Here is a 273,346-nt window from a genome sequence, read left to right as displayed (position 1 = left end):
TTTATTAGCATGACTTCAGGGAGATTTATATTGTATTTGCAGCAATAAAGCAAATGGCCTGAGAAATGTATGAGGGAATTAAACAGAAATTCATTAGTGTTCGATCCCTGTTTTACATCCTGTCCCTGCAATATCTGTGGGCTTGATAGGGAGCACTACCTCATTTCAAGTGGACTAGCAGATTATTTTGTAACCTTGCATATGAAATGCTGACATGCTGAGGCAATGTGGACAACATCGAAAAAATATGACCAGATTCCTTCCAGCAACATTTTCAGCTTGTGAATCTGTTTGTAAGCCAACCGCACATGATCCCACATGCAGCCATTCGAATGAACCAATGAATCTCTCATCCTAATTATCTCAGGGTGCAAGCTATTGTATGTTCATGAGTATGCATTATGTGTTACATATCACTTACCATTCTGGACACAGTTGAAAATGAATTCCATTTGTATGACTGAGATCCAAATCTGGTTTTATAGATGTTTTGAATTAAGAGAGCATTTTACTACCTATAGTGAGACAGATCTTGCAGGAACTAACTGCTAGATGTAGCTAAGGAATGCCTGAAAGCAGTGCAATATAATTGGTACTGTATTTGAAACATAAGTCAACAGCCATTAGTTACAAGAATCAACATACATTACATGTTATGTCTGAAATGTTGTATTCAGAATGTAGAACTCCCATATCCCCTTTCAGAAAATCCGAGGTAGAAACATGAGCTCATGAAACTGGAATGCAGTACAGCCAATATATTTTTCATACTTTACATTGTGTCCTGAGCAACTAATATATGTGCACACTCTTTTATTTCCACATAAGGAACCCCAGAAACAACCCTCACTTTATCTGTTACTGTGGCACTATCATATTATCGTGAAAAGTAGCAAATGATTAGTCTGATTAGTGTGGCTCCACAGAACAGGGAAACACTGTAAGAAAACTTGAGGAGAAGAAAAATAAAAGGATAATCCTAGGAGAATTTATGTTTTTGAGAGAAAATACAGTTGCACACTGCCAGTCTACCTACATTAAGCAGACAGTCTTGTAAGACAAGATATTGCAAGGTAAGACTGGATGTTTGGCTAAAGCAGTTTGAAAGGAGAGATCCAAGAGAAAAAGAGGTCAGTTTCGGAAAAGAGCACAATAGTGATGAGGACAGTCAAGTTAACTGTGTGCCAAATGTGTTCTGATGTTTCTTAAATTCATATGCTCCCTGTGGTAAGAAAGGATACCTTGTTCTGATCTTTATCATTCAACACAAGTAACAAGTGTTTAATCAAACTGGTTCTGTACTACCTGGTAGGAAATCCATGACAAGGATAGTTCTTTGAAATCCTGCTTTGAAAAGCTCATTAGTAATAATAATAATAATAATAAAAAATAAAATATTTTTAAATTTTCTATTGACGCAAAATCCAACCTTTTTTTCTTATTTTATCTTTTGCTCACCCTTTTATTTTCTCTCTTCTTTTTGCAGCAGAACACTGAGAAAGAAGCTGGAAAACCTTCTATTTGGTGTTTTTTGGAGTTCTTACTACGTCCTATTTGTTGAGATGAACATTCTGACAAAATTTTGGGAAGTCTAATGCAAGAAAAACGTATTTTTCTGATTCCTATGATGTTCGTTTCAATATTCTCAGGATATTAGATGCTAACTTTAGATCCCATGCTTTGAAAATCTTAACTTCCCTTCAGAATCAGTGTTTAACACTGTTAAGTACTTTCTCATTGAAGCTGGGAGGAAATGCTGATTCCTGGCACCCTTGAGAATCAGATTTTCTGAGAAACTTACCAGAGCTGAAAAGATACATATATAACATATGAAAAAAAAAGGAAGATCAGGAATGACTGGGATGACAGAGTTACTTAATGTACTAATGCATTTTGTTATGCCTGAAGAACCCAATACAACATAATCCGGATAAGTAAAACAAAATGAAATGCTGTTCTGAAGTAGATTACATTCCCACTGCATTTGCCATAGTTTCTGTACCCACTTTATGCACTCAGAAACACGATTCTTGTTCAGAAAGATCTCTCTCTCACAAATATGCATTACAGCTTTCACCATGAAGATTTACAAAGCTTGTAACAATAAAACAATAGTTCCCTTACCAAAAATTTTGTATTTCATTGTCAGCAATCCCCATTAGAAGTGTTGATACAGCATCCATCAAACTCTGGAGGTATCTACAACAATATTTTTCTTTAGATCTTTCAAAGAAGTGTTGAAGTTGCTGCAGTCTCAGCAGCTGAACAATCATCTCATTCAATGTCAAATACAAAAATATAAACAGTCTCAAATTTATAAACTTTATCTTGCACAGACAGAAGTCTTCAACAAAAGTGAGTTTGACTATATGTAAGGTTCCTGACATGGAGCAGTTTGAAATGATCCTGACAATATTTTAATCTCCTTTTCATACTGAACACTGGTAACAGGTATGGAGCTGTAGAAGGAGAGTGTTCCAGGGGAAAGTTCCTCCTCCCCATGAGTGGTGCTTGTTATCAGACCCCATGAGCATCACTCCCTCTAGGAAACACATCAGTGAATATCAAACGTTCTTGGCTTGAGCCAAGATAGTATCTGATTAGGGAAAATGGGAAGAAAGACATGAGGCAATTTTGTTTGAAGAGAAAAATGGTTGTCAAAGGAGGTAGAAGCAAATCATCATGGTCAGTACAGCCATGACCAGCACCAGGAGATCCATCTCCAGAAAGGCAGTCATCCCTTTGAAGCTCTCTGTGCACTTGCTCCTTGAGAAACAGCAAATCCAGCCTAAGAAAAAGGCTTATTTCCATGTCAAAGATCAATTTTCAGGTAGTCTTAAACAATTACTGATGCTGAAGGAGATGTAATGCATTTCAAATACTGCAGTAGGTAAGAGAACGTGTAATTGGCTCCATACACTGTATAGATTTTTACAAGTACTGTCAAAAGTTATTAACTTCTTTCCAGCAGTCATTTCGTTAGTGACAAGGTCACTAAGACATCACATTAGTGATGTCTAATCTGATGGAGACTTCCCAGGACAGCAGCTTCCTGTGCTTGAACAAAGATCTTTCTTTTGAATTACTTAGAAAAAAACAATCGTCACTCTCCAAAATTGTTCTAAGACATTGCATACAGCATGTGATGTATCATGCATGCAAACTGCAGCTCAAATAGTCGAAAGCAGATCACTGCACTGAAGAGCAGAAAAGACCACATCTAGGCCAGTCTTTTCGATGTGGTTTTGAAATACAATTTGAGGTAGAGAGGTAGGACTTCAGTTTTCAGTTCCACATTATAAAAAATTCCAGAGCAGTTTTCAGAGATTTTGCTGAAAAAAACATGTCAAAAAACTTGCAAAGGTTTTCTCCAAGACACTGCAAAGAAAAAAATGGAGAGCACATTGTGTTGCAACAGCGGAGGCCCTGGGTTCGAATCCCCCTGTGGCGCAAGTGGTAGAAGTGTCGCTCTGCTGCACAGAGGCTCGAATCCCGGGGGGTTGGACTCGATGATCTCTAAGGACCCTTCCAACCCGCACGAGACTATGAGACTATGAGACACATGAGCCACCTAAGGCACTTGGTCACTCTAATAATCTCTTGGCTATACCAGCCACCTGTAAAATCACAGTAAGTCAATCAAAGCTGCATGATTAAATTGCAGATGCTTTGAATGCCCCTATGTCTTTATTAACTAAATAAAATGATTATTTAATCTACCACCAGTGTATCATTTTTGTGTTGTTTTTTATTTCTTTTGTTTGTTTGTTTTTGGAGGGAGAGGGAGATGAAACAGTAAATTCTATCACAAATGCGATTTGGCATGTATTCAACGACTTGCCTTCCCAGCAGCAATTACAAGTGTGATATGGCTCATGTTCTGGTGTGGGCAGTTCAGAATGACTACTTGTGAACCAATGAGTTGGAGTGTGAGAAACATCTTTGAAAAACTTCCCTTGTAGTGAGGCAGGAAGATTGTACGTGCTGACCTGAGCACGGTCATACGCTCCACAGCTGTGCTGAGGCAAATGACCCTAAAGAAACATGACATGAAATATCCTTGGGTCTGAGAAGACAGTAAGCTAAACACAAGGCCACGAGAGAAATGAGAACTCTCTGACTCCATCGGACACTGCGTAAGCAGTGGGGAGCGGGAAGTAGATTTCCTAACAGCGTGAATTGCAAAGGTAGCATCAGCAGACCCTGATCTCTGTCTGATCTTTTGTACAGCCTTCTGTGATTCACATGCTCATAGAAAAATTACTAAAAGAACTATTTATCTGACCCCACAAAATGATTTTCAGGCTGAGCATGTGCTTTCTATCCAGGGCTTGCTCTGTGGGTCATCAGCCAGCAGTGAGGTTGGAAACAGGAACTGGTCCAAACAACAACACTCTACTGTACTTGTTTCCCATCCAGTTTGAGTCCTAGATACAGAGGGAGTGTTTACATTGAAAGGAAGAGCAACATGTGTACACAAGTAAATCATTTCATTAAAAGGAAACTGCCATCTGGTCTGTACCTGAACGTTTGAGTCTGGAAGAAAAGGAAATAAAACTCAGCACAGCCATAAAATAATTTTAAAAGATAGTAACTAGGACTTGAAAATGATATTAATGGCATCTGCAGAAGCTTTTCTTGTGTAATAATCATAGATACCAGCCTGGAAATCTCCCTTCAGTAAAAACAGCTGTCGATTTTACATAGTTCTTCGTGGGCACACATCAGCATCAATATTAGAGTACAAAGGGTAATTTAGCAGAGTTCTTATTCCGACTGCTGATGACTATCGTTCAGCTCATTTTACTTCTGTACAGGACGGTAATAACGCTGCAACAACACTGTCACTAGATGGCAGTGTTCCCTCCCACTGCCAAAACGGCACGCAAACACTGCCCTTGGGCGTTAATTCCATTACATGGCTCTTACAGGAGCAGCTTCAGGAGACATAACAGAGTATTAGCTACAAGAATGTATGTGATTTAAATCTACTCCTTTACACAGAGAAAAGTATTAATTGCTATATACCAGGAAGAAATAAAGCAAGCTATGTTCTGGTAAGACTTTCAAATCATAAGTTTCTCATCTGCCAAGAATGAATGTGCCCTGCAGTTGGTAGATCAAAACCATTAGTAGCAGTCAGGGATGGTCCATGTCACACAGAAAGGAGGAACTATATACACAAATTCCTATGTTTCAAATGGAATATTTGGTAAATATAAAAAATAAACATGCATTTCATAAATAGTTTAACACTTTTTGAGGGAAAACAGGCCACAGATTGGTGGTACTTATGGACTGACATACTGTTTAAAGACACAGAGCAGAGATAAAATGAGCAAGTGGGCTGCTAAATTTATACAGATTTGTTAAAAAAAATATTAAGAGCGCTATGGACCCATCATGAGTGGAAACGTGTGTGAAAGTATCAGATGAGACAGCAGAGGGGTGTAGAAGTAGCCTGTACTGCTAATGAAGGACTCCATTCCTCAGACACTGTTCCCAGAGCTTTGTTCTCAGCAGTAAAATTGAGTAATGGGATGTTTAGGTCAAGCCCCAGAAGCCTGCACTCTGATAAGAGCTGAGCACAGATGACTTGTCAGCAGAAGATGCTGTATCCTGACAACAGGAAGACGGCAAGTGGGTTTCAGTATATGACATACCGCATTCCTTTTCCTGCTGGACCATTAGAAAAACAGACGCATATTTCAAACAAAAGAAAATAAAATGTGCAAAAGCAGCAACTTTGCCTAAGACTTATAGAGACTAAAGTAAGCAAAATCCCCAAACAAAGGACTACCCTATAACAAGCACTGATTCCTAAAAGGTTTGAAAGATCTGTCAGATAGATGGTACAGAAGATGGAGGATACAGTAGATCCCATGATGGGCAGTTCAGTGAATGTTCATCTGAAAGCAGACCCCAATGATCAGTACTAGTGATGCTTCTTGTTCGGATACATCTGTTACACTTTGTTCTTAAGTTGTGTACTTCCTATCAAAGCATTGCTCTAACCACTCAAGAGATTAATAGCCATCCAATGTACCCTCAGGCATGTCCAGCCTATGGCCCAGGGGCCACATGTAGTCCAGTCCAGCTCAAAATGCAGCCACCCTTTGCCCCATGCCATCATGATGGTGGCTCTGCCCTACAGAGCAGCCCATCCTAGCTTTGGGCGTGTGCCCATTGCTCACAACAACCAAATATAGGTGTGCTGTCTGAGCTGTTTCGGCTGAAACCAGAGCAAGGGAAGGGTGCAGTTCAGTGTCAGCTCAAGCTATGGCAAATAATAGTATGCATCTTGATATGCTGGCTAAACACGTTCCTGTGAACAGAGAAAAATATGAAGCTTCACTTTCCATTTTGATATAGGAATTTTGATAAAAGTTTCAAGATTACTAAAAAAACCCACCAATTTATATTTGTGACTCCATTTTCAGTTGACTTAAACAAATTACTTCAATTTTCAAATGGAATGTGTAGAGTTGCAATGAGACATTCAACTCAAAAGTCTGAGTATGCCTCTTTACTAGGCTTCTCTAATATACCAGAGAAAAGTATCCCTGGCTTCACAATCACGCTTTATTCACGCCATCACTTTTAGACAGTACACACATTTGTGAACAACTGCTGTCAAGGACTAAGTACAGGAAGAGTAAAACTTCATCGAAAATCTAATGAACACCTCGAGAACTCACTAAGAACTGCAACAACAGCCACTGAATCAGACTGATGTTACCATCACAAAAACATGGTCAGATATCCCTCTAGTTTTATGTTTTTAATGCTCTCTTTAGGTTTTAACAAAAATATTAACAGTTAAAATAAGTTTTGTTACACATATACATTAATAATAACATATATTTTGAGTGCTGGTCCAAAAGTAATGCCTCTTGTTTTATTATGTTGACCCACAACATCAGAGGTGGACATTGCAGTCCACATATGGCAGTAGAGGCTGAGCCTTCCCACCAATATTCCATCACATTTTGTTACCATGTGATGGCAACGGAAAGGGCAGTCTGGCAGAATGGAGTCTGACGTGGAAGTACATATAAAGCAAGGGTGTGTCACTGAATTCCTCCATTAAGAAAAGTTGCACCCATTGACATTCATTGATAATTGCTGAATGTTAATGGAGACTGAACAGTGGACGTGATCACAGTGAGGTGGTGAGTTTCAGCAGCGAGGACAGCAATACTGAGTTACCTCCACTACTACAGGTTTTGACAAGCACGACACGCACTCTTGCTCACTGCTGGCAAAAATGCATAGCTAATGGAGGTAACAATGCTGCAAAAAGTGTTCTTTAGCTGAGAATTTGCTCTATCAAACAGTTACTGCACTTACTGTATCTGTTGTAGTTCCAATGGAAATAAGCAGGAGGCATTACTTTTGGAGAAGCCTATGTATACGCAGACCAAAATAATTCCTCTTTATGCAGTGTTGCCCAGGCAAGACAAAAAGTTGGACATTCATAATGGGATGAAAGTACAGCATAGGAAGTTCCGCACGAATGTGCGGAAGAACTTCTTTACAGTGAGGGTGACGGAGCACTGGAACAGGCTGCCCAGGGAGCTGGTGGGAGTCTCCTTCTCTGGAGATACTCAAGACTCACCTGGATGCCTACCTGTGTGATGTGGTGTAGGGAGCCGGCTTTGGCAGGGGGGTTGGACTCGATGATCTCTAGAGGTCCATTCCAACCCCTACAATTCTGTGATTCTGTGATTCACATAGTAGATTATCTCATTTTAACTGTGATTATAGTAACACTTCAGCACAGATCTACTAATGCCTCAAATTTTGTTCATTTGTCCCCCTGCTCATATGCACAGACACCAATTAAAGGACTTTTTTTTCTTGAGCAACAACACAGTGTGCTACTTTATAGCAACTAAACTGTGGTCAGAAAGGAAATTTGCAGATTTTATTATCCCCAGTGGAATAGTATGGCATGAAACGTTTTCAAAACAGAGTTATTCCCACTAGTTTCACTAGCACATCAGCATACTTCCTTGAAATGAGCTGGTTTGGTCCCACTTGTTCAGAGATAGTCCGACATGACAGGACTGAGGGCAGGCAGGCAGGCTGTACAGTCACAAGACTGTACACCACATTACGTGATGTGATAATGTCAGCTAGCACTAACGGAAGAGCTGAATCCCTCTCCTCCACTCTGGGAAACCTATGCCTGCAGGCTATTATATAAAACAGATATTATATAAAACAGAGTGCATGTTCCAAAGAAACAAAGTACTATATTCTTTGTTTTGTTCTCCATAGCTTTACTATTAGAATGGCAAATGTTCATATCTTCAGGAGCAAGATGTCAGTACAAATACGGAAAAGACATGTCAGAATACATTTAGGTTGGTAATACATATTCAAACGAGCTCAGAGTTGAATTTTATCTTTGGATATTTAAACAGCTGGCTGATGAAATCTGAGTTATCAAGACTAGAAAGCATAAAATGCAACCTACATTAAAAATGGGAGGAGAGGAATAGCCTGAGAACTATCCACTTTGAGACTCACACACACTTTGAGACTCAGTTCTGAAGTGCATGCTTGATCTGACCTAAAAACCTTGATACAGATACATTTGGACCATTAGCCTGATCCTTGATCTGAAAAGAATGCCATAATAAATAACCAATAAGCTTTGTTAAGTATGTAAAAAAATTCTATCAATTAACTGCAGTCAATAATAACTTACCTGGAACAGGTCACATTGGTATAATTTCAATTTACAAGACCAAGCTTGTGGGTACAGAAAGACAGAGCAGATCTCATACATACACCTTTAGTTTAGGAAAAGTCTTGACAATATCTCACATACCTTCCACATAAATAAGCTGAGGGAACACGGTTTATGTTAAAATATTTGACGTTGGAGACAGAAGTGGATGTTTTAGGAATAAGTTCCAGATTCTGCATTTGCTCAGGTACTGCCAAATGCAAAAACACAGCTGGGAGCTGTCTGGTTATATAACAACTCTTGCAGAAGCAAAGCAAACCACTGTCTGAATTACACCAATATTGTGCAAGAAAAGAAAAGCTATACAGAGATGTACAATCTGCAAGGAACACAAGGCACTAATTAACTCTCCTACTTCCCCCTTTTTCAGTGTTCTGCTTAATATTTGCATCTAGATGTGGAGTCCTCAGTACAGAAGAGACACAGACCTGTTGGAGTGCATTTAGAGGAGGGCTACAAAAATGATCCAAGGGATAGAGTGAAAGATCTGGGGCTGTTCAGTCTGGAGAAGAGGCTTTGGTGAGACCTAGTGACTTTTCAATATGTAAATTGCAGCTCCAGGAGAGAAGGGGGCAGACTCTTTAGCAGGGTCTGTGGTGACAGAACAAGGGGAAATGGTTTCAAGCTTAAAGAGGGTAGATATTGGTTAGATATAAAGAAAAAAATATTTTACAGAAAGGGAGGAGAGGAACTGGAACAGGTTGCCCAGAGATGTGGTGGATGTCCCATCCCTGGAGATGTTCAAGGTGAGGCTAAATCAGACACTGGGCAACCTGATCTAGCTGCAAGCAGGTAGGAAACAGAAGCAAAGAGCCAAGGAGGATTTTTCTCATCACATTTAAGAGTCTCCCTGAGATGACTCTGCCCTCTGCCGGGACTCCTCACATGACAAGGACGTGATACGGGACAACACGCTCAAATCTGAAATTTACGTCGGCAAACAACGGAAAACTACCGCACTTGCTCATCTCGGGCTTCCACAGCCGTACTCACAACTAGGCGGAGCATCCCACTCACAGCTAATAGGACAACAGCCGCCATGACACCTCCCGTCTCCTCCCCTTCCCGGTGTCAGGACTACAGCTCCCATCATGCAGGCAGCACTCAGGGAAGGAAGGCGGCATGGAGACGGATGAGGCTCAGCCTCACGCCCATCTGGCCGCGCTGGTGCTGGCCCGGGGCGGCAGCAAGGGGATCCCGCTGAAGAACATCAAGCTGCTGGCCGGAGTGCCGCTCATCGGATGGGTGCTGCGCGCCGCCATCGACGCAGGCGTCTTCCACAGGTGAGCATGCGCCGTCGGACACCTCACGGGTTGGGGGCTTCCATGGGCCGGATTGAGGAGGGTGATGGAAGGGCTGCGGGTTGGTAGAGGGAACTGGGGGGCTGGGCTCGGTGCTCTGAGTGCTTACACACTTGGAATATTCTTTGGTGCTATTCTATGGGTTTTACACGCTTCTATCTGGCTATTACATGCTCCTACGAGGCTGTTAAACGATTCTGCTGTTTACCAGGGACAAAAAAAGAGAGAATTTTCTACACACACACACAAATAGGTGAAGTTAAAGGCAGTGCACATTGAGGGTGCTCCTGGTATGCGGCACACCTGGGTGCAACTTCCTGATGTCAAGCTGGTGGACTGTGCTAAGGGCAGGGACTTGACTCACAGGGTTTGCATTGAAGTGCGGAAATGAGCGGCAGCCAGGTTGAGCGCAGGGATTATGCACCATCTTCCGTGTCTTCACAGCTGCTGTACTGCTGTCTGCTCTGGAAAATCTCTTTTATTCTATTCTAAAAAGTGCAACAAGTGCCTACGACTTTATTTGTTCATAAGGGAGCGGTGTATCGCTACAAGATCATTGGTAATTCCTTCCTCTGTGTGAATCCATTCTGCTTCGTGACTTACTATGAATATAGGTTTTTCATTTTGCCCATTACACAGCCAAACTCTGTTGGTTAAGTGGGCAGTAACTGTTTGAATTAGCCGGACTTAGGCAGCTTATGGAAAAGACTTCCTCTTCATTCGTTTACATGGGTGTGACTTGACATGTCACTGTCAGGTTCAGTTGGGCTCTGATGATCTCATGATGTCTTTGAATGGAAAAAATTAACTCAAGCACCATCTGTTATGTGCAGTGCATTGAGAACACCAATATTTCTGAGAGAATAAAGGTTTTGCTCATAATTTTTGGTTTTATATGTTGCATAGGTGTTTGGTTTTTTGTCATAGTGGTGATAGCAACCACCTTACAGGTGGCTTACTCAGGCGGAAGTGTTTACCATCCCATAAAGTTTAGACTTGGTCCTTCCCTTTGTAAATGTTTATTATCCCTCGACTGTAACAATCTTGTCTTACCGGTATTAAACGTTTCTGGTGCCAAAACTGATGTGTTTGTCACATGAGCAGCTCCTTCTCTGCGATTATATGAAGCCTATCTAAGGCACTTTAAAATTCTTGCAGAACAAGCAAGTTCTGACAGAGCGGCACTTTCACTTACTGTAGGCCTTGTTTCTGAATCCTGCTGTTATCCTAAGTACATCATTCAAGCTAGTCACAATTCAATCATATTTTAGCATGCCTAACGTTGTAGTGAGTTGGCATTGAATTTTCTGGTTATGCATCTGAATTTTATGTTTCTTAAACTGCTTGTATAAATGGCAGGCCAGGCACCTTACAGCATTAAACTGAAATGCAACACAGGCTTGAGGCTTTATAGTCTTTGTTCTTAAAAGTGCCATGTTGGAATGATGTAAGGTTTTACTTCATAAATACAATAAATAGTTCCCTTAATTGCCAGTTATAGGACAGGGTGTTCAGGTGAGCAGATTGTGTCAGACAAGCCTTTTGCTGGATATTCTTTATATGATCATTAATTTCTGTCAATGTCTGCCAACAGTGTGTGGGTGTCTACTGACCATGATGAAATTGAGAAGGTTGCAAAGCAGTTTGGTGCTCGGGTTCATCGCCGAAGCCCTGAAGTATCTCAAGACTCCTCTACCTCCCTAGAAACTATCAGAGAGTTTCTTAATCATCATCACGGTAAATCAGTAATGAGGCATACTGAGCTTTTAAGTCATAGGCCCAGAGGGGTGATTCACTTACTATTTAGAAAAATAAGTAAATAAAAGATGGAAAGATTTCCGTCTTTTGAGACCTCTGCTCATTCTATGCATTGGGGTTGTATATATTAAAAATACTCATTGTTTCATAAATGTTTGTTTTTTTTCTTCAGAAGTCGATATTGTAGGAAATATTCAAGCAACATCTCCCTGTCTACATCCCAGTGATCTCATAAAAGTAGCAAATCTGATTCAAAAGGAGGGTTTTGATTCTGTTTTCTCTGTTGTGAGACGGCATCAGTTTAGATGGAGTGAGGTAAAAAAAGGAGGTAAGATTTTTCTGTTTGTGGCTACAGTTAAAATTAGTCAAAGTTTTATTCAAGGGTTTGTTGTTTGTACTCAAGACGTTTATATTTGGAAATGATGTCACGAGCGTGGGCTGGGTTTCTGTGGAGGTGTGAGATCACTTTAAGTATTACTGTTTTAATATTGCAGCTCATTACTCAGCAATCCTGTATTTGGTTTCTGGAAGTGATAAGGTGCTGAAAATGTAAATGTTGTTAACATGCCTAGACTCAAAACATAAATCCCAAGTTTACAAGTTTTTGCCTGCTTGGTGTGTTTTGATGATTTTGTGGACATGACGCTGAGGCCGTGTCTTAACCAGGGAGATCTTACCCTGCAGTAGCCAATAAGTTGCAAGTAGTATGAGATGAAATCTTAGTGAAGACAGGATGACAGCCTCCTAGCCTGGAGCCTTAAGATTTGCATCAGCCTGCTAATTTCTCTGATGACTTATATGAAATTGCAAACTGCCTTTGATTCATGAGGACTGAGCTCATGGTAATTAGCTCATACAGAAGAATATGACTCTTTTTCCTAGAGCAAATATGCCTCTGAGCTACAGTTGCTAAGAGGACTGAAGACTAAATTCTTTATTTTCGAATAAAGATTGTATTTTTCATAGCGGTAAAGTACCTCTTGTGCTTGTACGAAGAACTGTACCCCATTGTCTGTGTCTCTCTTATTTCTGTGATTAAAGCATATAAATGTTTGGTTCCTTTTTTCTTCAAAATGCCTCGTTCAGATATTGTCTCATGTGGTCTTTTATTGGGTTTGTGTTTTTTTTAAAACAAATGTGTTCCTCAAATATTAACATCATTCTATTGAGACATATAATGCTTCAGATGTACTTTTTTTTTTCTGAGTTTACCAAGTGTCATGCTTTAAAGGAAAATGAAATAGGTGAAGCTTGATACTAGAGGCAAATCTCTGCTCCCTGGTTCAGTTTCTGCTGCATGATTTGCTGACACTGACAACAGCATGGGGTTATGTGGGATCTTGTTTGTTCAGAAACGCTGTTTTGTTTATTTGCAAAAGCTAATTGGACAAATTGAAAATAGTTAATGTTATGCATGTCTCTAAATAGCAATTATGTTGGAGAAGTGCCAAAATACTTCCACAGACAAAATTTCTCTTCCCATGCTCTTTTATTACTTTATGTATTTCAGGTTGGTCCCCTCGGCTCTAGGGTACTTGGGGCATTCTGGTTTCTAGGTGTACATAGCTGAGTGTTTTCTATTTACCCTCTCTGAAAGCTAAACTCCCCCCTACCATGTACCAGGAGATAGTAGGGCAGTCCCCCCATGTTATTTTCCATAGTTCTGAGAAATAGCAAGAAATTTGGTGATTCTTTGTAAATGAGTGAAGGCCATGAGAGAGAATAACAAAAGGAGGTGGTGACTGAATTGTGTTCTTCTTAGTTTTTCAACAGAAGGTTTTTAGAGAAAGTTGTTAAATGATTCTGAATGAGGATTCTGGAAAATCTGTTGGATTTATTTATTTATTTATTTATCCATTTCTCTCTGTTAACAGAAAACAAAATGACAGAGCCCCAAAACCTGAATCCAGCAAAGCGGTACAGGAGGCAAGATTGGCCTGGGGAGCTGTATGAAAATGGCTCCTTTTATTTTGCTAAGAGGCATTTGATCGAGAAAGGCTACTTGCAGGTTAGTGCTTCTGGTTGTCATGGCTCTTTATAACAACTCATCTTTTAACTCTTGTCACAGTGGGGTTTGAATTCAATGTTATGCTTCTGTTTCTTATGCAGTCTGCTAACAGCACTTTGGCCTCAGGACAGTTGGCTTATTTCTTGCAATATGACAGGACTGATTGTAATTAGGGCAGTTCAGAGCACACATATTTGTCTAAAATGTTACAATGTATATGTTTAAGCCTAGAATACTGAGTTTCAGTAAGTTTATTTTATGTATGTAAACATTCAGTTTAGTATTACTGAGTGAAAAGCTTATGTTAATGCAGTGCCATAAGGCTTCTTACTTTACAAACTTGTATTCTTGGGCAGTTTACACCCTTTGTCCAATGCTGGTTTTGTACTGTGGTTTAAAAAGTGTGTTACCCTCTCCTGATGTGTAGAGGGTAATGTGTTGAACTACAAATATAGTCCCTTACCTTCCTCATGCAAAATAGGTTTGCCATCCTACTGTATTAAAAGACCTGCTGAAATCTGTACATCCTAATAGCTAACATATACCATATTCCTTGAATGCATGTATGCTTGCATGCATATCAGTGTTGATGGTTCACTTGCATTTAGCAACTGTGACTGCAGTATAACCAGATATTTAGCTTTCATTACAAAGTATTAAATTGTACCATTTTGTAGTTGTATTTAACTCGAGCAGAAAATTGTAATGGATTCTACTTTATTTAGGGTGGTAAAATGGCCTACTATGAAATGCGTGCTGAGCACAGTGTGGATATTGATATAGACATTGACTGGCCTATTGCAGAGCAAAGAGTGTTGAGGTAAAGACACTGTAATTCCTTTTATTTCTTTAAAATTAGTAATTGTTTCAAAGAATGATCGTGTGAATTTGAAGGTTTCCTTTTTTTAAGTTTCAGTTTAACAAATTATTCAAGATAATTCAAATACTTTATTTTTCCTTTCTTTGTTAAAATCATCTGAATTATCTGTGCTATATACTTACACGTGCTTCTTATTTGTGTAAGTTCAGTCTAGGGCAAAGGGAGATTGTAATCCTCAATATCTCATAGCAGTGTGTTAACAAAATTCCTGTTTTTTCTAGCTGTTGTCTTAAGCTCACATGGCCTGGAACATGCTTGGTCATGCATGTGACTAAGTCATAGAATTGTAGAATCATAGAATCACAAGGTTGCAAAGGACCTACAAGATCATCTAGTCCAACCACCCTCCTATCACCCTTACTACGCATTAAGCTATTAATCCATATTTTGTAGCACCTCATTTAGATTCCTCTTGAACGCTGCCAGGGACAGTGACTCCACCACCTCCCTGGACAGGCCATTCCAGTGCCTGACCACTCTCTGAGAGAGAAAGATTTTCCTTATATTTGATGTGAATCTCCCATGGTGCAACTTGTGGCCATTTCCTTGGGTCCTATTTGTTGCCTGGAAGAAGAGGCCAAACCCCTTCTCATCACAACCTCCCTTCAGGAAGTTGTAGAATGTGAAGAGTGGTCCAAATAGAAGACGTGGGCGGATTATATCTTGCCTGCTGCCTTTTATTTGCAGCTACTCTACATTTCTATAAGGAAGCAGTGGATGGTATTTGAATGCATTTGCTGTACCTTTTTCATTCTTTACTCCATTTTACTTTTTCTCAACACAAGTGCCATATAGAACATAACATTTTATGCTACATAAGTAAATCTCATTCTGATTTTTAAATGGAAGACATAACTTACTTGTCTTTTGGCTTTGTGGTCTTTTCTTAATTGAAGAGGGAGAATCTAGTTGAAGAGTGAAGATACCAAGGGAAGACTTTAAGGGGAAAAATGAGAATTTTAAAGCCAGTTCTTCTGCCTGGAGTTCACAGCTTTATTTGAAATATCTGTGTTTGGAGTGTGCAAAAACTTTCATCTGAAAAGATAATTTCTTTGTTTTAGCTTTGGATATTTTGGCAAGGAGCCATTAAAAGAAGTGAAGCTATTGGTTTGCAGTGTTGATGGATGCCTGACAAATGGTCGCATTTATATCACAGAAGATCACAAGGAAATGGTCTCCTATGATTACAGAGATATTATTGGTATCAATCTATTAAAGAAAAGGGGAATCCAGGTGAGGACTGTTCTGAAGTGTAAGGCTTTATTATTATGATAAATCAGCACAATACTCTGGTTCAGGTTTGGGACAAACATTGTTCTCAGATTCCTTAGAGGAAAATAAATATGTTTTGATAACGTGCTCAATCTCATCTGTGGCAACTATGGTATCTTTTTCCTTCCGTCCTTGAAAAATGTGGAAAGACATTTGTATGGCGTTTTGATAGCACACAATATGATTGGTGCTGTTTAGTCTAGACACGCATTAGCTAGCAGTCGCTTCGTATCATGATTGTTTATTGTGACATGTCTCTGCTGTATAGATTGTGTCTTTGCAATAGCTTTACCAAGCAGAATTATGTTTGTTATCTCTCAGCCATGTAAGAAGAGATACCTAGGAAAATTACTTGGCTCATCCTAGGTGACTTGTTATTGCGGCAGAGGAGAAATCAAACTCCAATCACTTTCATCTGCATAGTTGCTTTAACTGTAACTTATGTGGTAACAATTTGATGTAAATGAAAAAAAACAGAAATTATAATGTGGATGCTTTCCTTAGTTATTGCTGTTACTTTTTTTATTATTATTGTTGAATTCTGCTGAATGGCGTTATTTGCTTGCATTCATGTGCAGTTAGCCTTCCTGTTACGGTTTTCTGCATGCTTCTACCTTTAATATAGCTTGAAGAATTTATTGAGGTAAGATTTAGATACAGATTAGGACTGCCTTCTGAGGGCCTAGTCTGAGTCCTGTTGCATATAGAAGTAGGCATAGATATGGTAAAGCTAGTTAAACTCTAAGTAGGCCATTGCAGATACATTTTGGGGACTTGGAATTTGTTATTAAAAACCTCTTGGGCTTTGTGCTTCATTTGCTTTATTTCTAGTGTATGGTGCTAACACAGTCTTGCTCTGTACACCAATCCCATTCATTCTGTACTTAATGCCAAATACTTATTAGTATTTAACAGTGGTTAGGGATGATAAGGTTGTCCACAGCTTGGAGAGAAAATGTGGAGAGATTGTGTCTTAGATCTTTTTAGATCTTTAAAAATCTTGCTGCAATCATCTTCTGGTTTTAGCCTACCTTATGTATTGTTTCTAAACTTCACATTTCGATCTAAATCTCAAGAGATTAATATGCCACACCACTTCAATCTGTTTAATGGTCTCTTGGCGTGCTGAAGTCTTTCTGTAGATAAAACGTTAATGTTATTATATAAAGGAATCAGGAAAAATACTTCAAATTATTTCACTTTTACAAATATTTCAGAAACTGTCCTCAGAAGCTCTTTGATACCCTACTTTGCCTTAGATTAAGTGATACTACATTAGATAGCAAGCATGGCGTTGTACTGTGGTGTATCCAGTGTTTCATTTGGTACACGGTGCATTTAAAAAGACAAAAGTAAACTTCTATTTGGGAAGCTCAGGGAGGCCTACAGAATGATATTTTACTTTCCGAAAGCACTTCGTAATTCAAGACTGTAATATGGTTTTTTTGGGGGATACAAATCACTTCTGTTCTGAGTTCTGAATGAAGAAACAAGTCATGCAAGACTCTGCTGATACCCGATTATGCTTCTAAGATAAACACTTGTATTCTTTTTTCATAAATCAACTTGCTTTCTTTAGGTTTATGTTTTAACTTGACTTGATTTAATAGGTTCGACTCATCTCTGAAAGAGATTGTTCAAAATCCCTGTCAGCCATGCAACTGGGATGTGTAGCAGAAGTTAATGCAACAAACAAACTACAAGTCCTGGAGAACTGGCGAAAAGACATTGGTTTAAGCTGGAAAGAGGTTGCTTACTTAGGTCAGTTTCTCTCTTTAAATCACCCTTTTGCTATTACACTGAATTTAGTGGGATTAGAGTGCAATCAATTAACACATTATCACCAAAATCAGATGTGTATTTTAACTCTCATTTGGGTACTACAATCTAAATATTAAATGCAATGATGAATCACTACTGAATTTTGTGTGATGTATTAGTTATGTTTATAATGTGATTTAGAAAAGCTTTTCATATTACAGAAGTGTACAGTTGTAGTTCACAATTTGGAATTGATGGTAATTTGTTTCAGATTATCATACAGATTTACTCTGAATTAGAAACAAATAGCAGAGAATTAAAACTGAAGGCTGTGTGATCTTGTACAAAACTATATTTCAGTGACAGCTTAGTTACAGAGTCCTGGAAGTGCTTCCTCAGTTGATCAAACAGCATTACTCTTCGTAAGAGTACAACTTCTATCCTTGAAATATTATATGTAAAATATGATCGGTGTTCACTTGAAGTGCTTTTGAGCTTCTTGGATAAAAAAAAAATGTGACAAAAATTGAAATTTTAATAACCAGATTAATATTTAAACAGAAAAAAGTGTCTATTTTGCTCAGTTTTTCTCCTCTGGTTTGTTTGTTTGTTTACATGTCTGTACTTTTTTTCAATAGGAAATGAAGAATCTGATGTGGAATGCCTGAAGAAAGCTGGTATGAGTGGTGTGCCTGCTGATGCTTGTGCACTCGCTCAGAAGGCCGCTGGTTACATTTGTAAAAGCAGTGGTGGCTGCGGTGCTGTCCGGGAGTTTGCAGAACACATATTCCTTTTGTTAGAAAAAGTGAACTCTGCAAGAAAGCAAATGGAAGAAGTGAATTCAGCCAGAGGGGATACAGGGAGAATATGAGAACAGCGGAAGTGGAAATAAGGAACTAATGAAAAAACAATAACGCAGTTGTTCTCTTGTTTTTCCACTTCTTCCTTTCCTAATACAGTTTTACAATGTATTAGAGTTTTAAAAATGTTTCCTTCTAATTTAAGGTTCCACTTTGATTAAGTGCTGACATACGTGATTGTAATTATGATTATTTTAAAAGCTATTTAAGTGCAATTGAAGAAATACTATAAAAGTAACGTCCTGTAGATCTGCTCTTAATCATTACACTTGTTCTACAAGAATGATGTATCTTTGTTTTATAATCTAGATATATGCAGTGAACAAAGATTTTATTTTTTTCATGATTTGTGGATTTGAAATCCACACTTAAAAATTTTGTTCTGTAAGGTGTGGTCACTTAATGTATGTTTCCTCTATCAAGTATCAGTATGATACTGTAGTTATATGCTAGCTTTTCTTGAGGTGCCTGTCTCTCCAGTAAGGAAGAGTTCTAGCGTAAGCTGAAGAGGTCAGGGCAAATAAATACCAAACCTTTTCCTGTATTTTAAAAAGTCGAGTCAGTGTAAAACTAGTTAATGTTAGTATTAGTTAAGAAGAGTGTTTAAGCATGCGTTCAATTTAAGCAGATAAATAATTGAGTGATGTTTGGAATTATGCCTCCTACCTTTTAATCTGGTTATGTTGGGTTTTATTTAAGTGCTTAAATTAACATAACTAAATGCTTTACACCAAATTTGGAACTAAATCTCCCATTAACCTTGAAATCTTTCCTTTGCATAAAATGTGTTTCCTCATGTGGAGTCTTCATTACGGCTGCTAATGTTTTTTTTTTTTTAAAAAAAAAAAGTTAATTGTATGGAAAAGTAATTGCTGTGGGAGAAAAGAATCATCATCATTGATGTTTTTGGGTTCGTATAAAATACGCTGAGATTATATTTAGCATATTAATTTAAAGTTGGTGTAAATACATTTGTATTTATGTAAAATACAGTTCTTACTGGGTTTTGATTTGAAGAACTCAGTGATCTGTAAACATCTATCGAACTGACATTGAAAATAGACATCTGTTTTCAATCCTTGTATTACCAGTCAGTCAGGCTCAGCCTTGGGTTAGACTGGAAAAAGATTAAAAAAAAAAAACAAATAAAATCATGGCCATACAAGCAATTATTGTCAAGATGAATAATATTGGTCTATCATTTTATTTTACGTAAGATTACGTAAGATCTTATTCAACGTAAGATTTCCTGTATCTCTTTCCAGAATAAGATCTACTGATTTACTGCTTTTTGTTGATGAACTTTGTGTTTACTTCTCTTTCTATTTTAAATTTTAAGCTGAAACACTTTTACTACCTGTAGCAGTGAGGTAAGTAGGTGAATAGTCAAAACGCGAATTAGCTGCACTACTGCCCTTTTCAGTTATCACTTAAATAATTCAATTCATTGAGTTTTAGGGCTCTGCGCTGGATAAAATTCCATTGATAACAAGAGCACCATATTTTGGACAGAACTCTGAACTTTGGTACAGGTCAATGAGTCATTTTACTCACATAAACAATGTGATAAATTGTAGAAGTCCAGATTGTTTGAACAATTGAGTTTAATAACGTCATTTAAAATTGGCCCAGCTCTTATTTACTTCACTTTGTCATGGTCAAGGTACTTAAGTAACTTTATATTCACAGAAAACTGTCCTTGAACACATAGATCTAGAGAAGTTGCGATGAACTTGACTCCCATTCCTTTTATGTAAGAGAAAGCAAAAGTATGAGTAAGTGCAACTCTTAACAGAAATAAAAGCTCTCTGTACTACTTGTAGGTTTCTGTTTACCTCAAGAGCTCTTCTAATGATTCAGCTACTTGCTGAATGTACTGCAAATACTGTGAGTCTTTATGCCGGACCTCTGCATCTAACAAAAATAAATGCAGAAAATGTTGTGAGTGTAATGAGCAGAAAGAAGTGGTAGCTGATACATGTTTTTACTTTGGCAAATTCCTTTTAGAAAAATCTGGTATAAGTTTTAATTGGACATGTCAGAAGACACTGTGCAATTAAAGTACTCTAGAGAAACTTCACAAAATAAAGGCAGTCTGAGAATATAGGAGGTGAAATCCACTGTGTGTAAGGTTCCGATTTGTATTACAATACAGAGAAAGCCTGACTATGAAACTAGAACATCCCAAGAGATGCCTCGATCACTGTTTTTATGGAAGCTCCTCAATCATATGGAAGGTTTAGGTGTAACAGAGTATTAGAGATTGAGAGGGTGAGTTTTACCATAAAGGGAAGTACTGAGTTGATCTTGAAAGATGTACTATTTGCTGACTGTTTTTCCACTACATACCCTTGCACTGTAGTTGCCTTTCACTAGAGGTGTGTAGTTCACTGAGACTAGACTTCAGTGGTCATTTTTGTTAAGAGTGAACTAACATTGCAATACTGTTGCTTTGGTCATCACACTTGGAGGTGGAAAAAAAGTGCTCATTTGTTTTTTTCAGATTGTCTTAAAAAAATGGGAAGTCTGTAAAGAAAACAAATTACCCCAAATTTTAGCGAATATAGGATATTTTTCACAATTGTGACAACTTAGAAGGGTAATCTACGTAATAATTTATATTAGACAATTAACTGGAAATTGAAACAATTTTCTTTAGCCCTTTTGGATAAGAATGGTCACAGAGTGATTTGTATACCGCAAATTGAATGCTTCCAAGTCTACGTGATGGGAATTTACCCCATGAAGATAGATGTAATCGATGCCTAAATTAATAACACAGTGCACAGTCAGCTACCCAATATCTTTGTCCCTATCTGCTGTAGGAGGCACACCTTCATTGTTTGAGTCTGTATGGTAATCCCATCACTGTGGATATGTGTATCTGTGAAAGGTAGGATTTGTGATTTTTTTGGCAGGATGTTCTCAGAAAACTCTGCTTTTGTGTAGGTCTCACAAATTCTACTGGTTTTGACTGGTTGCTCTTGTGAGGAGTTCTAAGCAGAGGGCAGAAGGATGGACAGTAGCACCCTATTGCTGTTCCTTAACCTCCGTTGGGGGTTAGAGATAAGTTATCCTTTCACCTGTTTTGGGTTCCATGACGTTTTAGTCTGGTCTTTGCCCTGGTCAGTGTATGTCTCTCTCAAGTTCTGTGTTATCTCCTGCGGAGTGATCCGATGTGTATTGACTTAAGTTCTTTTCAGGTCAATGTAAATCATGTAAATCTCAGCCTGGTGTGTTCAGAGAGATTTCATACTGTTTCCAGTTCATAATACTTTTAGACTTCAATCACACAGCATTTAAATGGCATTTCCAGTGTCCATCTGGGAAAGCTCGCTTTTTCTTTCAATATATAATATGTTATCTACTAATATTCTCTTTAAGAATTATTTCCTGTTTCAAGAAATACAGGATACCCAGCAGGACTAATTATCCTAAATGTCAGTGTTACAAGAGCAGTAATAAGACACATCCAGTGGAACAAAATTGCTCAACTGCGCATGAACCTGTGAGTTTTTAGGAATGATAAGAAGAGTGTTATAGAGCAAAAAGGACAGAAATCATCATTCCACTGTATTAATCAGTGATTTTCATGTATCTTGAATACTATATGTTCAGTTTCTTACATGTTAGAAAAGATGATAAAAAACAGGTGATAAAAGGAAGAAATCAGCTTCTGTGTGAGCAATAGTCAAGTAAGAATTCTTCACTTTAGAAGGGTGACTGAGGGGAGTTGTGTTACACACCCAAAAAATAAGAGAAACAGGGAAAGACTATTCAAGAAATGAAGAGTTACCAAAAGTGAATGCCCAAGAAACTTAAATTTGCCATGTTGTTTGCCAGCTCTTTCTAGTTTCCCCATGATCTCCAAACGTCTGCAGCTCACAGATCTCTGAAGCTGGATATGGCTTTCAGAAACTTAGTAATCCTCAGCACACTTCAAACAGCCTTTGTCCTTGTGTTCCATGTGTCTGATGCATGATATGTTTCCTCATGTTCTGAACCTTGGTTTCTTCCTCCTGTTTCTTGTGTGGGAGTCTCCCAGGTGCATTTTTATTCTTATTTCACAATACTTATCAGTGGTTCATTCTGAAGTAGCAGTGCATACCTCATACACAGTAAGGAAAAGAACACGGTGTTACTATTACTACTAGGTATTGATCATCTAATCTTCAAAACAATTTCATAAAATAAAGCAAAACTGAGCACAAAATCTGTGTAAGAATGTGGAGACATCAGCTAAATTTGGATCCATCAGTCAGTAAATTGCACAGGAAGTTCTCAAACAAAATGTAATTGGAGGTTGGAAAAACATTCAGGAGAATATCGTGCTTGTCCTGTTTGTTCATGTACACTTGCAAACAGGTTTCTAGTTTAAACTGACAGACATCTGAGCTAGCATGGTTACTCAAATTGAAGTTTCATGTGGAGATAGTGAAGGGTTACATCCCCAGATTGACTGTGATTGCAGTTGCGCAGCTTTTCAGCCCATTTAAGAGCTTAGCTACTTTTATTCTCCCACTTTTTTTCCCTTATTACATCTTGCTCACAGCAATGCAGCTGTAGCTTGGAAGAAGACATGTCAACAGTGAATCCTTTTGATCAGTGATGCCCAGCCACGGTGGTGCAACTGATAGAATGAAGCCAGGTCCAAAAAGCTTGTGAATGGTGTGGAACAGTGATGTAAATGGATATAAAAAGTTTCCACACATTTGACTTAACCTAAAGATTTCTTCAAGGTGTTTATCGTGAACTGTCTTTGGATTTGATTCTGTGAATGGTACTGTATGTTCTCTTAAAGGATACAGAGCTACACTTGAATGAGACAAGAGTATGAAGGCTTTTTTAGCAGTAGTTTTGATGACTTGCCACATCTACATAATTGTTTCTTTGTGTAGTCTCATTATAAGAAAACAACCGTCATCAAGACATGGTGCTTTTTACTTCTTGCTCTGGTTTGCTTAATACGTGGCCAGGTTTTTATCATCTTCTCACTGAGCACCTTGCAGCTAATAAAAGAGTAAGGCTTCCCAGGTATCTTGCTTATGTTTTTAAAGAGAGCACACATTTGATTTACAGTGAAAGTTAAGAAATTTGGGGGGTTTTCAAGGTAAGGTTGCTGGCACTGACAAGATAGCAAATAATTAAGCCAACTGTATCTGTGTCTTGCAGTGTATCTGTGCTGCGGTTACTGATGCCCCTGGCAAGAAGCAGGGTAACTCAGTCTAGGCAGCTCCAGCTAAGTTGCTGTCATTGGCATCTGAGCACGGCTTCATGCTGCACTGCATTCACCTGCCAATGAAGTCCTGCTTTGCCATTTTTTTTATTGTAACGTTGGTCAATGTATCCAGCAGGTAATGCTGCAGACCAATTCCTCATCCCTCTTAAACAACTAGGCAAGCAGCTGCAATTGAGTAGCAGTGATACCACCTGGCTGTTGGATTAGGTCTAGGTAGTTTACCAAGGTCATAAATAACAAACAAACAAACAGCAACAAAAACAAATAAAGCAGATCCCAGGTATCCTTTGTTACAATGCAAAGTCTTGCAGACAGAAAAGGAAAATCTGGTTTTATTTCTCTTGGCCATTAATATTTGCTTACGTGCCTACAGTTTGTCATACCATCCACCACTCTGTAGATTCTCAGTGGTTACAGCCCAACTATCCCCAGCTAAACTCTTGCAGACATGGGCAGTCAGAAACAAGGACATTGTAAGCAGGTTGTGCATCAGGACTGTCACTGGGTACCTGGAAACTGGCCTGCTCACCTCAGACCTATGCCTGGTTCCCTTCATAGTCCGTTTCTGTTTTTAAGCTTCATAGGGCCCTGTGACATATGAACTCCCATCCTGATGCAGGGGTGTGCAGCTAAGTCACTGCAGTCGATAGATGTCAGTGAAGAACAAACGCTGCGTTCCTTCCTGCCGGCAGAGCTTGCTGGATGGACGGCTGTAGAGCCCGTGTTGGAGCAGACACCTGTCTGGCACTCAGGGTCTGTAAGCGGTTTCCAAGAAGGCCATTTCTCCGCTCAGCGCTGGCCTGCAGGATCAGTAAGCCCTCAAAAGAGGCACGGCAATGTGATTCGTGACTTCGTGCTTTCCCGTCGCCGTGGCTTTTCCTCGAGCAGCGGTCGGTGCTCTCCGGGCCACAAGGTGCCGCCGCTCCCTCATGCTCCGCCTGTTCCCAGGGCTAGGGAAAATATGATTGATTCCCTCCCTTCTTGTCCACAGTAGTCTTCGTAGTCAGTTGTCCTTGCCTCTTCGTGATTTGTGTCTGAATCTTCTCTCTCATCTGTCTGTTGATTGTGAGGAAAATCCCATGGAAATCCCTCGTTGTTCACCATGTTTACTTTTCTAGATGATAAATGGGTACGTGTATACACTTATTTGGATCCCCTGAGCATCTCTGCTTTGTCTAAACCCAGTGCATGCACCCACCAACTGAGTGTAGGTCCTTCATCTGGGTCAGGGCTGTTCCAAGCACAGATACATGTTGGGACAGGACAAGGGGAAATGGTTTAAAACTGGAAGAAGGTAGATTTAGACTAGATATTAGGGAGAAATTCTTTACTGTGAGGGTGGTGAGACATTGAAACAGGTTACTCAGGTTGTGAATGCCCCCTTCCTGGAGGTGTTCCAGGCCAGGCTGGATGGGGCTTTGAGCAACCTGGTCTAGAGGGAGGTGTCCCTGCCTATAGCAGGGGGTTGGAACCAGATGGTCTTCAGTGTCCTTTCCAACTCAAACCATTCTATGATTCTATGATCTCCAGCCCTTCTCTACTTCACTGTGGATTCTGAATTCAAAGATTACCAGAACTGGTTCCGATTCTTACCCTCTCCTGCTCTCCTCTCACCTCTCTCCTTGCCTTCTTCAGATTTGATTATTGTACAACATGTTCTTGAAGCTATTCCAGGAGATTTTTCACCTGCTGTTGTCTTCTTCCCAGAAACAGTTTTAGGCATCAAACTCTTAGTAGCAGAGCTAATGTGTCTTAAAGTCAGGCTGTCAGGATATTTACTTACTCTCTTTTGGGAGCTACATTGAAAGTTCTAGATGCCATAGGAAAGAAAAAAGAAAAACAGGAGCTTTACTTGCATAAGCAGCTTGCTTTCTCAGGCTATCACTCATAGCCAGCCAGCTACTGCACTCTATGTCCATACTGTCTGCATTCTCTGACTAAAGCCATGTTTAGAGCACCTGGAAACGAAAAGTGCTATCAAATTATAAGGTATTTCTGAAAGAAACTTTGTTTTAAATGTTTGTTTTGCCCTGAAATGCAGTGCAGGAGATCAGGCAGCAGGGATACTGCTCATTGCTTTATATAATGGTATCCCTTCAGCCAGTTCAGGGGTATATGCTTTAACCCTCTCTCTAATCCAGATGTCATGTCCACACACTGTCCCTTTCTGCTCAGTATGATATTGTGAGCACATGCATGAATGCTATGTAAAGCTAAACAAATCAGTGTGTCTCCTGCTGCCTCATTCTGCCAGCCCAAATCAAAAGCATTCCTTCACCTCTCTGTTGCTTTCCTTCCCTTCAGTTAATTGTACGAGGTGATATTTGGATTTCTTTATTTCTCCTTTTCAAGTAGGTCTTGAATTCAGATGGGGGAAAGGCATCTGTGAGCCTTTGTCTGTGTCTCAGAAGTCCTACTAATATTGTTAATCCCTTTCCTCAAATGCTCTGTGACCTTTAGAATCATTGCCGTACTCAGTTAATAAACACATCTACATTAGCTGATCTCTTTCTATTTATTAATAGTGGAAGAAGGACACCTGAAAGGCATCCAAGGGTAATAATTGTTCATGACATTTTGAAAAGAGAGAGATTTTAGTATCAGAGGAGTTGCTTTGACTAAACAAGTTTCTGGTTTCCAAATGGGTGGTCATCATAAAACAGTGCTCAGAGCAGCATCTGCCTTGAATTGGGTTGAACTCACATGTGGAAGTGGAGTGTTGCTAAGTAAGCTTACCTCTCACTTATGCCCTCAGCATGTAACTACCTGTATCATTCATGCAGATGCACACCAGTCAGTACTGATGTTACCTTCTGCAAGCAAGGTGTGAATTGAAAGAGTTGTGTGTCTAGAGAAAGCATGAACTGTTCACTATCAGTAAGGTCTTACCACAGCTTTTCAGAAACAGCTCACCCAAAGGATGAGCAAAGCACAGAGGAATCAGAGCAAACTAACGTTTCTTGTCTGCATGAGTTTCTTCTCAGACAGTTCTTGCTGGGAATTATGTGGCTGGGGAAGAATAGTTAGGGAGCAGAGTACTTAATTCTAGCTTGCAAAGCAAATTGAAGGTGCAGACAGAAACCACATCACGCAGTAAATCATAAGAAATGTCTTCACTCTGTTCCTAGAATAGTCCCTAGATGTGAACACAGACAGATGGTTGTTAGAATACCTGTCTTATCAGGGCAGGGTAAGCGTGTCTTATTTGCTTTAAAGTGACTTTGTGTACTGCTCTGTTTGCCACAGTGAAACTATTGTATTCTACTGAACGAGAGCTGTGAAATAAAATGGTTTCATCAAAACACTGGAAATAGGCATTTTACAGGAAGAAAGTAGAATGAAAAAACATATAATGTTGAAATCTGCATGGATTTATCACAGTTTCATTGAAAATACAATTGAAAATACAATTATACAATATCTAACACAGAAATAAGTTACAACAGAGAAGCACATACTGTTACAAAAAACAACAAGCAAATCAAACACAACAAAACAAAATTTTATACACAAACTTAACTGCAAATCTTCAAATGTAACACTATGTTTTCCAATTCTAGCATCAATAACAATGTCTGATAAAATAGGCACTTTCCAAATCACAGTAGATGAGGAAGAGGTTGAATCTAGGAGTTAAATGGTCATTTTTTATATGTTTTCAGACATACAGGTTATTACAGGATTATTTTTTTCTTAATATTTAGGTTAAATTTTTAAACAAGATCCAAGAAGTCCCTTTGCATACACCTAGAGCAAAAAAATAAATAAATGTTGAAGTAGATTTACATGTAAAAAAATGGGTCTGACACCTGGCTATAAAACCATGAAAATCTGCCCTCTGATTGAGTTCAGTTCCAGAACTGTGCCAGAATTTTCCTGTCCCCAGATCTCCATTTTACAAGCCTTGTTCACATTCCTACTGTTTGACGATGTGAAAAGTAAGGCTGATAGATAAGATATATTTATGTAAACAAGGTAAATGAATGTGGTCAGTGCTTCTTCTGTCTTTGTGGCGTCAGTTCCAAGAGCAGCTGTTTTTCTTTAAACTTCTCTTAGCTCCCATCCAGATTTTCCCAACAAATGCTCTGTCTGCATCTTTGGTAAGTCTTGTTGTTTCCATGAATTTAGAATTCATAGGTGAGATGTTTTGCCATTTTGCTGAGTTTCATTTTCTCACCAAATACTTCTTCAAACCGTAAGTTCTGTTTTGGAGTGAAATGGTTCTTCCAGTCACCAACAGTACCTGGAGGAGCAGGGGCAGAAGAAGAACAGTGAGTCTGGCAATATGCAGCAATGAAACAAATCAAAGGCAGACCAGTTTTATTAATGCTGCAGTTGGCACAAATTGTTATTGTGTTATCAACCATAGTCTCTGTGATAGGTCATGATAGGTCATGATTATGAGTAATTCATTTATTGATTTGGTGAGACTTTGATGGGAGAAGCTGAATCATCATCCATATTAAGTCCTAAGGCTTGTTTCTCATAATGTGTCACCTGGCAGTGCCAACAATACTAAGTGGCACAATGAAGAGTAACAGGTTTTCAAGGTGGAAATAGAGCTCTTTTTCATCTCAGCAGAGTCATCTTGCCTCATCTTAGATGTCTGCCATTAAAGGTCTCTACCTGGGTTCTTCCAGTAGAGGCAAATGGTTGCTGGCTGAAATTCATCTCACCCTTGTCAGCATATAAAACCTAGTAGCAAGGAAACAGCTCCTCTGCATGTTTTTAAGTCACATATGAGCTATGAACCGCTGAAGATTTTACAGCAGATCCCAATTTGGCCAAGACCTTAAGGTGATCTGAGTCACAGGATGATCTGAGTCATTCATTCTTTTGTTGTCATTGTCAGCATATTTCTTTTTTTTTGGAACATTTCAGTAAGATAACAGGGAGTACAGAGGATAAAGGCTACCAGCAGACTCCCTCCTAAGAAATGCACCTTTTCCACTCTAGCAAACCAAGTGACCTTCACTGGTAATTCGAGAGGAGACTCATAGAGGCTTGCGAGAGACTGAGAGTAAACTTCAGATACAAAAATGCAGATAAAGAGTAATGCTCTGTGAACTTTTCTTTAAACTCCAAAGCTCATATAGAGCAAACGCTTCAGAACCCCTTCCATGTTTCTCTAGCGTAAACATGCATTTGCAACTGAAGAGCTTAGAGAACATTTTGTAAAAAGGCTTCAAATCAGAGAATCCAATTGCTGTTTCCTGGGAGTGACTCAAGATGTCTTCAAAACTATCTAGGCTTCTGTTGGATATGTCCTAATTGATGATTCTGTATTAAGTTAGGACAATGAAGTTACCTTTTCGGAAAATTAGCTTCCTGTTGGATGTGAGGGCACAGACGGTGTGACTGGGATCACTGTTTTCTTTTTCTGTGTCTTTTTTCATCTCTGAAAAGGATGATTTCTTGCAGATATCTTGGATATCTTCATCACTGATGCTTATGCCCAGGAATATGCTGATTTCCTTCACAATCTTGGGGAGATTCTGAGATGAGGAAGAATAAAGCTTTTATATTTCTGAGATGATAATCAGACTTTTCTTTGTTATGTAAATTATTGTTTTCATCAGAATTTGCTCCTTGATAGTTTAATTATTTCTATTTATCAGTAATGAATTCTGAAACAGAAACAGAGAGCATGTTTACCTTTTTCATGTCTTCATAGAACAAAAACAATATATTTTTGTCATTTTTATGTTCTTCCCAACTTAGGAAATGATCAAACCAGGATCCACAGACAACTGAAAAGAAAACCCATACAGATTAATGTGTACTTGGTTAATAAATAACTCCACATCTCACAAACTTTTAGGGGAATGGTTTCTTCTTGGTCTGTACCCTATGTATGTTCCTCTAAATCTGATTAAATTCTTTTTGTGAAGTGATTCAGATTTACAGTCCAAAGAAATTACCATTTCTGTTAGAATATATATATATATATATTTAATATTAAAATGACAGGTTATTATGGAATATGGCACCATAGTAGAAATAAATCCAAATCTAGTGGCAGGCCTTTAGTGAAGGCAAATGTATGGGCAGAACAGGATCTGAGCATCTGAGCAAATATCTGTAGATCTGTGGTCAAAGTAAAAGAAACTAGGAAAATAAACTAGGAAATACATGAATTATAAGTATAAATATCACACTAGGAAACAAAATTAGGAGTCTGTTAAATGGAGCACACTATTGCTCTAGCAAAGAAATAAGAATATTTTCAATAGTCAAGGAAGAATTGATAGAAAAATTACTTATTATACAAATACATCAGTCAGCCAACCACACAGGTAACTCATGGCTTTATAACTGACTCATAGTACTTGCTTTGTCTGAATGCTCCCTTTACTGAATAATAGGAAGACAGCTAAATTTCAGCTTTATTTTTAAAAAAGCAATTCTGACTCTTCTGGTTCAGAGACAAGACCGGACGCATTGACAAATGAGCTGAAAACCTCATCCAGGATAATGAGAACTTCATGGACAGAGGAGCTGTGAACTGCAACCTTGCATTATACTTTTACCATAAAAATAAAATATTTAAATATCATAAAGGACACCATTTTGTTTGCAAACCTTGAGACATATTTAGGTATTTTGCTGAATGCTTTAGCCTGTATCCACCTGCTGCAGGAAAACCTTGTCTAATTGTAGAGCACCTGTGCACCACAGTGTGCAATTAAAGCCTGCTAAACCCCACTGGGAATGCACCCAACAAATGCACCTGCTTCCCTTTAGCCCACATCTGTGCAAATGCCCAGTCCTAAGAAATAGGCAGGTTTCCAAAATCATGGAGTCTACACATAGATTTGGAGTATCTGCTGCTTTTCTTTCCTGTTTCTATCAGGGTGATAACCTACTTATCAGGACAAGTGTCCAAAGAAACCAAGTTTGCCTATTAAAAAAGAAAAAAAGAATGATAGGGACTTCTAGGTTCTATAAGCTCTTAGTCTATAAGAGTGATGTCGTCTCTATTGTCTCTGCTGCCCTTGAGCTGTTACTCTATGGGTTAATGCTGTAGGGGTGAACCATCCTGCCTCCAGTACCTGGAAGTCAGAGGCCCTTTTGGCTTTGATGACCTCTCTCCCAGTTGCACCTCTTACATAAATTTATGTTGTAACCAACATTGTTATCTTTTTGTACCATGCATAAGTATAATGAAAACAGCAGAAGACTACTCATTTACAGACAAATGGGAAATGCTTTTAAAATTTGGTAGTATCCTCTTTTCTTTTGTTTTTACTAATTGATGTTCAGAGGTGTTACTAAACAAGCAAAGATCCTGCACATCACTGAAGCATGTGTCTTAGGGCTGCTCTGAACAAGGAGCACAGGATCCACAAATCTGTTGAAAATACAGACTGACTTCTGGAGCCTTGATACAAGCTGACAAGGGCTGCAATGGCACTTTGCTTTGATATTTTCAAGCTCATCTATCATTGTTGCTGTTATCACCACTGTGGGTGTATAGTAGGAACACGTGTCCTCAAAGGAGTAATAAAACACTAAAAATGGGAGTGAATAACAGAACATGGTCCTGTTGTCAGGTTCCTTGCCACTGCTGCCACTCACACAAATCTCAATCATGTCCTTGGTCTTTGGACCCCAGGATTAAGACAACATATCAGGAAGAATGTGTTCAGAGGTGCTTGTGAAAGCGTCTAGACTCCCTCTGAAGGGTCACCTAAGACCACCTTCAAGATTAGAGAAGGCACTAAGCCTGTAAACATGGCTCTATGAGCAGCCTGGAGACAACCTCTGTGTGTGCCACCTGCCCTTCTGAAGGACACTAATCCATATATTGCCCTCTGGGCATCTTCAAACAATGCCTATGCCACCAGCCTGCATCCACCTGTCAAAATACATCCTTGAAGGGCTGAAGACAACATCCTATTACTTGTTCTTAGTTTAGAATTGGAATTTATCTTGGAGAAATAATAAATCTGAGGATTTGTGAATTAGGAGTTCAGCAAGGAATTTTCACATAATTAATATTTCTTAACTTTTTCTGTTCAGAATATAATAATAATAATAATAATAATAATAATAATAATAATAATAATAATAATAATAATAATATAAGCTGAAAGAAAAAATTGTAACACTTATCCTTACCATCTCCTTCTAAGAACAAGTCAAGGAAAGCAGTCCAGGTATCTATAGTGGGAAGGTTTGGATTCTCTTGATAGTAATGATACATGGAAACTGCAGTATCTTTTGGATTTCTGCTGATATAGATCATCTGTAAATGAAGATGTTATGGTTATTAATGGTGATGTCCTTTTTGCTTTGTAGGAGCTGTGTGCATAAATGTGGCATTTTCACATGCAGTTCCAGTGTCAAAACCCTTTCTTCCAGGGTTTGTCCATCCTTAATGACTAAGTCATTAAGATAGAAATGTATTAGTTCCCGTTTAAGCAGAAGTAAACAGTGGTTAGCAAACACTATCTTGTAGACAAATGTATGTTTCCTACAGATGGGTAATGATTATGCTTTATCAAAGAGACTGTTTTCTTTTAACTCCTGAGTTAAACAAACTCCCACACCTAATATATAAAACCATTCCCTTCTTTACATTCACAGAACAGCTGCAAAATGTCAGTTTTTACCTTTCACTGAAATAAGACTTGTCCCAAAAGTCTGGCTTTGGATACTCCCAAAACTTAGAACTTCTAAGATAAAATCTGAGGGCCAGAGTTGTTTTTTATAAGCCTCTCATGTACACAGCAAACCACTTCTGGAAACTGTAAGTCATTTTAAAGTGTTTAAGGATCAACTAGACAGAATAGATGCCTAACAGGCATTTAACATATCTTACGGCTTTTATAACTTTTTGACTTACCTTACATTTTTTACTCTTAAAATGCTGAGGCAACATGTTGTAGTCTAAGTGTGTTGGTATGATTCTCTTTGATGACAGCTGATTCAGTTCCTCCAATTTGGACACGTCTCCAAGTTCAATGGGAGTTGTTAATGTAACTGGAGTATTGTAAAGCTTTGTTATGACTCCTGCAAGCCAGTGAGTGCCTTCAGAAAATTAGTTTTAAGGAAAAAAAGAAAGAAGGGAGAAAGGAAAGAAGATTTGTTAGTGAGAAAATATATGGAACATGCAGTCTGCATGTGAGAACAGCTTGCTAAACTCTGAGATTCAAGAAACTCTGTAACTGAGTGTTCCTTTTGGCTCTAGATCTGTAAGTACTGGAAAAATTCTTGTTGTGGATAAATTACAGACTCTGTGAAAAGCACTGATATTTGTATCAAAACAAACTCATTGGATACATGGAATAAAATTCTGTTTCTTTGTTAACCTAGGTGATTATATTATTCCTATTGCTTATTTTAAAATAACCTGTTTTTCAGGGAAGGAGGGAAAGAATCCTTATAGTAAGCTATTGGGAAAATAACTAATTGAGCTTCCACCCTGATGTGAGTTTCCATGTGTGTGAGAGCTGAGGAGAGAAGGAAGAAGAAATATCTACAGACAAGAGTCATACAAATGACTTAATACACCTCTTCACTTGCTCATAATTAAATGCAGAAAGTCCTCAGGAAAATTCTTCAAGTACAGATTTTGCTTACAAGAAACAAAAATCTATTTGCTTCTGAATATGTAAAACACCTGACAATATTTTGTATTACAGAACCAAAATTTATTTAAACAAATAGTGTTAGGTTTTGGGTTTTTTTTTGTTTTGTTTTGTTTTTGTTGTTGTTGTTGTTATTGCATTTGCTTTGGTTTGGTTCTTTTTATTTGTTTGTTTTGTTACTTTAACACTGACTGGGAGAATAACATACCCACATACTCATACATCCTTTCCTGTTTCTTTTATACGAACATTTCACAAGTAATTTAGGCAGAGAACATGAAACAAACTATTGACACATCTTGCAGTTAACATACAAAAGTTGAACTTACCAGATTTGGGGTAGGAAACCAAAAGGACATCATCTTCTCTAGCATCAAATGCATCCAAGGAATTTAAAAGCTCTGGAGAAGACCTGGTGGTAAAGGAAATCCCATTAAACTTGTGAATGAGTTCTGCCTCACTGAGGTTGGACATGTTTGCTTAAGCCTTCGATTCCTGCAAATCAGATAGCAGTGAAATGCCGAGAGGGTTTAAGAGTAACCTCTAGGTCAGATGGCATGAAGTAACAAATTGAGATCAACAATACAAACCTCAAGCTTATATAGTTTTCTGTGCATCTTGGATATCGATTTTTCAAGTTAGTTGATAAAGGCAATTGAAATATTAGAGGTCATTTGATAAATAACAGAAATGCAGTGTCATCAAAAATGTGTGTCGTCATTTATTAGCTTTCAAGAGGAGGAAAAGGAGTGATAGTCAAATTATATTAACTGTGGGAAATGTCAGACCGATCATTACATGTTGTCATAAAATAGGATCAATGTAATTCAACAAGTTATATGAGGGCTGCTCAGAAAGTAATGCTTCCTGTTTTAAAATGTCCCACAAAATCAGGGGTGGATGTTGGTGCAATGGCAGTAGAGGCTCAACCTTCCCACCAGTATCTCATTACATGCTGTGGCTGTGTGACAGATGGCAGCAGGGGGGCAGTTCAACATTTGATCAAAATTACCTTAAGAAATATGAATGAATCACATGAAAATAAACAGCTCAAATTTGAATGAAAGTATCTTAAGGTGTTTCATACTTCAAATTGCATTTTCATTGCCATACATTAATCTTCTCTGGTGTGATGCCAGGACCTACAGTCTTCAATATTTTTTTTTCTGGATTTCTTTCTGTGCTTTTGTTGCTTGTTTTCTAAGCCTCAAAAGTTTCCTGGAATAAGAACAGTTGTAAACTGGCCTTCAGTCATCTTCATGTTATTTTTGCCTACCACTCCATGATTTCAGTATTCCCACTGAAAATCTGTAAGATATCCTGCTGAGGTCCTTCAGAGTATCCAATTGAACTTGTAAACCTGCATGTAAATCTTGTGGGGGTTAACCAAACCTTCAGAAATTTCCTGATCCTCTTTTTGTGGTAAATAACTGCCTAGGTTTAATCACTGCTGCTGACTGCCATATGTACCAAGGATGAGATGATGGAGATGTCCTTCTAAGGAACACTTGACCCACTGAAATTACAGACAAGGTGTAAGGAATGTTACCAAATTCTGCACATGCTTTTTTCTAATTAAATTTCCAGGAAATAAAACAAAACAAAACAAAACAATAGGAATGATTTGTTTTCCTTCTTGGGCATTACTGCCAGCCTACCAGTCAAAGAGAAGTCAGCAAGTCAGGAAGCCTATATATTCTCATCTGTTTTGCCAATAAACTGTTAAACAGGTACAGCCTATAAAACATGCTCTATATCATCAGTAAACTCAGTCCTGCAAGGCCAGGCATGGATCAGAATTATGTCAGTTATGCTCTGCAGATGTGTGCCCTAGCAGTAGGGATGAGAAGAAAGACAGGGAAATCTTTCAGGAGTTAATGAGTTGGTCACTGGGACATTTACCTCAAGTACTGTGCTCAGTTTTGGGCACCACAGTACAGAAATAACATTGAGGTGCTGGAGCAGGTCCAGAGAAAGGCAGCAAGGCTAGTGAAGTGCTTGGAGAATGTGCCCTATGAGGAGAGACTGAGGGAACTGGTGCTGTTAGTCTAGGGATAAGGAGGTCGAGAGACCTTATTGTTCTCTTCCAATACCTGAAAGGTGATTGCAGTGAGAACGTGGTTGGTCTCTTCTCATTGGTGACAGGTGACAGGATGAGGGAAAATAGCCTCAGGTTGCACCAGGGTAAGTTTAGGTTGGATATTAGGAAACACTTCTTCACAGAAAGGGTCTGTTGTTAAGCACTGGAATAGGCTCCCCAGGGAGGTTGCCAAGTCACCATCCCTGGATGTGTTTGGAAATGATTTGGATGTGGTGCTCGGGGTCATGATTTAGCAGAGCGTTGTTAGTTAGGGTAGTGTGGTTTGGTCATGGTTGGACTCGATGATCTTTTCCAACCTGAGTGATTCTATGATTCTATGACATCTCTAGTTAGGTGCTTTGAACATGTACTCATATTTCTGAAGAAGATGGGCCACTGCATAATATCCCAGCCCTTTCTACTGGAAAAATGAAAGGCACAAGAAACACATGGACATCAATTCTTTTTTAGAATTTGAAGGACCTATCAGTGGAACCAAGCTCAATGTTTTTTCCTTGTTCCTTGACCTGAAGACCTAAGTTACTAACACTTTGCACTTCATGGTCTAAACTCTTGAAAATATATCTTCTGTAAAGAAATTTCACTTTGTATACTTCAATGAAATAATTTTGGAGGCATAATGAATCCTGTTTCTGTGCATTAGTCTGAACTTCTGAGAGATTTCTAAGGTTATTTTGCAATCATCATTCATATGCATTTAGTATAGGTTAAAAGAACTATTACCTTGACCTAGCAAAAATAAGCTCACTGTAAAATATATTGTTTATTTACTATGCCTTTTCCCTTCAATTTCTTCATATGTACTTATTAAGCTCTGAGTCAGCATACTTGCCTAATCTAATCACTTGCAACCTAATTAATCATTCACAAAGGAAATGACCAAGGTGTAAAACAGAAGCAATACAGTAGCATGGCAAATTCCAATTCTTTTACTTCATCTAAATTGCTTCTTATACTAGCTTCTTTTTTTAGAATCCATGTAAATCCATGGGGAAATCAGTGCTCCTTAACAAATCTTGCCTATGCTTAAAAATAAGGCCTATTCTGAAAAGTGTGCTCTATCTTGAATGCAATGATTTAAATAGAAAGAGAGCATTCAGCACCTTGCAGGACTGTGTACAAACTTCTGTTTTCTGTGCTAATGTAACAGAAAGAGAGAATGGGTTTAAAAAACATGAAGCCAAGTCCTCCCTCCAGCTTTCATCATCTCTTTTGTCTGTATTGCAACACAAAATATAGACTATAGCTTTCATGTTTGGCAATCTAGTACTAAAAAATTCCTGTGTCACATAACCTCCTCCACAGATTCTGAATAACTTCTCTCAACAGAGCATTGTTCTTGTCTTGTTCTTGGCACTGCTATCAATGAAGAGGGAGCACACATTTTATCAGCAGGTTTAACAGAGACCAGCTTTCAGGAGAGCAGTCTTGAATCTGGAGTTGGTGGGTGAACACTGGGCTGCTTCTGCCTCTGTATCAGACTTACCTTATGCTGTCTGTATCCTTGTTCTGGTTAGTGAATTCATTCCATTTTTTTTGAACAGCACAAAAACTGAGCTGCTTCTACCTTGTCACCTCCACATCAATCTCACCCTTCTCTTTCCAGTTTGGTAAAATGCAGCAGCATGTGCATTTCCTTTAATTGCAGATCTCTGTACTGAGCCCAATCACAACACTGATCCCCTTCAAATACATCTCAGATGGTAGTACTAAGGGTGATGTAGTAAAAAATATGCAGGGGAAATCAATTGTGTTGTTTACCTGACCTAAAGCCATACAATATATTGTTGTCATTTTGATGAATGAATGGAGAGTTAGAAGAGACATTGGCAATTGGTGCACCTTGAATTGTTCCCAGCTGCCAGGTGATGTGACAGTCAAAACCACTTCATCCACAGGGCATTTCATTACTTTGGATTTCCAAATGTAGACCCTGTGCTCAGTATTCTTCCTTGCAGTTCCTGGGCTCTTGCATGTGGGCAGAAAAAAAGCCCTCTTCATTTCTCTGTAGATCAGTGCTAAATACATACTATGATTTCACAGCTCTGATTTCAAAAGTTTGCTATCTGTAGTGATTACACCCACATTTAGGTATACTATATACTATGAAGAAGGTCAATGTGCAGAGTCTTTTTTTTTTTTTTTTTTTTTACAGCAGGTCAGATTATAAAGTTCCCTGTCCTCATTTGATCCTTTCCACAACACATCATTGCCCAAGTATATTTTGTGCCAGCTGATACAACTAATCATATTATTGCAGAGCTGAGCTCTTTGGAGAGGGGCAGATCTTGCAGGTAAATGTCATGGCTGAGAGGTGACTGTCACTGAATGGCTTGAGTTAGAAGGTATCTCAAAGATCATCTAGTACCAGCTCCCGCACTGTGGGCAGGGTTGCCAACCACTAGATCATGCACTAGATTGGGTTGCCCAGGGCTCCGTCCAGTTTGTTCTTGAACACTTCCAGGGTTGGGGCAACCACAATTTCTCTGGGCAGCCTATGCCAGAGTCTTAAAAATTTTAAAGTTAAAATTTTTCCCCAGACATCTAATCTAAATCTATCCTTTTTTAGTTTAAAATTGTTCCCCCTTGTCCTATCACTATCTGCTTGTGTAAAAAGTTGTTTTCCCTCCTGCTTATGAGCTCCTTTTAAGTACTGGAAGGCCATACTGAGGTCTTCCTGGACTTTCTCTTCTCCAGAGCCCAACTCCCTCAGCCTACCTTTGTAGGAGAGGTGTTTCAGCCCTCTGAGCATCTTTGTGGCTATCTTCTGGACCTGCTCCAACATCTCCACATCTTTCTTGTGCTGGGGCCACAGGCCTGGATGCAATACTGCAGGTGGGGTTCATGATGGTGAAGAATAGGGGAACAATCACACATCCTTGCTCTGCTGGCCACCCCTCTTCTGATGCAGCCCAGGATACAATCTACCTTCCAGGCTGCAAGTGCACAGTGCTGGATCCTGTTAAGATTTTTATCTACCAGTAACCCTAAGACCTTCTCTGCAGGGCTACTTTCATTGAGTTCTTCTCCCAGGCTGTTTGTATATCTGGGATTGCCCTGGACCAGTTGCAGCAACTTGCACTTGGCCTTGTTGAGTTCCATTATGTTCTCATGAACCCACTTTTCAAGCCTGTTGAGGTCCCTCTGGATGGCATACCTTCCTTCTGTTGCATCACCTGCACTCTTCGGCTTGGTGTCTTCTGTGGACTTGCTGAGGTTGCTCTCAATCCCATCATCTATGTCACTGATAGTGTTGTTAAAGAGTACCAGTCCCAGGACAGACTCCTGAGGGACACCACTCATCATTAGCTTCTATGTGGACATAGAGCTGCTAATCACAACCCTCTGACTGAGACCATCCAACTAATTCCTTATTCACCAAGCAGTCTACACTTCAAATCTGTACTGTACCACCTCCTGCCCTGCAAAGGCATGTGATGGCTGGTACTTTCAGAAGAAAAAATGCAAAAAATATATATGAAAGGCAAAAAAAGCAAACAAAGGTAAAAGAGATAAGACTGCACACGTGAAGCGAGTCTCCATGGCAAGTACTTATCTGTTAGGTTGGCCAGTTCCCAGGTCCTCAGGGTAAAAGGGGAGACCTTATTCTGCTTATCTATATTATTGTATCTAATGGGCAGGCTTACTGATACAGAATTTCATAATAGCAACTGATGAGTCACTGTATTGTTGCTAGTGTACACATTGATGCTTGGTGATGCCAACTGGTTTATATTTTGATTTGTCAGCATACCTACATTGAAACTGCCTGATATTTTGAAGTATGCATTCAATACTAGGTCAATGTATTCTATAAGAGGCCAAATAAATTTCAGCAAAAAGCCTTCTGAGAGGTGTGTCCTACAGAGATCTACTCATTGTGGAGCATCACTGCACACACAAAAACAGAGCAAGGAAACATGAAGGCAAATACTACCCTGTCAACTCTCACCCTGCCATTAAATCCAGCAGCTACTGGAACCAGCTGTTGAGCCAACCACAAGTAACCCTCTGATGACTTGTGGGCACAAACCAGTAGAAGGAGTCCTTAGGAGGAGTCCTTGTGTCCATACAGTGCTCCATGAGCAACCTGCTGCACTCTATGCCATCTCTCTCTTGGGTCTGACCCAAAGGACCAGTGTATCTATTAGATAGATACCTTAGATACCTATTAGATTCCTTCTATATCATTATTAACGAACAACCATTTTGTGTCCTGAAAAGTGCAAGATCTCTGAAGTCCTTTAACTTCCAGAATAAAGTTGAAAAATCTTGTATTATTACTAACTACATCAGAAAAGCTATGATCTAACTGATCTAAAGTAGTTACCCCTTTTCACCTGGCTAGAAAATCAGAATCTGGTCCAAACAAATTAAACTGACAACTTCTAGAGGCTGTTGAGCCAACATTCACATCAAATTTTTGATTTGTGGATCCACATTAAGACCTTCTAAATATCATCCAGGTCTCCAGGCTTAATATCTCACACTGACTCTGTTTTCTGAGTCACCTTGCCAAAAGATACCGGTTAATGTGATTAACGTGTGCTGTGAGGAGATTTATTAGTTCATTTTTAAAATTCAATTTGATTTAGAAGGTTTCACATCTTAACCAGCTTCAGTAACTTCCACTCACACCAAAAGCATCCTTATTAACTGACTGTGTAATTTCTTCAAGTGAGCTGTAATCATCCTACTTTTCCAAAATTCTCCCATCCTGTCAGCTTAGTAGTAACATCATGAGCAATTTTATTTTTCTCTAAAGAAAAGCAAATGTTTCTGAAGACCAACAGGTTAAAAATAAATTTGAGCAAATTAGTGCCAGTGTTACAGATCTAGAATTCCATCTGCTTTTCACAAAATTGCCCTCAGTTTCCTGCATTTACAGATCATTATTTCTCATACTTGCACCATCCTGTGATTATTGTACAAAGAGAAGAAAAGGGAGCAGGACGAGGGTTAAAAAGAAAACTTATTGGAAGAGAAAGAATGCACAGTTCTACACAATCAATTGCAGTCACTTTTCCAACATGATCCTTTAAGTAAAATAACATACAAAGATTAAATACAAATATCTATATCCAGACTCACATTTCTCCAAGGTTCAAGCATAGCTAGTCTTTGGCTCAAACCTATATATTTATTTTAAGAATGCTTCTTCCTGTATTACACGACTGTAAGTCTAGTGCAGAAAATGGAAGATTTAGAACATGCGATATAGCACTGATTTGAGTGGGAACAGAACAGTTATACATGAATTAATGAATCTACCTTTTTAATTTTGAGGTCTGACTGATGAGAAAGAAAATACCGTGCGGCATGGAAATAGAAACACTTCATACAACAAGCTGCAAGAGTATTCTTTGCAGCAGTTCTTGACTACTGAATACAAAAACGGAATGTGTATGGCTTCTTTAAATGTGCGTGCAGAAGTCACACATATGGAAGAAATGGTTCTAGAATGTGAGAATGAGTGTATGAATATGTGAAATGAATACATGTAAATGTAATCTGGACTTCTTTTTGTTCTTAATAGCAGATAGATCTTCAAAGGCATGATTATGATTACTGCTAACATCTTGCAAACTTGTTAGGCCCATTCATTTCCTTCAGGCTTGTAAAGTTATTTATCCTGCTTACAGTGAAAGATTTGCCATCAGTGTTCTGTCATTGTTGTCAGACACTGCAATAAGCAATGACTGCATCACTTTCATTTGATGTAGATATATGAAAATCTTCAAACATTTTTTCCATTACTTCTGTTGCTCTTTTGGTAAAATATTGAAAAAGAGGCATAACAGAAAAACAATGCGGTCAGCCAAGAGCAAGCATTTTAATGCAGAATTAATGTTTATTAGTTCTTGAAGCACAAGTCTAGAGATGTATTTTTTGTGCTGAGCAGTAAGCCACTGGTTATTTTGAAATGCATAGATAACATTTTGACTGATATGAATTAATTTCTAAATAACTGCAGATTAGATTTATGGTATTTATTTATTCACTTACTGAAGAGCAGCCAGTTCTACCATTAAGGCAAATTTCTACTGACTAGCAACAAACAGAACTTAGTCTAGCAAAGATCCCTTCTTTTATAAGTACATAAATTAAGATCCCTTATTTTACAAATCCATAAATTGAAGTGTGGTAAACAGCAGTGCTTGAATGCTCTTCCTAATCGCTTTCAGTTTTAACTTCTACAATGCAAAGATCTTGATTTTAGATAATAATATAAACATTGAACTTGTTGGTTGTAAAATTCATAGAAGTAAAGCTGTTATTTTCTGTAGGTACAACTTTGGTCAGTGCTCTCAGATCTTGTCAGGCATTTCAGCAGGCATGCTGGTAGCTGATGGAGAAGCTGGAATTTCTCTCTTCTACTCTGATTTCCTCTCAACATGTACTGCTCTGATTTCCTTTCCAGCCCTTTCCCACCACCGCTCCCTTGTGGATGTGTGCTATCAAGTAACTGTGCCATAAAAATGGCAAGAAATATGATTTGTACTGACACTTTTTGCTTCTCTGTTGGCACATCACAGCCAGCAGTTTATTAGAGGACATCAAATCAGACCCTTACCTGCAGTCTCATCTCTCCTGCTGTCTTCATCTCTGAGCCTTCACTCAGCACCTCTGAAAGTCTGTACACTCTCTTGAGAGAGAGGAAATGAGAGGTGCAAGACTCAGACATACAAGAAAATGATAGCTTAAATGGAGGTCTTGGAGAGGTGCTCAGGACCAAGGTTTAAGTCCATGATCTAACTTACATATGAGTGGGTTCAGTGGAGGTGATGGATTTCCCCAGACTCAGGGCCAGTTTCCCACACTCGGGCTGTGTGCTCTTCTCTGCATCAGTGTACATGGTGTCAGCTGTGCAAGAGGATAGGTCTCTCTCCTTTCTAGCTAGATTTCTGAGGAGCAGGAGAGGAGAACAGATCAGCCATTGCTCCACTTGGAGAGAAGTTTCCAGTCTCTTTCTTCCACCTGAGACCCTCAGCTCATGTCATATCCCTCTTCCAGATCCACCAGCATCTTTCCTTCACTCTCACCTCTGCATTAACCACACTTGTACCTCTTCACTTCTACTTTCTGTCTCTGGTTACCTGCAGTCCTCACAATCCTCGGCTACTCTTCTCTTCAACCCTTTGCCAATAAAATGTGCAAGTTTTATTCTTTAAAAAGTCCTTTAAATTTCCCATAGTTGAAAGCATCTCTACCTGACAGCATTTCTCTTTCACAATGCTGATAGAGACTGATGGTGACATTGGTTTGTTGTTTTTTTTCTATTTCTACCTATCATATTCAAGTTAATATTGTCCAAATGAAGTTTGGGTGTTACTGCATCACAGGCAGGATGATTTTGTTCTTGAAAGAAACAACATACTTTTAGGACCTGTTTCTCATGCAGAAACTAACCCTGCAATTTGGGTTATTTGAAATGGATCACCTGAAGTGTGACATAACCAAGAGACAATCAAATCAAACCACGAGATTCTTAAATTAATTTGAAATATTACAAGTGATTTGCTATATTGGACAATACTATACTAGGAAATCAAAACAGAGAGCAGCCATGTGACAAGAAAAATAATATTCTTACTAGTGGTCTCTTCAGCAGTTACAGGAGCACCAAATCCATAATCTACTAACAATACAATCATTTGCAGCATCGGTAATGCATGCGAAAAAGAACCAAAATGCTGTCAGGAATGTATTTGCAGAATGTAGGTGGTGTGTGCACAAAATCCCCAAAGTACGTAATATTCTCTGAATGTCCATTCCAGCTCCTTCTGAATGCTGTTATACCTAATGGGACAAACTCTCTGCTCACATCTGCTTCTACAGCCTTATTATGCTCTTACGGCCCACTGTATCTAAACAACCAAAGGAAAAAAGGGAAGTCAAATGAGCATCTGAACAACCCAGTTTCTATGGATTTGCCACAGATCTCATATTAAATTAGTTTCTGGAGGATGCTGCAGCTGCTACCTAGAAGATCAATCACTTGAGTTTCATTAGATTTGACAGCTATAAATGTTTCTAGATGCCAAATCTGGTAGGCTCGGATTAGTCTCCTTTAAAGTGAAATCACACAAAAGTGTAAGCTTAGGGTAATTGTTCTACTCAGGACGTATAGAAGGTTAAGAGATAAAATTTTTGAGTTTGGGTAAATGACTGTATTTGGAAAATAAAAGTAAGAAAGAAAACATTGCAGAATCTTTGAAAGTAGAAATACAAGTATTTATGTTACTATGTTTTGGTATAACACAGTAACAGGCACCACAGCATGTTCATACTCAGAATTACAGATTTCTTGCTCTGGGAAGTTATTCTGCTATTAATTTAGAATTATTCTGCTGGTTTCTTGGGGGAACATTGTTTTCCTGCTTCTCTGAAATATAATAAAATGTTTTGAAAGCTTAATAATCCACTGTAGCAGACAGATTTCCTATGCAATGACCTCTTCCAAAGGCTATTGTCTATTCACATGGAAAGCAAAGGGAACTTTGTTCAGCAACACGCAAAGTGGTCCAGTTCTCCACTTTAAGTAGACATTCTGAGAACATATTGGAGAGAAACGCTTTCCTGTGAGGATGGTGAGATACTGGAACAGGTTGCCCAGGGAGGCTGTGGATGCCCTATCCCTGGAACAATTCAAGGCCAGACTGGATGGGTCTTTGAGCAACCTGCTCTAGTAGGTGGTGCCCCTGACTATAGCAGGGTGGTTGGAACTAGGTGATCTTAGAGGTCCCTTCCAACTCAAACCATTCTATGATTCTATGAGTTGTACATTTACACTGGGAAGTGTCTGCTACTGTAGACTACTTGCCTTCTCCAGAAGTTCTGTCTGATCACTTTGCATAACAGTGTCCCCAGCAGTGACATGAATGTACTCCCACTGCTTAGTATCGTATTCAAAGCATTTTGTAGCTCAGGGAGAAATTAAAGTGTCAGGAATCTGGTTCATTATCTAATCAATCTCTGTGAAAACCTGAAGGTAGATGTACAAAGTTTTTTATCTACTGGTAACTCAACAGGATGAACTTAATCAAGAGGTGTCATATTCAAGCTAGTAAGAAAATGTCCAGTTGTAAGTGTCCTGTCTATACCAAAGATGTTGTTCATTTGTCCTTGTAGAGCTTGACTCTGCTCCAACAGAGATTCATGAATGTGTTTCTACAGACTGATAATCCTGCTGGTGCTATTTCACACATTTTTGAGAGCACAAGGTACTTTTACAGGGTGCTCAAGCTTCCTTAAATCAGATAAATCAAGGCATAGGGAGGTAATTCAAGAAGAGTCTCAGAGAATTTCCACAGTGGGTTTTATGAAGGATCATTAAAAATGCCTGGAGTACCAAGTGACCAGGTGGTCTCACCAGGTGAATTTTTTTAACAGCAGCCCTTGGGAGGGGACAGCATTTATTTAGGCACTGACTGAATTCAAGCAAAGGATGGAGCTTCCCTTGAAGCTCCTGCACTGGGTTTGAGCCACTGGTCAAGATGTGAATCACTGATAGGGATGTGCAGAACCATTACAAATGCCTTAAGCTATTCAGTCCTTGTGGGTTGTTGTTGTTATTATTTTTACTGGTTGGATTTTTTGCTCAAGAATTAGCATCTGAACTTTGGCTTTTCCAGTACTCCTAGATTAAATCTCCTCATCCTTCAGATGCCTGTTAGCAGAGTTTGGTAGAAGAATTTCCACTGAGGAAAGAGAGAGGGATTCAAAGCATAAACAGGTGGGTATTCCTGTAGGGTCTGTATTCCATGAATAAACAACAATAAAAATTGAGGTACAAGTCTCCATTCCCCAGGGTGTTACCTATTAAAGATGCCAGGATGGCATTAATGAAGGTTTGATTAAACATGTGCACTCTATAGAAGAATTCAGTCCAAGGCATAAATAAAATTTAGTTTGATGATCGGGAAATTACATTCTCTAACTGCCTGTTTAGCAGCTTAGCTCCTTCTACGTCGATCTTCATCCTCTGTACATAACAATGGTCCCATTCCCTTCTTCAGCCGAAACAGAGCCAATGGGACAAAAATGGAATAATTACAGGAATTAGAATGCACCAACAGCTATGTTTTAAGACATTTATTTGTCATACAGATATTTTGCCAAGGTCACCTTCACATGAGAGGTTTAATGTCTGTTGGCCATTATATAGAGGATAGAGATTAAAAAAGTAGCTGGATGAGAGTGATACAGTACTTTCTGAAGTTAGTATCTTCATAATGTGTGCAGTGGGTAACACTATAGGATTCCAACTGCATTTGGAGCTGCTATTTGCAGCTGTGATACATGAATGTAAAACTGACAGAGAGGTGAGGAGGTGTATACGGAAAAAGGAGAGGCAGGAAGATTGCCTGTGGCAGGCAGCATGCTCAGAAGGCTTGTGAGATGCCATGAAAGCAAAAATTCTGAGAACTGCTTTGCTTTAGCCATAGCGGGGGGTACAATGTCAGTAATATGAGGGAAGATAAATATATGGTTCCCATTAACTTTGGTGAAATACATGCAGCTAAGCCCCTTAAGGGGAGCTCCAACAGCTGGATCTAACCATGTAGATAATTTACTCTGTCTGTTTTCATGTACTTCTGTTTGGTTGACCTGCTAGAAATTTCTAATTGAAACACCAGCTTTGTAAGTAGATGGAGCAAAGTGTGCACAACAGTCAGCTGTGTTGTTATACTTTCCAGTGGAGATAAGTCACTGCAAGCCAAGGAATTATAACAGGAGGCACTTATCCCTGTAGCAGTTAAAATCTCAGGTAGCTGCACATTATGTAAAATTTTATGCTGACTGTGGTGCTGACGTAGAGAGGAAATAAATAAAAGAATAATATAGGATATTTAGCTGTTTCTATAGTCATACGAACTATAGCATGCTAGGATTTTTTATCCATTTTAAAATATAGTAAAGTCCAAATTGTAAAAAGCTGTCTCCAAAGCTGTCAAAACAAATGCAGTAAATTAAACAACACTAATACGTACTTTCTGAAGATAGGAGTATTTATTTTGCTGGCAAAATGTAACTTGGTCTGTGTTTTTCATATTTTGGGATTCTATCAGTGTTGTAGTTTGGGGGAGAAAGATATTGATTCCATAATGGATACTGTAAAAGGGCCATTTTCAAATGAAGAGAAAATAAAGTTCTTCTCCTCATCTTTATCTATTCACTAACCAAGAGAAAAATACTTTGGATTCATTTTTTTATGAAATGTATGTATGCTCAGCAAACCCAAGTGGTTTTCTTAAAGATAGATTATTCTGAGAAGACTTCTTTTTCCCCTTTGAGTTACTGTACCTGCTCTCTGAACTGGAATGGCTTTCTTCTTGAGAAAGACTGAGAGAGAAGTACCTGCAACAACAGTGTGATTCCTCAGGGAACTGGAAAGGGACTGGAAAGCAATCAGAGATGATGGTATTCTGCAATAAAGACAATTTCTCAGTGTCACATCACCTTGGAAATACCCCAGCAGGTGGAAAAGAGACTCTGCCCCCCTGCCTCTTGCTGTTGTGTTTTGTAATAGCTTCTAGTGCCCTTGGGGCAGCTAAATGGGTTTCTCAACTCTCTATATCTATGATACTGCTCAGGCTGCTCATCTGTGTGTCACATATACTGACTGAAACCAGCCAAACCAAGCTGACAGTGAATTTGAGTCTGGCAGCCCTTGGATCTTTAGAATACCATCAATCTCTAACTCTGACTATGCAATTTTAACCAAGACTATGGCTATATAAAGAAAGGCTCTGGGGGCTTTGCTCATCTAAGAAGGTGTTTTTTTTGCCATGAGGTTATTTGGAAAAGTGAAGAACTGGGGGGTGTGACACAGTGGCAAAAGCACTGTAACTCCCAGAAGGGCAAGGTGATATTCACCACACAGTGGTGGACCCCTGCCCTGTCGCTGCCAAGCAGAGCAAGGCAATTTGAGAGAGAAGGAGGAATGGAAATGGATACCAGCTCAGTGAAGTGGGCATCCCCCATCCCGACCATCCTCGGCTCCCCAGGTGCCTCTGCAAAATAGGTTTGAGGCCCTGGAACTCGAGGGAGAGGTGAGTGAGGGTGTGGAGGGAGGTCCACCCATGAGGTTGCCTCAGGTGAAGCAGCTGACCCCACGCCTCAAGACTGCCTCCACCCAGAAGGACAGAAGGGTGGTTGGCATAGGCAGCTCCCTACTGAGAGGAATGTAAAGCCCAATATGTTGGTCTGACCCTACCCACAGGGAGGTGTGCTGCCTCCCTGGGGCACAGGTCAGGGACATTTCTAGGAAACTTCCTGGACTGATTCACCCTTCTGATTATTACCCCTTATTGATAGTTCAGGCTGGCAGTGATGAAGTCGCTGAGAAAAGCCTGAGGACTATCAAGAAAGACTTCAGGGGACTGGGGCAGGTAGTTGAAGGAACAGGTGTGCAGGTGGTTTTTTCTTCTATACCTTCAGTGGCAGGGAAGGATACTGAGAGGATCCAAAAAAACACCTCACAAATAGATGGCTTAGAAATTGGTGCAAGTACGGGAATTTTGCTTTTTTTGACCACAGAGCAATTTACTCAGCACCTGGCATGATGGCTGCAGATGGAAGTAGCCTGTCTCCAAGGGGTAAGAGGATCCTAGCCGAGGAACTGGTGGGACTTATTGAAAGGTCTTAAAACTAGGTATAAAGGGGGAAGGAGGCTGGTAAGGGTGACACTGTTATGGGTGTGTACTACAGGCCCCCTGATCAGGAGGAGGAGGTTGATGAGGCCTTCCATAAGCAACTGGAAGTAGAGTCACAATCCTGGGCACTGGTGCTTATGGGGGACTTCAATTATCCAGGTATTTGCTGGATGAGCAACGTGGCCAGGCATGCACAGTCCAGACAGTTCTTGCAATGTGTTGAAGACAACTTTCTGATGCAGGTGGTGGAGGAACCAACAAGGGGAGGGGTGTTACTGGACTTTATTCTCACTAACAAGGAAGGACATGTTAAGGAAGTAAAGGTTGGGGGCACCTTGGGTTGTAGTGACCACGAGATGGTGGAGTTCAAGATCCAGAGTGGAAGAAGCAAGGTAAAAAGTAGGATTGCTACCCTGGACTTCAGGAGAGCCAACACTGGTCTCTTCCGGGACCTGCTTGGAGCTACCCCATGGCTAGGGTATTAGAAGGTTAGGGAGCCTGTGAGAGCTGGTCAGCATTTAAACAGCTCTTCTTCCAAGCTCAGGATCAGTGCATCCCTGTGAACAAGAAATCAGGAAAGGGTGGCAGAAGACCTGAGCGGATGAGCAAGGAGCTCATGCACAAACTCAAAGGGAAGAAGAAGGTCCATGAAATGTGGAAAAAGGGCCTGAGCACTTGAGAAGAATATAGAAATGTCAGGGCCTGCAGGGAGGCAACAAGGAAGGCTAAAGCTCACCTGGAACTGAATCTGGCAAAAATGAAAAGGATAATAAAAAAGGCATTTTTAAGTATGTTAACAGTAAAAGGAAGACTAGGGAGAATGTGGGTCCCCTACTAAGTGAGGAGGGTGTTCTGGTAACAGGGGATGCTGAGAAGGCAGAGATACTGAACACCTTCTTTGCTTCTGTCTTCAGTGAAAAAGCTCTCCCTCAGGAATCCCAGACCCTGGAGGTTAGTGAAAGGGTCTCAGAAATGGAAGACTTCCCTTTAGTCAGGGAAGAGGTGGTCCGTGAGCACGTAGGCAACACCAATGTTCATACATCCATAGGACCTTATGAGGTGCATCCCTGGGTGCTGAGGGAGCTGGCAGAGCTCTCAATCATCTTTGAGAGGTCATGGAGAATGGGGGCTGTGCTTGAAGACTGGAGGATAGCCAGTGTCACTCTGGTCTTCAGAAAGGGCAAGAAGGAAGATCCAGGTAATTACAGACCAGTCAGCCTCACCTCTGTTCCTGGAAAGTTGTTGGTACAGCTTGTGCCATCTCCAGACAAGTGGAAGAAAAGGAGGTGATCAGGAATAGTCAGCATAGGTTCACGACCATGCATGACCTGGTAGCCTTCTATGATGATGTCACTGTCTGGGTGGATGGGGGGTGTGGTGGATGTAGTCTGCCTTGATATCAGCAAGGCATTTGATACTGTCACCCACAACATCCTTACAACAAAGCTGAGGAAGTATGGGATAGATGAGTGGACAGTGAGGTGGGTCGAGAACTGGCTGACTAGCATAGCGCAGAGGGTTGTCATTGGTGGTGTAGAGTCTGATTGGAGACCTGTAACTAGCGGTGTTCCCCAGGGGTTAGTGCTTGGTCCGGTCTTGTTCAACATCTTCATCAGTGACCTTGACAAGGGGATAGTGGCCACCCTCAGCAAGTTTTCTGATGATACGAAGTTGGGAGGATTGGCTGACACACCTGAAGGCTGTGCTGTCATTCAGCAAGACCTGGACAGGCTGGAGAGCTGGGCCGTAAGAAACCAGATGAAGTTTAACAAAAGCAAATGTAGTGTCTAGCACCTAGGGAGGAATAATTGTATGCACCAGTACAGGTTGAGGGATGACCTGCTGGAGAGGAGATCTGCAGAGAGGGACCTGGTTGTCCTGGTGGATGACAGGTTGGCCATGAGCCAGAAGTGTGCCTTCGTAGCCAAAAAGGCCAATGACATTCTGGGGTGCATTCAAAAGAGCGTGTCCAGCAGGCTGAGGGAGTGATCCTCCCCCTCTACTCTGCCCTGGTGAGGCCTCATCTGGAGTTCTGTGACCAGTTCTGGGATCCCCAGTACAAAAAAGACAGGGATCTCTTGGAAAGAGTCCAACAGAGGGCCGTAAAGATGGTGAAGGGTCTGGAGCATCTCCCCTACGAAAAAAAGGCTAAGTGAACTGGGTCTGTTTAGACTTGAGAAAATTAGTCTGAGAGGGGATCTGATCCAGGTCTATAAATATCTGAGATGTGGGGGGCAAAGTGGCAAGGCCAGATTCTTTTCAGCAGTGTGTGGAGACAGGACAAGGGGAAACAGACAGAAACTGGAGCATAGGAAGTTCCGCACGAATGTGCGCAAGAACTTCTTTACGGTGAGGGTGACGGAGCACTGGAACAGGCTGCCCAGGGAGGTTGTGGAGTCTCCTTCTCTGCAGATATTCAAGACCCAACTGGACACCTACCTGTGCGACCTGCTGTAGGGAACCTGCTTTGGCAGGGGGGTTGGACTCAATGATCTCTGCAGGTCCCTTCCAACCCCTATGGTTCTGTGATACTGTGAAATACTCTGAGCTATATACTCCGAGCTAACTTCCAGGGTGGACTCTGAAGCTGCTCTCAAAGATCTAGAGACATTTACAACAAAACGTAAGGTCTAGGAGAAAAAGCCAACACAAAAAAATATAAAATAATTTGAAAGAAGTTACTCCAAAATCAATATACTTGTGGTGAGTCTCATTTCTTAGACTTCTGTTGTGTCAATATAATTATATCAACCTCAGCTACTGCAAAATAATGTAAAGCCTACCCAAGCAATTTTTCTTCAGGACCCCCAGAGGCATAAATACTACATTCTTCCCAAAGCTGAGCAGAAACTCAATATTTTAATTTGAGAGAGTATTACAATTTTCAAAGCAAATTGTAGAGGGAGAAAAATGTATTTCATCTCTGTATGACAACCCCCACAGCCTGTTTCAGACAAAGGGCTGTAAACACTTTGTTTACAGTTGCCATTTTTTGATTCACGTATCTGAGGGGCAGGACAAACTTACTTATCACAATTTTTGTTCCATCTGCTATTTGAATGAGGCATTCTGGCAAGCTGAAGTAAGCTACTGACTGTCTCAGATCTTTGAGTGCTGATTATTGGATTTCTCTCTACATAATCTTTACTCCTCGTCTTTGGATAAACATAATTCCTACTCCAGCAGACACCTCTTTGTTTTTGTCAGTGCTTCTTTCTATCCTTGGCACTACTAACATGTATAGCAGGTTTGTTCTGACCCACACAATGTACTTCCCAAAGCTTTTGTTTCTTAACTGTGGTCTCCCTCCACCCAGGTTCTGCTTCTTCCTTCCAGAAAGAGAATAAATCACCTTTTCACTGGCAGCCTTCCCCAGGAACCTTCTTATCACATCTGTTCAGAATGCGCTCACCCCCAGCATCAGTCTCAGTGGAAAGAAAGGCATGCTGGCTCCACGTATGCGAGGACAACTGGGTGCTGCTTGTTTCTCTACGCATCTCAGTACTGTGCCTAATTTACAGCAGACCTTCCCCTTCTGATATATGAGGCTTTCAGGTTTATCGCCTGGATCACACTGTTACAACACAGAGGTCAAGAGAAGAGCCTTGCATTAGGGCGACTTGGAGGAACAGCTGCCTAATGGGTTGTTGATGTATCATGAATTCATCAGGTGAGATTGAATCTTTTATCTCATATTACTTCTTTCTGAATGCCCAATTTTATTCCTGTCCTTGTGCAAAGCTTCCTTCTCAACAAATGTACACTGAAGTAATGCCACTGATTGACACTATTGACAAATGAAAAACTAATCAGGTCACTTGAATTATTCCATCTGGCATCCAGAATCATAAACATATATATAATATGCTGCTGTTTGCTCAGCACTCTGCATGGCATTATTCTTCCCTAAGCTATATGCCTCTTCATGGCATTATTCCTCCCCAAGCTATATGACTCTGGAAACACCTCTCTCAGAAAGCACAACTTAACACAAGAGGATGAATAAAAACTTCCTCTCACTAAAGCCCACCAGCAAAAACAGCAAGGTTTGGCTGTTGCAAACATATTGTCATACTGTGGCTGCTCCTGACAACAAAGCTTAATGGTTTTCTGAGTGTTCTCCCCTTAGGAAAACTCCTTAGCTGCCCTCATGGCAGATAAGTGAAGTGACAGTGAACCTCACTGTTTGTCCTGTGGGGCATCCAGCAAGTGCAGGAGATGTTGAAAATATTTCTATTTCATGTCTGTCTGTCTTCTTCAAAGAAAGAAATGGTACTCAGAGACAATTAGGATTTTAGCAGAAAATCCACTGAGCATTGAAAGAATTTATTCAGTTTCTCTTCTGTGTGATGCCTAAGCAAAATAATATTAGATTTTATTTAGACAGCATATTGCAGGCAGCAGGTTGTTTACTGGACAAATTTTCAGGACTCTTGCATTCAGTTCTCAATTCAGCAGTTGTGCGTTGATGATCTTCTTGCTCCTGTTTGTGCAGCAGAGATGAAACAGCAATATTAGTAATGACCTCCTTTGTGATCTAGAGTCAAAAGACATTACTGGAGGATCAAATATTATTCTCCCCAGACAGTGAGTTAATAGAAAATTACATTATTTCACATACCAATGAAGTTGAATTTGGACGTTTTATTTGAGAGGTAGAATCTAGTTTGATGGCATCTATGTGTGAGAGCTTTGCAGTCCTCACTCCCTTACCTATTTCCAACTCCTGCAGACAGAAGGCTGTGTGTATTTGAACTAGACGTAGTACTAATTCAGTAAATCAGATTGAAATTCTAACAAAATAATCAAGTGGAGAGAAGAGAAAGTAGGAAAAAAAAAAAAAGGAGCCTGAAACTGCTTTTAACTGCTTGTCATGTTTGCGTTGCCTTGCATAGCTCAGTCTTCAGTAACCCAAAAAGACAGTCCTGCCATTTGTCCTCTTGTCCATATGCGTTCTGCACTGCACACTAAACCCTGATATTGGGTTACTCCTCTGAAACCTTGTACCTGAAAGAGTGGTTACAATCCACCACTGGAGTATTGTTTTCATTTGATCTGTGAGCCATAGACCATGTGTGTTTCTGTGCACTGAAAAATTCCTAATACTCTGGAATTGCATCCAGATTTGTGTAAGCAGAATAGAAGGGGTGGCAGAAGAGTAAACACAGGTTGCTAGTGTAAGGGGCTGCCTGCTTCAGTGAGAGCAGCACCCTCAAGCCAAATTAAGCAGTTGCATCAGATACCTGTCTCAAAATATCACTCAAGTTAGCACAGGCAGGGTCACAGCCATCATGCTCTTACTCACCTTGGAAAACCTTATGCAGAAGGAAAATGTTTATTAGGGTCTCAGTGATCCTGTTTTCTTGATGTCCTGGTAAGGATGGATTTATTTAGCATAAATCAGTTACCTAAATATAATTTTTTAGTTAAAGCCAGGCCAAGGTAAGAAGAAACCAAAGTATACATGAAAAGCAGAGAGCGCAGACTGCAAATGCTTCTGAAAACCAGGAACAAACAACCATTTGCATTGGCATTTATCTTTCCCAACTTTAGTGTCCTCCCTGGAGGACCTATAAGCCTACTTGCTAAGCTCCCTGTGAGATAATGGGGAGCTGGTCTAAAGAGCATGCACAGAGGGAGGCTGATGCGCTCACTCAACTCACTTTGTCAAGGAGAGACATGGGCATTTCACTATGCAGCTCACAAAATTTAGAAGTGAACAACAGTCTGAGATTGACTGTGCCCTAGAAATGCTAATTTCTGCTTGCTGAACATAATAGGAACTTGGGGAACAGTCCAGACACGGACAACTACTGCCACAGAAAACTGTCGGGTCAAGTAATTATAGCAAGGCCTTACCACTGAGTGAGGAAACATTTGAATAATGCAGTGAAGCCTTCTTAGACTTTGTAATTTAATTATTCCCAAGAAGAACATAGAGCTGTACCTCATATAGACATAGGGTTTCATACATATGGTGCATTACCATGAAAAGACACAAGTAGACAGTCACTGAGGGCAATGCAAAGTCCTCAGCCACATCTTTGGCAAACATTGTTACATAGACTTTTTTGTGAGATGCAGCCTGGGTAATGTCTCATACCACAAGAGTGCTTCTAGTTGTAAATCCTGCAAACAGAAGCTTGTTTTCTAAACAGATGTCGGTGCAAGGTCCTGGCCATGGAGACATCTCGTGATGGCAGATCATTAAACATGTATCTTTCCAGCCGACTGCTAATAAGCGCTTTGAACTAACCCAGGTGTGTACCAAATGCTTTTGTGTTGCTTCTTAATTGTCTAATTTGACAGAGAAAAGGAAAAAATAAAGCACACACAATCATTTTTTATAAATTTGTTCAACATGTTTAATATACTTCCTCCTGTCTGTGAAGTCATTGAAAGGATTCTGGTCTTCTGCTGTTCTTGGATAATGTTGAATGATATATTTTGATAACAGAAGAGTTCCTCCCGTGGATCAGGAAGAATAATTGGCATCATTTAAGCACAAGTTTTAAGTAGAGCAAGGACTCAAAGGGGACAGGAGTGATTAGTTGAGGTGGTTGCAACAGTGGCAGAGGAGGGAATGAAGCAAACTAATCTGTAGGAAATCTGGAATCATCAGGCATGCTCTCTTCTTGCAAGCTTGTTCTAATTTGCAGATCACAAGGGTGAAAAAGTGACATTGCTAGTGTAAAAAGAAAAGTTAAATTCATTAGGAGGAGCCCTGGCAGTGAACCGGCATCTGCTCTAATTTCCCTTTACTGGAAATGAATTCCCCGCAGACTTCAGTAAGCCACATTGTTACAAAATAAGCCCTTAGATCTCAGGGTTTGATGCTTCTGTCTTCTACTTAACAAGCTAAAAATCTTAGAAAATGTCTCCTTATTCTCCTTATGATGTGAACAAGTAGCGGTTATCAGCATTACTTTCACCATAAATGAAAATAAAGAAATAAAAAGACAGATACTGGTTCTTAAGATATAATGGCAAGAAGAACTTAGGCTTCAGGTGCTAATTTGTGTCAGAGTTTGAAAAGTAAAAAAAAAAAAGAAAGAAAGAAAGAGTGTGAAACCTCAAAGAATAGCTACATCAGTTAGATCTGTGTTTTTGTACAATATCAAATTTAATATGGGAATTCTGTATCTGGGTGTATATGAAAGTAGATCTTATTTCTATTATTTATTTAAGAAAGAGTCAGTGTGCACTGTAGGGCTATGAGCAGCCGTGTTTTAATTTCTGCTCCTGGGCTAAAGAAATGTAATTTCACCTTTCAGGAGATTTCTTACATGATTGCTCATTGAAACTTTTAATTAGTTTCCTGCAAATACATTGCATCAAAAATTCTGGGGAAACTTGTTATCTGGACTGTGTATTAGTTTTCCACTTCTCCAGTTAAAAACAAGATGCTCCAGGATTTCTGGCTTGAACTCCAGCTGAGCATCCATCTATACCTTGTGTTGTCTTTACCATAGTCTAGCACAGTGGAAGAGCAGAAAATGAGTGACATATTCCTTTCTCAGACAGGACCACATTCCTTTGAAAGTTTGTTGATGTCTCAAAGAGATTAAAGGCAACCAACAGGAATACATTTACAAAAGTAGGACCAGTTCCGTGGGAGACAGGTACATGGATCAAAAAAGAAATTATGTTCCCAGTCCTAGAATCAACAGTGCCCTACAGTAAACAGGTCTGTTTGCCCACTGTGCACTAATGAAAGCTGTAGTCATTAGTAGAGACTGAAGAATCCTGTCTAGGAAAGCAATCAACTTACTTTCATAAATCCAGGGTCTAAAACTCTGCGATCACTTCCTTGAGATGTAAGCAAACACTGCCCATATCCAATATGTAACAAAACTGATTTTACTTTTTAATTTTTTTTAATGAAAATGTAAGAAAAAAATTAGAGAAACAAAAACAAAAACAAAATTAGTGGGATATTTGACCTTGTTTTTGTGAAATTAATGCATTGCTGGCTGGTTTGATGGAAATGGTTGCAATTCTTCATCACTTCTCAAGATGTTTGTCAGATTTTTGATGGAATTTTACTCTTCCTACTCTCCATCCTTGAAAACAGTCGTTCACAAATGTACGTATTGCCAAAAAGTGATGAGATGATACTTTCATATCCCTTTACTAAATCAGAAAGCTAGGCTATATATTTGTTATTTTTCACAGAACCATGTTTAACAAATGTATCAAAATGCATAAAATTGTGTGCAGTACCTTGAGTCAGCACTGCACTCCACATGTCCTTGTTTCAGCCCAGACGGTGCCCATTGCATGCCGATGTTTGGATGTTGCTGAGCAATACGAACATGACTGAGGCTAGGCCAGGCTGCTTGGCAGGTCAGAGCCACCTCCATGATTGCACTGGGCAGGGGGCAGCCGTAGGACAGGTTGTGTATGGCCTTTTGTGGTCTACAGGCTGCAGCTTGCACATCTCTGCCCTAAACCATCTGTTTCACGTGTTTAGTAGTGTAGGGTATATATCCCACTCTAAATCTAGGCAAATGCTATGCACTGTGATCTGACACTATGATCTCTGCATATATACATGTATTCGTTTTTGTAATATACTGGGACAACAGATTTGTTGCACGTTCTGTACATGTTCCTGGGAGGAATGGCACTACCTGCTCAATAAGTAGATAATTAATTGTGGCTTGGTAGAGGAGAAAGTGAACAGCAACAGTTTCTGAGAGGATAAATCAGAAAAGACATGTAAAAGGCAGAGAAATTCACACATCCACACACTGTAATGTGGATTTATAGAAGAAAGCAAGAAGGATTGCCTTGGAAATCACACTACTCATTTCATTCCAGAACAGGAGTATGTGAAGTACTGGGACATGTGGGAAATGATAAACTGATGGTAACAAAAAAGACCATTTTTCTTTTTCTAAACTGCTGCTCCTGGGTGGAGGATCTTTGCAATGTTGTTGAAATCTTTGTAAGTTTACAATTCTATTCATCACCCCCATCCAAAAATAATCCTTTACTCTGGAAACCATCTGTCTTACTGGGAGGATGGAAACATTGACACAGTTCTGTGGAGATGGAGGCAGCAAGTTTCCCTCTGTGGATGCATTACATTTCATTCATTCAGAGGGAAACAACACAATGATTCTTTGAGGTACTCGCTTTATTAAGGAAGGTTTTAAAACTCTTCCTATAAGATGAAAAGCAATGCTTCCATGGAAGGAGGGATCATAACTGAAGTGTTCGGACTCACCTTTCATTTTAATATGTATTTCTTCCTAGAGGAGCTGCGTCACTTGTCTCAAACAGCCAAGAGATGTCCACTTACAAAAAAATACATTTTCTTTGCTGGCAGTATTCTGCTACAGTCCACTGACTGATATAACAGTGTAGGCTTTTCTCCAGTGAAAATATATTCTAACTTCAGTTACACAACACAGGCAGGACTAAATTGGATGAACATATGTTTCTTTGAAGGCTGTTTGCTAACAGTAATTGCTTTTACTTCCAATAAATTTGTCAGAAACTCCTCTAGCACTTATCTGGCAGAGCTATAAGGAAAGTAAAAAACAACATTCAGAGATAAGTCTTTCAAAAACAGTATGAAATTTATTGAGTATATTAGTCAATAGTTCAAGAACTATTAGGCTGAAAGCTGACGTCAGAAAATCTGTGCTGCTGTTTTTTTTACACTAAGAAGACAGGTAAGACAGATCAGTGTCAAAACAGAGAAGTCCCAGTCAAATCAAAGCTGATTTTAATGAACACTTTTTTTTTTTTCTTTAGTTCTGGATCCAAATTTTCTGTGATTCAGGAATATTTTCGATACTTTACTTATGGAAGTTTCTCAGAACAAAGCCACCGCCAAATTTAAGTCTGGGGCATATGGTGGGTCTATCCTCCTCCTGATTCCTTCCACTTACTTTACATTCACAGAATATACATGGCTCACAACAGCCTGTACTTTAAAAACAAAAATACCTTGCACTGAAAAGCTGAAAAATAGTAGTTGGAAAGCCATAAGCATACGCAATATTTCTGACATCTTAATTACAAAGGCAGTCAGTGGGAAGCAGCCAGGTCTGACTGGAGAAAGGCAGAGACTTCTGTCTCATTTCCAGCTTTACATCTTCTGTCCTCACACTCACCTACCATTTCACCAACTAAATAGACACAGGAGGTCTATTCTTTCAGAGCAGGTGTCCTCCATCATGTTCTGTACCAGCCTTCCAGAGAGCAGATAATTTGAAAAGCTTTTTGAGAGAACACAGGCTGTAAAAACATCCAATGGCCAGAAGTTAAAATTCAGATGATAAGTCAAGACTATTCAGTAAGGCAGGTAACTTACAGATGCCAGCTAAAAGGAAATGTTCATCCCCCCTCAATCCTTAAGTTGTGATACGATGACTTTTTAAAAGCACATTTCAATTTAAATGAAGTCTGTTGAAGTGCACAGCATGAGAGATTACATATATATAGCTGAAAACACTTATGGAAAGTCCCTGTATCAGGGCATGTAACGAGACAAACATGCGGTGCATGATTATATGATCCACATAGGATGTCTCCCTTTCTCTTATTCTTCTGCAGAAGTGGGAGGGCATAGTTTCTATAGCTGTGATTTAGGGGACAGACAGTGGAGAAATCTAGATCCATATGAAATTCTGGGAAACTCTAGTGTCTGGTTTTAGATGCTGCAATGTTTTCAGACAGTAACTGTCACCTGAAAGCAATTGATTTTCCTCTGTGTTTGGCAATCTCTGCAAGCAGTTTCCCTGAAGAAGCAGGGTCAACTTACTGCTATCAGCCACTGGGAGGGACCTCGACCTTTCTGTATGAACCAGCCACATCACAACTGAGATACGAAAGATCACAGCTTTTCCTATAAGTCCCTCTGCTTCAGAAAGCCGCTTACATATCTTCTTGTATATGGTGTATAAAAAGACTGGAGTCAAGAGATTATATCCTAAGGGTAGAATACAGAGGCATGCAGTTTAATGAGGGAAGGAAACAAGTGATAATAAATTACAGAAAGCTCTGCTGAGCTGTGGGTGATACGTACATACAGGAAAAGTAATATGCTTGCAAATCTCTGTTATCTTGCATCAACAGAGAAGTAAACTCTTTTTCCTGCTGCCATTTGAGGTGTATAAATCAGTCATAAAAGCACTAGCTGATGTCTCCACTGAATTGCTTTTTCAAGTTGGAATTTCTATCTGTGATCCCAAGAAAAGCAACCTCAGCATCATTTTCCAGACTAATGGGAAATGAAAAAAGTTAATATGATGCATCCTTGTGGGACTCTCATAGCTGTTTCTGTCTGCCTTTATTTCTTTGTTTCTCCCAAGTGTGTAGCACCCCTTCATATATGACTATGTCCAAATTGCAATAGAGAATACATGACTGACTCCAGTGAAGACTTACATACATGTAGGGCTTTTTCCTTATATCATGGACAAGCCAGACCTATGTTTTCAGCTATTGTTTGCAAAGAAAGTGCCTTCCTCTGGAAGAAAGAATAGAAATACTTCTAACATGAGAGAGTACAAGAAATTCAACTATTGCCTTCTTTCTTTTTGAAAAGAAGAATATTATCCCATGAAGAAATTTTGTTGCAGAATAAAAGCCCAGCAAAAGATAGCAGACAGATTAGAATTCTGAAATCATTACTTTCTTCAAGCTGCAAGCAAGGCTGTGGTATATGACCCAAGAAGGCAGAGATCGTGAAAGACCAGAAAATGCCACAAAATGTAGGCCCAGTAGTTCCGGTGGTCAATAACAAGAACAACCTGTAGCTGTACAGGTTGGATAAGGCTGCAGCTATTCCTCTGTCCTCACCTCCAGCTTCCACTTGCCTTATCTATGCCTAACAACATGCCGCCTAGTACTCATGTCAAGGTTCTGAACTATTAGAGGAAGAGAAAATACCACCTTTGACAAAAACATGAAAACCATAAAAATGTGTGGTAATTAACCTAGAAACAGCCCCTCATGTCTTTGGCAACTGAAAACGAGGTCTCAAGGGAATTAAAGTTTCTCTGCTTTTCTGCAGTTGTGTGTTTTTCGTACCCCCATCTATATCTCAGCTTGCATACCTTGCAATAGTTCAAACCTCCCCACTTCTCATGACAAATCACATGTAAAATGCATGTAAAGTGATGACTCTGGAGGAGAGCTCTCAGAGCTCTCCTCAGCTGGCCTGAGACTCCTCAGCTTGCAAGCCCCCCCAGAATAATGATTAGTTAATATGCTAATACATTGTTTGCTTAAAATATATATGATTATAGATCATATATTCAGCAGCTTGCTCAGAATACATATAATAGATTGGACCAAATCTGTGTCAGTGTAGTGCACCACAGTCAATGTCTTCTCTCTGGACAAAACAAACTAGGGAATGGGATGGGACGAAGGCTAATTCCTGCTTAGCTAATATCACACAGGATATCATGGTTTCAGTTTCCTCTTCTTTTTCCTTCCTGAAGTAAATTTTTGCGTAACTGTGCTGTGCAGTATTAATCAGATATTTTCCTCCACCTTCTTGATGAATGAGTGGATTAGAGGGCTTTGACATTTTTCCACATAAAAAGTACTCTTCAAATTTAACTTTGATTGACGACTGTCTTCTCTGCCTTCTTTTTGAAGACTAAACCCTGGCCGCTTTATTTTATGGAGTGTTTTTCCTCATAAATGACTGAAGGATTCTTCCTCTCCATTGCACAAACAGTTGAGTAGCCAGAGATGACTAATTGAAAACCAGCCTGAAAGAATCCTATATAGGAAGGTTTTTGCTACCACAGGAAATTAAGAAGCTAGAAGGAGATGGAGGAAACTTTTCATGTGATGAAGACCTATTTATATTCTGAAATGTGGTTTGGCCTAACTATTTGGAAGCTGCAATTTATGTAAAAGAAAAATGTCAAGAAAAGAGAATTGTATCATCTGTAGATTCAAGTGTGAATTTCTGTGCATGGCTACTCTTATTCAAAAAGTCGAAAAAAGGACAAGAAGACTTTTTCTTTTTCTTTTTTTCCAAAAACAGAACCAACTGCATAATCAAAACCGTAACTGTTTTTTCTTATTGCATTATAGTCAGTGAATGCTCAGAAGCAAAGCTCTTGTGTTTTGAAACGGATTTTGAATTACTGTATCCAATTCCTTCTATTGAAAAAGGTCCATGGCCTTAAGAAACTGTAAGCATTATCTGCATATCCACATGATCTTTCATATTTTTGCATTTATATTTCTCTCCACCTGACTAAAAATTCAGCTGTCTCTGTACAATTAAAATCTGAATGCATTTCTTCTATGAGGATGCAGCTACTGTGGGAAACAGATACATAGTCAATATACCTGCCAAACAACCTGAACTTTTTCATTGAGGGCTACACCTGCAGTGATTCTCAATTTGTTGCAGCGTCTACAATAATCTTCAGCAGCTGCATGTGCTATAAAAACTGGAAATGAAGTGCATAAGGAAGCCAAGCACCTTTTGCCAAGAAAACTTGAATACTTTTATTAATTACTTTTATTAATGCAGTTTAAAAAAGAGAGCAACAAAAGGGTAAAACTAGGGGGATATGCAACCTTGTTTTATGAAACTAACACATTAGTCTGGTTCAGAGGCTGTGGTTGCAATTCGTAGAGTTCTCAGGGTGATTTCTGATGAAATCTTACTCTCTGTTAGGGTTCTGCCATAACTCTGAAAGGGTTTGGATTTCAATGGCCTGATTTCTTTCACAAACAGTCTTCTAGTCCCTCTCACCATCAGTTGGCTGACCAAAGGCAAAATTACATAAGAAATTTCTGTTGCTGAAGTCCTTTGTGCTCTATCAGCAATCCAGTTGCGAGAAAAGTTAAGGAAGGTAAAGCTTTAACCTCAGTGGAATATGATCTGGAGAATTTCACAGCACACTGCCTACAGACACTGGTAGATGCTGTCTGACAGAGAGAAATTCGTACCAATAGTGTTACTGTTTGATACACTGTTGGAAGGGATTATGCTTTCTTTCAGCCAAGTTCCCTCTTTGGAAAAGGACATTTTTTCTTTTAATTGTTCTTTCCCTTTCTCTCTCTCTCTCTCTCTCTCTCTTTTTTTTAAAATTGTTTTTAGCTTAGCACATCACATGGTCCTTCAGCCTCCGGGGCCTCCCCAAGGTGCCAGTGAGGAAATCCCAAACGATTTCAACTAGGACTTGACTACCTACTGAGTTACAGGCTTAAGAGTCCATCCTCTGTGAAGGACATAGAAGCGGAAGGGGACGTGGAGTGAATGGTGCAACACCACCTTCCCCAACTTTCTTACCTTGTCTGTGTGTAGATATACATTCTCTACCTGTACCAGCGAAGCCACTGCAGGATGCTGCCAAAGGTTGTCCCTCGTTATGTCCCATTTCATTTTTTTTTCCTTTGTTTATTATTATTGTTGTTGTTATTATTATTGTTATGAATAATTGAGCATATCCCTCCCCCTTCTCTGGTGGCAGATGCATCAGATCGACACTTTCAACTTATGTATATATATAGTATATCCTTGTTTATCATTCAAGGGAACAAGACAGAAATAAACCATCATGGTGGCTTTGACAAACCTGGGGCAAAGGAAGTAAAAACCTGTACTCTGACTGAAGGAAGGAGGTGGCAGTGGAATATTTCATTTTTTCCTTTTTCTTTTTCATGTGTGTGTATTGGGTGGGGAGATCATCACTGAGTACCTCCAAGAGAAATAAGGAATCCCAGAGCCAACTTCAACATGAAGCTAGCTGTTGTCCATGCTGCCTATGCCTCAGGATGGCAATGACGCAACTTGGAAGCATGTGCAATTGGGTTTCTGTGGAATGTGGCACCAGAGATAACCTGTAGTCGGTGCCAGTTAGCGGTTTTCAGAGCATATCGCAGAGCTGGCCCCATGAAAATCTGAAACCACTGGAAAAAAAAAAGAAAGATGGATCCTTCTGCACATGCATGTGTCCACAGTTTGCATATTTACATCATCTGCGTATTAATCTACCCATCACTTGCATATGTAAATACATTTCTGATCTTATGACTCATTCCTCTGCCCCTGAATTACATGTACGTTGCCAGTGCATGGAAAGGCATTGGGTTGTTTATGTGGATCTCTGCACTGATATCAGCTGCAGGGAATGAGGGGAATCAAACCTGCTGTGGAGAGTTCTTACAGGCCCTTCCACAGTAGCAATCATGGTGCTTCATGTCAAGGGTCAGGCAGAGAAGTCTCACGAATTTATTTTTGTGTATGCTTTCTGAAATATATATATATATATATACATATATAATAGTGTTTATGGTTTAACTTTGTCATGCCAGTATTGCATTTCTTCTGGCTGAGTCTAGCATGTGGGCTTGGTTACTACTTACCAGTTACCTTGAAAAAAAATAGGGTGTAGACTTTACTAAATTAACAGGCCCCACTTACGTGTACATTGCAACTGAGACATTTTAGGTTACGGTTAGGCTGTCTGTTTTCCCAACACCGAGACCAGCACATCTTTCAACTCTCATCTTGGCTAGAAAAGCTGTGAAAACTACACTGTGGCTTAGTAGCTCCCCAAATTCTGTTTGTGATAACCTGAAATACAGTAGGGATATTTGGGCAGCCTCAAACACCTTGTTAAAGGAAAGTCTGTGACTCTAATGTTGGAAGGAGTGCTGAGGAGCCAGTGAGTAAATGCTAATGAACATAGTTACAGCATGAGAATTAGGGCAGTTACCACTGTACAGTGATATATTTGCTGGGATAAACATGATACCTTAGACATCTACTAGTACATGAAAATCAGTTCAGTGCATCTGACTGGAGAATGTGCTGTTCCTATGCAATGCTGTAGTAAACCGTAGTGCTTCACTCTACCTATCTTCAGAAAAAAACCCTCTCAGACCCAAGTACAGTCAAAGGAGACATCAGTGTTGCATTTTATCTTTAATAGACATGCAAATAACTGATTATTTTCTTATTCAGCAGTTCAGAAGTTGAAGTACATGATTGCACTACAAACCATTCTGCAAGCCTTCTTTACTCTTTAAAGTATTCTGGGTCTCTTGCTTCACTAGTCTTTCCCTAAAAATTATTACTCTTAGTATTTCTGACTTCCCATCTTGCTATAGTAGGATATAAAGTGGATTAGCAGATCTAATCTGAACCATCACAGTGCCCCGTGTGCAATTCTGTTCAGTAATCAGATGTGTTAAAGCAAAAAAAGTGGAGAGTGGTTGATGTACAGAGCTCTTTCTGCAGTAATGATGGGAAGTCCAGCATTAGACTGTGGTACTAACATCCTTATCGTTTGAAGTCTTGCTTCTGTCAAGAGAGTAAGGGGTTGAACATGTTGGTTCCTCTGTAAAGACTCCTTCCAAGACTCCTTGCAGTGATTGCTTTGCCTTTGCCCTGAAGTCCCGCCCCACAAAAACATACAGCAGAGGGTTGATGCAGCTGTTGGCATATGCAAGAGCTACAGAGAGGTGATCCCAAAGGATCAGTGACTCCTTCAGTTCTGTACCGGGAGTAGCCACAAGGGACAGAAACCCAACTGCGTGGTAGGGAGCCCAGCAGATGAAAAATGCAGCTATCACAAGAATGATAGTTCTCAGCATCTTGCTTTGTGGCTTACGGTAGTTACTTCTTAGCATCCTGGAAGCAATAAGGGCGTAGCAAACTGCCATTATGCCGAAAGGAAGTATGAAGCCAAAGACAGCCCTAGTGATAGTTATTACAATTAAGGGAAGGGGTATGGCATAATCATTACCACTAAAGACATCGTCAAAATCAAGCAAATCAAGAGTATCAAGTAGCTTTAAATCGAAGTCATTGTTGGATAGTACAGGCACATTAGTACTAGGTAGATCATCCAATAGCCTGATGTCTGGATAGGGAGTCGAATTTAACAAGGAGTACACATCTACAGTGGCATGAGAAAGGTGAGCTGCTGCAATTGCACCATTGTGGGTGGACATGCTGTTTGCCTGAAAATCTGGATAGCTATCAGTAGGCTGATGAGCAAAGACGGTGCTAACATGTGTGACAGCTGGTACTGAAGGTGAGTATTCTTCCAATATCCCAGTTACAAGATCACTGTCATCTGCATAATCTGGTACTTCATAATCTCCAAAACTGTACCCACACTCAGTTTTTCCACCACCAGTGACAGTGTTGCGGTAGTGAAAGACTGGACAACAGAAAATGAAGGCCAGGATCCAAATGCCACTGCAGACGAGTGAAATAAACTTGACTGTTCGATGGTTTTGACACCAGACTGGTTTCATCACGAGGAGGCACCGGTCTATGCTGATCACCATAAGTAGGAAAACACTAGCAAACATGGTGAAGATTATGACTGATGGGATGACTTTGCAGAGAAACCAACCATATGGCCAGTGTTCATTGAGGAACAAGTGAACAATGAAGAATGGCAAAGACAAGCAGCACATGAAGTCAGCCACAGCAAGGTTTAGGAACCAGATGATGTTCACAGACCTCTTCATTTTCAAACCAGCTACCCAGATAACCAACCCATTGCCTGGGATACCTATGATGAAAACAAGGATGAAGATAACCAGGGAGCTGATGGATTCTGGTGCATAGTATACAGCATCCTGATCATGTGAACTGCTGTTAACCAGGAGCGGAGGCATTCTGTAGTTATAAAACAGAGAACAAATTAGTAGTCAATACATACTCACCTCCCCAGATTCTTTGTCTGTACTGAAGAATCTCTGAGCCAGGAAGCAGTACTGTGCTGGGTGGATATAAAGGCATCAGTCTATACAAGTTTGCACTAAATACTTATTTCTACTAATCTGGCAGTTATACAGCTTCATCATTCTTATAGTGGCTTAAGTCCACTGTTCAAACAGCAGATTTGTATGCACTTATGTTCTTCTGTTTCTGTCATCCTTTTTTTTATTTCATCCTTGTTCTTTTATTCTCTATGGAAGCTCCCACTTCGTTTATATGCCATCAAAATCACCACTTTTCCTTCCTGATCAACTTCCTGCTTAGTATGTAATATTCTTTTTTCAGAATGATGTCAGCATTTTAGTTTCTTTTCCCTTTAAAATGAGCAATCTCTTCCTGGCATAACCAGTGCAATAGATTTAGGTTGAGAAAGCAATGCTTGTCTTATTGGAAAAACCCTGCTCCACTTTCTGGACATTATAAATAGAACAGATAAGACAGCAACTCTGCTAAAGGGCATTTCTAATGAAGTCACAGTAAGCACTTCCTTCTCCTTTCTGTTCTACCCTGTATTTATGTCCTGAGCTCTTTGCTAGATCTTTGGAAAGCTAGTCTTGATGAGGAGAAAGGCAAGAAATTAATGGTTTAAGGATGACAGACAGAGATACAGTTGAGGTAAGAAAAACTAAAGAGCAATAGTAATACTGTTATTGAACCACTTAGGTTTAAGAAAAACTGTTTTACTGCATGAAAGTGAAGCTGAGTCACAGAACATCTCAGTGTGGTTTTAAAACTATGTGAGGTATCAGTGGAAAAAATCAATTTGATCAGTCATTCTCAGAATTAGATGCTAGTAAATTTAGAAGAGAAAGCTGAGAAATCTAGAAAAGCCAAAACAGGTCAGAGAAAAAGAGCTTGATACTCATCCTGTAAGCATTAACAAAATTGTTTTTAAAATCCTGCTAACTAACCTCTTGCTTAACCAATGAAGACAGTTATATTGCTGAATGATCACTAAAAGAATTTCCAGAAGGTGAAGAAAATGAATAGGCAAGAGTTAAATACAACCTGTGCAAGTAACTGAGATTACATGAATAAGAAAACTAAGACTAATTCTATTTGAACCTCCATTATGCCAGTAAAAATAAAACAAAATAAAAACAACCACCTCCAAATACTCAATCTCTTTCTAGTATAACATGTAGTCTAAATGTGGAGTACAACACTCCAGCATTTGAACTGTTTCATCACAAAGAAAATGATACAAATGGTTGCAACAGACACTGCAATTAACATTTTTTTGGTCACAGCTGTTCACAGTCTTTTTTGTGAGTGTGACTTGTAAGGAAAACTATGAAATAAGTCACTGGAAAGTAGCAGATAGAAAGATAGAAGATAGAAATGAGAACTGAAGGGGGGGGGGGGGGGGAGGAAGGTTTTCAAGAATGAATAAGAAACTGCACACTAAAGAATAAAGCAGGACTCTGTAGCTTATTACACCTACCCCAGTGAAGGAAGGACTACAGTGCATCAGGGTGCAAGAACCATTGGTCCTGTGTCCAGAGTGACTGCAAAAGAAGAAGCTCATTACATTTTAGGAACTGCTTTTTTTCCCCCAGTTCATGTGTGTATGCAAAGTAACCTTTCCACTCTGAGGGGAGGCTTACATTGTCTCTTATTTGAAGGTTTAGTGGCAATTGGCAGGTAAACAAGAAAGCAAGAAAACCATAAGAAGCTGTTTCAGCACTGTCAAAATGAGATACTGTCCTAAGTCAAAGAAAATTGGGAAGCTTAAGAGTGATAATCACCGACATGCACTTTAAACTTTCCATAAGAAGACACAACATCTCAATGCCAAATCAGCTGTCTTTCAGTACAGCAGTTTTGTCTCATTTTTGTTTCTTTTTGGTTTTTTGTGCTTTTTTTTTTTTTAAAAAAAAAAAAAAAAAAAAAAGAAGGTACAGGAAAACGGAACTTGACTGATGAAATATTATAATGTTTGAAATGTTGTCTTTGGTCAACGGAAATGCTGATGCTACAAAAAGTTGCTAGCCTATAAGAAAAGCTAAGGCATTTAAAACGAGTAACAGTAGAGTTTCCCCCCAACGCACTTAACCAGGGAAGTCAAGAAACTGCTAGCAGAAATGAGAAAGCACAGGTGTACAAGAATTGGCCTCAGTACTTTGATTTTAAATGGAAAATGAATCGTAACTATGGGGAGTTCTGCTTTGAAGCACGTTATCTGTTCTGTGCAACACATGAATGCTGACTCAAACACAAAAGCCATGCAACCACAATCAGGAAGGCAGGCCAGAATTGTCTGTTCCCCTAAAGATAGATGGACTGTAAGCAGCTTGCAAGGACAGTTCCTCTGTCTGTGTCTATTCTCCACTGCTGTCTTTCTGGAGGGAACCCAGAGACCTGGTTAGAAAGGGATCTGTGCACCAGTGTCATGTTGAGAGGAGTGCATTCTTATGTGTTTCTGTTGCCCAAAGGATGCACATACTTTTCACTACCATGTGACTGGCTGGCTCCAGTCAAACTTTTCCATGCAAGGAGACCCTTCTCTACTGGTTGATCAGGTCTGGTTTCTCTAGTTAAAACTTCTCCCCTTGCAACCTTGTCACAATGGGCACATTACCTTCAGTCCAGCCAGCTAATTCTGTACAGTGACAAGATTATGAAATATCTCACCATGTATGTTTCCAAACAAACTGAAATTTTAAGCAGCTCGACAAGTAATGTGTTTTGCACCCACTTCAGAATGAAGAAGCAAATGATGTGGACATTTAAAGGAGATGGAACATTTGGTTACTTTCAGAAAATGGTCACTGATCAAATCAGACCTTTGACTTGCAGCTGGGATGACAATCCCAAATCACTACACTATACTTATTTCTTCTCTTCTTAATGTCCCCCTTCCCCAGTCGTTAAAGACAGTCAACTTAGGAGGTCTCTAACTCACATAGTCACTGTAAGAACCTCTGGAGTTGGTCTACTAGCTCTACTGCACCAAGCAGGATAAGCTAAAGCAGATTATCTAAAACTGTTTTAAGTTTCTGCAGAAGGAGACTTCCCAACCTTTTTGGAAAATCTGTTCCAGTGTTCAACCACCCTCAAAGAAAGAAGTGTTTCCTTGTGCCTTTCAGACAGAATTTCCCATTTTTCACTTTCTGCCAACTACCTGTCACCATACTCTACTGAGAAGATTCTAGCTCCCTGTCCTTTACACACTCCAATCAGATAGCCCCGAGCCTATCCTCCCCTAGGCCAGACAGTCTCTGCTGTAACAGCTCATTCTTGCATGAGAGGTGTTCCAGTCACTTAACTATCTTATTGGTCCTTTAGAAGCCTCACTCTGCTATGCCCACATCTCTCTTGTACTGGAGCACTCCGAACTACACACAGCCCTTTAGATGTGGACTTATCAGTGCTGAGGAAAGAGAGAACCCCTTCTTTGTGCCAGCTGGCAGCACTTCTAATGTAGCACTGAGTTAGCCTTAATAGCTATGATGATGCATCACTGGCTCATGTTCAGCTTTTTGTTCAACAGAACCATGAGACTGTCATTCTCTGTACAGCTGCTTACCAGTCAGTTGGCCCTAAGAATGTACAAGTGCATGGAGTTGTTTCCTCTCAGGTGCTGGAATTTGCACTTCCCCATCCTGAACATCTTTATGTTTCTCTCTGACCAGTTTTTCAGCTTGTTGATGTTCCTCAGCAAAACCACCTGGTGTGTCAGCCAGTTCTGAAACATCTGCAGACTTGCTGAGAGCACACTCTGCTTCAGCATCCAGGTTTTTAATAGAGTTAAGCAGTACCAGAATGAGTGTTGACAACTACTGACTTGCATCTATTTGTTTTTAGCTCTTCTGATCACCACCCTCTGAGCCCACTACTCCAGTCACTTTTCAGTCCACCCCACTGTCCACTCATTCAGCCCATACTCCACCAATGTATCTATGAGGATGATTGTGTTGAAATTTACCTTGATGGTAAATCTCAACTGGCCACCACAACGAATTGACTAAAATCTTAATGCAAGTTACAACTGGCATTGCTTCTTTCAGATGTTACAAAACTGCAGCAGTCCACCAGTTACTGAATAGTTATACCCATAAAAAATCACAGAATGCATCACCCACCACCTCACCATTCTCACATCCACTGTTTGGTTTCATTCAGCAAAGATAGATGAATATCACTGTCTGCCTTTTTTTTTCCACATGGAGGACTTCAGTGACACCTTTTCATCATACACACTTCCATATCAGATGTTCATTGCAGGGGAGGTGGACTAGGTGACCTTTCAGGATCCCTTCCTTCTATGATTCCATGTTCCTGCATCATCTAGTCATTTATTTGTGTCGTGGGTGCTTATTTTTATGGCTGAAGTATGGAGCATTCCTATCATAATGCTACATTTCAGCAACCTGAATCTAACCTGCTCTGGTTAGGAGAAAAACTGACCACACAACTTGCACTGAAACTGACTTGAAGTATCTCTATTTCTCTAAAATTGCTGACTGCGTGAAGTCAATAGCTGTGCCATTTACTGTATGAAAGACAGAAGGGGAAAAGTAACAAATAACATGTTAATAGCTGCCACTGATGTCAGCCGTTGTAAACCATTTTAGCTGCTAGCTGTACTGCAGAAAAAGTTATTTTCTGTGAGAAAACACAGAGTAAGAGCTTTAGGAAAATGTGTTCAACCACTATAAATTAAGCCAAAATGTATCATGAAGTGTCTACTGGACACTCCTTGTAGAAGGAGTGATATGGCTGAGGATGCCTAAACTTCTGAAGGAGTTGTGGTCTTCACTAACTCATCCCACCCTTGGCCTGAGTTTGTCATAGTCTTTCTGATAATAAATGGACAGCAGAGGAGGAGGAATGATAAAACCAGGAGAAAAAAAAAGAGGGGGGAGGGNGGGGGGGGGGGGGGGGGGAAGAAAGAAAGAAACAAGGTAGGATAATATAGAAGACAACAGCAAAACAATTACAGAAATAGTGATGTCTCAAAACAAGAAGGTCTTAATTAAACTAAAAAAAATCTGACTTGCTAACATGCTGATGCTTTAAATACTTACATGTATACAGCTATGAATGCCTGAGTAAATATATCCTCATCTTTTTTGTTGCATGTTCAAATGTGAGGACAGTACAGACTGGTTCTTGTTCTGCTCCTGTGGGTTGGTTGCAATGCTATGTGCATAGTGACTGAAAGTCCCCTGATTGTGAAGGGACATAAAAAACTTCCTAAAAACAATTGGAGCTTCTCCCAGACTGGCAGAAATGAGTAAAGTCTCTTTGTGTTTCCCCTTGTAAACATAAGAATGTTAGATGTACTAGAGAAAGAAACCTAGCCTCTTTACTGGAAAGAAGCAGTATTTCTGTGGTAAATCATAGGGTCATCCTATGGCTTGGATTAGAAGAGACATTAAAGATCATCAAGTTCCAACTCCCTGCCATGGGCGGGGCTGCCACCCACCAGCTCAGGCTGCCTTAGGGCCCCAACCAGTCTGGCCCTGAGCACCTCCAATGCTGGGGCATCCACAGCTTCTCTTGGGGAGCCTGTGCAGCCACATCACCCTCTCAGTGAAAATGTTCTTCTTGACATCTGAGTCTCCCCTCTTTCAATTCAAAACTGTTCTCCCTTGTCCTATTGCTATCTGTCCATGTAAAAAGTCCAGTTGATCATAGAATCATAGAATTGCTCAGGTTGGAAAAGACCTCAAAGATCATTGAGTCCAACCACACCCTAACCATACTACTCTAATAACAACCCTCTGCTAAATCACGTCCCTGAGCACCACAACCAAACAGTTTTTAAACACATCCAGGGATGGTGACTCAACCACCTCCCTGGGGAGCCTATTCCAGTGGTTGATAAACTCCCTTTAAGTACTGGAAGGCCACAATAGGTCTACCTGGTGCCTTCTCTTCTCCAGTTTGACCAGTCCCAGATCCCCAGTCTTTTTTCATAGGATACGTACAACCCCCTGAACATTCTTATGGCCTGTTCTGGACCCACTCCGACAGCTCTGCATCAATCTTATGCTGGAGTCCTCAGGCCTGGATGCAGTACTGCAGGTGGGGGTAAGGGCAGAGCAAAGGGAGACCAGCACCTCGCTCACCCTGCAGGTCATGCTTCTTTTGATGCAGCCCAGGGTATGGTTGGCATTTTGGAACACAATGGTTAATCAAAGTCATTACATGGTAACAAGAGTAAGGGAATAGCTTGAACTAATGCTTTTAATTTTTTAATTAGAGTGGAAGAACATGCTGCTAATTACAGGAGCTCAAGTAGTTGATGGAGCTTTGCTAAACTGCATCATCCTTAAAAATAAATGTTCAACTATGTAGAAAATTTTAATTTCTTCTCCCTCTTGTGTGAAATATAATTAATAAATCCTTATCCAGATCCTGTAGCTGAGTACTGAATACCATAGTGCTGCAGTTTAGCCTAGTGCCAGATAGGTACAGGATTCCCCAGATTAATCTTTTGTATATCAAAAGAAAATGACTCAGCAAGAGATTTTGTCACTGGCATGCCCTACAAGCAGATTAAAACACCGTCAAATCGTATTACCACAGACACTGCATTGCAGCGTTATCACTATGATAGTGATATAAATACAGTTTTCGTTCATTCTGATACTGGAAAGACTATGTGCCATTGAAAAAACAACTCATCTCCTGCAGTGTGATGGTACATGAGCACTCAGGTATCCTCAGAAACAATGAAAAATATACATGCAATGGAGCCTGAAGTTTGACCCGGAAAGTGAATACTCGTTTTTTGGCAAATTTATATTATAGCATATTAAGGTCTACTACTGAAGTAACTCTCCTGAGGAAAGAATGGAGAAAGATGAAGTATTATGAAGTCAAGATGGATTTTAAAGAATGTTGATGGAAAGCAACAACATTAATAAAGCTTCACATTTGAAATATAACTCATCTTTTTCACAGTCTCTAATGCACTGTCTTTGTCATATAAGAAAATGATTCTAACTGTGGATTGTGAAGTAAGCTGAATAATGCATATGATTTTCATGAGACATTTTTGTGGTGATCCAATCCAATTTTCTTACACACTGCTATCAGAAGTCATCAGCTAATGGATTAAAATATATGCAACAAATTGAAATGGTATCATTACAGACTGTTCACCTTGGTTAAAAGAAAACGTCTGTAAGGATATCAGGGAATTTCATATAAGATTAATAGCCATAATGACAATGAGGATAATGCGTTAGTACAGATCTAATGATCATCCTTCAGCGATGCATGACCAGGACTGTCATGGTATTGCAGTCTGAAAGCATAGAGACATGCCCAAAGTGTGTTTTGAGACTGCTCTTTCAGTGAAGCCCAAGTCCTCTGGTCTCCTCTGTGCACAGCCACTCTCTGGTCATGACCAGACATATGCACACAGGGTGGCTGGGAACAGTGTCTGCTCCTTGCTGCTAGAACAAATCGAAGTATGCTAGCCATACTGGACAAGTTCACTGAGTATTGATTAAAGTGATTTAGAACCCAATTAATCAGATGTGAATTACCAGCCTACTGAATTTCTGTTGCTGCAACAACTCAAGTAGAAAGCTTTGACATATCTTCATAATGCTCTGCATCTAGATCTCTCTCTTTACATCAAAAGGGTTCAATAAAATTCCTGAGCATTATCACTGCCAGAAAATCTACTTTTCCCCATGCTTTTATCTCCTTTGGACCATAATATTGTAAAGTAGCAAATTCTAATAATGCCCAGCTCCTGATGTGTCAGGTTTACTGGAGAGGTATAAACAGAACCATTTCACATTTTTACCTAAGACTTCCAGGGTTATTATATACTACTTTTTATATTTTTATACTGCATAGTCTAAAGGGAAAGCATACCTTACTTTGCAAGGCAAAGACTACAAAAATCTCAATATAGATGATACCTAGGAGCTATGTGATTGCAGTTACAGCAGTAGGACAGGATGTTGTATTCACAAGTTTTCATAAGGTGAAACACGCCATTATTCCTGTACCACAACCAAATCTGCGGAAAAAAATGCATACACACATGCATCCCATCCTGTTGCTCCAGTCAGATTATGAGTAAGAGGAAAATTTTGGCAGATCTGAAAACAACCCAAGACCCCAGTGTCTCAGTACCAGTAAATAATGGGACCTTTCACTCACCCATCTGGCTTGAGATGTGCTTTTGGTACCAAGTTCTATTTGCAAATGACTTCTTTCATTATTTTGAGTCAATGCTTGGACCTGTTTATAAAGCAAGCACCATGAGAACATGTACACTGAATACTGTGAGGTCTGTAATGTGGTGCTGCTTGGCTCTCTTCCCCAAGAGTGAAACCCAGGAAAGTCTAAAGTGCAGATCACAGCACTCAGTAAATATAGAGAGGTATTTTTCTCTCTTCCTCCCAGCCTATAAAGGTTTCCCTTACAGCAGAGTGTTGGCTGGATGATGCTTGAACAAAGATGAGCCTGAGGGCATGTTTCATCTGAGTTTATCATAGAATCATAGAATTACTCAGGTTGGAAAAGACCTCAAAGATCGTAATGTCCAACCACAGCCTAACCATAGTACCCTAACTAACAACCCTCTGCTAAATCATATCTCTGAGCACCACATCCAAATGGCTCTTAAACACACCCAGAGATGGTGACTCAACCTCAACCTCCTTGGGGAGCCTATTCCAGTGCTTAACTACCCTTTCTGTAAAGAAGTGTTTCCTAATATCCAACCTAAACTTACCTTGGCACAACTTGAAGCCATTTCCCCTTGTCCTGTCCCCTATCACCAGTGAGAAGTGACTTGCCCCACTCTCACTGTAAGCACCTTTCAGACACTGGAAGAGATCAATAAGGTCTCCCCTCAGCCTCCTTTTCCCCAGACTAAACAGCCCCAGCTCCCCTAGCCTCTCCTCATAGGGCTGATTGTCCAAGCCCTTCACAAGCCTCGTTGTCCTTCTCTGAACCTGCTCCAGTACCTCCATGTCCTTTTTGTACTGAGGTCCCCAAAACGGAACACTGTACTTGAGGTGAGGCCTCACCAATGCCAAGTACAGGGGAAGGATGACTTCCCTAGTCCTGCTCACCACACAATTCCGGATACAAGCCAGGATGCTATTGGCCTTCTTGGCCACCTGGGCACACTGATGGCTCATATTCAGCCAACTGTCAGCACACCAAGGTCCCTTTCCATTGGGCAACTTTGCAGCCACACCTCCCCAAGCCTGTAGGGTTGCCTGGGGTTGTTGTGACCAAAATGCAGAACCTGACACTTGGCCCTATTGAAACTCATGCTGTTAGCCTTGGCCCGTCAATCCAGTCTATCCAGGTCCCTCTGTAGTGCTCTTCTTCCCTCTGTCAGATCAACTCCCTCCCAGCTTAGTGTCATCTGCAAACTTACCGAGGGTGCACTCAATCTCCTCATCCAGATCATCAATGAAGATGTTAAACAGAAGTGGCCCCAGCACTGAGCCCTGGGGGATGCCGTTCATGACTGGCTGCCAACTAGATTAAACTCCATTGGGCCAGGCCATCCAGCCACTGCTTCACCCAGCAGGGTGTATGCCCATCCAGACCATGGGCAACCAGTTTCTCCATGAGAATGCTATGGGGGACAATGTCAAAAGCCTTACTGAAGTCCAGGTAGACCACACAGACAGCCTTACCACCATCCACTAAATGGGCCACCTTGTCATAGAATGAAATCAGGTTTGTCAGACAGGATCTACCCTTCATAAAACCATGCTGACTAGGCTTGATCCTCTGGCTGACCTTTAATTGGTCCATGATGGTTCCCGAGATTATTCATTCCATAACCTTCCCAGACACCAAGGTGAGTCTGATAGGCCTGTAGCTGCCAGGATCATCTTTCCAGCCCTTTTTGAAGATGGGCGTCACATTTCCCAGCCTCCAATCCACTGGGACATCCCTGGTTAGCCATGAAAAATGATGGAGAGTGGTTTGGCAACCACATCCACCGAGTCCCTCAGCATTCTAGAGTGCAATTCATCCAGCCCCATGGACTTGTAAGCATCCAGCTTTCGGAGCAGGTCCAAAACTATCTATCTCATCATGGATCATGCAGGGCTTATTATGTTCCCCCTTCTCATCTACCAGCACAGGAGGCTGCATTCCCAGGGAGCAACAAGTTTTACTATTAAAGAGAGGAGGCAAATAAAGCATTAAGTACCTCAGCCTTATCCTGATCCTTTGGGTTCTTGTGGGGAGAAGTGCTCTCTCAGATATTCTCCCTCTGCTCTACAAAACCTGGCATGAGCACAGCTTGGTGGACTATTTTCTGTAGTTGGCCTTGGGGAAGCCCTTTCTACACTGCAAGTCTTGGCAGCCAGAAGCAGAAAGCTACTGACAGGGAGCTATATAACAGCTCTCCAGGAATGAAAACAGTCTCAGCGGGTAAATGCCTGCAGGTCAGCTCCAGTTGCTTTTTGTCATGATGACTGCAGTCTGCAAAACACATTCTGCCTTCCATCTTTTATCTTTATCTCAATAGATGGTATGTCATGACTTCCCCTATTGTAACATCTCTATCCTGAATACATTTTGCTGCATCTCTCTTATATCCTGAGGGCAGAAATCAGGACACTTCAGTTTCTTCCATGTAGCTACACAAACATCACTGCACCGCACAGTAGAGCTCTCATGTTACTTCCAGTGTTTTCTAGAAGTTGTTTTTTTTGGTTTTTTTTTTTCTCTCTCCCTCTCTCTTCTTTTCTTTTTCCACAACTACAGGTCTCCACAAACCTCTACCACTCATTGGTGGACCATGACTGTGAGATGCCCTGGAGAGTGTCCAAGGAAGGGCAAAGAAGCTGGAGAAGGTTCTGGAGCACAAGTCTTACATGGAGCGGCTGAGGGAACTGGAATTGTTTACTCTGGAGAAAAGGAGGCTCAGGGAAGTCCATATTGCTCACTACAACACCCTGAAAGGGGGCTGTGGCAATGTGGGTGTCAGCACCTTCTCTGAGGTAACAGCAATAGGATGAGAGGTAGTAGCCTTAAGTTGTGACAGTGGAAGTTCAGGTTGGTTATTAGGAAAAATTTCTTCTCAGGAAGAGTGGTGACACGCTGGAATGGGTTCCCTAGGGAGGTAGTTGAGTCCCCAGAGCTGTTCAAGAAACATGGAGACGTGGCATCAAGGGACATGGTTAGTGGGAATGGTGCTGATTGGCTGATGTTTGGACTGAGTAATCTCAGAGTTCTTTTCTAACCTTAATGATTCTGTGATTCCACGTCACAAAGGAGGAGTTGGTTCTGAAAAAGTTACCCAGCTGTAGCTTTCCTTCATTTTAGGCTTTTGTCCTTTGATTACTTTGATTTTCAGTGGAGACTTCTTCACTCCTCATGGCAAGACTAGCATAGGGCATATAGCATAGTACTGTGACAAGAGTGTTACTTCTGGTTGGGACATGTCCTCCTACTGTGTTCTTCATGCACACTGCACATGCTGAAGGACTGACAGACAGTTCCACGTGTCCTGAAATAACGCATTTGGCAGTATCATACTTCAGATTTGTGGCACACCCTTGAGAGATATTTTAACTAAGTTAATTAGTAGCACTCATTAGTAATAAATGACAAGTATAGAGATAAACTAGAGCAAATACAGATAGGAGATATTTCAGCCTCTGCGTGTTTCCCTAAAGGAAGTATATCTCTGTCGTATCTGCTCACCAGTGGCAGTAACACACTGTCCTCCCCTTCAAGGAAGCTTTAATTATTTAATGCTAAGGAAATTAAATAGATGGTCTTATTCATTCTGATATACTGCAGGCAGGTTTGATTTAGTAGGAAAGACATATCTTATTATTGTGCTGAGAAATTAATATAGCTAGCAGCAAAATTAATTAATTACTATATTAATGACCAAGTAGCTCATTCTGAAACCTAAGTTGACAAGTCTGGGGCAGGGTACTTGAGTGAACAATTGCGAGGATAAGTCTTAAGTAAATTTGGAAGTTTTTTGTTGTTTTTTACCAGAAGCAACTTCCCCTTCTTTGAGTGGTAAGAAGTCCTCTTCCCTTTGTACAGTACCAGTTCCTTGGGTGAGGTCCTCACATGGGTTGAAGCAGCCTCTTCATGCACAGCATCCAGAGTGACCATTCTCAAATCAGAAAAAAACAACTTGCTAGCACACGTGGAAAACAATGAGTCAGAAGGCAACTCAAAGCCTCCAGTCCCATATCCCGAATCAAAACACACTGTATAGATGTTTACCAAGGTAATGCTGGCCTGAAAACTGAAGTACTTTTTGCTCCAACCACACACTGACTACATAAGAAAACAAAACAAAAATAAAACAAAACAAAACAAAGAAACAACAAAAAAACCCACCATTGTATCAGGATCAGATCTGGGCTTTGCTCCGTTGTTATCTACATTGAATAACATGGATTTAGACAAGTAAAGATCCAGGCCAGCTCCCTGGGGTACAAGAATAACTGTGCTTGGAATCTTTCCAAGAGGAATAGAGTTACACAAATACAAGACCACCACAAATGAAGACAGTGGCTTAAGGAGCAAGAAGTTCATATGAAGCTAGGTAAATAGTAGATTTGCTGTTTTGCTCCTCTTGGTTACAATGGTTTTATTTCTGTTCTATTCTTTGCTATAATTGAAAATGGCCAAATAAATCTTCTGCTGAAAGGATTTATTGGATTTTGCTAGTACATTCCTGAGATTACTTAAGTTTCCCATACTTCCCTGTGAGAATGATCTCCCACAAACCCTTACACACTGTAGAGAAAATGATGTTGAAGAAACAATGAAGAGAGCTGTCCTTGTAGATGACTTGAATTTATAGAGGTTCTAATAAAACCTCCTTGCAGGGAAGCAGTAAAATTCATATCTGGATCTCTGAGTTTGTTAATAGAGAGTTTTCATTTGAAAGTAAACAATTACAGTGTTGTGGGGAGTGATTTTTATGTGTGGGACAAGGCTATCTCAAGCAGAAAAGTGGTGTACAGTCTAGAGAACTCATTTCTAAGTGTCATAGATTTGATTTTCTCCATCAAATATCTATGCCAGACTGTTTTAGTGGTTGGTCAGGGACCTGAATATTGATGGCTGGGGAATTTATCCCCTTCTGAGGAACATAAAACAGAACATTTGTTTCTGTTGTATACTGAGCTGACTGTAAATAGGAGTTTGCTGATTGCTGATTGGTTTTGTTTCAGATTCTCTGGAGGCTCTGTGAACACTTCAGATTGCATGAAGATGTGCTAGACTGGCATGAAATTTTTTTCTGTGTAGACAAATAATGGGTGTATCTGCTACACATAGTGTGCAGGATTTTCCTAGGTGAATTGGCCATCCAACCTGGCCTAGAACACCTCCAGGGACAGGGCATCCACAGCTTCTCTGGGCAGCCTGTGCCACTGCATCACCACTCTCTCAGTGAAAACTTTCCCCCTAACGTCTAATCTAAATCTTCCTTCTTTCTGTTTAAAACCATTTCCTCATGTCCAAAATACCATGTTTTATGGTAACAGATCTTATCTGTACAAATATATATACGGTGCTTTCTGCTCTCACTGCCTGCTGGGTACCCACCAGAAATGCAGGGAGGGATGATGGCAGGGCAGATGTGAGCCATCTTAACTCAAAGCTTGGCTTCCACTTTCCAGCTGTGTTTGGGAAATCGCCCATTCTGCTCACATTACACAGAGAGACAACATGGCCTGGCTATGGAAATGACCACCTCTGCCATTTGTTGGTAGAGGATGGAAATCCTTTCCAAAGCAGGAGCAGGTCATGGCCTTGCTAGGACATCGCCTGGCAGATTGCTCCAAAGGTCACTTCCCACTGGAGAAGAATTTGCAGGCATAATTGCTACAAGTACAGCAGGTGGCCTACAGATAATTAACACTGCAAGCATCTGTACTTTGCAAGGACCTCAGTCAGGGGTTCCCTACGTGGACTGCTCTTTGTGGGTCTGAAGCTGCTGTTGGAAAGGAGGTAGATGAGATATCCGGAAGCAAAGAAGATCATAAGAGCTGGTGGTCTTTCCCCACTAGCCCTACAGACATTTGGTTAATTACAGGGTTGTGGACAGTGTGTCAAAGAGAGCTCAAAGATCCCAGAGCTTCTTTCAGCTAGGTAGAAGAATTCATCCCCAAAGGCTAGCTGAACACAGGTAAAGACAGAGCCCAGGAGTTCATTTATTACCTTCACACAAAAATTGCAAGTGATGTAGTCAGCTGCTGTCCTACAGCTGAAGCAGAAGGAGCCCAGAGGCATTATATTCTGGGTAACTTTTCATATATCTGTTCTCCTTTGTCAGGTCAGTACTTTGTGTGCTTCTCTGTGGCATGTGTTTGTGTATGCACATGCACATAGGAGAAATGAAGATATTAAGGTTAAAAAGCATCATGGACAGAACTGGTCTGATGAACAGGAATAATTATTCATTTTCTTTTCCTCCCTTTTCCATTTGAAAGGGTTTTGTTTTGTTAGTTATTTTCAATTAAACTGATAAATAAAACAGCTGGAGTTGTGCATCAATGGACATGTGTCTGTGGCTTTGAAATTTATCCGTATCTTAGATCTATTTTGTTTGCATGAATAAATTTGATATATAACATCAATAGTAAGGAGCTTAATTAACACCCTTTAAGAAAGATAAGCAATTAAAGCTTAGCAGAAGACAAATTATATGCAATGTTTAGATCATTTTCTCTAACAATATTTCATGTTGGAGGCAAAGAAAGTGCCTTCGAATCATGCTGAAGTGCAGAACTGTCGTGTAAAATGCCAAATTATATGTGCACCTCCTGCCTCCCAAACCTTGCTATTTCTGCAGCATGCTGTGCACAATTTAATTAAGAATTCTCTTGCAGGGACTGTTGTCAAAGAATGTGCTTTTCTCTGCATGCAGCAGTTAATAGTTTGTTTTTTTTTAAATAAAAAAAAAATTTATAATCCAATAGAAAGTGGAAAATCTGCAGCCAGTCTCCTCCAAAGCCTCTGAGATGCCAATTAAAAAGATTAAATAAATAAGAATGTAATTTTGAGTTATTACTTGAGAAAACACATCCATAAATTATAAAGCACTGTTCCCACCAGTATGAGTGCAGAAGCTGCGTGCCTAATGCATGCACATTACCAACCAGTGCCTTTGCAAGGGACTGTCAAGTAGGAACTAATGCTGCTCTCAAGGAAAAAGATATATTAAGTGAAACCCACCACAGCGACTTAAATCAGGGTGAACTGAGCTGAAGGATGGTGAAGTGGTAGTGTTAGCCATAGGAGTGCTGCACTGCCCCATAGCACAGGTAAGTACAAGGGCTGGCACTGCCTCATTGCTCCTGGTCTGGCCCCTTATCTTTTGCTGCCAGGGTTTGTTTGATCCTCTCAAGCTTGTCAGAATCTGGGATATGAAAAGTCAGCCCCTCATGTCTCCAGAACACGATTTACACTTTGAAATTATTCAGCCATGCTGCTGAGAGAGAGACAGAAAACAGAAAAACAGTCAGGCAACAGAAAAGGGGAAAGAAGGAAACACATCCAAACAAACTCAGTTTTGCAACACAGCAGTCTCAAGTAGCACAACAAATATGAAGTGGAAACTTTCCTGCACTGCTGAAGAAGAGCGCTCTTGTTCACAAAACCATCATTAATGATTTTTATCATAAATGATCATAACCAGCAGCAAGTGGTATAGCATTTAAGTACTTTCATCTAATCCTAGAAAAAATCCCTCCTACAACATACTTTAAATGTGTGGCAATTGTATATATGAGAATAATATAACATTATGTCCACTGCAGGACCCTTAACTAGTATAATTTCAAGCTGCTGCAGCATTTGGACAGGGACGTATCAATTTCAGGCCAAAGTGCCGCAATTATTCTAGAGAGCATGCCATATTTCCACCATGAATGTTCTCATTCAGAGACCGCTTTACTGTCAACATCCATGCCAACAGAACAGTCGTCTCACACTGACAATCATTATGAAAATTCAAGCAGTAATTGGTAAAACTGAAAAATACTACCTCATCTAAAGCTGTCACAGTGACAAATGCATGCTTCCTTAAGCACCCATTTCAGAAATGGCAGAATGAGAACACTGGAGTTCCTGTGACACTGAAGTTCAGAGGTGGATTTTGACACCTGATCATTCAGATCACTGCTGCATTTCAGCAGTTTGAGTGTCTATCCACCCCTTGGGCTCTGGAGTGACCACACACTTAGATGATGATAGATAGATATTCATACTTAGACAGCTGACTCAGAGTACTGCATTAAAAAACATAGAAGAATATTCACATAGTGATGACGTGTCGCTCAGTAATGGCGTATTTATGGTGCTGTGTAAATGCTGAATAACAATTTGATAATCTGCATAAATAAAGTACACAATAACTGTATGTCATGTAACATTCAGACTATGGGTTATGCAATTCAAAACAAAATCTAAAAAGGGATTGGCACAGGTTACAGTTTCAGTGCTTGGATCTATGAAAGTGCATCTTTATTTTACACATCACATGGTTGCATGGTACCTTGGATTTCTCTGAGAAAAGCTTTTCATTTAACAGTGAAGAATCCTAGATTATAAGACAGAATACCTAAAGGTTTGGAATCTCCGTTAATCAAATACTGGATCTCAAATACTGAAGAGCAAATAGCTCCTAAAAAATTATACAGAATCCTTAATATCTAAAGAGAGATTATAACCAACATGGATGCAATTTTGAATTTCAAACTGAAAGAATTAATTTTTATTCTTGCCATAAAATGGAGAAGTCTCAGAAAACCCAGGAGACTTCAGACCAGCTATTCAGCTGCTATGAAGTGAAGCAATTTTCTATGTGCAGTATGGTGTCCGCTATGGAAATTTTCTAACACAAAGAATGATAGTGCTCAAACCACTCTGATATGAATAATTCAGCACACAAAAAATTGGAAGAAGCACCTACTCCAAAGCAAATGAGAATGAGGCTTGTGTTACTTCTCACTTCTATCATGAGCAAGACAATTAAGTATGTAAATGTGTCAATTTAAAGTTTGCAGCAGTTTGAATACTCATTTCTGTGCCAGATGAATAAAGAACCAGATCTTTGGTTTAAATCCATACCAGTCAGGTTTGATAATGTTACACTGGGATATAACACTGACTAATGTACAACCCACATATTTCACTTTAACTAAGAGGAGTGGGTCAAATTCTGTCTCCCCCTTCATGATCTGTCCAGTACAGGATATTGCATGTTCACTTTCCTGTTCTCTAACTTGTTGAATTTAATTCTTACTCACTCCATCCAGTTATCCTGACTTCTGGTAGTCTACAGTGATCTGTTCATGGCATCTGAATGTAGTCTAAGAACTGTATAGAAAACCATATTTTTTTTTTTCCATTTTTCTTGATGTGCAAATGCAAATGGGGATAGTGGTGTAATGTCCAGAATCCAATGAGGTGCTGCAACTTCATGCTTAGATGGTGGTTGACAACGTGGAGATTAAGGATCCAGGCTGAACTTATGGAGATGAAGGACTCAGGCCATCAGTTCAACTTCAGTGGAGGTTGGCAGCTAACATTATCTGATGACTCACTCCACAGATCTTTAATATTTTAATATGATTTAGCTGGGAAGTATTGGTAATGGTTGGACTAGATGATCTTCTAGGTCTTTTCCAACCTTGATAATTCTGTGATTCTGTGATTTAATAGATCAATTTATTACACAGCTACTGCTTGTAAAGTGTTTCTTTCTTCACATTATAGTAATGTTTCAGTGCTTTTGAAGTGCTAAAGATATATTTACCCTCATAACCTGGTAAAGTAAGAAAATGCTCACTTTGCAGATAGAGAAGCAGAGTACAAGTACACAGGATATCCACAACACTGAAGGTCTTCAGGCACCCATAGATTGCTAAATACTGACTATTTTAGAACATCTGAGCCTAAACATCAAGCAGATGTCCCACAGGAATAGCACCGTGGGTTCCTTTGGTGAACTGTTTCTTATATAACAAGAAGAGGATACTTGATATATTCATCTATTCCGCTGGTTTTTTTTGTTGTTGCTGTTGTTTTCCATTTTGTAACTGAAACATTCCAACTACTCTGATCCTAATGATTTCAGAAAAAAAGATTTAAAAATTCATCCCTTAGGGGCACTCAGGATTAAACTATTTCTAAAGATATGATCAAAAAAGCAAAGTTAAAAAAAAATAATAATAATAGCACGTACAGAAAGCCTGCAATTTGTACAGTATGCTTTGATCATATTGAAAACAGGCTCTACAATGAGAATACTTGTGCTGTTTCTCTTAACACAGCAGGGAGTTGTTTTTCATTAAATAAGCCTTACAGTGAGCCCATAAATTAAACAATGTTTATATTTTGCAGACTTGCCAAGAAGTCCTAAAGCAAACTCCAACTCAATAAAGCATTCCTGTTGGGAAAGCTCTTGTGCACATGGTTAATTAGTGATGTGAAAATGGCTACTTGCATGGCAATAGGCATGTGTTTGTTGATGTTGCAAAATGAGGTCTTCCTGGTGATACAACCACCACCAAGACTTGCTAATAATGTAGACAGAAGTCCATTACTTCTTGCTGGGTTACTGGAGTTGGACTCTCAAAGAAACATATTGGAATTTGACTCCCATGTCATACTGCATAAAATATCCCTTAGATAAAGCTTTTGTCAGATGCAGTACGTGGTAACTATATGATTAATACATAACACACGGTTAATACAGGCATTAAACAGTGACAACTCTAAAAAACAACAAATGCCAGTAACCTTGCTAGTCAATAGCAAGGAATATGATGTTCCACTGCATGACAAGTGCATCAATCATTGCATTGGCTTCCAAGTTTCATGACTGCTTCAAAAGAAAGAGTTGGCAACTCAGCCATGAGTGTCACACTGCATTCATCACACTAATGAAGCAGTCCATGAACTGTAAAAAAAAATCCTACATAAGAGCACCAAATGTATAATATTGATCTATACAGCTGAGATCTGGAAAAAAAACTTTTTCTTCTTCTCACAAGCTCAAAAGAGCAGCCACAGGTTCAAAACAATTTCCTGTAGGAAGAAGAGAGGCCATACAGTTTGAGACTCGTTCAAAAGTGACTGAAACAAAGCATTCACACCAGTAGATTTATAGCCTGCAAAACCATTACAAAATTCCTTTCTCTCTAATAAATTAGACAACTTCTTAAACTTTCAGATTGATCCATAGGGAGAACCCACATTGCCCGAATGCTTGGCCTGAGCTTGAGTGCTAAGGTCAAAGTGTTCCTATCGGTTGATAATTGTGACTAACACCCATTAAAAACATCCAATGACATTTTGTGTAGATTAGCTAAATGAGAAGGAAATCCCCAGACTTTTCCAAGCTGCTCCAGAATTTCTTGTTAGCAAATTCTTTCTTGTACCACAGTGTAGAGTCAGGGTGCCACATCCAGAACATTATAAATGTAGACATGGTACTTGAACACATGGGGCTATTTGGCACCCCAGGTTGCATTTGCACATTTTCTTAGGCTTTGAGAGAAGAGGTCTCTGTTACATTGGGTTGTGATTCTCTGTCACAGTCTGCCACATGGTATGAGTAGCCCAGACACAAAGCTGAAGGGAGCACATTTCCATTAACAGTCAGGCAGCAGTTTAGACATCTGGAACCTATTAGCTCCTAAATCTCCCTAGACTCCATCCACATACAATGCCACAAAGAAAACCTATGCGCTTAGGCATATTGAGTGAAATTAAGACTATGAGATGATAGCTGTAGCATAATACAGCACACTGATGGAAGACAAGCAATTGAGAGAAAGATTTAAGTAAAAGTTGCTTGCTCTAACAACTGTCACTAAAGCTTTCATACAGAAACCGTGGATTTTATCATTATAATTAAAACCTTTGCTTGTCATTTTAACCAAAAGGTTTAAGCACAGAGCATTTGGTTGTTGTTTTTTTTTTTGCGGTATAAACAGAGTTCTGAGGAATACTGGAAGATTGATGGCCAAAAAGTAAAATAACTTTGCCCTGCATGACCTTTTAATAACTCAAACCTAATAGCTGGCAGTCTGGGACAGTGGCTCCCAAACCTCCAATAAATATACTGTGACACCACATCATGTGTCTTACTATTACAGGGAGCATCTAGAGGGATCTGCTAAGCTCGTTTACTAGTTCCACCTTCCTCTTGAGGTGTTTGGAAAGACTGGAGTGGTAACTTGTGCCAGGTAAAACCTATACATGTATGCATGTTGAAATTTCAGGTTTGTTTTCTCATTTAATAAAATAATAGCTACACTGGGTATGTAACTGTGGTACTAAGAATTCCCTTTGCACCAGACTACAGTGTTTCTTTCCCTTGCCATTTACCACCTGAGGGGTGGTTGAGGCTGCTCTCTTTTAAGCCCCAGGTTTGATGTAACCCATGAGTGTTCTTCTCTGCTGCAGCCTCTTGGTGGCAATAGCATAAGGCAACATGCCTGAGAGCCCACCAAAGGCTACACCTTTCCATGTTTTAGGGCAGGCCACACTGGCAGAGATGCTGGTGTTAAAAACACCTTGTGCTTTACCCTAATAATATATTCTTTTAGGTTTTTTGAACCTCCTTCTCCCAAATATGCAAGCTCTGATGTTGTCAAGAAATGTGATTTTTGAGAGGGAAATGAAGGATTAGTGGACCCTCATGAATTCCTGTTAATTATCCGTATAATTAACACAGTTTGGATGATCCAAAGAAAGTGAAGTTTTCTGTTTGTTTGTTTGTTTTAATAGGCTCTCTTTTGTTCTACTTCCACCTTCCGTTCACAGGCACCAGTATCTAGTTTTAACTATACATGTATCATTCCAAAGAGGTTTTCTCCAAGTTTGGCTGAGTGAAACCCAAGTCTTTGATCACACATCCTGGGAAATTCTCTTAGATGAGAACCAGTGTGCAAGTCAGAATAAGTAACCCTCTTTATTAGTGAAGTGAAAGCCCTCAGCCCATGTAGGAGACTAATGCCCAGATGTGCTAAGTATGTATTCAGCTATCTATCTGAGTATATTCATTCATATATGGGGACTGGATTTTTACTTCCAGTTGCCTCTGGCTGAGAGACTGGAGAGCCGTTTGTTGAAGATGTTATTGCAGTTACTCATGTAAGTTATGAAACAGCAAGTACCTTACCCAGTTTAATGATGTAAGTAATTATATATATAAAGCCAGAATAATATTAACTGGCAGGCTGCATCTGGCCACCTTGAGCACCTCTGTGATCTAATTCCTTTGCTCAGACATCTTATGGCTTGAGTTCTCACAAATCTGTGTCTGGCACCATTCTCCACCACACATATAGTGCAGGGGAAAATGTCTCACACAGTCTTCAAGGCCTGTCCCAAAAGCTGTGTCAAGGAGTTATCAAAGGATATGCATGCAGAACTTGTAGGAACTTGTCTCAAAACACTGTGGTGGGGAAGGGGCTGTGGCTAGGGGCCTTAGTGAAGGTTGGAGCCAGCTTACATAACCCCAAGTTTCCAGTAGAGCATACACAGGGACAAGGTCATATAAAGTTCATGAAGCCTATGGGTGTGCTTTGCCTGGTCAACCTCCTGAGACTCCCAAAAGTGACCTCTATCCATTATGGGAAAGTCCTTAGACCTAAGCAGTGCATATGTGAACAATGACGCTGCTCCTTAAGAACATGGAGCTGTGGCTGTATAAAAATACCCTTTCAAAAAGGCTATAGGTCAACCCTCCACCCATGAACCAAAGAACCAAAGACTCTATCACTGGATCTTTGTGTGATGAATACGTATATCTACCTCTTTTCCTTTGTTTTCCTATTTATCTATCTCTCTACCTCATGATGCTTCCAATCAGATACATCGAGCCGTGTCATTAGGTTTCACTTTCAATGTTACCAAATTTCCCTGACTGCTGTTTTTCATGCTTTCATTGCTGTTTTGCATGCTTTCATTGCTGTTTTGCATGGTTTTTACTGTTACCATGTTTGCCCAACTCATTGTTTCACAATGAGCTCTCACTGCAGTAGAATACTAAAGATAATATATTGAATGAATTGTCAGACTGTTTAGTCTTGTTACATTCTCTGGGTCATTACAGTGACTGACAGTGACCCTAGCACTGCACAGCCCTGCAGAACTGGGACATCCCTCACAGAGGAGACCAAAAACTCATCTCCCTTGCAACTCACTGAGTGGGACAAATAAAGGGGGAAGTCTGTTATCCCTATATCTGTAACTTCAGAGGCTTCAAACATCAAGGCCTCAGTAGGCCATGAAGGACAAAACTTGCCATCTTCTATCAGAAGGCATTCCTGGAGCTAAGCATACATGGCTTTATAGGCACGGTTCATGGTGAGACAGGGAGCCTGTGGCAATTCTGACAGCTCACCACGATCCTCTGAGCATCTAACACTGTACAGTAAAGGGTACATGTTATTTGTCGCTGGTGCTAAGGCATTTTGGAGCCCAGACTGATGACCATAAACTTGCACTGTGGATTGAGCGGGTTGTTTGGCCCATTTTCATGAAAGGACTGAATCCAGTATTTTAATGGAGTAGTTGTATCCCGCTGACACCTGGGTTATAAAATGAGTCTGAAAACTCCAGGTGCTCCTGAGCAGCTGTGCTAATTGCATGGCACAGTCTGTTGTATGGCACAAACATTTCAGCAAAAACAATTGCTTTTTTCTTTTTTTCTTTTTTTCTTTTTTTCTTTTTTTCTTTTTTTCTTTTTTTCTTTTTTTCTTTTTTTCTTTTTTTCTTTTTTTCTTTTTTTCCTTTTTCTTTTTTTCTTTTTTTCTTTTTTCTTTCTTTAATATTATGAAAAAAACAAGCACAGCACATGCTTTTCCATCAAATGAACCTGAGGCTCTCCCTACCTTTACTGAAATATTCCACTTGTCAGACATGATCGTTTTTCCCATTGACCCTAACAGCTACTGCCAGCACATGCTGAGCACAGTGAGTGGACTACAAGCATGACTAAGAATGTCCTTTCATTTGACAAATGGTGTTTGCTTGAAAAACAAATTTACAGCACAGTAAGCATTTCAATGTGTTGCCAGTTAACTCAACTCCTACACCATTTAGCTGGTGGTTGAACAGGCAAATGCATTATTTTGTTTCCTGTGCCTCTGAGGAAAAGTGCATTCAGATGAGGTAGCAACATATGGATCTATTCTCCTCACAGGGTGTACTGGCCTATTTCAGGTGTGACATTCACAGTCAACTGAAACAGTAAATTGTTATCAATCAGGAAATATTATTGACTTATCAAAGTGAAATGAACACTCTGGCAGTACATTTTTACTTCCGTATTCCAGGAAGTCACACACAGACATATATATATGGACTACAAGCAGTAGAAAGAAGATTAATAGAAAATATAAGCTGTTCTTAAAATTTCTGGCTAGACAGAAAATTAGGATTTAGTAGCTGAAACATTTTTACTGGCATGTCTCTACTCACTTAGAATTTATTTTCACATTAGTTGATTAACTGCATTCAGGAAATACTTCGTGCTTAGTGAAGATAAAACAAGATTTAAACTTACGATCTCTCTCCCTGTTTTATTAGCATCATTTATCTTTTAAAAGCAGAAAATCCTCAAAATCAATTTACTTATTTTCGTACTGACTTATGCCTGTGTGTGTAGACACTAAGGTAAAGCTGACTAGTTTCAGCTTGGTGTATATACAAATTAGCTTTTACCTGGACCCTAATTTTTCGACAGTTATCACTAACAAAAAATCTGTTTACTTCAGACCATAATCAACTAATGCCTTCATTCTCTTTCTGATGAGATAAATTGATTGAATTTCCTTATCTCCCAGTGCACTGCAGATTTTCAAGCCCTGAGGTCATTCTGGCATTGGTTTATGAAGCCCTCACCAGTTTACCAGCATCTCTGGGGATGATGCACAGCTACACTTGATGGTGCTTTTCAAGACTGATCCCAACAGTGCTGTGTTTTTTAGGCACTAGAACACTAACACTGGCCCTGGATTCATGCATTGTCACCTCAGTGCTGCTGAACCAACACAGCAACTCAGCCACTTAGATCACAAAAATCATTGTACGGATGTGACTATGTTTGTTCACAACTAACTGGTTTCTCTCTGCACCCATTGCCTTCAGCACAGCAGATGGATTTAGAAAAAAAATCGTCCTGATTTAGACATCTATCCAAGATTTCTGAAGAGAGTACAGCAATGAATTTAGATTAATATACTAATTGCTTAAAGAGATGAAAGGAATATCAAAAGGGAAAACAAAATACCAGACATATGCTAAACCTGATAAGGTATTCCATTTGTAGTGCTCTTTAAACACCCAGCAAGCAAAACCAACTTCCTAGCTATGATGTAAATATTACCTACAGTCATTTATGTGCAACTGGAACAGTTAAATTTTGTGCAGTGCACCTTCCAAATAATAAAATCTGGAGGCGTATCACTGTCAATAAAAGTGTTTGTAACTACAAAATCAGTGTTCATGGAGCAGCTGATATTTCAGCCCCTGGATAATAATTACTTATTTGCCTTAAGAAAAATAAGTCAAATACACCAATCACGATTCTCAAGAATGTTAAGGTAAAATGAGACTGAGCTGTGGTGGTTTGTTATTTACCACTCCAGCATCTGAGGGAGCAAATTCATGCCCAGGGAAACCTGATGACTGGGAAATTCACAGCTCTCCAAACAGTGTGTGTGCCACTAGCAGATGAAATTACACGGAGTGCAACAGCTGCTGCTTAATTAGCAGAATGATAAATCTCAGGGGAACGTTTGCTCTCTGTGTGACAAAACAGCAGACGGCAGAGATGGGGCACTGACTGGGGTGGATGTGTTGGTCAGTGCTGTTAGTCCTTGTCTCACTTCCCACTGCTCAAACTGCCCTGAATGCTTCAGTTCTGACCCCTTTCCTGGTGCCTCACAAACTGCACACAGAGCCAAGAGGAAAGTTGCATTGCCAAGCTGGATAAAGATAGAGTTCTTCCATTGTAATAAAAATTTCCCCCAAAAATGGCACATGTGGTCTAGCTGAGTGCTTGTGACCGACAGAACTGGATCAATATGATTCTTTTTTCCCCCAAGCTCATTACGTCTTCCCTTCACATGTTTATTTTCTTGTTCAACTCAGAGAGAGCAGCAAGCACTGCAGACATCCTCCCAAAATTAGTTTAAGCTCAGCAAGTGCTTAGATCTCATCTACAATGAAGAAAAGATGAGATGGGAAAAACACTCAGAAGTATTTCACTGCAGTATTTTCACTCGCCCCCATTAGTATTTCTTCTTCTGATTCATAGAATTGCAGAATCATAGAATGGCTTGGGTTGGAAGGGACCTCAAGCATCATCAAGTTCCAAACACCCTGCTGCAGGAAGTGTTGACAACTTCTTGACCAAGTGTAAGTAAGTGTAACCAAGTAAGCCAGGCTGCCTAGAGCTGCATCCAATCTGGCCTTAAACACCTCCAGGCATGGAGCATCCACAACCTCTCTGGGGAACCTGTTCCAGCACCTCACTACTCACTCAGTAAAAAAAATTCCCCCTGACTTCTAATCTAATACATTTTGGTATGCATTACTAATAAATATTTCTTCCTCACCATATTTCATTTAAAGCTCTGTTACCTATACAATGATTTCCTTTCTGCTTAGCTTTTCTGTTCTAGTTATGCAGTTGCTGGACATGATTTGCTTTCTGTCTCTGCTGAATGAACTGTATTTCATTGTGAAGAAACTGCCTCATCATAATGAGGATGCCCTTGTCAGTGCAATTCATTCTTAATGACAGCCTGAAACAAGAGGGTGCGGAGAGATGGCTTAGTTTTTCAGCAGGATGAAAGCCTAGTAGTTAGTGGCTCCTGCTTTCAGTCATTTATCAGGAAACTGTGCTCTGTAAGAGCTTAGATGCTTGCATGAGAAGAAATCAATCTAGTCTCATTGTCTGGCTGGGATTCAGTGAGAAAAACAAAGCAATGATTTCAGAATGGACGTTAGAGTGTAATTTAAGTGTTTCATGGAACAATAGAGACTTCTTGGTAGGAAAAGACCTTCAAGATCATCTAGTCTCACCATTCTGTGCTAGATAACTGGAATTCCTTAAGAAAGGAACTCAGATAAGTAGACATATTCTGTTATGAAAAAGTCACCAAGGTCAGAAAGTGGACTCTGAACTAGAGATATTTTTTTTCCTATTATCTCTAATAGAATTATTTTTCTTGTTGTATAACCTCCAGCTGCTCCAAGGTCGCAGATAGGCAAACCGTTTGCCAGCACAGAATTATTGCAAATGTGGCTGAGAGTTAAGAGAGCACCCATTCTGCTACTTTTTTTCAAAGGTTACAACACATCACACATTTATTCTTCGTTTTTTTAATTGTTTCCCCAGTCAGCTGCAACAGTGGCAGAAGCAGCCATGCTTTTTATTTTTATCGATAAAACTAGAAGATCAGATTATAAATAGCATCATACAGATGCCCTCCTGCTGAGGATAATCCTACTTGATCCCATGCAAATCAATGTGAACTCTATGCTGATAGGGCAGCCCTTTTCAGAGATTAACTAATCTAGAGATGGAGGGATTGCTGAGAGAGCAGTTAACAAACCATAATTTATCTGAGAAATAACAACTCTCTTTCCATATCTGATAGCCAGCACCTTGGCTAGAATAAGGAGAAACTTGGATCACAAATGTGAACTGGAAATAGAGACCCTCAGTTGCTCTACTTCCCCTGCAATACAGAAAAGAAGGAGTGATATTAAATGGCTCTTGGCTGCTTGGCGCTTTGATCCACTTAGAGGGTACAAAGAGCCAAAGCCCCACACATTTCATCAGCCCAACCCCGTATTTTGGCACCCAGAGAAAGCTGTGAGAGAAAATATGCCTCTTTTCATAAATGTCTTTGCATTGCTTTGTGAGCCAAATGGCATCCTCTAGCCCTTTCTTATTTTTTGATGAGATTCTGAGATATTTTCCTTTCACAGCTATGCTCAAGAGTGCAGAACATCCTGTGAGTAGGCACATCTCCCTGCTTTTCAGTCTCACCAGTGCACATAAAAAAGCAGATGCTGGTAGCTCCTGCAGCAGCAATGAACTCTTATAACCAGTGAACGTAAACAAAAGAAGACACACTGATAGCCAGTGTCACTTAATAGCAAAATGGTGACACCTTCACTGTAAATGCCTCTGTTCAGCCTTCCCTCCTCTGTGATCATTTTGTCTCCTGTCCCCACTGAGGTTATCTTGGGTGAAGGAGGAGACAGCTGTTGCCAGGAATGGCACAGACAGTTTTGTAATTTCTGATGTACCACGGGAAAGAAGTGGGCCTGATGTTGGTCAGAAATCACAACAAGCAAGCTCAGAGGGACCTGCTTCTTCCAGCCAGCAGGGGAAATGAAGAACAAGTTAAATGTCTTTGCCTTAAAAATCAGATTATCCCAAGTCTTAAACATGTATAATGTTGCTGCTGTGTGGATGGAGATGGGCTAAAAAACTGAGGCATTAACAGTATCTCCATCAATATCCAAAGTAGAATTTAAATCAGTGTGGCAAATTAGCTATACTAGAAGCCCTATAATAATGCAAGAAAGCACCTAATGGGATAGCAGCCTTACTTTTCCTCAGTGGAATCAATGGAAACTTTGCCCACAGGGGAGTTATACTAGGTAACTTGCTCATCTGTGGTCACAAGTGAGTTGTAAACTCCAAGTTTCTGCTTAAACTGGTGGTGCTTCCTCAACTTTAGAGCACAAGCTAAGGAACAGGGGAAGGCTGTGGAGCTGCTGATGGCTGCTGCTGACTGCAAATGAGTGAGCAGCAAATCCAGGGGATGAGCCGAGGTAAGGCCAGACAGTTTCATGAATAATGCAATTTCATCCCCTTGCACACAGAGTTAAAATGCACCTAATTGATGCTGCACAGATGGGACCAAGATCCTCTGTGGTTGGTTTGCTGCTCCCTGGAGAGGTAGAGCTCTGTTAGAGGAATGTTATCCTAATTTAAAAGAAAAAAAAAAAAAAGGCTATTAAAATAAAATAAAATAAAATAAAATAAAATAAAATAAAATAAAATAAAATAAAATAAAATAAAATATGCTTTTCGCTTTCCTTGTATTGTAATTTTCTCACTGGCAGGTTAGGTAGCAAATTTAGAGCAATGAAAAAATATTTACCAGAAATGTACTGCAGTATTTCTAAGGACACCAGCAGGTGCTGCTGAATAATTAATTTTTAATGTATTCATTCTATTTTACTGCTTAGAGTGACAGCCATTAGCAACATAAATAACAGTAGATTCTCTTTTATGGACCAACCTCCTGTCAACGTTCATGTTTAAAAGGGTAGGACAAGATATTCTCCATAGAAAGAGGAAATGCATTTATTTCACATTCAAATGTAAATACACACACACTCGCATGTATATACAATTTATTTTCACTGAATGATTTGCACTGGCAGAGAAAATCAAACTGACTCTCTTAACATCTCTTTCTCTTCTCTGACCTCTGATTTTATTTTGCATTTAAAAGACATTTCTTCCTATTAACATCTCTTGCACTAAAGGATTGTGACATGTATTGTATAGCATGGATTAACATGCTAAGCAAGCTTATTGAAACGAAATTATTAAAGCTCTTTAGATAAAACTGTTGTGTGAGATCTTTGTCAATATGTCAGTCCCTATCTGTACAAATGCAACAATAAACACAGAACAGCTAAACTAGACAATCAGCTGGTGAATATCAGTGAATTTACTGATGTCAGGAAAGCAGTCTTTATTTGTTCCAGTAATTAATGCTCATGGATATTTTCCCTTCCAGTTAATTGAAATCCACTATAATCAAAGATGGTAAATATGATGCCATGGTAGCATGCAGTGAAGTATCCCTAAACAGTGTTTACACTCAAAACCAAAGTCACTCTCCTTTGCTGCAGCCCCTTACTAGCATCCTGTGGGGTGCAAGAATGTGTTCTAGAGCATCCAATAGAGCTTCAGCATAAGACAAAAGGGAAAAGTAGAGATTTTATTGCCTGTGTGACATAGAGGGGGTTTGTTGTCTAACTCCAGTGAGTACAGATATCCATTTTTAGGTTCTCCTGGAGATGTGGTCCAGATCCTGTTGGCTCTTTCAGGCCATTTTATTGTATCTGGTCTCTTACTGACAATGTAGAAAGTTGAGGGCAAGCACAATTCACTCAGCTAACTAAACCAGACTGTGTTTGAGGGACGCTGTAAGAGTAATGAGTCCCTTCTGGGCTTCAAAGTGAAATGTCTTATCTGTCCACAAGGGGGTAAAAAGGTAGAACTTCTATGCTTGGCATTCTTTCCACTTGCCTGTTGGGTGCCACTTCTTCCAGCATCTTGCTGCTTCCTGAGAACATTTGATGGAGAGCTGCAGTTCAGAGGCAGAGTACAGTGGGTTATCAAGGTGCTTGGAGCCTGGAAAGAGGCTGAAGCATTTCCTCCAGAGCAGGTACAGTCTCCTGGATTTAAATATCTGCTCTTCTAAGTAAAGTATGCATTTAAGCATCTTGTGAGCACTTTTTTTGCTTGTTGGGCCATAACCCTATCTGTTGTGGTCTAGCCTTTGTCTGTGAACGTAGAGACTGATGAAACAGACATTCTGACATGGATGTTTGCTTAGGAAAAAAGTTGCTGTTACTAATGGCAGCTATACCATAGAGCACATCCTTTCAAAAAATCTTGTTCATAATTTCCTGAATTCTTCAATTCAAAATGGAGTCTAAGATTCTCATCACAATAGTAGTGATGTGAATTTGAAGCAGTCCAGCTCCCCATCAGGCTAATAATGCCAAGACATGAATTTGGCTCAGTGCCCCTATGCTGGCAGGAAGTGCATGAAATGTCCCATAGAGTAGAGAAAAATAAACTATTTTAGGACAATCCCCTATACTTGACCATCCTCTTATCCAAGACTCCAGCTCTTCTCAATTTCTTTATTGTGTACATGCATTAAAAGTGCTGGTTTTGCCTGTTATTGAAAAATCTAGCACCAGACTTAAATCCCAAATGTGATCACTGTCTGTATACAAGAACTCCCTTTCTCCTTCTCTCCTATTCTAAACCCACATTTATGACAGCTGTCAGCCAGGATGCAGTTAGAGATGATGTATATTATTCCTTATGATGGCTTTTAAGGCTTTCAAGGGAATTTTTGCTGAAATTTAGGATGGTTTTCTGTTACCATTGTCTGAAATCACATAGAACAAGAAAGTCCTACCCTGAAATAAACTACTTTGCATCTTCAGCTATTAAGTTCTGTAACATCATACTTTAAATGGAGCACAAATACCACCAAAGCTATGGCCTGCCACTGACTGTGGAGCATTATGGTAACTGCAGTGTTTGGTCTTGCAGAATCTGTCCTGGCTAGACCATGGAAAAGCTTTGCAAAATAACTATCAGACAAAAATAGCTTCAAAAATCTATGAGAAAACATTAGAAAAAAACAAAAGAAGAAAAACAACATGTAGAGAAAAACAGTTTCACTAAAGCACTGCAAGTTAATATTTACCATTTATGTCAACAGTACTGCAAAATTAAAAGAGCTTTTAATCAAAATTAAAAGGATGCTCATGTGGTAGTCTGGCAATAGTGCAGTCAAAGTAGTTCGTGCATTTTCCAAAGCAAAGTACTATGATATCTAACATTCAAACCTTTGCCCTTACAATTTTTCAGTAACCCAGATCTTCTATTTCAGCTGTGACACTCTCAATCATAATTCCAAATAATGATTTACATATATTACTGTGAGAGGACAAGAAAGCCAGTGGCTCATGACCTCAGGATGTTCCTTTTTTTGTTGGAGAGGACAGTGATGCTCATCTTCTCTTTGTTCCTGCAACACAGAAGGGGTTATGAACCCAACTTCATCACAAGATGTTTATCATTATGCCTCAAGGTGGTAAGAACACATCCTAGCAGCCTGTCTTTGTACTAGGCAGTGAAAGAGGTTACATTAGCTGCTGCCATAACCCTCCCAGAAGACAGCACTGAACTTTGTGATGCTGCTGGCCCATCTCCCCCTCCAGCCAAAGAGAGAAATTCTTTGTGTCCTTTTTCAGTCTCCTTGCAGAAGATCTTCTACCAAGATATGCCATAGCTTAAATTCTGAAGGATCTTACTAATTATAAATAAACAAGACACTAGGAGATGGAACAAAAATATTTTGGCCAACTATAAACAATAACATTTTGTGATTGTTGTTCTTTCTCCAAGAAGATTAGATTTTCCATTATTATTATTATGATTCCCTTGAGAACGCAAAAACTCATTTCTTCGTGCATTTGTACTCTTGATATTTTGGCATATTTAGAGTACAAAATTTTGATGTCCTGCTCTTCTTGCTTGTAGAGCAAATTAACAGAGACCTGAGATCTGCTCTTGCAAAATAAAGACAAATATTTACCTCAGACATGATCCTGAAACTAATAAACAAGGCTCTATTCCCATGCCATAAATTCAAATAGAGACCCATGAAGAGGACAGAAAGAGAGAATATTTTTTCTTCTGCTCTTGGAAATTACAGTCATATGGATAGCTCAGACTCACTAAATAAGAGTGTACGCATTATTGCATGAAGGACAAGAAATAATTAAAATTACCCACTGTGGAACACTGGTAGAAAATCAGCCAGTACAGTTCGGTCCTATAGCCATAGTCTCTGACAAACTAATCCAGGACACTGCCTCCAACTCACTTTGGTCTCCCAAGATAGATTTGAGCAGGATGTGCTCGTACGTCTGCCCTCCTGTAGGGCTGCTCTGCTGATTCATTCACAACAAAGGTTTCTCGAGCATTGAGGTGATAAGAAGTAAAAGGAAACTGAGCCCAGTGCTGAGCTGGGGAGGATACACTGAAAGTCACTGCTGCTGCCTCCTTGTGCAGCAGGAAACACAAACTTCCTGAAAGAAGGGGTGAACAGGGGAGCCAGGCAGCTAACACAGAGTTGTACAGGGTTGACTAGTGTATTGCTCAGTTAGCACCAATGCAAGATGAATTACTGGTTTATGAAATCACTCAGTCTCAATCTTGCTTAAGAAGAGCACAAGCCTGGTGAGGGAATCAGGAGCCTTTCTGTTCTCTTTAGAGCACCATCTCAGTCTCTCCAAAGGACTTAGGTGAGCAGAATTAAACAAGGCAGGTCAAAACCTGTTAACAGAGCAGTAAGGGCACTGCAAGCAAGGACCAGGGCCCCTAACAAGCTATACCAGGATACCATAATTTATAACAACAGTTCCTGTTTCCATGCAATGTGGTTGATGTGATCTGTGTGGATCATATGTGGGCAGCAAGAAAACGCAGGTGGGAAGAAATGTTTGGTGAGTCTTAGATCAGCAGAGGAGAGAGTGGGAACATATTTCTCAGTTTTAACTTGTTCCTGGAATCATGCTTCCAGGTTTGGGATCCCCTGTTAATAGACAACAAAACCCCTGAGCAGGCTTTGAAGAAAATGCAGTTCTTTAGTCTTAAGAAGGCAAACAAACAAACAAACTAACAACGAAAAGAAACCACAATGAACTGGAGTTCGTAAGAAACTCCCAAGAAATTCCATCTTGGTTTTTTTTTCCAGATGGTTTTCCTTGAACACTGGCATTAAAGCAGAAAAGTTTCAGAAACCAGATTTGTCCCATCCATGTGACTCTGGAAATCAGTTTGAAAGGGTTGTACTTTTGTAGTCCAGAAAACAGGTCAAAAATTATTCCACATGTAAGGTAACCGTGCTGAGAAAGAAAAACATGTACACAAAAGAAGGAAGGGCAGAAGTAACCAGATGAGCTCTCAGCTCCAGCTTCTCCCAGATACCAACACACCGACTTTTATGGCAAATACAACTTTGTTCTTCAAATCCTTTCATTCACAAAACCCAGAAGATGTTGAAAAATGACTTTGGGCAATCCAGATAGGAATTCAGGGCACTAAAGCCAGGTAGGAATCTCAGAAAAGCCTCCAAAACTCCTCTTCAGCACCTCAAATTTACAGGAACTGGTCTCCTAACTTGACATGAACATTTTGTCCAAAAATGATAAACATGAACAGAGTCAGTAGGTTGATGAATCACCCAGGTCAGAAAGCTTCCATGCAAAGAAAATTAGATGTTACTAAAGTCATAGCCTTCAATGTGCATTAGTTTAAAATTAGATATTAATCTTAAAAGATGAAAAACTGTTTCAGAATAAGCAATAGGTGCCACTGTATAAATAGCCAAAGCCTTTTGAAAGTGTTGAAGTGTGAATAGAGTAGGTGAGGGTAATTAACTTATGTCAGAACTGTAACTGCATTCAGATGAAAATTAGGTTCAATCTTGCTTTTCTCAAGCATTTCCCCAAATAAGCTAAATTATGAGTTATGGAAATAAAAATTAGAAGATGAGAATGAGAGCAACAAAGCCAGCAGACAAACCCTCACAAAGAGGATATGAGAGAATGCAAGAATAAAGGGAACACATTCATCCTTAGGTAGGAAAGATGAAACAGACAAATAAGACCTGGTCAGCAAAGAAATACAAAGCAAGAAACAGACACAAGATGAGAAAATTCAGAATAGACAACCTAGAAGAAGACACAATGAAATAGAAAGGATTTGAGATATTCATGCAAAGGGGCATGGCACAATAATTGTCTGCCATTATGCACAGTAATTTCTTCCCCAAAGAAAAGATTAAGTCAACGAAGATATAGAATGAGAAAATAGCACCTGGTTCACCTGACAAAGAAGTGCTCATAAAGTACATAAAGAATACCTCACTTGTAAATTATATAGCCCACTCAGATACATATGAAAATAGAAGATGTTAAATAAGTATAGTCTCAACATGCATTGATCAAATGCATGTACAATTTAGCATCAGCCTGTTTAAGAAAATTTAAAATTCAGGAAAAATAAATGGACAAACAATTTACCCAGATACAAGGTCATTCACAGGGAGCAATTGATACGCCAGAAGTGAGTAGAGATACAAAACACACAAGTCCCATTATCTTGTGTCTCTCTCCCCACCTTCACTATTTAACTTTCCAGTGCTTTGTTGGCTGACTTGCAACTACCATCCTCTCAAACTCTGTTTTTTATCATTCTTACTGTGATCTGATGTTCTAGCGCTATTGCCCTGAGAGCTCCAGTCCCTTTGGCTAAATGAAACATCAAAGCAGCACAGCGCCTGAATCCCAAGAAAATTAATATCTCTAAATCAAGTAGCTTTACAGAAGATAAATACATGCTTCTTATTCCCAGGAGAAAAGGTGTACTGTTATTCCCCACAGCCACACCTCGCTCAAACTATGAGAATTGCTCCAAAATGAATGCCTCCTATTTAGTGGTGTTGGTTCATTACATGAGTCAGATGGTGGTGGTACAGAAGCAGAAGTTGAACCTACCCACCAATATTCCATCTGTCACATAGAGCAATTTTGCCCTCCCGTGCAAGAAGAATCCTGGCACTATCTGATCATCTCTTCTCTGCACATCTCTACTGCAGTATGGGAGTTTGAAGTTCAAAGCATATTGAAAATATATTTAAGTACATTATCCCATTTCATTGGAATTTAAGTGTAGCTAAGACTATTAAAACTTTACTGTTGCTTAAATGTATATTGTGCAAATACACATCCTAACTGTATGAGTGTTTTACATCAAGTGTTGGCTTACAGAAATGATACTTGGATTATTCCCAAACTACCTGGATAAAGAAAATCTAGATTTGATCTCACAGACTACATGATATTGGCTGTATTTTGAGATAATCATAAGACAGAAAGTTCTTGGTTGAGGGAACCTGAAAATTGTTCATTTCCCAAAAGGTGGCAAGAAAATTTGGGAGAATATTCTACCAACACCTACTGTATAATGCCAAGTTGTTCACCAGCAGCAGAAATGTAAGTACCCTACTCATCCAGATCTTTGCACTGATAAAGAGCCAAGAGCACACTGGAGAGTCTAGCCATTCAGAAATATGCATGTGACCTAAACATGAAAAATTACTTCAAAACTGATCTAATAGGGGCCTTCTGGCTTTCATTAAAACTGGTTTATTTACGATTCCTAAAACTGGCAATTCATGCAATTAGCACTCTGTAGCTAACAGAATTTCGTACTAATAAACATATCATCAGACAAAGAGGCCTGGCAACTATTGATCCATACTGATGTGCTCAATAAGAAGAAAGTCCTTGGGGAAAAACCAGCAAGGCTCATCGACAGGGCTTTGAACTACATTTGAAGGGGGAGCAGTAGAATAGTGAGCCTTCCCATGATGGGAATTGCATAGCTAGGCTAGGGTGACAGAGTGCTAGTGGGTGCCCTCAATCTGCTGCCCTGAAATGTGCTGTAAATGCCACAGCACACATGAAATCTTACAAAAACTAGTCAGGAGCCACTGAGGCAATAAAAGCTGACAACAGGGAAACTCAAGGGAAGTACTTGAAAGGAATTAAGAAGTTATCCTCCAAGAAGTCACCAAGGCAGGATGCCCAGCTGAAGTGCCTCCACACCAATGCATGTTTTTTGGAAAACAAACAGGATGAGTAGGAAGCCACTGTGCTGTTATGAAGCCATTATGTCCCCACCTACTCAAACAATTCTATGATCCTAAGTTTTATATTGCAGGAAAATTAACTATTCTAAACATCAGCAACTGCTACAGGAATCCAAACAAAATTAGTAAAAAATGTTGGCTTTTTTCAGATGAATAGCTAGCCAGGAAAAAATTGCAGGCCACAGATTACCACAAACAAATAAATAGCTAATAAGTTTATCTGAAGCTGAGGTATCTGACTGGTCGCTGTGATCTTGAAGGAAATCTAAAATAATAGGTGGTTTGAGGATCTCTCATGGGTGGCTGAAGACAAACAAGAATCAAAAATCTGACCTCCAACTGCATATTCAATACCCAGATATTTTTCTACTTAGTTTCCTTTTGGTGATGTTTGCAATAATTTTTTTCACTAGGTCTGAATAAATGATCACAAGAGAAAGATTAACTGCAAGCTGTATGAGTTTAGTGTCAAATCTCAAGAGCGTATTTGTTCACATATCATCTGTTAAAAATATAAGTATATTTGTTAGTTAAAAATACATTATTGGGCTTTGTAATACACTCCAATTAGCTTTCTGTGAATACAAAATCAGTACTTCAATGGCTCTTCTCAAAAGTCAATGCTATATACAGGTAGTATTAGAAGTAGAGATGATGGACAGCTTTCCACTTGTGATGATTTACTAGAAGTGTACATCAAACACAAAATCCAAACTACTGTAATTTGTTAGACCAGCCAGTAATTGCAAACTTTTCTGAAAGGTTTATTTTTGCAGGTCACCATAATCATTATTTATTAGAGCTTCAGAAGTTTCCGATGGCAGCTCTAAAACATACACATTTTTTAGTATTTCAGAAATGTTATGTAAAGCATCTATTAATATTATGCAACCACTGAGGTGGTGCAATGCGATAGAAAAAGACACGCTAGAAGCTAGATAGTGAGTGTTTCATATTGCAGATAATTAAGAAAGCTCAGCAGCAGACAAAGAGTTTTTCATTTCCAGTCCAGAACACCAAAGATCTGGGTATTTTCAAAAAGCAAATAAATACACAAAATCTGGGAGCAACATACAGTCCTTCCCCCAAAGTAAGACACTATTCTCTGACACAGACAATAGTATACTTTACCACACCTCTCCAAATGTGGAACTGATCAGAAGAAATCCAACATTTTCTCTCCTGACCAAATATTCCCACCCATGATTCTCAATGTAAACCTAAATGAAAATAAAATATAATTCCCCACCAAAAGCTTCGGGCAGCTCTGGCAGCTTATATATCTTACAAATTTATTAAGATTTTTCTTCTGTTATAATCATGTACAGAAGCACCTGGAGGCTCTCACACCATTTTTCCATACCTGCTTTTGCTAGCATGTGAATATTGATAATTTTTAGGCTGTTTTTTTTTCCTCCGAGAGTTACAGCAATATGAATTTGTTTAAAACAAAAGGGCCTATTCCTTCCTGAAAAGTTTTGTTGCTGTAGTTGTCAAATTCACAGAAGTCAGAGAAAAATTGAAACAGTTTTATGTATTTTAAAATTCTGGGGGAAAAAAAAGTAAGTAGAAGAAAACAGTGATATGTGGAAAGGAGGCATGTTAAAAAATGTGGGAGGGAAGCCCACTGAGCAATTCTTCAGAGCATATTGAGATCCTACTGGAAGTTGTGGTGATTGCTGCATAAACTTCCAGTGTCTATGCACACATACACAGTACAGGCACCTGTTGATGTTCACCTTGCATTCAGTTTTGTTGCAAGCTTCTATACTATCTTTATATTACCTGAAACAAACTTCAGTTCCTCCACAGCTTTGTACTTAGAAGGTGATGACAGAGGCATAATTGAAAGTCACAACTCTGCTGTACTCATCAGGTCTTCTCTGTCTGCCTAGGTGCTGACATAAACCTGGCCTAGCTGCATGTCAGATGAACAGATTTCAGAACATTTTATATAACCGCTGCTCTAAGCCACACTTCTCTATGTATTCATTGATAACATGGTCTGTACTCTACCAGTCATCCAATCAGTGCCACAGGTAATATTCATTTTCATTTCTGGGTTTCCCTTTTTCAGGCAGTTCCTTCTTATTTCCAGCTACCATGTTCTTTTGGATGCTTTCTCTTTCAAGTATGAGTTCTAAAAGAAAGTATTGCCATAATAAAGTATCAGTGACAAATAATAAATGAGTCAGTGATAAAATAACTTGCTAATTTGTTACAAACACATTCTGACCTCTGAAAACACAATTAAGCTGAGATATCCTTAGCTACCCAGACACTCCCATAATATAGCTCAGACAGGACAGGTGGGGCTGTGGGTTATATATGATTGACTTTTCTCTGTGCAGTGCAATAACCTTAACAGTTTGCTGATACACACAGGCAAAGCTTTTCCCCATGCAGACAAAGGAACACAGTTTTCCTCATGGAGACTCCTCCTTCAGGCCCTTGGAGGTGGACCAGAACTCAAATTCTGATTCCCTTTGCACCTTAAGCAAAATGCATCAAAATATGTCTCCCTTGGACAGATGTTATTCAGCTCTTCCTGCAGTTTGTGAGTGCTAGCCTACACGTCTGTTCCTGGCTTCTGTCAGTACCAGCACCACCAGGGATAAGAAAAGTAATTTCTACAGAGTTGGAGAGCTTTCTAAACACACCTCCCAGAAGTGCTTCAGGAAAAGCTCTCTAGAAGAAGGCAATTTGGTAAATAAAAATAGTATTGGGTCAAAGTTAATCATAGCTTTCTCATTGACTTCGGGGAAACAAGACCAGACTCCCACTTGTAATTATCCTACTGAATGCGAGTGGTGTTTCTCACCACCTTCTGTTCAACTACTGTTTATTAGACATTGCTAAATGTAAACAAATAGGGTTTTAGCAGTGTTTTCTCTCATTAGGCAATGCCATCATTATTTACATAGGTTGTTTCAAAAGCAGTGCCTTGTATTTCCATGGACAATACAATGGCTATAAAGAGCACAATAACACTTATTTGATAGACCAGTTTCTCAGCTACAAAACACTATTTTTTTAAAATATTCACTGCAATCAGCTGTGCATTTTCATTCAGTAGTGAACAAAAGCCTGTATGCTGTGTTTATAAAATCTGTACCAGCAGAGGTGACCCGCTGTTTCATAGCAGCTATGATGGTGTCATTTCTGAAACACATCACCCACACCCTCACTGTGCTCACATCCAGTATTTGATCACCCCAAGCATTCAGCAAGCATTAATGAATATCAATGTGTGCAGTTTTTTCCTCATGGAGGAATTCAGTTACATACTTCTGCTTCATACACACTTCCATGTCAGACTGGAAATGACATGACTTATAATGTCTATGAAAATTGACTGAATATTGGAGGTAAGGTTCAACTTCTACTGCCATACCAGCGGTATCCTCCTCTCCTGTCTCTCTTTCCTCCTCCTTTCCCTTTCCTTTTCTCTTCCCTTTTCCCCATCCCTTCCCCTTTCAGAAGAGTCTCATCTCTCAACTAAGTCTCTCTGAAATGTTTCTTTTCTTTTTCACATTTTTTTTTTTTTTCATGGAAGTGGCCTTTGCCAGCTAAGGTCTATTCTTGAGAAGAGCCATAAAGCTGGGGAAACAGTCCATCAGTGAGCTGTCAAGTGATGGAAACACGGACTTCACAGCATGCTGCTATTTCTTGCTCAGGCAGTCTCTGCTGGCAGCCGTGCTCCTCAGATTCACAGGGGGTGAACAGTCCATGGCAATAGGCAGTCACCTTCCTTGTGAACCTTAACTCACCTACTTCTTTGTATCACAGCTGCAGTCACATTCCCAAGCTAATTGCATACTCCAGGTAGAAAAAGGTATTCTATTAAAAGGGCCAGTACTTGTGAAAGAGCAAATATTTCCATTTTTTCTACTTCTCTTTAGCTGTTGCCAAAATTAGTGATACACAGAAGTCTTATTTTTAGAACACCTGACTGGACACCATAAGCTTTAGCAAAGCCAACAGCTGATAAAATAATCAAAAAATGCTGTAAAACTCCATTGTTTTGAGGAAAATGAGTAATCTCAATGCCTGCAAGATGTTTAAGGGCACTTGTTATCCACAGAACTCAGAAAGGTCAATATCTCAATAGGGGCATACGTAACATCTGTTACTTTAATAGCTGCCTATTCCCAGCAGGAAGTAGGAAGGGAATGTGGATTGCTAGGTGCCCTACAGTGTGCTGTTAGCAGAACTGCAGATAGGAGCATAACTGGTGTCCCCACCTAGAACTGTACACACATGGTTGCCCAGCAGCTTGTAGTTAGGATTCCTAATGCTGATTTATCCTTTAATATACAGAATATTTACGCATGGATTACCAAGCACTAAGATAGTAATTAAGAGAGGTTTTTAAAAAGGACAAGTGTGAATTAGGCACCTGTTAGCATTCAAGGGTTGCTAAATACCTGATTGCTCCCTTTGCCTTTGAAAACCTCTTCCAGTCCCACAAGCAATAGGATTTATGATGCTAGTTTTTGGCTGTCAAACAGTTACAAAGCAACTTGTGCCCAGAGTCAGCAAGTCCCTGACCTTTAACTAGAAAGGAACCGCAGAGCCATCAGAACAGCATTCCCCACTTCACAGTTAGACAACACCTTGCTCCATTAATTTCATGTACTTTTTTCCAGTTCATTAACTAAAAGTGAGTCCTTACCAAGAATGGAAAATAAATACCTTGCACTGCTACTTTACTGCTTCTAACAGCAGTCCATTCCCAAAGGACAAAGCATGATGAGCTGTACATTATATGTAGAAACAACATGCCAGCAGTCCAGTCCTAGTGCTGGTTATCAAGAGCAGCACAGAAGCTCTTAGCAGTTTAGCACAGTGTCACTTTTAGTACCCATTACTGTAAAAACAGCAATCCAACAAGATGACAGATTCTTTTGAAATGTGTTGTGAAAGGAGGGCCCTAAGCACCATAATTAAGACATTTAATGCTAATCTAATGCAAGTATATGCACTAATGGGTATGTACATTTGCCAAATCTTCAGCCTGTGCTCCACGTGAATGATGACAGTTAGAAATGTGGCCCACAATGTGACTTTGTGAGGCTGCTGTGTTAAAGAAAGGCTCTCCTGGCTCACAGCCTCTTACATCACTCAGACTGTCTTGAAAGACACTGTAAATGTTTCTGTTCAGCCATGTTGAGTAGGTCACAGGTCTGCTTCCTCAGGCACCTCTGGGCTCTGCTACCAGATGCTCACCCCCTCCATCCTCATACCTCCTCCCTAAAAGGTCCTACACCAGTCATTGGAAAGTTCCTCCATTCAGCCAGAGAGTCACCATGGTGTCCTCTGTGTCTCATGTAGGGATGTAGAGATGGGATTCTCACCTTGAGCATTTCACATCTCCCACATCATCCTCATCCAAGGGATTAGAGACAGCTGGATTTACCTGCCTCAGAGCCAGACAAAATCTCCGCTCTTTCAAACTCAGAAACTGATACTCATGATGAAAGTCAGTTGTATATTAGCTTCCAGCCAGCAGCCAGTGACCAGCAACATGGTAGAATCTCATTATCATGGTGGTTACCTACTGGGAAGTGACATTGTCACACAAGACATGAGCACTCTGCTGGGCTGGCTGGAGGAGTGAAGCTGACAGGCCATAAAAGGAAATATATCTCCATTGTGATTGCTGGCTCCCAGCCAGGAGCACTGCACTTAGAGTCTGGGTGCTCTGCTTAAAGAAAGATGGCTTAAAGACCTCAGGGACTGAAATGAAAGGACCTAGAAGATTCCCAGTCAGTGCTGAGGAATGAGAATTTTCAGCAGATGAAAGACCAAGAGGAGACATTAATGTTTTCCTAATGGAGAAAAACCTGCTTTAAAGGAACCAGGATAAAACATTTTCTCATAAGCATTGAAGATAGATCAAGTAGTAATGAGCTTAAACTGCAGTTGGAAAAATATAGATTAAACAAGAGAAAAAATTTTATTAACATTAAAATAAGCAGCTAAGTAAGGCTATGAAACCAAGAACCATGAAGCTACTTAAGGCTAAATAAATATGCATGTATTAGAGAGAATTTACTGTCACTCTGCTCAGATTTTATTGCTCTGCAATGTGCTGGTGAAATAGGATTGAACCTCATTTGTAGGTGAATTGAGACCTTTTATGTGTAAATAAACATTTCTATCCATGGAGCCTACTTGTAGTGAAAATTACTTTAACAGAAATAGCACACTGCAGAAAGAAGGTCATGCCTGGGACACTGGCAGCAGTTTTAGAATCCAAAAGTCCAGTTTGCCTTAAGACATTTCCATAGTGTTTGTGTTACTATAGCAGGCAGGATTTTGCAGTACTGTGTGTGAAGTGTCCAAAATGCCACGCAGAACTGGCCAGGAATGGATCAAAAGAGTTAAAGAGTGCAAAAACAAATATCATAATAGAACATAATGTAACATTTGTACGTGGTACTTTTGTACATAACATAGCACTGGAACAGGCTGCCTGGGGGGTTGGTGGATTCACAGTCCCCAAAGATGTTCAAGAAGCATTGTAGATGTTGCACTGAAGGATGTGGTCAGTGGGCATGGTGAGGATGGGTTGAGGTTGGACTGGATGATCTTAGAGGTCTTTTCCAACCTTAATGATTCTGTGATTCTATGATAGACATGAGATTGCAAAGGAGAATACAGCTTAAAATCAAAGAATAATAGGACCTATCATCCAAACAGATGAGAAAATTGAAACTTACTGAGTGTAGTAGAGGAGGAGATGCATCACAGTCATAATAGTCTCTTGGGGTTTGATCCCTTCTGTCAAATGTATCCTAAAAGGCAGCATTGTTCTGTGAAGAGAGAGGGACTGCTCAGTCAAAGAGCCATCTGAATGGAGCTGCAATGGTAGTGTACAAAAACGACCTACGACAACTGCAGCAAATGAGAATAATTGCTTCTCCAAATCCAGAACTCATTAAGTTTAAGAAGTAATGAACTTACTTTACAGCATGGGAGATTTATGGTAGCCATTACAGAAAATAAAAAATAAAAACAACCAGCTTTCTAATCATGAAAATAGTAAACCACAAGAATAGATTTGACAGAGGTGAATGCAGAGATCAGCTCAGTGGTTAGTCTTCATAAAGGAAAATTAGCTAAATGGTTTTTTATGTAGTTCAGATTAGACTTGATCTGACCTTGGCAAGGCAGAAAGGACTGAACAGTCACTTCAGGCTCTTTTCCTAATGCTAGACATGTTTTTTTTTCAAAAACTTACAGTGATAAGTGCTCTCTGGGCTTTCTTGTGGGTGAAGGCATGCTTGTATAAGCTGTCCTTTTTGTGCAGGGTTCAAACATGCCCATTATATGCAAGGCAATTAGCAAAAATAAGTGAACTTGTGCCACTGTCCTTCACAGCCTCATTAGTGCATCTGGGCTGATTTGTTTCCCATCTTGCACTCCTTGCTTGGTCATCTTCATTAGGAAGTGCCTGATGGTGGGTCATTAAAATGGATTACTTTGATGCATGATGCAAAGAGATGGCAGTCATCTTTGCTGTTCCAGCCAAAACATCAACCTGTTCACTGAGTCCATCTTCCCTGAGGTCTTCTACTCTAGCAAGTTTGGAAGACCATCTTCAAGGAAATACCAACAAAATTTCAGCTTTCCAAGGAGGGAGGTAGGAAGCACTTGTTGGCTTTGTCCATGCTTACCTATCATCTCATGTCCCTCTGCCTCCCTGCTGTTTCTGGTGTTGCCACATTCCCACACCCAAGCATTAGAGCTCATGTTCCTCAGCTGCCTTCATATGCTCCATATTCTCACTCAGCATCACCAAAAAGCCATAATGATAAATGTACATTGTTAAGATTCAGGACTAATTGTTATGACATAAGTTGCAAGCTTTACTAGGTAGATTATGGGAAGCCAGAGAGATGAGACAATAAATATAGTCTGAGGAATAATGTATCTAGGCTATGGTTTGGAATTTTGCCTGTTTTTGTGACACCAGAGCAGTGGTTCCTACTGTCTTGTGGGGAAAAAAAATGAGGGAAACAAGTGTGAGTAAGCCTTGAAAGAAACACCAAGCAAAGGTTTGTTACAGGTATGACTCCTGCAATATTTCCGGTACTTATAGAAGAGATTTTGGTTCTGCTAGGTGTGAGTGGCAGAGCTTTCCCTGGGCCTGCTGCTGCTCCTGGGGAAGTGCAGGCAGGGGACTTGGGAAGAGGCAGAGCACTGCATGACAAGTGTGTGTAATGGCAGTGTAAACTGAGAGATGCTCCAACTGCTTCACTTCGTGATCTGTGATACCCAAGTATTTGTGCTTCAGGGCTTCTTCATATTCACATGTAGATATCTCTGTGTATGTTAACTGAGAGTAAGTGGGGTCAGTGCAGGTTTAGTGCAGCAATTAAATCTCTTTTTTGGATCTAGTCCAAAATATGAACTGAACATATCAATTTCCTCCATCTCTCGGCATTCATTTGCCATTCAGCTGTTAAAAGTTTTTGTTAGGAAGATGACAAAGATGGGGATGATATAGTGAGTTGATACAGATGGGAGCTACTTTTTTTCTGAACATGCCATTCATTTTCTTCTAACATGATTTTTCATCAGTGTTATGCATATAAATTGTATCTTACCTGGTGGGAAATAGAGATCAAATTTTTCTGGCTCCTCTCTCCTCCAAACTATTGTTCCTTCATGAGTCACGTAATCGATAAAATTCACAAATTTCAACATTTTTATCAGTATTTGCTTAAATAAAAAATATGACGTGCAGATTTAGACCTGGCAATAGGATATTATCTATCATATTCCCAATATGTTGGAGGTTATTCAGCAATATGAAGGCGACCATACTTTAATGTTCGCCATTGTATCCATACATAATGGAGTTAAACCTTGGAACAATCATTGAATTCATTTAGAACTGAATACTGGAGAAGAAAAGAATCTTCTAGATGTTGCGTTCATCTCCAACTATGTCATTGTGGTCTCATTAACACAGCTTAGAAGTGGCCAAACAAGAGCGAAGAGTTAGAAATAAATGTTAGAAAACTTCAGTTAGAAAGAGGGCAAAAAAACCTCTCCAGTATTTTAGAGGAAAGAGACAAGTAATTAGAACGGATTCACTGCAGAAAGTAGAAAATTGTGGGAAAAAAATAATGCCTTCCCAAGTGGTTCTGAATGCTTATCTGGAGGGTGAGAGCTAAACATAACATTACTTAGCGCAACACGGGCCCTTGCTAGGCAAAGTTTTGTCCCGTGTTAACACTGAAGTAAGTTAAAAACATCATAAGGCCAGAAAGTTTTATTATTACTATCACAGCATTTTCATTTAAGAAAGAAAATTTGGCAACTAGAAGCTAGATCTTGGGGCTCGATTAGAGTGAGCAGGGTGCTGTGTATGTCAGTTCTGTTTATAATATGTCTCCCTTTGTTTGAAAAGAAGCTTGCTTCTTAAATACCTGTGCATGCATTTGCTGTTCCTGCTTGTCCCTACGACTGTTCTTTCTCCAGCTTTGGTTTGCTCTAGTTCTGACACTTTCTGTCATGCATCTTCAGTTTGTTATGACCATAATCTCTTGAGACAGCTGCTGAAGCAGTAGCGGTGTGGTAGAAGCATGCTGGCGGATATTCAGCGCTATTCCCTTTCCTGGGGTTTTCAAATGCTGCGTATGAGCAGCCCAGGAAATGCCAGTGCTCATAGGAACTGAACTTCCTTAATATGATTCTTCACAGATTTTGGATGAATAGTTTCTGGACACAAAGTAAGAGGATTAGCACAAAGCTTCCTGTAATTGAACCAATGAGAATTATAGATCACTTCATAATGGAGAAGATTATCTTCTCCCATGCATTTAGAAAGGACTGCACTTACTACTTGTCTCTGGGCATTACAGTTCTCAGCTTTCTACATTTTGACATGAAGAGGAACACCTTTTTTTGCTGCACTCTGCCAGTTTTGCACTAATCTCACTAAGTGGATGCAATTTTAGTATTGATTTAATTTAAGTGGGACAAAAAACTTATAGCCATAATCCTCCAAGCAGCTAAGCTGTTTTAGACAGCATAATGGAGAATGCTTTCCCTCCCTGGACACTGCTCTAAACTGTGGGTTTTTTTCCTCTGGGAAAAGTGGAAGTTTTTTAAAATCATCAGTTCATGCAAGGAAAATCTGGCATGACACCTTCTGAATGGTTTTGTTTTAATTCTCTTTGTCTTCACTTTTTAAACTGAGTTCCGTAAGTAGCTGTGTGTGATAAATATCAATATGGATAGATCAAAACAGCCAAAGGATGAGAGTTAACCAGTGAATACCATGGGCCTGTTTAAGCACAAAAGCGACCCATCTGCCTAAATACCAGCAAACCACAGTGAAACATATGTTGGTTTCTCTGCTCCCCTCCCAGAAACATAATTTGAGGGTTAACGCTTGGGATGTATCGGTTCAGCAATTCCATTATCATATCTCTAAAATTGTCAAGTTGCTGCTTTGCACCCACTGGAGATTCTCTTCCTTCATCAAAGCCTCCTCTTTGTATCAAAGTTGAAGGATTCTGCACTTGTACAACTCAAAGTTTTTGAATCATGCATCAAATACTTCTGATTACAAAATAGATGATTACAAAATGAGTTTTTGTTCCCAGGGGATAAGAAAGATTTCATGCACTCTTACACCCATACTAAATTCATTCCCATAAGGAGTTCCATCTGTACCATATGTGTCTGGTGACTTAGATGCTGGAGACCTACAGATACCTTCCCTGTAACTCCTGAGCTATGAAATCACTTACAACATGATCGAGTTTTAAAACAAACTGAATTAGTCATTAAATCACCTCTAATATAAGTACTAGGAAAGCTTCAAAAACTGGCAATTTATTGCTCACACTTCCATGGTTTCCAATCACTGTTGCTTAATAACGTGTATGAAATAACACAGAAGATTTTTTCTTCAGTTAAAGCAAAATAATTTGAAGTCATTATAGTGCAATAATTACACAGGAGCATTAAATGTACCTTCATATACCGAGGAGAATGACTCATCTGCTCTTTCTTTCTTTCTTTTTTCTTTTTTTTCAAGTAGTTTGTATTATCACTAAATTAGATCTATAGCCACAGCCATTTGCACTTTAAATTGATCTTCCAAATCTTGGCTACAGAAAGCAAGTTTTATATGTGTAATAATTAGATTTCTCTCTCTTTCTTTGGCTTTATTTTTTCTGGTACACAAGTAGTGTTTTCATGTTAGAGTATCATTCTATTGCAGATTCTATTGCAGAAAAACTTGTTCTTGCAAAGGAGCACACAGATCATAGAGACGTTGTGGCATCTAGGTTTTATTTTTACTCACTAATTCTATATCACAGTGCAGCTCTGGCTCCATACCAAGAAGGCATTAGCAAAGCATGGATCCCACCTACAGTTATTTCCATTTTATCCCACCGTGCTTCACCTTGCCTGTTATTTGTCTTCTGCACCTTGGGCACCAGCACCAAGCAAATGTAAAAGAAATACTGAAATGCACAAACTCCCTTGTTAAAAGTGAATTTATACCCAGGTTCTTCTGCATTTCCTTCATCAGCTGAGTTTCTGCTGTGGCCAAATAATGGTCTGACATGGCCAAAGGAATGCAATGGTGATGCAACACTCACATGGAGTTGTTGGAGATGGGGATATATTTTTCTATCGTTCTCCTTATTATTGCAGCCCCCTGCAAGGAATACACCAGAAAACTCATGAAGAAAAACAAGCCAGGTAAACAAGCAGTGCCCAGTACAACTCATTTTAGAGTCAGGCTTGGAACTGACCTTCAAGAAGTGTCTATATGGTGGAGAGCAGCACATTTTTTGTATTTCTGTTCAAGACCTACAAGAAAATTAATAGGTAAGTAGGCATAACTGCTTCAGGGAGATCTGAAGTTTTTGCCATCTAATCACCTTGCTTTGTCCCCCAGGTCTGTTAAATGACCATATAGTCAGAACTCAAAACAGTGAAAAGCTATTACTTGGGAGAAGGTAGAAAGGCAACAAAAGCAATATCATTATAATAGCCCTAGGACATACATGTTAGCAATAACATAGGAATAAAGGATTTCATGATTTTTTCAGTGGCATCAGTTAAATATTTGATGTTTCCCAAGTATGCTTTTCACTTGTAATGACAATTAATTTGTGCCCATTGTTCCATCTCCAAGTGCCTATCTTTCATGAGAGCGAAACATTTGCATCGGTCTTGGCCAAACTAGTAACAATTACCAAAATAATTGTAACTTACCCATTTAGACAATTGCTGACAGCTGTTTGACAGATGAAAATATCCTGTTTGGGTTATCTCAACAGTCAGTCTTGCACAGCTGACTATTGCTCCAAAAATTGCATGTTCTACAAGGAGGATGGCCTTTTTAGGAAAGGGAGAGCATGAAAAAGAGCCTGACTAGCCAAAAGTAATAGGCAAACACCCACCATGCAGACAATCCAAAGAACTGAATAGCAGTGTCTCTATACTTTATATGTTACTGGACAGAATGTCCCATCTATAATGAAAGGGCACAATATTGCTTGTGCCGAAGACTGTTTCCCGCCCTGTGATACTGTGGTTACTGTGATTGCACTGCACAAACCAGAGCTATCTTTAAAATGACTGGGATAGGCAGTAGCAAAAAGAAAATTGCTGACAATACTGAGTACATCTTCATTGAATCGGGGTGTGATCAGATTTCAAGCTCCAGGCTTAGCCTGCAGAACAATGGTGCAATCTAAACACATCCATAATAGCTGATGTGACACTAGAGACCTGTAAGAATATTAGACTATCAGTGTATGAAATGATTTAATAAGCCTTGTGAAGAAGGAAGGAAATAAGAACTTCTTCATGAATTGATATAATGGAAATATAACCTTCTGTTAGGATAAAATCCAGACAGTGATGGTTCATACTCTACTAAATCTGCATTTAGTACCAGTACAACTGCATTAGAAATAGTACCAGCTGCCCACACTTCAAGAAAGCTATTGAAAAAGTATAAGGCTGAGAAAAGCAATCTAGAAGTTGTCAAAGGCTTACAATACATTCTGCATGGAGTCCTGAAGAACTCGAATGTAAGTTTCGTGAGGCAGTGAGGGACTGATGATCATAGGCCTGCAAATATTTCTGTAGAGGCAAATATGTGCAAACACAGCTTTCTTCATCCTAGCAGGCAGGCAGTGATCCTGATTTCTTCAGCCCAACAGGCAGTGGAAGACAAGTGACCTTACCATGAAGTCAGATGACTTCAGAATAGAAATGAGGCGCACATGTTACCAGTGAAGTTATTACACTTCCTTATTTTTTTCCCAACAGAAACACTAGCCCCGTGCTTTAGCTTCCTTCCTACTTAGGAGAATTTCTCCCTGCAGTCTCCTCTCACTTCTGTTCACATCTGTGTAAATAAATTTTTCAAGCAGAATACATACAATTTCTGCAAGCATAGAGCAACCACTTCGTGGGTGATTCACACAGTAAATGGAAAGGAGTTACTGTGGTAAACATAGGGCATATGTCAAGTCTTTGCTAGACAAGTACCAGTGATCTGAGGGATTTCTTGGGAAGGTTTGATCATTGGGCTACCTCAGGTTCTAAATGTTTTTTTTTTCCTTTGTTTGTTTTCTGATTTTTTTTTAAATTATATTTCTAATTCTTCTGTTCTGAGAACCAGGTATCCAGAAAGTTGTCAGTCCATGGAACTGGAGTATTAACTCTTCAATTCACTGAGCTTTACATGATGTTATGATGTGTAATACCAATAGCTACAATCACAAATCCATGACAGATTCCTTCATCTTCCCAGCTAGGACTGGAAACATAGCATGACAGTAAGGTGATGCCTTCCAAAAGTTTTGTGATTAAAATTGATACCATTCCTTAATCACCATACCTTAAGCCATTCTTTCCCAAGGATTTCTTTCTGAAAGCAGAAATCACCCATTACAAGATTAGAAATAGTAAACTCACAGACTTCCTGTTTGTTTCATAACTATTTTGTTTGTTTTCTTCTGTTTGTTAAACACCAGAAAAGACTGAAACTGGCATTTGGGAAAATGCCTGAGTTGTGCCTCTCATCCATGTGTGCTTCCTCCATCAAACAAACAGAGACTGACCTGGGGATCATCATGTTCTAATGTAGTTTGCAGGGAGACTGAGATTGAGCTTCACATGCTGAAGGCCTTTACAGACTAAGTTTATACAAAGCTTCACAATATCACATCAGGATCTTTCAGTGTTCATTACAAAAGTTTCCCTAGGAGAGGGCTCAGATCTTCCTAGCATTCTATGCAGAAGTCCTGGAAAGGCAGGGAACCAACCTGAAACAACCCTGAAAGTGTTAAAAAATTGCTTATCTCATCCTGGAATCTCTGCTCACAATACTTGCAGACAACAGCCTCAGGTGACACCTCTAAAAACCTCTGCTCTTGTATAATCACAACTTCCCAAGGTGTGAACACTGTTTTTGAGGCCCTGGAGTAACCACTTTTTGAGGATTTCCTGCATCTGCTCCATGGGGCGGCAACTGAGCGTAGTGAAGCAGAAAGCACACTCCATTGCCAGGTCTTGCTTTTAGTCACGTAGGCTGCTGTGTTTCACGCTGATGAAGGTGGCATGTAAGCTGAGCTTGTATTTTATATCATCTGTGATCCTGATTCTCACCAGGGTCTCAGGTGGACCTAGCGTATAATCTTCCTCCTCTGGTTCATTTTTTCTTCAGTGACACATCAGTAACAGTCATCCTAATAAGGCTTGTGGGATTTATCATAGAATCATAGAATCACCAAGGTTGGAAAAGACCTAAAATATCATCCAGTCTAACTGCTGCAGAAGATTTTTCTTCTCCTTGAGCATGGTTGGCTGGTTGTTGCAGATTTCTGTGCTATGTTTAGAGCTCCCCAAGACAAAAGAGAACGCTTTCTCTGACTATAGTCAGGGATACAAGCAGACATGTGAAGCCCCTCTTTCAACCCCTGCAAGATGCCACTAGATATCCTGTGATGAGGAAGAAGGTGAGCAGGGGCTGAGCACAGCCCTTTCCTTGGAGGCTACCTGAAAATACCATCCACCTCCAGCTGGGGCTGTGGGTTAGGGTGCATGAGAGGGAGCAGGAATGGACACAGCTCTTTTGGTCCTTCCTAATATAGGTGAGAAGTCAACAGGAATCATGCCTAAGATTTATCTGGCCACCACTTTCTCATTGTGCGCAAGGGCTTCCTGAGATCCTCTTGACTTGGCTTTTCTCCTCCAACTACCTCTCCTACCTCAAAGGGCCATAGAGACCTGCTGTGTTTTCACTCTTTGATCACATCAGTACTGTCAGCTCTCAGGCCAGCACTTGTGATGCTTCTCTGTTCGCAGGCACAGCAGGAAATTGATGCAGATGATATGTCAAATGAACACAGAGCCAAAGTCCAATTGCTTTCACGTGTGGAGGAGGTGACACTGAAAAGCAGTTGGCTCAATGCATTAAAATCCCTCAAAATTTTTCAAAACCTCTTCAAATATTATATATATATATTTATAATATTTATTTTTATATATAATATATATAATATATATATATTATATTTATTTATATATATATATTGATATCAATATATCAAAGTTACAAAAAGGAAAAATTTCTACAAGTCTTTCTAGCCAACCTACAATCCCGTATCTTTTCAACGGCCCCATGTTTATCGGGTTTCTGTTCATATTTTAATATATTCATCATTGCAATATAGTCATTTAATCTATTTTTCACTATTACCTGATAATACAAAAGGGCAGGATTTACAGCCTTAACTTTAATCACTTGAGCATTCGGAAATCGTCAGAGGGGACAAAAATCTTAGTCTGACTTGTCTGCTATTTACAGCTACGGCAAGGAAATCCAAGAGCCATAAAATTACCTGCCAACAGTTCAATTTCTTTGCATATATCTGAGTCAGAAAAAATAGCTATTTGTGAAATAAAAAATGATCTCTGTCCAAGGAATGTGGAAACAGGCAGGAAAGCTGTGGCTGGCTGGCCCTGCTTGCCTACAAAGGGATCTACTACTTTAGACCTGCAGGAATGTGAAAGGCTGAAGGCAGAGGGGAAAGAGCAGATCCTGAGGATTGAAAATGTCACCTGGAATGGCTACAAGAACTATTTCACTGCGCACTGCTGCACTGTGCACAGGAAAAGGGGGTCTAGATCCCAGCAAAACATTGCTAGTAGGAGTGGGCTAGGTGTGCTGATGAAAAACTTAATGCCAACTCAAAGAATGAGAGCACCTGTGCAGGAGACTGTCTTGGTATACTGGATTAAATGTGTGCATCAGCTCATTCTAGAAAAGAAACCAACAACAACAACATAACCCTTTTAGGTGGGTCTTGAGACATTATGAAGTAAGAGTTTGAGTGTGAAGGAGGTTCTAACCAAGTAAAGTCAAGTCCTCTTTCCTGGGATGGTATGCTTACTGTACACATGCAGTATGAGGATGATATTAAACATCCTCATATTCACAGAAACCCCACAAAGCAGCACTGGGATCCCTAATGGCTGTTTTTTTTCAGAAAAACTGATCTACAGCCAGTCACACATGTTCAGATCTCAATTTTATAGGGGAACGTAGAAAAAATGCTACAAAAAAAGTCACTTGTGTGTGTGCTGCTGCACACCAGAGAGCTGTGTATAGTGTCAGTCCATAACCTGTGGGTAATTCATACCTGTGGGCAGCTTTGATTTCATGAGGATGTTCCAAGAATACACCACAAAAACTTTCACTACTGTTTCCTCCACTTCTACCAGCCCTATATAAACAGGGAAGAAAACACAAAGGCATAAATGCCTTTTGAAAGGATGGAAACCCTAGCAGTCACATCTGCATTTAAGGACACTTTGTGAGCAATGGAGGGCTGCTCTAGTTCACCTCTTTCTGCTCCTGCTCCAGCCCCACATAAGGTGCTTCTCACTGGCAGAAGGTGCTGACGTGAATGAGAGTTCCACAAACACCAGTTTTCTCTACAGAGATCTGCACTGCTCTGCCTAGGATCCGGTGAGGGTAATGCTGGCTGTCAGAAACAAGGAGCCACAAGAGGGCTTGCCAGGTTTGACAAATATCCAGGCAGTTATCACCAAGTCAACATCTGTGTTATAAACAGCAGAAAAAAAAAGAGAGCTGGCTGAAGACAACTACTGAGTTTGGATTTGAACCAGCAGAACACATTGCATATGCAGCATCAGAGTGCAGTGCTTCCTTGGGAGCTTGGGAGCACCACAGCAAGGAGAGTGGCTGCAGGGAAATGAAACTGCATAACCCAGGGGTGAATAGGCTTGAAAGTGTTTTATTCTTGTGCTGTGAAACATTTGATTTTACTAAAGATGGCGGCTAATTTAGGGACTGGAAGGAGGCAAATTGCAATTCTGGTCACAAAATAAATCATTCTAGAACTATCCACAGCAGACTGTTTGTGGTATGCTACAAACAAATGGATGTTATGGAAAAGAGAACGTGCCTAATAGAGATTGAGATAACTAAACTATGATCATGGAGACAACCCAAAAAAATCTAGAGGTAAGTAGAATCTGAAAAGTTATTAACGATGAAAGGCAACAGATACCAGAAAACTTAATGAAAATCCAAAGTAGAAAACAGAAAACAACTTTAAAACATAGGGCAACAACCACACCAAACACACTGGGAGATATGTGCTGTCAGATATAGATCTGAAGCAGAAAACCAGGCATGATAGAACAGTTGCAGAAGGCAAAACCTCTTAGTGTCAGAAAATATGGGATCTGCTGTTGCTACTTCAAAATCTAGGTCACGTTGCCACATGTGGTCATGGTAGTGATGGGTTGATGGTTGGTCTGGATGACCTTAGTGGTCTTTTCCAACCTTAATGATGCTATGATTTTATGATCTGGGGCCTCCTGTGCCTCTGTGCAGAGCAGGCTGAGTGCACGCAGTTAGACTGATGGCTGCAGCAGCAGCATATGTGGCCTCACAAAGTTACTGCTATCAGATACTGCTTCTGAAGAGCTGCTACCAGCTGAGCTGAAGGCCCCATCAACAGCCATCCATTCCATGTGGGGTGTCAGCAGCAGGGACAAGGCTTAGCTGTTACCCAGCCACGCCATCCATGGCATCAGGTTGTCAGCACTGCACAGGCCTCTCCCGTGGCCTTCACACCAGCATGCCATATCTGGCATCTGGTCTTAATACAGAGCAGGAAAACATGTCTTTAAAATGTAAGCCATACTAGTTGTGGGTACAAACAACAGCAATTAAAAAAGAAAAGGAAGAAAATAGGAAACCAAAAATGAAAGAAACTATCTCTGCATAAGAACTGAGCAGTAGACTTTTGGCCTAAATTAAAGGTAGATCAAGATAGATCACCTCAGCTTCATGGTGGCCGTAAGAGAGAAAATGAGCACGTCTTTCCTCACTTACTTCATAGTCAAAATCAAACAAAAATATAGTTACTTCCACTAATTTTCCCTTAAGCTCTTTGTGCGAATTCATTCATCTTCCCTTGGGACTCATCTTTTCTAGCTTTTCAAAAAGTTTTTCAGCAGCACTGAAATGTATGCGTTGTTTTCAACTGTTTGACATGTCTAAGCCTGTCACCAGGAGACCACCCTCTTGGGGTCTCTCCCCGAGCCCATCTAAAGTCAGCCTCAGCTGCTGACCAAAGCTGGAGACAAAGCTGAGAGGCCAGCTTGATGTAGAGAAGGATGAGGGCAAACACTAAGTCTGATTTTTTACTGCTTTGTTTCTGCTAGGACATACTAAGTCTGCCAAAAAGCCTAGCTTCCTGATACTTCCAGTCTGTTTTGCATGAGAAAAAAACATGCTGCTAATTAGCTAGAAACAAGCTTTTCTCCTAACCAAAGTAGCATGATCAACCATTGCTCTTGCTTCATACAGCTCACTGATGCTTTTCTTCCCATTAGTCTTGTACACATCTGCCTCATGCAGAACAATATTTTTTAGCACATTTTTTCCTCTTGCAATTACCCATGCCCTTTGTCAGACTATCTCCAGTAACTTCTGAATTTGCAAACACTTGGATTCTATGACCTGCTTCTTGGCCACTACTGTGAGTGTGAACAGCATGACTGCTCAGGGAAACACACAGTATCCTCACATCAAAATCAACCACCAGCTGCAGTTACAACCACACACTGCAAGATTTTACCTTAATCTATTAGGATATACTAGATGAATACTGGCGCAGTCCTTCCATAACTAACTGCTCTGTGGAGGTCATTTTAAATGCTGTGGGAAGAGCTTCTGTTTTGTGATAGTTCATTTTTTTTATTATTGTTTACATTTCAGAGTCACTGTTCATGTGTATTCTGCAAATATCTGAATATACCATGTTCTGCCAATACATACTATATGCTACAGACAATACAAGCAGTCTTTTTTGTTTTATTTTTTCTTTTGAGGTAGAAAGTATAATCATTTAATCAGAGACAGTATGTTTGATTGCACAGCTTAATCTACTCACAGACTCCAAGCAACACCTTACTGTGCCTCACTACCACAAAGAGAAGTCTGTGCAGGTATGTCCCTCCATGCTGATATCATGGCACATTACATCATATCACGCAACTGTCAAAAGTCAGGTCTGGAAGCAAAAATAATAGAAATTCAAGCCATTTATCACTCTTTCCTCCCACACAGACCTCAAACTACTTCACTGCATTCTACAAATGGCCTAGTTACCATACTCCAATATAGAAGAGTATGAGAGATTTGCAGGTTCTTTTTTTGGTTCACTCATGCCTACCATAACAACTGGCAACAATTTTCTCCACATTTGAAAAGCAGAAACTAAAAGCATTATCCATTTCCAAAACCTTCTTTCAACAGATGGGCCCAGAGGCTACATCTATACCAATAAACTATGCCCAGTGATTTCCCACTGGTCTTGCCCACGTGTACATTAATAAAATCCTGCCCAAAACAAGAGATGTGGTCTTTGACATACAAAGGGCTTTTGGGAATGATCCACGAATTGTCCTTGTTCCTAAAATGTGCCTGGCAACCATTTGGGAGGGCCCCAGCTGGCAAAGGCACAGTATCATACTGACAGCTTACTAGTAAGAGTGATGGTGTTCCTGTGTCTGGGAGCCAATCCAGGCACCACGGAGCTTACTAGCACAGAGGGAGCCATAAAGTGTCTAGCGATGAAAAACAGCAGGTCATAACTCATCCCCATTTCTCCAGCGTGGGAATCCACCAAGGACAACCCAAACCACTAGGATCCACTCTGTCATGCTACACTGAAACACATCTCACCCTACTGAAATGAATGCTCTTACTTTAGCATCCATTGCTATCTAGCATCAATCCATTACATGGGTGCCAAATAGCTCAGATGTGCTTAGACAGAAAGCTTTCTGCATGGCCCGGTAAGTATTGCACAGACTTCCCACTGGCATTGAGATGGAAGCCAGTGTCAATAGCTGTTGATAATGGTTACATTAACCAGTTATGTGGGATTTGCCCTTCCAGACCCCTGCATTTGCTAATATATCTAGCTCTTTTGGAATGATGCATGGGCTCTGTAGAGGATGGTTCCTTTTTTTTTCATAAAAACCAAGCATCGTCCTCAAAAAAGCTGTGTTGTTTTTAGTGATTTTGGAAGCATTATTTTTTTTGAAAGCTTTAGTAGAAGAACCTGTCCAAAAAAATTCTTAGAAAGAGTAAAGCAGAAATCTGCTGAAAACCATGTCCCAGCAATGCCTTAGGCTGAATTTGGAAGCTTCCCAGAATGTATCAAAACCATCACGGGACATTTTGAAAACCCAAACCTTCATCCTTTGTTGCTGTAAAATTCTGCTGCTGATTTCTATTTCATATAATCTTCTCCATCTCTGCTCAGGTTGTAGCCGGGTGCAGTTAAATCTTATTCTGGAAGCCTGTCTTTAAGGGCTAAATGCATATCAACAAACCAATTAAAAACAATAAATGAAATGTAACAGCACTATGAAGCGCTTACAATGATGTGGATAACTCCCTGAACATTTTCGCTTTAACAGAAAGGTAAATGGCTGGCAAGATTTTCCAGCATGTGTTTCTTGGCAGATTCATTTCTGTTCTTTCCAAATCAAACTGAAGCAGAGTTCCTAATTCTCCTGCCTTTCGATTTCTGGTGAACTGAGCTTGAACTCAACTTACAGTTTTATTAATCCTGTGTAATTTTTCCAGAAATCCTGCTACTCTTTAAATCCAAACCATCTGTCTGCAAGTTGCTTTAGCACAGAGGTGAACTTTTCCCTTTGCACCTCGGATTTGTACAGATCATTATCTGTTCTGTCTTGTTCATATTCTGTTTCACTACGTACCCGCCAAAAGGTTTGAATAACATTGGAAATTGAACAAAATATGAACACATTCCTTCTAATCACACTTTATCTTAAGAAAGACTTCAACAATCAAATTTCAATCAAATTTGTTAATGAAGAAAAAAAAAAAAAGAGGGGGAAGGGAAGAGGAAAACAAAGATCTAAAGATCTTGCCCAAATTGCTGGTGGTAATGCACTGAGTTGAACATGAGGTTCTTGATGGATGGAGTGGGCCGGCAAGGCCAAACTGCTCAGCAAGTGCCAGCAGTTGTTGGTTACTCGATACCAGAGGATAAATTATTGTCTTGTTTGAACCTAAACCTGAATCAAGCCAAGATTATTTCAGGCCAGAGAATCCATTACATGAGACAAAAAGCATGGATACAAATGTCAACTTGCTTCATTTACTGACATGGCTGAATGCTTTATTAACAGACACATTGGCTGTAGAGATAACTTTCCAAATCTTGCATATGTAATCGAATCAATTCTGCTCCCAAAATTATGCTGGGGTTTGTTTATTTAACAACTTCCATAACATTTGTTTTCATTAGCCTCCAGATATTACCCTGCTGGATCAGGAGACTATAAATTACTTCTACAGGATGATCAAGTGATATTCTTCTACCTGAGGGCTTTGCAGCTTGCTTATCTGAGTGGTGATCAAAATTATAAGGCTCTTATAGAGGTAGGCAAGAGAAAAAGAAGAATCTACCTCTTTTCAGGTGCCTGTATTCCTGCTTACAAATATTATGTAATATATGTATGATACAGTGAAGATTTCTGCATGCATACATGGGGTAATTCCACAGCCAGGAAACACCATTTCCTGGTATTTTAGTATTTTAGATCAGGTAGCTTACTCTGTTCAGTGGTTCTGTACTGCTGTCTGTAAATAATGGAGATGGACAGCCTGTGGCAGGCATTTGTGGAAGAAATTGCATAATACTTGTTTCCACTTTCTAAATATATCTGCCTTGAGCTCTACTTGGTGCCAGCAGGGTTTGCAAGATTAAGACCAGGAGATTTATTGACTCAGAACCGCATGCGCTTTAAAAATATGAAGTTTTATAACAGCAGTTATATAGCAGTTAATACTATAATATCTAACATAATATATAACATGATTTAAGATATTATACATAATAGTTTTACAGCATTAATACCCACATGCATTATGAATAGATGCCAGTATTTGTCAGAAACATGATGTTGTCACCACCCGCAAAAGCACAATTTTAACAGGATTGGTTTTCTGTACTCCTCTTTCTCTCCCCACTACTGCACTGCACAGCACATGCTGGTATGCACAAGTTGTAGGCTTGACTTACTCAGAGCTGCCAACACTCAAGAGTTACAGAGGGCTGGAATGAAGTGTCAGAGGAAGAAAAGTAAAAGGGCGAGAGCATCCTTATCTTATACTACTACGTTATACTATTATTATGTTATACTATTACTGTGTTATGTTAGTCTTATTGCACAATACTACTTGCATTTTGGTTTCTATCTGGACACCTACCTGTGCAACCTGGTCTAGGGTGCCTGCTTTGGCAGGGGGTTGGACTTGATGACCTCTGGAGGTCCCTGCCAACCCCTATAATTCTGTGATTCTGTGATTCATCTGAAGAAGCTGGATGAAGATGTAACACTATAATGACACATCTAAGGGAGGGGAACTTGTGAGGCAGTAGTTTGGCAAACTCACAGTGAAACACGAGGATCAAAATTAGACTAATCTGCTTCACTTTATTCATAGCCTCATCTGCTTCTTCCTGCTCTAGCTGGCTCTCTTTCTTTTCCTTCTCTCTGAAGACCCAAGTACAGACTGTTTGAGCCCAGATAAAACACTGCTAAACCTTGGTATTAACATTTGATTTGATCCAGACCCTCCTTACAAATAATGTGCTTGTGGAAGTACCCATGAAATTTCATGCAGAAACAGTCAGTGTGTTACTTCAAACTAAGGTTATGCATTTACCCATACTTTCCAATTATTCTTCCTCCCTCCCTGAAAAGTATTCAATATTAGTAGTCAAAATGGCTGAATAAATGTTCCTAAAAGTCTATCCAAAAGAAATGCAATCACAGAAGTCTAAGTCATGAAGACGGGCACTTCAGAATTAGAAGATATGAGGATTGCATTTATCCACGCAACTTCACTTCCCAGATCATTTCACTTCCCTTGAGTTTGTACTGAGCAATTTTTACTCTTGTTTCCTTCCAAACATAAACTTCTGCTTTGTACACTGACTAAATCATTATGTTTATTTCTGCTTTTATCTATTTCTTTAGTGCAGTTGCCCCAAGCTAACTAAAGTTCATACCATCAAGATAAGCACTGGTGAAAAAGTATTTGCTCCCTCCAGGCTACTTCTGCAGCATTTTCCCTATAGCATCTGCCTGAGTGTGTCAGATGTCTTTAACGCAGACAAACAGTTCTAGTGTTGCCGGTGGGGATCTGAGTGGAAACAAGAGGGAAGATGTGAAGCCTGCAGGTGGGGAGTGGGAGGAGAGCAGGAGGTGGGCAGAGAGCACCACATACAGCTGGGCTCAGGGAGGAGGAAGAAAGATGGAGCCCAGAAAGAAATGGAAAGCAAGTACTACAAAGGAAACAGAGTAAAAGAAGGCAAATAGAAGTTTTAGATTTGATTCTCTGGGTCTTGCTTTGTCTCAGAGCAACATTATTGACATCCCTGCAGCTCACAGCACAGTTCAGGTTGGGTGAGACATCTGGAGCTCAGTCCTAATTTCAAAGTTCAGGCAGGTTGCTTAGGTCTTGTCCATTCACATTCTGTGTGGAAACTTCCAAGGGTGGAAACACCACATCAGGGTGCTTGGCCTAGTGTTAGACAACCCTCATAGTGAATTTTATTCTTTATACCTAATAGGGTGCTACCAGTAGCTGCTGCCTTTTATGCTTTCAGTGTGTACCTCTGAGGGGTGTCTAGCTCTTTGCCTTCCCAGCAGAAAGTTGAAGAACATCATTAGTCACCCCACAGACTTTCCTTGTTTGAGACAACAGAATCACTGAATCACAGAATCAGAAAGGACCCTAAGGATCATCTAGTGTTACCTCCCTGCTGAAGCAGATTCCCTACAGTAGGTTACACAGGAAAGAATCCAGATTGGCCTTGAATATCTCCAGGAAAGGAAACTCTAAAATCTCTCCGGGCAGTCTGTTCTGGTAACAAAGCAGAGATGAACAGCTGCCCCTGTTCCCTTTGGGTGTCCTGTGCTCCCACCCCACAGCCATGGACTCACTCCTATTTTCTGATATCTGTTGTACCAGGGGTTCAAAGCTGAACACAGTACTCCAAATGCAGACTCACAATTACCTCGTATGGGAAAACTCCCCTCCCTCATCCTCTTGGCTATGCCATGTAATGAGTGCTCATCATCAGAGGCACGTGCTGGTGAATTAACACTCAAATTGCTGTGCTGCTCAGACCCTTTTGCTACAAAGGCTGTACTGTAGTCTGCTGGAATCTGTCCCACGTGGAAAACTTTGCATTTGTCTTTTTTTTTTTTTTTTAATCAGCCATGAACTTTGCTGATGGCTGATATCTCCAACAATTATTCATCCAGACAGTTAATAATTCCAAGAGCTAAATCATGTTTGACAGGCCACATGTAATATAAGCCAAAAGTGGCATGTCACTCACTGAACCTAAGGCCATACCACTGTCACTCATAATTTCCTTCTGTTGTCATGTTTTTGTCATTCGCCTGTCCCCAGACATGTCTGGTACATCACCAGAGTTGGGTTCTCCCACAGAGCTCTTGTCTGTAGACAGCGAGCATCCTCAATGGCAGTGGGTGGTAAATTTGGTGATGGGAAGCTTGAAGAAAGCAAGTGGTTAACACTGGCAGGCTGAGCATCTGATCTACAATAGATGCGCTGTTAGATGTTTTTAATTGCTCTTACTAAAAATATTTGCTCAACCTGTTCAGGTCTTGAAACTAAAGGCTTTTTTAATCATTTAAATGAATTTTTTGAGTGATCTGTATTCTAAAAGGAACTCTGGAACATACGGTGAAATAAAAATGCTCAGTTTTGGCTTGGAACTCTAAACAAGATTGTGACAGAACTATTTTAAACTTGCTGTTGTCTCTCCCATGCATATTTTCACAGTCTCATGTCCTTCCTGGAAAGTGTTACACTCACATGATTTTCAAGTACACTGCTTTATTTTGAAGTTCTTCTTTTTAAATTTAAACAGCACACACACAGTCTGACGATGGTTTAGCGTATACATTTGTATTATATTTTTAGCATTACGACAGATCATTTATAACACTTTTGAACAGCCATCCCTCGTGATCTGTGATGTATTTCTTGTAGTAACCCCTTTTATGCAGTAAAAGAATGCATACCTTGTGATAATGACCTGTTGGATTATTAATTCCTTTTGAATAATGGTAGGCATAGATTGATTTTAACATGTATGCCTTTAAGTACTACCGGTTTTAATTCTAAATAGTAAATACACATTAAGTTGGAAAAAAACCTCACCGGTTTGCATACGTTGGCTGAAAAAATATCTGTCATCTTTTTTTGTGATACTGAATTTTTCTTTGGCAGTCTATGCATGTATTTGACTGTTTTTTAATGTTTTTCAAGCTACCCACATTGCTGGTCCTGATTAAGAAAATCCTACTTTTTACACTCATGGGTGGGCACAGAATGATGGCAAAGTATAAAGTGAAGGAAATGACTGATCAAAATATTGAAAATCATACTGGGAGCTTTTTGAGAGATGGTTCAGTTTGGGTCTGAAAGCGAATGAAAAGTATTACAGTCTCTTTACTGTCAAATGTCTGCAAAGAAAACGGACTTCTTAGCAGAATGGACCAGAGTCAAAGATTCAGTCTCTCAGTACATTTCGTGGTAAAGAAATTTAGTCTTTTCTTTAGAAAATTTGCCCATGCAGATGTATTGAAAGTAATTGTGTCCGAATGCCTTTTCTTAAAAATATCCAAAAGGATATTTAAAAGGTGATATAATTTTGCTCCCTCCTTAGTCAGAAATCTACTGTAGATATCTTTTCTCATAGCAAGACAGGAAGTACATAGAAATGGAATAAAACATTAATATTAAAAATAATAATAATAATGAATAAAGATTAGAAAGTTCCCATTCTGGAATTTAATTCCAATTGATACCTTCTGTAGACTTGCAGACTTTGAGGCCGCCAGGGAAGAGGCTAAAAGCTGGCCATGAGAAAGGTCTAACCTGACAACTACTCAAAACACTGAAAAGATACTCTAATTTCATATTTATTGGATTCTAATTCTTCTATGTCTAAAAAAATAGAAAGTAGAAACAGAAAAAAAAAATGCAGAAAAAAAAATAGTCACATGGGGAAAAGCAATAGAGATAAGATTACTGCATTAAGAAAAACAACTAAATAGGTCAAGGAGTCTTAATCTCTTAATGTGAAGTAAAAAAAACTCAGGGCTTCTGGTGCAATAGACAGGGAAAAAAAGGCTGAAATACAAGGTGGGAAGTTATCAACCACACTGAACACATTGAAGGAAGATGCTTCTCCAGCTTCCCTCACAATAAAGAGGTTTTCCTCATGTTCAGATGAAACTTCCTGTGCCTAATTTTGTGCCCACTGCCCCTTGTTCTGATGCTGAAAAGCTCCTGGTCCCATCCATTTAACTTCCACCTAGTAGGTACTTATAAGCATTGATAAAATCCCTCCTCAGCCTTCTCTTCTCCAGGCTGAACAGCCCCAGGGTTTCAGATTTTCCTCGAAAGGAGTATAGATATACCCATTATAGATATATACCCATATATAGATATACCCATTCCAAGCAAGTGGGGTTCAATTGATTTGAATGCAAAAAGTGGGAACCTCTTCAACAAAATGGTTGTATCTCCTTGGGACTTCCAGATGCACCAAAGGTCATTTTTGTCAGTGTTCAAGGAAAGTAAAAACATTCAAGTTTACCCCCTGCTAAATTCTCAGACACTCTACAAATAAAGTTGTCTCACTGAATAAGCTACAAAGAGAAGGATCTGAGTAAAGAGAAAGACGGACACAGTAATAATATCAGATGAGGACAATGTATGTAATCCTTGATATGACCAATGACCACACAGGACAAAATGAAGCGGAAGAGGAATTGACTGTCATTATTTGTACACACTGAGTTACATTATGTGGAAATGATGAAGAAAAAGAAGGCCCACAAGTAATATTTTTATTTCATAAAATGGAGATATTTATTGGTTGAGATCAGTAAAATCAAATTATAAATAACATAACAGTTACCTATGCAAAGTTCCATCAAAATTAAAGCAGTGAGCCTGTCCCTTCCAGTCGTGTTCATTAAAATGCTTCAGCTATGAAAAAAAGGCATGGACTACTATAAAACTGAGATTCGTTTGTCTGCTTGCGTGAACGTTATAAATAAGACTTTCCTTATAAAAAAATCACATGAGATGCTAATGTTATATTCTGTAAAAGGTGACTAGAAAATGACAACAAGGGACTATTAATAAATAATACACTCAATAACAAAGCAATCTTTGCTACTGAAAGACATCAAGACATTTTGGGGTACATTCACAATGAAACCACTTGGAAGAAAAAAAAAACACACCATTCTTCAAAGGAGCACAGAGCACTACTTGAAAATGAACAGACTCTTGACATAATAGAAAACACATTATTGCCAGGCAAAGAAAGTCAACCCTTCAGTCCTTGTAACAGTATTAGCCATCAGCAAACATTTGCTGGGTTGGGGACAATTGGACTGAAGCCCTAATCACAATACTCTAAACAACAGCACACTTTGCGATGTTTAAAACACTCTACACAAGTACTTCTGCCCCTGAGCATGCCAGAACGATGGTGATTCAGGATGTTTACCCAAGTGCTCATGTCATTTTGGCACAACTTCCAGCCTGTACTACATAGATCTCAAATGATTAATATTACATGTCAGTCACTGGAGGTAAGACAAATCCACGTAATTACACAACCTCAGAGGCATAACAATTTGCTTATCCACTTTAAAACCATCTCAAGACACTGAACTACCACATTATCATCACTTTTTTTTCTATAAACTTGTCAAGATAGGAAAGATGCAAATCAAATCACTAATATAACACAAGGGCAAAATTCGCCAGCTAACACTAAAGTCCCACATCCCATTACTCTTTGTGAAATGATGCCATCACCAGCTGACATCAGTCTTGTACGAGAGAACTAAATCTGCCCACTCCCTCCCTAAAAGTCAGGAAACATCTCAGGTCAGTCCCATCCTGCCTGTGCTCCTGTATGCCAGCATTACTACAAACCACAGACTGATCCCAGGACAGCTTGCTTCAGCCACTGAGCTCCTACCAAAAATACACGTGTGGTATTTCAAATTCAGCTCTATTTCTCCATTGACACAAACATTCCTTTGCCTGAGCACCCAGAGGAGGGTTTGCCCTGGTAAGCAGGCTGCCCCCTGAGCCAGACTCACAAGTGGGGTCAGATACAAAGCAGAAGGTCTGAAGCGCGTGGATGGAGTGACAGGAAGGTGTGGGCAGGAGCTTTGCAGCAGCGCATCAAACCACAGTCACTTATTTATCAAAGTGGCAACCAACAGATAACTGAACAAAGTGGGCAGGAAACACACACTAAGTGTGAGTTGCACTGATCTCCCCACCAACACAGCCTTGCCAGCCGAAGCCTGGGAATAGGTCTCATCTGATGGAAATGCAGACAGTTCTCCCCTTAAGGTGCTGGAAGGAGGCATACTGGACTTTAGGAAGAGAGCTACTTCTCTTGTATGTTTGTTTATTACCATCAAACCAAAGCTTACATCACCAGAATCAGAGGTTGGTCATGAAAAGACAGGTAGAAGATGTGGTTCACTACAAATCTCTAGAAGTATCTTCTTTCCACTTCACTTCTCTTTTCAGTGTTTTTACAATACAGACCTTATACTAAAAATCCACCTCATGGACTTAAAAGAAGAACACATGCAGTCATTTACATTCATCAGCATCTGCATGCTATGTTTTACAGTTCGTTTTCAAAGCAACATACAACTCTATAAAAATATCAGAGTGAGGCACCTTTACTTTCCTTCATATCTGTGTTTGCTTTTCTCTTGAGCTTTCAGAGACAGCCAGATGGAACCAGCAGCAGCGCATGTTAAAGCAGGATGAGTTGTGTGCATAGGAAATTCAGCAGCTTAAAAGTCTTGAAATTTTCATGTAAGGACAGAATTTCTCTGTCATCTCTGTAAGATTTCATCTATTTCTTAGATATCTATTTTTGTCCTCTAGTGTATTAATAATAATAATAATAATAATAATTTTAAAAGTAGGTAACCTGCAAAGGGCTAAAAGATGGCATGAGCAATGCTTTGCACCACTTTCCTTTCCACAGCGTTGGAAGAAGGACAGCACGGCTATCAGGTTATTACAGCAGCTGAAATTACTTCTGCTTCTAAGAGGGCCCAGACACTAGCACCAGGATTAGTGCTTTGCTTTCTGTCCAGAACACTCAAGAGTGCAAAATCCCCTTCATTTAAAATGCAGACTGCTGGTAATACTCCAGAGAAACAGAAACCTTATGAAGTGCAATTGCTGTACACTACACCTAGCACTAATTTTGATATTGGATGCACTATAGGATGCATTATATTACGTACATGATATCCTCAAGTTGTTCAAGGAGGCTGTGGATACCCCAACCCTGGTGGTGTTAAAAGCCATGTTGGATGGGGCCCTGTGCAATCTCATCTACTACTTGACCTAGTGGCTGGCAGCCCTGTCTATGGCAGGTGGGATGGAACTTGGTGATACTTGAGGTCCTTTCCAACCCAAGCCATTCTATGATTCTATGATTCCCGTGAGAATCTACAAAATAGTCACAGAGATGCAAACAAACAAATGAAAAGTAAGGAAGGTCAATGGAAAAGAATGAATGCAAGGAAACCATGAAGACAACCAGACATATCGGCTTCAGCTGTTACCTGAGATAGTAACTTTTACCTTATGATTTCTCCTCAGTGGTAGCAGGTCATTATTATGAGCATTTGTTAAAGATTCCTCATTTTACATTGAGGCTGAAAGCTATTTTGGAAATGAATTTGTATTTTACTGATGGCTGATTTGAGTGCACAAAGAGGAATGCAAAGATTCAAGATTTGTCTGTAGGTAATGCAGTCCAACACCCAGACCCCTGCAGTCTGAAGGTGTTCCACAAAAGCCAGGAGAATTTTCAGAGTTTTAATGTTTGAAAGGGACTTCGTTGTCAGTCATCATATGCAGTGTTAAGAAAAGAAGGCACTGTGCACTACACAGGGAGAAAACAGAACCAACATCTCAGTGTTTTAAGACGACTGATAACTGAGACTACAGCCGAGCCTTTAATATAAATTGCCTGTAGAAAAATTTTTCCTTTCAAGAATTATCAGAAAAGAAAAATTGCACTTGAATAGCAGGGGGGAAAAGATTGTCTCATTGCATTATTAAAGTTTAAAATAAATGATTTGACAATGAGTGGAAACATTAGCAGTCTTCAGATCCATCACGGAGCATAAATCATTTGAGAACATCCAATTCTCAGATACAGGCGGTCAATGGAGAGGCTTCACACTGCAGCAAAATCCTTTTTTTCATTTTCATCTGCCTCACAAAATATACTTGGCAGACAGTGCAGTACATGAATCACTTCTCTGCTACTTGCTGTAGCCATTCCTCATACAGGACATGACTTAAATCATGATTTGACTTCAGATCATGATACCTCAGTGCTGCAGATGTTTAAGGCGCAGAAGGATATTGGTCTCGCAACGGCAACCAAGGAACAGCAGAAAACATCCGTGATCTTCACTTGTGGGGAAAAAATCCTGTAGCTTACAGAATAAGCCCCTGGAAGTAGGCAGCATCGCCTGGATTCGCTTTGAAACAGCCTGATTTACAATTTTCATAGGATAAATTCCCTCAGGTTTGAGAACAGGCAGATGATTAAAATCTGTGCAATTCTATTCATTTGTCCGGAGTCAGAACGGTAGAAGAGAGCAGAGAATTTGTTTTATAAATGGGAGAGTTGGGCAGACAGAAGGAAACCTATTATTCTCATTAAAGTTTTATGAGTATGAACTTTCTACAAGCTATGGTTTATCTGAAGGGAATGTCCTTTGTGTACTCGCTAACCGTGGGGGTGGGTTTAAACCTGGAAGCATAAACTCAGTCAAACAAATACATATGTTCACTTGTTTGCCTTCACTGTTCAAAAGAGATAAAGCTTTGCAATTTATTAAATCTCTACCCTTACTTTCCAAATGTGAGGCAACTAACTCTCACAGCACCTCTCTCTCAGTAAGCAAGCTAAGTATAGTCTCTATTCACCCGAGAGAGCAATCACAGCAGGAAGAAAGACATCAAACACCCTATAAGTGGCAACAGAAATAAGAAAGTCTCTGCTGTACTTCAGAGTTAATGCAGTAACGAGTACCGCAAAGACATGAAATACTGCATACAAGCTTGGTCGCATTCAGCATTAATAAATCTGAAGTGCTTTATGTTCTCGTGTTGTATTTCTGTATTTCCACACTGAGTAGCAAGAAGAAAGTTCACCATACTCACATAGTGCAGAGGAGGATTGAAACAACCTGTGGACTTGGCAGGTTTCTCCCCAGTGCCATAAGAACTGAGGAGCTGAGAAGCGAGAGAACAGAGAACTTATATTAGTTAGTAACTTCAGGTCCCAGTTCAGCAAAGCATTGAAATATAGGCGAGTATCTCCTTTTTCTGTTAAAAAAAAAAAAAAAAAAAAAAAAGTGTTGCTTTTCTTATCTCCTTTTCGATCTTCATCTAGTTCTGTAGGTGCCACCACTAAATGCCAGTACAGAAACAGTGACAGACTCCAGAAGATAAAGATACTGCTATTGGTATGGTATTGGGAGCTATTGGTAATAGGTGAATGGTTGGACTGGATGATCTTTTAGGTCTTTTCCAACCCTGGTGATTCTATGATTCTATGATCTAAGTCACTGTTCTTGGTTTGGTGGGGTTTTTTATTTATTTTATTTTGACAAAAATGAAAGTAGCCTAAAATTGAAAGCTTTGCAGAAGCGTGGATTCGAGTGACAGAGCTAGAAGTGCTGAATAACTTGAAAACTGCTCCTTCAGATACTGGTGTATCTATTTTAGCAAAAAAAATGGGATCCTTTTTCACAAAGTTTGTGATTATTTTCACTAATAAGTTATTTAAAAGCAATTATTGAAGATATCAGTGTTTGAGTTATAAAGTTTAACCTATTATCTACTTTGTTTTGTATCTCCTTGACTATGTACCTGTCTGGGCAGTTTACAGAGACCTCTGAAAAGTGTAAACAAGAGTTCTGGTGGAGTCTTCATTCCATTTTCAACACAAGGTGAAAAGCACAAACAAAGGAAAAAGCCACCACTTCTGCCTGTGCATGGATGTTCTTCTGTAAGTGCTCACGGTGTAGAAATTTCAGCAGCACTGAACGCTGATCTAATTCAGCATTGGCTCAGTAAGCATTTTGTTTGCAACACAAATATAAAAAAAAACAGGCTTTTTGGAAGTCCTTGCCTTACACATCATCAGATGTTCACCTTTCAGGGTGCTCCTCACACACAGAAGTCTCACACTCAAAGAAAATGTCTTCAACATAAAACAAAGCTTCTCATGGAATATGGAGCTTTTCTAGCTTCTTGTTATGAATGTAGTTTAAAACATGTTATGCCTCTGTAACTGCCCATTTCCAATAAACAGAAAACGATGCAACACATCTTTGCCACGGGCCCCAGCTGAGCAAAGCAATTCATTGAATGTACAATCAGAAATCACTAGAAATTATTCAAAAGGTTCTTCCATGTTTTATTGAGCAATGGCTTAAACCTAAATGCAGAGAACAACTATTTGTGATGATGTTTTCTTATGCTGCCTTCGGGTTCACTCACAATAGTTATGTCTAGGCTAAAAGAAAACAAAAGGTTTAACATGAAAGGTGAAAACACTAAATAACACAGCAAATTCAAGGTGATTTGAGTGCTGTTTGCCTTAGAGGGATCAAGATGGGATAAATATTCATCTCAAAAGTAAGTTGACCAACACAACCACAACATAGAGTAGATAGAGATCATATTAAGATGCAATTTTAATAGGTGCTTCTGAGACTTGCCAGCAATCAAAAATGCTTTGGGGTGAGAAGCGGGTTGGTCTTCAAAGCCTGGATGATCCAAAGTGGAGGGACTATGTGATATTAGGAGCAGATGTCATTAGGGAGGTCCCAGCATCCCCAGAGCACCCTTCGGACAGCCAGGAAGCAGAGGATCAGGCTCTTCTGGACAAGGTCTGCTGACTATTTTTCAGTAAGAAACATCAGCTAACAGACAGAATCATAGAATAACTCAGATTGGAAAAGACCTTAAAGATCAAGTCCAACCATAACTTAACCATACTACCCCAGCTCTAATATCCCACCTCTAAATCCCATAGTATCCTTTCAATAAGGAGGTGATGACTTAGGACAATAGATAGTAAGTCTGTTATACTTTTGTTTCTGAGTGAATGGAAGTAGGGAAGGGAAAAGGATTTTTCATCATCTTTGTTCTGTTGTGCTTCCATTTCTGTTTAATCAGTTCACTGCCTCGTGGCAATAGCTGCCATCACATTCTGCTTTGCTGCCACCCAGCAGAAAACCTTATGTCACAGATGTTAGCCCATTTTTCAGTCACTGTCAGAAGAAAATGTCCTACAGTTGCTTAGAATGGGCAACCTTTATCCAGAATTTCTACAGTCCGATTTATTACACCACTGATTTGATCTTCATTTTTTTCCATCATCATCCAGCTTTTTGGGAACTGCCTGTCCTTTGTGTAACCTGGACTTGTTCCAATGTTCATTAAGCTACTGAGATGGAGAACCAAAGCAAGCAGAAAAAGGTGAGTTAGCACTTTCTCCTTCATCATCGCTTCTAGATTACAAACCTCCTCATTCCTGTTCTCACTGTCAATTTCAGGATACAGTGAACTATATATTAAACCAGTTTTCATAAATATGCATGAAGGAAGTGTTTTGTGCAACTACCACAATTCAGAGATTCAGTTTAAAGCAGCAGATGCCTTGCTCAGCTTCAGCTTCTAAAGAGATGCAGGCTCAGCAGCGTATGCTGTGACATCATGCTGATGAAGCTAACAAAAAGGTGAGATTATTGAGGTCGATAAAGAAGCCAATATTTCTACATTCTATAAAAACTAAGCTGTAACAGAGGCTTGGACCTTTGACTTCTGTGGCTAGTTCATTCCAAACTGCAATCTTCGTATCAGCAAAAATATTAAAGTACAGCATTCATGAAGGAGAGGCCTTAGAATTACAGTCTGTGTCTAATTTAAAAATGCTTTTACTCTCATGAGCACATATACTCTTATGATTTTAATTTGTCAGCTTCTCTTTCAATTGCTTGCTTTAGAACAAGCTTCAGAAGACTCACATCCAACAGAAAGGAGGAATTTTGCACACTTTTAACACAAGTTCATATATTGGCCTTAGTCTCCCCAAAAACACTTAAGGACCTGAAAAGATTATATACAGACTGATTTCAGTGCCAAATATCCTCCATGCACAGCTCCTGTAAAGGGATTTAATTCATCTTGTTTATAATCAGGTGGCACCCTCCACAGAGCAGTGATTCCAGCATTTTTGTATATTGGCAGCTCTGTGAAAAAATTATTAACTAAAAATGTTAACAAATCATTTGGCAAGCCTGAATTAGTTTTTAGTGAAGATGAATTGTGGTAGCTTTCAACCTGGCACAGGCTTGTTTAGCTTTAACCCACTACTGGAGAAACTCAGGGACTGGCAGTGGAAATAGAAAAGCTGGAGTAAAGAATTTCACTAACAGACCTAAAGATTTCTATTCACTTCAAGGAAAATATAGCAACACAAGCAATGAAATCTAAGGACACTGCTATCAATGGACATAAATTAACCACCCAGATAAATGCGGGATGGACATAGTCATTCTGCCCAAAGCTTGCTAACTCTGAGAAGCTGATTTCCCTGTTGATGCTTAAGTTACCCTCCTGGATCTGACCACACCTATTCCCTGGTGTAGCCTTACTCTTCAAAAGTAATACAATTTCAAACTCTTACAAGTAACTCCACGTTTCATACCAATATCCAGTACATGGGTCCCACTTCCCCTAGACTTGTACCCACTTCCCCTAGACTTGTACCAGGGAAGTTTCACACTAAGCAGCAGAAAGAATGGAGTGTGTTAACTCCCAGAGTCAGGCAGTTGCCATTCTCAGATTCCCAACTGATTTTCATTTTCTCTGTGACTGCTCTTGCCATAAAATACTTACAGAACCCTCCTGCACCCTTTTTCAATTGTAGGGTAAAAAGCTGCTTCTTGGCCAGTGTGCCTGTGTGGAGTGCTAAGTCAGCCAACTAAAACAGGTTTCTGTTGAGTTCCCATTGTAGACTTGCTCTCTCAAAAGCAGAATTCATTTTTTGTTTCTCTTCTTTCCTACGCTGCCAGTTTTCTACAAGTTATAGAAACCTATTTTAAGATGCAGTTATATTCGCTGTAAGTAGATGTGAACAGAGCCCAAGCTATCAATTTTTCCAATATTAGCCACACTTAACACGAACAGCTTGAGTCTCTTCAATCCCCAGTGCCTTTTGAAAACCATCTCCTTGCAAAACTCAGGATTGCAGACATCAAAAGGGACACACAAAGACCACAAGCTACAGATTCAGTCAGCTTCAGCCTTACAGAGATGGAGTTTACAATACTCCTAGGTACATGGGGCACTAACTGAACACAAGCAAGCCAGCTGTTATGAAATACTGCACTGAGGTTTCCTGTGAAAATACTCATTTTTCTTTTCTTCTACTGAGATCATTTTCCCAGAATGTGAGAGAAGGGATTTTCAGGGTGCTGGAGAATCACCAGAGAAGTTCAGAACTGAATTCTCAAGTGCTGGAGCAAATGACAAAAATGACCAGCCCAGAGAAGCAGTTCTCCCCTACTCTCCTAATTCCCCCACACCATTGGGAAATGCTGGCATCCTTCCGAAGTGTCATCTTAACATGTAATATTTTGACTGCTGTACTCACAGATAGCATCTTCTATTGAGAACCAGAAAGTGCAAAACTTCATACATCTCATAAGATCCATACAGGCACCTGTTTTCTACAAAAGGCAGCTCAGTAAAAATTTGTCCTAATGAGCAGTAAAGAACATCTTTCCTTACTGAGTACCCACATCGTAGATAAAACATAATCCAAGCAAATGAATTATCAGCGATGTTCCATCAGTGTGTTGATTGTACTTAAAAGAAAAACACACGGACAGAGATAAAATGGGTTATAGAAGCACATTCAGATTTTATCAGAACAATCTCTAAAACAGCATTTAATCCAAATCTCCCCTTTGTAATTTAGAGCTACACTATAATCCAAAGGAACGAAGCCCACTGTATGTTTGGAATACTCATACTTAGGAAGAAGCTTTTATTCCAAAACACGTGTTTAAAAAGCAAAACAAGGCTTTTTTTCAATGTCCTACATAGACAGTTGAATTATTCATATTTAAAGAAAAGCCAGGGGTGTTGCTTTTTTTTTTTTTTTTTTTTTCCTTTTAATTGTTTCTATATAACTTGCGGCTTGTAGTCTACAAAGAGAGAGTTTGTCAACATATGATAGGACACGTCCCCCGAAATACTAGCACTTTGGAGCTAAAACAGGTAGCACAGGAAATTGTTGTGGAAACCTGACGACAGTTTCGTTGCTTCAACATTTTGACTAGAATTTCATCTACGAATGACAGAAGTAGAAGAAGGAGAACATTATTTTGGATATAAAGTTAACAGTGATAACATCTTGCAGCTGAAATTTCACTGCGGACTAAGTAGGTATTCTCTTCCTGTCCTACAGTGTTAAAACAAAGCAAACAACAAGATTTCTCATTTACATGGCAATTGGATCATCCGCTGTCCAAGTAATACCCAAAAATAAAACAGTCCTTTAGGCACTGCACTGACCAGAGCAGCCGGAGTGCAATATGCACGCTTACATAATTCTCTGATTGCGAGGAGAAAGGCTGCATTATGTAAGTGCCTGCCTTTTCTGTTGTTGTTTTTTTGTTTTTTTTGTTGTTTGTTTGTTTTCCTGCTGGCTATATTGTTTTTCAGTGCCCCCAAAGGCTGTTTTACTTTTCAGACTCTCTTTAACCAGAGACAATCTTGCAAGAGAAGTACAAGTCTTTAAGGCTAATGTTACATCCAAAAAGAAGAGCCAGTAGAACAAAGAGAAAGGATTTTCAAAGTTTAAACTCATCTTAAATGACACTTACATTCATTTCTGCAGTTTCTCTGTTATAAGCACATGAAGAATCTCATTCTGCATTTCACTGAACACCTCAAATCCCCCTGATAGTCACTGAACATCTGGAGTCCAAATGAATATGGAACTAATCGCAAAGGCAAAACAGCACAAATAAGGAACAGTCCCTGCTACCAAAGTCACTATGGAAATCTTACAGCAGGTCAGTTGAGACCTGGTTGTACTTTGCTTTTGTTTTTGTACCACAGCTTTTATCTTCAAGCCAATTTACCTTAGCCAGCTGTTGCCCATAAGGTAGCATTAACATAGATGCAAGTGCAATGACCAGACTATCCAGACAAAACCTTCAACAGGTAGGTCCATCAACACTCAGTAGCAGGGCATTCCCAATACATTCTTCTATCAGATTCTTAGCACCCTTCACATTCACAAGTCTTAGGAGCTGATGGTACTCAGCTCCTCAGGCTTTCACACCTTCCCCCTTTCTTCCATTGGAAAACAAAAAAAAAATGAAAGAAAAAAAGAAGCAAAAAAAGTCAACAACACACACACTCTCCTCTATACCCCTTACCTCTACACACACACACACGGGAAGGGAAAAAAACATAAGGAAGTTATGAGGTGCCAATCTGGAATGAAATGGATTTTTGAACAGACAGTCATATTTGGCACTGTCAGCAAAAGCTTGTGGGTGGCCCCATTTCTCTCTGAGCCTTAATGCCCTTTTTACATCGATCATTTAAAAATGTCACCCAGAAAGTTCATTTGAGTTGCTTCATTTTCACATTACTGCTGAATGGACTTGATGGCGAGGTTTGTTTCCCCCCCATCCCAGTTCCATAAGACATACATTAAGGACATATTCCATTTGGCTTTCAAGTAGCATTTTTACGGTCCATGCAGATCCGTAATTATTTTCCCTTTAAAAAGAATCAACAGAAAATCAGAACTCTCTGCCGGAGAGCATGGAAATTAAAAACTAGTAGATCTCCCAGACCAACTGCTATGATCCTTAGGCAGAAGACTGGGTTAAAGGGTCCTCACATTGTTCTAGCTGCATTCTCAGTACACCGCTTTTATGAAGGAACCAGAGCTGTAGAAATTCCTCCGGCATGGCATGGAATCCAGAATCGGGCAAGACATTGTCATAGTAATGATGGCTAATAAACTTCCCATGCAGATCCACTGAGAATGGCCAGAAGCCATAAATCGTTACTTCTTCACAGAGACCAAGGGCGGCACTGACTAGGAAAAGTCCTGTGGAAAGTCGTTTGGCATGGATACCTTTGCTCTTCCAGAACTTGCCAATGTCACGCAGGAAATTGGGGTTGGCGAAAAGCACCGCCTGCTTGGCACCGAAGTCCTTCAGGGTGTAATAGACACGTAGGGAGGGTCCCGTCCCCGTCTTCATTGAGAAGGCTGGCATGTAGATGTAGCTGTGATTATACACTTTCACGCTGTCCACAAATGCTTTTCGAGACCAAAGCAGATTCTGGAATCTGTAAAATGAGAGAGAAAAGCCTGTTGGTCATACAAACATTCTTCTACTCATTTCAAAATCCACCTACAAGCTGTTCTTCACACACAGATTTGCAATTGATTTGCACACCTTTCCAGAGCCTAGAGAAAGTTCTGACAGACTTCTGAGTGTCTCTTCTAAAACGATGAACCTGAACAGACAGTTAAAAGCCATCCAGTGTTCTGATAGCTCCAAAGCACAAAATGTTTCTGATTTCATCTCCTCACAAACCCTGAATGATCACTGACAATTTTCCCCCAAATTGGTCTTTTTTTGTGACATTTTTCTTTCTGTGCAAAGCCCAACTTATATTTTCATGCATAGAAATCTTTAAATGAAATTTTGAAGTCCGTGTTGTTGTTCTTATTTCCTTAAGGTGTACAAAGAAAGAATCCAAGTTACATGTTGAACAAGCAATACTAAGCAATAAGCAAATATAAATTCTGGCCTTATAAAAATGTGAAGACTTGTAGGATTTGCTTTTATTATGCCTGCATAGAGATTGATATTTCCATTAGATTATGATACTATAGCCATTTATTCTCAACCTGAGAGAAATCTCAGAGAATTCTTTGGGAAAAGTGGCACCACAAAAATACAGCAGCAGGCATCAAATGACACTCAGGGACAATGTTTAAGAAGGCATGAGTTGCACAGCGAGTAGGTTTAACAGCAATTGATATTTGTAATGTGCAAGTTAGAAGAGAGACTAGTGAAGGAAGGCAATGTATAGACAGATAGAGACATTTCTCTGCTTTTACAGTTTTATTTAACTCCTGCTACAAAATCTACATCAGGTTACAGCTTCTTTAAGTAGCCAATAGCTGTTTACTGATATCTACCATTATTCCTGATTTTAGACTTAAATACTATTCCAAAAACAGTACTTAAGCAAGGATATAACTTTTCCTTCCCATATACTCTTGGCATGCCAAGATGAATGAGACATCTGGCAGGAAGCTGGAGGCAGTTCACACAGCAGCACCCTTAGTGATGTTTAACACTGCACAAAGCACATATCAGAAAAAATAATGAAGTTTTCTGAATATGCTCCATTGGGTGTAACTGACAGAGATGTCAGCCAGAGTGACTGGTAAAATCCAATACGTAAAACACAAGCTTGTTAAGAAACAGGAGCACTTATTCTTCTTGATTGTGGGCTGTACCAGGCGATAGTTCTGCATGAGAAAATCATGCAGAAAATCATGCTGTGATTCACCCTTGATTACCTGCTCCCTTTCCGGAGTCACTGCAGCCTTCAGAGCACCAGTAGACCCTCCCTGCCTTTTCAATATGCCAGTGTCTATAAAATTCAGCAAGAAGGCAAGGAAAATCCATGATACATCTGCACAAGCCTCACAGGAGCCTCCTATTTAGCAGCTGGGCTGCTCTCTCAAACATGATCCCTATTTTTTTTCTCAGCTCCTTAATGACTGTCCCATCTTCGTTGCTGCCTCCTCTTTCTCGGTTTCTTGTGGCTGAGACACGTGTATGCGTCACAACTGATTTCATAATCACACAGCAGAGGAGTCAGAACAAGAAAACTGAGACACTGGCACTGGATATTTTCCTTTCTCTGTCACAGGTAGAGAGATAAGTGTAAGAATACCTTTTTCATATGGTCTGAGTTCATTTTATATAAAAACCTCTTCAGTAAAAATCACACACACTGCAAGATACATGGGTTTGAATAGGATGCCAGAAGACCTCAAGAAGCACCAGTTAAAACTTCATCTGATACAAGTGCCAAAAAAAATAAAACTTCAGCAACATAGAAGTATCTCATGAACATGTCAGGTTTTTTGGAGTCTTCCTTCTGGCCAAAGGAAATATTAATAATAATTTAAAAGGCTTTGTTGACACTTTGAAAATCAATATTTGGTCTCCTGATTTTCCACAAGTTTCTTTCAGCATGTCCTGGTGGGATTAAAATAAAGATGTTCCAAAGCAAAACTCCTGAGATCATCGAATCATAGAATCATAGAATGACCTGGGTTAAAAAAGGACCACAATGACCATCCAGTTTCAACCTTCCAGCTACGTGCAGGGTCACCAACCACCAGACCAGGCTGCCCAGAGCCACATCCAGCCTGGCCTTGAATGCCTCCAGGGATGGGGCATCCACAGCCTCCCTGGGCAACCTGTTCCAGTGCGTCACTACCTGCTGAGTGGAAAAACTTCCTCCTAATATCTAACCTAAACCTCCCCTGTCTCAGCTTAAGACCATTCTCCCTTGTCCTACCCCTGTTCACTCTCTTAAACAGCCATTCCCATTCCCCTTCCTGCTTATATGCTCCCTTCAAGTACTGAAAGATTTGCATGGTTCTTCATTACTGTTTGATTCTGCAGATCTCTTCTTTCTGACTGGAGTAGCTAATGGAGACAAAGCCCCTGTCATCCAAGCAAGAAATCTATTCTAATTGAACATATGAAGCAAAACAATAATTTCATAACATTGCAATTGGCATTCTTTTCTGTAGAAAGAATGAAGACACAGGAGGATGTAGAGAACCAGGAAAAACCAGTGTACCCTGGTAGAAATCCATTGTCCTGCATACTGTGTATGGGTCTTCTCAGATCTGTGAGTAAGCGTTCCCCCAAACAGCTTTACTATTCTTTCCCTAAATAGCAACAGGACAACCTGTCAGGTACAGGAGTTGGGTCCATACTAGCAAAGCTCTTCCACATGCATCAGGAAAATCAGTCACTGGGGGGGGAAATAATCTAAATATTCAATATTTACCTATCTGTTGGAGCCTTCACACCCTATCCTAAAAATTCTCTAATAGTTAATGAAAGGTAGAACAGGATCTGCAGCAGGCTTTGAGCATACTGTTCTCTTCATGATGTGGGGCATAACCCTGGCAGGGGCTCAAGCTTCCTTCCACAGCGCAAGGAACATGAGCCCACAGCTTCTGTTACCTTTGCAATGGGCCCTTGCACCTTAGTGGAGAGGAATATGCATACATCCTGTCAGTCCTGGAAGCCAGTTACCACATCCTTTCCCACTTACAGCTGGCTAACAACTATCACTTCACAAGGAAAATCAATGTGGTTATTCTAAAGCTTTATTCTTCAGCAAATTTACTATTCACACAAAAGCACTGTGCAGCTTTAAGCTGAATGCACTTAAAATGCTCAGATATAATCACAGAGGGACAAGAACTGTCTCTGAATATTCATACAGTATCACTGCAAAGACACATTTACATTTATTCTACATGAATCTCCCCACAAGCCTTAGAAATAATAAGAAGTAAGTGACACTGCTATGATGGCGGTCAGTAGAGGGACTTCACGTAGAATGGATGGCATTTGCCATGTAACTGCGAACTGCAAAGATTTGTTCATTAACGTCACTTCCTGAAAGAAAAGTTATCTGTATAGCCATGTCAGAGGACTTTATGCCCCGTTTAACAGGTGGACATGACACAAGTGGCCAAGAGCGCATTCTGGCTCATCCAGTGACTTGAAACAGCCAAAAAGCTGTTGCCCATCTTGTGCTCCTCATGAAGGGAATTACTAGAAGCAAATGCTAATTTTTGTTCCCCCTTTGTACAAACAGGTGGGCTGTCCAACTTTCTGACTTTTCATAGGCCAGTTAGAGACTGAAAAATCTGGGTACAAACTGTACACATCAACAAGTGTCAGTACACTTTACCTGAAGCTCAAGTGTACTTTCCTTTAACAACCAATGCAGACAGGGAGCCCTGCAGGCAATTTCACCCCAGCAGTGGCTTCTGGTGTACTATGCCACCTCCTCCTCACCAGACAAAGAGAACACAGAGACCAGGGGGGCTTTTCCTCTGTAACTGATTAGCTCAGCAGCACATGCATGAGTGTGCTGATATGGCTTCTTCCTGCTGTACTGGCAAGAACACTGCCATCCCGGTACAGTCCTTGCATTTAGATGACACACAAACATAAGGAATAAGGAGCCACTGGTTCCTAGTTAGTGCTTTACAGACTTCCAGAAGGACTGAGGTTTCCAGAGACCTCTGTATCCATCTGCTCCAACCCCTGCTCACGCTGGGACTTCCAGAGCAGGGTGCCCAGGCTCACGTCCAGTTTGAGTCCATTGCCTCTGGTACCTGAAAAGTTCCATATCCATTTTCATCGCATCCTCCCTTCAGGAGTTTGTACACATCATTAATATTCCCATGAGCCTCCTTTTCTGAACAGGCCAAGCTCTTTCAGCCTCTTCTCACATCAGAGCTGCTCCAGACTCATCATCTTGGTGGCCCTCCACTGGACTTTTTCTGGTGCATCTGTGTCTGCTTGCCCCTACCTTACATGTTTTGAACATTCAGTATTCTCAATGGCTGCGCTGTAGCTCCTCCACAATCATGGGGCTTCAAAATAAACCTACCGAATCATCCAATCACTTGTGCAAGACCACATCTTTGACAACACCTCGGCTCTCAGTGAGAAGCATGAAATTACTCTGACCTCTGCAGTCAAGCTCATACAAATGCATGGCAGGCTGCCAGCATTCAGACAAAACTGGAGCTGGAATCTCCCAAGCCCTGAATAGCACCTGAAGGAGACAGGAGCTGCTCAGTAATTGGCAGTTACGTGTCCTGGCAGCTTGACAGCAGCTTGGAGAGGCGATGCTGTGTGCTGGTGAAAGCAGATCGCAGCCTGCTCAGCCTGGACGCTGCATTCATCAGTGGCCAGCAAGCACATGAAATCCTCAGCAGCACAATTTTGCTGTCAGGTTCGTATGACACATCAACTTAAAAAGCATGACTTTCAACGAGCACATGTAGGCATAGCTGCACAGATACCAGAGAAACAAATTCCTTTTTACCAGATGTAGGATTCCCTCAGATGTGGACTACTTTCTCAGGCAGAACGATGCATCCAAGGGAAAATTTCCAGAGACAGTTCAATGTTGACAGCACAATCAAAGACTGAAGAGCAAGAAGTGGTTTAGGTTTTTTGTTTGTTTATTTTTATCTCTGATCTGTTTTTAACGTTCCTACTGATGCTCTCTAGCAGATACTTGGGACAGAACTGCTCTCTCATCCTAAGAGATGACTTCCTGCAACCACAAGGAACTTGCTGCAGTGATAGTGAGCCAATCCACTGACAAGTAATAAGGGCAGCATTTTCTTGCATCTCGGTTTCCTTTTGATCTCCCCTGAGAGCCACTATCTCATGCCTGTGAAGATATATCAGTCGCTCTACTGCACTGCCATCTGCAAAGTCACAAGTTCAGCATTCTGGATTAACTGAAAGCTGATTTCTCAAAAAAAAAAAAAAAAAAAGGTTGAGAATATTATTTTGGAATTAAGACACATAGATATCGGGGGAATAGAGCAGAAGGAATAAAAATAAATAATTGTGTATTTGTTCTTACAGCAGAGAATCATCCTTAAAAAAAAAAAAAAAGATTTAGATAGTTTAATGTCAGCATTAGCCAAGAATGATTTAGCAATTTGCTGCAGTTGTTTGCATACATTTACAGCTGGGGTCACAAGTCAGCTTGCAATCACACATCTGATCCTTCACTGCTGTGACCCAGGAGTTTCACTGCACTCAGTTCTGATTGCTTTTGTGCTTTCAAACAGGGGTGCACTCATTAATGCCCAGCGCACTTCTTGACTATGCACCCAATCTGGGGCTTGTGTAGCCAATGTCTCTAAAACACGGACTGTGTCTGAGATAAGAGCACTATGCTTACCACGCACTTGCTCTCCATGTTGGCACTGTCAGCATGCATTAGGTGCAAGGTCAGCTATTCTACTTGTCCACACAGGAGGCCAGAAATGAGCACAAAATGTGTTAGAAATTCTTCCCTTTTCTTGTTTTGTCCCATGTTTTCCAACTACATAAACCTTTGTTTACTTAGCCTAAGGAAAGCTACCTTACCAAGACTGAATTACAATGCCATTGAAATGAATGGCAAAGCCTATTCTGATCTCTCTGTGTGTATGCTCAAAACCTCATGTACAACAAAAAAAATCAGGCATGCAATGCAGTTCAGAGCAGTTAGAAAAGGTATAAAATAACACAATTAATCACAAAGGCTGATGGATTAAGTCACTAACATTAGAGATGCCAAAGACTGTCCATCCACACAGAAGGCTTTCATTTTTGTGGTGGATCCACAGTGCTTCATCTAGTCTTGTATCAAACAGCTTCAGCATGAGGAACTGTTCTCACTGTGGGCCCCCTCACAAGCACTATCCCCATCTTCTCCTTTCCATCTGCCTTCCTAATTCCCCAACCTGACTGCCTGCTATGGATGCAAAGGCAGCATATCTTCCATTCAGCCTCTCAGGGGAGATGCTCCTCTCTCCTAACACTCACTTTAGCTCAATATTTACACACAGCTTGCAGCTCACTGAGAATTCACACTGCCTCCTCTTTATTTATGGACAGAGGTTTCCAACTTCAAAAACCCTACGCTTTACTCTCATCTCTGGTTACAGAGATTAAACGTGAACAAATTAGCCTGATTCTCCCATACACATTTAATAATTTAAATAATTTAATAATTAATAGCTTTTCTCAGGTTAGGGATTATAATCACTCCCACCATCATCTCCAAATCCCCAAAATCAAGGAAACATACTGTGCAGTGCTTGCGATTACGTCTTTTCCAGCCAGGCTGTTTCTTAATTCCATGCTATACTTACCCAGTGACCTTCAGAATACTCTGATGCACTCATAGTCCAGTTAGACACTGCAGAGGTAGACTCTAATCCCTTTGAAGATGCAAGATCATCTTACGACTGGATTCTGTATTAGTAAGGGTTTTTTTTTTAAACTTCCACCCATTTCCACTCTTACACTGTCATGCTGGGAATACTATATATAGCATCAAAAGAAAGCTGACTCTCTGTTTTTCAATGGAACATTGAGGTGCTCTATACGCTTAAGCAATGAAACATTAAAATCAGAGCTCGCTGGTATTTTGGGACTGTGCGTGATCCTTATTCTGCCAGCTCAAATTAGAATGTGCTTATAAATACCTCCTTCCAAAACCAGTAGAGCTAAACATCAATCCATTCTGTTATCTGACAGTTTGAATCTTAGCTTTCAAAAGATGAGCTGCTTGTCTTAGTTTGACTCTTTGAAGATTGCGGCGACTAAAGTCACAGAGAATTGGAAATAATATAAAAGGATAGGCAGAACGACATGACTGCAAACCACATTCATTGTCAAAAAGAAATTGCTGCCTAGTATTTATAAATCTTCTGAATATTTCACAGCATTTACAGATGAAAGCCTGGAGGGTAAGGAAGACAACAAAATGGGAACCAAAGAGACCAATGAGAAAAAAAGAAATAATTACAGAATTAATCCTGATATCTTCAGTATTCAATTTTACTGGACTGCATGCAGACTGCATTTGTAAGAAGAAAAGTCATAAGATCACACATTTCCTCGGGTTTTTATGGAAATCAGTACTCCAAGAAAACCCACATCCTCCAGTAAAGCCGTTTCTTCTATCCTGATCATATTTTGTTTCCTCCTTATGTAGATCCAAAGAGATCTTAAGACTACACAATAAAAATGTTGAAAATAGAGTCTTCAGATTTCCTCTTGATTAACCTGTGTTCTCTAAAACAGATTGCTTCGTTTTTGGGACAGCATCCAAACACAAAAAGGACAGTACTATATCTCATCCAATTCTAGGTTTTTGAACTAGGTTTTAAATATTGTCCAGATATGAGTCACAAGACATCACCGCCTGTTATAGCACTGCAACAAATGTTAACAACGTTAAAGCTTTTCTATTAATTCTGGCCTTAAATGTTCTGTAACCCAAATATAAAACATACTGAAAACTTTACAGCTATGAAAGACTAATTTATAGGTGAGGAGGTTTTCTGGCTAGGATATCTGACTGTTTACTAAGCTTTTAGCATCACCTCCTTAGCATATTAATAATTTACATAGATCTGTGAAGTTGACATGCAACTATATCCTCTCCTCAACCTCTTAGGAGATCTTTTCAAGGAGGAAAACAAAAATGTTTGAATTAAGGGCTTCTTAATGATGCCCTGTGCAACATAAACTGTAGACTGAAATCATTTAACAGAATAGATGCTTTGATAAGCATTACAACAATAATTGTCACTAAAAGTATATGAAAACCTAAGAAAGGTTTTCAAATTATAGCATATGGTGGTCCCAGAGACCATGTCCCATGGCCACAGATGAAGTAGAAATTGATATTAAAGAATGCTGTTTTCTAAAAGTTTGATAATAATAATTTTTTAAAAAGTTCATAGTCCAGAGAAATACGGGGTGAATCTGCAAAATTTGAATTGGAGTAAAATCAATTTACAAAATTCTAAAAACTTTAAAAAATGATTTCTGTATTTCCTTTATTAGCTTCTCTCTGTACACAGCCTCAGCTGTCACCACTTCTTATATTCAGGTGAAAAGTTGCTCTGGAGCATTTAAATTAGTGGATGCCAGACAAGAAGATAAAAAGACAGAAAAGGAGAGAAAAAAATACGGACAGTTCGATGGAGGAAGAAGTGCCTTCAAGACCTTGGCACAAGAGTCCATTCCATCACTAAAATACCTGGAAATGAACAAGGAGAACTCAAGGCAGAACAAGGACCGCAGATGTGGCTGGGTTTTCAGAATGTTCTTTCTGAAGACTTCATTTTCATACAATGTCAGTTCACAGCAACACTTCTCAGTAATTCTGGTGGTGTTCAGTTATGCCTGGAAGGACTGACAGGTGTTTCTCAAGACTTCTAACAGATCATGTTTGAGATGTGTTGATTCGCTGCTCAGTAGATCTTCGAAAGTGCCTACCCTTCACTCTGCAACTCATACATGGATGCAGCAAGAAGAGCAGGAACATGACAAGTATATTTTAACTCTGTCCACATCCACGCATTTCCAGTTCAAAAATTTTATGATACGTGAGTAGTTTGTCTGTGTAGTAACCCCAGGGAGCTACTTTCAAGTACTTGCTTAATGTCTCATTCCCCGAATCCTTTCAACCAAATATTTTACCCAGTACCTTCTCTCTTATGACATAATTGTCCCAATTCCTTTGTCAAAATCCTCTTGAAAATTCAAACAGACTTTACCTTGTGGCTATATAGCACTCTTATCCACATATTTTAAAGAACTCTAGAAGTTTTGCAACATTCCTTGGAGTTGACCATGCTGATTCTCCACAAAAGCACATACATTTATCCGGATGTTTGCTAATAGTATCTTAAAATATAGTCTCTACCAATTTGATATCAAGCTTACAGACTTACTGAACAATTTTAGCTTGAATTGTTTTTAAACATCACTCCTCTATTTGACACCTCCCCATCTTCAAGTATCAGTGCAGTTTTAAGTGAAGAAACACACACTCCTGTTCCTTCCATATTCACAGATGAGTCCAGCCCTGTCAATTATGTTCACATGGATACCTCAGTTTCAGCCTACAGAATCTCCCCAGTGGCACAGGGAATGACCTCAGTTTCTTCCACAGGAAGTACAGGTGCAAATAATTCATACAGCTTGTCTGCAATGGCCCTGTTTTCTCTGAGCACTTCTTTTATACCTGATGGTTTAATTGGATTTGCTGCTCTACCCAGATGCATGTAAGTCCTTGGGGGCTGATTGGATTTATCCCAGGGTACTCAGAGAGCTCACTGATGTTAACACAAGACATCTCTCAGTTATTTTTCAGTGATCTTGGGAATTTGGAGATGTCCCAGCCAACTGAAAGCTAGCAAATAATGTTTCCATTTTCAAGAAGGGCAAAAAGAAGACTTTGGTAATTACTGATCCGTCATTCTCACTTCAGTGTCTGGTAAAAAATATGGAGAAAACTATTCTGGAAGTTACTGAAAAACACCTGAAAGACAATGCAGTCATTGGTCACAGCCAACATGGGTTCATGAGGGGAAGGTCCTGTTTAACTAACTTAATTTCCTTTTATGACAAGGTCACCTATCTAGTTCACCAAGGAATTCAGATGATGTTATCTTTCGGATTTCTGTAAAGCTTTTGATACTGTTTCTCACAGTATTCTTCTGAACAAAACATCCAGTATACTGCTAGACATAATGAGATTGGTAAACACTTGGATGACGGGTCGAGCCTCAAGGATTACATTAAATGGGGTTACATCAGGCTGACAGCCAGTCACTAGTGGGGTTTCCCAGGGCTCAATTTTAGGGACAGTTCTCTTTAATGCTTTCATAAATGACTTGGATGTAGAACTAGAAGGAGTACTGAGCAAGTTTGCCGATGATACTAAATCAGGAAGAGCTGTTGACTCTGTCCAGGGTGGAGAGATGAGACATGAGGAGCAGATGAAGTCCCCTGTTTTGGTCAGCCTAGAGAAGAGGAGACTGAGGGGAGACCTCATTGTGGCCTACTGTTTCTTCACAAGGAGAAGAGGTTGGGCAGGAGTTTATTTCCTCTCTCTGGTGAACAATGATAGAATCCGAAGCAACAGCATGAAGCTGTGTGAGAGAAGGACAGATACTGGGAAAGTGTTCTTCACTGAGAGAGTGGTCAGGCACTGGAACAGGCTCCACAGGGCATTGGTCACACTCCTGAGCTGCCAGACTTCAAGAAGCATCTGGACGGTACTCTCAGACATATGGTCTGATTTTGGGATGGTTCTGTGGGGAGCCAGAAGTTGGACTTGATGATCCTTGTGGGTCCCCTCCAACTTGGGATATTCTATAACACTATAATCAACTGGGCATACACATCTATCATATTATTGGAAACTTTTTCTGCCACACACACAAACACACACACACACACACACACTTACTTAATATTAAATCAGCCAGTAATTATAATAATTTAATTTTCTTTTCTTTGGAAACAACTTCAGTGCCTTTGGTAGGATGTTTAATCTGTTCCCAATAATTTCCCCTTTCTCTGTTTTACCTTTTCTTAAGGTTTGACAGATCCTAGCAGTGTGCTTCCAGTATGGTACCCAGACGAAAGTCTGCAATTTTGAGCGTATCATCTAGATATATTTCCAAGATGCATGGTATTTAATGCTGAGAATGCTGCTTAAATTCCTTTTCAACATGATCAAACTGCTGAGGTTTCTTCTCAAGTGGTAGTACAGCCTGTACTCAATTTAAATTGCTATGACTAGAACACTTGCAGCAACAACAACAGAAGTGCAGTACACATAGCTGAAACATGCTGGAGCTTTTGCTAATCTCTTCAACTGTTTTGGTATTTTTGAAAGTTCTAAAATTCCTTCAACCTGTTCTCCTCATTAATTTCATTCAAATGAGATATGGCATCTTTTAAGGTAGCAGGAAATAAATTCTGCTTGCTAGGACTATGGTAATACTTCTGTAAGGCTTTGCTTGTCCATGAGTACCGTATTTACTTGTGGAGAAAGAGCAAAACACGCAACTCACTATTGTTCATAGTTTTCAAATGCCAGAGACATATCAATGGCATTGATACTATTTAACATAGGAGTAGCTTTGCAAACGCAGTCTGCATTCTTTTGTCTTACATCTGTAATTGAACCTTGCATGCCCCTTTCTTGGTAGTTAGGACTACTACTACTAGATGACAGATAGATAGATACCTAAGTCCCCTTTCCAAAAGAAAAGGGAACTGAACTTGGACTTAATACTTCAGTGACTAACTTCAGTGAATGAGGTGACTATTTGTCTGTCACATAAAATAGGACAATCTTCCTTGGGCAGTTTTCTGAACCAAGATATATGTCATTCAGCTGAAACTACTCAGCCTGATTTTGTAGATTGACTGTGGAGAACTTAAACTATATTATCTGAAAGTTTTAGTCAGAGAAAAAAAAAAAAGAAAAAAAAAAGCAGAAAAAACAAGAACAAAAAGCAGACAGCGCCAGTTTTGTTTCTTTTAGTTTGACTCAAGTCTTCTCACCAATTCCAAAAATCCACCAAATCACAGAGCACCTCTCCTGTGAAGAAAGGTTGAGGGAATTGAGCTTGTTTAGATTGGAAAGGAAAAGGCGCTAGGAAGACCTCACTGTAGCCTTCCAGTACTTGAAGGGAGCATATAAAAAGGAGGGGGAATGTCTGCTTACAAGGGTGGACAGTGATAGGACAAGTGTGAATGGTTTTAAACTAAGAGACAGGGAAGATTTAGGTTAGATACTAGGAGGAAGTTTTTCACTCAGCGGACGATGACACACTGGAACAGGTTGCCCAAGGAGGCTGTGGATGCCCCATCCCTGGAGGCATTCAAGACCAGGCTGGATGTGGCCCTGGGCAGCCTGGGCTAGCTGTCGAGAGCGAGAAGATGAAGGCCATCGGTGCACGGAATCTGCTGAAGTCTATAGCAAAGCAAAGGGAAGCACAGGAACAGCAACTGCAGGCTTTAATAGCTGAGAAAAAGATGCAGCTGGAAAGATATCGAATAGAATATGAGACTCTGTGTAAAATTGAAGCAGATCAGAATGAATTCTGATGGTGGTTGGTGACCCTGCACATAGCAGGGGGGTTGAAACTAGATGATCATTGTGGTCCTTTTGAACCTGGGCCATTCTATGATTCTGTGATTCCCTCCATGAAGTTACCAAAACAGTGTCATGATGGAAATTAGACTGAAGTGACCCACCGGCACCCTATGGGTTACAGAGGACATAGTAAGCACCTTCCCAACAAGTGCTGTATATGTAACCATTAAAACTGTACACTCCTTTTTTATGTCCTCCTTTGAGCTAGCTTTTCTCTCTGAAACCCAGGGAACATTGGCTGTTATAGATGTTCACATTCAAATGATTAAGGAGAAAAGTTCCACTTTATACACAGTTAAGGTGATTCTTTTAGGATTCAGGCAGCACAAAGACTAAAGTTCTTTCCTTTAATGCTCAGAGTAATTAATACTGAATTACAATAGAAATTCTACCCAAGGACTTTTGACGATCGCATTAATACTAAATGACTTCCACATGTTTTATGCGATTACAATAAACACAATAAACAAAGATGTGAACAATGATTAATCCCTTATTTTAAAGCAGTACTCAATAATCAAGCAAGAACAAAAGCTATTCATTAGTGGTTTGCCTCTGTGAAGCAGCAGTAACGCAATACATGAAAAACCTTTAGGTTTGGACCTGACAACCAGGCTAAAGGGTATTTTGGAGTGAATAAGAAGGTATGGTCTGGGATCCACACACTGTGCAGAGACATGAAGACAGGATACCATAATGGCATCCACTTGATAAGGCCACAACATTTTTCAGATAAGGCTAGACTGTAGGTTTAAAAGTAACTTTAAATGTCAGATGTGACAGTGGCTCAGAAGAATATGGGGTTAGCCATGAATCAAATGGGACAAAGGACAGCTAAGGCCATAAATTCCACCTTAAGGAATAGTGAAAATATGGTTACGTTCCCCAAAGGTAAAACCAACCACTAGTTACTAGATGTTTATATTCCTATAAGCTCAGTAAGATATTCCCAAAAGAGACAAAGAAACAGGACTGATGAAATTTATCCTTTTGTTTTACAGAGGTCTGCCAGAATATCTTGTATACTGATGAGAAGCACGTGGGAGCTATTGCTGAAGCTCACTTTACCCAGATAATGACTTGAAGAAGTAACACACGTTTCAACAAGCAACATATTTTTTTCTGAATTTGCCTCAAGGTCAAATTCCCTTTCTCTGATTGCTACGACGCTAATAAGTCACAGTACACAGTGCTGCTTTGCCTCGTCAAACTGGTCAGGAAAATAATGTGTTACGGCAAACTAGCACTCTGCTTGTAATATCAACACCTTCTCCTCAAACTGGTTTTGCTTGTTGGAAAAAGCAGAACATTTCTTCCACCTCCCCCATTCTTTTATTTTTTTAAAGGACAACCTGAGGAACATCACATTTGGAATGATTTCTCCACTTTGAAAAATAACTCAGGATGGTGGGAATATTAGGATGCTTTTTGAGGCTTTAAATTGAAACGATTTCTCATATTTCTATGGATTTACACTGATTTTTATTATAGATTGCTTCATGGTATCATATGCCAGATATTTAATGTTTCAAAAACTACCAACATGTACATTGCATTATTCAAGAAGCACACTGTGAACATTCAACTAAAAACAAAGATATTATCTGCACACACAAGGGTATGGAGACAATTCATTTAGCATAATCACTTGCATTCCTGAGCCTTGGTTGTTTAATGTACCGGGAGAAAAGAGGGATGGCAGCAACCACGTTCAAGCATGAAGTGACAAGAAATATGACAGCACACTGCATGAATGCTCTGACAGCAAGGTCTCGTACTCAGTTCCAGCAGCTATTCCCAGCTCCATTTTCTGCTCAACAGATCTAGGAGTATGGAGCCAAAAGCATAAACACTTTGCTCTAGGGCATAATAATGTGCCTAATGAATTGCTGCCTAGAAAGCAGTTGGAAAAAATAGTTCAGATAATACATGTCAGCTAGTCTTCTGGTTATTATTCTCAGAATCATACTAGATGTATGTGTAAGGCATATGTCTGACCTAGTTCAGCTACAGTATACTAACCACCATGTCTCTCGGGATAGCCCAGAAGATGTATCTCTTTCTGCACAATCTACCTAAAACTGTTCATGTACAACTCCTTTGGATGTAGCAACGTGTACAAATTTCCCCAGCGCCGAGGGAACTAAGGTTGAGGAACAAAGTAGTGGAGGGATCACTTGGGTATACCACTTCTTCTGTTTCTGGGACAGGGATCTGCTAAGGACATTCTGCAGAGCTGAGATACCAGTGGGGAGCAGGAGGTTGCTGGAGTGAGTGTCCACCTGTCAGCACTGTAAGAGATGCTGGCTTCAGAAGGCTCTATAGAAACTTCCAACAGCTCTGAGTTGTTTTCTGAAGTCTTGTAACAACCTTAAAACCTGTAATAAATAACCAAATGCTACAACTGTCAGATGCTGCATAAGAAGCAGAAGAAATCAAGGCCACCGCCAGTGTCTTCTTGCCTCTAACCTAAGATGATATTTGCTATGAAAAAAATGCTTACAGATGATCTTAAAAAGTCACTTGTAGCTTGCACATCAAAATCTATGGACAAACCCACTATTCACAATAGAGACATGGAAAATACTGCTCAGTATAGACGGAGCAATCAGTTTTCTCTCAACACTTTGCTTAGATTTTTCTCCTTTAAACTTCAGGACATTCAAACTCCACTTCTCAAACATCACAGAAATGGCTCAGCTATCTCAGTTTACAAGAATCGATGACCACCTTTGGTTTGGTGCAGCTCCGTATCACTGTACCCTTTCAAGACACTGAAAGATAAATGTAGATGAAACTGAGTGCAGCAATACCACCTTAGCTGTCTCATTCTTGTTCTAGAAATTCACATACCCAAAGGAGCACCAGGAACTCGTGCAAATCTCGTTTGTAAGATGACAGTTTTGTACAGTCATACCTAAAAATTTCTGGGGATGTACTGCTCTAAGAGTGCTCTAAGAGTGTTGACTGTTAAATTAATAATGACCCCCAAGCAAGACAAAGTACTGGATTCCTGATTGTTCATATTCCTGATTGTTAGCCCTATTCCAGATACTCCAGCTAGTTCTCTCCAAGAGAATGGAGAATGAGAATGCTGCTCAGCTGAGAACCCTGTAAGCCAGCTTGTGCTCTGTGCTGCCTAGCACTGGAGTCATGGATTAGTCCCTAGTCCTCTTCTATCTACCAGTGTAGTTCCATCTCTAAGACACTTCATATAAGAGGAACACACCAGTGCAGAGCAATAGGAATGAGAAAAAATGCCATAATTTGCCACTGTCGCAAGCTCTGAGATTACAAATGGGAGTTTCCTGCAGCAAAAGGAGGCAGCCAGAGGACCTGTCTTTAGCTGATGTAACTTCACTAGCCAGGAACAACCAGTGTGGGTCTGTTACGGTTTTGTAATTTGATTGGTGTTGCTATTCCACATCAGAACATCATGCGGGTTAACGGGAGTTAAGGGGACAAGTTTTTTTTTCTTTTCTGTGGACTGCCTTAAATGAACATTGGAGGGGGTGGGGGGTGGAGGACCAGAGGGGATCCCGGGAAGGGGACGGCGTTTCTGCCCCGGCTCCCTGCGAGGAGACGGGGTGGTCAGAACGTCCCGCCTCCCACAGCCCGTGATAATGCCTACAGGAAACAAACAGGAGAAGATCACCAAAGGCTGAGGAAGGGGCAGAGCCCAGTCTGACTAAAGCTGGAAGGAGCATGGGCAAGACAGAAGATACCAAAGGAATATATTACCAACTGCAACAGAAGGGGACAGAATATTGTATAATATATCATTTATAACACAGTCTGTGCACTTGAAGGAGTCTTATGTTTTACATTTATGCTGATGATAGCCCTGCATGCTTTCACATGCTTACAAATATCCATATGCGTACATTCTCTGATCTAAAATACCCTGTTTGTCCTCTTCCTGCATTTCATTTCCTTTGGGAAACTTCCTGCAAGATTCAAGTAATCACCTCCTGGTTTGCTGTCCTGAATCATAAAAAAAACCTCAGTATTCTTCCACAAAAACATTCTGAAATTTCATGGCATGCTTTATTTTGTGTTATATGTATATATCAGGAGCCCCAAGCTTTCACATGGAAAGCTCACTGTAGATATTCTCTGCTGTGTTTGAAAACTAGTAATGACAAAAGAATTCTAAGTTGGCAAGATTCAAACTCATTGATATTTCAGTGCCATAATAATTTAAGCATTCAACCCCCTATTTACATTATTTACATCTTTGAAGGAAATGAATCACAGTCGTTAGTAAAGTACAAATCAGATAAGTCTAAAGAGAGAAATACACAGTCATTTTCAATAAGGGCTGGAAGGGACCTCTACAGAGACTACCACATTTAACCCCCACTGCCTAAAACAGGTTCTCCACAGTATGTTTCACAGGATAGTGTTCAGGTGGTCTCTGAATATCCAGACAAGGAGAAACCACAACCACACAAACTTTCGGGGCAGCCTGTTCTATTGTTCAGTTATCCTAAAAAGAAGGAAATTTTTCCTCATGTTCCAATGGAACTTCTCATGTACTAGTATCTCCCCCATAGCCCCTTGTTCTGTCATTGGGAACTGCTGAAAAAAATCTGGCCACACCCACATGAGTCTCTTCCACTCAGTATTTATAAGCATTAACAAGATCCCCCTTCAATCATATTCATGCTAGAAGAGAACTGGGTCCTTTATCCTTTCCTCATAGGAGCAATGCTCCATGAGCAAACATATGAGTGAGTGCTGTGGTGCCAAAATGACTGCGGTGACATCACTGAGCAACAGGCTGCGATGCCATGGAGCTTTGGGCGCTGGCAGAGCCTGGCCCAGTCAGTCTCGAGCCTGGACTCCTGCTGAGCGAGTGTGTGCGGCCTGGAGGTGGAGCGAGGATTTTGTTTGTGTGTTGGGCTGTGCTTTGGGGACTGCTGGCAGCTGGGCTCTTCGTGCCCAATGCCCTACAGCCATCACCTGGAATCTCCCTGGCCTGCCTGGTTAATGGCCAGCTGGAGGTCTCACAGAGGTGCACGTTGGCAGCAGCGACAGGTGAGCTGGGTGGGGACACGTGTCCTCCAGGGTGGGGATAAGGGGGTGGAGCTCTGGGATGGGAAGAGCTGCCAGCGACCAGGAACAGCAGTCCTGACCAGTAGAGAGCGTGCGGGTATGGCTGGGGACAAAGCCGTGGATGGTGAGATCTACTGATGTAGGGTAGTCGCGACATTTACCTCGAGGCGTCTAAGACAGGACGTTTCTTTCTGCCTGTCCAGAGACAGAGAATTGCCCCGGCCTATCTCACTCTTTACAGTTGACACACTTTCACGCTGAAGCTCTGTCGAGGGAGGAAGAAACTTCATCTTCAACTCCCCATCAGGCCACAGCCATGGAGGAACATGGCAGCAGAGGAGGCGTGGACATGTCCCATCTGCCCAGGTGACGTGCAAAGGACATTGCCTACGGCAGTACCCGTGCCGTCACGAGTTCTGCCTCGGCGTGCATCCCTGCGGGTGGGCCAAGGCAGACAAGAGACCTGCCCGCTTCTGCCCGCAGAGCCATGGCAGTTGTTAAAGGTTGCTGCTGTGCGAACGACGACAGCGGCCTGGATCTTCGATCAGTCTGTCCCCCAGCACCCACCAGTCCTGCCTGCTTCCAGGCAGGCATTGCCCGACATCTAACAGCCCCGGAACGCATGCGCCGATCGCCCCACCCTTTCTGATGCTGCCAGAGGAGCAGGAGGCTGTGGAGGCAGAGGAGGGGCGTATGGTGGGCGGTCTGCTGCTGGAGGTCTGGGCAGCCCTGTTCAGGCAGCACCAGGAGATCCTCGACCCTGTGCTGCCATGGCTGCGCCAGGAGCTGCAAGCCGTCCTTGGGACACAGTGGTGGGAGGCAATGACAGTGGAGAACCTCATCCTCAACGCCCTGTGTCACATTGGGCTGGACAGCGAGGCCCTGATCCGGCTGCTGCGGCCTGCCCTGGGGGACAGAGCAGAGACGCTCATCCAGGGCCCTGTGGACGCTGTTGTCAGCCGGTGGGGCGAGGAGGCCCACGGGCAGCTGGGCCTCCAGGGTGTCCACGTGTCCGGAGGGCAGGAGGAGGGCCCTGCAGCCAGCGGGCAGGAGGACAGCTCTGTGGCCGCCCCTGGCCCCGCAGCCTCTTTACAAGGCACAGTTACAGCAAGGCCTGGACCCTACGGCAGCAACGGAAGTCCCAACGGACAGGAGCAGCCCAGCACACCACAGGCTGTCATTCCTGGGGATCCCAGTCACACCCTGTCTACCCACATCCCCAGGCAACAGGAGGAGCCCCACGAGGAGACGGAGCAGCTGGCAGCAGCAGATCCCTCTGCCCAGGGCAGCAGCCCCTCCGCTCCTGGCCACTCAGCTGTGAGGGCCCGGAGGCCCCGTAAGAGGAGGGCTGGCAGTGACCTGGACCCACAGCAGCCCTGCAAGAAGCCGCCCCCTCGAAAGCACTAGCAGGGATGGCACTTCTCTTCAATTAAAAAAAAATAAAGTGAGATATAAAAATTACACGGAGCCTGAGTATTTTATGGGTTGCAAAGGCCCTCTACTAAGATGATCATCACATTCAAACCCACCCCCATCCCAATGGAGGTTTCCCAGTGTCGGTTACACAGGAAGATGTCCTGGCGAGTTCCGAGTATCTCCAGGGAAGGAGACATCATACCCCACAGCCTCCCTTGATCAGCCTCATCCACTGTTGTGTAATCCTCACATTAAATAACTTTTTCCTTGTGTTCAGATGGAACTGCCCGTGTTCCATTTTGTGCCCACTGCCCCTTCTTGTTGTGGGAATCAAATGTTGCTTCTGCATTAGAATAAGATACGACTTTTCATTTCATGCTCTCTGCTGCCCTCGTTCTTTCTGGGGGTCTTTCTACTTTAGGGGGGGGTGGTTAGGGGGAGGGGGACTCTGATGGTTTCCATCACTTTTCCTCTAGATAAACCTTCCCCAGGAATGCATGCTCAGTATATAGGTGAAGTAATTCATAATCACTGACATTAGGAAAATGGAGCAGGTTATAGGCGCAAAGACTGCAGCTCCTGTCTGTCCAGCCTTCTGAAATATCTCTGAGCCTTACTGACAGTTGGTGTCGGACAGAAGAGACCCGAGTAACAGAGAATTTAAGGAGGAGAAGTTAAATAATTAGCAATATACATGTATAGATGGCAGCAATTTATGTCAAGACAGCATGCACATATATGTAATATTGTGTCGTGCACGTTTCAAGAATACCCTGCCGTAAGTTGATCAAACCAGAGGACGAGTCATTGCATGTCCATGGAAGCACCTGAAGAGGCATCGGGAAGACCTGGCATCCCCCGCACTCCCCTCCATTGTTGCCCTTTGTTTGACAAAGGAAATGTCCTCTGGACGGAATGGAAGCAGCCTTGGAGAGAATCACCGTATCAACGTGATAAGGAGAGTACTGAGACATCTTGCAAACAGCAGGATGGTGACTGACTGGTATGACTTAGCACATGAAGCAACGAGTGTCAGAAGGTAGTTAACAAATGTAAATCATTGGTTAGATTGTGAATAATGTGGGGTACCCAACCAGTGGGAAAACAGGGGAAAGGGGAAGGAGTGGGGGAGACAAGGTACAAATGCTGTACTATTGAGTCCATAAGTACAATCCGACAAGCAGGACAACCACCATTGCAATTGTGAATAAAATCTGCTTTTATCAGGGAGAACCATCCTGAATCACTTTTTCGGTTATTTCTGAAATTCCGTCACTGGGATCAGCTGAATGAATACTGGTCGCACCCTCTTGACTCTCTTCCATAGGGTATTTACAAGAATTAAGAAGATCCTCCCTAATTCTTCTCTTTTCTGAAGTGACCCGGGTACCTTATCCTTCACTCATAGGAGCCATGCTCCATGAGCAAACATATCAGTGAGTGCTGTGGTGGCACAAGGGCTGCGGTGACATCACTGAGCACATGTGTCTGGTGATCTGCATGGTAGCTTTGTGCGCTGGCCAGGGCCTGGCCCAGTCAGCTCCTCGAGCGCTGGATTCCTCGCCGGAGCGATTGTGGTGGTGGGCTTGGAGGTGGAAGCGAAGGATTTTGTTTGTGTGTTGGGCTGTGCTTTGTGGGACTGCTGGCAGCTGCTCTCAGTGCGGGCATCCTACAGCCATCACCGCTGGAATCCTGGCCTTGCCTGGTTAAGGCAAGCTGGTCTCACGAGGGTGCACGTGCAGCAGCACAGGTGAGCTGGGTGGGATTGCATCACCCAGGGTGGTAAATGGGGTGACTCTGGATGGGCGAGCTGCCAGGATTCAAGGGCAGCTGTCTGACCACTGTGAGGGCCATCAGGCATCTGGTGGGGCAGGTGGGGTTAGGAAGGGGTTCTTCCTGCTGTGGGAGGCAGGACATTTTTTTCTTGCCTGTCCCCAGAGACAGAGGAATGACTACACCTCTCTCCTCTCTTGCGAGTGCACATCGTCTTTTCACCGCGCGGCACTGTCAAGGGAGAGAGATTCATCTTCACTCCCCATCAGGCACAGCAATGAGAACCATAAGTGGCAGCAGAGGAGGCGTGGAACATGTCCCATTGCCCGTTGACGTTGCAAAAGGACATTGCCGTATGCAGTACCGTGCCGTCACGAGTTCTTGCTTGCTGCATCCTTTGCGGTTTGGGAGGTCCGCTATGAAAGAGACCTGTCGCGCTCTGCCGCAGAGCCATGCGAGTTGTTAAGGGTTTGCTGCTTGGGCACGACGACAGGCGCACCTGGAATTTCATCATCTTCTCAGGCGACCACCTAGTTCCTGGCCTGTTCCAGGCAGGCATTGCCGATCTACAGCCGCCAGCAAACGATGCGCCAATCCCTCCACGCCTTTCTGATGGCTTGCCACGACGGAGCAAGGAGGGCTGTGGAGGCAGAGAGGGGCGTATGGTGGGCGTGCTGCTGCTGGGAGTCTGGGCAGCCCTGTTCAGGCAGACCAGGAGATTCGGTGGGGATCCCTCGTGCTGCCATGTGCTGCGCCAGGAGCTGCGAGCCCGTCCTTGGAAACAGTGGTGGGAGGCACTGAAACGGTGGAAGAACCTGATTCTCAACGCCCTGTGGTAACATCGGGCTGGACAAGCGAGGCCCCTGAATACCGGCTGCTGCGGCTGTCCTGGGGGACAGAGCGGAGACCGCTCATCCAGGCCGTGTGGACGGCCAATCTGAGTGAGGCCGGTGGGGCGAGGAGGCCCACGGGCAGCTGGGCCTCCAGGGCGTCCACGTGTCCGGAGGGCAGGAGGAGGGCCCTGCAGCCAGCGGGCAGGAGGACAGCTCTGTGGCCGCCCCTGGCCCTGGAGCCTCCCAACGAGGGACTGTTACATCAATTCCCAGAACCAACGGCAGCAGTGAAGATGCCAGCAGAGAGGAGCAGCCCAGTACAACACAGGCTGTCCTCCACGGGGATCCCAGTCACACCCCTGCTCTGCGCATCCCTAGGCAACAGGAGGAGCCCCACGAGGAGATGGAGCAGCTGGCAGCAGCAGTTCCCTCTGCTCAGGGCAGCAGCTCCTCCGCTCCTGGCCGCTCAGCTGTGAGGCTCCGGCGGCCCCGTAAGAGGAGGGCTGGCAGTGACCTGGACCCACAGCAGCCCTGTAAGAAGCCACCCCCTCGGAAGCACTAGCAGGGATGGCATTTCTTTTCAATTAAAAATAGAATTGATAAAATTAATTACATAGAATTATAGAATTTTATGTGTTGGAAGGGACCCCTGGAGATCATAATTTCCTACTACCCCCTAAAGCAAGTTATAGAAACTTACACAGGAATGTGTTTAAGTGGGTTCTGAATAATTCCTGTGAAGGAGACTCCTCATCCTCTTTGGGTAGCTTGTTCCAATGTTCTATAACCACCACCCAGTACTGAGATTTTTCCTCATGTTCCAATGGAACTTCCTCTGTTCAAGTTTGTGTCCATTGCCCCTTGTTTCATCACTGGGCACTGCTTAAAAGAGCCCAGCCCCATATAGTTAATTTCCACTGAGGAGATATTTACAAGCATTGATAGACTTCCACCCAGTCTTTACTTCTCCTGGCAGAACACCCTCAGGTCTCACAGCCTTTCCTCAAAAGCAGCATGTTCAAGCCCTTAGGCATTTTTGTGGCCTTCTGCTTGATTCTTTCCAGAGGTTCTATGCCTGTCTAGAACAGAGGAGCCCAGAATAGGCTACAAGGGCACACTGCTGGCTCATAGCCAACCATTTGTCCACCAGGACGCTCTGGTCCTTCACCACAGAGCTTCTTTCCAGCAGGTCAGCCTCTAACTTGTACTGATGTATGCAATTATTCCTCTCCAGGTGCAGGCCTTCACACTTGAACCTTATGAGATTCAACAAGGGCATCTCCATCCAACTTTCCAGACTTATTATTCCATAAAGTCTAGGTTTTATTCAGAACAGAGCTGGAGCTCTCAGTGCTGCTTTCTCCCCTTCCACCAATCTATCACCACCAAATCATCATATTTTTACAACTTATTTTGTCCTTAAGGATCAAAGACCACTTAAGTGATATGAGTTCACTGAGGAGTGGTGCAGAACAGATTAAAGATGAGCACTCTACAAGAACAAGGAAAAGAAGCAGATTTTAGAAGTGGTCTTAAATACACCTATTCTAATGTAATTTAAATAGGCATATTTGGATTAGACACTGGGTTTTAAGGTGTTCAAAGCACACATAAGAATCATGGATACCCATTCACCCTGTGATCACTCTGAAGTGTAATGTGACAGCTTTATATCAATGACAGTACATTCAACAATAATTTAAAAAATTAAATTGTTTAAACAAAACTTCAAACAATAATTTAAAAAAAAAAAAAAGAAACACTGATTTAAGTCAGAACACTGAAAGTAGGTGTCAGTTCTGGAATTGTGTCTGTTAAATAGATGTACTCTAGTCTGCAGAAATCTCTAGGAAATATAAAAAAGGAGAAGAAGATGAACAAACGTGAGGCAATCAGTCTTTATATGGAAATAAACCAAAAATAAGTGATTGTTGGTCAGATTCTGATGTGATTGCTCATACTTAACACTATTCTCTCCATGTAAAGTCTGATTAAATAGCAGAATTTCAGAATGTTATTCAGCATGGGAGCATCAAAACTGGTTCTGAAAAACAGCTATGTGAAAGATATTGCCATTAAGGAAGCCATACTTAACAAATGCTGAGCATCTTCTTATCCCATTGACTTGTTCCTGTGCACAGGAGCTGGCAGCCTACCAGAAGCAGCCAACACAGGATCAGGCAATACCTAACAAACACACTACTTTATCATTTAGAAGTACCATTTTGTTTAGCTCAATTGAATGAACTTTTGGCAGACTTCCATTTCCCATTCCACCAAATTAGCCATAGCAGAAAAAAAAAGATGAAACCAAGATGAAAAAAATCCTGCAAATCAGAATCAACCTACCAAAGTTGGCTCAACACACCCTGAAAATCACTGCGCTTCCACTATTTACTTTTTCAGATCAGGAATTTTAAAAAGAACAACAAATAAGGGGGGGGGGGGGGGGGAAAGGAGACAGGGAATAGAAAGAAGGTAATAGTGTAGTACACTCATCGTTTAAGTAATTATAGAGAAGTTATGCTTTTAGTACATTCCAAACAAGACGGCAGCAAACTGTCATGAAAAGCAAATTAAAACAAACTTCCTCAGAAAAAGTGATTGAACTTGATACAAAAGCAGTTTGTGCAAATTGCTTTGCTATCCAAATAAAACAGAACTGATTTCGATCATTCAGCTTTACTCCAAAAGCTACAGCTGTTATAGAAACTCAATTTTTAAGACTGAACTTGTCTAACTTAGAAGGGGAGATTCACGTGGGAAAGATACTTTTCATTTACTTTTGTAGACAAGGGAATTTGCTGTTATAAAATGTAAAGACAAAATCAGATGGGCTTAGCTAGCAAGACATCCACAGTGGATTTACTGCCTAAAAACTAAAAGTTCTACCCAAAAAGGATGTACAGAAATCACAGTTCCTTGTTTCCGCAGCTATCCTCTTTTTACTGCTTCTTATTCCTGTTTGTTTTGAGAAGCCACGGAAGACGGGAAGGAAGCTGGGTTTACTTACATCTTACACATTATAAGTTCAGTTTCTTATTTGGAATTTTGTTTCCCTCCCATTGTGATGTTTCTGGGCAATGGATGAGAGCTTAACTGAAATGTACTATGCTTCTTTCAGAAGAGGATAAAAACATTGCCAAGATTTTTAAATTACTCTCCATGTGCTGGAAATTGCACGATACTTCCCTCAAATAATTTTTCTGTTTCCTACTGTGCTGAAGCACTGAAAGAAACTAATGGGATACGACAGGATTCATGATTTGAAAGACAGGATTAAGTCCATATGAATGCCATCTGCACTTGGTACTAAATCTGGATGAGTAACATCACGGCACAAAAAAACTGAGGATCTTAGAGGCTCACTTAAGTGACAAACACAAAGGACAGATTCCTTCATGAATGCTGTGTTCAGAGGTACAAAAGGGGATGTTCATTCTTGGTAGAAAATACCTCTGGCAGATACTTCCTGTAACACCAATAACACTCTTTCACCTCATGTTATTTTTCAAGATGTTTCTGTCCAGATTCTCACTTATCTTAGTCAGCACAAAATACTGTTCCCACTTTCTACTCCAGTCTACCATTTTCAGCTGCTGCTATTTCTTTTCCAGTGTTGGAACAATTACATAGATCTGTGTACCCTGCCCGTGCTTCCCTTTTCTTTTATATACATCCACATGGTTCTTATATATCCAAATAATAAATGCCTCTGTATCCAATTTTATAAAATCCTTTTCTGATTTAGACTTTATATTGAGAAAAATACTACACAGTTTTATTTCTTTTAAGAATCATATACTAATTCCTGGACAAACAAGGGGAGAAGTGGGAAAAGTTGAAGTAGAATATATGCTCCTTTAAGGCAACATGGTCAAGGACAGTTTCAATGGAGAAAAAAGAAAAACAGTAGTAAGGGAAGGCTAAAGCCATAACTAAATTGGGAGATAAGAAAAAAGAAAGACAGAAAATCCAAACACAGACCTGACAAAGTAAACATGGAGATAATGACAGTAGGTAAACCTCACACTGATTGATGGGCTACCAGGAAACTGTAGGTGGTACTTTCAACCTCAGCTTTGAAACACTAGACACACGACTAGCAGGAGTGAAGTCAGTACAGCCACACACACTGATGAAAGAATGAAAGAACAGCTTGGAAACAGAGATGAATGGAAACATCACTTAAAATATTTAAAAATATGATTTACTACACTTTTAAAATGTGCCACAGAAGAAAAGAAACAATAATGTCTCTCAAATGGAAGGATCTGATCTCACACCCGGAGATGCTAAAGAGAAATCCCCGTTGCCTTCATCACAGAGGAACACACAGCATAAATCAAATATGTGATAACGATTCTCTGGGAAGTGAGGTTGTCATCACCTGATGAAAGTGGACCTGCTATCCAACTGCATCATTGTCACACCAAGAAATTCACTGAGATTAAGTTATCTAAACTTAAAGATTAATTCAATACTACCTTGATATATATCCCAGGTGAATGTACTTTTGAGAAGATCTATATCAGCTTATGTTGAGAGATGGCATTTATCCTCATAAATTTAAGGGATGATGGATAGGTATATTATGCATTAACAGTGCAGTCTGAGCGTGTTATGACAAGTAATCTTCTTGCCAGCAAAGAATAATGCCTTATCTAGTGCCAGAATCTTACACCAAATGAGCTGTATAGACAACAGAATTACTGAAAAGGACAAAAAGTCTGTCAGTGCAAACACTGACCACATACAAGTCCCTGCACTGTGCCTAAACTGCTGAGACTGCAACTAATACTGAAAGACATCATGCATCTGACAGTGTTGTGGTTTAACCCAGCAGGTGGCTGAGCACCACACAGTCATTCACTTACTCCCCCACTTCCACATCAGTTGGGGAAGAGAATCAAGAATACGAAAGTAGAACTTGTGGGTTGAGATAAAACTATTTACTAATACAGAGAAAAGAGAAAGGATAATAATTAAGACAAATGCATATACATATATACACACACACACTTATATATATATGTATATATAGTAAGTGATGCACAAGCAATTGCTCACCACCTTCTGACCGATGCCCAGCTAGCCCCAGAGCAGCACAAGAGAGCAAGATGAACTCCTACCCATTCAAAACTCCTTCCACATTATGTCACATGATACGGAATATCCCTTCAGTTAATTTATGTCAGCAACCCTAATTCTGTTCCATCCCAGCTCCTTAGCCCCTTCACTGTGAATGCCTTGGCTCTGTGCAACACTGCTTAGCAGGCAACTATAAACATCATTGTATTGTCAACATTGTTTTTCTCCTAGAACCAAAACACAGCATGGTACCAGACACTTTGAAGAAAACAATTCCATCACAGCTGAAACTAAACATGCACAGCTACCTTATATTAACATGGGATTAGAGAAGTTTGCTGTGTCAGAAAAACAACAGATCCAGATCGCTCTGCCTGAATAACGCTGCTGATGTCATGTCTGACAGCAGAATCAGTAGCGAATTTCATTTAACTGGAGCACAATTAGTCCATCAACAGGGTTTTGAAACCCTGGACAATTATCAGGGGAAGGAGGAAAGGGAGTCTCTGGGACCTTATCCAGACCTTTTGGAGCTGATGACATACTGTCAGACATGCAAAGAATCAGTCACTAACCCTGAAGAATAGCCTCTTAAAGATCTCCTTTACCTCTAACCTCCTGGGTGAAGAAGTAAACACAGAAAGGAATGTGTGTGAAGATAACTAACATGCACAAAGTGACAGGAATAATGAAAATAAACAGTTCCACCATGAGTGCAGTGAAGACATTGCTGCGGCAATCAGGAATAAAAACAAAGCCCCATCAGCACAGTCTGAAAGCCTGCTTGTGCTGCACTAGCACAGGTGGTCACAAACAAGGTGTAATTGCATCTCGCTGCTTTTAACTCCCTGGGGCAAGGTCTTGCACAGCAGATGGCCCATCCTTTTGTTTTGTTGTTTTTTACAAAATTATCTCTACCTTAGAGCACTTTGAACATTGTGAAATGAGGCAGTTGCAAAGACTAACATAACCTAGCAGATGCAGGTTATTTAAACTGCTAATCACACCTTTGCTGCAAAGGTGGGGTTGTCATATAATGAGATAAGCAGAAGGCAGAGAAAAAAAACAAAAAAAAAGATGTGAAGGTTGCATCAACAACCTGGAAACAGACCGAGTTCAGAAGCAGAGAAAAGATGTTTTGTGAGGTGTGGTGTAAAAACATAGTCAGAAAAATCCCAGTAAAACATCAAAATAACAGTGATGTAGAAACCAGTCATATAAAACTAGCTATATGTGAAGCACAAGGGAGTCGCTGGTTGAGTTTAGTTTGTGAGACAGTGAGAAAGACAAAAGTGACCTAAACTGACACAGGCTTATATGCAAGTACAAACACTTCTCAGAATCACTGTGTTTCCTTCTCCAGGATATGGTATGTGCCCAAAGGTTGCAGATGCTGCAGGGTATTCCTGAACCTTTTCATGATTTGCAAACTTCTGTTGAACAAAGCCTTTCATCTCTTTCCTAGCACCAAAGAACATTAACCTAGACCCTGGAGGCCACCAGAATTCCTACAAACTATGTGCTGGCCCAACACTGAACAGTTAGCTACATTATCCAGCTGCTTCCCATTTCATTAAACAGAATCATAAGGCCAGTCAGCTGATACTTTAATTAAGAACAGGACATCATTGTACATATAATTCTATAAACATAATTCATGATTAAGACATTTTCCCCTCTTTTTTTGTTTTTCTTTTTTCTCCTGGTGTTGTCACTATTATCATGCTCAGTAGGTGGTGTCTGAAATAGTGCATCTCCAGCATCCCTGCTCAATGAAAAGTTTACAGTTGAAGAAGTAAAATAAAGCACACTTACACTGTTCAAACCACCGAACAACACTGAACAAGCTTAGCCCATACTGCTATAACTAGAGGACCACAAAACATGAGGCAGCTTAGATGTTTTTAAACAGTTTCTACAGCAGAGCTTCTCCAGTTTGTGCTGCAACAGCTTGCAGCCCAGTTTGCCGTGTAACAGTTTAACCCCAGCAGTTTATCAACTGATTGTGGGTAGGTGTTCACATTTCTGGCTTTGTGCTCATCTGTGATAATGGGGCTTTGCGGTTACAAATGGAGACCTGAGCCAGCTCATGTAGTTACACATCCTCTACTCCCATTAATCTCTCTGAGATAGTTGGGCGGAGGTAGGGGAAGACAGAAGACAGATAATGAAAGAAGGAAATGTACAGCACCGTCTAGCACATGTTCAGCTCCGCAGAAGAAAGGCCCCAAAAGCCACAAGAAAATAAACAAAAAGAAATGCACTCAGACAACAAAGGCTCTCATGGAATGGAGGTGTATTTTAAACACTGCACAATATATGGAAAAGGAAAAGGATCATCAGCCAGGTTCCTCAGGGAAACTATTTGAAAATAAACAGCTCAGTGATTGACAGGCCATGACCAGAGATGTGGACAGGGTGAGCAGAATGGCAGGTCAAGGGAGGAGCATTTTTGTGCCAGGGTACAGACAGCAGAGCTGATGGGTTCACAGCCTTGTTTTAAATGCTGCTTTAAAGGGGAAGAGAAGAGAAGAGAAGAGAAGAGAAGAGAAGAGAAGAGAAGAGAAGAGAAGAGAAGAGAAGAGAAGAGAAGAGAAGAGAAGAGAGAGAAGAGAAGTAGAAGAGAGAGAAGAGAAGCAGAAGAGAAGAAGAAACGAGAAGAAAGGAAGGAAAGAAAGGGCAAAGCAAAGAGGAAGAAAGAAAGGAAAGAAAGGAAAGGAAAGGAAAGGAAAGGAAAGGAAAGGAAAGGAAAGGAAATAAAGGGAAGGTAGGTATAATGGAAAGGAAGGGAAAGGAAAGGAAAGGAAAGAAAAGAAAAGAAAAGAAAAGAAAAGAAAAGAAAAGAAAAGAAAAGAAAAGAAAAGAAAAGAAAAGGAAACTGTTTGAGTTGAAAGTGACTATTAAAGGCCATCTAGTCCAACTCCCCTGCAATGAACAGGGACACCTACAGCTTGATCAGGTTGCACAGAGTCCCATCCAAGTTGACCTTGCATGTCTCCAGAGGCAGGGCATCCATCACAAATCTGGGCAACTCATTCCAGATCTTCACTAACCTTACCGTAAAAAATATTTTTCTTATATCCAATCTAAATCTCGTTTCTTTTGGCTTGATACCATTTCCCCCTCTGTTATTACAGCAGATCCTGCTGAAGAGTTTGTCCCCTGACTTCTTATAGCCCCCTTTAGATACTGAAAGGCCAGTATCAGGTCTCACCAGAGCCTTCTCTTCTCCAGGTTGAACAGCCCCAACTCTCTCAGTTTGTCCTGGTAGAAGAGGTGTTATCATCTCCACATGTTGGTTTACTTTGTCACCCAATGAGAGCTGCTGTCCAGTGGGACCACTACGTTTATGTCAAGAGCCACAGTGGCAAATTCACAGGCTAGACTAACTTGACTCATGCCAAAAGAAAAACAAGCAAACAAACAAATAAGCAAAAATCAGAGAATCTGTCTTCTGATCAGAACTGCAGAGCATTATTGAGTAGTTCTAACTTCACAGTAAATATTAATCAGCCTTTTGATTGAGCCTCTAATCACTTACATCACAAATACTCTCAGTGATTCCATCATGACTAACTAGGCATGCTTTTCCTCATCAAATAGGCCAAGCGTATCCTCTGTTGTGAGGCAGAAGAGGATAGGCATTTACACATGATTTTGTTGCTAAGCTAATGACAGATAGATAGACTAGTTTTGGTGGTCTAGTAGAGAATTTCAGCTGCATGGATGACCAAATTGCAGTGAATCTGCTAGGGCTTCTCCATTTCCCATTTCAGACCTACAAACAACTTCCTTTAGGTTAATGCACATTACAAAAACACCTGCATCCATCATCTAACAAGGCAACATACTCACAAAGACCTAAGATTCTGGACTAATGGTTTTCAGCTACTGCAGAGGAGAGATATGCAGAAGAAAAAGCAAATCTCATCATTATTGTAAATGCCTCTTTCTGCTGGACTTGGATATATGAATATGTAAATATTTATTTACAGCAGAAGTATTTGTTTTGCTTACGGGAACACTGACTAAGTAATAATTAGACAGTTCAGTGTGTGTGCTCCCACCTGACAAATGCATACATTTCTGGAGAACCCTTGCTAATAGTCTTTTATCACAAAGTACAATTTGATAATGCTTTCTGATAAATTGAGGCTTGTACCTACACCACAATATTTCTCACATTTTCCCTCCCGTTCTGTCTGCTGGTCTTTCCCCTTTGTTTTCCACCAGCTTCTCATGATGTTACCTCTCATAAGCTACCAAGACCAAATACTCACAGTTGTTATGACATCCTCTGCAGTACAATAACACACGGGTTGCTCTTACAACAAAAATAATGCATAGCAACATACACAGTATTTGTATTAACTGATTTTGTTGTCTGCCTTGAATCCAGACTTCCAAAAGTAATAAGGAACTGCCCTATTAGCTGTGGACTCCTGTGTATTTGTCTCTGCTTCCTAGGAAATGATGTCCTACAAGAAGCAAACTCTAATGTTATAATTGAGCCAAAGATCAGAGCGAAAATAAGCTTTAATCATATTTGGGATTTCAAACAACAGCTCTCACTCTCAAATCTCTTAAGCACACATTTATAGATCTTCTTTCATTTAATTTGAACTGAGATAAAGGAAAAATGAGTGCAGAACAAAATGTAAAGGCCAAGTATTTTTACCAGTTTCACTTTTATTGTTGAATCATTCTTCAAAGTATTTCTTTCCTGGGGGTTAGAACTACTGCCAGGAGTAAGGCAGACACACAGTCCTTTCCTTTGTGACTCGGCAAAATATGTCTGGACGCTCAGAACCAGACATAATACACTAGCCTAGGGCTGAGAGAAGGAAGGGCTTGTTATAACGGAGAGGGAAATAATCAAGAATCTCTACTCCCCTTTCAGTCCTTAAGCACTCTTAATCAAGCATTTGTCTCAGATTATCAGAATAACAAAAAAAAACCCCGATACTTTGATTTTTCTGAAGGGTTATCTGGGGAGAAAATCCTTGATACTGAAAACAGCTGTTACATACCCATCTCCAGCTAGCATGGTTGTTATGTAATTCGGGGATCAATTTCCCAGTTCTGCTGATTCAAAAAAGCTTTACTGTAATCTCTCCCTCTCGTCCTACAACAGGAATTCTTAGTAAGAGCATGTTTGCTGAAGCAAACAGACTGAAGGTACTGAAAAATAAAGAAGTTTTCTGTGGAGGGTTAAAAATTATGGACTATAATGCACCCTCTGGATAACAGAGCATGGCTTATTCCAACTATTCTCCTGTCATAGACTGAACATACATAAAATTCAGTACCTCTTCCCACCCCCCCACCCCTTCGAACGGTGTATAGCTGTCACAAATCACTTCTTATGTCTCATTTATTTTTAAAATGATGTTGATTAAGTTGCCGCAGTAAGAGACTAACAGAGGTAAATAATCTTCTGCCACTTCTATGTCTGATGTCTTACAGCGAGCACACAAAAAAAGGAAGTCTATTTAAAGGAATTATGTTACACAACTGAAAGCTAAGTGGAAACGGGTGGATTTGAAGAACTGCTGCAGGCTTTGACTTACATTCATTGTGATAATTTAAAATGTAATGACCTCTTTCCCTAACAGTTTGCTAGAGATTGCTGCCTCCAAGAAAAGACAGAACAACAAAACTTGTGAATACTCTCCAGGCACTTCAGTGCAAGGCCCTGCACTGAGCTAAAACCATAGATCACACACAAAATTCCATGAATTCTGCTTTAGATCAGTAGCAAACAGATAGGAAAGAGGGGCTGGTAGCACTCAGTGTTTTCTAATTGAACACACAGCTGAGGCATAAGGCCCATGCATCCTAAGCTTGTGAGCCTATGGAAACAGACTGGAAACATAAAACTTACTCAAAGAACAGTTGCTGTGAGGGATTTCACCAACTGCTAGAAAGATGCTTTAACCTGAGTCAGTGATTCCTCATGCATAAAGAAGCTGAATATCTGTTAATTCGGTATTTTCTATGAAACATCAAAAATTGAAGACTTAACACTTTGTACTCATTTGCTTATTTTTAATTCATTATAACAGTATGCACAGTATGCAAGGAAAAGCTGATTTTCGTGGTTTTTAACATAATTCAGTAACCAGCCAGTGGAGATTAGAACCTTGTAATCTCCTAGGTTTACATTTCAATTCTGCTACAACAGGGTGAAGCAGTAGGTACTGCTGCCCCATGTAACCCATCCATTCAGCTGAAACTCTGGCTACTGAGCTTTGCAGATTTACTAGGTTTGATGTTCGTGATGTTTGCCAGGTGCCACTTTCAGTTCTCACTAATCAGTCTTCTCTTGCCTCTCAGCTATTAGTGAAGCTGTGGAACTGCAGATTTTGCACCTACTTTGTCCACTTAAATAAAAGGGAGGAAAGAAGCTTTCCCTCATGCTCAAAGTGACTTAAAAGTCCAGTCAAAAGCAAAATCAAGTAGCAGCATACTACCAAAAAAAAAAAAATTTTTTTAAAAAGCAGAAAAACTGGTCATGGTGCTGAGCTGCAGTGAAGCTCAGAACAGATGGTGCCTGTATTTATACCAGACTGGCATTGAAGGGGACCAATACATCAGTAATTACCTTCAGCAGCAGATGAAATTCATAAACCATAATGGACAGCAATGATCATAACGTCAGTAGTGTGACAAGGCTGCTTGTCAGTTTTATTGTTCCAATATTGCAACTGCTGGACACACAATACTTAAAAATATTAGAACAAAACAAGAAGCACTGTTCATTCTGTACAGCTGCAAAGCTGAACTTGTAAACAAAGATCACTAGAATACATCTCCTCCTTAGTCATAGCATTAACCTTTCAGATGAAAATGCACTATGGCCAAAGCTTTTAAGGGAGTCTGTAAATGCACAGGAATTAATTAAAAAACAGGATAGTATCTTTTTTTTTTTTTTTTTTTTAAATAAACAATATGCTGCCGCTCTCACTGATTCCTTGAGAAGTGAACGTTCTGTTGGCCAGAAACAGACTGCTGTTTTATGGGTAGTCATCAAAATGTCATGCTTCAAAATATTAGAGCAGCATTCCCTGCTATATACAAGCAAAATATCCAATTGCACTTTCTGAAGAAATGACATGAATTTAAAGGCACAGGCACCACAAAAGATATAGGAACTGTCAGTGACCGACATTTGGACACACAAGGATCTTGATTAATATTAATGATGGCTAAAAGGGATCACTTCATATATCTCACTGAATAAAAACAATGTGAAACTACAACTAATAATCCGTGGCTTCCTGCTTTACTAGCATTAGGTTTCCTACAAACCAAACCAAAACTCAGCTCTTAATAAAGTAACCACAAATCCGGAGCAATTGACCTGGGAGATTAACTGCTACTACAGGTATAACAGGCTACTAAGAGTTTCATTCAGTTTTGTTTTTTTCTCTTGGCTGATCAGAATAAGGCACCATTTTTGGTGGAATCCTCTAATCCAAGTACTTAGCAATCATCTCACAATTTTCCCCAATTCATGCAGATGGACACAATGCGATTCAGGAGGAAAAAAATTGCAATAAGAGCTGAAGGGGAAGAATATTAAGACGTTTCAATATATTCTAAACAAAAGAGTCAGGTTTCTCTGATATCCTTACAGCCAATGTATTCCAGTTCCCATTTTTCTCAAAACAAAATAAAACTTCCAATCCAATCACGCCTCAATGTTTCTTGCAAGTCAAAGAAATTATCTGCTAGGGGGAAGTAAGGGGGTACCAACCAGGTAATTAAATAGCTAGTAGTTTGTGGAGCTCTAAGGTTACGGTATCAGAAGTAAATGTTGTTATTATATACATATATATATAAGATACATGCAGATACGTAAGAGGGAGATAGAAAGTTGGGTTTATTTTACCCCTTCCTTGAATGGTTTGCACAAACTGCTTCGGTCTCTTTGCAGTAACAATCATTAACAAACAATTTTGGCGTTACACGGTGGTAGCAAGCAGATAACAAGAGCCATGCAAACATTATTGCACAGATAACAAACAAACATTTGTAACATGGAACTACTTTTTAAATTGAAAACTGCTGCATTACCAAACGCACTTATTAAAACATAACCCAACAGCTGCAACCATAGTTCAGCACTTAAGGCAGCTTATTCCTTTAATCTGTTTGAGGCCAACCTAAATTTCTGATCACCAGAGATGATGCAGAGTGCCAGCAACCTGGGAGGAAAACACCTTTTTTTTCTTTACTCATACAGTGCCTAGCAGAGTGCATGCATCCTTGTCTTTTTGGATGGCACTGCAATAGAAAGAAGGGTAATATGCAGCAGGGAGACTTAGGAACTACTGTAAAATTTAAATTCATGTTCATTTGGGTCAGGTCTCAGCCAGCATCTGGGACAGTGGAAATCTCCTGTTCTGCTGTACTTCTATATCACTGTTCTTCTAGTCTGGATGAAAGACACTGCTTTTGGAACCAATTCCTTTTGACATTTCCTCAATCAAAACACACCACCTTGCCTTTACTCTTTGAGAGACTGGAGAGAAATGGTTTTGGAAGAGAGAGAATACCTGTTTCTATCTAAGAAAGTCATTTTAACCACTACTATCATCAACACCTTTAGAGAACAGTTCATCCTCAGAGATTACTCCTCTCCCCATTAACTGCTTAAGTCTGGACTTTGTGATGCCCACAGTTAGGTGAGATGACTTGCAATGTGGTTGAATCCTCAGCTCTATAGCTGTCCTGGCTGAACAACTGCAGTGACAATAGGAAATTCTGTATGTTATCACATGGAAATGCAAGGCTATTACATTACATCCAAACCAATGCTTTGTTTGTCCATATTCCTTCCATCCTACTCATTCTAATATATGGGCTCAAACACACAAATAAGAGTGCTGCTTTCTGCACTGGAAATTTTCCATGATTTGACAAATACTCAGAAACTGCTGCCCAGTGTCCTTAAAAACTATCAGTTCAGTTTATTTCTCACAGATTGGTGCAGTAATTTGCGTTTGTGCTTTTGGACACCTGGAGAGCTGGTACGTAAGCTTAAATAACTGGAATGGTAAAGGAAATAGGGAATCTGTCTTTGATTAACTTACAAGTTACACGACATCATTTAAATAACAACCCTTAGTCTGATGCTACAAATCACAAGTGCCTCACAAGTAACTTTGATCTGGTCCTTCAACATATCTCAGTTTCAACAAAAAACAAAAGGATCTCCCAGCGTTAACACTCAATCGCTTGTAAAATAACCTATTGTTTATAGGGCACTCTATTCTATTCAAGCACAAGAAATATCATTAAGTTCTGCACAAAAGCCCAAACATAAGCTTTGGCAGCTAAGACATAGAGAGCAAATGCAGAAAGTATTGCAGTTCAGATGACAGGAATTAGTATAGCTCTGCTGGCTTCCTAGAATTATAGTGAACATAATACACCAGCTGAGGATGTTATCCATTATCTGTAACTCCAGCTGTGCCTGCATTGCTAATCCAGCCAGATCTCTGAGTTGAGACATACATGGCATGAAGCAGATTGCTTTATATAATTTAAATACAAAGAAGAAACTTGTAGATAATTCCTGCCTGAACTCACAGTGACTCAGAATTAAGCAAACATGGCACAGCAAGTAAACCAATAATGCAGTTTTTCATAGGACTACTAAACAACCCACCAAGGGGTCCAGTCACATACAAAAATGGAAGTCTATTTTTTTGTTGAAATTACTTGTACAGTGCAATTCAGTTTCTTTTAAGCATTCAACCCTCCATGATCAAGTTGTTCTCACTTGGCATGAAGTCCAAAGCAGCTGCAAAGTGGGAAATAAACTGTTTATTTCTTATAAACAATTTCCTCTTGAAGTTTTTTTGTTTTGTTTCAGCCCCATAGAATTAAGGGGAAACGTACAACATTTTAAGAAGAAAAGTACCTGTGTGTTGTGAGCAAATATAGAAGGGGAAGAAAAAAATCTAGGTCTGAGCAAATCTGCTTAGCAAGTTAGAGGATACATGACAACTTACTTCCAGCTCTATTAGTGTGCCACCAGCCTAAAAGCAGTCAGTTCATCACGTACTAGGATGTCCTCTTTCTTCAGGCCTCTGCTTCTGTCAGAGCTGTCTGAACAGCTTGCACTTCACAGTTATAGTCTAAGCACTCAACCACTTTGCACAACTCAAGCTTCTGCTAACGGCATGAAAGAAAGTTGCAAAGAACCTTCTGAGCAATTCACAGGGAGTCTTTTTCAGGCTGCTGCCAAAGGATGTTCACAACTAGTTGATAAGCAATGCGAAGAAGGAACATACGCCTCACCAGAGGAACATGCTGCCCCACATCAGTCACATGCATTATAGTTGTGCGGCACTGACATAGTTTTGCTTCCAACCACACAGAGTGAGTGCTACCTGTTCAACGTGTTAGGTGTTTAGTGACAAAAGGGGAGGGAAAAATAGTGCAAGAAAGATGAGAAATGGAGCTAGGGTTTAGATCTCTGCACCACTCTCATGCAACCTTCTCTTCCAACTCCGTACCATGCAGCAGCTGCCAGCCTTCCCATACCTATTTGGTTTCAGTAGCAACAGCAATTGCTCACAGATCTGTGTGTCAGGCTATGAGGAAGCTCAGAAGGAGTCATTTGGCTAGTCAGACTGTATGTGCTGCTTGACCAGTTCTTCCCCATCTCCTCTACAGAAAAGGAGAAAGAGCAGAAAGAAGGTTTTAAAAGGCTAGATTCAGCTCACGCACAGCCCTACAGTTAGACAAGGCCACTTTACATACAAGTTCATAGTAAAGAGCAGAATGAAGCGTGAAACAGAAAATGGGAATAAGATGATCTAATCCCAGCTCAAGTCACTACAAACTACACTCTGCTACAATAGCAAAAACAGCTTTAACCAGACAGCGTTACTTACATTCTACACAAGGTCACCAGGAACTCTAAAAATATTTATTCTAAAATCAACCAACCCATATCCTTACAGCCAATATTTCAAACAAGTAATCTGAAGCAAAATGACCTTTTCTGACATCAGAAAGCTAGCGCACAACAGAAATCTCGCCTCCCAGTTCCTGCAATGTCCACTGCAATGTCCCTTCCACACTCAACAATTTCCTTCAGGGAACTGGAAGTCTTTCTGAGTAGTGCAAAATAAGCAAAATTATACTGAAACTTCCAGGTCAGGGCTTCAGCTGCCATACTTCCACTGATTTAAAAGAGCCAGCAGATCCTTACAAGAGTCACCTGAAGACAGTGAACCACATTTTGAAGGCTGTCATGAGTGCATGCCTTTTCCATGTGGAGATAGAATCTCTACCTTACAAGAAAGTTTACTCTATGGGACAGACTTATTATTTGTTGTTAGTACACACAAAGGGGGAAAAAACATTAATATATTTTAATATCTTACAGATATTTTACTTCAAGCAGGTAAATAACATCCAGTGGCACTGATGAATCTACAGTTTTTTTACTTGAGTTCCCAAAACTGTTGCTAATGGTGGTTATTTAAGGCTTCAGTTCACAGAGATACATTTACAGGCAAATTTGCAAAGAGCAAAATGAGAGGGAGGGCAAATATTATGCCAGAACTGAGCTGACCCAGCAGTGTTCAGGAACAGGAACACTAACACTACAAAAAATAAAAGGAGGATGGTGAAGGTCCTCACATGCTGTGGCTGCTTCCTGTGCTTCTGCTTAGTGGAAAACCAACAGGAAGGGACACATCCTTAAAAAAAACTGATGGATACCATCCCCTCTGTGGGAAAGTGGGATTCTCAGGGTCCGGACAGTCCTTGCTAATGGAAAATTCCTTGGACATTAAGATTGTCACTTAATACATGCCTCTTATATGAGGAAAAATACATCACAGATGAGAACCAAAATTTGCAATATTCTGACAATGTGTGAACAGCAATTAGCAACTCTGTAGACAAAAGCAGCTTCTCTGGCAGGTCCCATTAATCTTTTAATGCAGATTTAATGCTCATAAAAGAGACTGCATGAAAAGCCCTGGATTTAAGTCTGTTTATAATGTCAGGCACCACAACAAGCACCTATGATTGAACGCTGGGCAAAGAGCTAGAAAGATGGTGCTCTGGATTTTCACTGTCTGTGACTGCTCCCTCATTCTCTTGTTGCTCTATTCAAAAATGAAGGGCAATGACACTTCATTTGTCTTGCTCCACAATGGTTAGTAAACAGCAGCTTGACTTAAACTTACTCCATTTAGAAATAAAAACCTTCTAAAGAGGGACAGAGATCAACTCTTTGATATCATGTCCCAGAAAAAAAAAAATCTTTTGGTTCCTTTTCTCCATTACAGTTCAAGATCAACACTCAGAAACCCTTCCTTAAGGCCAGCAATAAACCTTGCAGTTGACTGCCAATTATGCTTTAGAACCAGCTCCACTTTTTGCAGCTTTTCCAAAGGCTCCTTCCTGCCTGGCACAGAAGGATGAAGAACAGCTTAAATTAACGTTCAGTGGAGAACCCTCTGAAACAAGGCATGAGGGGACTTGAGCCAAAAGACAACGAGTAAAGAAACTGCATTTCTGAATTGCCTTGGATTTCACTTGCTAGCAGTATCAAGACACCTTCACGTCAGTACAAAGGCTTGCTTTTGTTCTACCTCAGAGTAATTTGCACTGGTGTTTTAACTCTGTCATGCATTTATATTAACTTTCACTGGCCTAAACCAGAGCACAAGGAAAATCAGCTTAACTGGGAGACATACAGCTGGAAGGAGTGCAGCACATGACCTGAGGACAGAGTGTTAGGACTCCTGGGACAGGCATTCACTTACAATGTCCCTGCTAAAGCCCCAGCTAAGTCAGCTGATGTGAAGAACATGAGTAGATGATAAGCTATCCTTCACCAATAATGAATCAGTTCAAGAGTAATGAGATTTACTGACCTACACAGCTGTGCTCTGCATCCACAAAAAAAGGACCGTACAATGATCATTTTCTTATCAATAATCTAGCTCAGCATTACTCTACTTCAGCCTCTAATCTGATTCAGATTTCCAAGGCTATCCTCCTGGCCATTCATCCTTTATTTACTTTACACGTAATGAGAGTCCAAGAACAAACAGCAGTGATCCTGGGTCTTCACTGTAGTTGGCAAAGAGATGTACACCTGACTAAATTCGTATCTTCTGTTTAAGGCCCAGATCCCACACAAATGAATGGTGAAGTTGCTGTTCGTTGGAGCAGCAAGCAATTGCTTTTGCTTTAAAATTCACTTCCTTTACTTTAAAAAGTCTACTGTATTCTTGCTCTGATTGCTGTCAAACACTGTCAGCAACAAACCACTGTCGGGATACAAAATCTAGCTGCTTCTTGGAATGTTGTTTCCCCCAGAGCTTAGTCTGGAATAAATACAGTGGAAAGTAATATGTAAATTGTACAGAAATGTACAGAAACCCTTCAGCATATCAACAGCAAGCCAAGCACCCACACGATGACCAAAGTTCAGGTTAATGAATCTAAGAAACACCTTTTACCTTTTGCAAATGTAAAAAAGAACACTCTGACCTTTTCTCCTTCTTGCTATATTTTGTCTTGCACTTGTAACTTGGGCAATTATTTCTTCTATGCAGCCTGCATTTACCTCCAGTTAGGACACAGTCCAGAAGTGCTACCTAGCTCATCATTCTACCAGCCAGCTTCCTCAGCTCTGTCTTTAATATTGTCATTGCAAGTGAGTGAATGAAGTACCATGGGTGTTCTTATATGTATTAGACTAGACTCCACTAAGACTAGGTGAAAAGCTGAACATAAGCCAGCAATGTGAGCTTGCACCCTTGAAGGCCAATGGTATCCTTGGCTACATCAAATAAGCAGTGGCCAGCAGGGTGAGGAAGGTGATTGTCTCTCCCTGCTCTGCCCCTTCTGGAATACTGTGTTCAAGTTTGGGGCACCCAGTAAAGGAAGCACACTGAGCTGTTGGAGCCTGTCCTAGAGAAGGGCAGCGATGACCAATGAGCTGGAGCACCTCTCCTATGAAGACAGGCTGAGAGAGTTGGGATTGTTTTGCTTGAATAAGATAAGGCTCCAGAGAGACCTAACTGTAGCCTTCAAGTACTTGAAGGAAGCTTACCAGCAGAAGGAGAACTGATTTTTCACACAATCTGATAGCATTAGGACAAAGGGGAATGGCTTTAAACTAAAAGAAGGTAGAGTTAGGTAAAGTGTTTAGGGAGATGTTTTGGGAGGTCAGTCAAGCTGGGAGATCAGCCACTTCTCTCATGTAACTGGTGACAGGACTAGAGAGAATGGCTTCAAGTTGTGCCAGGGGAGGTTCAGGCTGGACATTAGGAAACACTACTTCTATGAGAGAGTGGTCAGGCAGTGGAATGGGCTGCCCAGGGAGGTGGTGGAATCACCGACACTGGAGGTGTTCAAGGAATATTTGGACATTGTGTTGAGGGACATGGTTTAGAGAAAGCTATTGGTGATAGGTGGGCGGTTGGACTGGATGATCTTGTAGTTTTTTTCCAACGTTGGTGATTCTATGATTATAAGACATTTTTTACACAGTGAATGGTAAGGCGCAGGGACAGGCTGCCCAGAGAGGTTGTGGATGCCCTGCCTCCAGATCTTTAAGGTCCCCTTCAACCTAAGCCATTCCATCATTCTATGTTTCTATGAAAGATCAAGTAGATAGAATTAAGCTGAATGGGGGATGGGGAAAAGAGGAGATTAAAATCTCATTACAAAGAAGGCACAGTTATATCCTGGAGCTTCAGCTCAGGTTTGACCATCTACTGATGGTACTCTCAGATGTGCACATCTAAGCAGATCTTTCAAATTAGACACCTCAACAGGCATAGGGACATGATACATGAAAATAAGAAATCTTGTTTAAACACAGGAAAGGTGGTTTTTCCTGTAAGGGCAGTCAAACACTAGAACACGTGGCCTGGGGAGTTTGTGTATGACAGACTGTGTATGACAGAGGCCATACACCTTTTTCCTGTCTAGTCTGGAAACAGCTCTTTTGCCACAATGGTTTCATTGACTTCAGTAGGTCTGAGGTCAACCCCTGAGAGAATTAACATTGCTACATGTCCAGGGTACAGATGAAGCAGAAGATAAAGAAAACAAAACCTATGACTTCACCCCTCCAGCAGATAAAGAAGATAAGGTCTGTAGGGATAGGTAGTGTCATCTGATTCATCTTATAAAAACAAACAAAAAACAACAAACGAGAAGTACTTCTCAGAACAGCTGCTTTTAAATTTCACACTTTTTCTTGTTTATGTTTTGTGAAATGAATCCCGTGATTGAATGTTTGTCTATATTTTGACCTAACATTTTCTCTCCCTAAAGACCTTACTTAAACTAAGAAAAGAATACTACAAGAGTACTACTACTCAGCTACAAGAATACTACTATTACTTTTTGACAGACACTAGACATGCACCTGGACTGAGAAAGGAAACCAAACTTCCTGGGCATGATGAATACAGAGGAAACTTCTTACTGTATCCTCTTGTTCAGAAAAAAGATGTCCATGTTGCTCCTCTTGAAAGACCTCTGATGAGTATTCCACGAATTGGCCATGACACCATCATGTGTTACCGAATTCTTCTGTTATGACTTCATGATTTCACAGATTTAACTTACACATAAAAGAAATACCAAGATAAGACCACTCCAGTAACAAAGTTATTTATCTTTTTGAAACTATGGCTTCTACAATTACTCCACCCATTTCAAATATACATGTATACCTAAATGCTCATTCTGCTGGTCTACATAAAAATGGAATGGACGTCTCTACGATGAAGTCAGAGTATTTCTCCTAAAGATCCTTTAATGAACTGTAATTAGCTTGAGTAGGGCTGCCTGACATTTTTTCCTCAATAGAGTTTAAAAACACATTTTCGAGCTGTCAGAATTAAGCTATTTAGCATTTTCAAGACTTGAAACATAAATTAATCAGTATCAGAATAAGTTCAGAACTTTCTGAGACCAGCAAATAATTGACTACCACGCATTACACTCCTTAGCTTTGGAAACAGGTTTTAATTCCTGACGATACTTTTTTCTGAATTTTGATGCCTTTTACCTTTTCTTGTTTTCTGTGGGAGGTCTTCTGAAAATCTAAATACCTCCACTAGTGTTCAATCACTTCTACTCTTTTTACACGTACTAAACTAAGTCAGAGTCACTGATTCCTTCTGATCTTTGTTTTTCCCCACACTCTTAATACAGATACTATTCTTTTTTTCCCCCTTTCCCTGAGAACAAGAGAAAAATAGGCTCAAAGATCCTTCCTTGACAGTTCTAATAGCATTATGTCTATTTAGTTAGAAGCTCCTGAAAAAAATTCTCCAGATCCCTCTAACTTCTAATTAACTTATGGATCCCTTAGCCTACATGTTTTCTATTCTCACTTCTGTTCTAAATCCTTTGTTAAGACTATTTTGTCTGCATTAACTCTTTCACTATCAGACACTAGATCCGTTGTAGCTGATATTCTTCTTCTTTCAGTACACTGATATTCTCTAAAGTTCCAGTTTCCTCACTGATGTGAGAGTACTGTCTTGCAGGTGTTCTATTACTCCACTTCTAATAGATTTCTATTAACTTCTCAGAATTTGACTGCTAAACTATAATTTGGAATGTTATGAATCACAGTTTGTAACTTTCCATGCAACAACTGCCGGTTCTGTTACCCTTCAGTCTTTCCACAGAGAAACTGGTGGAAATAGCAAACCATAAAAGATTAAATTTAGCATGCTGGTGCTTTTGGAAGGTTGCTTCTTTCCCTCTGTTGTTAGTGCTGTTTACTCTACCTTTCCAAGTAATTTTTTAACATTTCAATCTCCCAAACAAGGTTGCTTCTCTTGCTTGGAGTAACAAACTCAAGGAACAGAAATGGCAAACAGTAAGCAACTAAAATACAGTGGGTGTCAACATATAGCTTTTAATATGAAGCATTAAAAAAAGAAAGAGGCTCTTTTAACTAGCCTCAACTCTCAATAAAATAAAATAAAATAAAATAAAATAAAATAAAATAAAATAAAATACTAAAAGATGTGCCATACAGGAAACTACAAAGATAGATCAGTGAGAAAAAATATGTACCTTTCTTTATAGATTCATAGCATGGCTTGGATTGGAAGGAACTTCAAGGATCATCAAGCTCCAAACCCCCCACCACATGGTTGCCAACAGCTAGATGAGATTGCCCAGGGCCTCATCCAGCCTGGCCTTGAACACCTCTACCCACAAGGTTATTTACAGGTGCCATAAACCATGAAACAACTATTCGCCAGAGCTAGCACCTGAAAGAGGCACTGAAAGGCAACCCAACTGCAAGCCCCATGTTCGCCTATCTAACCAGAGCAGCTGACTCTCACCGCTAAGCCTATACCTTCTCGTGCTGTATTAACCAACTTTCCTGAGCACAAAATGATCTGGTATTCAGCCACACCCAAATCAAGTGTATCACTTGCACTCCAAAGATCTTTATAGCTAAACATTTATCTAAACAAATATAAGGAAAATGCTAATTTGACAGATGTCAACTACCTAAAATTTCCATAGGAGTAAACTAAAGACAATACAAAGCAATTTTTTCAACCATTCTGTTCAGTAAACAAAAGTTTCACTATAAAATAAAAAAGCTCAACTCCACTTGGAGGTGTATTTTTACTGAAAATTATCCTATTTTTGTGATCATGCATAAAAGGCTGCTGATGAACAATGTTCTCTGATGCATAGAGTGACTCATTTTGAGCTATTTAACAGCATCTGAAGAAATACAGAGGAGTTTTTTAACATTCTGACTCAAGCCAATTGTCCTTTTAATCAGATCAGGTTTTGCTTATAAAAACCATTTTCATGAATCACAACCTCACACTTATACATTCTTTTATTTGCGCATTTAGCTTACAGCTAGTGTAATAGCATGAAAAACAAGAAAGGCAGAGATGCTTTCTAGTAAATCAAATTTCTTACACTTCCTCCTCAAAGGACAGGATACACTTGCTGGATAAGGATGGGCAGAGAAGGCTACTCAGATTCCAGAGCTGACAGGGAAGAAGTGGATGCCTCATCCATCCCCTTCAGTTTGGAAGGTAAGTCCAGTCAAAGGCTCCAAGAGCAAAAGAGAGAGCTTTACTTGACAAGAAAAAATCCTTTGTCAAGTGTTTGGTTGGTATAAAGTAGTACAGTAGGTACTGAAGTGATTTATACCAGAAGAGAATATGCTCCCCTTAAAAGACTGCACATTGGACTTTCTCCATTCATCCTTCAGCATGTGTTCTTCTTATTTAGTCTTTTTGCTGAAATTCACACTGAAATAATGCCCTAAAATATTTATTATGCCTCTCAAAAAGCTTGATTTTAACATATTTTAAAAGCTACAGACTACACAGAATGATCAGTTACCTAAACAGAGACTGGGCACTTAGAAGTCTTTTGGGATGGACCTTTAAAAATCTGACAGCTCATAGAAGACACTACAATGATTAATCTAGAAAAAACGTACCCATACAAGTTATTCACTAACTAACTTTGAAAGTATTACTTCCGTACTTAAACATGAAGGACATACTTGGGTACACTACTATACACACAGGCAATGGGTTTAGTAGCTCGCACATCAAGTCTGAATGCATCAACAGAAGGATGAAAAAAATCACCTTAATTAAAAGCACTACTTGCTCAAGGACATATATAGATCTCCCATCTCACAAATCTAATAATGGAAAACCAGACAGCTGGTAGTCTTTCTGTTTGGTAATACTGGCAGACTCTTCAGGATAGTGGTCTTAAGACAGAAGGAGGGTGGTGAAGAGAAAAAGCAACAGTTTTCCTGCAATGGCTTGCCAAAAAAAAAATGAAAATGTGTGAGACAATGTGTTAATGAGTATCAGCACATATGGGCAAGTACTGGTGATTTTCGTAAGACAAAATTTTGCAATTAAAATGCCATTTGCAATACAGATAATTGAGATCATCACCAAAATCCCTTTATAAAGCAGTGGATGCACAAATTCACATGTAAGATAATATATGCTACGCCTCTCTGATTCTACAATAGACACATGCTGTATTGAAATTTGAAGATTTTTCTTTCAGAAATCCAAATGAATTATTTTAACCCTGATGCCTTCTATCTGTGCTTTATGATAATCACTAATTAAAAAAATTGATTTTTCAGAGCATCAAATTATGATTTCTTGAGATCTCATTCATAATTTCTCATTTTATCCCACTATCAATTAGCTTCTTTAATTATTTTATTATGGAGATTTCCATAGGCCAATTGAGCAGAGGTTCTCCCACAATAACATCCTGTCTACCCTTCATCTTGGGAACATTCTGCTCGTTCTCCCCAACCTATCAGAACTGTTCTTAAACACAAGCTACATGAATGGAGCATCAGTCTATAAAACGTTCTTTCTAATACCTAGCAATCACTTTTGCTAACTAGGCATTGTCTCACCTTCAGTCACCTTAGCTAACAGTACTCCAGGAAACTGTTAACAGATCTCCTGGACTTTTTTTTTACCAGCTCTGCTTTTGGCCTGATGGCAGCACTGGCAAGTCCTCTCCAACACATTACTGTAGAAATGAGGACAAAAACAGTGCTCCTCATGGAGAGAAAGCAGGGCTACAGCTGTTAGCAGCTTTAAAGATTTTAAATGAATTTCACATTAGGGCAAAGTCTGATGGAAAGACAATGGGGCTCTCTGTATACAGAAGGGTTTATTGTACTCTGTATCTTGCCCACAAGAATTATTTCTCAGAGATGTTATCCTCTTGCTGCTGGCAGAAACATTCACAGAATCTTGTAGAACACAAAAGGGCAGTTTTGTGATGTGAATGAAAACAATGATTCTTATCATTTCGGAGTGTTTCTCAATGAAATAACCTGAGATATACTCAATAGTGGGTACCAGGAATGAAAGAACCGCTATGTGAATTATTGAAAATTTGGTGTTGGAAATGAGTTCACAGGAAAAGATTCTCACATCCCCTTGATTCCCAAAAAAAGAACAAGATGTGAGCAAGACATTTTCCTTCAATAACTTGTTTTTCTCTGGCTCTTCTTAACAGCATTTCTTTAATTGTTTTTATGATCTTTTTCAATTATTAATGTAAGAGCTGTCTACCTTTGATTGAAATATATTGTTTTTAACAAAGACACGCAGTCAAGAGGAATACTGATGCATTGTTTTCATGAGCATCAGCAACAGGGCTTAACACTGTGCATCTGTTTAAGTGAAAATTAAATAAGCTTATATCAAATCAAATAATTACCTCAGTTCAGTCTTTTTATTCCTAATGGCTTAAGACATCAGGACTCAAAGCTGTCTTTGGGACTGAAAGATTATGAGCTGGTTCTTAGGTACAGGGAGAACCTCGGAAAAGCAATTTCATCCCACTCAAAGTTTGTGGCAACCTAATAAACAACTGCAATATTTAACTGACATGAGTCACTGCATTTGTTAGCCTTTACTCTCATTCCTTCATCTCGCTTTAGTACAGGAAATGGATGTTGCCAAAAATTGTGAAGTACCACTGAGATCAAAAAAGTGAATTAATTTTAATGCAAAAAAAAAAAATAAAAAATTATTCACATTTAGTGAAAGGAAGCTAATACCAAACTGCCAAGTCTGATGGCTGACCCTAAACCTCATTCTTCGAGTTTCAGTCAGAATATTTCCATCAGCAGTGTTATATAACTATTGAGAGACTTCACTACAAAGACTTAAGAGTTCTCCTTTTCTGCTAGACCAGCAGGATTTCTCCACATTATCTTCATTCCCTGCACCACTCTCCAGCACAGAGGGCCCAGGCTGAGCAGGAGACTGGAAGGCATTTCTCCAGAGAATGAAGCAGACCTAATTGCTCATCATGCAGCAGGGACTGTGAGGGCAGTGACTCCAAGTCTTCTTTACAATCTGCTCCTCAAGCTGACAAGAGCAGCAGCTCAAAGAGCAGCTGCACAGCTGTCTGCTCTCTCACAAGTCCAAAGAGTGTGCCTTCAAGCACACTGAAATGAAAAGGGAGAGAAGCTTCACACAGATCAACTGGCTGTTGGATTACGTCTCAAAGGCAGTGCCAGGAAGTGTGTTACAAACCTCAGGGGCTTCTGTTAGTTGTAATGATGCTGAATTACAATAAATAAAGAATGTTAACATGTTTTTTGTGTCACTTGCTAATGAGATTATTTCCACACAGGTCAGAAACACAAACAGCTCATGGATGAAGCACTTACCAACATATTTAAGTAGATCTGAAACTCAGTGGATGCTAGGAAACCATCTATTTGGGCTGTTACATCCACATTAACAATTATATATGTCTACACAGGTTAGACAGAGTGAAAAGTCATGGCAACTAGAAAGGAAGATTACTGCAAAAAACATTTGTTTGCAGATTCTTTGAAAGTTTAGCCTAAAGATAAGTGTATTATCAGATATTTATCAAAGCTGCTGAAGGTTGCAAGATAGCATCCAACTGCTTCTCTGATACAGCTTTTAATCAGTGACTCAAGAAACACATACTATCTATATCCTAAATAGTGACTCCTTGTACCAGTTAGTCAAAATCCGCCATTGATCAAAAATCATTAGTATCTACATAAATCTTTTTGTGTCCCAGTGTGATCCTCTGACTAGTCAGGCTCTGCTCCACAGTTAGAGGTAAATGATTCAGAATACATAAATAATCTCTGTAAGCAACATTACCTTGCTGATTTTTTCCACAGCGCCTAAGAACAGCTACACATGCTTCACACATCTTGCTACTGTACAGCTTCCTTCCTAGCAGTATCTTAAAGAAATACTTATGGAAAGAAGATAGAAGGACAGATGCAGAATAATCTGTCTACAGCACAGCTTTCTACAGACAAGGTCAAGATGACTAGGATAGCAGGGGAATTAACTGGAAACATCAAGGATGCCAACATGTTTAAAATCCTCTGATTAAGGTATTGAGGGCTGTGGAGGGTGGAGGAGGTTATGGTGGTCCCAGGAATTGCTTTATAGCATATTTCAATCCTAATTACCACCTCAATTCTGGATTTGACAAGGAAGTAAGTTTTGACTGTAGAATGAAAAAGGAAGCTTTACACAGGCTCGAGGGACTAATAGAAGGGAGATTCCTGTGACACATCGTAGACGAAAAATGAAATTGGAGCAGTCATCATGAGTCTCCTAGTCAGCCAGGGAAGTTTCTATCATAATGCCTTTGCTGTCAGTACTCCTTTATGATAAGCCATGTTAGGGTAGGAAATTCCTCATACTTCCACAAATCCAGCTGAAAACTGAGCACCATATTTTACACATAAAAGCTGTACTACCCACATGCATAATCACACTGCTGCTTAAAACAGAGCAGGAACTTGATCTCTAATTCTCTCATTATCATTTGCTTACTTCAGGATTTATAAATGGCAACATTTAGAAGGTATCACTAAAGTTAAGGTACTCGCAGACTGAAATTTTTACTCTTCCATCCTAATGCTCTCAAGCTAGAGAGAAATACCACTGAGCATTAATTACCAGGTAACAATTTCGTTATCTGAATTAAATCATTCTGATTTAAGAAACAAAACAAAACAAAAAAAAAACCAACAAAAAAAACCCATAAAATTGCCTACCAATCCCTGATACGAAAACTTTGCCCTATCCAGTATTCTTAATCATAAATTATCTAGTAAAGATACATCTTTTAGAAGCAATGAATGATATTGCAGGATTAATTCACTAAATCTGCCATAACACACTTGAGAGATAATTGAGATGTCAAGCCTCATCAATATCAACCTACTTAAAGTAAGGACAAGAGGACAGTGGTGGAATGATAATGAATAATGCCATTATGTGAAGCTGGTTAACTTATAGCATAGAAACAGATACATATCAGTCACTACTCTGAAAAACTCCTTGAATGTTGTGAAAGTCTACACTGATATGTACCTTAGTTTCTTAAAAAGCTTATTTCTATAGAAATTGATTGTTTTAGGAGGGTAGTAGTCTTGTTTCTATTTTAACTTCCAGACTTGCAGCTTTGATTAAATTTTAACTTACCACACAGGAGTCCAAATAATGAGTTTAAAGAGCATACAGGAAACATTAGTAAAATATACACATTTTTTAAAAACTATCTTTCTAACCAGGCAGAGGAAGATAAGTGCCAGATCTCTCAAGAGTTTCAGACCTCAGAGGAGCTCTCTGCTATTTTTCAGCACTATTAATTTGTTCTCTATCTTATTCTTAGGAACTGGTTGTATAACTCCTTATCTGATCAATAAACATACATAAACACACCACATTACTTTCTCATCAAATGTCTTGCATCACAGTTGTCATCCACTCATGCCAAAAATGGCACTGAAAATAATCCAATTTCCTGTTATCCTATTCTTTCTCCCCTTTCACTTTCTCCATTTCCCTCCTCATCCAGTCAATCTCCTGTTTTGATATCCCTCTCTCACAGAGTGCCATTTCACATGTACTCACTTCTTCCTTTTTTTCCATACTGGTTAACTCCACAGTCTCCCTAGCATAGTTCCATAGTCCTCCAGTAACATCTCTAAATCTCTTTTTCCTTTTCCTCTTCTCTGAAAACATACTACGTTCAGTAAACTTTCCTCACTAGCCACTGATGGAGGGTGCGAGAGACACAAAATATTCATGAGTTTAACAATCCTCTGCCTCGATTATTGTAAAAACCTTTGCAAGCATTGTACTTCTCACTGCTCTTATTCATTTTATCCACATTGCTACTGTCAAGCTCTGTGATGTTCTGAACATTTCATCCCACTTCTTAAAACAACCTCATTAGCCATGCATGTACCTCCCATATGATTTTCAGATCCCTCATCCTCAGATCCACTGCCCTGAGCAGTTCCCTCTTCTTGTCTGGCACCTGGTGCATCCTCTTCCAGTTCTGATTGGCATTTCTATGCCTTACCCTGCTTAGACATGCTCTGCTTGGAAACAACCCTTGAAGATGATGACTTCTCCATTTCCCTCTTGATCATCTTCTCTTTTCTACTCTACCAAAGACTGTCATACAAACCATCTTTTCCACTCAAAATTAGACAATTCTTTGATTCCTGGCAGAGAAAAGAATATTAGATTTAGATACCAACAAACATCAATTTCCAGTTCTGCTCAGTGCCTTCCTACTTTCTCACATACCTGGCTTTCTATTATGAATTTTATTTCACTTCTTTGCTTCCTTTCACAAACCTTCACATCCCCATACCTGCATTATACTTTTGTTTTTATGCCTAATCATCTCCTGCTCACTCCCTCAGTTTATGCCTTTTCTCTGTGTTTTTCAGTGAATATGACAGGTTACTACCAGATCTCACTCTGTCTGAGAACACCTCATTCTGGGTGACAAAAAAAAACCAAACACATGGCAATTAAAATTCAGTAAGGCAAAATCAGAGCACTGGCATCTTCTTCCTTGTCTATTCCCCTCTCTCATCAGCTGCTATGATATGGAAAATTTCAACTAACTCTAATAAAAAACAAAACTTTAACCCAGTCTCCTAGGAAGCACAGTTTGTATGATCAAAACCTGCTGAGCATTCTGTCCTAATCACTTTTGTACTCGTAAGACACTATCAAACAAATAATACAAAGAGAGTAAGGACAGAGAAGCTATCAGAGTAGAACCAAAGAGAAATCGAAATTAGCGTCTCATTAACTGTGGGATGCAGCAGCCAGTTGGCCCAACCAGTGCAGTAGTGTGGTCCACCCATTTGGTATGTGCCTGGTTTGCAAGTAGCCAAAGCACTTCTGGCACATATACAGTCATACAGGTAATGAGAGGGAACTCAAGGCATGGAGGTGAAAAAAAACCAGAAGATAAAAACTCTGCAAGAAGCCAGTCTTCCTTAGCTTCCCTGCTTACGGTGAAAAGATCTTGGTTTATTTCATCCAACATGAAGCCACTGTGCATTTCATCTTTTCCAGAATCAGGACATAACTTTGGCACACTAACATCTAGAACACAAATGACACATTTTTCTTCCGTTTCTCCAGTCCAGGGACAGAGCAACATGCTCCTTACCTTTTCTGAATTATACTGGGATTTGCAGTCACCAGCTGGGTTTTCAGTCCAACATCTTTTCTGTATTCTCTGGATAGAGGAGGAAGGTTGCACCTGTGCACAGAAAGACATTCAAGATTTTAACCAACAGTCAGGATTGACAGGCTTCAAACCCAGTCCTTCTTATTCTGCAAGCTTGCAGTTTTAGAAAAAGAACTGCAAGCTGATAGAAAATGTGAAAGTGCTGTTCAAATACTGGACCAAGCAATGTATTTTCCTACTATACCACATCCCATATGCACAATACGGCATTCTTGTACCAGACTGCGGGGAAATACAGAAAAAAATCTTTTGCAGAAATGATTCAATGAACTATTTAGCAAAAAACAAAGTGACCTGGCACCTCTGACAGGTTGAAAGGCTACAGAAGAGGCTGCTATTATCTACAGCCAAAACTTCTTTCAAATTCTTTCCTCCAGGTTCTATTTTTCACTCTGCTTTGTCTTGTTTTCCAGCATCAGGCTCCACACTAATATCACACACATCATACACGTCTTGCAAACAATGGGTAAATGCCCTTCAGTATACAAGAACTTCCCAAGAAAATATAGAGAAAAAACTGTAAGTGATCATTTACAGTGTGTATACTATGTTCTCTCACAGTCCTGTTGTGGCAGACAGGGCAATAACATAAAAAAGATAGTGACCAAGTAGATCTACTTTGGCAAGCAGAGAAACAGGGCTCCAAAAAAACAGAAGTGGAGAGAAACTTGCAAAGAAAAAGCAGTCCCAAATACTCCCAAGTAAAGAGCTGGAAGGAGTGTAAATAAAGCTGAAGATATTCGGGCTGCTCCAAATGTAATGTCTATCACTTTAATATCTTGGCCCACAATGTTAGAGGTGGATGTTGCTGGTATGGCAGTAGAGGCTGAATGCTCCCCTCAATATTCCATTACAGTTTGTTGCTGTGTACCAGAGGGCAGCAGAGGGGCAGTCAGACAAAACAGCGTCTGACCTGGAAGTAAGTATGAAACAAGAGTGTAGAATTATATTCCTCCATGCAGAAAAAAATGCACTGTGATTCATCAATGCTTGCTGAATGCTGGTGGAAACGAAGCACTGGATGTGAGCACAGTGAGGCAATGGGTGGTGTGTTTCAGCAGTGGTGACAGTGGGTCACCTCCACTGGTGCAGATTTTTATGAGCATGGCATGCAGTTCTTGTTCATCGCTGGCAAAAAAAGGTAGCTAATGGTAATGACTATGTTGAAAAATAATGTTTTGTAGCTGTGAATTTGCTCTATCAAATGGTGTGACTGTGTTCTTTGTATCTGTTTGAGTTTCCATAGAAATAAATAGAGGCATCACTTTCAGAGCAAATTACATAAATTCAAGCTGTATCCAAGCCTCAGCTCTGTTATAGAAATTAGTCAAGAGAAATGAACTCAATACACAGAAATTACACCAAAAATGAGCGTCAAAACAATGCTTTCAATTTCAGAGTCGTCTAACTTTTTAAACTGAAGATATGAAGAATAACATTAGTACTTACAGGGTAAAAACGAAACCAAGATTCTCAAAGAAAAGTAGATTTGGAAAGTGTTCTGGAGCAACACTGTAAGATTTTAGTGCTGCTGGGTTGTTTTTGAGGTTGTTGTTGAGGTGGTTTTGTTGTTGTTTTGTTCTTTTTCCCCCAAAAATCTTGTCAGACAGGCTGAGGCGCAGCTCCCAGCACCCAGTGCCCCAGTGCCTCAGCCTGGTACCAGGCTACTCTGGTACCAGGGAGACAGGGGTCTCCATAACAGGAGCTGCACTCCTCGAAGAGGTGGCTTCATTTTTCTGCCCAGGCTCCCATTAAACTGTCTGGCACTCTGTTCTGGGAGCACTTCTCAAGCAATGCCTCTGTGCATCTCCCAGGCAGCGGGGGTGGGTTACAAAACTCTCTAGACCAGCAATGACTGGTTGCTTATTCTGTTTTCTTTTTGTATTCCAGATAAAGAATGATAAAACTTTAGAAACTGAGAAAGGTTTATGTAATAAAAAAATTGGGAAGAAAAAAAGACAGTGTTTAGTTTCATCCTCCACCTGCACTAAGTGGGACACAAATTAATCAGCCCAATTCTATTCAGAGGTTGTAGAAACTCCCTCAGTAGCAGTTTTCAGTGGTAGGTCAAACAAATATTTGTGAAGAAAGATGTGTGGACAGGTGACCTGGCCCCAGAGCAAAGAGATGGAATAAGGGACCTTTGGCAGGCCACAGTTTAATGGTTCCTGATTTGAATAAACATTGACTCATATGGCAAGCTTTAAAGAAGCCTTTTTCGACTGAAGTTTATTTAAAAGCACTGTGATGGACCAAGATAGCTCCTCAGTTTTATCATCTTACTTTATTTCACACACCAGTTGCAGAAGCATTATTCAAACACATTAAGTCCCTTCAGCAGTAAATCACATTCCCGATCTGTTCTGTGTGAAATATTAAGAAGTGGCATAAATATTCAATGGGAAACTCAGCAAAAAGTCAATCCATCTTCAGAAGCCCCTTGCCCTTTTCTTGAAGGGGTCAGCAGAGTGATGAGCCCTGTGCAGGTGGGTAACGCACCAAGAAGTAAAAGATTCACGCTAAGATGCACATATTTTTTATCTTACTTTTGTTCCTGGTACAAAGGATATATGAATATGCAGGAAAGATGGAATAAACAGGACAGTGGCTTTTTTTTTTTTATGTGAACATAAATGAAAGAGGAAAACTTAATGGTCAATTTAATTTGGTATCTCCCTGCTTAGGCCCAGATTTTGTGGGGGGGGAAAAAATCATCAACAAAGCACAGCAGTTCATGTGTGCCTTTTTCACATGCAAGGCCTGCCACCTGAATAGGTAAAAACAGCTGACTGAAATGACAGGGATCCTTTGAACTTCACAGGGCAGAAACACTACTTCTGAGTCTGGCCCAGAGATAAGTAGAGCTCCTTCAGGTGCAGGGAATCCAGGCAGCTTGGGTGAGCAATGGCATGTGCATTTGACAGATGTTATGTGATTACACAGCTACTTGTACATATAGTAAACGCTAGGGACTAACATGAATTGAAAAGGGGACTTCAAATATTCATTTCTACTCCTTTGTAGCACCTTGACCAGAATAAAGACAATAATTACCTATGGCAACTGAAAGAAACATTTTTCTGGACTTGTTTACTAACCCCAAAAGCAGCGCCATATTTAATATCTACAGCTCCATCTGGGCTGCTATGGCTAGATGGCATGGCAGAATATAATTAAAAGATAACAGCTTGTCCTTCCCAAATCATGATAGCCACTAGTCAGCTTGAACATAATGACAAATTTTGTCCAGATTTGGAACAAATGCACCAGCAAACAGCATGGAAAACATCCCTCAGTCCCCTGGAGAGAAATCCTCTCCCTGGCAGATGCACAAACTATAGCAGAGATATAAAAGACAGTTGGGGGACAGGGAGAATCAGAAGACAGAAATATTTCTTCACAGTCTAACGTCATGAAATTATGTCTCTTCTGTCAAAATACAGGCAAATACGTTGTTTATGATTTAGCACCCAACACTTCTTTCTTAAAATACTTGCTTGCATGAAGGGAAAGGGAAAATTAAAACAAAAAGCCACCCTAAAAATAAAGATTACAAACTTGAAAAACACCCACATAACTCAAGAAAAGCCTACGGTTACTACTCTGACTAAACATGTAGACCATATGCCATGCACATTTTTTTTATTGCAGGTGAAGTGTGCTGTGGCCTAGAGGCTGAAAACTGCTGCACTTTTAATCTCTGTTGTCGGTACAACTGTGTTTGTAGAAGATGTTCAGCAATAAGAGGAGTTTAAACTCATTAATTAACTTTAGTGATTACAATTTCTTGCAGAAGATGGTTGCAATCATATTTCCATAAGCTCTGCTGTAAGTGAAATTAAAAGCAACGTGAATGGAAGGAATGAACAATGGCAAAACCTGCCATGATTATTTTGCACTGCAGAAATAGTTGAAAGCCATCAGACACATTTCCTATAAAAAAATGCAAAATATTATGCAAGTTATTGTTATTCTCTTCCTCTCTCAGCTCTCAGATTATAGAAATCAGATTTACAGATCTGCTAAATTTTCCACCTGCTACAAAAATATTCTCTCCCAGTGGCATATTAACTCTTCCCCAACAGAAATGAAATATTTTCATAAATATGACTGCACCACTAATGCAGCACAGCCTGCAGGCAGATTCTGGGATTTTTGCTTCTTTCCAATCCAAAATAAGTTCAGTACAGACAATGGCTGGTTTACCCTCCCTAGAGAGAAAGAAAAGTCATTTTCTCTGATCAGGCTGTAACAGCTGCTTTATAAAAAACATTGCTATTGTTTTTGTAACTGATTGCTCCTACAGTATTTTAACTTCCTATTGCATCTACATAATATTACCGTATCATACCCTGCAGTTTCTCGTATTTAGTCTCGGGAACACTGAAGGAGCTTTGCAGTAATGGCAGTCAGCACACTGAGTCCCTCCCTCTGTGCCTTTGTCTTTAGTTTGTTGTATTTCTTTAACATCAAAAGCATTTTTGTTCCTTGAGATGCAAGCCAGAAATTATAGTAATACTGTCTGCTTTAGAGCAAGTTTGTATGGCCTTATAATAAATTATTAGGATTCAATAAGTAGACTTGCTAAAGTGAGAGCCCATTATGCATCTACCTCAAAACCCAAAGAAACTCCATTTCTCATCTCTTCAGAACCAGTCTTACAGTTTCTGCCCCACAATGTTTTTCTTGTTCATGTTTAACAAAAAGGAGCCAACTTCTCCCTTCCTTAATGAATGCAAATCTAGAAAGTGCCAAATTCAGTCAAGAAAGCAGTAGCCAATTTAGCACCCTTCTGACAGATTCCTATGACTTCAGAAAGACCAGAGATACAACAAATGTGGGGAATTCAAAAAAAGATGGCATCAAGGAATCAAAAAGGTTTTGTCTTCTCTTAGGCAGAAATTAATCTGGAGGGAGAAAAAATGTGGAAATATTTTAGCTTGTCCAAGCTTATTAAGCCTTGTCCTACAAATCAGTATCTACTCATCACGATTTCAATGGATTGCATATGATTGCATTTAGAGTTGCGAAGGATGAAGCACAGTACAAGATGAGACTCCGTCTAATAAGGAATAATTGAAAAGAAAAGCAGCTCCTAAATCCCTGTCTGTGACACTATATGGTCTGCCACAACCACAATGCACACATCTGCAGAGGCCAGCCAAAACTCTCTTTATTACCCCTTCTCACACTTGTACCCAAATCACTTCTGCAAAACATCCCGCGAAAGGGAGAAGAAAAGAAACCAAGGCAAATTATAATTGATTAATCACAACTGAATAGCTTTGAAAAGTCAAGGAGACTGAGCAGGGGGAAGGGCAGACAATTTGTCATTGAGGTTTCCATCTTACCGCATGACAAAATCCGCTTGATCTATTTGTTTTCCGCAGCCGCTCTTTTTGAGAATCCCACCGTTTCCCACCACAGAGCATTTCTTCAGTGGCAGCTGGAAGGGTGTAGCCTAGCAACACAAAACAAGGACTGTTTTTACAGAGGAGAACACATACATCTTTGTAGCAGCTGCTCCTGGAGAACCAGGGAGCTGGCAGGGCTCAAAGTGAGGAAAGAAAACGGAGAATGAGGAGCTAGGAAAAAAAAGAGTCCTGAAATTAGCTGGTAAGTAGACAAAGGACAGTTCTTATCCCTACTCCCCTAACCAAAATTCAAAATAGATGCAACACAGAAGAGAATAACATTTCTGCATAAACAAACTGCATAGTTATAAAGTTGTGATAAACATAATGACCAAGATAGGTAGCCCAATTGTGTCTTCTAGCCAAGCTGCAGAGAGAGAGATAAAAAATTACCAGGAAAAAAAACCATGAAAGTGACCTTTCACATGAAAGACAGCTCTGGACAGGAAAGGAAGAAAGAACAATGTGAGTACAAAAGGGACTCAGGAGTCACCCTGGATCTGTCCATCGTTCTGTCACCAGGCTGGGACACTTTAAAGCATAGAAATATTCAGACCTTCCCAGCAGCTTCTTAAATGCTCAGCTCTCCGAATACAGCACATATGAATATCAGGAAGGAGCCATTGTAACTAAGGAGCCCTTGTCACAGCTGAGCAGGGCATTAAATTGCAAGGTCAAATTGTCATGCTATCTTATGCACCAAGTACAGTATTAAATGAGATTTGCACAGTCATGATATCCTCACTCCAGAGGATCTCAAAGCTCATTCAAAGCTCAAAGTCATTCACCTTTGGTGGTGTTGGGGCAGTCATTTAAATAACATGCAGTACATCAGTATAGTCCAGCACATATATATATATATGTAAAACAGTGTCAAAGGGTGAACAGCATAGGAATTTCAAGTAGTATGATAAAGTTACAAGAATGGAATTTGTCTACAATAGAGGAGTTAATATTCTCCTCATGCAAAAAAAAAAAAAAAAAAAAAAAAGAATGGTGCAGGAATTTTTCATTTATCAAACCTGTCAAAACCTGACTTTGCAGCAGAGACAGAAGTTACTGCCTGGGCCTCTGAGAATGCAAATGCCATAGTGACAGGATACAACATGGCAAAACAATTATTTTCTCCTGGACGACAAGTTCCAACAGTGGCAGCACTTGTTGTCACTTAAATGTACAGAGCTACATCTAACATTGCATAATGCATTCACTGGGCATTGCAATGGTGTACATAGCCTACCAATGCCACGGCACAAACTCTGCATTTGTTGGTATTCATTTCTACTTTATTTTGTCCCTTAGATGTATCTGTTTCACCACCTATTCTCAGCAAATTAGATTCCATTCAGCTAGTATAAAACCATAACCTGCTATCCAATAAAATAAATTAAGGCATTTTGCATATCCTAATCTGAATTAACATATGCTAGAGTAGAAAAATCAATTCCAGTTTACTGAGGCCCAACCACTGTTGGGAACCCAGGGACAGCACAGCAGAGCATTACCAAGTATGCAACTGCATTCTGATTTTGCATTGCCTTCCCAGGAACATTTTTTAATTTACCCAGTTATTGAACGAGCGGCATATCTTGAAATTCAAAGAACATCTCATTACTGGGGTGACCCTGACCAAATGAAAGCTCACAGGCTCAGTACAGGGAGTGGGGTAGGGATGGAGGAAATTTAAAAGGGATAAGATTTCATAAATAACATCACCATTCTTATTCAAGATTTGTCAGAGCTCTTCCAAGACAGCCTGTTATGCAAAGACAAGGCCATGTCAAATAAATCACAAAGGCAGCAGACATTAACTTAAGAGCCATGGTAACTCTGTCACGTAATTTCTGTGACTTCAGTACATGTTGAATTTCTCTAGACCCCCAAAACAAACATTCAGAAGTTATTAAATGCTTCAAAATTCTTAGTTGCAAATAGTCCTTGATATTGCTTGAGATGAATTTCTGTCCTTCAAAGGAGGCTTATATCCTGTTATGTTCAAAGATGATTACACTAGTTATTATTTGCATATTTACTTTCATTTCCAAGAGCGCCTTAATCTTTGAAACTCCTGTCCTTCAGAGAGCCCGAGAGACAGAAGAACAAGATCAGAGCTGTGAGGATGATTTGAGGGAGCTAAAGAGAGGAAGAAGTGGCAAATAAAGCCACAACTGTGGCCTAACCTGTGAAGAAATCCACTCATATGCAGGAAGAAAACCAAGCTGAATACGTTTCTCTGTGAAAAGCCACCATGCTCACAAAAGCCCACAGAAGCTTTTGCTTCACCCAACAAAGTAATGACAATCCTGGACATGACACAGACAGTTTGCATGCCATTGTATAGCTTAAAACATTCAACAGATACAGCTTCCAGAAGACTGTAAACTAAATGCAGATATTAAGTGTCTCTGATGCTTGGAGATATTTCAGCTGCTTTTACCCTAAAGAAGAGGAATTGCTTAGCATGCTCTGGGAGAAACGTATTTTTTTTTAACATTGCACATGACTGTTCTTCAATCATTCAGGTTACAAACCTGCACATTGCTCAAACTGCAGGTGCATTTCAGGAACTCTGTTCTCAGCCCATTTGTACAAACTGTCCAGTCGTACACTAATCATACAAATCAAGTGTTGCCTATGAGCTGCTATGAAACACGTGGCTCCTCTGTCTCTCTGCAAAAGGCAAAGAAGCAGACTCCTGAGCTTTGGAACTGTTACAAATCATAATCCCGTGATGCAGATAGCAGCTGCAAAGTTAACTCACTGCAGGACGCCAGAGCAGGTGGCACATTTCCCTCCACCTCCAAAGGATACTCACAGGACAGATAGCACAGATAAAGGTCTTCAAAGCTAAAGTATTGTGGGCTTCATTCTGTGACTTCCCACAAGCATTCAGCTCATTCCTTCCTTTGAGCTGACCAAAATATAATATGCAAACATCTCAAGCAAAATTGCAAGGTAATTAACCATATGGAAGCTCCAGCCCTAACATGCAGTTGAATTACTAGCCCCGTTAATACCCTTCCACGCTGTTATTTGGCTTTTAAGAGGTTTCCCTGCATCCACTTGCTCCTATCACTGGCTCGTAGGGTACAGGCTGTGGGTTTAAGGTAGAAAGTAAATAATTATCAAAGCCTAGAGTCACTTGTCTGCTGGTAGTTTGTTTTTGTTTTTTTTCATTTAAGAGCAAAAAAAAAAGGACAGAAGATGGACTCTAGTTACAATTTGGTTTTTAACTCGCATCAACTAATCTTATGCCATATTCATGGTGTGCTTAATCTGTCTTCAGATGTTTTGAATGTTAGAGTTGAAGAGGTAAATCAATGCTGCAACTTGGTTGAGAGCAAAACCATTTTTACCTTTTTTGTAAAATAGTCTTGGGCATGAGTTATAATTTCAGTAGGAGGCAATTTTCAATCAAGAATGTTACATTTTTCAAGGTGACGGCGCTATTTGGAAAGATTTCTATACACTAAAAACAAAATTGCTTCTGAGTTTATTACTAGAAAAATATGTTTCAAAGAACTAATAAAAATTTTCTAATGCTCTTCCTTTTTACCTCCCACAGTGTAACTCCTTGCTAGGAAAATCATTATGTACTGGGGACCCAGCTGTCATTTATGCTAAATACTCACAAAAAGCTCAGTTTCTTTTCTCCTTTGAATTGTAAACTGGCCTGACAAATGCTTGCTTTGGATTGTAAAGTTACAATAAAAGCATTTCCATTTATATTAGCTTCCTGAATCTGCATTGTTTTTGCTATCAACACATTTGTTATTATCTTCATTGATTAAATTTTAATGAACAGATTCCTGTGGGTGGACTAGAAAACAGCACAACAACAGTTTATCCGGTGTAACAGAGATAATATATATAAAATATAAAAATAAGTGACCAGTAGGCATCCATCTTTAAGCAATCATTACAATACAATTACATAATATCATAATTACATAATATATAATAATAATAATTAACTGAAAGAATAAAAGAGAAAAAAAAAAAACAAAACCAAACTTGTATATTGCCATAAGCAGGATCAATTCCCTTAAAAAGTTTTGAAAACAAACAAAAAATGGAGTGGTGGTTTCTAAAAGGTATCTCTTCAGACAAAGCCAAAGACAGAGGGGTCTACTGTCAAATTTTCTCTGGTTCAAAACAGTGAAACTCCACTGATAACCATTGAAGATGCTCTAGTTCCTATTTATGTAAATGAGGTAAGAAGCTGCACATCCCCCCATGAATTCAGTGACAAATAAGCACACAAAGCAATAGATTAATGGCTCCCAATTGAATACAGGAGTAATTTAACAGAGCATCTATCCAGCAATTCACTGATTAGTTTCATCATTCATCTAAGCAAAAATAAATCATTGTCATCAGTTAAAAGAACATTACACAGTACTAATAAAATATAATTTATTTTAGATAATGGTATTCTAATTCACTTTGATTTCATTGTTAAGTTGATAATGTGTTAATTTTTACCCACTCACTGCCAAAGACAGTTAATCAGCAACCAAGTTCTTACTGGGAAAACAGGAAAAATTACAGTGTTCAGCCTCTGATTTAATACGAATGATGTCAAAAACACTGAAAATACAGGGAACATAAATTACAATAAAATGGGTTTTCAAATAACCATTACTGGATTTGGAACAAGATGCTGTGTTTTACTGTTCCCTTTGAGAAGGCAACATCCTAAAGAAAAAGGCCTAGTTCTCCTAATTGTAAGAAGCCAATAAAATTGCAAGAGTCAACAAGAAGCCGAATTCGGCCCTGACTGTTCTTTACACACCCTTTTGCATAAGGAAGCAGCCGACACTTTAAAGGAAGCCTGTATTTGGGTAACATAGCATTGTTTTTCACGCTGCTGGACATGGTGGGATGGAAAACGCTCTTTCTTCCTTGCTTTATTGTTTACAAATCATCTTTGGTACGACAGGCCTTTTGTTCCTCCAGTGGAGCTGTCAAGCAAGGAGACATGACGGCTCGACAGCAGCTGGCTCCAAAACCATCAACGTCACTCACACAGGGACAGGGTGTCCTCTGGAGGGGAACACAGAGGGCGGCTGCAGCTCCTCACGTTTCAGTTGTCTCTTTCAGCCCACATGCCACAGTCCCAAGTGAGCAGAGTGAGGGGCAACTACTGATAGCTATCTTGCAAATGCAACTGTGTTAGGAGGAGTAAAAGCAAAGAGGGCTTCAGCCCATTCCGACAGCATGCCACTGTCGGCGTTCTTTTCATCCCTGAAAAGTAATTGATATTTTCTCAGGAAAACAACTGTTTTCACACACAAAAAAATGCTTAGGGCCTACATTTGGTGTGAAGTGAAACCTGATGGCGGCTACAGCTCCTCACAGGGAGCAGAAGGGCAGCGCTGAGCTCTGCTCTGTGTGACAGCGACGGGGCCCGAGGGAACGGCATGGAGCTGTGCCAGGGGAGGGGCGGGTGGGAGTGAGGGACAGGGTCTGCACCACAGGGCGGTGGACATGGAATGGGCTGCTCAGGGCAGTGGGCATAGCCACAAGTACCTGAGTTCAAGGAGCATCTGGACAACACTGTCAGCCATAGGGTTTGAATTTTGGGTGGTCTTCTGTGGAGGCCAGAGTTGGACTCGATAGTCCTTGTGAGTTCATTCCAACCCAGGGTACTTTATTATGCTATAATAGGTCTCATGTAGTAGTAATTCATAACTTTCAACATTTTCAGCTTGGCTTTTCTGTTTATAGTTACTGATTGAAATAACTGCACAAAGTTTGAAATCCATCCAATAGTCTAACAATAATTTAGAAGTTTTTGTTTGTTTTGTGGAGAAACAAGAAAAATGAGTCAGAATTGGTTTCTGCGTGCTGGAAAGGCAGAAAAACTTTTCTCATAAATCTTGACAATGTTGGGGGCTAGAAGATGCAGAGATTTTAAGAAACCACAGTGACACTTTACTGGTAGATTTACTGAATGCTGTGTAATTCCTAAATTGTTTTGCAGTCATGCAAAGGTCTATCACAAAAGCTGTGAAACCCCATAAAGCTATATTTTGCATGTGAAAAATATCAAAATCACAATTAAAGTCTCCACTAAGACTTTTCGAACATGTATTAGCTACAACTTGTGAAGAGTTCTCCGTACTCTTTGAATACGAGAAATGTTAAGCAAGAAGTAAACTAAAAATTTTGCCTTTAAGGTAGTACTGTTACAAAAGAGGGTTAGGAAAAAGCATAGTTCATAGAATCATATCATAGAGTGGCCTAGGATGAAAAGGACCTAAAAAATCATCGAGTTTCAACCCTCCTGCTATGTGCAGGGTCACCAACTACCAGACCAGGCTGCCCAGAGCCACAACCAGCCTGGCCTTGAATGCCTCCAGGGATGGGGCATCCACATCCTCCTTGGACAACCTGTTCCAGTGCGTCACCAGCCTCTGTGTGGAAAACTTACTCCTAATATCTAACCTAAATCTCCCCTGTCTCAGTTTAAAACTGTTCCCCCTTGTCCTATCATTGTCCACCCATGTTGATAGTGAGAGGACCATAGTTAACAATGTGTGCAACAGATAAAAATGAAACTCCTGCCGGACTAACTCAACTATGTACAAAACACACTAACCTTTTGTGTATGCTAATTATGAACAGCAGTAGAAAAGCTGAGCATGTTTGATAAAGTACTGGACTCAGATATGAACAAATCCCAACATCTGACTACAAGGAAATTACTACAAGGAGCTGGGAAAGTGACTATGAAATCCTTCTGGGAGATGGGAAAGAACTCTCATGATGAAACTCCATCTACTATTTTATTTTATTTTATTTTATTTTATTTTATTTTATTTTATTTTATTTTATTTTATTTTATTTTTTAAATAGTGTCATTGCTCTTCAGACTTGCTGCTAAGCAGCAAATGTTGAAATCTGAAGCTCAGTGCCCATACAAAAGAGAAATGGTCCAGGCAGAGCAAATCTCTCTGTAGCACCATTCAAGCACATCTCAACTATCACAGCAGTCGGTAATGAATTGTAATTAAACACTCAATTTCACATGAACTTTTGCTCTTTACAAATATGTGTTTCTGATTATATGATTTTTTTGTGAGATCAGTATTTTATTATGCATTTATATAGGATCATGCAATGACTAAATGCCACTTAGGATTGCTCTACTGCAGCAAGAAAACCTCTTGCATTCGAAAGGATACATGGACATTAACAGCAGAGCAATCGCAACTAAGAGAACACTTTGCAACATACCTACATATTCATAAAAGACAAGGAGTACCAGTAACTAGCTGGCAGTCACTTTTAGTCCAGGCTGTACTTAGCAAGAACTTCAAAATGGTATGTTCTGTAATAGCTTTCCACCCAGCATGAAGTCGCTGCAAGTACTCACGTGCAGTGGATTAAAAGAACCCTTCAAATTGCTACCATGGCATTTAATTTTATAAAACCAGACTTCATACAGCCAGGATAGCACAATGTGGAGATTATGAAAAAAAGAATACGTTTGGAAATTGTAGCAGTTTAATTTAAGAAATAGATTTTCAAGGCTATGTTATAAACAGTATTTTAAATGGCGAATGCTCCAAAAATGCGAAGGCAGAGCTTTTATTCTGTATGACTTAAAAGATAAAAATACATAAATGAGTGGGAAAATTTGAAAGTTCTGGAAGACTTGTGGATCTAAGCTTTATTATCTGTAACTCACGGGAACCCCCAAACTCTGAATTAAAAAATGAGAAAGAGGAAATATATTTTCATGATTTATTTGAAAAAGGAACTCAGCTTGCTGGAGTTGAGTAGATTCTCTTACTCTGAAAGATGCTACGGTTTTCAACATTTCTACAACTGGAAGACCTCACAAAAGACTTAAGTTACCTTTTATACAGCTGCATTTAGATTTTCCTTGAAGAAACCAAGTCCTAAGTAAATCATAGAATCACCAAGGTTGGAAAAGACCTAAAAGATCATCTAGTCCAACCGTTCACCTATAACCAATAGCTCCCACTAAACCATGTCCCTCAACACAACATCCAGTCGTTCCTAAAGTGTACAAAAGGAAAGATTAAAGTACAAAATCAGCTTGACCAGTATCTGTAGGTAATTGTCTATGCTGGCTTCCCTAGAGTCCTTCCCATACACTTAATAACTCGATTTTTTATTATTTTTTTTAATCTTATGTGATAATAAGGATAAAATTAAATTCACAGGCGGAATCAATAAGCTATGCCTGCAACCACAGAAACAATCAGTGATACTTTTACCTGAACATCTGATAACATCAGATACCATGCTGAGCTTAAAGGAAAACACCATCCATCATGTGGGATTCTCAAGCTTGCTCTGCTTTGCCAGCACCTTAAAAGCTATGCACACAATACCCTCACAGTAAGAATTCAAGACTCAGTATTGTAAGCTTACACTGTACAGCATTTATATATGAGACTACAATTTGTCTTCTGGCAGAAAAACATTCAAACATACCAGGTATTCCAGTGGTTACTTAACGTTACACAATGCTGAATATTTATCAGCAAGCATTTGTCTTTTGGATTTGGAGACCTAACTTTTAGACAGTGTTTTTGAAGGATTTTGTTGTCCTCTCCTTCTCCTGTTTCTTTCTTAATCTACTCTGAATTTAAGCAGATGAGAAGAAGTAAAGAATTTCAAATGCTGTATTCCAGAGCTACATTGCTACAACACTATTTTCAAGCCAAAGGTATATTTAAGTATTTTTGGAATTTTGACTAGATATTTCATAGAAGCAGGGATATTTCATCATCACTTGAGGGGAAAACAATGTTTATAATGTTATGCACGTCTAATAGACAACAAGAATAGCTGCAATGTAATTTTAATGAGTTCCTCTGAAGCCCAAATAAAATGCAGCAGAAACTTTTAAAAACTAATCTCTTGCATTACAGTGTGCCATTTTCTGGCCAAGGAAGTTTTATATTTAGACATACGTTTTAACTTTCTCAGCTTAAATTTTTGGTAATTAACTACAATATCATATGATTGCCCAGTGGCAATGTCCTCCAACACTAATTTCTCCCTCATAGTTTTCACAATGGAAGAACAGCAGCAAGATAAAACCAGAGTAGGGAAAATCACAAGGTATTTGCTTTCTTATAGCTGGTGCAGGAAAAGACTAGAAAGTGTATTCACATGGTGAATTATTCTCTTGTGAGAGTGTGGGATAACAGGCAGTTAAGTACAGAAAAATATCTGGAAATTGTGAAAGGTCAAATTCCTGATCATTAAGGGATACTACTCACTTATTATCCTAAAGCAAGACAGGCTCTCACAATGCTATTCTGTACACATGCCACCACTATGAGGACAGGCTAAGAGAGTTGAGGCTGTTCAGCCTGGAGAAGAAAAGATTCCAGAGAGATCTGAGAGCAGCCTCTCAGTATCTAACAGGGAGCTGTAAGAAAGAAGGAGCAGACTCTTTAGCAGGGTCTGTTGTGACAGGATGAGGGGAAATGTTTTCAAACCATATGAGAAGAGAATTAGATTGGGTATAAGAAAAATGTGGTTTTTTTATGATAAGGATAGTCAAGTATTGGAAAAGGTTGCCCAGTGAGGTGGTGGATGCCCCATGGATGGAGACATTCAAGATCAGGCTAAACGGGGTTCTAAGCAACCTGATCCAGCTGTAGGAGTCCCTGTTCATTGCAGGGGAGTTGGGCTAGATGACCTTTAAGGGTTCCTTCCAATACAAACAGTTCTGTGATCTATGATTCTATTGCCAAGACCAATCTGCAATCAAACATAAAGCTCGTGGGCATTTTAAGATCAATCCCAACCTCACAGACTTTGTAGAGAATAAATGTTTTTGCAATTGCATGAGTAGAATATAAATAACTGTGAAATGCAGTAATAGCCTGTGTTGAACGTGAATGGGGATAGGAAAGAGAACAAGCAGAAGGACTCTGAAGATGGTGTCAGGAAACCCATCCGTATGTATGAGGCTAATTTACTAAAATGCATATTCAGCTACAGAAATGAAAAAGTTTTTTGAATCTTACTAGTACTATACAGTGCACATAGGAAGGCTGGTTTCAGCTCATAAATAATATCAAGGACTTCCAATTCTACTGTGTATGAAAGACAATAACACTTAAGCACACGAATAGCTCTCTGAATGCCTAAGAGCTCTCTGATCCCATTGATATGAATAAGAATCTGCTGCAAAAGACATCAATTCAACTTCTACAGGCACCAATACATTGATTTAGTCATCAAATGATCAAATATCAAAGTTTAAAACTTTCAGCTTTTGTTTCTTAGGATATCTTAAAAGCAACACACTTCTATTTAGCTAGTATATTAAACTAACTTCTAAAAGGAAAAGATCAGCTAATAAAAAAAAAAGATTCTTGCCTTTGCTTTAGCTCTAAATAGTTCTGAAGAATCAATGACATCTATTGAGAATCACTAATTAAAAAGACATCAAAGTCAGCTGGCAAGGACTGATCTCTCTAGGAAATTTGCAATTAGAGGATGAGTGGAATTCAAACACTGAGCTTGGTTTTGGGGAATTACTGTTGACTTTCTTTAATAATTCTTCCAGATATTTTTTTTTCTCTTCTCCATTAATGAGAAAAATTAAGCCTCTTAAGAAAATTTCACTTTCATCTATCTATATAAAGTTTCACTTTCAACTGTCTATAAATTTTAAGCCTCACATATCACTCAGTCACATCAAATACATAAAACACACAAGGAAATAAGAAACAGCTTGAGGAATATTGAGGAATAACTAGATGTACCTAGCTCCAAGGAGTCATTACATTCAGCCGGGTCAGAAGCCTGCAATAATATTTATCTTATGTCTTTAGCTTGTCCTTCATCCATATACCTAGATGACATGTGTGTTGCCTCATAACATAAGTAACACAAGAATAAGTAACCTATGAGCTGAAAAATGAATAACAGTATTCTTGGATAAAATTCTTGATAAAATCCAGAAGAGAAAGGAACTATGCATAAAGCAAGGATCTTCATTCAGAATACTGTCCTTTTTTCAGTCCGTCACTCTGCAGAAATGTAGAACCAAGGTTAATATAGCCTTGCTGAGAAGTGAAAAACACAGATAGCAAAATAGTAGGATTTACAGATGAGTGGTTACCAATTTATTTTTTTTAAGAAAATATTTAGAGGTTATGAAAGCAGAGGTTTATAAGTCCAGAAGGACAGGAGGAAAAGCCATCATGATTACAAAATCAATGCAGTTTCCATAATGTTTTATTGTTTTCAGTAAAAAAAGCACATCTAGAAAACGAACAGTATCACACACAGACAGCCATGAGTCTCTCTTGTTTGAGCTTCTTTGAATAACTTATTAGTGTATCAATAATAAAAAACTTAGCAATATAAGATTAAAATGGGGCGCAGTATCATTTCACTATGTAAAAGTACTGGTTCCTCAAACAACAAACAGAATTCATTATTCGTTGCAAACCAATTGAAAAGGAAGATTGGAAATAGCTCCTCCACTGAGAGGACTGCAGGGACCAAAGTTTTGACTTCAGGGACCAAACCCAACCCAAAACTAAAGTTTCAGTAGTGCAGTTTACATATCAAGATCTGAAAAGTGGAAGTCCCTATAATTCATGCACACAAAGGTAACTGCATGCCAAAGGGAAAGGCACTTCAGAACAAAATGAATTTCAGCTACTGAGACACCTTTTTTCCATCTACTTTATGCTTCCCTGGGTTTAGTATTGTGTGATAATTCAGGCTGGGAGTGACATCAGGTAATCTAGTCCAATTTCCTGCTCCAGGAAATGCTCAATACATGCTGTTTCTCATGTGCTTCAGTGTTCCTGTGTCAGTTCAGTGGTTTAAAACAGTAACCTGTACAATTGTTTTGGTGATAGCATCTATCCTGTAGCACTTTGAGGAGCAGCAGGACAGGCTGACCAAAGGGGCCAGTCAAAGCCTCTGCCTGTTGGTGTTGGCAGGTCATGACCCCAGTCAGCTCCAGACCTGCAACTGTCAAGGTGGGATTGGGGCCCTTCTGCAAGTCCTTTCTTGGCTGCTATAAACTAACAGAGCCCCCTCCAAGGCCCGCAGGGTCCCACCAGAAGCACACAAAGCCTCCCCCCTAGTTGGCTGTTATTTATGTTTGTGTAATGGAAGGTGCTGTCTCTGAGGTCTGGTTTTTGCTTGAATAAAAACAATAAGGAACTACAGGCCTCTCTGAGACAGCACTTAATACTTCTTCATACCTTGATACCTATTCCCAGTTTGGTCAGTAGAAATGTCTTAGAGGTACACAAGCAAACACTGAGTGAAGAAATTCAGAAAATGATGTGCTGTTCCCTGTCGGATATTGCAGTCTGGAAAAGCCAATGTCACAAGTTTTGAGAAGCTGGAAATCTATTCTGCCAGCTAAATAAAATGCCATAGAAATCAGACTAACAAATTAGACAAAATATACCAGCAAATAAGGCAAAAAAAAGCTATTTCCCCCCGCCCCCAAAACATGCTGTCAGAATAATGCCAATGAATAAATTTTCAGCATTCTATTAGAATGAAACAAATTCATTTTTCACCAACATCTATTCTCAAACCAAAAGCAATTCAAAGGTAACCTAGTGATAATCAAGGTGACTCACTCTGCAGGAAGCTATTAACATAAGAAGAATGCGCTGGATTGATTACTCCTTATGTGCTAAGCAGCACGCACCAGCAAACTTCCCAAGGATTTTCCTTCCACTAAGTTCCTGGGACCTATTTCAGGCTGTCTCAGATACCAATCTGGGTTGAGAAGTTGAGAAGTTTCCCACCTGTAAACCTTTCAGCTTCATCACTCAGAAGAAGAGTTTGGAGTTTCTCACTTAAGAACATTTAAGTCCCCCATAGGGACAAGAGGTCATTAATCAGCCCTGCGCTGAATCCTCTCTCACACCTAGTAGTGCATAACATGAACATGCAGCATTTTTAAACATATATTTTTGCCACACAGCTTTCTCTGGGCAAAAAAACCACTCCACTCTTTTATACTCATTGTACTGCTTCTGTTTGCATCCCTTCACAAAGACAAAAGACAAGGACTGTAACCTTTGAGAACTCATCTGATTCTGACACTTCTCAAACTTAGTCTTCTAAATTCTCCTTTAGCTTTCTTTATTCACATGGGAAGTCTGATGGCAGGAGACAGCAAGGCTGTTGGCTTTTCATAAGACACGTAGTTTCATCTCCCCACAGTGTCTGTAAGCTTGTTTTTAGAGCTCTTAGTGTCAATTAAAGAGACATATTCAAGAAGTGTTGCTCTCCACTCATGTCTGGATAGCCTATAAAGGGCAGACTTAGAAAAATATTATAAAATGACATTCTGAATGTTGTACATCAGATTCCCTCTCAATATTTTTCAGCTAAAAATGTCATATTTCAAAAATGTAGCCTACGCTGTTTCATGTTTTAATTCAGATTCTATTTTGCCTTAGCCAGGCATGGCACATTTTCAGGTATTTTACCTTCACTGCCTCTACCACCAAGCTAAAAGAACAGGCCTAGTATACACAGAACGCCCATGAAGAGCTTTTCCCTCTGGTGCATGTTCCAGGCACACAGTCAAAAGCCCTGATTGATTTAACTTTGCATACCCACCTGCAGAATGATGCTAGCTGCTAAAACTTAACAGGCCAGCACAGAGGACCAGTTGGGCATAGAGGCCATGGTGCTAACAACTTACGACCACGTATTGGAATAACAGCGGCAAACATGATAATTCAGCTCATAAGCTGTAGATAAAGGCCATGTTTCTGACCATGGTCTCACACCAACAAGGGGAAAGATAGCGGTCCTTCCCTGAGCTGGAGTGAAAGACCTGGCAACTCTGATAGAAAAGGTGACCTGGAAATAAAAACGATGGTTCAGCATAAAGCAAACTCCCTTACCCCTTTGGATGTCTAGCACAGTAAAAGCACTAGATAGAACTGCCCAGAGAATCTAATAATGGGGATCAGTTTTACTATACTGAAGTTCAGACACAGTATTTTATTTCCTTTGAAAATCACATTGTTTTATTCAGAATTAAATACCACAGTGAAACATCACCAGAATTACAGAGCTTCATTTAATTTTTGGATGATAATGGTTCAAGGCTGTGAAGTTTCTAACGTCTCATAAATTAAATCAGGATTCAGCTGAAAAAGTTAATGGATACGAATGAATGGCGCATGATTTTCGATGATAATGAAGTTTAGTCGCACAGCTTCCACTTCAGCAGCAGAAATTTTCACTGGAGTTTCAAGTCTGAACAGTGTATCTGTAGATACAGCAGACTGACAGACGCTGAACTTTGAATACTACAGGGAAACGAGAAGAAGGCTGTTTTAAGGCTTTATGCTTAAGATAAACTACCAATGGTTCTACTTTAGAATTCAAAATGGGCCTCTCTTATCTAGTTTGGAAAAGACCTGGGTCACAAACTTAAGTATTTTGCTTACATCACTTCTCACACTCCAACTTAAAATTCAGAGATCCAAATTCCATACATCAAAGAAATGCTACACCTCCACTGAACCTGCAGCAATTGGTGCATAACAGGATAACACAGAGCTAAGAACTCACTTCATACCCACACATTTATCCTACGAGGGAACAAGAATCATGCCCATATGTTTCAGGGCAGAAGCCATACTCTGTCACATCATCTAGGGGGGTGGAATGGGAACCTCAGATTTCTCGAGCCTCAGATACCATGAATATGACTTGTGTATCTGTCCTTTTCTGTGGCACACTTCCCCACTACAGTGCCATGCATATACAAACTAGTCATCTCCTCCTTTAGAACGTTCATCCTTAGAGCATTTGTCTGATAAACACACAGAGTATTAAAAATTAACAAAGTGGGGGGGCGGGGAAAAAATGGAGCTTTAGGTTTTGGTGGGGGCTTATAGGGTAATATAAGGGAAAGATCTCTAATGCAAAAGCTCACACCTTAGTAACCACAGATAATGAAATCTGTAATTCTTAATCAGAAGCACGCAAACATAGAGAGGAATATGAAGCCATAACATGAACAGTTTTCAGTAGAAAGATCCTTAGCAGATACAATGTCAGTTACTTCCAAAGTACTGAATGATGTAATTTCATGTGAACATATAGCCCACATACACTTATAAAGGGAGTGTAATGACAAAAATGCAATTATAGACTATTTTGTCTATAATGGATAAGCAGTAAAAGGGGAAATTACGATGAATCGAGCTAAAACAACAAACATAAATTAATGAAAAAATATTGCAATGATTTTGCAATAAACACAACAGATGAGTGAGTTCTCTCTGTTGACCCAGAAGATGAGGTAATATCCTACACACAGCTGATCATACACCCAAGAGATTCTGACTTTTATTGTCTCTAAACCCCGATGTAATTCACATCCATTTGCACAGCCACAGTAGTGTTTTATAAAAAGCTAAATCACAAGAGTAAAGAAGCTCAGTCAATTAGCAGCTTAAGCAGCCATGGGGGCAAAAACAGAAATTAAAATATTTTCTCCATAAAATACAGATTTTTCTATAGTGAACTTTATGTTATATACTGTGCATCATCTGCACAGTAGATCGAGGTAGCAAACTTTCTGAAAACCAATGTTTTAATCTATAGTGACATAGATTGGTATCACACAGTCTGGCAGGCAAAGCCAGCAGTTCTATTCCCACATTCATACTGTTAGGGATGGTAGAAATAAGATCTAGACTTTTGGATGCAATGACTAGTTACTGGAACTTACTACTGGGGGTATGATAAATAAAGGAGTATTTCTAATTTAGAAGCAGTGACTGTGCTGCTGCACAGCAGCTGCAGCCTCATGGCACTAACCTGCTGCAATGGAAACACTGCTGCTGTGCGAGGCTGAGGAATCATTCAATTCAGTCCTGTAGCTGGAGTTACTCAGGAGGTCAGGATGGGTTAAAGGCTTCCTTTGTAGTGTTGTTGCACTACAGATAATAACACAGAGCACTTTGCACCTGTAGGTGTTAAAATATCTGAAGAAGGTTGTTAAGCAAGTGTGGCTGATAGAATAATAGTTATCACACATAGGCTTAGGATCTAGTCTGCAAGAATTTTTTCTGTCCTCTAAGCACAGGCAATGGGAACTCCAGACCACAAAGAACCCGTAGGCTGCAATACTGAAACTGATTTATTTTCTGTTCCTTTCCTCAATTTAAAGTTCCTAGTCTCCATTCAAATGAAAATATCCAAATGATTCCCTACAAGTCCCAAAGGTACAGGAAGAATATCAATGCACAGCATAAATTGCTCTTAACACACAACCAAAGTAAAAAAAAACATCTTTACTCAGCTCATCATTTTTGCAGAGACAGCTTTTTTCTCCCTTGACTAAATAGCTAGACATCTGTTGAAGGAAAAACACACAGATATGGCAATCAAAAGACAAAGTTAAAGTACAAAACCGTGTTTTCTAAATTGACTCCTTCTGACAGGAACTTGGAGTGCGGTGCCAGTAAATGGTAGTTAGACATATGTTAGTGAAATGAAAAAGGCCCTAAAAGCATAATTTCAGAGAAAATGCTTTTAGAAAGAGAACTTCCATGAACTGTGGCAGAAAAGGCTACTCATCAAAGCCACACACAGTTCTGTCACGTTTTTGCAAGTTATACTGTATTTAGCTACCATGGAAATAAAGCAGTAAATGGGATGTTAGCCAGTTTTCTAGGAGGTAGAAGAAACTTCTTAACTTTACAGGTATAAGCGCTGTTAAGTGACTGATCAAAATGGGAATACTATACATCTTAGATCTTCAGTGTTTACTCATGTTTTAAAGAGACTCCAAAAAATGGTCCATTTCTCACCTGCCAATGAGATATTTAACAAAATAATTTCATACGGTTTACAAAAATTTAATCTTCTGAACATTAAAATAGTATCAATGCCATTGAAAATTAACCAAGACAAATGTCATCATAATGCATTGACTGAAAAGGCTCATAACTGCTCAATTTAACTTTACGACCTAAAAAATATCAAAAGCTATATCAAACCAAATGGAGAAAATAAGAGAAGAACTTGTAATGTACCTATCTTCTTAAATAACGGGTTAAGGAAAAAGGCTAACAAGAGAGCCATTGAATAGTCAGGCAGGTAAGATAAACATAATGACTAAAGAAGTGGAATGCCATTACAGAGAACTTCCCACTGAAGGAAAAGAAAAACTACAAAATAAATATTAGCAACAAGATTCTCATAATGGAAAAATAAACTAAGGAAAACTATAATTCAGCTGAAGCCAGAGAAATGCCAACTAACCAAAAGCCCTCGTTGCACATGTATTCATTTTGGAGAATCATCATTTTGCCCTTTATTGCCTATGATAACTACTCTGCCTGATTATCTTTGCATTGCTTGATGAAATTCAGAAACTGGCCAGTTAAATTTCAGAAGTTAGTGCACCAAGCAAAGGAGATGAGCTTAAGTTCCACCAAAGTGGAAGGGAATAAGGAGTCCTCTTCAATCACTGAATTATACTGGAAAAGACTGGTAGCTCTATGACTCAGATCAGGTGAATAAGGAATGTACGAACGTTAAAAAGCATTGAAAACGTCTATGAGTTGTGCGCTGTTCCCTTTGGACATGGGAAACTGAACAGATAACTGATAATATATATATGCATTAAACTGGAATTATTTTGTAGATTTTGCTAATCACTTTAGAAAATGTTTCTACGTTCAGAAAATGGAGAACAACCATAAAATCTGTACCATGGGATCTACAGAGAAACTGTGCCTTACAACAGCTACGCTTATCTTGCTTTGATAAAAGAAAAAATGACCTCCTATTACAAACTTTATTTTACCTGTGTTCATGTACCTTCAAAACCACAGCTAAACTATCAGGATAACAGGTGAGCATCATTACAGAGCATTACCACTAGAAAAAGAAGGAAAAAAACCCAAACCTTGGCAATAAAGGAATAAGCAATTGCAAAACTGCAACCCTTATCTGACACCAATCGTGAATACATCATTCTACAGTTGAAAAATTGACCATGAAAAGCTGTAATTCATTTCTAGAACACTCTGAACTTCACTCCAGGTGTACAAATCACCCTAGTATTGGGTGAATGGAATAACATTTAGACAGAAGGGGGCTGTCACAGCCTCATGCAGGATTCAAATCCCCTCAACAGCATACAACAGATGTAACCTCACAGAAGTCAGAAAAGCGGCTGCTGTAAAATAGGTGCAAAATGAAATTTGTGCTCCTTGTCTCTATCGCTGCAATAACTCTCTGTCTCTAAGGTCTTCAGTAAGCTACGTGATCTATGTGAGACATGACAGCAGCCCAAAAGGTATAAACAGGAGAGTCAACTGATCCCCTAAGTGTGATTAAAAGACCAACTAAAAAGAGATGCTTGCGAAGACTGAAGAATAGAGGTAGCGGGTGGTGAAGGCTGGATGCTGCCAAGGAGACAATTCAAAGCTAGACAAAACAGTGGTGAGAAGGGCAGGAGAAAGAACTTAAACAGCAGACCAAGGAGCTGTGAATAACAGCTCAGCACAAAGTCTGTGGACTGGAAACCAGGAAAAAATGAAGCAGAGCTACCCTGATGTTAAGAAGCCATGAACTTGGCTCCCTCTGAAGAGAGACAAGACAAAGGCTCAGTGTCTCGGGGTAAAAAAATAAAATGGTGTTTTTACATTTTTCAGTCAGACCTCAGCTCAGATTTAGGCATAGAAGGAGCCTGTATTAACAGACAAGCCAGCGCTTTGCTCACAGCTTTGGAGAGAAAGTGCTCATTATTAGAAAATGTAATTTTTTAAATCAAGACATCTGGTAGATCTTGTCACAAATCAGATCTGATTTTGATCTGTCTTATACTCTGTTACCCCCATGGTGAAGTAAGGGTAATCAAGTCATATAAAATCTTCACATGCAATAAATGTATGAAATAAACAAAACTATCAAGCTGGCAATGCTATTTAGGAGCATGGCAGGACAAAATCCAAATTGTTTTTCTGCAGCTGTATGTGCTCTGAAGGAGTTACAAGAACTTGCTTTTGTCAGTGGAAAACCAACCTTGGTGAAATGGAAGAGGTGTGCGTTGAGTAAGAAGGTGCCACTTCTTACAACTTTACATATCTGTAAAAACATGCAACTTAAATTACCTGGTTGAAGTTGTACTCACAGAGAGCACATTAAAATATATCCACTTCATTGCAGCTCTCCTTGGCATATCACTGGAATCCCCAAAAGTTACTGGGGAACAGTCATTACTGTATCTGTCAGCTCAAAAGCTAATAAAGGCCAAGAACTGGGGGGAAAAAATTACCCTGAAAGCAGCCACAAAAACTAAATCCTTCCTTCCCTAGAAAAAACATATTTTGTAAGAGGATACTGTTGATCTAATGCTTTTTAATTTGATCTTTGAAGCAAGAGATGTAGTGGTTCATCATGCATATATGTTTATTGTACAGGAAAAGGGGGGTTGGCAGTATTTCTTCTCTGCATATTCCCTATGCAAAAGTCCTTGTTTTAACTGTCTCCAGAGGTTTCTAAGCATAGATTTAACTGTGCAGTAACACCATATATTGAATTTGAATGACTGTAAAGTGCTTGAGGGAATTGCTATAAAGAGCATCATAGTCATACCAAGGATTATTTATCTTCGGCTTTCTCATTTCTTCTTCAGGAGCAAAATTGGATCACAGAATAGATCTGTATAGCCTTTGCATTTGTTGTCTACTTTCACCTAAACTGTCTGCTATTAAGTCTAGTCCATCACTTAAATTTGTAACATTACTCCTGAAGTCATGCTGGAAGGGAAGGATGCAAGAAACCAGTGGGTTTTAGATTGTGGAAAAGGAAAGAGAAGAATTGAAGAATGTCTATAAATGAGCCTGCAAATAGGTTAGCCAATCTGAAAAACAGAGTACACTGCACTTTCCCACTCTTATCATACTTTCAACCTGATTAAATATTATCAACTAAGTGTTTCTTGGGACGACTTCATGCCCTGCAGTCAGGTCTAATTCATCTTGACTCTATACACTGAGATATAGTAGTGCAATAGAAGCTCAATGTCATCTTCATTGAGTCCCTTGCACAGGGCATTGATCATTGACAACTGTCTGCCTACCTTCCACCTGCATAAAGCACGTTCATTTTACCGTGGTGGAGAGACAGGCTAGACTAGCTGAAGAAGATTGGTAGAGTTGTGATTACAGACATCTTACCCAGGAAAGGAAAAGAAATCTCAGGTCCATTCCCCATTCTGTCTTCAGTTTTGTTAGTGAGAAAAAATGAGCATGCATGCTGAACACTACATTTGCCTCATTAGCAGCAACATCCAGTGATATTTGGCTATAGGAATGATTAGAAGCACTAAATGCAAGCCTATTCTTGCAGATAGGTGCCTGTAAGGCCTGCCCTTCCAAGGATATGGCCCTTATTCCCCTGATGTTTTCTACCACCTCCACACAGTTGTCATGCATCTTCCCTACATACAGTTACAAAAACAGAAATGTTCAGTGCTTTCTAAAAGATGGTCTGATTGAAAAAGCCGAGGTTGTTTAGTATACAGAAAAAGACTGTGGACATCTGAAAGCAGGTGCATGTAAAAGAAAATAAACTCTTAAATTACAGCCAAGGGGTTCTTTGAAGTCAGACAACAGGAAATACAGCTTACCTGTATGAACAAAGAAGTACTGTAATGGATTGTCTAGTAGGCCATGAAATTCCCTTTACTGGAAGCTGTGACGAATCATGAGTTAATGTCTGCCAGGCACAGTCCAGGTAGAGCTACCTGACATGGAGCAGAGGTAAGAGGGCACTGACTTCTGAATACTACCACCCATCACACCAGACAATAACTTCGTGTGCGTCAATGTGAAGTATCAGCGCCTCTATACTATGGTGTAGCACTGCCTTGTGAATCTCCTGTGTGAAGATGCAAGGCTTTTTCCCCAAAAGTCTGTATTTGAAAAAGTAAAGTTAGAAAGGTCATGTCTGGATTATGTGCTGTAAATGAATGCACTTCTTTGTGCAGTCCTCTGAGCACAAAAGGAACTGTGTAAAATCAGTCTTGTTCATGTTGACTTTGCTTTGGTGTCTCTCAATTGAGTGGATGCATCCAGAGCACTCATCTTTTACAGCTGGCTCTTCTTGTCCAAGAACTGCAGGTACACTCTGAAGATAACAAACATATTCCCAATCAACAACATGTACTGTTACTAGGCATTCCCTGGCATAAATCTGCGGCCAGCTATGACATCTATTTTACTAGATACAACAAAAAATCAGTAAGATGCTACAAAACAGGTGAGTGAGGATAGATGTCTGAGCAAGCTGCCTGCGTACACATACCACACGAGGTTGCAATAATGTTTGTGTCTCTGCTAACACCTTAACCGTGTAGATATTTTTCTTCGGTCTCTGTAGGAAAGCCTTATTACCATGGGACTTAATAGGTTGCAGACGCTTTGGTTACACCCCATAAAATCATACGTAAGGAGATGTTATACATGTCTGAAATTGGCCTATCAGCATTACATAGTGCATATATTCCCATCTGACTGAACAGATAACCCCATCAGCAAGTGACAGCAACACACTTGCATTTCAGTGTAATATACCCTCGCCAAAATTGTTCCATGAATCTAGATGTTGTTTTGAACAAAATGTTATGACTACACTAACCAAGCACAGGATGTGAGGAATTATATGCTTTATCTGCATGCACTTCTTCACAGAGACACATTCTCTGAACAAAAGGAAAAGCTAGGACCTCTGCCATGGACCATTTTTGTTCTTCGCATATCATGCTATTCCCATGCCAGAGTATGGAAGGTATTTAACTTAGTCTGCATGACTTGGAACTCTTAGAAAACATCATTGCTTTCACAGAACTAATATTTAGGATTTAATTCAGGTAATTTCCATATGATCAAATGACCATCTGGAATCCAGTGCCTTTCATCTAAACCTTCATAATAAACTGGAGCCAATTAACCACAAGAAAAAGAAAAAGCCATTGGAGACAGTGTTTCCACAAGGCAGTACTCAGACAGCTCTGCTGGCAGCCAGGAATCTTCAACTTCCACCCTAACTCTGTCCCCAAGATTTTCTAACTCAACCTGCTGGCCATGCTTCTTTTGATGCAGCCCGGGGATACAGTTGGCTTTTTGGGCTATGAGGGCACAGTGCTGGTTCACGTCCAGCTTCCCATCCAGCAGAACCCCCAAGTTTTTTCTGCAGGGCTGTGTTCAATCCTTTCACCCCACAGCTTGTATGGGTAAAGCCTCAACACAGATGCAAGACCTTGCACTTGGATCTCCTGAGCCTCATGAGCCCCCTGCTCAAGCCTGCCTACATCTCTCTGAATGGCATCCCTGGTGTGTCAACCACGCTCCACAGCTTGATGTCATCAGCAAACTATCGACCTCAGTACCAACCCCTGGGGGACACCACTCATCACTGATCTCCATCCACATGCTGAACCATTGACCACCACTCTCTGGTCTCAATCCTGCAGCCAGTTCTTTGTCCATCAAACAGTCCACCCATCAAATCCATATCTTTCCAATTTGGAGAGAAGGATGTTGTGGGGTACTGTGTCAAAGACCTTACTGAAGTCCAGATAGATGACATCAGTGGCTCTTTCCTTGTCCATTGATGCAGTGACACCATCATAAAAGGCCACTAGGTTGGTCAAGCAGGATTTGCCCTTGGTGAAGCCATGCTGGTTCTTCCATATCACCTCCCTGCCTTCTGTGTGCCTTAGCATTACTTTCAGAAGGATCTGTTCCATGATGCTCCCTGGCACAGAGCTGAGACTGACAGGTCAGTAGCTCCCAGGATCATCCATTTACCCTTATTAAAAATGAGTGTGATGTTGCCCTTTTTCCAGTCATCAGATACTTCACCTTATTGCCATGACTTTCCAAATATCATTGAGAGTGCCTTGGCAACTATATCAGCTAATTCCCTGAGGACTCTGGGATGCATCTCATCAGGACCCATAGACTTGTGGATGTTTAGGTTCCCTTCACTTACAGTGGGAAGGATGTAACCTCCCCATTCCTCTTTTACCAAACGAACATGTAAGTGGTGTGTGATGAGCAGTTATCAGAGAAGACAGAAGCAAAACACTTAAGTACCTCAGCCTTTTTCTTGTCTGCTGTTATTAGCTTGTCTGTGTCACTCACTACAGGGGATACATCCTACTGGACTTTTCTGGTTGAGATACCTGTAGAAGCCTTTCTTGCTCTTCTTGGCAGCTCTTGCCAAGCATAGTTCAAGCTGGGCCTTGGCTTTCCTGACTCCATCCCTACACAGCCTAGCAGCTTCCCTATGCTCTTCCCACAGTAGTTCTCCCTGTTTTCACTGCCTGTGCATTGTCTTTTCTTCTTCAATTTGACCAGCAGGTCCTGCTTCAGCCATGCCAGTCTCTTGCCTTCCTTTCCTGACTTGCAGGACGAAGAGCTCTTGTGCCCTGAGGAAAGCTTCCTCAAAGATCTGCCTGCTAATTATCTTGCCACCACATTCTACCTCTTTAGCCAGCACACACAAATTTATCACCTCAGGTTGATATTTATTGGCCATCGGACAATTTGCAGCACTGGCTTCACTGTCAAAATCATCTCTTCTAATGCTGAAAAAGTCTGTTAAGCAAGAAGGTCAAGCATCCCAAATTCTTCATATGAACAACAGTAGGCTAAATGTTACTTCATATGCACAGTGGGATTTTTCTGGTCCATCCTGTAATACTAAGATTACCACAGTGTCTGGAACACCATCTGGAAGTCAATACCTGCCTCCTGGGAGATGTTCAGATGAACTAAAGTTGTTCCAGAAAAGAACCACCGCCCTTCACCTTCACACCATGCAAGGTTATAAAGACTCTAAATCAAGCATGCCCAGCTATGTAAGTCAATTCCTAAACTGTAATGCAGTAGATTTTTCATTAAATGTAAAGTTAGGCTTATACTCCCCCCTAAGCAAGAAGACTCCAAGGTTCCTTTGAAAGTCACTACATAATCCTCCTCCAAGATTTGCAAATGTGCTGCTCCTTTTTATAGCTCCTGGAGTAGTGTAACCTTCCTTGATTTTCTTCAAGCCCGCAGACTTGAAGTTGCTCTTCCATCCATATTTAGTAATAGTTAGAGGAACGGGGGCACTACACATCTTTGCTGCGGGTGAAATGCCTCCTGAACATCATCTGATAATCTGCTGCACTCCAGCACAAATTACATGAGTCATATCAAAAAACCAAACAACCACATGAAAAACAGAAATATGTAATGTTCTATCAGTTCTTACTCGGGCTTCTTGCAGATAGTAAATAGGCATGAAAAGGAACCAAACCTAAGCCTCACTCCAGTACTGATTTCAAGTCTATTTCAGAAGTATTTAAACCCCCAAAAAGCTAACTACTGAATACAACAAGTTAATATAACACAGTGTAGTCACTGAATAATTGATATATACAATTACACACAATTTAAGCAGTTTATACACTGAACAAGGCAATTCAATACTAAAATTTATAAATAATTAGGAAGACTAGCAGGTGGCCAGCGTATAAAGGATAAATTTTACTCAAGGTTTAAACACTGGCTTCCAAAGAAGGTTTAATTGCCCTCTGGGCAGAAACACTGGTATATAAAGGAGTTCAGAAAAAAACTTGCATTGAGCAAGAATTTTATCTTCTGTGGCAAGGGGCTGAAACTTGATGATCCTTCAGGTCCCTTCCAACCCAAGCCATTCTATGATTCTCATTAATTACACAAAGCCACAATGAACCAAACAAAACAAACCTAACTGCTTTGCCTTTGGGCAGGCTAGAACTGCCTCTGATTTGTATTATCATACCCTCAGCGTGGAAGGTCATATGCCCTGTAATTACTGGTAGCCACAGGAAGTTCACTGTTCCTACAGCTGCTCATCTGTGACTACCTCCTTTATTTGTTCCTCCACTTGTGACACTCCTAGCTTTTGAAGCAGCAAATTTACATCACCATAAAACAGCTCAACATTAACCAAAAAAGTCTGCAGAATTCCCATGGCACTAGCACAGCCTCTCTGATCCTCCTAGCCTACAGTGCCCTTTTCACCTTTAGGCTCAATATGGTCTCTTTTGCTTTGTCTTTTACAGTCCCACAGCATAACGTGGCTTTACCCATAACTTCTAGTTACTGTAATAAAGTTCACTAGAGTTAGAAAAGCTCAGTTGTGCAGCTAACAAGTAGAAACCTGTACTAGCACACGCTGCCCCAACAGCCCTCCTGTCTCTGACAGGGGGATTCTGCAGGGCCCATTAAGCCATGCCCTTATCACCCAGCTCTGCCATGGCCTCTTCACACTCAGCAGGCCTGCTTTATCAGTCAGCAACCATACAGCCCTGGATACTAATGGAAGTTAATAAACCAGCTGTGCTACTCCACATGTTTTCCAAATAAAGTCACTCAGATCTGAAACATTCTCATAGCTGAAGTATCTTCTTAAAAGTACCCCGGGGTCTCTTCAATCTGAAGTGGGCTCCGCAGCAAACCCACTGGTTGTTACGCTCTTTTAAGTTCTGCTCAACATTTATTGCAATGCATGAGACACATTTGCCCTACCTCAACCTCATCTCCCAAACAGTAATAGGATTTGTATGGAAAAATACTGATCACGACCTGGACAGGTGAGTGGCTGGAGAGAAAGGGCGTTATGTCAGGAACACAAGTACACTGCCTCTAGCTTCTGCATGTAGCTAAAAGAAGCTCATTTGCAGAAACTGCTCTGCAACTTGCAAGCCTTATGCAGAAGCACTGGTGCTTTTGTGTATCAGGATTGATCTGTGCTTTTTTTGAACACCTGAGGGCCAGTCCACCAAAAAGGCACTGTGCTTGGATCAGCCACTCAGTTACCCAGGAGAGAAAGTGACTCACACGCTGCCGCTTCAGACTGAAACAGAAATGTTGAGCTGAGGTAGATCCGCTCCTTTCTTTGCCTTTGGGACATATGACACTTTGCAGATAGATCTCCTCTTCCCTTTCCCCTCCGTTTGCTACATTTGGAAAGGTCAGTGTCTGTTTATGTATTTGCATTGATTGAGATACAACCAGTTTGGCATGGGCAGATAAACTCCAAGAAAATATGTTAGTCTGGCCAAACTCATTTTGGCAAGCAGAGAGAGACCAAAGCACACATCTGGTGATCAACAGTGACAGATTTAGCATCAGAGCCCATTGCACATCTTCTCAAACAATGTACATTCCATCTCATAGACCTTTTAGCATAACTTTGATTTTCACCACTGGGCTTGTTCACATTTCGTCTGTACGGAGTAGTTTCAGATGGACTTTGGCTTTTACTTAACCAACCAGAAACATCAGATGCTACCCTATCCCTACTTTGTCAGCAGGCTTCACAAAATGGTCTAATTACACACTTCTTAATTAATCAGTAATCAAAGTGAGGGTACAGGTTTCACTTAACTAAACACTAAGACAGGTTTTTTATCTCAATTACCCTAATGCTACAGAGACTACCTAGTACTGAAGGGAAGACACATGCTCTAAAAGATCAAAATTTGTCAGGTCTGTACATCTAGCATTTCATATCCTAGTTATGATGTGCACTATCTGACACAGTTTCTTAGGCTATTCAGAAGCCAGTAACTCAAAGATCTCCTTTTAATTGCATTCTTAATGCCACTTCACAAGACATAACTGCCTCTACTCATTTTAACATACAGTATGTTTTCCAAGTTTGCAACAATATACGCTTATTATGTTTTTATTTTGAATAAATATAAATAGACCCAACAAAGAAGACTATTTGCATTACAGCATGCTAAGGGAGAAAGAAAAAATATATATATAAGAAGGAAAAGTGACAGAAATAAGAAATTCCCCCAAATACTAATTACATGCAGCACAAAAGAAGTCACAGAAGTATCACTTGGACAGCAGAATCAATGGGAGAAAATATAAGGGTTGCTAAAAGGTTGTCACTGTGTCTGCAGGCACTTTATTCCTTTACCCAGGACATAAAGTAATATATATATATATATATATATATATATATATATATATGAGGACACAGATGACATCCGATATTTCAGTTTCTCCAAGAAGCAATTAATTACTGAGAAAAGAGTACTTCAGTAAGTCAGAGTGCTTTTAACAGAAAAACACAGCACTTCCAAAGTCAACAGCAAAGTTAATAATTTCATACCTTCTAGCAACAGCAGAATCCATCAAATCCTAAATCCCCTCACTTGGGGTGGTTTGCCATTTTACACATAAACTTTAGAACAAGTCTATCTTCTGGTCTAAAATAAAAACAGTCCAAACTACCCACAGATCCTAATCATTAAGGTGCTACCAAACACAACGCTCACCTAGATGACCCAGAAAATGCTACAGAAGGTCTCCATGCTTTCTGAAGCAATAACAGTTTCCTTGCCTTTATATTAAGGACAAAATTCTAAACATAAGCAATTGTTTGAAATACAGTGTTTTTCTTCTGCCTACAAGGTACCCAGAAACAGTTGCTAGCTTTCACAAACTTATTTGTGGTTCAAAGCCATCTCCTCTGGGTTTCTCATCAGCCATTTGAGATGATTACTCATGAGATGCTCAATGCAAGCAGCCATTCTTCTGTCTGACAACATTTTGCAGGCAAAAATTTAGAGTTTGGAGCAGGTGACTGTACAGTAGGAATAATATAGTATAGAATTGTACAGTAGAAATAACACACGTATAATATACAGGTGAAATAGTATAAATATAGTTGGGAATAAATAGCCAGAGGGTAACTAAGGAAGAGGACACACCAGCTCTGAGGCCGTCAAGATAGGTGCTTGCCAATGTCAAGGCTCATCACAAGAACTCTACAAAGGAGCAATCTCCAGAAAGAGATGCTACCTTAACGATGGTCAGCCCTTAAATGGGATCTGGGACAGCTGAATTACCTTCACCTGTGCTCCCACAGCTGACTCATCACTTTGCCTCAGATGGTTAATCAGAGGTTCAGGCTGTGATCAACCATCTCCCTTGCAGTGAAAATCATTATAGTAATTTGAGCTAATTTACTGGTATCTAACATATCCAATTGCTTCAGGTGAAATACAATACAATGAGTTATTTCATTTTTTCAAATGAAAAAATAAAAAAGTTGAACTTCTGAAATTTCTTTTGAAATCTATTCTCCTCTCTCCTTCAAAATAATAACTTGCATAGAAAAGCAAATAATTCCACTTGATTTAAATTTCTGGAAGAATAGACCTTGGAAATACATCTCAGTTCTACTCAAAAATATGCTATAAGCTTTTGACAGCAACAAAAGCCTAATACTTGCAAAAATAGTTAAATATTGGAAAGAGGGTGTTTTTTTTCCCTAATAGTAAATATGGTCTAAAATTCTGTTTTCAAATTCTGAGGAATTAAAAAAAAACACAGCAAGGGATGCAAATTTCTTTCAGCAGATGTCTGAAATGAGCTTGTATTCTTCTCTAACTTAAAAGTTGATGGCTACTAATTCACCTCCCTCTCAACAGGTTTTGAGTTGCATCCAAGCTACTCCTGCGGTTATAATCATGTTTATGCATCTAAAAATTACTGAAGGGAATATGTAGATGGCTGCTTTCTCCTATTCTAGACAGATATAGAAGGGTGGAAAATGCTAGTTATACGTGCTGTCATGCCTCGGTGCAATGCAAAAGGACCAGAGCTGCATGACTGAACCTCCAGGCTGAAGAGCCACAAGAGCATCCCCATCATGCCAGGGACAGGACTTAACATCACACAGTTCAGTTTCCTGGAGAATGTTTGGACCGCAGTGGGGAGGAACACATTTGGAAGTCACTTGTGGCTTTTGGTAGTCAACATGAGACATCAGAGCCTGGATGATCAGAGGTTTATCCAGCCACGATACTGATTTCTCTTGCAATAGACCCCTCTTTATCCTTGATCCTTCAGTTCCTCAGCTACATACCAAAATTATTATCCTTACATGGCAAATACTGAAAATTCAGGCCTACATGAGATGATTGAGAAAATTGGCAGGCAGACAGTAAGAATAACCTCCCTTTGTTAATATCAAACATACACCTACAGTAATACGCAGCATCCGTGCTTTTTGTATCCTAAAACTGTGAAATAATGCCATAGTTCAAAGCAAGCAATACAATAAAGCTGCTGTCAAGAAATGTCTGCCTTTAATTGAATTCACATCATATAATCCAACAGCTGCAGGCAACGCCGCCATAATGCATTTTGGGAGATCAGATATAGATGAGGTCTCCACCTTCAATGTACCCAACACTCTGTGATCAGCCACATCTTACACACCTTTCCCCTCACTGTGGGGTACTGAAAATGAGCAATTAGCATTTTCTCTCCAGCACTGGAAAGCTGTTGCAGTCTGTGTAATGATTCTGTTTTTGTTTGCTTGTTTTATAGAAAGGAAACTACTTGCTCTCTAGAAATCAATAGAAAAAATGACACAGAGAGAGGGGGGGAAGAAGAGAAAGCACAACTACAATCAAACAACATGGAGATAGAAAGAAAGGCTAGCAACGGAGCTGATTAAAAAGCATAAAAAACATTTGAAATATTCCATTCTAAAAATGATAAAAGGAAATATTGTAACACTACCAAAACCTTTTAACCTTTTCACTTCAGTGTTCAAAATAAGAACACTGAACCAATACCAAGTTTATTCTAATGAAATAACATCTCTTAGAGGAAAAGCAACCCATCAGAAAATGTTGAACCAGCTGTAAGAACTTTATCTGCATGGATCACTCAGGTGAAATACAGTCTGTTTTGTACTGTTCACATTCAAAAGTAAACAAAAACACTTTGCATATTGAGTTCTGAGATACTTAATGTTCTGCAAGTCTCCACTGATGCATAGTCAGCTTATTTTATTCCATCAAACACAACACATTTCCCATTTAGTTTTATGTTACTTCATCCCGTAAGTTAATAACTGGTTAAGCACTGAGAAATCTTCTGCAAGCACAGAAAGGCTTAAACTTGGCAGAAAGGTGGGGGTGGAGTCTCTTTCCTCTTATTTTGGAGGAAATATTTTTTTGATGAAATCATCATAGCTGTGGCCCTTTACACTCCTCTTACATCCCCTGAGCATTTCAGAATGCCACCCATATTTTGTAAGTGTTTTAAGCTTCTTAATACATTTGAAAGGAACATTAATCTTCACAAAAATAGCAACAGGCAAGCAAACAGAAACCATTCTTCAAAGTAGAGGCCTGAAAAATTTACTCTGGTATTTTCCTTGAAACAAAGAGCGAGGTAGAAAAAAACTCAATTTAAAAATTTGCTGCAAATTAATTTTTGTAAGCTTTTAAGCTTAGTTGGAATTCATCTGATAAAGGTTTACAAATTTCCTGCAGGCAGAATACACTGGAATAATACACCAAGTTATGCGGAGGGGCACCTGCAAGAAAAGGAGTAGCAGCAAGTAGCATTTCTCAGAAATCAGCTGCCTGACAATTCTTAAAAGAACAGCTCTTTTATAATTAGTCCTATAACTGCTTCCTAACACTGCTTTGGAACTGGAGTATCACAACTGTCCAGCTTTCCCACAAGCAACCCAGCAGTACTGTGCCAGCCTCTGTGCAGCCCATCGGGCAGGTTCAAGGCAACCAGAGATCCTCAAGTCTCAACTCATTCTGTTCCTCAGTTTTTATCTCTTCAGGCCTCCTCAGAGCAATTACTCCCCATCTGGCTAACTGAAAATCTTTGGGGACAGTGCTTTGGAGCCTGGAAACCGCTGGAATTCCTGAAGTCATGATTCCTCTCTAACCAGCACTTACCCCTCTGAAAGAGCCCATCCAGTGCTCTGTAATAGTCTGTGGAAGGATGTGTCTGAGTTTAATCCTGACAAAACCAAATGTGAAATCTCAAATCCAGCACAAAACACAATGACCTCTCTATACCAGCCCAGTCAGGGGCTTTCTGAACACTGAAAACATCAGACATACTTTTAAGTGGTTGCTGACAGCATCTGTAAGTTATAAAGTTTATAGCTCTACCAAGGATTTTAGCTTTCTCTAAGAAACAGAGCAATGCTTTAACAACAAATCATTAACAGCCATCAAAAGAAGATTTACAGCTGCTACTCCGGGACATACTATAAGCCTTCTACAAGTCTCAATGGCAGGGAGTGAAGCCCACTACAGCAGTACTGCTGCTTCCTAGCCATACCACAGGGAAAGCAGCCTCCACACATCAGACATTTACTTGTTTATTCAGCTTGCAGAGACCAACAGCTGTGGAACAGACCTAAGGAATGTTGAGTGCATGGAGGTAGAGGTCCATTACCTGGTTCATTGTAACAGGCACAGTGCAGTGCTACGAAAGTGGTAGTAACCTGAATACAACACAGCCGCACACTGTTTCTCTGTTTAACATGAGAAGTGGCAGCTCTGATCACTTTTCCCTATATCTTAGTCCTTTCTCACTCTTTCTTCACTAAACTAAATTAATTCAAAGTTATAATTCTTTTGTATGAATGACTCGATATCAACTGCAAGACTTAAAAAATACATATACCTTTAATCTAAGAAATTAGAATAACATGTAAACCAATCAATGTCAAGATGTTTGGCTTTCTTTAAATCTATATCCACAGAAAAAATCTTCTCCCACCTTCCATGTCAATATCATAAACTCATTTATCATTAGCTAACATATACGTAGAAATACAAGCAACTTGCTGAACAACAACAATTTCCAGTATTCAAAGCACAAGAGTCAACCAAGTCACGTCAGCTTCTGTGATTGTGCCTACACTGTTTGCAATCAATAAACTTCATTAATTTGGAGGTGACTCGAACACCTTCACATGAGCTGTCTCCAAATCCTAGCTAGACTGATCTAAAGGGGAGCAAGCCTACATAAGAAACTGAAAGGTAAACAGAGTTACTCCAAATAATCAGCATCATAGCAATCAAGGTAAAAATTTTGGCCTATACATACCTCTGCTTTTACATTTAAGCCAGATAAACTCAACCAGCCTACGTGGCAGCAAATCTACTGACATCAGTGGAACCAACCTAATCTGAACTTGGATCCAAACGCAGGCCAGAAGCTGCCCTTTCAAACAGCTTAAGAAGAAAAACAGAATATGTACACCAATGACACTGACAGATCTCTGTGTGTTACAGAACCAGTTTTTCCTCAGGATTCATCCTGTGAGCCCCACAGCCCTGCCAGCTCACACAGTATCAGCACCAGTTTTGCCAGGTTCATTTTAAATGAAGACATTACCAGTCTTCATTTATAGTGCCAGCTTTTTGGGATACACAGTTATGCAAGACCCTCAGTCCACGATTAACTGAGGGAAGTTTCTGCCTGTCACAGTTTGAAACCCCAGTTCAGGAGTGTGATCACTGCTAGAAACACAGAAATCACACTCTAAAAATAGCCAGAACTTATCACCATTTTCAAAGTCAAGACAGGTGTCCCTATCTCATTACTTGTGTATATTTGCACAATTGGAAAGTGACCAAGGAAACATTAATACACATACTGCTATTCTGTAATTTTCAGAATGCAGAAGTAAAAAAGTTGTTTTGAATTGAGAAATGAAGATAGAGTATTTATTGATTAAATACTTAGCTAATTTATATTCATTTGTACCATAATACCATTTAGTATATGAATATATCAATACTCAAAGAGAGAAGAAAAAATGTTACTAACCTGTGGGAATAGCGAGTAAGTTGTATTGTCAATGGTGAAAGAATACAAAAATTCCCCATCAAACCAGAGGTTCTTTCCCATTGGGGAGTTCTGTTTTGTCATTGCAAAGAGCTGCCCAGGGTCACAGCAGTCTTCCAGCAGCTTCCTAGAAAAGGCAACAAAAAGAAAGAAATGCATGAGTTATAGTCCTGGTAGCCCCCTCTGAAGCCCATCTTTAACTGATGGCCCAAGCACAAGATCCCACAGCTCCTGAGTGCTGGAGAGCAAGCCATTCGTTTTCCCGGCAATATCATGTGCTGCAGGTGACCACACAGCACATCCAATAACAGACACTAACAGAGAACTCAGAAACCAAGCAGACCTAGAAATTAAACTTCTAACTTAGCAACTTCCTAACTATTTTTTAGTTTTTACTTAAAGAAGAACCAGCAATCCTGGTTTTATTTTTATTTTAAGAAAGTCTTGAAAGTAGATAGTTAAAAATGAAACCCTCCATTCATTTTTGAACAGCAAAGAAATAAAGAAGATTTAGCAGAAGAAAGTCCATTCTTTTCAATGTTCTAATCAATAGAAAAAATAGGCTCTCCGATACACACAGAATTCAGAGAAGCACCTTTGAACATTAAATCTCAGAACCCAAACTTATCTGTGAACAGTGGGCCTTATATAAAACCCCGTGGTTACACAACTTGAGCATGGAAAAATTTACCATCTCTTTTCAGTCATTAAGTGTCCTTGTGCTACTTTCAGAGCAGTGTTACAGCTTGCCTGGAGTGCCCGCCTCAAGTCCAACTTGAGTCATCTCAGTTTGCTATATATATGTATATGTACATATATATACAGTGAATATTACACTTCTCCTTTCCTCATCCAAACCGTATATCCTCTCACACTTCCAGTTCCCTAAAATAGCTATTACAGAGCTTGAGCAGCAATCTGAGAGATGGTGAGATGGCTAAAGGTTGTACTGAGCAAAAATTCTGTATTGCTGCAAGCTCAGCAATTAATATCTGAAAATGCAGATCGGTGAAAAGCTCGTGCAGATTGGAGAAAAGCAGAGCAGGAATATACTAAAGCCAGTATGGGAGAAGCTCTCTAAATGAAAGGCGATGCCCGTATTAGCTTGCATTGGCAGTAGACAAGATGCGAAAATTCACACTGTGCAATTAAACCATTACAGTATATTAATATAATAATGAACATCAATATAATTTATAATAATTTATAGTTTATTTTAAAGAGGGTCTAAGGAGACTGAAGTCATTCCCAAGGGCTGCATAAAAACTGCAGGTGACAAGCAGAAAAATATCACTTATCAGTGCCTATCTAAATGTTTGGCATTTCCACTGTGAAATTCTCATTCTCCACTGTGAAAGAGATTTTATTCCAAAACAGAAGTCATTCACATAAATGTCTTTGCACATTTCCAAATGTTTCACAGCTTTTTTTCTTCTCTAGAAAATGATAAGTAAAAATAGGTATTTTCTCCTAAAATGGATATATGTTGTACGTTAATTCTTTCTCGCAACTGTGCAGATATTATTTTACATACATATTCCAGCTGAAAATCTGGTGAAAAATGTAGATTTGTTTTGATCTTTGCAGAGCAGGAAACAGTTTGAAAAGGCTGTGTGCTTAGCAGCAGTCTATGGAAACTGCTACTACTCATCAACTTCCTCCTCTTGGGAAGCTCAGTGATTTGCTTTTGTGGTTTCCCATCGCAGCTCTATCCCCAGCAAAGGGCCATCTTTTGCTAGAAATTAGCAGCCAGTTTCTACAGCAAGCCCTGAGGAAGCTCTTACACTTAAAAAGCTGATCAGCCCACACTCCACATCCAGCCAAAGAATCTAACGCTATTTACAAAGACTCAATCAGAAGCTTATGTCAGGTTGTTTTGTGGCTCAAAATGCTACTGTTTTTCCCTCTGAGCACAAGGCACCACCACATGCCCAGACCTTACCTAGCAAAGGTATAATGCTCATGACTCCAGAGCAACCTACTGCTCCCAGTGCCATGACCACGTCAATGTGTTTTCCCCATATGCACCCAAATTCCTTTCTGCATTGACCAGTAATGGATCAGCCAACCTTAAATTAGCAATGACCTTCAGTTAACAATGGACAAAACTGTTTCTGGAGTTTAGACCACCTACTGCAGAACTGTCTTGTCCTCTGCCGAGCACAGCGTCAGCCAGAGTGGCAATCGCCATTCCCAGAAACACCATCATGACGACCTACGCCCAGAGAAGCTTCCCATCATCCTGCTCCACCATGGAAATGGAAATCGAGCTGAAGGCAATGTGAAATTGCTCATCAAACAACCTTTGCAGAGCAGCTTAAGGCAGGCGTAATGGAGTACTGTTCCAAATAAATTTGAGCATGAAGGTTTTATTTGGCTTTCCACAAGCTTCAGTTTGCAGCCTTTGGAAATTCTTTTCCTCTCCAGGTCTCTCTGCAGCTTTTCGAGAAAGCTGAGAGTAACCCAAGATCAGCTGGAGCCTCTAACTACAACTGAATTGTTTCCAATCAAAACCTGCAAATCTCTTCACTGAAAATCTTTTTTGAGCAAGAAATGCAAAAATAATAGACAACCCAATTGAAAAGTATCAAGAGAATGTTTCAGATTAATGAATCTTTCCTTAGCTGGGATAAAGAGATGAGCCAAGGAACAGCTTTTCATACAATTCCCCCTTTCACAATCTAACTAGATATAGAAACCTACTCTTCCTTCTCCCCAGAACTCCATTCTCTCTGTTGCCGGCAAGTCCCTAGTTAATAAATCTATTATGAAAATCAGTAGGTGTCTCCTGGAAGGCTGGAGATAGGCAGGCCACTAGCTCAAGTATTATCCACTCAGCACAAAAAATCCTGTGCACATGTACATGCTTTCTGTCACAAAAGAATAATTGTAATGGTCTTACATTATTCAGTTTCTCTTTCTGATTCAAATCCAAAAATTATAAAGTGAAGAGAGGCTCCACAAAAAATATGCATTAAAAAGGAAAACGGTATTCAAAGGGGAACTAAAGCAGGGCACTTAGCAGGACTATGGAGTCGGAAATGATTTGCCAAACTTGATTAAAACATACAGCTAAAATGTTACATAGATTTTGCAAAACTGAAACAGCTTTTAACCAAGGTTTTCAATTCACCACAAGCATCAGTTTGCTTGCAGGACATAAATTATGTACCTTTGACTCAAAGTTATCTCCAATTTAGAAGAGGAATTAAACGACCTGAATATTGCTATTTAAAAGGCACTCAGGCACTCAGATCTGAGAGCACTCAAGGGATAAATCCCACTTGTGAGAAAAGCAGGATAAAAGTTAATTCACATCTCTCACTGCAGACATCCAACACTTGGTCCTGGTCAGCACCAACAAGGCCATTAGCCCAGAGCAAGCGCTGGAATGGCCCTGCAGATCAACTCAAGAAGCAGCTGCCGCTCCAGGAAAGAGCCCAACAGTGATCAAAAAATCACAGAACCATAGGGGTTGGGAGGGACCTCCAGAGATCATCGAGTCCAACCCCCCTGCCAAAGCAGGCTCCCTACACCACGTTGCACAGGTAGGTGTCCAGGTGGGTCTTGAATATCTCCAGAGAAGTAGACTCCACCACCTCCCTGGGCAGCCTGTTCCAGTGCTCCGTCACCCTCACTGTGAAGAAGTTCTTCCACACATTCATGCAGAACTTCCTATGCTCCAGATTGTGATTTTAAGATGTTAGTCACATCCTCACATCGCACTTTGTTGAGGTAAGATCAGCAGACACTGCATGCTGAAAGAAGAGGAGCAAAATCCCAGTACCAAGAATTCTGCACCCAGATTACACCATCTTCATGGAATTTACAGCACACCAACTCTTGTCCGATCCTACAAAGAACCTGTAGCACACAGAGAGCATTACCAACATGTGGTAACTGGAAACAATCAGGAGATCTGCTTCAACAGCCTGCTTCTCACCAAAGGGCTAGTATACACACACACACTTCTCCACCTAGAAGGTAAAGGAAGCCAGACCTCTTTGATAGGTCTAAACCAAAACTCACACGCATAGCCAGTGAAAAGGCTTACATTAAAAAAATAAATAAATAAACCATCAGCTCTGGACTGATTTACTTTTCAGTTTGGCTTCAACTTGCAGCCAGTTAATGCTAAACCCTGTTTGATATCAGTCCCAGCCAAAAATGACTCAGCAGCTATATTAAGCAAACTGGCAAAGACAATATCTAAAAGCAGAAATGTGCAATTCCACAGCACAGGTTGCCAGCCAGGAGATTACAGCCCTTTTGCTTTTACTTCTCCATAGCACAGAATAACACTGCTTCTCCTGCTCCTTTGGCAGGGCTAAAGTTAAAGGCATAAGCCTCATCTGTGATGGAGCAGTGGGCAAAGGTGGCACAACATGGCATACAGGGGAGAGTAGAAGGGTCAAAGGGTTTAGTAAGACCCACTGGTACCCTGACAGATGACATTATCAACACCGCTTTTTCTGCCCCAAGGAGACAGCACTTTTATAGCAAACCTTCCCACACACCTCCCTGCTGTCACCCACTCTTCCTGCAGCCAAAACCAAAGCATATTTACCTGATTAACTCTTTAGCACTCTTTTCCACTGCCAATGCAGCCTACAGTGGGAATATCCACCTGTAAGTGCATCCTGCGCTCTGCTTTGCTAAATATAAGATCTCACATTAGGATCTATATCAAAAGTTCTGGCCTGGTTTGGTCTGGTTCCATGATTGATGGGGTGAGGGAACCAAGTATCCATGCTCCAGGAAAGCGGAAAGGAGGTAGGGAAAATGTAGGCGACATGGCTAGAGTACACAATGCAAAGACCAGCAGAAAAAAAAGTCTCATGACTCCCAGTCAGTTTTATCTTTCCCTCTGAACAGAAAATGGAAATGGAATAATGAAGTCTTCTGGGAGCTGCAGTTCATTCTTCCCTTCTGAGAAAAGTATACACAAAGCTATCGACAATCCACAGAACTGCAGCATTAACTTTCTAACTCCCAGTGCACTGCATGATGTTATAATGTAGAATACCAATAGTAGGAACCATAAAGCCATGACAATCTATTGAAAAATTAGGAAGGTTAGCAGGTAACTGAGGCTGCTCTATCTCATGGAACTACTCTCTGGATCAGTTACTGCCCTGATCTTTTTCTCATCTCTCATCTGCCAACTACATCTTAATGCTCTCCCGCAGATCATTTAAGAAAAGATATGTAGAAGGTCAAGAATTAATCTCTGCAAGTTCACACCTGGACACATTCTGAATTCATCCATTCAATTATCATCCAAGATCATAAAAACTCTCACAGCATGAAACTGTGTGGTCTTTCTCCTGCACAACAGAAACAAAACTGGCTCAAACCTTGTCAAATATTTTGGCAAAACTTCTCCCTACAGCGGAGTCCGTCTCACCTGAGATTAAATTTAAAACTAATCTCTGGCCAGATATCAGACAATATGATCTTCAAGTTGCCTTTCAAAGAACACCATGGATTAAGTGTCCAAAAACTGAAAGAACAGCCAAAGCAAATGTTCTTTATATTCATTAAAACATACCAAAATGTGGTGGGCCTTTTTTTGGGGGGGGGAAGCAACAGTAGTTTAAGCTTTAACTAAAATCAAGACATTTGCCAAAAATAACGTTTGGAGAACAGGACATCGAAATCAAGAAATACATCACTTTGCACAGGTACAGCTGAAAAATCCAGTTACTTCAGCTCAGAGAATACATCTAAATGCAGTGAAAAAGACTATGAGAAAGAGCGACCAACACAGAGCAGAATAGGGAGAGAATCTGATCTACTTCCCGACCAAACTTTCTCCAACACGATAAGTTTTTACACAGACTAGAAGTCACAGCAGTTTTCCTCCTCATATTTATTGTTATATTTTTCTTATTATAAAAATATCAGCCTATTTCGATGCTCCCTGAAGCAACTCCTGGCATCTGGTTTTTACAAGGGTCGTTTCCCCTATACTCCCCAAGAGAGGAAAGGTGCCAGGAAAATATGAAGGTCACAGGCAGAAGCAAACCAGGTACTGAGCTGCCTGGGGCTGCAACCTGCACAAAAGGAAAGAGGTTGCAGAGACCACAGATGCTTCTCCGAATAAGGACAGTTTGTGAAAACCATCTCCATTAGCTAAGGAGCAGATCTGTGGCTTTTTAAAGTAATACATTTAATAAGAAAACATTTGGATAATTTACAACAAATTGCCAAGTTGAAGGAGGGGGGGCAATTATGAAATTAAGTCTTTCCATCTTTTCTGCATTATCAATATATTTTCCTTTAGAACTTTCATCCAGGTCCTCTTGAGGTGCCCAAAATGAAAACAAAGAACTTTATATAGCCTGAGAATACTGTATCTTTGAGTTTTCACTATTTTAAAATCACTGAACAAAGCATTTGGTGCCACCTGCGCTGTATATTTAGCAGTTTTGCTTTCCAGATTGAAAAAGAAATGCAAAACACTTTTTTTTTGCTGTGAATTGGTCCCCTATCCCTTTTAACTTGGCCCAGCACAAACCCTACTGCCTTGCACTTGGCAAAATCTGAGCTGTCATCCATTGCATCATATCACCTTAATCTGCTGCTCATTTTGACCAACTTCTTTTTTGTTTTAATGTAACGTACCACAGGATAAATGATGTATTTTTTCCAGAACTGTTCAGAGTAGCAAGGAAAATATTTTTCATCTACTTTCTTTCCAAACAAAGCAAAGAAAGATTGATTCGGTGTTTAAAACTTCAAGGATCTGCAGTCTTTTCAGAAGGCTTTTTCAGAAGACAGTAGCAACATTATTACAGTATTCTGTGACCAAAATTGTAATTCCCCAAACTTGCCTACATTCTGCTCTCACCAAACTGAAGTATGGCTTAGATCTGAATCTCTAAATCCTCACTTGATTTTTGATTATCTAGTCTGTGCCACTTTCAGTTTTCCTTTTGAATTATACTCAGATTTCAGGTGCTAAGATAAAGATATGCAGCTGCTTTAGTTGATGAAACATTCTTTATTTGATCAAAACCCTGTATTTTAAGAAGAGTAATTGAAGGGATATATTTTCCTGCTACTGTAAACAGACACAATTCTTTTAATAGCATGACATTAATTTATTCCATACCTTCATTAATATTGCAAATGAAGAGGAGGGCTGAACAACGTAACACTTTGACTGTAGAAGTACAGGTGAGGACAAAGTTTGCCAGGGAGTATCTTCATTACTGAACAACGTTCGCAAACCAGAAGAAGCTGGGATATTTTGCAGTGAATAGAAGTCTACCTAAACATCTGACAGGCTTTAAGTTTACCTTTCCCGCTGCCAATTCTGGGAAGATTCGGCCTGGAAATATGTTGAAACGCTGAATTTTTAGTTTATTCGGAGTGGAATATTAAACAGAAAATCATTTTGACTCATGCAAAATGGCTTTAAACTGCTGTACACAAAGCCTACCTATAAGCTTCAAAACAGTGTATGAATCATAATGAAGGAATTCTAGTATTTGGTAAGATGGATGGTCTAGGATTCTTATAGCAGTTATACGTAAGGAAACGTCACAAAATCACAAGCTGTGACTCGTCATTTGTCATAACAGTAGTGTAACACAGCTTTATTACTTATGCAGTTAAGTTTACTGGAATGCAGAATTCCTCCAAGTTGTACATGTTCTTCCCAGTGAAACCTCTACCCCACACAGCAGATACAGCAGCAGTGACTTGTCTCCTTGTCTCAGAGCTGCAACTAACAGACACATTCCCCAGAGAAGCAATGAATTCGATCACACATTGCTTGTTTCTAGCCAGCAGTATGGGTGGCTCAAGAGAAATGACTTCAAGTGATGCTGGAATTCATTTGCCCTGCACCAGACCACTCCTTTGTTCTGCTAACGCTATCACCAGCAGCCCTTAAACATGGCAGCTACATTTGAGAGCAGTGTTTACCTTGCTTCTTTTACAGCATTTGAGAAGTAAAAACCTCACTCATATTCAGCAGAGAGCTCTTCTTTCTGGATGCAGTTCACCTCAAGCTAAACAGATGTATATTTTCTCTCCAGTGACCATTAGAATAGTGACTACTCTAGATGGTGACATCTACATTTGGTAGATGAATTTGAGCTAAAAAGCCAGAACTGCTGCTGCAGGTCCTACAAAGCCTATAAGGACTTATGCAGTCTGCTATGGGGGGGACTGCAGGCCTTTCTTCTGTCTGTAGCACCTCACACAGGAATGCCATCTGCCAGAAGCCTCATCTGATGGTCTTCCAACTCTGTTCATACAGTGGGCTGCCGGAAGAATAGCGCTACCCCGTGAAGTGGCATTTTTGTCTTTTCAAAATAAAAAAAAAAAGAAACTGGGGAAAGGAAAACAGATTAACTAGTTCATATGCCTTTTATTTATTTATTTATTTATTAATCTTATAAATCTGTGACAAGAAGAGCTGCTGTCAGAGAGAGGAGGTGAAGTTAATGAATTATTGTCTTGCAAAACAGCAGAATCGGCAGTTGAATCGGCAAGATAAATTACATGAGTGTGATACCATAGAGGTAAAAATGCATTGCTCTTATCATCTGGTTCCCTTCAGCAAAACTGCTGCTTGCTCTGCCCAGCTACAAGCAAAAGAGATATTCAGCTTCAGCAAAGATGTGGGATGGCTGTATTCTTCCAGAAGATGATTCACTAAAAATAAATTGAGCAGCAGTAACCTAACATTTGGGCTTACAATACCTAGAGCAATGATACATATGACCTAGATCAATTTTCACACTACAGTGACTTCTCCACCTGCTTTTGCAAACTAGATAAAAGCCCTGCAAGTATTATATAACGCTGCTCACAAAAGCATTCCTATGCTTTAATCCAAGAAAATCCAAATGAGGAATTCCACTCATCTGAGCAGTTTAAGTTACACCCCTCCAAAGGGGGCAGATTGGCCAGAGAAACCTATTTAAATTCCATCTTGAATGGTTCAAAAACTGAGACCACATGTACGAAGGGGAAATATAAATAATTCTCTGCTGGTTTGATGCAAAACCTGTAAGTAACTAGACAGTCATTGCCTACACATGTGATAGAGACAAGAAACCGTAAAAGCATCACATGGACAGACATGAAAGAGAGATATACTTTCAAAGGCATACAAAGTTTTGTGCTTGGGGTTTGGCTTTAACTGATCAGAGACATAGGAATAGACAACTCAAGGAAGTCCTGTTTTGAAGAGAAACTTGCTCCTCTCACTTTTCATAAACTTCTTCCCACAGCTCATAACTATCAAGTTGTTCAAGAGACAGAGTAAGATTCACCTGGTTGGAAAGCACATGTGATGCCCTGCCAGCTAGAAGCACAAGATGATCAGCTATACAAAATAGGAAACTTTGATTTCGATCTCTCTGTTCAACAAAGCTTCTGGTTTTCATGAAAATTTTCAGGACTAACTAGCTACTTTTTGTCTTACTTTGGGTAAAATTGGCCAATGAGATATATTTCAGAAAGGAAGTGGAATATGGCTGAGATTTCAATCATGTAAATCACATTTCCTACTGGATAAGGAAAAGAATCCAATAAACTCCAAATAAACTTCAGAACAACACTTACAAAATTCTGCTTCTTGTTGCCCCTGTATACCTAGAATTATTTTCTAATTAAGTGGTAATTGTCCAATTTTGGATCAAAGCCAACATTTAATACATTGTGAAGAACTGACAGTCGGCTTCACTTCACATCACAGCCTGAGTTGCTGCAACCAACAGCAGCATTTCTGAAAATAGTTTGGCCAAGTAGACACAGATATTTCTGATCTAAATTCAGTGATCCTTCTTTGTGTTGAAAGATGGCTTCTAATGGGGAGGACAAAAAAGGCAAAATTACCACAGAATGAAACATTTACTTGAAATACATTTGAACTATATCTTGAATTAGTGTTCCTGCCATTTGCCATTACAGACTTTCTGAAACAGTTTTGCCAATGTGTTTCAAATCTCGCCTGAGTTTCACTGATGTAAATGCTATGTTAAATGTAGTAAGTCAATTCAAATAAAAGAAAGGCACATTCAATTTGGGATTACTGTATTAGCTCCAATTCTACTTCTTTATAACTGATTCAGAATGAGATGCTCAGAGTATATTCTTAAGGGAAAGGTCAGCTGAGATGCTTTCAATAGACACCACCAAGTATCTGTCCCAAGAACAAATGGGACAGGTACTCTCTCCATCTTCACAGCTTTCTCTCCTGTAGAGAATCCAGCAAAAATCAAGTTTCCTGATGCTTAGTGTATGCTGCAGAACATGGATTCTGTTGCAGTAAAACAAAAGCAGAAACAAATGCCAAGCCTGTCACTGAACCATAGCATTTCTTTTTACCACTCTCCTTCTGTTCCAGTGACAGTGACAGTACTATGCTGTATTAATTAATTTACACTGAACTAACTCAGCAGCTGAAGCCCCTTTTTGCACAGATATAGTGAACTACTAATGTACTTCAAGTCTCAGAGGTCTTCATAAGAAAGTAATATCATCTAAACTCGACCACTGCACTATTAGTCATCAAGACTTTCCATAGTCAACAGAAGATACCTACCCTACCCTAAAGCAGGTACTTAAGGCACAAGAGAGCTGCCAGTATTTGCAAGTACCTCTGTCTTTTCATTACTTATAGCAGGAGGTAACTATAGTAAGAAAGTATTAATAAAGAAATTCAACTTTTAGACAGTTAAATTAAATGCAATGAATCTGTCATACTAATAAGTGACTACATATTTCTAAAATTTATTGTTTGTCACCTGGGCTGGAAAAAAGGAACACAAGATAACATGGACTGTAAAAGCAGAGATGGAAGAATCGAGTAGTTGTTTTCCCAGTTCCCATCCACATCATCTCATTTCTGAGTCATGCCACTCCTACACTAGCAACCCAACTTAAATCAGTTCCCTTTGGCTAGAGTCACTGCTCCAATCCTTTGTATACCACCATATCAATATGCTCTGATTCCACATAGTATAAAATGTCAGAAATTTCCTGGATCACACTTGATAGCTGGGACCTAAGCACTCTGTATTTCCTCTAAGTCCGTATTCTGCACTTGTACTAATGAAGTGGTGCTTCCAAATGGCAAATACAGGCTTATCGTTTGAGGAGTTCCAGACCTCACAAGGAGCTGGCAGGACTCCCCTGCACACTTCCCCAAACCAGCTAAAAAGAATTTGCCCATGTAATTAGAGAACAAAGACTGGTCTTTCAGCAAAAAATTAAAGGGCACTGAAAACACGGTTTCCAAAACTCCCATTTCCAAAGCAGACAGATTTTCACAGCCAGATCCCTACATCTAGTCAGTGCTTCCAAACAGTCCCAAGCGAAATCCAAATACCTTCAGCCATCAAGGTCATCTCAAACATATTTATATATCAAACACATATATATATATATTTATATATCAAACATATTTACAACTTCTGCTTCCAAGTCATTGTGTGCTATTTTGCCATTACAATTAAACAACTTGTATTTGGCAGAGTTGACTGTAAATACAATTTCACAACACACTACACCACTTAGTGGTTTGGGGTGTGTGACTGGCTAAGGATGCACAGAAGAAACAGTAGAAGCCACAACCAAGCAGTTGTTAGTTGTAGTGGAAAAGCTGATGAAGAAAGGACAAGAAGTATGTTTGTGTGTAATCTAACCTATATAGTTTGCTATACCAAACTCCTTGCTTCTGGGAATAAGGAATCCATGAACTCCATTACCCAAAGCAGCCAAACAGCTCCCCAGCGGGTAAGCATGATTTATGTATTAAGCTCTTTAAGACCTGAAGTCACAGCGAAAAATAATAAAAAAAATAATGTATCCAACTTTACTCCTTTAATCTGAGGGCCTAACTTCTTACGAGGAATTCCTACAAGCTTATCAAACACAAAATTGCAGAAAGATTACTACATGGCATCACTCCTTCCTAACATTGCCAAAATGTTTGTTTTCTATCTCCTGCCTCTGCCATCTGCTGGCCCTGCCCCCAGCCATGTAATCACACCTCCTCTGCACAAACACACAGGGAACAGATCTGAAACACCTCAGCATTCCAGGGCTGCAAAACAGCCTCCCTAGAGCTACTGGAATTTTTTCTGTCACAGAATCCCAGTTTGGGGTTTTCCTTTGCCTTCTCTTTCTGCTCTATCTTTCCATCTTAGACTTGGTCACTCCCAAACACCTTGTAATGGGATTCATAGGAGTTCAGGTAGTAAACAGGCAAACTGTTGTGGTTTAAATAACTGCCTGGCATAATACAGTGATGCAGAACATGCTACCTTGTGATGACTACAATCATCGTATACACTGCAACAGCATGAAATTCTAAATAAAAAGCAAAACCTGAAGAGAGGTTTGTGAACCTTCTCTTGCGAGGTAATCACCATGGGGAACAGCAATGGCCTCCTTTAACCACTGTCTCCTTTTCTGCCCAAGGAAGGAATCTCCTCCTCATTTCCCATTCACTTTCTGTTTCTCATATTCCATTGCTTCACTTCCAGCTACAGGTGGTCAGTAGAATGCATCTAGATCATTACACTGCTTTAGAGCTCCCAGTATAAGAAGTATGTTGATAAACTGACACACAATTTCAGCAGAGGGCTATTATGATAGGTGGGCCCTGGAGCACTGTCCCTCTGAAGAGAGGCTAGGGGAGCTCAGCTGTTTCCACCTGGGGAAGGGATGGCTCTGAAGTCTTTCAATATTAAATTGAAACATGAGAGGTTCTTCCTACCAAGAACAGCCAGGCAAAGGGTTCAGCCAGGTTCAAGAGGTTGTATGGCTGCCATCCCTGGGTGGAGGTTGACACCCAGCTGGATTATGTCCTGAGAAGCCTGGTCTCATCTCACAGCTGACCAGGAAGGGACCTTAGAGATCACTGAGTCCAATCCCTGGGATTCAAGCCCCTGTGTAGCAGAGCGGCACTTCTACCACTTGCACCACTCAGGATGCTTCCTCTTTCTGTGACCCATCCTTTCCAGCTTGTAGGGGCAGCTTCTAATCGATTTCATGAGCAACCAACAATAAACTCCTATACAGTTGCTGGCTTTGTGTTTTTTCTTCCTGCCACCGAGTGACCATGAGAAATCTGTCCTGTCACACAGACAAATGGTAGTCTCCATGACCGGTGTAAGAAAACAATCACGCCCACAGGATGTGCACTGCACAAAAGCTGAAGCGACATTTTCTTTCTGGGTACACGTTTGACTGAAGTTGTCATTACATTCAGAGCTCAAAGCCTGAAGCTAGATGGTGAAAATTTACATTGAGAGCATTCAGCAGTGGGGCAGTGCAATTCCCAGCTTTTTAAGTCTCCAAAACTAGCCCTGAAGATTATTATTGCATCTTGAGAGTGCGTGTCTAGAAAATAGGATACAGAGCAATATTTAACCACGGGAGTATCTTTTAATTGGCCCATGCTATTCATATCAAGAAATTCAAGTAGTTATTTAGAAAAGAGAATCAGAAATGGTAACTAAACAATTTCAAAGAGCAGTAATTCAGTGAATAAACTGCTTACTGTGAAGCTGAAAACAAGATATATCATTTTTAACAGCACAATGATACTTTGGTTTTCTTTGGTACAATATCACTATCTACAAATAAACTAAAGAAAGAAATAAATTAGTACAAAAAGAGCAAAAGAGGAAATGTATTTTTAATAAGTTATTAAGCACCACACTGAGAATTAAACATACATTTTGGAACGAACCACTCTGAGAACACTTGAACTTCCCAAGCATAATGATGTTTAAAAAGGGACTGGTACACACCAAGGATATCGCAAGTGATAACATTAATTTTGAATGAAGTATTAAACTAAGTTACTGGGAGTAAGACTCATAACTGCAAGAACCTCAGACACTTATTTCTGTGGGAGATTACACTACAGACCCCTGTCTATAGTCTGCATGACTTTCTCTGCAACATTTGCTAAGAGCCCTTGACAGAGACAGGATGCTAAAAGGCTTTCCTGTGCTCTTACACATGGTAATAAAAGTTAGTTATCGACTGATCTATGCTGCACACTTCTCACAAATCTGCCCTGCAGTTCCCCAGAGACCGCCTATTCACAGCCACAGGAAATCAGCTGTGGTCGGGGCAGAAACTAGATGAAGAAAATATTTCAAAATAATAAACACTGAGATGATTCGAGATACTGAATTTCACTGCTTTCCACTCTGCCTCTTGCCTGCTGAGATCAGTTTGGAGAACACACTGCCATTTAGTCACCAGAAGCATAGAAGCTCCATGTCTGCTCCAACAAATCCCTCTGCTTCCCAGAGCTGGCTCACAGTTTGAAGCCAAAGCTATCCAAATGTGGATGGCCTAGGAATTCTGTAATAGCAGCATCCGCTCAGCACAGCATAACTTCAAGTCTTCGCTACTGAATACAAATAAACTATGCATCATTTAAAGCCAGCCTTGCGTACAGTCCTGCTAGAGCACTAAGTGAGAAGTAAGTTTAGCAGAAATGCTACAAGTGACGTCTAGAGAGAACAAAGAGGGCCTCTATTTTAAAGTTTCACCACAAAACCATAGTAACTAGTCCCAGTTTTTTTATACGAGCAGCCAAAGAATTGCCCATTGTAATTCATCATCCTAAGAATGAGCTGCTGATGCCCCAAAGGGTAGTCTAAACTTCAGCATATACAAAGTTCACTAGATGCCAAGTTTGTGGATTGTCTAGTTGGCAACATATAATCACAGAATGAGGAAAAAAAAAAAAAAAAGCAGAGCAACAAATGTTGTCTTGCTGTCTTATCGCTAACCATATGGACATTTTCCCTACCACAGCTCTGAAGTAGGACAGGTACCAGAGATAGCTGCAGTGAGTGGGCTGTACTCCACATATTTCATCACTCGGCTTCCAAATCTCATTGCTTTAACAGCTATCTCTAGTGCAAAATGATTCCCATGACTGTGGCATAAAAATGCCCTCTACTATTACAGTTTCATATCCTCTTCATATTGGATATAGTATACTGAAATTAGATCTCCAATTTACCGAAGCGATCTCCTTTCAACTGATACTCAGACTTCTTAACTGAGATTATTATAATTTAACTCATTTTGATTTAATTGATACCTCCCTAGGTTACCTTGCCCAACCGAGCTGTTTTTAAATTGCCCAGTTCATTGAATGTTTCATTCTTAATTGATTGCCTGTCTGATTTATCCACATATTTGTACACAAATTTCCTCATCACAGTCCCTTCTCAGTTACATTGCTTCACATAAGTGTTTCTTGACTTTCTTATGGCTTTATTGTTTCTTCTTCTTCATTCCCCTGCTACTACAGTCTACTTGACTCCACTGCAATAAAGCCTGCCAACCTTCATTCTGCCCACCAGTCTCCCAGGGACCCTCTATCTTACTACCCTAACATCAACCTCACAAACTCTCCCCTCCAAGCATGTGTATTTTCTTCCTTTCTAGACTACCCCATTCCACAGTCTCTTATTCTCATCTGACAAAAGGGTTCTGACATGTTTTCTAACAGAAAAATAGGTTTTCACCAAGAATAAGAATATCATGTAGAAAAACAACATGTCCCTGAGAACAGTCAGCAACTAGGGCAAGACCAAAACAGGGACAGGAGAAGGAATATCATATGTGGTTTCTCTTAGGCAGGAAAAAGCACATTGTTGTCCTTGAGACTATGTCAGTTTGTCTGTTGCCTGCTCAATAGTTCACTATGGTTTATGCTTTGGTCTGAGCTGAGCATGTGCTAAGGAAATCTACTGGGACAAGGACAGAAGTCTGGTAGCTGTGGGGAGCTTCCTGTCCTTGGCCACAGAGACAAGGCTGTTCCCTGCTGAGCTGGGCTGGGATCACAAGATTTCACATTTCAGAATCCAAAGAGGCAGTACTGAGAAATTTTGAGAGCATCTGAGAGACGAGCATGTATTTCAAAAAGGCAGAGCTGACACACCTGTCTATCTCACAGACTGTTGAATTTGTTGGTTAACTTCAGCAACACTTGAAAGATGAGGAGGGGAAATATCAGAGAATTAATATCGAACCAGCTTTGTGAAAATTGGGGTAGAAAGGAAACCCAAACACACAAGCCCTGTGCACCTTGCCTGAGAGCAGCTGGCAGCTCAGCCAGCACCACAACAGTCAGCTCACAGGGGACAAAGGAGCTGAGGGAAGTGGAACACAGGCTGACCCTAATTAGGAATGCTATTTAGAGAAGAATTCATTCTTCGAAATGGAAGGAGATGGTGGTGTCTACTGAGATCATTTTGGAGCTGATCCAAAGAATTAAGATAAGCAGCTTCAAAAACACTGGAGCATAAGTTATTCTTGAGCTGGTAACACCTAGGAAGTCACTTGCAAGAAAGCTCACAGGCAACTTCACAGCAACCCAGCACCCAGGCAGGCAGGAACATGAGGGCCCAGAGTGAGAAAGGAAACAAGAAACTCTGAGGACAGCTGTATGTCTGCTGCTCTGTCACTGTTCCTTTATCTTCTGGGACTGAGAGGGTCTGGATACCATGCACAGAACAGCAAAGGATCTGGCTACCAAAGAAATGACAAAAAAAAAAAGAAACAGGTAAGAGCTTAGAGGAGGTCTGCTAACTAGAGGGGTATTACAGAAATGCTGGATGTGGAGAAGAGCTCTGGATAGTTTTCATTAACTGATTCAGTTTAATAGAAATGGGTCAGTGGACGATATAGGTTTGTTATCAAGACACATAACATCATGCAAACTTGGCTAAACAAAGAAGGGGATTTTGGTAACACTTTCTTATGAAGAAGGGTTTAACAGTTTCCACAGGGAAAGCACACGAAATATTTTTCACTGTGAATCTGTTTTTAAGGTTTTTCCAGAAGAATGCCCAAATATATACTAAATACTATATACACTATATGCTATGTATAAAACATGCATGTATATAAAATAACGTTTTATTTATCATTTTTTTCAGTATCAACATGTCAAATACGCCGCTAGACAAAGTAAGCAAAAATTCCAAAAAAAACCTTAAATCAATTAATGCAAAAAAAAAAAGAAAAAGCTTGCTAAGTATGAGGATAAAAGTAAAAACACATTAAACAAATCACTCAGTCTACTCAAGTCTACTCAACCCTGCAACTAGGCATCTTAAGATAAGAATACTGCCTGAAGGCTGGTTTCAGAATACTTTTAAATCACCTTTATGTGCTTGATGCCTAGTCCCGACCCAGCATATTTCAGGAGCTTTTCCTCCCTGATACACTCAAGCCATTTGCATTAGACCTAAACGTGATGATAATGAAATGACAAAGCCTAGCTATTCATTCATTAGAGTTGTTGAAAGCTAATTTGTTCTTAGTAGTTATCAAACTGTTTAAGAAATGTCTGTGAAGGACTTTTCATGAGTGGAAGCAACTTATTTATCAGGCTTTTTAGGATATATATTTTTTTAATTCCTCTAAGGCTAACTAAGTTATCGATCTTAAATTAAAAGGAGTGTCCCACAGAACACACTGCACAGTCAGACAAGACAACCACACGATTAAGTCAAATTCAGGAAAGAGCTTATTAAGATCTGTAGTTCTGAACCAGTTAATATTCTCCTAGGCTGGCCCACAGTTTCAAATGAAAGCTCATTACAGACATGCTCCTGATTATGCGACATAGAAGACAGCCTTCATCCCACTGAAAACTCCACTGGACCACTCACCCCAGTGCCAGGAGAGGCAACTTTGCCCTTCTCAATGATGTACATCTAAACTTACAAAATCAGCTGAAGTTGTAACTACGTAGGGCAGCCAATACATTCTTCCACAGATGAAGTGGGGGAAGAACAACCAGACTCTGAGTACAAGATTTTCACCAGCCATGGTCTGTTTGACAAGTGGAGCACAAAACAGATTTTTTTTAAACAAAATGAGTAAAAGCACTATGTTCACTCAGCAAAGACCCAACACAAAAATAACCATGTTATCACACGCTGGACCAATTAGCATTTACTGAGCTACATAAGATAAGTGTTTTCACTTGTTCTGTTGTCTAAACAGTACTATCAAAACACACGATTTCTCTAATGATAGGTTTACTTCTTTGTTTCTGTTACCATTTTTGGATCAGCTAACTCAAGTTCTACACTCCGCCATGTTCCTTTCTGGACATGCTTAAGCATTTAAAGGCGATGACTAGAGTGGGATAGAAAGAATAAATATATTGTGTGCATTTTTATTGCTTCATCTAACAGGGCATATTAAACCCTGGAGATGCTCAGCATTTGTCCATAAGGCTCAGCAAGTGTGTTTGTGCTACACGTTTGCTAGGTGCCAAGACAAAATTTGCAATGAATAGCACGCCCTATAAAGGAATGCCCAGATGGGTTTTATTTCTCCTTTTCACTTTACTGTTGCAGCTTCCTCAGTTAAAGAAGAAGCATCTAATTATAGGTTGGTATGTAATTCTCACTATAACAATCCCTACCATTTAGAAGCCATGAGCCAGGCCCACAGAATTATGATTAAAGAACAGAAATTAGGCATTTGGAAAACAACTACCCACAATGGATTTCTATTTGCCTTTTAGCGCATAAGCCCCCCATTCATGCTTTCAAAGCTTTTCAAAGGCAGGTGAAATCTTGTAGATGGATACCATGTAATAGCAGAGGCCCAGACCTGGAGCCAGAAAAAAAGACAAATTCCTGGTCCTGGCAAAGGGTCTTGTAATACTCTTGGACAAAAACCCCCAAAGTAATGGCTTTAAACTCCTTGCCAATTAACCGAGGAATGGCTGTGACTGACAGATAAACCTTCTCAACACTTACACCTGAGCTATCATCAGGTTTCCAGATAACTCTTCCAAAAAGCAGGGAAGGCACATGCTAGCAGACATAAGTAGAAGGGTATGTAGAGTTTTTCATGCCAACAGTTATTTCTTTGTTAATATTATAAAAATTACAGAGGCCTAGTAAAAAAGTAAATAAAAAAAAATAAAATTAGCACATATTTCTTTCAAAAGTATTCTTTCTTCTTCATTGTGTCACATGGCCTACAATCAACTCTTCTAGCATGGACCAGGATCTTTCTATGCAGCTCAGATCCCTCTGCAGAGCTTTTTCCTCCACTACTAGAGCAGTATCTTTCCCCTCTTGCTCGCTCAAGAGACAGCTGACATTTTCCTGAAGATTCTCAGTGTTTCTTTGCCTCCCTTTAAAACGTTGCTTCTCCCCCCTTGCAGCAAATGTTTGGAAAGATTTTAGAAAGATTTAACCTGTGTTGGGCAGCAGTATGCATCGAAAGATATAGTCCAGAAACACCCTCCATGCTTCAGAATTGCATCACCTTTCTGCTTTCTAACATTGCAACTTGTTGGGAAAACAAAACTAAAAGTTAGTACCTGAGAACAGGGATTAGAACCATAGAATCACAAGGTTGGAAAGGACCTACAAGATCATCTAGTCCAACCGTCCTCCCTTTACAATACCTACAGCAAACCACTAAACCATATCTCCTAGCTCCCTATCCAGATGCCTCTTGAACACTGCCAGGGATGGCGACTCTACCACCTCCCTGGGCAGCCATTCCAGTGCCTGACAACTCAATGAGAGAAAAAGTTCTTTCCTATGTCCAGCCTAAACCTCTTCTGGTACAACTTGTGGCCATTTCCTCGGGTCCTGTTTGTTGCCTGGCAGAAGAGGCCAAGCCCCTCCCCATCACAACCTCCCTTCAGGAAGTTGTTAAGTGGAAATTAATTTCTTAAGTGATTACTGTACTTTGAATAAAGAGCTATTCCAATCCCTTTTAAACAGATTAATGCTTTGGTTGAAGGCTTGGAAAGATGACAGAAATTTACAGAAAAGCATTCAACATTTTCCCAGTTCTAAGCTGGTACCTGCAGGTGATGCTGTGGGTGGCAAGAATGACCACAGTGTTGCGAGTCAGCAACACAACACAGGGTTCTCATGCCAGGAAGATTTCTTTATTGCTGTGATGATCATGATGTGTATCTGCATCATCCTGTGTATTCCTATCATCTTGTGTATTCCTTTCATATTCTAACACGTGCATTCGGTACATATCCACTAAAAATCCATTGCCTAGAAAGCAAGTTCCATAACAAGTCTTCATAATCAGCAGAGTTTATATTATGCCTAGGTACAAAACACCCCTGTTTACTCAGATCTTCTGTCTTCTTTCCAGAGCCTCACTATCAGTAAGTCAACATTCGATGAGGCAGAACTGACCTCTCCATCTCCCACACCCTACTCTACCAGACGTCCATCACAGGTACTTGGATTGCTCTTCCATAGAACACATGGAAGGTGCACCACTAGCAAACAGCCCAGCTATCTCTTTGCATGAAAAATATACTACTGGATGGGAAATCTACTCCATTAACCAAAATCTGTAATATGTACAACTGGGATAAATCTCACTACACATGTTCTCAGGCTGAAAATCCTTCTGAGTATAGAACATCTCTCCACAAACTTATGGCACAGTTTAAGCAAGAATTTTAGTAGGGAAAGGCAGTTATTCCTAGAACTCCCCACTGATTTCAGCTGTGACTCAGACCCGAAGTTCAGTTATGAGAGACAGCCTTATAACACAGGCAACACTTCCTAAAATTCCATTGTAAATCTCTTTCCTTACCCGTACAAAAAAAAGAGTACACAGTGAAACAGAATCAGTTCTCCCCTGATAATGAAAAGCAAAGACTTAAAGACAGCTGAGTAACTTGAGAGTCTTCATCCCATTTCCCATTAAGCCTAACTCTTATTGACTTTCACTGAGAAAGACAGGCATGAGAGAGCCTTGGATTCAAAATCACCCCCTAATTGCATATTTGAATGCTTTTTGGACTATTCTCAAGTCTTGTGGTGCTTCTGAGCATTACCTGTAGCAGTAGATACCTCATTACCTTGCACTGGGATATACCATAACACAACACTGAGAGTGCAAGCAGAACATCATATACAACAGAAACTCCAAATACAGATGAAATAGCATTGCCAGAGCTAAAACTTGGCCAAGGCAGAGCACACAGCAAAACATTAAAATCTGTTCACTTGAAAAGAAATACGTGTTTCATTTGTTCGTCTTTCATCTTCAACAGGAAACACAAAGCAGTTACTCCTCAATTACAAGGACGGCTGCCCGACACAATCCCAAATAGGCAGGGCAACTTTCGACACCAAAAAAAACAACCAACCCTGAGTAAAATAATCTCTAAACCAAGAAATTCAGGATTGATGAAACAGAAAGAGAAGTAAAAATAGCTCAATCTGTTGATTTTAACTGTTAAAGCAAAAGATACAGATTATATATAACAGGATCTATGTATATTGATGCCAACATCCACTCTACCCTTTATCTAATTGACCTGGGTTGTAAGACCTCAGAGAAGAACTGTCCCTGGTTTTCTATACACAAAAACTGGGACGAAATTAAACTCTAATCTCTCCCGAGGCTTACAAACACTATGTAACATGGATTAATGTGCTTCAGTAGGAATTTAACAGCACGTAACAATGTTTAAATGATTTTACAATAACGTGTAACAATTAAGAGTGATTTCCTTGCATTCTGAAAACTCTATTTAGCATAGAGAAAAAGATGAAAATATATAGAAAGTTTTAAAATTAAGTGTTTTTAATGCTTAGAAAACTGGAACGATGGAAGATTACAGTCCAAATAGCTTCTTCAATTCAGTGAGGTTCATCCTCACCATGGGAAGATAAATTCTGAAAGGAGACAGGTAATTCATTTTCCATGCATTTACCTGGTAGGAACTAGTCTCAAAAATAGGTATTTTTATCTATGTCATTGAAAACACATCAGATGTGCTGTTTGCTTCACGGCTGTGAAGATGAAAATTACAAGCAAGGCAATAAATCGTAAGTAACTGTATTGTACGGATTATTCAGTGCCTATTACATCCACTGCAAGGTAGAAAAAGAGAAAATACAGATGTGCAACTATATAAACCCAGTACTACCCGCATATGCACGTAGCAGACATTCAGGGCCCCAGCCAGGTAACCTAAATTCCAGCAAATCGCTGCTCCTTTGGTTCCCTGGTGTCTGGCTCTGGGCCGTCAGATGCTCCCAGCTAATAGGATAGGAGTCTCGGAACTGGCTGCGCTCTCCCAGGAATGCTGGCAGCACGGTGTCTTCACAGATTTCAAAGAAAGCAGCAATTCTAAGCTCTCCAAGTGCAGGTATTAGAAATAGGGGTCTGACTGCACATTTCCTGAGGGAGGCATAAACAAATTCTATAAGGAAAGTCTGTTTAGGGGCAAGGAAGGATATCATGATAAGGAGACCCAGGAAGCAACTCAGGAGTCCTGAAGTCAATTCCTATCTTGCTACCACAGCCCTAATCTGCAAAGACTCCTTGAACTAATACAGGTAACTAATTCTCATAATTTTCATGTAATTTAGGTATCTAAATACATTTAAGACCCTGAGGGTAAGGAACTAGACCTCTCCACAGCTTGCTTTCTTCACCACAGCCTCCAAACAAGAAAATGGAACAAGAGCACCACTTTTCTCTCATCTTAAACCAGCTCTTCAAATTGTCGCTCCCTGCCAGAACAATTTCCCATCTCAGATGGAGACACTAAGAAGCTACAAATTACAAATACCCAACTGTCACCAAATGTAGCACGTATAATAGTGGGGAAAAACTCATTCAAAATGTTAGCAAGACAAAAATACAGACGTGCAGTAGTGACACCTACTCCAGAAAGCAAGATGAGCTGGATTTGGCAACTACCAAAGCACAACGTTTGAATGTGTCTGATTTAGCACTGGGCTTTGTGAGCCCAGTAACCTCAATCCAGCAGTTCCCAGTTCTGATCTTAAAGCCATTCTGCCCGTGTCTCAGTGAAATAGAAAGGAATAATTCGGTATCCTATAAAGCTGTTTATGCAGCTCTATTCAACTTGAGCAAGGTGAAGTTTCATCTCAGATTTGCCCTGAATTATCCTGGCAAGGATCACACCTCTTACGTAACGTGCAGTGCTGCCATCAAAAGAGACAGAAGAGAAGCCAGCCAAACTAAGGAAACTCCTGCTGACTTGGCAATAGCATTCACCTCACTCAGTCTGGGAGGTGACCTGGAATTCCAGCTCTGCATTAATGTGATCTCAAACGAAAATTACTTGTACTAGAGGATGCTCTTCAGTGTTTGTTGTGGTTACATCTGAGGTTCAGGTATTAACAGATGACGAGACCACAATAGAAAGACCCACTTGGCACCACACATTTTTGCATGGCAGCTGAAAGCTAATCATAGAAAAGCCATCTCACACTATGTCCATGCCTACACAGCCTAAGAGCTATGAAAGCACAGGAGTCCATCAAGCCTGGAAATTCTATCTGGACATTCAGCCACTGCTTTGTGATTTCAGGCCAGTAGCTTCACTTCTCTGCTCCTGCAAAACGAACAACAGGCCAAACCTAAGGAAAACAGCAGAGAAACCATCTGCCAAGATAATCATGGCCAATGTGAATCTGGGGACAGAGGTGACAGCAGAGGGGGGCAGGCCTAAATTGCAGCAGTTGCTTTGGACTGGAAGCAGGTCACAAACAGTGAGTTCACAGGAAATGTCTGCCACCAGCTCTGCCAAGCCCCTCCAGAATAAAGCCTGGGCAGCCTTCCAGCATCACACAAAGCTGCTGAATCTCTCAAGCGCAGCCTTTCCACTGTCCTCGTCATGAGACTGTCCCACCTCTTGCTGAGGAGCCTCTAACCTCTACCTCAGTCACTGATTTCCACCCAAACCTCTAGGTTAACGCGGTGGGAGACCATTTAGAGTCATAGAATAGCTTGGAAGGAACCCTAAAGCCCATCTAGTTCCCAGGTCCCTGCTGTGGGCAGGGCTACCACCCACCCAATCAGGCTGCCCAGGACCCCACCCCCCAGCCCTGAGTGCTTCCAGGAATAGGGCATACACAGCTTAACTGGGCAGCCTGTTCAGCACCTCACCATCCTCACAGCGAATATTCTAATATAAATCTAGCCTCTTCTGGTTTAAAGTCACTCCCCCTTGTTCTGTCACTACAATTCCTGATAAAAGTCCTTCCCCATCCTTCCAGTAGGTCTGTTTTATGTACTGGAAGGCTAAAGTGAGATCTCCTGGGAGCTTTCTACTCTCCAAGCTCAAACAAAGCCAGCTCCCTCAGCCTCTCTTCATAGGAGAAGAAATGTCAGGTACAGACAGAGCACTTGGGATGTATGGTTGTATAGAGCTCATAAAGCAGATGGAAAGATTGAGCTCTGACTTTAATCAACTGCAGTAATTTTAAATAAAATAATCCTAAAGGTACTCTTACACATCTCTTACTTCACTAATAACAAATCACAATTAACAAAATTCTCGCCTAAATAATGTAAGCAGCACTAAGCTCTTTAAAATAAAAAAAAACAAAAAACAAAAAAAACACCTAAGTGATTTGTAATACAATTAGGGAGCAATAATGTTAAGCACCTCAGAGCATGACCAGCCATTATCCCGTAGGTAAATTAGAGGGGTTAAACATTTGTGACTCTAAGGACAGTCTCACTCCTATTCAAATGATTGCATAGTGGGCAACTTGGGATCGAGCAGTTTACCATCTTATTGACAGACTGTTATTCAGCATTGGTCAGAGATGAGATGTTTCCACAGCAGAGTTTGATGATCCTCAGCCAGTAGCATCTTGAAACTTCAAGGGTGTTAATAGCAGTATTTTGCTATGAGGCTGTGCTTAAGTTGGCACGCCCAGAACTTGAAGGCTCCACAGAAAGCTATGTTCAGCAGAGGAAAGGATTTGGACCAAGGGCTCTTAATAAATAACCTCATCTGTATCTTCTGCAAGAAAGACATTGCAGCCCTGGAACGTGTTCAGAGGAGGGCTACGAAGCTGGTGAGGGGTCTGGAGCACAGGACTTATGAGGGAAGGGAACTAGGATTGTTCAGCGTGGAGAAGAGGAGGCTCAGGGGAGACCTTATAGCTCTCTATAACTTCCTGAAGGGAGGTTGTAGTGAGCTGGGGGTTGGCCTCTTCTCTCGTGTAATCGATGATAGAACTAGAGGGAATGGTTTTAAGCTGCACCAGGGCAGATTCAGGCTGGACATTAGGAAATGTAACTTCTCGGAAAGGGTAATCAGGCATTGGAATGCACTGCCCAGGGAGGTGGTGGAGTCACCGACCATGGGAGTGTTCAAGAAACGTTTGGATGTTGTGTTGGGGGATATGATTTAACCGGGAAGTATTGGTGATGGTTGGACTAGATGATCTTCTAGGTCTTTTCCAACCTTGATAACTCTGTGATTCTGTGATTCAGGCTTTTCAGGATCTGTCCCTCCATCTGAGATCCTAGGCAACTGCTATAGACGCCCACTGTGCTGATGGCACTGGGACCCGGCACGCAAACATCACACAAAGATTACTCACAAAATCATGCATACAGATTCAGGGCTGAGCATACTTGAAACAGATTCATGCCTAAGCCAAAGGCTGAATCCTGCTCATTTTGTTACTCTCACAACCTGTCGTTATTCACAACTGCACATAGTGCAAGTGAGGGACTGAGTCTGAGAAATCCATGGCTATTTACACAGGTGCTTATATTTGAGAAACAATTCTGCTACTCTATATTCAAACATGAAACCTGCAAAAACCCCATTTAAATTATTCTGCAAGTACCAGGCATAGACATTTGCTTAAATGAGAATGACAGCATAGATATTTGCATAAATGAGAATGTACATTGGTCAGACCTTTACACAGGGCTTCTGCTTCTAAAGGGAAGGGGAAGGAAGGAGCCACCGTGCAGATTAAGAAGCTGCTGCTACTCAGCTGCCAGCCTTCAGCCTAGATTACCACGGGAGCTTTCTCTGACCTTGCTGAGCTGCTACCGAAGCTCTCTTACTCCAGGTACAGAATACAAAGGGAACCAATACAAGTTGCTTGATAAGTCCCTTAATGGATAACCTTGTAGTTTGTTTAGATAATGGGAAGGGTCTGTGTCTTTGTATTGAACAGATAAGGGAAGTTCCACAAGGCTTTGTACTGAATATGTATGTACCTTTGGGAAGACCTCAGAATATGTATGTGCTGAAGACTATTTGTGTAAGACACACATGATAGGTGGAGCTTATCCCCCACGCATCCAGCACAGAAAATAAAGAATGCAGGCAGTCTAACCCTCCAACCTGAGTCTTAGAGAGTCTCCTCATCAACTGCTTTACAGTAACAGGACAGCACTGCCCAGTTGTGAAAAACATTAATATAAAGTTGACTGCTTGGGGACCACAAGCTACTCCAATAGGAGCCAAGTAAGAGAAATACAGAGCTGTCAGCTCTTTCCTTGGTAGCAGCAACCTAAATATTTGAACACCTGTGTTATTATACAATATGGCAATATACAAAGAAATACACGCAAACACTGCCTTCTACAAAACAGTAATGTGAGAACTTGCAATTCCTCAATGATTTTTAGCAGATTTGTTCTTTATAACTGTTTCATGTGCAGAAGGACTGAGGAGAAGATCAATCCACACAGTATTAGGCTATTATGGCAGGCAGTACTGATTCGAGGTCCACACATGGGCTGTCTTCCCCAGTTAAAACAGAGTTCAAACTCATAGACAGTTTCCATCTGAAACTGAAACGTGGACAAGACAAGAAATAACAGATTTTACCACAAGACACTGTCTTCAATAACCATGTTTGAGAAAGCCATGGAAAAACATACAGGGAAGTGGAATGGCTGAGGAACCCCATTGAGTTTGCTTCTAAACCATGTGACTGAAACAGTCTTCAAACGATGTTTTTTAACTGAAGTTGCAGCAGTAGTTTCAGACTTCCAAGCAACACTTGGTTTATAAACATGAAAAACAATGCATGAAGCTCTTTCCTACATCACCTACCAGGGATATTAAAAAATAACAACAATCATCTGCCCCCAAAATATGCGTGACAGTACTTAGTCGAATTAATCTCCTAATGCAGTTTCCTCCCGGTTTGTATCCAGTGCTTTAGGACAAGGAGTCGTTAGCTCTGTGTGAGAAGGAGGGCTTCTCTCAGGCCTACCCAACGAGATGGCATTACCACAAAGCCACCATCACCTCTCACGGCTTTTCTTTCCTGCTCCTATGCACAAGCGTGTGTTGTGGAGACCTGCAAAGTTGGATGCACCAGCAGAAGAGATGCTAAGTGATCGCACGCCGGCTCCAGTTCACAACCAACAAACAAAAGCTGAGTTGCATTCACAACATACAGCAGGACATCTTAAAAAGAAACAATAATAATGATAATAATAAAAATAATTCCGGCGGCTACTAAAGAAAGAGAGCCTTCCTGCGGGCAGCCTGATCACCGCTCACATGCGCTGCTTAGAGGACAGAGAGAAGACCCAGCTTCCCCTTGGAAAGGGAGATCTGCCTGCACCCTCGCACACACACACACCTATCGGGGAGCAAAAGCGCATCCCCCCACACCACCCCTCGCACACCCCTTCAGCCGGGCTCACCCCAGTGCCGGAGCCCGGCTCCCGCAGCAGCCCCCATCCATCCGCGGAGCCGGCGGAGCAAGGACGAGCCACCCCGAAAAGTTTGGCCGTCAGCGGGGTCCCGGCCCGCGGGTTCCAACAACAAAGGGACGGGGATGGAGACGCGAGCGTGGGGCTGCGCGCAGCCCCGTCCCCGCCGCCCGTCCCCGCGTGCCCTTGGGCCGCTACCTGAAGACGGCGACCGCAGTGTGGTTCCTCCTCCACGCCTTGCCCTGCTGCAGCAGCACCCCCTGAACGATCTCCTTCTCGTCGGGCAGCCGGTACACGGGGAAGATGTAGAGCCAGCAGAGGACGAAGACGCCGAGGGCGCTGGCCCCCACGGGCAGCCGGGTGCGCGGCCACTTCCACGCCAGCCCCGCCATCCTCCTCCCGCAGCGCTGCCGCGGCGCCGGGCTGCGCTCCCGCATCGGGCCCGCACCGCGCGGGGCCGCTCAGCCGCTCAGCCCCTCCGCCGCCCTCGCCCTACGCCCGGCGGCCCGGCCCGCGCCCGCCGCCCGCGCCCATGGCAGCCCCGGTGTCCGGGGAGGAGCGGGGCGCCGCTGGGCGGCTCGACCCCGCGGGCGGCAGGGCTCCTCCCGGGGCTGCGCCGCGGCTGGCAGCTCTCTCGGCGGTGACTGCTGCCGCCCTTCCTCACAGGCATTTGGTCCCTCGCTTTCCCCGCCAGGAGATGCGATGCGATGCGATGCGCCGCGGTGCGATGCGATGCTCCGAGCCGCTCCTCTCCCCGCCCTCCGCTTCCCGCCGAGCCGCTCTGCTCTCACTGCGGGCGGTACCGGTACATTGCCATCCCGTCCCGTAGGTGCGCGCCGCTCGGCCCCGGCCCCTTCCCCGCTCGGCCACGAACCGGGCAGCCGCGGGTCCGAGCGGGAGGTCCCGCCTCAGGCTGGACCCTGCGGGCAGCGCCGTGAGGGGAGCGCGGCCGCTTCCCCGCCTCGCCTCGCCCCTCCCGCGGGGTTGAGGAGGCGCCGCGGCCCCCAGCCACAACGCAGCCCCGGCCCCTGCTCCGGCGGCCGCAGCTTCGCCCCCCCCCGGCGGGGGCGCTCCCGCCTCGGGCCCGGGGCTGCCGCACCGCTTGGCAGCGCACCCTGGCGGCCATCTTGTCTCCTGAAGGAGACTGTCCGCATCTTTGCCTCTGTCCCGGCGCCGGGAGGCGGCTGCCGACAGGTCCGGATGCTGCAGGGCAGCGCCTGCACACCTGGATTCGGGTCGGGAGGCTGCGAGTTACCACAGAATCACAGAATTGGGGGAGATAGAGATCATCCATCTCCCTCCTAAACCTAAAGCAGGTTTCCTGCAGCAGGTCACACAGTTAAGTGTCCACGAGAGTTCTGAATGTCTACAGAGGAGATTTCACAGCCTCTGCAGACAGTACTCTGTCACTCTGTGCGTTCTTCCTTTATATGGAACTTCCTGTGCCCTGGTTTCTGCCCGTTGCCCCTTGCTCTATTGCTGTGTGCCACCAAAAAGATTCTGCCTCCATAGACTTGACATCCACAACTTAGAGATGTATAAACAGTAACAGCTTCAGGTCTCTCAAAACAGTAACAGCTTCAGATCTCTCAGCCTTTCCTCATAGGAAAGTGTCTCCAGAGCCCACATCACCTTTGCGGCCCTCTGCTGGACTCTTTCTAGTAGATCCTCGCCTTGTCTTAGCTGTGGTACCCAAAGCTGAGCACAGTATTCCAGATATGCAGAGGACCACTTCCCTCGACCTGCTGGCCACACTCTTTTTAGTGCACACCAGGATTGGGGTCTTCTTGACTGAAAGTGCACACTGATAGCTCACAGTCAACTTGTTGCCCACCAGGACATCTAGATCCTTCTCTGCAGAGCTCGTCTTCAGTAGACCCAGCAGCCTATAACCTGTGTGGATGCATGCGTTTGAGTTGCCTCAATGCAAAGCATGCAAGGGCGGCTTTGTGGATAACTCAGCAAACTGTCAGACACAAACAATGTAAAAACATTTTCCAGCTGGCAGCATCATTATCACACCATGGATGCTATTTCTGGAGAAAGGATGCATGGTCTGCATCCTCAGGGTTACAGGCATGGCCATATCCCTGGTCCAGGTGACTGACAAAGCGCTCGGGGCTTTCTGGTGCTACCTGAGTCATTCTGAGGCTTGGTGGCAGCTAAGGGCCAGTCTTGAATGCTTTAAGCTTGGAACGTCCAAGGAAGCATTTACAACCTTTCAAGAAAAGAAGAGTAGCCTCTGCCTAACTGAGGGTATGACAGAACAATACACGGTGCAGAGAAGTGCTGTCTATGCCAGCCGACCTGCTGACATTGTTCGAGAGCAGTAAGAAAAGTAAGTCATACTGCGAAGGGCAATCAGAAAAATCTGTGGTTTCCCTTGACAACTAGAGGTTTGGTCAACCAGCTTCTGCATTTGCAAATGCACAGCCCCACATTCCACGGTTCCTTCTTTGCCTGTCCAAAACTTCCCCCTGAACTAATGATGAATGAAGCTTTAGGTGAAGGAAAGAAAGAGGAAATTTGATAACAGTTAACGTAGAATATCTGACCAAAAAGTAGCAGTTAAAAAGTCACAAGTAAGAACTTGCTGTTTATACAGTATTTTCAGTTGCATACTAACAGCTACCACTCAGTTCTTGGTAAAATACAAGCTTGGAAATTTCAACATGATTTTGGCACTTGAGAGGAGGAAAAATACTGTCTTCCATGGTGTGTTGCTGAGTAGAAATGCATGCTAACAAAAAAGATATTAACAAGGTGGCGTCTAATGAAAGAAAAAGTGCCAGAGACCTATTATTTCACAAGGAGTATTGCTTTCATTCACACTTTATATACTAAATTTTTCTAGAGCATTAGGGCTGTTTTGTCAAGGCTAAACGGGAAGGAAAAGAAATGGAGAAGGGCATTGTCGGCCAACATCTGACAGAAATATTTTGAGCTGAATAAATATTTTCACTTTCCCTAAATAAATTTGTATTTTTGGTGAGGAAGCCATTTACCAACAGTAACATAAATAAAGCACTTCCTTCAACTCTACTAAAACCAAACAGAACTATTCAATCTCTAGAGAGGCTAATTCAAAGTGTAGCTAGCTAGACTCATCACAATTATGAATGATTAAAAAGCAGAAAACTGTTCTCCAAATTAAATCCTGCCTCTTTGCTCACCTTCAGCTGAGAAGAGAGACAAACCAGAGTCTTGGTATGGCTTGGGAAACCAGAAAGTGGAAAAAGAACAAAGAGAAAATAGAAAGGACTGCCATTCCTTGACTGTCCAACATAAATACAAAGGAGTAAGTAGAAATGAAATCAATGCAAGCACTGGTTAATTTCATCAGTGATGTGGCCCCTGCCTAACTAATGTAGGAATGGATTGCTTCTTTAATGAAGGAGACTTGCTCCTGAATAGACACAACATTTGGGGGCATTTTTTATCTCTGAGACTGTAAGATAAAAAAAGCTGCCTTCCCATTTTCTTTTTCTTTTTTCCCCATTATAAATGCCAGCTTCGAGCCCCCAAGCTGTTTGCTGAATTTTAACAGTCCACAATCTGTCTAGAGCAATGGCTGTATTTCCGTCACCATTTCCTGCCTGCAACCCACAAGGAGCCAGATATATGAAGATAGAGATGAAGCAAAGCATGTTATGTTGTAAATGACGCGTCATGGAGGACTGAAAAATGTCTGGCCTCATTATTACACAGGTAGAAATTTACCTCTTTCCTTTCCCTCTGTCTGTGAGCCTGAAAAGAAATGTGCTGATACTTTATGTTATGGATAGTGATTTCGGGTGGAGAACAAACCAAAGGTAAGATAAACTGCTGAACATGAATCTTGCTTTCAAAGAAACAGTCTTAAGTACTCCAATGAGAAGTTGCAGCCATTGTGAAGATGTAGTGATCAGCAATCCGTGACTATAAATCACAGTCAAAAGATAGAAATTCAGCTATAATTCTTCTCCGCTGTACTCTGTTACGGTAGTTGGGTAGTAAGCTTTAATCTCAGCTCCATGACTTTGGTCCCAGGTAAGCTCCACAACCAGGAAGGCCAACTATTCTGAACATGGTTCATAAGCAGGTCAGGTACAGCCAAAAAGCAGAAAGAAAAAGCAGTGGGTGAGAACTGTGGATAAAGAGCATTTTAAACATGAAGTAGAAATATTGTTACTACCTACTGATCAGGAAGAAAACTGTTATCATTTTCCCCGGGTTCACTGCAAAATCCATCAGCACATCTCCAATTTTCTCTTTCCCATTTACTTATCACAACTATATTAACTGCACAACCATGCGGGCATCCAGTCAAATCGTGTTTGAGCATCTCTGCACTCGCTGTACTCATCTGCTGGCTTTGCGTTTCCCTTTCTGCCCGAGGGTGGAGCTGACACTCCGCTTTATGCTGCGGCTCTACCTGAGAACGCTTTGCACGGGGAAGGACAAAGACCTTTTCTGAGAGTTACAAGGCAGCACCTCAACACAAACACACATAGAGAACAAAGCTGCCTCCCCTCACAATCCCGGTTTTTGCATACTTTCTGTTGGGGAATTTTGCGTTCCCGCATATACCCTGGGGTGCCTTGTCTTTGCCCTCTCTCAAGCCCACTTTCTTCCAAAATGATGTGGGTTTTTTTCCCCCATTTCAACATCCCGCTCATCTTCTGTTCCGCAAATTTCAGCAGAGCAGCTGCTTTGGGATCAGCTTTTAGGCTATACCAGCTTTTCAGTTTATGAAAATGCTATTGGGCAACATACCTACAAGATGAATCTCTTATCTTTCAAATGCACTTGGTTACCATCTAAAATATCTTACTCTGTGCTGTGCCCTCAGTGCTGCAGTATTTCATAGTCCATTAGCAGGGTCTATGTGAAGGCTGGATTTGTTTTCTCAGGGAGATAAAGAAAAAAAGAAAAAAGAAATTAAGGGGAAAAAAAAAAAAAAAGAAGGGTTGGTGTTTAGTGTATAATGACAGCCACTATTCCATACTGCCATAAATACTCTGTGCTCATTTTGTATGTGCTTTGGCCAGTTGTTCAACAGAAAAATGTTCAGAAATCATCATCTATCCTAGATGCAATGTTAGCTCAGCTGCTGTCTGGTGTTACCTTTGAACATTCGGGTTTCTCTGTAGTCCTTCATAGAATATATTTTGGAAAAAAACCCACTAACATCATGGGTTTTGTTTGTTTGTTTGTTTTGTAAGAATGACACAAACACTGTGAGTGCATTTATGAACATTCAGGGTTCCCAGTACAAAGACCTGCTGTTAAATTCCCGTGCTGCTTCTTTCTATCACAATTTACTTTGCAGCACCATTGAAACCAGTAACAGACACGTGTGTATTCTCGGTGACAAAACATTTTAAGCTCCTAATACAAGAGACAGTTCTACATAATCCTATTGGAAGGGCCGATTTTCAACTACAGCCAAGTACAATATCAAATCAATATTCCTGGAAAGGCATGGTGACTAAATGTAATCCATTTTTTAACTGGCTGTATCAGCTGGCCTTGGGGGAATAAAAGTATATGTATTACTTCTCCTTGAAAACTTTGCCACAGCTTTGTTTTTTCAGCTACCAATGCTGATTATGGTATGATTACTGTGACATTTATGATCACCTATTCCAGCTACAGAGAGGAATCGGAATACACAGGGAAGAAACATAAAATTGTAAAAAGGATCTTAGTGATCAAAGGTAGAGTTTGTTCCCTAATACAGAGAACCTCTGTTCTGAGCAGTGCTGGAAGAGCTTTCAAAACATCTTTGTATGTGATCAGTAATGTTACCTAGTTACAAAGTGGAAAAAGAAGTAAAAATCTACCAGCATTAGTACACGGGTTGCATCGAGCCATTACCCACAGGTACTGTGGCTTTTTGTTTTTAGGGGTAGGTTTTTTGGGTATAACTGATTAGTGCAGCCAATTTTTGACATATATGCCATTGCTGCTGTACATCAGTACGGTGTTTTTAGGAAAGCAATAAAGACCAGACTTTTATTGCACAGCACTGGCTTCAGTGCCTATGAGAGACATGGATGGCCAGGAGACCAGTAATGTGAAGGCAGAGCAGTGCAGTGAAATTCTGGAGGGATGTTCTACCACGTCTGCTACAAGAAACTCCCTTTCAAGACCAGCTCACTTCCATTCACAGTACACATCCAGACCTTCCTCTCACACTTATGAAATAGATCCTCACACAACTGGCATAATTAAATCCCATTGAAGTAAGTGCATCTATAAAATCATGGTAAACATACTATAATCCTTAATGGGTTTGACTTTAGGCACAATTGGATCCACTAGGTCTGGCCTCCTGTAACAAACCTAGATCAGAATACACACATATACACACACACAGGCTTCAGGCAAATCTCCTTGTCAGTAGAGTTCCTTTTCCTCGGGGACTCAGATAGATTCTGACCTCATGTCTGATGTTTGCTGAAATTTCGATCTGAGCTGTTTCTGTCAGGAAGTCATCATTCATAATTCAGCATTGTTTAAGAACGCCTGTTCATGAGAAGGTCATGTCTGATATACAGAGAGACGCCATAAATTTGGTCTGCAAGAAGTAATCCCTCTTGACTAGGATGAAGTGCGTGAAAGAAAAGCAGAGGGGAGGGAAGAGCTTATTGATACCATCGCCTTATCTTTTCTTCCCGTAACAAGCACTTCTTAGTTATTATTAGGGAGAACCGTGATCTTGTGTGAGGTGTTAGAAGTTCCTCTCTACTCCTGGGACTAGGTGAGAATTAGCAGTGGGTAGGCTATATGATTTGTCCAGTTGTCTGCCTCTAAAGCAAACAAGGGTGATGCAGAAATGTGTGTAAAGAGAAGTTTCTGCAAGGATGGCTGCAGCCCTCAAAGCTGAGACAGATTAACATCTAAGAGGAAGTCTCATAGACACTCGCTGTTGCAAGTGCTTGGACCCTAGGCAGAACATGTTATGCAGGAAGGTGGGTAAAACCACCTATGCTGTACACAGTATGAGTAGAAACTTGACTCAAATTGGATGAAAAAGCAAGGCTGAATATTAAACAGCCTGGCTAGATAAAATTACAGGTTCAGAAAGAGTGTTAGAACTGCTGAGTCCTGTGCTGAGCTGGAGTTGTCTGTAAGGTTTCCATTAGCCAAATCTTCCATCAGCCCATTTGGTTAAGGCAAAATTTACAGGCTGACCTCAGAAGAGTTCTTCCAAATATATTAATTGAAGCATACTTGTCTATAATAACAATAACATTTATATACAAGAACATCTGTAGCATTTTTAAATGGATCTCAGAAGTTTCTGTCTGTGGTTTGTTTGTGGTTTCCCAGAAGAAAACTGTCATTACTATTATTCCCCAACAAAAGCAGAGAACCCAAATTATTTGACTAATGACTGAGGGAGTTTTGTAACTGACTTCTTCAAGCCTAAAGCAGTGCTGGGGTCACACATTGCAGAGACAACTTCAGCTGTAATTAAAGCTCTTGGATGCACTGGCAGCTAATATTAGAGAAGTGCTTCAAGACCATTGTAGAATTCTTCTGAAGGCCTCAAAAGCTTTGCAGGATTGTTTCACTTGGACCCAAAAAGCAATCTGAAGTTTCATTAATGGGCAAACAATAATGAAAACTTATTTTGTTTCTTCACAAATATAATGGAATATTACTAAGAGCAAGGCTTGCCACAGAGATTTTTCACTGAAGGACACAGATTATACTAGAAAAAAAAATATGTATATATATTCTCTGTGCTGAGAGACAACACAAAACATGAAGAAAGAAGCAAGCTGTGACCCAATAAGGTTCCTGAGGAAAGACAGCGCTGTGCAGAGGTCTGCAGTATTGCCCAGAAGCTGGGAACAACGTCCAGAACAACTTGCACGTTCCTTTGCTGCACTTCTGCTTCGCGCTGCAGTCTCAAGTCGCAGCAGTCATTTCACAGCTGTCAGTTAATAACGTAATCCTTCCCGTGCTATCCAGTTTGCACAAACTATGGACGCACAGACACCTTTATTTATGGCTCTTTCCCATGTTTGTTTTTTTTTTATGAAGTTATTTATTCAAACGAGTTTAAAAACATTTCAAGGGCCACATTTTCACTCTGTTCCAAGGCAAGTTCTGCAAAATGTTTGAAAGGAAATAACAGGAGAAACATAGGAGATGGATTACTTTGCTTTACAAAATGTCACACTGCGATGTCAGTCATCAAGAAGGCGAGTTTCACACATCATTAATTCAACCAGATGGTGGTGTAGAGTCTAATAGGTAACATAAACTGGATGGGAGCATAAATATAAATAAAGATGCCTTTTTTTTTTTGCAGACACAAGATACTTCCAACCTTCCAGCAGTTTTAACTTACATTTTAACACTGTTGCTCAAAGAATTATTTGGGCTCAGAGAGAACAAAGAGTTCCCATGTATCAAAAGTGAAGGACAAGACCTGCAATCTGGTCACGTGTCCTTTACACCCAGATTACAAGTGTGGTTGTACCGCCATGTACCAACATGGACTGCTGAACTAGAAGGCACAACATATATATATACAACATAGAGAATATAGGTAGGTGTGTAAAAAGCAGTCATGAAAACTGAGCAGGTAACACATTATTGAATGGCATTAAAAGAAAACAACAACATACCACCACACACATTCACACACAAAAAAGGATAATAAAATAAACAAAGGCCTCACCTGCATTATAAGACTTATTTTTTTTAAAAAAACATATTTGAAAATTGAAAGAGGTTTAGATAGCCTTGAAAAATGTTTGCAAAAAGTGCATTGTGAAGTTGCTCGTGATGCCAGCCGAAATCTGCTCTACAGAACCATAGAAGGTGATCCTCTCCCCTGACTACTAAGCCTAAGGTACAAGAAGTGACTACTCAGAAGATCTCTATATTAATACTTACCCAAGTAGCTTAGAAAAACACACCGGAGAGATAAACTTGACTGAAAAGGTTAAGTGAAGTTTTATTTTTCCTCTTCTTCATGCTCTTCCATTGCAGTAGGACAGACCTGGTTGCTCAGCCACCACAGACATTGTACTTACGAGTTTCCCAACATAGTAGAGCTTGGAAAAAGCTTTGAAATGTAAACCACTTAACCAAACTTCATGAAGCCACCGAGATTTTTGATGTCAGGACACCAGGAAGCTCTGAATTGCAACGAAAACTATTATAATTATCATAACCACAAACTGGGAAGAAGAAAAAAGATGGAGTTTGCTTTTTGGTTTGAAGTACATTTCTTGAAGCTGATGCTGAATTCTCTGTATACTTTCTTTCAGTTTCTTCTGGGTTTGAACTGGTTTTAGATGCGACTTCTCTTTCCAAGTTGGAAGTATAATGTAATTAGCAACTCGTAATTCTCATAGTGTCTGCTTGGTGGTGACTTTGTTGGTGTTTTCTCTGGATGGCAGAACAGATCATCACATACTTTGTGTTCCCAAGGAAAGAAAAAAATAACATCAAAGAGACATTGTTATAACATTTATCAGCTGCTGGGATGACCTTCCAGTTTCTGTGATGGTGATTTTTCACAGCTAACATCGGAAATGGGAGAAAGCTGCCCTTGGAAAAGCCCGAGCCTTGTTGTGTTACAATGAGTAGTACCCAAGATTGCGGTGTCCCTCTGATAGCAGTGGAACTATTTCCAGTAGATTGTACCAGTAAGTACAGACCAGGATAGCAATCATCTTTTTCTATCTCAAGAAAATGAGAGCATAAGTAAGGATTTTTAGTAGGAAAATGTGCTCATTGCAGCAAAATTGAAAGCATCTCTTCGGCAGCCAAAAGAAAACAACTCTGCCCATGAGCAGTGATGTTCTGTGGGCCCAAATGTCAAAATACTTCCCACAGCTGAAACCTGGAAGGGACACACACACTTTACTGCTGCTGAGGCCTGTCAGTGGAACAAATAATGTGCTGTGTTTTGGAGTTACAGTCATTATAAACATCAAACATGTTGCAAAGTGTGCGTTTTTTGTTTTTCCTGCAGACTTTCAGAACCCATAAATGTTGAATAAGCAGAAAAAAATCCTCAGATGGAAAGCTGGGAGAGTTGTTTTTATGTGTTTGTAGTTTCAGAAAGAGCAGTTAGTTCTTGGAGGCTGAACAGGAAACAAACACAAAAGAAGAGCAAGGCGGATCTTCAAATTACGTTTCATATCAGCACAGAAGTGATTTACTATAAAGTACATTCAATTCATTGCAGTTGGATTCTTTCTAATTGTTAAGTCTGAAGCACTAATAGGGGTGGCTGCTTGGGAAAATTTCCATTTTAGGTTTTAATTTGAGTCTTTGCTGTTCTATCTTGGATACCATGCTAATTTAGATTAATTCAGACACTGCTTATTTTCCTTCATGAGACAGACCAGAGAAGCACATGCACTTATTATCTGCTCTAATGGCGACTGCAAGTTTTTGGATGATTAACTCAAAATGTCCAATTTCAGTGATTCATTTTATGATCATTCAACCTGAGAGTCAGATTTCCAGAGGGGTTAATTACTCATAACTCAAATGATTCACAGCAGCTCTAAAAGATCATTATAAAACTATAGGAAGAGTGCATTAAGCCCAGAAAAACTCAGCAAGGCTCTTCTGAACAGACTGCTCATCAACCCCTCTAATAACACAAGGGTCCTGTAGACCAAATCCTACCAAGCATATTATTTAATTTCATAAGGAACAGAAATATATACTACAGGATGGAGGGAAAGAAAAGGAAACTGTGGAGTTAAAATTTATTTTCAAAGGGTGTCTGATTCTATGAAGATTCGCTTTCTCCTGCCTGCTAGCTTTGAAGAGCACAGTGAGGAATTCAGCTTCTTATATCTGCAGCCCAGCCACTAACCTGGTTCTACCCATTAATTTAGAGCGATTCCTCCTGGGTCTGAACTGTCATCAGGTAACCATCAGAAGCACTCAAGCACTGTAAAATGGTTTACTAATCTATTCATTTATCTCAATTTTCTAATACGAAAGGAATTAACTCAAGCATAAGCTTATCCATTTCAAAAATAACTACCATAATGTCCGTGACTCACTGTTTTATTGGCTTCTATATTATCTCTGCAGCAGTCCCATGTTCAATTCGCAGTGACTTCCTTAAATTTCATAATCAGTTTTTCCACGGGCGGCATGTTTTGCCTTGGTTAGTCCATAAGCCATCCAGCTGAGCATCTCAACATGATTGCTGTCTAATCTTCAAATGCCAGCTAGATTTTTTTAACTGTTAAAAGGAAACCACAAGGTCACACTGATGAATATGCACATCTTTATGTAAAAAGTACTACGGCAACAATACTTATGCGTATTCTAGGGTAGGCTTGTATGTATGACAATTACATGCCTCCAGAAATACCACGCATAGACTTGATATCCATAGATAAAACTGGAAAGCTGAGGATGAAAATAGATTTTATGAATATTTCACTGCTTCATCTGAGACTAAGAGCTAAGATTAAGATCGGGGCTTTTGAAAGTTCCCTAAATCCCACACATGCTGAATTTTCCATTCTTTTTATGCACTCCAGTGTTCTGAAAATGTATGAAGATCCCCCTACTTTTAGAAGTTATATCAGCACTTGGGTATTTCTCTGCTTTATTACCTTTATTCATCCTGTGTGGCTTTGCACTCTCTTCTCCAATTAATCACCCTTAAGACCCTTCTGAGCCTTCAGGTATCTTCAGCCCCACACATCTACGACAGCAGGATTCTGCAACAGCTGGTGAGTCTTTCTAGACGTGATGCCAGAGAATGACCACAAGCATATGAATGCCCTAACATTCAGAGAGACAGGGCTAATATAACGATACTTTCTTGGGGAAGAGAAAGTGACCGTAAGCGGTAAAATACAGTAGAGGTGAAACCTGTGTTTGATTTGATTTCCCCTCCTTGTCAAGATATTGTTCTTGTCTCTTGCTGCTTTACTCCCACTCATGCTCAGAATCTGTGAATTACTTTAGTCTGGGATGTTTCCTACGGGCTCACTGTATTTCACTGGCTGCCAATTCAGTCTTCTGGTTTTGGCATTCGTATATAGCCAACATGATGCAAATTAATATAATAATTATACCATTCAAATAAATCTTATGAATTAAAACTGTCTGGCCAGCCAGAAATATCTTTGGTTGTCATTGGAGTGCGCATGTTTTCATTCTCGTGGAGAACTGCAAGACAGTAGAAAAATTGTTCCCGTATGATTACGTTCCATGGACAATTATTCTGCCAAGGAAGAGAAATGCTGGGGCTGTTCCCTGTTTTAACCCTCATCTTTTAATGTTATTTGTGATGGAATTTACCCTGATATCTTTGAAGCTCCTACTGAAGAAAATGATACAAGTTCATTTTGAACAAACTTCTAAAGAAACCAAGCCGGCAAAACCACGCAGCCCACCCTGAACCATGGATACCTGCAGCAGATGAGGCCCATTGCTCAGCTCAAAGTGAATGAAATGCCACAGTACAATGAGCAGGAGGGAGGGGAATAGGAGCCTGTTGCTTCCTTCTTCAAAACTACACTAGAAATAGAACCTAAAAACTTCTTTTGCACATGCCCCGTTGTGATAACCATTTTGCCTGGGCCTTAATGGTCTGGTGTTTCACTACCTTTTAAAGGTCTTCCACGTTTCTTTAAATTCACTGCACTGTACTATCACCTTTGTACTGATGGTTCATTGGTTGGCCTTGGGCTTTGCAGCTAAGTGCTGTCAGCAAAGCCTCACTTGACAGCTCCAAAGGAAGCAAACTGGTTACAATAGCCACTGATTGCTGCTGTCCTCAGAGTCCATATTTACTTGTTTGAAGATATTTGATTCAATGCAGGTTTTCTAACTTAGTAGAGTGATCTAAAACATACTGAAAACCCAATGCCCACATGAGTTGCACTTAGCAAATACAGTAGTTGCTGTAGTTCAGTATGCAGTGTAATCCCAATCCCAATGTGATTACTATTGCTGGTTTCTACTGATACTCTCCTCATCATGACACCGGGCATCATGAGTTGCTGGGAAGGATTCAACGGGTTGAATCCAGCTCACATTACCCTCTGCTCTCCTTTTGTCTGGAGATAACGGCAGCTTTCTGTGTGACAGCTCAACCAGACACACTCCACATCACCCACTCCCTGAGCTCTGTGTACACTTCTTCCCCTATTTCTACTGAGCCTTATTCCACTGTGGGGGTTCCCTGCTCAGCCACAGTCACTTCAAAAGAAAGGTGAGAGTCTCTGCACTACACCCACCTCACAGCAGCCAGAAAGTCTCATGGCAGATATTTGGGAACTATCAGCCATGCAGGCTTTTGATAGAAGGAACTGCAAAGGAATTAATGACACTATTCGTATTTTTCACAGTCCGGTATCAAGTAAACCATTGGTGAAGCTACTGAAACCATTCATCACTCAAAGCTGCTGATGTCAGGGTGCCTAATGGCACGGGCCATTTTTCATTGCAAAGTCTCAAATTATTTCCTGCCAAAGAAATTTCTCCCTTAAGTACGGCCATGGTGGACGAGACATCAGCTGCTTGTACCATACACCTTTTTAACTGCAAGAAATAACGTCCCATTTAATTTAACGAACCACAGCGTTAACTGGTTTATTGCAGAATACATCACATTTATGTACGTGTATTTGAAATAACATTATGACTGAGATCTGAGAGAACTTCGTGCCGGCCATTTCCGCATTTCAATTTAACATTTTAACTGATTTAGACATTGATATAACCATTACAGTACGAATCCAACCCTTTGATTTCAGGGGGTATTTTTGTTTGATTGCCTGGTTGGTTGGGGTTTTGTAAGGCCAAACTCAATAATGAGCTCAGACATAAATCATAATAAACAACAGCTGCACTGGATTTCATGCCAGTCCTACTGCATTATTAAAATAATGTCTGTTTATTTGCAGGCAAGGCCACTGTAAAAAGCACTGTCTGTTTCTAGCTACATATAATTAAGCCCATTACTTCCCGCAGAAAGTTACTGGAGCACAGGTTAGGAGCAGCCACTCAGGCCAGATCCAAATACACGCCAAGAAGCATGTTTTTCTTGGTTCTAAACTGAACCTATGTGAAACTGGAGCACAAAGTCTGACAAACTAAATGGATCTCAGGAGGTTATCTGATGAATCCCTGCTCAAAGGCACAGATCTAAGTCCTGGAAGACACTCATCTTGGTGGAGTATAACTGACTTCCCCAAGCAACTTGGCAGTGCTTCCTGCTCCTCACAACTGCCAAACCATGCCTATGCACATAACCTGAACCTTTCCCACCTTGCTTGAGGACTGTTACATCCAGCACACCCTACACATCCTGGTTTTGGAATCATTATTTGTCTGTCTCACCAATTTGTTATTTTCTTTCCGTTCTTTTTGCTTGGCAGATACCCATTTTGCGCTCTTCCCTTGTTCTACCTGTCTAGCTAATGCTCTTTATCCACCACCCTTCTTGCCTTTCCCTTCACTCAGCCCTCCTGCTGCTGTCTGTGGAGAACACTGAAAGCGACAACGCTATCAGAAGAGCATTTCACCTCTGACACATGACAGCCCTGTGCTGTCAACAGGAACAATATTGTGAAAGCATTAGTGCCGAGTTTCATTCTTTTCACGCAGCCTCTGGGCAGGTTTAACAGCTGATTTATGTAAAATTAAAGTGACAATTTAAAAGCCCATTTGCAGGTTTCAGGCGTAAGCGAGAGATCCCTCTGGAGCAGTGCGCTGTGACGGCCCTGCACACCCAGTTCCACACATGGGCAGCTAAGTGCGCGCGTGGCAGGTTGCATAAGGGCAGCAAGACAGAGCTTGGGTTGTTCCCTGGACACAAGCACCAGGCACCATAGAACCTTCAGCCAGTTCCACTTTGTCACTACATCCGAAGTGCAGCATTTGGAGGTGGGACCCGATTTCCAGACTTCGTACAGGTTACACAAATGTAAAACAAGCCATGTTTTGTGTTTTAAACTCCTGTGCCAGCCCACATCCTGAAACCCAGCTCTGAGCCACGTGGTACGGAGCTGGCAGGCCCCTTGAACAGCAGGGCCTGACCTGGCAGCTGGGAGTGCGCAGCCCCAGCTCTGCAGGGCCTCAGAGGGCAGTCAGGGCTGCAGGGAGCTGGGTCCGTCCCTTGCGCACTGTCAGCCCAGGGCTGATGCAGGGCCTTGGGCTATAATACTGTCACTTGGATTTCCCTTATGAGGAGAAAGGAGTGTTGCATTAGCTCCTGTCCCTGAACGGCTATTGTTGGAGTACAGCTCCTGACAAAGAAAACAATCCTGCTTGCCATCTTGCATCTGCAAGTCCCATCTGGGTTGGAT

General features: G+C 40.4%; 4 protein-coding genes and 1 long non-coding RNA gene across 6 annotated transcripts; 1 reads left to right on the top strand and 4 right to left on the bottom strand.

Annotated features, from left to right (window-relative positions):
• The first annotated feature begins 9,803 nt into the window (after nucleotides 1-9,803).
• Nucleotides 9,804-19,777, top strand: CMAS (cytidine monophosphate N-acetylneuraminic acid synthetase). The gene is made up of 8 exons (XM_015869423.2): nucleotides 9,804-10,041; nucleotides 11,654-11,796; nucleotides 11,990-12,145; nucleotides 13,692-13,825; nucleotides 14,551-14,645; nucleotides 15,767-15,938; nucleotides 17,588-17,738; nucleotides 18,377-19,777. Exons 1-8 carry the CDS (start codon nucleotides 9,881-9,883, stop codon nucleotides 18,607-18,609), a joined length of 1,245 nt encoding a protein of 414 aa, XP_015724909.1. The 5' UTR covers nucleotides 9,804-9,880; the 3' UTR covers nucleotides 18,610-19,777.
• A 7,410-nt stretch (nucleotides 19,778-27,187) lies between these two features.
• Nucleotides 27,188-34,005, bottom strand: LOC107317127 (sulfotransferase 6B1-like). The gene is made up of 6 exons (XM_015869435.2): nucleotides 33,760-34,005; nucleotides 32,686-32,870; nucleotides 31,959-32,085; nucleotides 29,493-29,587; nucleotides 29,146-29,332; nucleotides 27,188-28,080 (listed from the first exon to the last, which is right to left on the bottom strand). The coding sequence occupies exons 1-6, from the start codon at nucleotides 33,902-33,904 to the stop codon at nucleotides 27,962-27,964; spliced, it is 858 nt and encodes a 285-aa protein (XP_015724921.1). The 5' UTR covers nucleotides 33,905-34,005; the 3' UTR covers nucleotides 27,188-27,961.
• Nucleotides 34,006-64,097: 30,092 nt separating this feature from the next.
• Nucleotides 64,098-71,046, bottom strand: LOC107317137 (C3a anaphylatoxin chemotactic receptor-like). Of its 2 annotated transcripts, none has more exons than XM_032446142.1 (3): nucleotides 70,955-71,046; nucleotides 67,369-67,432; nucleotides 64,098-65,822 (listed from the first exon to the last, which is right to left on the bottom strand). In XM_032446142.1, the coding sequence occupies exon 3, from the start codon at nucleotides 65,819-65,821 to the stop codon at nucleotides 64,448-64,450; it is 1,374 nt and encodes a 457-aa protein (XP_032302033.1). In that variant the 5' UTR covers nucleotide 65,822; nucleotides 67,369-67,432; nucleotides 70,955-71,046; the 3' UTR covers nucleotides 64,098-64,447. The 2 variants fall into 2 exon arrangements, with proteins under 2 accessions (XP_032302033.1, XP_015724934.1); XM_015869448.2 differs by lacking the exon at nucleotides 70,955-71,046 and adding an exon at nucleotides 67,532-67,678.
• A 41,436-nt stretch (nucleotides 71,047-112,482) lies between these two features.
• LOC107316780 lies at nucleotides 112,483-114,289 on the bottom strand. Its single transcript, XR_004307229.1, has 3 exons — nucleotides 113,705-114,289; nucleotides 113,239-113,296; nucleotides 112,483-113,141 (listed from the first exon to the last, which is right to left on the bottom strand). It is a non-coding gene; the product is annotated as an uncharacterized LOC107316780 (long non-coding RNA).
• A 20,336-nt stretch (nucleotides 114,290-134,625) lies between these two features.
• ST8SIA1 (ST8 alpha-N-acetyl-neuraminide alpha-2,8-sialyltransferase 1) lies at nucleotides 134,626-258,560 on the bottom strand. Its single transcript, XM_015869469.2, has 5 exons — nucleotides 258,237-258,560; nucleotides 230,526-230,670; nucleotides 197,767-197,876; nucleotides 192,335-192,427; nucleotides 134,626-140,621 (listed from the first exon to the last, which is right to left on the bottom strand). The coding sequence occupies exons 1-5, from the start codon at nucleotides 258,473-258,475 to the stop codon at nucleotides 140,135-140,137; spliced, it is 1,074 nt and encodes a 357-aa protein (XP_015724955.1). The 5' UTR covers nucleotides 258,476-258,560; the 3' UTR covers nucleotides 134,626-140,134.
• Between the last annotated feature and the right edge of the window lie 14,786 nt (nucleotides 258,561-273,346).

This window comes from Coturnix japonica, chromosome 1, assembly GCF_001577835.2.
Source record: "Coturnix japonica isolate 7356 chromosome 1, Coturnix japonica 2.1, whole genome shotgun sequence".
Lineage (NCBI taxonomy): Eukaryota > Metazoa > Chordata > Aves > Galliformes > Phasianidae > Coturnix > Coturnix japonica.
This window is presented reverse-complemented; position numbering and strand designations above follow the sequence as displayed.

Coding starts and splice junctions, on each gene's coding strand:
- CMAS (XM_015869423.2), top strand. CDS start 9,881: ATGGAGACGGATGAGGCTCAGCCTCACGCCCATCTGGCCGCGCTGGTG. Junction 10,042..11,653: donor GACGCAGGCGTCTTCCACAG/GTGAGCATGCGC, acceptor GTCTGCCAACAG/TGTGTGGGTGTCTACTGACC. Junction 15,939..17,587: donor TAAAGAAAAGGGGAATCCAG/GTGAGGACTGTT, acceptor TTGATTTAATAG/GTTCGACTCATCTCTGAAAG.
- LOC107317127 (XM_015869435.2), bottom strand. CDS start 33,904: ATGTCCAACCTCAGTGAGGCAGAACTCATTCACAAGTTTAATGGGATT. Junction 32,871..33,759: donor GGTTTCCTACCCCAAATCTG/GTAAGTTCAACT, acceptor AATTTTCTGAAG/GCACTCACTGGCTTGCAGGA. Junction 29,588..31,958: donor CTTGTTCTTAGAAGGAGATG/GTAAGGATAAGT, acceptor TTTTCTTTTCAG/TTGTCTGTGGATCCTGGTTT.
- LOC107317137 (XM_032446142.1), bottom strand. CDS start 65,821: ATGCCTCCGCTCCTGGTTAACAGCAGTTCACATGATCAGGATGCTGTA.
- ST8SIA1 (XM_015869469.2), bottom strand. CDS start 258,475: ATGCGGGAGCGCAGCCCGGCGCCGCGGCAGCGCTGCGGGAGGAGGATG. Junction 230,671..258,236: donor ACTGCGGTCGCCGTCTTCAG/GTAGCGGCCCAA, acceptor TGCCTTTTCTAG/GAAGCTGCTGGAAGACTGCT. Junction 140,622..192,334: donor CCCAGTATAATTCAGAAAAG/GTAAGGAGCATG, acceptor CTCATTTTACAG/ATTCCAGAATCTGCTTTGGT.